The sequence below is a fragment of the Notamacropus eugenii genome, chromosome 1 (assembly GCF_028372415.1).
Source record: "Notamacropus eugenii isolate mMacEug1 chromosome 1, mMacEug1.pri_v2, whole genome shotgun sequence".
Lineage (NCBI taxonomy): Eukaryota > Metazoa > Chordata > Mammalia > Diprotodontia > Macropodidae > Notamacropus > Notamacropus eugenii.
The window spans coordinates 242,462,695-242,751,052 of record NC_092872.1 but is presented as its reverse complement, the minus strand read 5'-3'; the positions used below and the strand labels follow the sequence as shown (position 1 = coordinate 242,751,052).

General features: G+C 41.8%; 4 protein-coding genes across 11 annotated transcripts in view; 3 read left to right on the top strand and 1 right to left on the bottom strand.

Moving 5' to 3' along the window:
* Positions 1 to 10,924, top strand: part of TBC1D21 (TBC1 domain family member 21) — a 20,500-nt gene extending 9,576 nt beyond the window's left edge. For all 3 annotated transcript variants that reach the window (XM_072628400.1, XM_072628401.1, XM_072628399.1), the window contains 5 exons: positions 4,779 to 4,875; positions 5,347 to 5,447; positions 7,686 to 7,802; positions 9,775 to 9,858; positions 10,786 to 10,924. In XM_072628400.1, the coding sequence (XP_072484501.1) occupies positions 4,779 to 4,875; positions 5,347 to 5,447; positions 7,686 to 7,802; positions 9,775 to 9,858; positions 10,786 to 10,818 (432 nt within the window). In that variant the 3' untranslated portion in view covers positions 10,819 to 10,924. The remainder of the gene's footprint in view (positions 1 to 4,778; positions 4,876 to 5,346; positions 5,448 to 7,685; positions 7,803 to 9,774; positions 9,859 to 10,785) is intronic.
* Positions 10,925 to 147,430: 136,506 nt separating this feature from the next.
* Positions 147,431 to 194,516, top strand: LOXL1 (lysyl oxidase like 1). Its single transcript, XM_072628397.1, has 7 exons — positions 147,431 to 149,229; positions 178,298 to 178,406; positions 185,542 to 185,679; positions 186,646 to 186,802; positions 187,853 to 187,948; positions 190,372 to 190,487; positions 194,209 to 194,516. The coding sequence occupies exons 1-7, from the start codon at positions 147,987 to 147,989 to the stop codon at positions 194,213 to 194,215; spliced, it is 1,866 nt and encodes a 621-aa protein (XP_072484498.1). The 5' UTR covers positions 147,431 to 147,986; the 3' UTR covers positions 194,216 to 194,516.
* Positions 194,517 to 207,834: 13,318 nt separating this feature from the next.
* On the bottom strand, positions 207,835 to 232,601 carry STOML1 (stomatin like 1). The gene is made up of 7 exons (XM_072628398.1): positions 232,219 to 232,601; positions 220,285 to 220,391; positions 218,413 to 218,562; positions 216,322 to 216,525; positions 215,690 to 215,879; positions 212,246 to 212,473; positions 207,835 to 208,786 (listed from the first exon to the last, which is right to left on the bottom strand). Exons 1-7 carry the CDS (start codon positions 232,361 to 232,363, stop codon positions 208,593 to 208,595), a joined length of 1,218 nt encoding a protein of 405 aa, XP_072484499.1. The 5' UTR covers positions 232,364 to 232,601; the 3' UTR covers positions 207,835 to 208,592.
* A 3,445-nt stretch (positions 232,602 to 236,046) lies between these two features.
* On the top strand, positions 236,047 to 288,082 carry PML (PML nuclear body scaffold). Of its 6 annotated transcripts, none has more exons than XM_072628395.1 (11): positions 236,047 to 236,166; positions 236,397 to 236,521; positions 237,400 to 237,631; positions 242,077 to 242,552; positions 258,307 to 258,887; positions 259,436 to 259,518; positions 262,084 to 262,143; positions 263,101 to 263,359; positions 278,352 to 278,401; positions 283,370 to 283,526; positions 287,178 to 288,082. In XM_072628395.1, exons 2-11 carry the CDS (start codon positions 236,499 to 236,501, stop codon positions 287,954 to 287,956), a joined length of 2,700 nt encoding a protein of 899 aa, XP_072484496.1. In that variant the 5' UTR covers positions 236,047 to 236,166; positions 236,397 to 236,498; the 3' UTR covers positions 287,957 to 288,082. The 6 variants fall into 6 exon arrangements, with proteins under 6 accessions (XP_072484496.1, XP_072484495.1, XP_072484494.1 ...); XM_072628394.1 differs by having other exon boundaries at positions 236,060 to 236,153; positions 237,400 to 237,565; positions 263,101 to 263,350; XM_072628393.1 differs by having other exon boundaries at positions 236,060 to 236,153; positions 237,400 to 237,565.
* Positions 288,083 to 288,358: the final 276 nt, after the last annotated feature.

Here is a 288,358-nt window from a genome sequence, read left to right as displayed (position 1 = left end):
GGGCCATGTTGCCTCTCATTAGCAAAGAGTGTCAGGACTTGGAGTCAGGAGACTTGGATTCTAGTTCTAGGTGTGACTAGCTGAATAGAGTTGGCCAAAGCAATTGAGGCAAATCTGTAGAAAGGGAGCATTGCACAACTTTCCCAAAAGGTTGTTGTGAGATCATTCTATAACTGGTAATGAGCAATAGAAATATGAATTGTTAGCAGTGCTATTATTTAATTATCTCTGCTAGATTAGGCTTTCCTTCCATTTACATTTTCACGCTTGTTTGCAGAGATACTGGCCTTTCATTTGAAGCAAACTCTCTTTGCATTGCCAATGGCAAAACTCCCTCCATTGATGTGAATCTGCAACTGCCTTGTAATTTATATAATCCTGGAGAGTTGTCTAAAGACTCTGAGAGTTTAAGAGTCTTCCCCAGAATCATACAGTTAATGTGTGCCAGAGGCAGTTCTTGAACTCAGATTTTCCCGGCTCATGGGCAGGTCCTCTGTTCACCATACAACTTTTCTTCTCATTCAGAGAATCAGAAATGCACAAAAGAAAACAATCTCAGAGGTCTTCCAATCTAATCCCTATCCAAAAAATGACTCCCACCTCTAACAAGTGGTCATCCAGTATCCACCTAAAAGCTAGAGGGGCAGTTAGATGGGTACAGTAGATACAGCACCAGTGCAGGAGTCAAGAGGACTTGAGCTCAAATCTCACCTGAGACACTTGACACTCACTAGCTGTGTGACCTTGGGCAAGTCACTTAACCCCAATTGCCTCATCTTGGGTCATCTCCAGTCATCCTGATGAATATCTGGTCATTGGATTCAGATAGCTCTGGAGGAGAAGTGAGGCTGGTGACCTGCACAGCCCTCCCTCACTCAAAACAAAGTCAAGTGCAAGTCATGTCATTATTTCTCTGATGGCATGGTCTTCTTTGGCAATGAAGGATGAACACACAAAAACTAGAGTGACAGAGAATTCTATAGAAACCCTCTCCACTTCTTGATATCCCCAATTGTTTTCCTTATGTTGGAATGACATCTGCCATCCACCCCTTAGGGAGTCTAAGTCGTAGTTCTTGAGCCAAGTAGAACTAACCTAATTCTGCTTCCCATGACAGCCCTTCATCCACATTAAGACCATGCCCATGTCTTCTCTGTTTTCACTTCTCTAGACTAAATAATTAAAGCATCTTAACTGCAGGAAGATGCCTTCCAGAACCATGGAATGAATGAGTTGAAAGTAGCTCAGTGATCATCTGGTCTACCTTGTACCTCAACAATATAAAATTCCCAATAAGTAATCATCCATCTTTTGCTTGAAAACCTGTACTAAACCCCACTATCCTCTAGATAGCTTATTCCATGTTCATATAGCTCTAATTTTTGGAAAATTACTCCCTCTTAAATACTTTCCTCAATTTCCTCTGTACTTGCTTCCATGTTGGCATATTGGAGTTTTCCTAGATGGAGGATGTTTGCTACAACTCACTACTCTGTGTTCTAGAGGTGACCTTTGAGAGTGACTCTTCCTACCAGTACTGTAGCTCATGAATACCCAACTGTGCTAGAAAATTAGTCATTTAATTAATCTTAGCAAAAAAGTAATGAAAATGCAAACCAAATATATAATATTTTCAATAATATTATACCTATAAACTTGAATTGCATTCTCCCACTAATGCGCATAGTGTCTGAACAAAAAAGAGATTTATAGGATAGTCCTGGGAAAGTAAGACATACTTAGGAGATATATATGGCTAGGGCAACTCATAACACTGGAAACACAGACTTCAGTGGCTACTCTGTCTCAGGAATTGCCCATAAATATTCCTTGGTGAGAATAACTTCTGTGTCGAACAAATGCTTCCACTACTAAGCTCTGCTAATCTACACTGTGGTGGATGAACACTTCACTGGGCATGTCTCAGCTGGATGAGTTAGTTTATTTGTGCTGCTTCTCTTGTGGTCTGTTCCTAAGCTGCTTTTCTCCTCAAGTGAGCTTGCTCCCTGACAGCAACTGTAGTATCTGTCACTTCCAGTTTTAGGCTTAGCTGATGCTTTCAATTGAATTAATGTTATATTCTCTTAGGAAAAGGCAGTAACCCTTATCCTAAAGTTGGCAAAAGCTTCTACAATTCAATACCTTTGCAGGATTCTTCTCCACCTCTCAGCAAAAACAGGCGACAATGCAAATAAATTTATTCTCTTCTCCTTCCTTCATTCTCCTCTCCTTTTCTTCTCCTTTTCTTCTTACTCCTCATTTTCCTTCTCCTTCTTGGCAGCAGATCATTATGGAGAACAAAAATATTTTCTCTATTTCAACCACAGGTAGTAGTAGAAAGAAAACCTAAGTCTCTCTTTAGCTAAATAACTTTGCTTGACAACAAGTGACAGTGCAGAGAGGGAGTCGTGGCTTCTCTGACACAGCTCTGAAGTCTGTTATTTTACTTCTATATCTTCTTACCTCTTTCTCTGAATAATTATCAGCTGAGTCCTCTCAGAGAAATCTCAGTTTTATAATTATCAACCAAATCTCCGTCATCAATCACTAAGCCATTATCAAGTAAAGTACATTTGTTCCATAATCATAGAATAATTTTAGTCCAGAAAACTTAAGTGACTAACCCAAGGTCATGGAGGTAGTAAATAGCTGTGATAAATTTTGAAATTAGGGTCCTTTGGAGATCAAATGTATTTGCTGATGAATTTTCTGGGCTGTTTTGATCTCCTTGTTATACTGATTATTTTACATTAGTAAAGTAATAGAAGATGGTGATATAAGAGTTGCTGTCTTTTCCTTTATTCATTTCCATTTTGTCAGTGTCAACAATTTATTCTAACAGGTTAGTTAGACTGCAGCTGTTAACAGTCTCACAAAATGTCTTCTCATCACTGTCTTCCAATTTGTTTTTAACTGTGGTCATTATTCTAACTAATTGGCTTTTTTACTGAATACAGATATCTAATTCTGAAGTGATTCACACATCTATATCTAGTCACCTCCTGTCTGTTAAGATATAGTTTATTTCATTTTGGAGAATGTTATTTGTTTTTCATCTTATCCAGACATTCATCTGAAAGAAGGCATTCATGTTATACAAGTATGAGGTTTCTGAGTAGTGCAACATCCATTGGTCTTTTTCATCCCGAACCATATTTTTCCCACATATTTTTCAACATTGTCACCTGTGACAATCTTTGCAATTATCAAAAGATCAAGGTCTACGTTGAGTTTGGAGGATCTTGTCAAGTTCCTTGTAGAGTCGTTCTAACATTACATTCTGTACAGAGAGATGTTGGTACACAAGCTGTAATTCAATTCACATTGGGTTGTTTGGTTTTTGTTTTTGTTTTGTCTGTTGAGCACTGAGAAGCAGAATGACTATAACCCTGAAGAATGATTTCTTACTGCCTTTGGATATATGATGAACTCATCTTCACTAACTCCTTGATTTGCCCCTCCAGAAAGTGCCCTTGAGCCATCCTTCCATATAGTTACAGCTTTTTATGTCTTCTGGCTTCATTTATAAGTGTTAATGTGGCTCCATTCTTCAAAAAGCATAGTAATACATTGGTCGCTGGACAAAAAATCACATACAGAAGACCAACAGCTTAAATTAATGTTAGATTATCAAAAAGTTACCTGCTTAGAGCAGTTCGCCACTGCCATTTGGAAGTACAAGGTGCGGGCTAAAGGAGAGGTTTTTCCCTTCTTAGCATAGAGATTACCAGTGTGGAACACTGAATGTAATACTGGACTCTCAAAAGTGTTGGTTGGTTTCACTGAACTATTTTTTATCATATATTTTTTGTCATAAGAGAGGGCTCTCTCATGAAGAAAGAAGGAGGGGTTTGGAAATGAAAGTGATGTAAAAAGAGATATTAATTTGAAATATAAGTAAAAGGGGCCCATCCAGGGTCACTTTGTGTTGTTCTTTGAACCATAGGTTGCTATGGCCAAAGAAGTAATTGCTGGCAGTCCACCTATTTATTAATAAGCTTCTTAGCACCTAGTTCAGCTGACCTTCAGTTAGTGGATTTAGGCTGTTGCCAGAAAATTACTCTAATATTGCTTCACAGACCTGCACATCACGATCATAGTCTGTGCTACTTTGAATATTTTATCTCTCTGGGTCTCAGTTTTCTCATTTATAAAATGAGAAGTTTGGGCCAGGTGACCTCTAAGGTCCCTTCTAGCTCTAAATCCATGATCTTGTGGTCACTGGGCCCACCTCCATGCCACAACAAAGCAGCAAAGCAGGACTTAGGTGGAGATCTCCCTTCCCACCAGCCACAACTACACTTGTAGCCAATCCTACAGCTATCCAGCTTCCTAGCAATTCATTTGTTCTTTGATCCATTGTCACTACATTTGAGGTGCCTATCCTCAGATAAAGCTGGCCACAGCTGAGACAACACTCATAGCCAAGTAAGAGAGGGGCCCATTTCCAATGGTTTTTTGCACCCCTACTCTTCACTCTCCCAAAAGTGTCTGCTGAGAGGTATCCTTCTTGGGTCATGAAAACCTGACCTTAGGATACATCAAACTGCATAGAACCCTGAATGCTGAAACCTGACCCAAAATGGTGTCAGCTAGCAGCTGTGTGAGACCACATGAGGAGCACACTAGCCAAAGTTCTCTCTGAAGTTGGGGGAAAGGGAGCTCTTGAGAATCACAAGCGACTTTTCCAATACTCTCCACTTGTCCCACTTTCTTTTCTTCTCTCTCCCTCTCCCCTTTCCCTTTCTTTCCCCATTGGCCATCCTCCATCTCCCCAGGAGCACAGTTGCGTCATTAATATCGGGGTGGGGAAGAATCTGGAAATGCTCAACTGCTTGATTTCTTTCCTGGATCCCACCTTTGCTGAACATTTGAGTGAGTTGGCCTTTTGCCTTTTACCTATTACCCTCCTTTAGTTACGACATTCCAGCCAGGGACCCTGGGGGGTGGGAGCAGCAAAGAATTCAATCCAAGCATGGTGCAAAGGAAAGAGAACTGAACGTGAACCTGAATTCAAGTTCTACTCTGCCACCTAGCCCTTATGTGACCTCGGACAAGTCACTTAATCTCTAGAGTCTCAGTTTCCTTTTCTGTAAAATGAGAAAGTTGGCATCCAGGGTCTTCAGCACCTAGTCTAGGATGTTGCCTACTTATCTTGATGTACCTGGCTTCTAAGAGCTGAAATGACTCGCCTGTCATTTCAGGACCTGTCGTGCTCCCCCTAGGGAGCAGAGACCATTCTGGAGACGGGGTGGTAGAATCTATGGGAATGGGTTGGGAGATGGGGGGCCCAGGAAGAGGAGGAAGAGTCAGTCACTGACTGGTTTTATTTTTCTTACCCTATAGAAGGGAAAGGAGCGGGAGCTGTGCAATCCCTCTTCCCCTGGTTCTGCCTCTTCTTCCAGAGGGCATTCAAGTCATTTGATGATGTCTGGAGGCTCTGGGAGGTAAGGAGCTTTGGTGGACTGGTGGATTAGTGTGGATAAGTCCATACTCTTCATCCCATAGTCTTTCCTAACTTTCCCCTCTGCATCCACTTATCTCTTTTATGGTGTTGGTAACACTCAGGCTCACTTTCTCAGAGGTCCCAGGACAGGAACAAAGTCCATACAAGTCAGCCCTTTTGTGGGTATCCGACTCACCCAAATGTGTCTGCTCTATTGTACTCAAAAACCAGGGTGAGAGAATCTAACAACCATTCTAGGTTCAGGGCAGGAACTTCCCTTGATGCTGCCTAGTTAGATCTCAAGAGATTTTGTACTAAGTTCTTTGCTGTTCAAGATGTCCCTCAGGGAGATATGGCACTTTCCCCTGCAGTGGGAGTCCAGAGGGAAATCCAGATTTTTTTCAGTTGCAGCATCAGTGACACATTAAATCACTTTGAAAATCTTTCTTTTGGGCAGCAGAAAGAAATCCTCATTTTCCCCTTAGTTTGCAACTTACATATTTCATAGGGGGATGGTACCGAATGACCTGGATATTTGACAAATGATTAAAGATTGTTCAGGATATTTAGCTATGTCCCAGGTGTCCTGGAAACCCCAGATAAGCCAGTTGCAATAATTTTCTAGTTTCTGACCTCTTCTGGTTCCTAGGAATGTGCCTTCTTCCCCAAAGCAGTACTCACATAGTCTGTGTTCTAAAGAAAGGAAACCTTGAAAAAAAATGAATCTGAGCCCAATCTCTGTTGAATGACCCAGAATTAAAGCAGAGGGATTCAATTTATTTTAACCAACATTCTTAAAACACCTACTACGCACAAGGTACTGAGTGAGGTGCTAGGGTCACAGAAATGGACAATTACACAGTCCCTGGGCCCTCAAAAAGCCTCTAGTCCAATTGGGTGGGATTTGACATACACTTGAATTAAGTATGATCCAATATAGACCATGATAGGGCATAGCAGAGCTAGAGAGAAAGTCTTCTAAGAAAATCTAAGGGAAAGATTATGATATTCCAGGGAGATCAGGTGAGGCTTCATGGAGGTGGTGACACCTGAGCTGGGCTTTGAAGGGAAAAGAGAATTTCAACAAGGGTCATCTAGAGGATGTCATTGCTGTCATTTGTCCTTGGTTCTCTTAGAGGACCGTGACTTTAGAAAGGAGATGCCATGACTTGCAACTGATTGGATTTATGTGAGGGAGGGCTGGGCAGAGTTACCAGCCTCACTTTTTCCTGAGAGCCATCAGGGGCCAGTAGTCAGATATAGATCAAGACAACTGGAGATGATCCTGGATACAATGGGGGATCTTGACTTTTTTAAGCTAAGGTCTTTAACAGAGCTCAGTTTGACTGAGGCAACCAACACCCATTCAGTGATTAAGGTAAGAAATGAGGCAGAGAATGACCTCTAAAACCTAATTCTACAAAATCAACCTGGGAAGGGAAAATCTTTAGATTTTTCTGGCCAAAACAGAAACAATGGCTATTTATACTCACTCCAAGCCAATCAGGGCCCAAACAATGACCCAGTGAGGCTTGGTCTAGGATCTGTTGTTGGATTATAACCTGTATAAATGCATGAAGGGAAGAGAGAGAAGGACAAAAGCAGAAGAGTAAGTAATCCAGTTTGGCTAGAATGTAGGTTGCTTAAAGTAAAGCAGTGAAAAATAAAATTATAGAGACAAATTGAGGCAATATTAGATGGGATAGATGACTTCTTGACACCTCTTACAAAGCAGAATCTCTCAAAAATCAGCCCTGGGATCCAGGGATCCTGCACATTTAATAATATGGTAGCCACTCCTTTGCTCAGCCAACACTTCTTGGTGTTGAGCCATCTTCTATCACCGAGGGTCTGGGTACGTGACCTTTTCTCCTTAGTCTTATTCCAATCGTAGACAAGAAAACCTTGCCTCTCTCTGAGACCAGGGATCATGCCTTCTTCTCCTCTTGTCTCCCCTAATGAATCAAATAAGCATTGATTAAACCACTACTATTTGCTAGAAAAATACTATGCTAGACTGGAGATATGGAAATGGGATAACCCCTGTCCTCAAAGAGCATGATTATATTTTCCTGGGGAGGAGTCATGGACACAACATATACATGATGTATAAATAAACATGAGACATTCACAATAAATACAAGTGCAATCTAATCTAGCACAGGACAGGTCATCCCAAATACCCAAGTTATCTCAGTCTCTGTAGGGACTGACTCTCCCTGGCCCATGACTCTTACAGGTTTTGCTGACTGGAAAACCCTGTAGAAACTTCCAGGTGTTGGTAGCCTACAGCATGCTGCAGATGGTGAAGGAGCAAGTCCTCCTAGAGAGCATGAACGGTGAAGATATCGTCATGGTGAGGAAAGTCACAGGCTGGTCCAGTCCCAGGATCTTTGGGAGAAATGGGCATATTTCTTTATTTTAACCTCCCTCCTCCAACCTTTAACTTGTCCGCTTCCTCTCCCACCCCACCCCTCCCCACTCCAGTCTAAATGAGAGGACACAAGGTTTAGGAGTGTGCTAGTAAACATTTAACAACCAGATTCTTGATATACTCATGCTTTTAATTTGCATAATTAGAATTTTCTCCAACACTTTTTTACATTTAGACAACCAATGAAGCAATAAAATCAAGCCCAGATGTGTGGTTTGCCAATATGTGAGGCATAAAGGCTCATATTGAAAATTTAACAATCAACCTTATGCCAGCATTTTGTTGTTATTCAGTCATGTCTGACTCTTTGTGACTCCATTTGAGGTTTTCTTGGCAGAGATACTGGAGTGATTTGCTTTTTCCTTCTCATCCTACAGATGAGGAAACTGAGACAAACAGGGTTAAGTGACTTGCCCAGGGTCACCCTGTAAGTGTCTGAGGTCAGATTTGAACTCATGAAGATGAGTCTTCCTGACTCCAGGTGTGACATTCCATCCATTGTGCCACCTAACTGCCCTTAAGCCTTGGCTTAGAGTTAAGGCATAATGTGATAGGATAGAAAAAGCATGATTTCAGACCCAGATGACCTATTTTCAAGTCTTGTTTCTGACATTTACTATTATTTAACACCCCTGGCCTTCAGTTTACTTATCTATAAAATGAGAAGTCTAGAGTAATTGGCCTCAGAGGTCCTTTTAAGCTCTAGACTCATGACCTATGCTTGACTTAAATCTGAGTTCTGTTCTTGCCCCCCATGGCGGTATGACTCTGGGTCCTGGTTTTCTCATCTGGAAAGGGAGGAGAATGGTGTCCTTTCTTCTCTAGCATCATAGTTGATCGTCATGGATCTGAGGATGCTTCAAGATTGAGTCTGGAAAATGAGAGATAATAGAGATTAAAGGATGGGGGTAGGGGTGGGGGGAAGAAAAGGGGCACCAAAAAAAAGTGCCGGACTTGAGTCAAGAGAGAGCTGTATTCATATCCTACCTCCAATAATTACTTATTGGGTGACCCTAGTCAGATCAGCTAATTTCCCTGAGACTCAGTTTCTTCAACTGTAAAATGAGTATAATAATATCATCCTGTAGTTTCTATTTTAAAGGCCGTCATGAGGTTTCAATGGGATAACCTATAAAAGTACTTTGTAAATCCTAAAAGCATCATAGAAATATCAGCCATCATTGGTGCCTCCCTTAAAAAGTACCTGGGAGGTGTTATACGTTGCACATAATTCTGGTCCTTGTCCAGTGTATTGATTGGTTGTGTTGACTTGTTGACCTTTTTTTGGTCTTTAAAAAATACCATTTGTTATAGAGGGTGGCTGTCTGGGAAGAGGAAAGAAAGGAATACTGGGGATAGCTATGATGATATAAAATAAAAACTAATTAAAAGTACCCTAGAGGGAACCTCTTTGTATCTGTTCTCTGAGGTAGTTGGTGACTCAGGCGGTAGGAGTAGAAGAGAGGGACCAAGAGAGTCAGGAAGTTCCAGATGCTGCCACATCTGGCCAAGGGCGTATTTGGGAAGGAGGGTTGTGAAGGTGATGAAATGGGACTGGGATATCTCTCCTTTCCTATCAGTCAGTCCTCCTCTGCTCCATTCTTAGAATTTATTTTCCCCCTCCATTTCCCCATATGAAAACTTGCTCTCAGTCAAGACTCCACAGAAAAGATCTGATGGATGTATCTACCCTCACGTGTTAAAAACTAATATTGGCTTTCAACTGGGGAAAAAGCTTTAGGTGAATGGAATTTCAGTGCGCATGGGGCCTTCCCAGAACTGCTCACATCACATTGTGTAGGTATTCACCTTTCTCTGGTTGTGCATGATTTCTCAGGGGACACATCCCTCAGATAGGTCCAGATGACCCACAATTCTTCTTTCTCCTTTACAGGCCTGCAATAATCTTATTGACCTTGATGCTGATGAGCTTATCTCTTCTGCCTGCTTGGTCTATGCTGAATTAATGCAAAAGGATGTGAGTATTCAAACTTCTAGTTCTCCCTTAAACTTCCCCACCCCCAAATCATTGTCTCTTTCCTTTGTATTGTCTCAGTACTTGGGATAACATTTGGTGCCAAATTATTACAGTCTTCCCTTCCCAACCGGACTGTGAGCCTCTCAAATGAACTCTTGTTTCTGCCTCCCCTCACAAGATAACCCCCCGCCCAAACGACAAACTATGTAGATAAATGTTGGTTCTATGAATCAACGAAAGCATGAACAAATGCAGAAATCAGTGAATATGTGACTGGAATGAATGAATGAAGAAGTAAATGACTGAATCACTAACGAGCAAATGAAGGAAGAAGTGAATGGAGTGAATGAGTAAGGAAGTAAATGAATAACTAAAGGAATGAGTAAGGAAATAAATGAGTGAATGAATGCATGAAAGGACAAAAAAGTGAAGGCATGAAGGCATGTCAGTGAATAAATAAGACCTCAAAGAAAGAATGATAAAAGAATTGCTGAATAATTAAAGAACAAATGAGTGAGTGAGTGAATTAATGGGTGAATGAATGACTGAATGTGAATGAATGAGTCAAAGGATGCATTAGAGAATGAGCAAATGATTCAATGAATGAATGAACTACAGAGCTGAGTGAAGGAATGAGTAAGTAAAAAATAAATGAATGTATGTACAAAGTAATGAGTAAGTGAATAAATGAGTAACGGAAGGAAGAAGGGAAGGAAGATATGAATCTGTGAATGAGTCAAGGAATGAGTAAATTAAGTAAATAAATAGAAGAAAAACAGAGTTAATGAGCAAATCAGTGAATGAATGAGTGAAGAAATGGATTCACTAAGTGAAGGAATAAGTGAGTGGTGGTTGCTACTGTTGTGAGTAGCTCTTCCTTTCCTCAACCTGTAATGGCCTGGGGCTCTCTCTTTTTTATCTCCTTAGGTTCCAGAACCTTTAAAGGAATTCTTCCAGTAAAGAAACAACAAACACTGTGCTCAAAGCAGACAGACATAGTACCTGGGCAGTAACATCAAGAACATCTCATTAGGATGAGGGAATAATACAACACCACTGGAAATAACCATTGCTTTGGGCGAGTGACCATTTCTAAGGGTCAGGGAAAAAGAGCACCAGTAGTACTCATTACTGGGCTGCCTCTGAGGTTTGGGTGGGCTAGGAGAGATTGGCCGCCCGGGAAGAGACTGTTGAGGGTAAATATGGCAAGAGATGGGAAGGCTGGGAAGAGAGCATGAGGGTCAAGAAGAGATGATGCGACTGGGAATAACGATGATGATGATGATGATGATGATGATGATGGTGAAGATGATGATGATGATGATGGTGAAGATGATGATGATGATGATGATGATGATGATGATGATGATGATGATGATGATGATGATTTGAATGTATGCAGCATGTTACAATTTCTAGGGCATTATTTTCCTTCCAACAGCCCAGTGAGGTCAGTAGTGCAAATAGTATTATCCTTGACAAGGAATACAGAAACTGTGATTTTCTCTGGGCAACACAGTTAATGATGTCAGAGGCCAGGTCTTCTTATTCCAAGTCAAATATTCTTTCTACTGCCTTGGGCTGAGAAGAGTATTTGCAGGCAGAAAAGAGACTAGAAAGGCTGAGAAAAGACATGAGGGATGGAATGAGATTGTGTGGGTTGAAGAGAGATTGTACAACTCTGAGAAGAAATTATGCAGGTTAGTAACTATTTAAAAGGCAGCTATGTATTGTGTTTTAAAAAAACAACAAACTGCTAAGAGTGGGTTCATGTTAATTAATTGAGCCGTTACAAAGGTTCTTTTTCCAAGCCAGGATAAGCCCCACTCTGAGTCTGCTAGGCCCATCCTCACAGGATCAGAGCAATGGCCTGAGTGTCCAGGCCTCAGGTCTCTGGCCCTCTCTCATCCCTGGGGGAAACCCCACAGGGCAGGATCTCCCATGTGGAGGGAGGGGTACTGTCTGTTGTCTTCTAGTTCAGATTCCCTCCCTGGTCCCAGAATTACAGCTCTTTGATCTCAGAGCACTGGCACCCCCTTCGTGATGCTCTAAGGGGCATAGGAGAATGAGTCCCATGGTCTGCTACAGATGTTTTCAAAAAAACCTTTGTTACATGAGCACAAGTCTCAAATTTCCAAGAAAAGGGGGAAGGGCGTTAAAAGTCAGTGATTCACTTAGTAGGATCAGAAACGGAAAAACCTAATGGTAAGAGGGGTGCCCCCTGCTCCTCTCAGGAGATAGCTGTCAATATTATAGCATCCTGGGTCCTGTGTGCCAGCACTACAGGCTGCACCCACCGTGAAGCCGTCTGAAGGAATCGATTGACCATATCTTTGGATGTGGTCCTAATGGGTCCACAGTATAACAGTCACTCTCATCCGGCAGCCAGCTAGCAGCCTTAGGAAGGAACCTCATTCCTCTGAACCACTTCTCTCCTGTTACTCTCCATAATTTCCACCCAAAGGTCACTGATCATGTCACAGCAGTGCCCTGGGCCATGTGGAACTGGGAGAGAAGGCAAACAGGGTCCTGAGTTTTAAGGAAGTTCAATCTTAACCCCAATCTCTCCACGTGACAACTTGTGGTGGTAGAAACTGCCTTTTGTAAGGCATCAATCTACAGCCCATATATGATCTGTAAGAAAAGAACCCCCCAGGTCCTTTCAATTGACCCATAGCTCCCCAATGTTTTTTGGGAATCCAATTTGTCCTTCGAAATGAACTACCGCCTCTCCACAATGAGTAGGGGTGGGTAGGGATGGATTGGGAGGGTGCAAGTATGGCTCGGGATGAGTAATTTGTCACATAACAATATGAGACTTCAGAAACATTGCCTCAAAGGAGACTGAGACTAAATGTGGAAGTAAATTAAACATCTTAGTTCTCTTGATAGCCATGGTGAAGCAAGAACACTTGACTGTCATATACTGTGCTTCCGTTTAACCATTTATTCCCAAGGCAAATTGTTTACTTTAACAAAGGCTTCTGTTTTGATGTTGCCCCTTCCCGTTATGTTGGTGAGTTGATTTTCCCCTTAGAGTTCATAGGGTGAATTTATAGCTCATTCTCCCTCTATTCTCTCTCTTCTCCCTGAATATAATTGCCCTGGAAGATTCCTTCCTGGTGTCTGCTTCTTCTAAGGAGCTGGATTTGATCAGTAAGCTATATTTGACTTTCAAAAGTCTTACTCTCATCAACATCAGTGTTACCTCCATCAGAGAGATGAGCTGGGAGCTACAGGGACAGGAAGGCTGAGGTTTCTGCCAGCAGCAGATACTGCCATAGCATCCCTTCTACTAGGAGGCTTCCTGAAGACAGTATATGAAATGAGCCGGAGTCTTAACAGACTCATCAATGACGGAGCAATCTAGGACAAGGGAGGAAGTGGACTCACCTGTGGGATGTGTTCATGATGCTGAGAATGGAATCATGAAAGAAGTCTTTGGATTTTCAGCTGGACATCCAAGGAAGTTGCTTTAGGAAAACTCAAGCCATGAAAGACAATTAGTTGCCTTGGACAAAGGGGTCCTGAGTGCCTGCTGCTGGGGACGTTGAGGCTGGTGAGTCATTTGAGCTTAGGGCTTCTGAGTTGGAGTAGGGCTGAAGCCAATTGAGTGTCTACACTTAACTTGATTTCCAATATGGGAAGAAGGAGGCCACCAGGCTGCTTCGTGAGGGGTGAACTGGCCTGGATTATAAATGGAGCAGGTCAAAGTGTCCAAGACTCATTAGTGACAGTCTTTCCAGTCTGGTTTAAATATGGAAGCCCAGTCTCCAGAACATATTGCAAGTTCAAATTTAACCACAAGGAATTGGTTTTTTTTTTTTTTTGGAGGCAAGGCAATCACGGTTAAGTGACTTGCTCAAGTGACTTGCTCAAGACACTGCTAGTAAGTGTCAAATGTCTAGGATTTGAACTCAGGTCCTCCTGACTCCAAGGCCTGTACTCTTCACTGGGCCACCTCACTGAGCCAACCACAAAGAATTGTGATGAAGTATGGTTATGGCATTAGAACCTTAATCCCTGAATGGTTTGAAAATAAAGCCTGGGCCCCTGGAGGGTTAGAAGGTTGGATATATCTTTAGGGGCTATTCCATGGAAACACTCAGCTTTAGAGCTAGGAAGGATTTTTAGAGGTCAAATCCATTTTGCAGATCAGGAAACTTAGGCCCCACAGTGGTTGAATGATTTGCCCAAGGTGACACTGCTAGGAAGTAAAAGAGGTGTCTTCGTCCTTTGTTGCTGAAGAAGATCATGCCATCAGAGAAATGATGACATGACTTGCACTTGACTTTGTTTTGAGTGAGGCAGAGCTGTGCAGGTCACCAGCCTCACTTCTCCTGCAGAGCCATCTGAATGCAGTGACCAAATATTCATCAGGATGACTGGAGATGACCCAGGATGAGGCAATTGGGGTTAAGTGACTTGCCCAAGGTCACACAACTAGTGAGTGTCAAGTGTCTGAGGTGAAACTTGAACTCAAGTCCTCCTGACTCCTGTTCTATCCACTGTACTATGTAGCTGCCCAAGAAAGTAGAAGAGGAGAGATTCCTAGTCAGGTTCCGTAATTAGGTATTCAGCATACGCTCCACTTGGCTAGCAGAGATGGGGAGGAGGCTGTAAATCATGTGTATGAAACGATCGTGGGTTCTGCGTGTGGGCAATATGTCTGTCTCCAAGGTGCCTAGATCGTCTCAAAATAATCACACTGTGGTGGCAGGTCTCCTTCAGACTTGAGAGGGCATTGGCAATGAAAGTCATCTCCCTGCTTGGGGACCCCACGCTAATAATATAACCAACAATGGTAGGGTAAAGAGTAAGATGTGTGGAACTGTAAAATGCCAACCAGTCATGAGCATTTACTAAGCTCTTACTACATGCCATTTATTGCGCTAAGTGCCTAGGGTATACTGAGAGGCAAAAACCAATTAAGTCATTCTTGGATATCTTAGATAGGTTCAAAAAACCGACCACTTATTTAGTACTTTACAGTTAACTCATCTGTGTTTCACACCAGTCTTGTGAAGGAGGTACCATGACTCTCCCCACTTTACAAATGAGGAAACTGAGGCTGAGGGAGTTTTTTCAACAGTCCAGGAAAGAAATGAAGGCACTAAATTAGTTCACTCTCCTTCCCTCCCTCCATAGGGGAGAGAATCAGTTCCTAAGCTCCAACAAGGGTGGGGAATCTGGGGCCTCAAGGTCACATGTAGCCCTTGTAGGTTCTTGGGTGCAGCCTTTTGACTGAGTCCAAGTTTCACAGAACAAATCCTTTTATTAAGGGGATTTGTTCTGTGAAGCTTGGATTCAATCAAGGGGCTGTACTTGAGGACCTAGACATGTGGCCTCGAGGCTTCAGGTTCCCTATCCCTGAACCAAAGCTCAGATCTAGACGATACCCTATTCTGAAGTTCTGATCTCAGTGAGAAGCGGGAGCTATCTGTTGTTAATGTGGAGACTGACCTTCCTTAGCCTGCAAGCTGTTGTTGCTGCAACTGAGACAGGGTGAATTATAGACAGAGAAAATCTGATCCCTGTACATCATCACGTATAAAACAAATGTGCCTGATAACCTACAAGGACGTGCTAAGAGTAGGGGTGAGAAAGAGGAGAAGAGGAGGATGAGGAGAGGAGGAGGATTGTAGCTGAAGAGATAGGGCATCAGGTGGGAGAGAGAGAATGGAGAGTGATGAGGAAGAAGAGTGGGAATCAATGAAGTAAGGGAAGAGAGAGGGTCACACAGCTAGTCAATGGCGGAGGCCACATTTGGACTCAGTTCCCCTGACTCTAGTGCCCTATCCATTGCACCACCTACCTGCCCTGTAAATGAAAGTTTCGAAGAAAATGCCAACTGATGTTGGTAAAGAGAGACCCCATGTCTGTAAAATTACAAGTCTAGGCTCTCCCACCTCCAAAAAACGTCCTGTATCTTATTTTGCATTTATGCCGTTTGGTCTGAAGTTGCAATGTCTTCCTCCTCAACCCTTTCCTACCCATTGAAGTCCTATCCGTCCTTTAAGGCTCAACCTGAGACCCCTTTCTCCAGGAATCCATACTGTTAGTAATGACCTGCCCTCTCTGACCTCATACATCACTTTGATTCTCTATTATGTACTTGTCATGTGCTATTAGATATTATAGCTATCTGTGTATGTGTCCATAAAATCTGGATTGTAAAATCTCTGAGATCAGACACTAGGATTTATCTAACCTGGGTGTCTCTTCCAGCTACCAGCACAGTATTTGGTTCACAGTAGGGACCTCATGTTTCTTTTCATTGAATTGATTGGAAGAATCAAGGAGGAGAAGGAGGGAAGTGAAGCTAGAGGAAGGAAGAATTTTGTTCTTATAATTGAAGGCTGTTGTCCAAATTCAGGACTGTGATTATTTCAAAATTGCTGCTTGATATTTAATAGAGAATAATCATGTTAATGTTTTTGCCTCCAAGGCATATATATATGCATGTATATATAATATACATACATGTATGTATATATGTATCATGTGTACATACTTGTGTATATACACACATATACATGTATGTGTGTGGATATATTGTATATATGCATACATACACATATGGGGCAGCTAGGTGGTGCATTGGATAGGCCACCAGTGCAGGACTCAGGAGGACCTGAGTTCAAATCTCACCTGAGACACTTGACACTCACTAGCTGTGTGACCTTGGGCAAGTCACTTAACCCCAATTGCCTCATCCTGGGTCATCTCCAGTCATCCTGATGAATATCTGGTCACTAGATTCAGATGGCTCTGGAAGAGAAGTGAGGCTGGTGACCTGCACAGCTCTGCCTCACTCAAAACAAAGTCAAGTGCAAGTCATGTCATTATTGCTCTGATGGCATGGTCTTTGGCAATGAAGGATGAACACAAAACACATATATGCATATGTACATGAATATAATGTGTATGTACATGCATACATATGTGTATATATGTATTTTTATACATCTATTTATCACAAAACTCCAAACTTCTCTCCTCTCATTAGATTGGTTGGTTTGTGATTTAAATGAAAAGAACTTACCCCTCCCTTGCTTTCATCACTATCCCCATCTTCACCCAAATCTCTTTTGCTCGTACTCTGGCTCAACCATGTTGGAGGATTCTGCTCTGGTTTCTTTATCACAAGAATAGGAAATGTACGTCTATGTGGCTTGAAGGAATTTGGCATGGATTAGCAATCGTGAGATATAAAATTGTCGACCTTCATGCCGCAATGGCCTATGGGTTACTATTGAGCTGATGGAAGCTGGCAGAAAGACTCACTAGGGACTTAGGTTAATAACCAGACCTCATCTCCTTGTTGTATTGCTAAAATCAGATTCACTTATAGGGCATTGTTTAAAATGTCTGACAACAAAATAGTTTGCCTCAGGGGTAGTGAGTGTCCTATTACTGGAAGTGTTCAAAAGAGAACCCGTTATCTCTGGAGGGAAGGCCATAGAAGGGCTCCCACCTGCATGGATGAAATGGGTTTGTTGTGATCGCTTGAGAACGTGCTGAGATGGGGGCATGAAAGGCTGGATGTTTACTCCATGAAAGACCAGGTGAATCCCTGTCTTTGTCACTAACTTTGTGCCTATAGGCAAGTCATTTAATCCCTCCAGGCCTCAGTTTCCTTGTCTGAAAAATGAGAAGGCTAGACTAGAGGACCTCTGAGGACTTTTCCAACTTGAAATCTACCATCTTATGATCCAAGGATTCTCAAAACTTATTCCAGAAACTGAGTTTTGTGGAAGTTGTTCTGTAGAGAGCCAGGGCAATCAGAACTGGAAGAGCCGAAGACAGAGGGGCAGGGAGTCAGGAGGTGAAGGGGAAAGGGATTGGTGTAAAAAGAAAACAGAAGAGCTAGGCCCCTTCTGAACTCTGTGTATTTGAAGTAGTTTCTGAACCTCTTTCTCCAAACGGTTCTCATCTTTACCTAACAGAATCATCACAAACACCCCTCCCCCTTACACATTCCCTTCCCCCACACACACTTCTCTCCCCTATACACCAACCCCTCCCTCTAATCCCCTCACACTGCCACTAACACCTGTCAGAGAAGAAGACTTTACATAGACTTAGTCCCACTGAGACAAAGCAGGAAGACTGGTGTCAATTTCCCCTTCCGGGAGAGATTTAAGATAAATTTATAGAAAACAATGGTGAACCCAAAGGAATATAGCTCTAAAGGGGGAATTCCAGGCACCATAACAGGATGGGGGAAGACACCTTTGGTTTAGAGGGCTTTCTTGGCATCCCTCCCATCACAACTTCCCTAAACATGAACATGGCAGGGATGGGATGGATCCCTAGCTCTAGGAGCACAGGAGAACTCAAGAGATAGTCCCAAACTGGCCAAAAAAAAGGAAGAGGCAGAGGTTAGCAGAAAAATGTCTCCATCAGCCTGGAACAGGCTCCCAGAGGGGAGAGGAGAAGGCTAGGAAACTCTGTACGTGGCCTCTTACCTTCTTGAATAATTCAGGGCCACGCTTCCTACCACCTCCTCACCTCGGGTCAGCCCATACAGCTTATTAACAGCTCATCATGGCTGCTTCCCTGTCCTCCATCTGGTTAAATAAGCTCGTTACAGAAAAGGTGATGTCTGGGGCAGATGCTGCTCCGGCCCCTTCTTCCACCTCTGTATGTTCTGCCTTCTCAAGGCTTTAGCAAGAAGGGCATCTTTTAAAGACCAGCAGGAGCCAGAGGCCACCAGGTGTTTCCCAGTGTGAGAAATAGCTTCAGTCACTTGGACCTCAGGAGCCCCAAGGTGCTTACTTGGGTCTGTCCAGGATTCTTTTACATCTAGTTATTTCCTTCTGTTTATCAATCCTTGTCTCCCATGGATTTGATCAATCCTTCTGTGGGGTGAAAGGAGATGACACCTGACAGGGGGCAGAAGGAGATGGCACCATCCCTACTCCTGGCAGCTCTGAAGCCAGATCAGTCCCCTTGGCCACCTGTCATCAGTATTATAGGGAGGATTCACGTCAGGAACAAGCTGGATTAGAAGGCTCCTGGGATCTCTCTGGTTGTACATTCAGTGACGGCTCAAATTCTGCTCCTGCTTTAAAAGGGGTTGGGGGTCTTTGTAGCCTCTTGTATCTGAAGCCAAACATGGCATCCACAAGGCACACAGGAAACAATGCAAACCAGGGTGGTGTGACAGTGTGGAGAGAGATCCAGGCTGGGGATCATCTGGGAGGGCTTTCTGGAGGAGAGTGTGGCTTAAAGGCTGACTCTGGAGAGATGCTGAGGAAGAGAGAGAAGATGATTCATACAGTGTGAGGAATAATATGAACAAAGATGCAAGCCTAGGAGGGAGCTTTGGGTGGGGCTGGGGGTGTCAGAGGACAGGAAGAAGGTGGGGAGAGGGCACAGGTAGGGAAGTGTGGGAGGGGGGCAATTGTAGAGCATAAGTATCCAGTCGGAAAGTTTGAATCTGATCTGATGGGCAATGGAGAACTCTGAGAGGAAAATCAGAGAGAGACAAAGAGATGGAGACAGACAGAGGGACAGAGAGGGAGGGAGGGAGGGAGAGAGGGAGGGAGAGAGAGAGAGAGAGAGAGAGAGAGAGAGAGACAGAGAGACAGAGAGACAGAGAGACAGAGAGAGACAGAGAGAGACAGAGACAGAGACAGAGAGACAGAGAGACAGAGAGAGAGACAGAGAGACAGAGAGAGAGACAGAGAGACAGAGAGAGAGACAGACAGAGAGATAGAGACAGAGAGAGAGAGAGACAGAGAGAGAGAGAGAGGAGAGAGAAAGAGATGTAGTGTGAAGAGTGAAAGGATGCTGCATTTGAAGTCTTAAGACTTGGTTTTGAATCTTTCCTGCTTACTAAATGTGTGACTTTGGAGAAAACCTCAGATTCTCCCCCTCAAAATAATGACGGGTTAGAAGGTGTCTCAGGTCCTAAGAGTGAGAAAGAAGGGGAGGAAAAGATGAAATAAGCAGAAACAGAAGAAGGAAAGTAAAGAGGAGGGAGGAAAACAAAGGGGGGTAAATGAGAAGGAGCAGGAGGAAGGAATGAAAAGAAACCAAAGATAGAGGAGGAAGAAAAAGAAAAGAAGGAAAAGGAAGAAGCAAAGAAGTGTGGGAGCTAAAGTCAACTGCAGAAGGGCCCACCAGGGGACCCTCATTGTCACCTGCTCAGGCCAGAAGGGGCTGATGTCCTCTTAATTCTGGCTGGCAAAGATCCTCAAGTCCCCTCACTGTTGCTGAATCTACCCTTTCTGGACACTGACAATAGCTTCCTGTTCAGTGGGTACTCTTCGGGACAGATCTCAGCCAATAAATCTTTCCATTCTTCCCAGAGTTTTTTTCCTTCTTCTTTTTGAAAGTTTGACAAAAATCCCATCATCTCTTTTTGAGAGATGATAAAGGAGAAGAAGAGTATTCTCCTTCCCCACTTCCTCCCTCCTCCTATCCACCCAATTTGTATTATATTCTTCTCTTGGCAGAGCAGCCAATATGTGAAACTCGGGATCCATCAAGCAATATAATCATAGCAAGAGAGAGATGAATTTCTTTCCTGGACCTGGAACAATAACATGGATTCTAGTGTTGCTCCCACCCCAGCCAGGGCTCAGATCAGGGATGCTGAAGATGGATGGCAGGTTTTGCAAATTAAAATAACAGGGGAGCTACTCAATCACACATCTTCCTTTTGACAGGTGCTCAGATATAATGCAAGGATAAAAGAGAATGGAGGAAGATCTCACCAAGCCACTGAATGAACAACGAGATCCTGGAACTCTCGCAGGTGTGTGCTGGACTCAGCTTCTCCTGTCTTATGACAGTCCATTGTTAAATTTTCAGCATGAGCATTTTACGCTTTGGTATTCTTCACATTCTACAAATCAGGGTTTGATTGTTTGTTGATTGTTTAAACAAAAAACTGATCCAGAAAATGTTAATAATAGAGGTTGGACTGAAAAGGTGCCATGCATATATTTTATCCTGGAAAGCTGGTTATTAAATATTTACCAGAATGTCCCTAGATTTAGAGCAGCAGGGAGGCAAAAGCATGATGGAGAATCAAGTTGACTCTAGACTTTTATTTATCTTTACTTGACCTTTACTTGCTCCATTGCCTTTGATATTCTCACGCTATCCTTCCTAGTTCCTTTATTTTGAAATCTGATCTCAACTGAGCATCCCTCTAGGGTGGATCTAACAAATTCACACAGAGGCAGGAACAACTCATTGATTCATTGATTCATTGATTCATTCATTCATTCATTCAATGAGCATTTATTAAGTGCTATGTTCCAGGCATTGTGCCTGTCACAGGGAATACAAAAATGATAAAACAGCTTAATTCAACAAATTCAATAGCTACCACCCTATGATCATCTTCTTGTCAACGGAGACCTTCCATGTTTTCAGTGATGTGTGCATCAACCTAATTGTCAATGTGTACATCCCTGGAAAGAACACTGCCAAGATAAGTGAACTTATCCACAGCATTCAAAACTTCTCCATTTGCTATAATTGATGGTTCCACGTATGGATGGTGTGGTGGAGGCTGATGGAGCACTCATGTTTTCTTGGTGTTAATTATTAGGCCAAAATTAGCACAGGCAGCACAGAATTGATCCATCTCAGCTTCAGAGGCTGCACTGCATGCACAATCATCAGCAAACAGAAAATCATGCACCAACACTCCCTCCACTTTGGTCTTGGCTTGTAGCCTTTTCAAATTGAAGAATTTACCATCAGTACGGTAGTTGACCTTGATGCTCTGTTCATCCTCATTAAAAGCATTTGACAACATGGCTGAAAACATCATGCTAAAAAGCATGGGAGCAAGCACATAGCCCTGTTTCACTCCATTGGTGACTGGGAAGGCACGAGAGCATTGTCCACTATTCAGAACCTGGGCAAACATGCCATCATGAAATTGATGCACAATACTGATGAACTTTTCTGGGCAGCCAAGTTTTGACATAATTTTCCATAAGCCCTCACAACTAACAGTGTCAAAGGCCTTGGTCAGCTCTACAAAAGTTGTGTACAGACCTCTGTTCTGCTCCTGGCATTTCTCTTGGAGTTGTCAGGCAGCAAACACCATATCGATTGTTCCTCAGCTCTTTTTGAAGTCACACTGGCTCTCAGGTATATGACCTAGCTTGGTCTTTTACTTTTGTGCCTGAATCAGTTCTCTCAACTGCTTAGACTTCAATCACCTGTAAAGAGAGGAGGATGAACTGGATTGGAAGTTCTGATTCCTGTGGACCACAGGTTGTTGTCCTTCTTTTTCAAAGAGGACCAAAATGACATCACCATAAGAAAGTGAAGTTTCAGTGTGTTCGATTGGCTGATCAGACCAATACGAGCTCGGAATGCTCTACCACAGATTGAGCACAGACCATCTGTATGAATATTTGGGGTGGACACTCCAAATCTGTGCATCCTATGTTTATTTGGTGCTGTCTCAAGAAGGTTTATTCCTAGACAGAGATACACTGAGAGGTACGATGTAAAGAAATCAGGGTGAAAACTATCTGCCTAAAATCATTTTCTTCACAGGCCTATCATGGTGCCTGAAATTCTACAGTTAAATCTATATTATCTTAAATCTCTGTCTTCACAAAAGTACACCCAATTCTGCAGAGTGCTGTGGGGAGGGTGTGTTGATTGGCTATAGAATTTAGAGTTATAAAGAAAGCTAAAGATCATTCAATGGCCTCCCTCTTTATACAGATGAGGAAATTGAGCCTTAGTGAGAATAAGTGAGTCACCCACGGTCAAAGGTACATAGTAGAATGGGGACATGAACCCCATACAGATCCAACATTTTTCCCAGTATACGACACTGCCCATTATCCTCACAGTTCACTGAGAATGAGAACCAGAGCAGCTGCAAGTAGAGTGTGGAGGAAGTGATGAAAAGGACACAGCCAACAAAGAAACAGAGAACACCAGGAAGAAACTCAGGACTTTAAAAATTTTATTAATATTCTTTTTAAAATTAGAGTATGTGTGTATTTGTGTGTATGCTTAAATATTTGCTCTTTCATTTATCAATCATGCACCTGTCAGCTAAAGAAAGTACTGATGGGATGTAGGTGAATGCAAATCAAAGCATACTTTTTTAAACATTTTTTTCTTGTAATATTTTTTGGTCTGTGTTTTCTTTTTCACATGGTTAATATGAAAATATATTTTGCATGATTGCACATGTATAATTAATATCTAGAGAGAAAGAATTTGGAACTCAACATTTTAAAAATGAAATTTAGAATTATTTGTACAGTAATTTGAAAAAATAAATTATAAAAATTTTCACATAAAAAGTAAATGTGTCCACGTAACACACTTTTAACCATAAGACCATGTGCACTGATCACAGACTCTCTTGCTTCTTACAAGAGTCAGCAAGCTATGAGTTAGGACTAATAGTGATAGTAGCTAGTATTTATAAAGAGCTTTAAGGTTTGCAAAGTGAGTTAATATGCTACCTCATCTGATCCTCACAATAATACTCTATAAAGTAAGTAGTGTCACCCTTTTACAGATAAGGAAACTGAGACTGAGAATGACTTGCTCAGGCTTAGAGTTAGGCTGAGGTAGGATTTGAACTTAGATCTTCTGGTGGCCTATTTACTCTAAACTACCTAGATGAATGGAGCATGAGCTAGCCTGGGTGGGGAAACTCTTCTATACTTACTGGAAGTTGGAAAAGTTTCCTGTCAGAGTAATGGAGGCATTAAATCCAACTTTCTGTGGTGTCTCTTTCAAACCCAACCTATTTGTCTCCCTGTGTTGGCCCTGTGGTCCACTGGGTCACCAACATCAACTTGTCACCTCCTCCAGGCAGTCTACCACATTAGTTGTTGGAAGGTAATGGACCAGTGGCAAGTGCCATTATGCTTAGAAGACTTCTCAGATAATTATGCTTTGTACACGGTAAATATGACTGGAGACATAATTGAGCACCATTTTTCCTTCCTTGTCTCCTTTTCTGGGAATTCAAGTCTGTGATGATGGAACAAGATGTGTGACAGCTGCTGGTGCATGCAGAGGTGAAGGAGGGATTGCTCCGAGAGGATGTGTTGGTATTAATTACCTACATCCCTGCTGAGATTCTTAACAAGATGACTTCTTCCGTGTGTTGCTGCTTGCGGGCCATACTTTAATTTCCAGACACGTTATCTTGGGTGTGTTTTCTTAATACTAAATCAGAGGGAGGAAGGAATTGGGTTTTTCTGTTGATGCCAATCTGGATTGGAATCAACAAGTGACAGAGCAAGAGTAAGATGTAAAGGAGTAGGCTGGAGGAACTGTCAGACAGTCTAGAAGGAGACCCCTGGCACCCCAAGTCTCTTTACACACACACACACACACACACACACACACACACACGATATATCTATAGTCAACTTGATGTTCATGCCACAAAGAAAACAAAAAGGGTCAGAGGTACAATTAATCAGCAAGCATTTATTAAGTGCCAGCTGTGTACCAAGATCTGTGCTAGATGCCTTTCCAAAGGGAGGCAGTTCCTGACCTCAAGGAGTTTACGTTGTCCTGGGCCTAAATAACACATATCTATGTATGTGACTGATTAAGGGAACTCCCCCTCTCACAAGAAGCTGCTGTTTTGGACTTACGTAGATAAGGTTCAGTCCTAGAGGGACCATGACCCTAAATGATGAGGCAGAGAGTCAGGTTTTTCTCATTTCTCTGACTTAAATCCCATCTTCCACTGAATTGCTGGTAAAATCTCTAAAACAAAGTTTATGTCTCACATCTAAGGTCTCTGCTTCCCTTAGGAACAAAGCTTACAACATAGCTTAAGTCTCACGTATAAGGTCTCTACAGCTTCCTTTACAGAAAAGACAGTATACAAAAGAGTTAACGAGTGTAACATGGAAGCTAGTTATCAGAGTAGGTAGAGTTCTGGACCTGGAATAAGAAAGACCTGAATTCAAATCCAGCCTCAGACAAGCTAGTGTGATGTGATCCTGGGCAAGTAACTGCACCTCTGACTGCCTCAATTTCCTCATCTGTGAAATGGAAAAAAAAACAATAGCACCTATTTCCCAGGGTGTTTGTGAGGATAAAATGAGATAATATTTGTAAAATGTTTTGCGAACTTTTAAGACTCATCCAAATGCTAGCTGTTATAATTATTTTCTCTTCCATCACAAAAGACATTCTTAAAACACAAAAGATGAATAAATTAAAATAAGTAAAATAAAACCATAGCCTTTTATCATTCTTATATTCATCCCAAAGGTAAAGGAACTTGGTGGGACCATTGAATAGACACTAACTTTCCCTTTAGTCTGAGCATAAGGACTGCTGCCTGAACATGGAGGATGCAGTTAACTCCCCTTCAGTTCCATCCTCCCTGGGATCAGTTCACTGCTTTCTTAGTATCACAGATGGAAGATTTAAATGGCAGAACTACCCTTCCCCCACCCTTCTCCATCTCTTCTCCTAGAGCAGATACAGGCACTCAAAGGCAGAAGAATATTCCCTTTCTCAGTCATTTGACTCCATACTCAAGAGTGTAGGCAATGGTCCATGGTCTACAGGTCCATTTTATTCACTTCCTCTGGGAAAGGGCCTACAGTTCAACTCCCCCAAAACCACTAGCACTTGACTAGTCACTTATTTTGTGGATGAGTCAAGTCAATGCACATTTATGAAGCATTTGCTATGTACCAGACATTGGTGCTAAGTGAAGCAAGAACTCAGAATGCACCCAAAATAATGACAGCTGATGCTGATAGGAAGTTTAAAGGATGGCCCAAGGGTTTTGTGCAGATTATTTCACTAGATCTTCACGAGAAGGATAGATACTACAAAGGAACTCAGAAAAGTTCAGAGACTTGCCTATGGTCACAGAGCTAGTAATTGTAATAGGTAAGATTTAAACCCAGAATTCTCCTGGATCCAAATCCCACAGTTTTCCATTACACTGAATTGCCTCTTAAAGTGTTAATATATGATCAAAAACTAGGAAAGTTGAATTAGGACTCATCTGTGAACTTTTCCCACAGGGCAGCTAAGGAATATAGTAAAATGCTAGACTGAGAATCAAGAAGATCTGAGTCCAAGTCCTTCCTCCAACACTTAATAGCTGCATGTCCTTAGACAAATCATTTAATATCTTTGAGCCTCAGTTTCCTTATCTGCAAAATGGGGGTAAATGATAGTGCCAACCTCCCAGGGTTGTTGTGAAGACCAAATGAAATGAACACACACAAAATGCTTAAAGTGCTATATTTGTATCCTAGGAAGCAACCTAGATCTAGACATTGGACTCAAATTTTGACCTTGTCAAAGATCTGATGAGTTTTTAAGTAGAGATATTAAGTCGAGAAACATGCAACTCCAGTCTTGAAGTTCATTTGGCATGGATCTCTCTCTTTAGTGATGGAGATTAAAGTTCCATGCCTGTGTGATGGGCCAGGCAAAGTTGGAAAGAGAGAGAGAAGGGGGGAAGGGAGGGAGGGAAGAAAGAAGGGAGGGGGAGAGAGAGAGAGAGAGAGAGAGAGAGACTAGCTTTCTTCAATCATCTTCCATACTCTTCAACCATTAAGTCACTTTGAGTCCTCCTAGCTTCTGACTTCAAGTTGGAAGATGGAAGACACCAATTCCACTTTAGTATATTGTGGAAAAAGACTCTGGGAAGATATGAGAGGAACCAGCAGTATCCATTATGTCTTTATCCCTAGCCTATTACTCTATAGAATTTGGGGAGTTTCTCCTTGGGGGAGATTTGGAACTTTCTCTCTTGGTTAAGCTGAGTTACTTCATTCCCAATGGGAGAGAACTTTCACTCTGTATTGTCTATGTAAATCATCGTTAATTTCTGTTTTGACAATTTTGATAATTGGGTTTCTTTGCTATTTGCTATGTGTGTTCATTGTGGAGCTGGTATTAGGTGGGAAAGCCTTGGATATAAAGTTTGGGCCCTACTTTCCCTCCAATAATAGCACAGCAATCAGAATTTAGGATGGACCTAATCATATTCCCTAGACTAAATATTTTAAGGAAACAGTTATAATTCCAGCTTGGTACCTTTGCACTCTTAGGAGAGCAGTTACCTACTCCTTTCCTGGAACCCTTGGAAAAGGGGGAGGGGGAGAAGAGGCTAGAACTGGCTATTCTACCTTTCTTCAAACCACACTGCCACATCCCATGTGACATATGGGGGATAATCCTTGCCATACATGGGGTCTCCCTACATGTAGGGCCCTCATTACAGATAAATTTACTGAAAGTATTCAGAATAGATATACAGGAGATATCTGCTATAAGATTCATTATAAAGGGAGGGGAGGAGAAAGAAAGGGAGGAAAGGGAAGAGAAAAGAAGGAAAGGGAAGGGAAAGGGAGATGAGGGGAAGAGAGGAAATGAAGGGAGAGAAAATGGGAGGGAGAGGGAGAAAAAAATAGAAAAGATAGATGAGGAGGGAGAGGTAGAAAAGGTACATTCTAGGTACCTCCTAGCCTGGAAAGGGAGTAGTCTGGGCACTTTCTCTAAAAGGAGGTTCTAGGAAGAACCCCCTCCCTCAATAGGAAAAAGGGGCTGCAGAGATGGAAGTATCTTCCATAAAGCATTAGAAGTCCGACCTGTTATTATAAAACATTGAATTCTAGGTTGAAAGGTTTGAACTTCATCTTGTAGCCAATGGGGAACTATTATATTCCTGAGCAAGGAAGGGATCTGATGAAAAGTGGCTTTAACAACTCATGTTTATAGAGTATTAGGAGGTTTACCTGACTCCTTTCTTACAAAGATTAATCTGATCACACAGAAGCAGAGATAATTGTAATAATTCCAGCAGGAGATAATAAAATCTTGGCCCAAAATGGTGGCCATGGACTTAAAGAGGAAGAGACCCTCAAATATTTGTTGAATGATTGATTTTTCTGTCCCAGTTTGGATTTGGTATCCTTATTCTAAATCCCTGGAAAACTGACTCTCCTTCAACCAGAACTGGGTTTCTGTTATATCAAAACTTGGCGTGCTTTGGCCATGCCTGTTGGCCATATGCAATAGTGCCTAAGTACAGCGTCACACTTGCCGTTGGAAAGACCTAGCTTTGAACCTTGCCTCTGATACTTACTAGTGGTGCAACCATGGATATATTACTGAATTTGTAAGAGCCTCAGTTTCTTCAACTCTAAAATGGGAATACTAATATAGAGTTATTGTGAGGATCAAAAGAGATAACATAGGTATACTGCTTTAAAAATCTTAAAACCACCTTAAAAATAATAGTTCCCATTATTTAGTGAGATCTTCTAGACTCCTGTTATTCAGTGTTGGGCAGTATTAGCCTCTTCCTCTGAGGTGAATGATTTGATTGACTGAGCAATTGATCAAACATCAAATCAAGCAATAAATAATAAACATTTCTTGAACACCTACTATGTGCCAGATACTATGCCAAGCAACAACAACTTGGTAGGCATTGGAGATTCAAACAATGAAACAATTGCTACATGTAATGAGCTTACATTCTAACAGGGAGAAAGTCACATATATAATAAGCATATAGAGAGAAAGCAGAAAGAGAATAAATACAAAGTCTCTCTCCTGAGCTACAGTCCCACATCACCAAATATCAACAAAATAGACATCCTAGAGACATCTTAAACTCAATACATCTAAAACTGAACTCATTTTCTTTCCCCCAAACTCATTCTTTTTCCTAACTTCGCTATTTCTTTCAAAAGTGTCACCATTCTGCCAGCCTCCTAGATTTGTCCTCCCAACCTACATTGTCAATCAGTTGCCAAATATTGCTGTTTCTACCACCAGGACATCTCTTGGTGACAATTAGTGATGTACAACCAAAACTCACTGGATGTATGTACAGATCGAAGAGTCATCCACATAGCGATGATCATCAAATTCTTGAGAGTTGATCAAGTCACCAAAAGTGAAAGTGCAAGACACCCGAAACAAAGCTTTGAGGAACCCCCACAGTTAGGTAACATGGTCTAGATGAATAACAGCAAAAGGGACTGAGAAAGAGCAGCCAAACAGGTGACAGGAGAACCAGGAGGGAGCAGTGTCATGGAAACCCAGAGAGGAGAGAGCATCCAGAAGATGAGAAGTTGGACAAGAGTCAATGGCAACAGAAAAATCAAGATTAGGACTGAGAAAAGATCATTTGATTTGCCATTTAAGAGATTGCTAGTGAGTGGGAAAGATGACCTCAGCCTTCCTCTGGTGTTGCAGAGACAGTCCAACAAGGTGTACCTGCTGAGGGGAACTCAGCCGTCTCAGTGACCTGAGAAGCAATGGGGACTGCTCTAAAACAAGGGAGCTGTCCAGGATGTCAAGGACCATGGACAGCAGATCTTCAGAGGCAAGATCTAGCTCTGCCACTAAATTGTTGGGTCACTTTTCTCTGGGCTTCAGTTTCTCCATCTACAAAATGAGGGAATCAAAATAGAAGAATTGTTAATCAAACTACTTCCAGCTCAAATGTTCTTAAACTCTTTTTTGGGGCCTCATGCCTTCCCACTTTGAAAACTGTTGGGACTATGAATTTTTCTAAGATGTTTTGGACTAGACCTATGATTTCATCATCATATGGAACTCACAGTGAGGGGAATCCTTTTACCAACAAAGACCAACATCTGCTTTGCAACTTCTAGTCTTAGAGTTGCCTGGAACACAAAAGGTTAAATGACTTGCTCATAAAAGGTTAAATCAGCCTTGTGATTGAAGGGAGACTTGAACCCATGCCTTTGCAACTCCAAGACTGGCACTATCTGCCATCTCCCTGCTGTTTTCCAAAAGTGAATCCCAGCTCTATCCTCAGAGGGTTGAATTTCTCTGACAGGAATTGTTTGAAACTTCTTTGCAGACAAAGAATGACACACCAACCCCACATGATCACAGCAATCAGAGCTGCTCAGCCCCATCTCTCCCACCCTGCCTTCCTTTCACTCCAGCTCCATCAACCACTTTCTCAATATCTGTCACCCATATGTCTGTATCCCAGTCATTTGTCTGCATCTGTATGCGGGGCTCTATCCATCACCATTGTCTCGATCTCTTTCTTTCTTTCTCTTTTACACATATACACACACACACAAACACACACTCACCCTCACACTCTCACACATATATGCATACCCTTCTATCTCTCCATCAGTTTCCTTCTCATTTCTCAGTCTCAATTTCTCTCTCTGTCTGTATTACACACTGTTACTGTGCATACACTTCTCCAGCTTTCTTTCTCCATCTTTGTGTCTCTCTCAGTCTTTCTCTTTGTCTTTCTGCTTCTGTGAATGGATGTTACTTGGTTTTTATCTCTCTGTAGCCCTGTCTTTCTGTCTCTCTCCTGTTGTCCCTTACTGAACTGAGGGGGGGAGGGTGTTATAGAGATGGTCAGCCTTAACCAGGCTGGGGAGCAAGGTCCACATTCATTAGAGGTATTGATGCTTTCAGACCATAGAATTTGAAGACAGATTCAGATCAGTAACGATTCCCTCTGGGCTCTTATTTATTGCAGATTTTAAAGAGTTAAAGCTCCATTATATAGCATGGAGTCTTCTCTTTGGAAACCAATCAGTGAGAGTGTCCCATCTATCACTATCATCTAGTTATGGTAAAATGCACACCACTTCTCACCCAACAGCAGCAGTGGGAATGGGCTATTCTGAGCTAGTCTCATTCTCACTGATGTTCCCTTTACAACCAATGGTAATTTTGCAATGGGTTCCTGAGTCAAAGTTCAGTCCATGGCCTGACTTGGAGATCAGTCTGGGCTGGAACTAGTGACCAGTTTGTGCTGATGGCTTCGGGGCTGTCTGGGGCTATGGGAAGGGGAGACATTTTTGCTATGAGTCAGCCTTTGTACAATAACATGACCAAGTGTCTGCAGGGCTAAGACCAACATGCCCACAAGGTCACATGCACCCTAGGCAAGCTAGGCAGGTAGAGGCTAGTTGTCAGGGTAAGGAGGGAACCATTAGTGATATTCTCTCCCTGTGGCTCTCCAAGTCAATTTAATTCCACATTTATTATTAAATGCTTACCATTTTCTAGTCACAAAATACAAACTATTCAGGATACAAACATCAAAATGAAAAACAGTTCTTGCCCAGGAACCTTATATTTGACTGGTTAGAAACAAGATGGCAATAGATAAGTAAATGCAAAGTAATTTCAAGAGAGAGAAAGAGAGTAATAATGAGGATTAGGAGAGGCCAAGGAAGGAGGTGATGACTGAGCTATAATTTGAAGGAAACTAGGAATTCTGGGAGAGAAAGGGAAAAGGAAGTAGATTCCAGGCATGGGAAATAGCCTGTGCAAAGTCACAAAGGCAGGGGATGGATGGCATATCATGTTTGGAGGATAGCTGGGAGGTCAGTTAGATTGGAACAGAGAGTGCGTGAATGAGAGAAATGAGAAAATCACCTTGGAAAGAGCTGAGTTGTGCTATGCAACATAGATAGCAGATAGAAAAACCACCTCAAAGCCAAGAAGACACAAGTTCAAGTTATGTTTCTGACACATCCTGCTTAAGTAGCCCTGGGCAAGTCACTTAACTGTGAAGTGCTCTAGTCCATTCTCTAAGACTAAGCTGCAGAGAAGTCCCCAACCTGCATTGGTTTGTTTCCTCATTGTTAAGGAAATCACAGGTCTATCCCTATCCCTATTCCTTAAAGGCCAAAAGCAGAGCAGACCTGAGCCCACCTGTCCACAGGCTACTTCCAAAGGTGGAGATAATCCCACAGAAGGGGGAAAGGAAGAGACACCTGCCTTTTCGGGTCTCCTCTGCTTACCCAAACCCACCAGTCTTTTAAGACACAGCTCTACCCTTGCCTTCCCTGACTCCGATCAGCACTGATACTCTTTCTCAGAGCTCCCATCCCCCTTAGCAGCTGCATTTACACAGTCCAACATTTCATCCTCAGTTGTCATTTTATTCTTTTTAATTCATCCATACTGTATCTCAGCAAGGGAGCTAAGACAAGTATCTGAGAGCAGCAGCTAAATCTCCTTCCCTAGCCTCTTCTCCACAGGGTGAATCATCAGTAGATTGCTTAACAAACTGATGGGTCTATTAGCAATCAATTCAATCAATGGCAGGTAGCACACACCTGTAATCCTTGATGCTGGAGAGGCTGAGGCAGGTGGATCACTTGAGCTCAGGAGTTCTGAAATGTAGTAGGACTAGAGCAGATGATGGGTCTATAATAAGCATGGGCACCCATATGGTAAACCCCCAGGAGTAGAGAGCCACCAGGATGCCTAAGAAGGGCCAAACCAAACTGGGTTGGAAAAATAGAGCAGGTTGAAGTTTCCTGGCTGATCAATATCGGGATGGGGGCAGGGAGTGGTCACTGCATTTCCAGGCTGGGTAAGATAGAGGGGCCCAGTCTCAGTCAAACGAACAAATAAAAAATGAATGAACTGATGATTGATTCTATAGATAGGTAGCTTGGATTAAGTTCCAGGAAAGTCTTCGGGACACATTCTCAAAGAATGAAGGAAATAAAGCATTTATGAAGCACCTGCTATGAGCCACTGAATTGCTGCAAATACACATAGAAAAGTCAGATAGTCCCTGCTCTCAAAAAGTTCTAATGGGATTGCAGCTACCAAGTCAGATGGAAAAGTTCTTGTAATCCTTAGAGTGATAAAGGAAATGATAATACATTTTCTTTAGTGTCATTTTCACTTATAAGATCATATCAGTTTCTGATATTGAACCATAGAATGTGTCAAAGATTTTGGTGGTGACTACGTTTCTTTTCTTTACTTCAGTAGCTGTGGTTGCTGAGGCAACGGGGACTGTGGTACCCACAGAAGCTATTGCCAGATTACATCCCCAATTTCCACAGAGGTTGCTTCTTCTTGGATAGTGACTTTGGAAGCTGGGCTGGTGATCTGGGGGGTACTGCCATTCCTTGGGTTCTTGAGTCCTGCGTCCTTGATTATCTCCATAAGGGTCACAGGGAAGGTGTGGTTAATGTAGTAGTGGCTTCAGCCTATTTCAGTGAGGCTGGCTTGCCTATTCTGTACCTGGCAATTGGTCTATGGTTGGTGGGGATGATTGACCAGTAGGAGTTGTTTCAGGCTACAGGAGTGGTCTGAAAGCCTATCCAATTCATATTTCCTAAGACCCTGAAGAATTCCCAATGATAAAATTTCATCTATCAGGACAGGTAGATGAGGAAGGTCTTTCTGGTCATCTGAGTACTCCCAGCGCCATACTCTGCCTCCAGAAAAGGCTGATCATCTTCACAGCTGGGTTCAGATCCCTTCCTTCCTTAACACTCATTTCCAGGACCAGTCAGAATCACACATTTGCCCTGAGGATACCCCATGTCAAGGAAACCGCCTCTTTCCCTTTCTCTGCTTTTCAGAGAAAAGAGCAAACTGATAAAGCCCCTCTCCCCCAATTCAGTTTGTCTCCATTCTGAGAAAACAATGTCCAGGGACTATACTCAGTTCTAGGCACCTTATTTCAGGAAAATCATAGGTAAGTTGGATCAGGTCCAGGAAAGGGGAAATTGAAAGGACTAAAACTGGTGCCATACAGAATTATCAGGTCACAAAATGGGGATGGTTAGCCCAGAGAAGAGAAGACTTTGATAACATGACCTCAGAATTCCTTGGCAGCTCTACATCATTGATTCTATGTCATTATAGCTGTCTATTGGTACTTGACAATGTGCTTGTCTTGCACTGATAAATGAGAGAGAATGAGACATATTCAGCTTAGTCCCAGAGAGCAGAGCAAAGACCAGTGGATAAATGGATGAAACCTGAAGAGGCAGAGTTTTGCTAGATAGAAGAAAAAACTTTGCAATAATTAGTGAGGAATGGACCGCCTCAGGAATTAGTGTGTTCCCAAGCATTAGTGACTTCCAGCAGTGCAGAATGATTCCTTGGTAAGTCTACAGTAGTGGCAATGGAGTAGGAAGGGCTGAACTGGAGGGTTCTCAAAATGTGGTGATTCTGTGACACCTTCGAATTTTCTCCCCTAGTTGTTAGAGATGCTCTGTCAGGAATTTGTTGTTCAGTCATTAACAGTCATGTCTGACTCTTCATGAATCCATTTGGGGTTTTCTTGGCAAAGATACTAGAATGATTTCCATTTCTTTCCTCAGCTCATTTTATAGATGAGGAAACTGAGGCACCCAGGGTCAAGTGACTTGCCCAGAGTCACATAAAGAGTAAGTGTCTGAGGCCAGATTTGAACTTTGAAAGATAAGTTCTAATTCTGGCACTCTATCCGCTGCACCACCTAGCAGCCCAGTGAGGCACAGCTGCCCTTAGAAGTCTACAAGTTCTTAAATTCTATTAAACTATGATGTGACAGGTTCCTACTCACACATCTGAGAGGATGAATGGACAGTGACTTAGAATAGACTTCAGAAAATTAGGCTTTTGCTGACTTTCACTGATTCATCAATGTGGCAACAAGGTGGTCTAGTGGATGTTGATTTTGGAGTCAGGAAGACCTGGGTTCTAATCTTGCCTCAGATACTTACTAAATGTAAGATCCAGGGCAAGTCACCTAACACTTTCCTCATCTGTAAAATGAGGATAATAATAGCACCTAGTTCACAGAGTTGTAGGCATATGTATGTATGTCTGTGTACATATATTATATACATACATACACACATATGTAACACAAATATATATGTACATATATACAGACATATGTAATCCATGTGTGTGTATATATATACTTATATATAAGGTCTAGGTATATATATATATATATACATATACACATATACATATACATACATATGCATACATATACATATACATAATATACATATATGTATATTTAAGTGTTTTGTAAATCTAAAAGCACTATATAAATGCTAGTTATTATTATTAGTATTACCGCCCAATTGAATTCTCTTTGGATGCTCTCCATGGTCCAAATATTAAAATGCTTAACCACAGAGAAATCAAACACATAAGACATAGCTGGAGGAATCCATGTACACCCAATTCTATCCTTCAGGGCAAAGCAGTACATAGCCAGTCTCTCTTCCACATGTTAATCCTTCAAATACAGAAAGTCAGCGATGATGTCATGGGATCATAGCTTGAGAGGCGGAAGGGACCTTAGAGGTTGTCTGTTTAAGTTTTCTCTTCTTGCCCTTCTCTGCCCTTACCCATAACCTAGAGCCTTCTCTAGAGGAGAGGGAGGATCCTTCTTAAGCTTGACAGAGAAAAATATATAAAAAATGAAAGAAACTGGAAATCTCGTTGACCATACTAGCCATTTAATCTTGCTGCTTTGTGGGGTGCGGTGGATCTGACCTCAGTCTTTGTTCTTCTTCCAAGAAAATGCTGGCTTTATGACAAAGGAAGAGTCAGTCGGGCTCATCTTAAGATTGAAGCTATTGCTTTGGGGCCCATGGTCAGTAGAGGAATCATTAGACCATCGTTATAAATGGAACCTTCAGATTGATGAGTTCTATAAGTTTCTCTTCTGACTCTGTTTTCTTAGTACTCCCTATCAACCTCCAGCTCTCCCCCAGTTTGTATCTTTCATCCCTGTCATTCATGACTACTGCCCTTGGCAGAACCAACCTTCAGGCAGCAGTGGAAATTGCGCTGGTCCCCAGAGAGCTTGAGTTCAAATCCCAGCTCTGCTGATTACTCTCTATGTGACCATGAAAAGTCCCTTAATGTCTCTTGGCCTCAATTTCTTCATTAGTAAAATGAAGAAGTTGAAACTAGATGATTTCAAAGGTCTTTTCCAACTCTGAATCTATAATTTTATGACTAATCCCACACATCTTTATCTCACTATACCCATCTCTAATCTTGATCCACTGTGCCCTTTGGAGCATCATTCTATTGTTACAAAGAACCCCTTCATATTCAGTTTCTCGTTTCTAGGTATCTTTTATCTCTAGGTATTAAATGTGACTTCCCCTGGTGGATGCTCCATCCCTTTCATCCTTCCCAATGCTACTCCCTCCTCTCTTGTTTAAACTGATAGGATTGGGAGGAGGGGTTGGAAGGCTACTTGCTCTCTACAGCTATATAAGATGATAAGAACATAGTATTTAGGGTAGAATGAACCTTAGAGCTCATTCAGTCCCATTCTATCTTATTTTATAGATGAGGAAGCCGGAGCCCAGGCACATTAAGCAACTTTCCCAAGCTAGCATAGGTAACAAGCAGCAGAACTGGGTTTTGAACTCAGATCGTTGGGCTACTTCCACACTTTCAATTGTCCACTGTCTATCAACATTCCCTTTTCCTTTGAAGTCCAGAACATTCATTTATGCCTCCTGTGAACTACAAGCCTCCAGATGATTCATCCCTGTTCCTCAATGTCTTTAGCCCCTGAATTGCAGGACTTATCTCCACCCTATCCCCTATCATCATCCTCAGTAATACCAGTATTCAGGCAGATAATTCTCTTAACTCTTTGGTTCCTTTGGTTTCCATGACTTCCATTTACACTGCTTTATCTGCCAATGGGAATCCTAGGATCATAGATTAAGAACTGGAAAGGATTTCAGAGGTCATCTATTCTAGCCTTCTTAGTTTATAGATGAGTAAACTAAGACCTAGTGAAGATAATGACTTGCCCAAGGTCACATAGCCGATGGGATATAAATACCTGCAGCACTCCTTTGACTCCAAATTCAGGACTCTTTGTAATTCATCCCATTGCCTTCTTGAGATTGATGTCTTAGACCTCCTCATTGCTCAAAATGTTTCTATTTCCCAGATCTTGAACTTTGATATTTCTTTCACTGTTCTGACTCTCCTGTTCTTCTGTATCTCCTACTATTCTACTCCTCTAAACTTGACCTTAGGCTTCTTGACCTCTGTTCCTTTGAACTAGGCCTTTTTTCCCAGTCCATCACCCCCATTCTTTCCTTACTTTTTCTCTCTATCCATTTAAAATCAAATATCATAGGACAATAGAGCTAAATGAGAAATGACTCAGAGGACTTCACATGAGAAAACTGAGGCCCATGGAAATTAAGTGACTTTCCCAGAGTTACACAGGTTGTACATACTGGAGGTGAGATTTGAATCCTAGTTTTCCAGTCTTAATGTAATGAACAGCCAATGTGGAGGTTCTGATGGTCACACTCATTTAGTTGAATAATCATCTGTAAGCCTGAAGGAGGGAAAGAGCTTGGAACCAAGAATTGTCAATGTAAAAAGACAAAATCTTGGGCCCTTGTAGCTGGAGGGTCATTGGGATAACAGAAGGTCTATCTTTGGAAGGCAAGACCAAAGAGAGTGGGTCGATAGAAGTCAAACAGAGAACTCAGTGTTGAGGGGCCCAATTCTTCCATGACCCATATTTTCAAGGTGGAAGACTTGATTACTTGGCCCAATAGTACAGGCCAATAGGATTCTCACTCAGGCTAAAGATTCAGACAGTGCACCAACCTTGGAGGTCTCTAGCTTCTTGGCTGAAAACATATAATAAAACTTACTCTAGCTATTCGTTCTTAAAATAATCTTATGAAACAGGCACTACAGGAAACTGAGACCAAGAGCCTACCCCTTCTGCCCCTTCTGAGTACCACTATGAGAGATGAATGATAGGGGACATGTGTAAATCACAGAAAGAGAAGTGGATATGCAGAAGTCCTTTGATCCATCTCTCCAATGATACTCAGAAGATGAAGGAAGCAGCCTTTAACACAACCCAGCCATCTAAGAAAAAGGAGAGCTGCAGAAAGCAAGTTCAGAATGCAATACAGGGAAGTCTTGAGAGGTAACAGAAACACCTTCACTTCTCTGAATTTTCTGTCTCCTGGCCAGGAGAAGGCAGTTGAGCATTGGCAGCCCAATGTGGAAAGCATCTCCTGCCCTCCATCCCCTCCACAGAGGGACAATGCATAGAATCAGGGTCCCTCTTCCCAACAGCTTTCCAAAATAGGGATGATTTAGAGAGGAGAGCCTACAACCACATTTTCAAGCCAAGTCCAGTGAACTGTGAGGTCAGCAAGCAGCAGCTTCTGGCAATGGTCCTGAAGACTGAAGTGACCTCTTTCCTTCTCTGAGACAGTGTGCAAAGAGCAGATAAAAGCAGAGAGAGTCAGAACCTGGGAGATGGTGTATTGAGCCTTACAGAAACTGGCTGTCCATTAGAGGGGGGGGGGTGAGAGGGAGATAAAGAGAGACAGAGAGAGAGATAGACAGACAAAGAGACACAGAGAAAGACACAGAGAGACAGAGAGCTGGAGAAGGCCTCTTCTAGTATTTCTGCTTGAGGGTTGACACAGGGAAGTATCTGAAGTTCCCAAGGGGATTTCCTTATGTATCTGTGTTTAAGTTTCCAGTTGTGCACATCAAGCAGTCCTTAGAGCTTCCCAAAGTCTTGGGCACAGAGAATACCTAAGTACTTGGGTAAGGATAACTGTGCCCCAAGGTCAATGAAAGCTGAATCCTTGTCAGCACTTATTGAGCCCCTCCCCATTCTCTTTGTCATGCCTATGTTAAGGGTTCAGAGGTCCATAGATCACAGTACATACTCTAAAGCCTATGGTCAAGGGTCATAAAGCTTTGGCAGCCAGAAATTATAGGTGTCTGACACTGCTGGATCACAGATAGTCACAGTCTACTTCACTGGCATCTTCACTGAATACCAATCAAAGCACACTCACACTTGGTTTCATCCCCCTTTTCTGAGCTTTCACCCAGGCTGTTCCTCATGCACAGAATGCAATCCCTTCTTACATCTACCTCTTCATATCCCTAGCCTCCTTAATCCTATCCCTATCCTTGGTTTACCTTCCTCATCTCCATGAGCAACTATTGTTGACTAACTGCCACCAATAGCCATATAGACATATGATCCTTGGGAGTTTTACCACCACCATCACCATTTCTACTTCCAGCCCAGTCCTCCTCCATGTCCATTATCTGGGAAACAACTCTTGTGGAGAAAAGGTAAATGATCTATCATCCCCATCAAATGTTAACCAACTGGAGAGGCAAGCCAACCTAGCTGAAGCAGCAAGACATTTCTGTGGGAGACACAGAAGGCAACATGGGCCAGCCAAGCCAAACCATGGTCCTTAACAACCATCTCCCTTGAGATTCTGATGGGTATGGCCTGGTACCCTGAACCCAAGAGCTCTGGGAATAGCCATGCTTCCAGCCCGGTGCCCTCTGCCATCATCCTGGGAAATAAGCCCTATGGAGATGCCGCCTGATTGCTGCTCCTACACATACTAGAACCACAGCTACTGAAAGCCCAGAAAAGAACATTCTTGCTACCAAAGACTTTGATGCTATCAAATGGTTCAGCATCAGAAATTGATCTGATTTTAGCTGTGGAAATGACTCTAGGGAAAAGGCATCACCATCTGCTTTGCTTCTGCACTCAAATGACCACAGGACCTCTCCATCTGACTTGCAGTTGCGGCCTTCCTGTGTGTCATCTTGCCCGTGACAGTGTGAGCTCCTTGACAGCAGGGGCTGTCTTATATTTCTACATTTGTCCCCAGAACTTAGCACTTTGTACATAGCAAACATTTAATAAATGCTTCAAAGAAAAGCTCATGCACCCCTGTCTACATAAGAGCTGCTGGATAGTGTCAACTTCCAGACCTTCCCAAATTACCCCGTATTCATTTTGGATAATTCAGTATCTACTTATGTTTATACACACTATTTCTCCCAATAGGGTATAAGTGTCTTGAGGGTAAGAAGTGTTGTATTTTTGTCTTTAACTCTCCAGCACCAAACTCAGTGCTTAGCACATGATAAATACAAGTTAATTGATTAATTTATTCCCAAGATTCCATCCACTATACCCACTTGATTTGTACTTCCATGAGGGGTTTCATCAGTCAGTGAAATGCCAGTCCTGGAGGACTGAGGGGGAGATCTCAGGGCATGTTATAGACTATAGGAAGAAAATAAGAATTGACCTATAAAATGTAGGAGTCATACTTTTGCATTCCTATATCACTCTCCAAAATATCACAAAATCTGAGAGTCAGAAAGGACCTTAGTAGACATCTAGACTCACCTACGTGTGAAAGGAGTCCCAACTATGCCATACTTGAGGCTGGTCATCCAGCCTCTGCCTGAAGACATCACTGTAGGGGAGTAACCACCTCCCCAAGTAGCCCATCCCACCTTGAGACGGTTCTGCTTGTTAAGAAAGTGTTCTTGCCATCAGGTCTAAAGTTACCTCTGCACCTTTGAAATGTTGCTCCTGATTCTGCCTTCTAGGTCTAAAGAGAACAAGGCTGACTCTCTTTCACTGAGAGCCCTCCAGGAACTTGAATTCAGGTATTACATCTTCCTTGAGTCTTCCCTTCTTAAGACTAAACAATTCCGGTTCCTTCAACTGATCCTCATAAGGCATGGACTCTAGGGCCCAGCGTCATCCTGGCTTCCTTCCTATTAATGCTTTCTGGATCTTCAGTGTCTTTCTTAAACTGTCACCCAGGACTGAAGACCATACCCCAGATGTGGTCAGACAAGGGCAGAGTACAGAAGGATCAACAACTCCTTTTTGTGTGGGAGCTAGAGCCTCTTAATGCAGCCCAAGATAGCATTAGCTTTCATCACTGTCATTATCATCATGGTGATCATGGTCACCACTGACATTGACATCACTATTATCGATAAAAAGTCTTCACTAAGTGCTTGGCTGTGGACTATGTTCTATAAAGCATAACCCAGACTTGGTCCCTTCCTGCTGAGAGCTCACAGTATGAGATGACACTGATATGGTGGGACGCATAATGAATATGCAGTCAATTGGACAACATATGATGAACGGATGCCCAGATAAGTGCGATGATTCATTCTTCATTACATGGCAATGGGTACTTCAATTGAGGAGTGGGGAGTGGCTGGGACAGGGATCAGAATTTCCAGTCTAGACATGGTGGGTTTGGGAAAATTTATCACATTTATCCCTATCTCTTGTCATGTTTGGTCCAACGTCCAGCCTACTTAGCAACACATTCTTATTCTATGAAATTGAATTGGTCCTTAGTCTGTCTATTTGTGGTAAGGGGAACATACAGTCTACCATCTCTTCCGCTACTATGGAACAATAATTATAGATTTGAAGTGATTTGTGTTAGCTGGTCCCCATAACTGGAATGAACACCCTCCTCATCTCCTCCTCATAGAATCGTCCTGCAAGACACATTCAAGTAGCACCTCCTAGATGAAGATCTTCCTGATTCCCTCGACTGCTATCATCCTTACACACACACACATACACACACACACACACACACATACATACACGCATGCATGCACATGCACACACACACTTCCCTATCCAATTAACTTGTATTTAGCACCCTTGTATTTATTCTGGATTTGTTTTTATTATGATTATATAGGCACATGTGTCCCTGGATAGAAGATAAGCTCTTTGAGGGGAGAGATTGTTTCATTCCTCCTATTTGTACCTCCATTGCCAAGTAAAGTGCCTGGCATGTCACAGGCACTTAAATACTTCTCGATTGATTGATCAATGAGAAAATAATTTCTTGGAAAAAAATGCCATGGCACTTTTCTAAGGATCCTTTTGTGTGAATCTGACCTGGAAGGACAAGGTAAGGTTTAAGAAGGCTACCTCTTCAAGCCTTTACAGAGAAAGGATCTGAAGTCCAGTGAGTCCTGTGGAAGCTCAGAGAGCCTAGGATAGACTGTGGGTCCAGTTAGTCAACAAGCATTTATGAAGTAGGTACCAGGTACTGTGCTAACTGCTGAAGACAGCAAGAAAGGCTCTGCCTTCAAGGAGCTTGTATTTTAATAGAGGAGACATCATCTAAATAACTACATACAGTCAGCTTCCCAGGCCTCTCAGAGTACAGGGAAAGAGGCCAAGTAAGATTCTGAGTGACCACCAGTATCCTGATAGCAAAAATCTCTGCTTGGTTCAAGAAGAAAGGCCTCAGGAGAATAGTGCTGGAGAGGAAATATTTACAAACGGATGGTCTAACACGGGCTTCCAAAGTGGACAGTACTGCTCCCCGGGGACACTGGGACAATCCAGAGTGGTGGCAGTAGCCTCCGGGGCAATTGGGAGTCATTGAATAAAAATAAAGTTTAACCTAACCTAACTACAGCCGGGTACTGAGTAATTCTTTTTTTTTACAAAAAAAAAAAGGGGGGGGCTGTAGTTCAAATTAGTTTGGGAAATTCTGGTAGCCTCACAAGTACCTTCATCAAATTCATTCCAGCTTAAGTCAACATGTTTCACCCTGTAATATATATTCAAAGATGCCTCAGGAAGACACACTTCTCTTGGCTCAAATGTCCATCTACAGATCAGAGAAAAATCTAAAAAACCCAGAAACATTGACATCAATTGTCACTTCAAGCTTTCTGTCTTGAGTATGCCAAAAGACAGATTTATTATGAAGGCAGAAAAATCGTAGAACAGTCTCTATTCCACAACTAAATTAAAGTGACCCTTTCCCAAGTCACACTGGCTTTTGTGCCGAGTCTTTGCAATATAGCATTAGGTAACCTGAAGGATCTTCTCACCTGGATTCTTTAATGAATCTTTCCGTTGTCCTGCCTTGCTTCTATGAGATCACCATTGAGGTCTGAAGCCTGGTGGTGGCTCCTGGTTGCTTTTGTCATGTCTTTCCTGGCACCTGCCTGGTGCTTTCTCATGTCTCCTGCTGGCCTCTCCTTGTACTTGCTTGGCATTTAGATGGACCCACTTATTCTCTCTGGATATCTCTGATGTTAGTAGGAGAATCTTAGTCTTTTATTCATGGCTGGCCAGGAGTGGCCATGGCTCTCTCTCCCCACATCCCTGCAGCACTCTGTGGCAGAGGTCATAGCCCTGGAAATAAGGTACCAGGGCAGGCAACTGCAAAGTCTAGCTTTGTGGAAAAAGCACTGGACCTAGGCCTACCCTTAGAATGGGAGCTCCTCAGGGAACTGCTTTTTTCCTTTCTTTGTATAGCTCAGTACCCAGCACACTGCCTGAAGTGTTATATAAATATTGTTGGTGAGGATGATGATGACAATGATGATGTCAGCGGTTTTAAACAACCAATCAAAAAGCATTTATCAAGTGCCTACTCTGTATCAGACACACACAAAAATTAAACAGTCCTTGCCATCAAAGAATTTAAATTCTGTAGGAAGAGATATATGTATGTATGTATATATGTATATATACACATACACATACACATATGTGTGTAAGTATATACAAAAATATGTATGTATATATACATGCATAATACATAAATACATTAAATATGTATGTGTGTGAGCGTGTGTTTATACAGGCTATCCCAAAAGTCTTAGAGCAGTTTTAATAGCTTAGGAAGTATTAAAACTTAAAACTGGATGAAGACTTTTGGGACAGCCTGTACATATATTCTGCATATATTTACATACATACATATTGCCTTCTCTAAAAGAGCAAATAACAGGACAGTTTAGGTATGGGAAGACACTAGTAGCTAGGAGGAATCAGGAAAGGCCCACATATAGGAGGCTGAGTTTGATTTACACTTTGAAAGAAGCTAAGGATTCTAAGAGGCAGAGGTGAGGAGAGAGTGCAGTCCAGGCACAGAGAGGAAAGGATGTTATGTCCCTTTTCATCAATGTGGGCCTCAACTTCCTCATCTAATAAAATAAAAGGAATTAAACTAGATGACCTCTAAAGGCCCTTGCAGGGAATATACTATACTAAATCCTGTACTCCCTCCTTCTTGTTGAGACCTCTCTCACCAGAGAATCAGAGACTCACCCAGAAACAGCCTCTTTGGGACACATCTTGTTTAAGTCCCCTCTGCCCTCTCCATTCCATCAGCTACATGAAAGTCATGGATTCTATTTGTACATAAAGTGACCAAACTTCCACTCAAACCCTAATGTGCTTTCTGGTTTATAGCATTCTCGTTGGGTGCTCCCACAGTGCACCCCTCAACTAAGAGACAACTCCCTAAATATCTAGGTGACACAGTGGATAGTGTTGGACCTGGAGTCACGAATTCAAATTAGTCCCTCAACACTAACTAGCTGTGTGATCCTCAGCCAGTCACTTAATCTATGTCTGCCTCAGTTTCTTCATCTATAACATGGGGATAATAATAACACCTATTGCCCAGGGTTGTTGTGAAGATAAATGAGATGTTATTTATAAAGTGTTTTGCTGACCTTAAAGCACATTTAAATACTAGTAATTGACAACATCATCTTCATTTTCATCATCATCATGATAATTGTACCTAGCAGATGACAAGATTCTTAGTTTTTTTCCAGTTCCATTCTTTGTCACTGAATGGGATTAAGTATATTGTGAGAATCAATTAAAAGAATATGAATAAAGCGCTTTGTAAATCTCACTATGCCAGTTGCACCTGCGGTACAACTGGGTATCAGTCTGGGCAATAGAAATTTGTATCTATTTTTCCTCCATGTAGATAGTGAAGCTAAACTCTTTTTTTTTTAAATTTTTTTAATTTTTTTAAAATTTTTTTTTTATTTCACTTTTAACATTCATTTTCACAAAATTTTGGGTTACAAATTTTCTCCCCTTTTATCCCCTCCCCCCCCAAACACCAAGCATTCTAATTGCCCCTGTGACCAATCTGCTCTCTCTTCTATCATCCCTCTCTGCCCTTGTCTCCGTCTTCTCTTTTGTCCTGTAGGGCCAGATAGCTTTCTATACCCCTTTACCTGTATTTCTTATTTCCTAGTGGTAAGAACATTACAGTTGATCCTAACACTTTGAGTTCCAACTTCTTTACCTCGCTCCCTCTCCACCCCTTCCCTTTGGAAGGCAAGCAATTCAATATAGGCCAAATCTGTGTAGTTTTGCAAATGACTTCCATAATGTTGTGTTGTATAAGACTAACTGTATTTCCCTCCATCCTATCCTGTCCCCCATTACTTCTATTCTCTTTTGATCCTATCCTTCCCCATGAGTGTCGACCTCAAATTGCACTCTCCTCCCCATGCCCTCCCTTCTATCATCCCCCCCACCCTGCTTATCCCCTTATCCCCTACTTTCCTGTATTGTAAGATAAGTTTTCATACCATAATGAGTGTGCATTTTATTCTTTCCTTTAGTGGAATGTGATGAGAGTAGACTTCATGTTTTTCTCTCACCTCCCCTCATTATCCCTCCACTAATGAGTCTTTTGCTTGCCTCTTTTATGAGAGATAATTTGCCCCATTCAATTTCTCCCTTTCTCCTCCCAATATATTTCTCTCTCACTGCTTGATTTCATTTTTTTTTTAAGATATGATCCCATCCTCTTCAATTCACTCTGTGCACTCTGCCTCTATGTATGTGTGCGTGTGTGCATGTGTGTGTGTGTACTCCCACCCAGTACCCAGATACTGAAATGTTTCAAGAGTTACAAATATTGTCTTTCCATGTAGGAATGTAAACAGTTCAACTTTAGTAAGTCCCTTATGACTTCTCTTTGCTGTTCACCTTTTCATGGTTCTCTTCATTCTTGTGTTTGAAAGTCAAATTTTCTTTTCAGCTCTGGTCTTTTCATCAAGAATGCTTGAAAATCCTCTATTTCATTGAAAGACCATTTTTTCCCCTGAAGTATTATACTCAGTTTTGCTGGGTAGGTGATTCTTGGTTTTAGTCCTAGTTCCTTTGACTTCTGAAATATCCTATTCCATGCCCTTCGATCCCTTAATGTAGAGGGTGCTAGATCTTGTGTTATCCTGATTGTATTTCCACAATACTTGAATTGTTTCTTTCTAGCTGCTTGCAATATTTTCTCCTTGACCTGGGAACTCTGGAATTTGGCCACAATGTTCCTAGGAGTTTCTCTTTTTGCATCTCTTTCATGCCGTGTTCTGTGGATTCCTTGAATATTTATTTTGCCCTCTGGTTCTAGAATCTCAGGGCAGTTTTCCTTGATTATTTCATGGAAGATGATGTCTAGGCTCTTCTTTTGATCATGGCTTTCAGGTAGTCCCAAAATTTTTAAATTGGCTCTCCTGAATCTATTTTCCAGGTCAGTTGTTTTTCCAATGAGATATTTCACATTATCTTCCATTTTTCCATTCTTCTCTCTTTGTTCTGTGATATCTTGCTTTCTCGCAAAGTCCTTAGCCTCCATCTGTGCCATTCTAGTTTTGAAAGAACTATTTTCTTCAGTGAGCTTTTGAGTCTCCTTTTCCATTTGGCTAATTCTGCTTTTGAAAGCATTCTTCTCCTCATTGGCTTTTTGAGCCTCTTTTGCAATTGAGTTAGGCTAGTTTTCAAGGTGTTAATTTCTTCAACATTTTTTTGGGTCTCCTTTAGCAGGGAGCTGATCTGCTTTTCATGCTTTTCTTTCATCCTTCTCATTTCTCTTCCCAGTTTTTCCTCCACCTCTCTAACTTGATTTTCAAAATTCTTTTTGAGCTCTTCCATGACCTGAGCCCATTGGGTGGGCTGGGACACAGAAGCCTTGATTTCTGTGTCTTTGCCTGATGGTAAGCATTGTTCTTCCTCATCAGAAAGGAAGGGAGGAAATGCCTGTTCTCCAAGAAAGTAGCCTTCAATAGTCTTATTTCTTTTCCATTTTCTGGGCATTTTCCCAGCCAGTGTCTTGACCTCTGAATATTCTCCTCACACCCACCTCGCCTCCTGATCCTCCCAGCCAGCATTTGGGGACTGAGATTCAAATGCTGCTTCCAGCCTTAGGGCTTTTAGTGGGGGCAGGGCTGCTATTCAGTATGAGATTATGTTCAAGTGGTCAGGTCAGGGCAGGGCCGCCTCTCAGGCTCAGTTCCCTCAGGGGGTTTATGCACAGACCTTCCACAATGGATTCAGGCTCCCACCCGCTTGGGGAGCCCCTGTCTGCAGCCGCCTCTCAGCTTCTACCTCCCGGGGGGGCCCGAATCATGGGGGCACCCCACTCCCCTCTCGACCCACCAAAGAGACTCTCTCACCAACCCCCGTCACCTGTGGGCGGACGGACTTGTGTGGCCGCTGGAGATCCCGTCCCTGAAGCCTGCTCGGGTCTGTTTCTCTTGGTGCCGTGGCCGCAGCAGGTCTGGGCTGGGCTGGGCTCCGCGTCTGCAGTGCGACGGACCTTTTGCGAGAAGTTTGCAGGTCCCTCTGTGGGTGGAGGAACCCGCGTGGCTGCTGGAGATCCCGTCCCCAAAGCCCGTTCAGATCTTTTCCTCTCAGTGGCCGCGGCAGGGCTGCCCTCAGCTCCCAGTCCCGGCGCCCAGTCCGCAGCGCGAAGGACCCCCCGCGAGAGGTTTGCAGGTCCCTCGGGAACAGAAATCTCCCTCGCTCCAATATTCTGTGGCCTCTGGGTGCAGAATTCGCCGTGAGTTACTCCCCTGTAGCCGTTCTGTGGGTTATGGGTTCGGAGCTATGTATATGTGCGTCTTTCTACTCCGCCATCTTGGCTCCGCCCCCCCAATAAGTGAAGCTAAACTCTTTGGAGAGATTATGGATCTCATTTAGGAGGTTCTTCAATGCTTAGGACCTGATCTAAGGTCTGAGAGGAACCAGGTTATCCACAAACAAGAGCATTCATAGAATGTCACCATCTATAGAGGTTGTTGTTCAGTCATTTCAGTCAGATCAGACTCTTCATAACCCCATTTGGGGTTTTCTTGGCAAAGATACCAAAGTGGGTTGCCTTTTCCTTCTCCAGATCATTTTACAGATCAAGAAACTGAGGTAAACAGGATTAGGTGACTTGCTCAGGGTCATACAACTAGCAAGTATTTGAACTCAGATAAGTCTTCCTGACTTTGAGCCCAACACTTCATCCATTGTGCCCCCAAGCTGCCCTTTCAAGTCTCTAGGAAAGGGCAAATGTGGGGGATCTCCTGAGTCTTGATTGCAGCCCAGGCAAGCTGGATCCCTAAGCTGCCAGTGGCTGGGTTGGACTCAGGGACTGATTACAGGATAACAAATGGAGGAATATCTCAGGTCACCTGCCTCAATTCAGCTGCTGGGAGCAAAGCCAGCACAGGAGATATCCAAATTACTTCTAGCCAGCAGAAGCAGCAACTCCACAAAGATGCCTGCTGCGGAGGTTGGCTCTGAGCAACAGCATTCAGCCACCAGCACAGGCGTGCCCCTCTTCTGAAGCTCTGAAACCTGATATAGAGTAGACCAGTACATTCCCAGAGGGCAATTCCTCCTCTGGAGGGTAAACCAGACGAGGGAGGGAAAGCTAGGGATGGGGAGACCTGTCGGCTCTGTTCCATAGGGTGCAAAGAAAGGAGAGCAACTTCATGGGGTAGCAGATAAACTGATGGACTTGGAGTCAAGGGGCCCTGAATTCAAATCCCACCACTGACAGTTCCTAGCTTCCTGACCATGGGCAAGGTACTTCATGTCTGTACCTCAGTTTTATCATCTGTAAAATGAGGATGCTAAGACTGTAGTATCTACTTCTCAGGGAGGTGGCAATGGTGGTCGATGGTGGCCAAGGGCATTGGAGGTATACCTGGAATCAGGAAAAGCTGAATTCAAATCCTCCCTAGACACATATTAGCTATATGACCTTGGGCAAGTTACTTAGCCTGTTTTTTTTTTTACCAACCTCTGTTTCTTCATCTATAAAATGGAGATAATAACAGTACCTACTTCACTTGGGTTGTTGAGAGAATAAGATGACATAACAATGTAAAATGCTATATAAATGTTAGCTATAGCTCCCAGGGTTGCTGTGAAGCCCAAATGAGATCATGTAGATAAGACGATTTGCAAACCTGAGAGCTCTATTTATGTAAATGTCTGTTATTATTTAAGCCATTGTGAGAGGAGCTAAAGATGTGAGTGAGGCTTTCTCCCTCTGCACTGACTCAGCTGATAGAAGTCTAAGAAATGAGAAAGCTAGGCTTCCAAAAACCTGCCCAAGCATGGAACCCTCCCTCCCCTACCTGCTAGACACTGGCACTTCTTGGAGTTATTAGTTCTGGACAATTAGATTCTTAAAGGCAAAATCTTCCCCGTCTCCTGTCCCTCCAGCTCTGATCAGTCACAGCTCAGTCTCCCGGGGGTGGGAGTGGGAGTGGGAGTGGAAAGAGCACTAAGCTGGGAGAAAAAAGGGCATGGTTGCCCAGGACCCTCAAGACAGAAAGGGAGAAGTGCAGAGGATCGTCTCTTGGGTGTGGCAGGAGGTTGGATGCTGCACTCTGCATCAGCAGTCTCTCCCAGTCCAGACCCATCAGGCAATCAAAGGGATCTAGCCCTTAGCACAGTGCCTGGGACAAAATGGGCACTTAATAAATGTTTATTGACTGACGAGGTGATCGTTGCTTCCCAGGTCCATAGGGAAGCCAATACAGTTGAATGATGAGAAGGCCTATCCAGGAGTCTACCACCATAAAGTAATGCTACCTCTGGTACAAACCTCTCTTGGGATGAATGGAAAAGTCTCTGATACCCTTTCATGCACAGTTCTCATTATAGAGTATTTGGGGATCTCTGTGTTTCATTTCAACACTTCTGCAAACATTTTATAAAGACCTGTTATATGTAAGCTGCCATCCTAGACACCTGAAGTACAAGGTCTAAAACAAGTCAGTCCTTACCCTCAGGATGCTTCCATTCTGCTGGGGGGAGGGGTGGGCTGACAATGACATATCCACACAGAGATAAATATAAAATACACACAAGTAATTTCTATAGACGGTGAAATGGGGTGGTAGATAGGGTACCAGGTGTGGAGTTGGAAGGACCAGAGTTCAAATCAGACCTCAGATACATACTAGCCGTGTGACCCTGGGCAAGTCATTTAATCCTATTTGCCTTGGTTTCCTCATCTGTAAAATAAGCTAGAGAAGGAAATAGCTAACTACTCTAATATCTCTGCCAAGAGAAGCCCAAATGGTTTCACAAAGAGTCACATATGATTGGATAACAAAGACAGAAATAGAAAAGTTTGAAAGAGGGATGGGTTTGGGGAGAAAGCAAATGAATTTTATATTGACCTCCCTCTAACTCTGAACCACTGCTATGGCCCACTTTAGTGGGGCAGCTAGGTGGTGCAGTGAATAGAGTACCAGTGCAGGAGTCAGGAGGACCTGAGTTCAAATCTCACCTCAGACACTTGACACTCACTAGCTTTGTGACCTTGGGCAAGTCACTTAACCCTAGTTGCCTCATCCTGGGTCATCTGTAGTCATCCTGATGAATATCTGGTCACTGGACCCAGATGACCTTGGAGGAGAAGTGAGGCTGGTGACCTGCACAGCCCTCCCTCACTCAAAACAAACTCAAGTGCAAGTCATGTCATTATTTCTCTGATGGCATGGTCTTCTTCGGAAAAGAAGGAGGAACACACATAACCCCCTTTATCTCACTTTATTATTGCCCATGTACTCCGGCTTAGGTCAGACTGTATTCTGTTTACCTGCTCAGATACCAATCTAGATCGTACCTCTTTTTCTCTAGAGAAGTTCTTTCTTTCAGGGTCCTGTTAATCATCCTTACTAGCACCTATGGGTCCCACCCTGGCCTGGACATCAGATGGTGAATCTTTTTTTATATTAATTTTATTTATTTTTAGTGTTCTACAATCACTACCATAATACTTAGATATTTTCCCCCTACCTACCCCTCACCTCCCCCCTCCTTCCCTGAGACAACATACAATTCTATATGGGATCTACACATACATTCCTAGTGAATACATTTTCACTATAGTCATGCTGTATAGAAGAACTAAAATGAATGGGAGAAATCATATAACAAACTAAAACATAATACACACACAGAAAAACAATCTGTTACATTCTGCGATTCATTTCCATAGTTCTTTCTCTGGATGTGGAAGGCATCAGACAGTGAATCTTAGAGCTGAGAGGGACCTTGGAAACCATATAGTACAACCCTGTCCTCCATTATCTGCATGGGATAAAAACCAAAACTGAAGCCCAGAAAGTAATACTGTACTAAGTATCAGATCAAGGATTTGAACCCAGGTCATGTGGTCCTGAATCTTGTATTCTAGCCACTACACAATAGCTTTTTCTCCCTATTTTTCTGCCGTTATCCCTGATCCAACCCTATAGCCAAACAGGATATAGCTGACAAGCATCACCCAACCCCCAAACTGAAGATCTCGAGTGATGAAGTACTCACTCCTTTCCAAGGCTACCCATTCCCCCTTTTTGACAGCTCTGATTATTAAAACATTCTCCATTCTATTGAGCCCAAATTCTCCTCCCTGCAACTTTGTCTATTGTTCCAAGTTCTTCTCTCTGGGGTCAAGCAAAATAAAGCTTTCTCTTGACAGCCCTTCAAATACTGGGAGACAGAGAGTTATTGTCACACTCTCCTTTCCCCACCCCTTGCCTCGTGAAACATCCCCATTCCCTCCAGCCAATTCTCCAATTCCATTGCTTTGAGATCCTTTCCATCCCAGTCATCTGCTAGGTACAATCTGGCTTGTCAGTGTCTCTCCAAATGGGCTGCCAAGAGCAGACAGCACATTCCAAATGTCTGATCAGTCCAGGGGGAGCTACGACTCCCTTCCTCATTCTGGACACAATGTCATCATCACTCATTCCAAGCCCCCGGCTGTTTAGATGCCTGTGCATTTCTCTCTAAAGTCTCTAGCCTTGTCTAAAACTGGCCTTCCAAAAACAGGGGGGCAGGTGTGGGGGTGACTGTCGATAGAGATCCTCTTGTCTCTGGTTCTGAGACACTGGACAAGAGGGACACTGATGCTCATCTTTTATACCCCCAGAGGATTGATCTTAAATAGATTTCCAGTATGGAGCCAGATATGGAGATTTGTAAACATGAGATAGGGGCTAATCTGCCCATTTTGCAGGTGAAGAAACTGAGGCCTAGAGAACACAATGGACTTCTCCACTGTCATATAGTTAATATGGGCAGAGCCCAGAAGACTAAAACTCAGGACTTCACAACTCTTAAATGAATAAGTTGCAAGATGAAAATTGATGTGTCTATCCTAAACTCTACCCTAAACTCCATACAGGGGCAGCTAGGTGGTAGAGTGGATAGAATGCTGGGCCTAGAGTCATGAAGACTCATCTTCCTGAGTTCAGATCTGGTCTCAGGCACTCACTAGCTGTGTTGACCCTGAACAAGTCACATAACCCTGTTTGCCTCAGTTTCCTCATCTGTAAAATGAACTGGAAAAGGAAATGGCAAACCAATCCAGTGTCTCTGCCAAGAAAATCCCAGATGGGATCACAAAGAGTCAACACAACTGAACAACAACAAAGCTACATATTTTATTTGATCTTCACAACAACTCTGTTAGGTAGACACTATTATTATTCCCCTTTTACAGGTGAGGAAACTGAAACTGAGAATAGTTAATGACTGGACCAGGATCACACAGCTAGTAAGTGTCTGAGGCTGGATTTGAACTCAGGTCATTGACCCTGCCACTAGCTGCCTTCTTACAAAAGGACATTTTTCTACCACACCTGGCTAGAGGATTTCTTTAGGCTTTGCAAGACTCCCAGTGAAACTCCCATGGAGCTAACCTTGCCCTGGACTGTGTTCTGCCCTCTAGGACTTTTGCTCCTTGTCAGCCATTTCCACAGCCTCCCTCTCCAAAACTCACTGGTCCTGAGTCTCATCCCCAGGGTCCTGCTCTTTGTCTACTATCAGCTACCCAGTTCCACGGAGTTATCCGTGCTCATGAGTCATTGTTTTACTCCTGGGTTTAACAAGTTGACTTTGGAGCAAAGACCCAGCTCCCAAATCAAGGTGTCAGGCATTTTTCAGCTTTCAAGGAAGGAGACAGAAAAGAAATTAAAATGAGAAAGATGAGAGGAAGGAAGAGAAGAGAGAAAGAGGGAACAAGAGAGAAGGCCAGGAGGAATCAGAGACCTCTCCCCGAGTGCCTCTTCCATGCACTCAGGAGCCAGTTTGGAGCTTTGGGCGGAGGTTGAGCATTTCAACCCCCGCCCTCCCAAGACTGTTCCCCGCCACTATCCAGGGCTCTGGGCTGCCTATTTTCAGGTTATTCCCCAGTTTCATCATAGAAAAGTTAATGAAGTGCTTCTCCCTAAAAGTCATTCTACTGCATCCTGGAGATAGACACAGAGATGGACGTGAGGTGACCCCTGAAGCTCCCTTCCTCTCCAGGACCTTACTCTAGAAAGGCGAGTACAGAAATACAGTTTGAGGAGGGAGAGGTCACTGGGGGATTGGAAGGGGATCCAGAGAGGGAAAACTTCACGGGAGAGGTTGCCATTTTACTTGGGTTATGAAAGAAGTGGGAACAGGGGCAGGATGATGGAGAGAGAGGGAGTCTATTTCAGAATTCTAGATAGAACAGTATGAACCAAGGTATGGGAACAATCAAAAAAGGAGACAGAGGAGAGCTCAGTCTAACTAGAAGGAAAGATACATGAAGGAAAGTGGTAGTATTAGTAGTGGTAGTAGTAGTGGTATGAGGAAGAAGAGGAGGTAGTAGTAGTAGTAAGCAGGTAGTAGCCATGGTGCTGGGAATAGTAGTAGTAGTGTTGGTGGTGGTGGTGGTGATGGTGGTAGTAACAGTAGTAACAGCTAACATGTATCTACAGTGCTTTAATACATATACCATCTCATCTGGTCCTCCCATAACTTCCCTTTGAGGTAGGCACCTTCATTATTCCCATTTCACTCCCTGAGGATCAGGGAGTCTAAGTGACTTTTTGAGGGTCACACAATTAGTGTCTGAGACAGAATTTAAACATAGCTCTCTCCAACTACAAAACCAGCCTTTGATCCACTACACAATTCCATAAATAATAAACAATTTTTAAATGCTTACTATGTTCCAGGTCCTACTCTAGGCACTGGAGGAACAAATACAAAGAATGAAATGTTCTCTACTTGCAAAGAGTTTACCTTCTAATGGTGGAGACGGTAAGTACATATAAAAATATATACCTCATATATAAATGAATGTATGTATATGCTTAAGTGTATAGTTGTCAGTCTGAGATACAGGAAGAAGGGCCTTGAATGTCAGAATCAAGGGTTTAAATTTTATCTAGTAGGCAAAGAGGAAATATTGACTTCAGGAGTAAGGGGAGGCTACACAAGTAGGTGGCTCAGTGGATAGAGCACTGGGTCTGGAGTCAGGAAGACTTGAATACAAATCCAGCCTCCAACACTTACTAGCTATGTGATCCTAGGGAAGTGCTTAACTTTTGTCTACCTCAGTTCCCTCAGCTGTAAAATGGGGATAACAATAGCACCCACCTCCCAGAATTATTGTAAGGCTCAAATGAGATCAGCAAGTGGGATTAACACCAAGTGTCTGACACATAGTAAGCCCTCAATAAATGCTAAAGGCAGCCTAGGCTCAATGCTGTCAGGGAGAGCCAGAAGGAACAGTCCTCTCTCTGGCTCCTTCCTCAGCTGAGGGGGTTGATTGAAATTTCCCAGGTTCTTCTCCACCTCTTTGTTCCTTGCCTTCCAATAATGAAGATTGTCTAGCTCATTTTGTAGAAGCAGAGGGAGAAACCTCCTATAGTTGGAGATGACTGTTTGTAACTGTTTAATCTGGATGACCTTCTACACGGCCTGTATGTCTTACAAGGGATTGACTCTGGGAAAACTCTCAGACCCTGATCTCCAAAGACCTGCCACAGGGTGTCAAGAATCCTCTCATAAGGGCTTCCTATCTCTGGCTTCAGCCATGCCCTTCACAGGCCCCTCCCTCACCAGCACAAATCCTGCCCTCCTCCCCTCCCAGGGTAAATGGGCATATCACATTCTTTCATTCTGGAGAGAAAGGGCCAGTGGCAACCAGAGGGTCCTTAATTCCTGGAGACAGGGAGGAAGGTGGTAACTGATAGAGTCTGTTCAAGACAAAAGTTTTCCTAACTTTGGAGCCTGGTCTGCATTTGAGAGGTGGGGAAGGTTTCTGATCTTATCTGAGTTCTCAGCTGAGTTTGGTTCCAATGAATCATAGAATGGGATGTTAGTGCTCATCTGGTACAAATCCCTTATTTTCCAGATGTGGAAACAGCAACCCAGAGGGCTTTTCCCATAGTTGCCAAAAGTCACAAAGGTAAGAGGTAGCCAATCCTGACCATCTGACTCCAAATTCAGGACTCTTTCCACCATGCCATAGTATCTGGGGGGAAGGGGTGTCATTGGATACCCCTCTTCTTTCTGATCAGGATGAATACTTGAAGAAATCATAAATCTTTTATAAGGTCAGTGATTGCTGTGAAAGGTCAGCCAGTTCAAACTCACAACCTTTTCTACCAAAAGGTCACTCGCTTCCAAACACTGTCTCTTTCAGTGTCAGGGATTTACAGAATTAGAGAATCCCAGAATTGGAAGGGACTCCAAAAGCCATCTAGTCCAGCCCATATCTGATTAGGAATCTCTTTCATAATATTTCCAATCAGTGGCCACCCAGCCTTCATTTGAAGTAAATGTGAGTCACTATGTCCTGGACAGATATAATTATTAGGAAGTTATTCCTTACTCAAGGCTAAATAGAACCATTTCACTCTCCTCCATCTCTGCTCAATGAACACCAGTAATTCCCTATTGTCTCCAGGATCAAATATAATTTCCTCTATTTAGCATTTAAAGCTCTTGATAAGCGGATCCATTCCTATCTTTCCAATTTTCTTACACTACCATCCAGCAAAATTAGCCTGTTTGCAGTCCCTTGAATGTGACTCTCCATTTCTCATCTGCATGGCTTTTCATTGACTCTACCCCATGTGTGGAATGCTCTCGCTCTCACCTCTAATTCTTGGTTTTCCTAAAATCTTCCAACACTTAGCTCAATCCCCACCTTGCACTGCAGGCCTTTCCTGGCTCCCTCACCTGATAGTACCTTCCCCTCTCAGATATCTATATCTATATCTATCTATCTATCTATCTATTTGGTATGTATTTAATTTTTGCATGTTTCCTTTTCCAGTAGAATGCAAGATTGTTGAGGGCAAGGATGGTGTTTTTGCCCTTCTTGTATCCTTGGCTCTTAGCACAGTGACTAGTACTTGGTAAGAGCTTATTAAATGTTTATTGACTGACTTACAGGCTGGGATTTCCATCCATTGTTCCTAATTCTGCCCTCTACCCATTCTCTAGTCCTCTAATCACCCTCTTCAGCTTGAGCTTGTCTATGACTTTCCTAAAATGCAGTACTTGGAACTGAACACAGTACTCCAAAAATGACTGAAACATGATGGATGATGATGGAAAAGAAAGGCTTCACTCCATTCACTGGAATGGGGTCAATTTTGGGGCTTGAGGAGTTCCAGATCTTGGCACGAGAGCCCCAAATGATTATAAGTGTTTGTATATGCCCACTTTTCCCATTTTAGAAAAGCAGGTTTCATTTTCAAAATGGCAGACAGAGTGCTATGATGGAATGATTAGCTGCAGAGGATGAGTGTGTGAGAGTACAAAAGGTTCATACCACTATCCCAAGGAGACAATCTTCTTAAGTGAAGGAAGTGACCAATTATGGGCAGCCTTATTTTAGCTGCTTCTTCTGTAGACTCAGGAGCTTTGATTTAGGGTTGAAAAAGACTTGCACAATCACCTTCTTTGTCTACTGCCATCTCTGACACTTTATTCTATTCTCTTTAAGAGAAGGGTTGGCAACTAGGGTGGCACAGAAGATATGCTAGGCCTGAAGTCAGGAAGACCTGATTTCAATCCAGCCTTAGATACTTATTAGTTATGTGACTGTGGGCAAGTCACTTAACTCTGTTTACCTCCATCTCTTCATCTGTAAAATGAGCTAGACACGGAAATGGCTAAACCAGTCAAACTATTCCAGTATCTTTGCCAAGAAAATCACAAATGGGGCTCATGAAGAGTCAGACATGCGTGAAACAACTGAACAATGATAAGGGAAGGATTTGTTTCTTATTCATCTCGGAATCCTCACAGTGCCTAGCAAAGGGCCTTTTCAGGAGATATTTAATAAATATTTGTTGGATGACTATTGAATCCTCTATTAACATCCTACTTGAATGCCTATTGTAACATAAAGCTCTAGATTCTTGAAAACTGTGTCAGTAGAATCTAAGACCTGGCTGATTCTACCAAACATGGAAGGTTTTGAATATAGGCCTAGTGATAAATGGCTTTTCTGCAATCATGTGGCCAGCTTCGATAAATCACCAGGTTGACTGCAGGGCAACGATGATTTGAAAAACCATTTCCTAATTCATGGAGAGGTTGTGATCTGTGTCTTCATAGGGAGTGTCTATGCTAGCAAATGACAAGTCCTTGAAGTTTTGAAATATAGATGAAAAATGATGAGTAGTGTTTCCTTCCTAGGTTTTTGGAAAGAGTCACTTTGACCACCCCCTATTCCTGCCCTTAATATGACCACCTTCTTTTACTATCCTCTCCACTAACCATACTTTTTGTCATCTACCCACTCCTTTCTACCATGTAAAGCCACATCCTCACTCTACCCTTATTTAATACTCTGATTTCACAACTTTAACTAAGCAGGACTCAAAGTCATTCCATTGGGAGGGAGAAATATCTGGGAGACAGGCACCTGAAGTTTGGGCCCCAAATATGCCATTCACCTCTTATTGGACAAGTCACTTACAGAGGCAGTGTGACATGGTGGATGAAGTTCAGGAGACAAGTTAGGACTAAATGTAAAAATCTGAGAGTCATCTATTTGGAGGTGATAATTATGAGCTCATGGAAGTTGAGCAGGTCACCAAGGAAGAGAGAGAGGCAGTGTAAGAAAAGGATATTTAAACTGAGGTCTGTGAAATTGGTTTCATATATATTTATATATATGTATATATGTAGATATATGCATGTGTGCATACACACACATATCTACACATGCATGTATATACAACATACGTGTGTGTATACATGAGTGTATATTGCGTATATGTGTGTATATAGAGAGATGTATATACAGACATATACATGCACATATACATATATGCACACGTATATATATACACATACACTCATATGCACACATATATACAACATATATATACAGTATAGTTGATTATATATAGCAAATATGTATTTACATATAGCATATATATCTTTATATGGTTAACTGTATTTCAGTGTAATTGGTTTCTTTTGTAATATTATGGGTTTATATTATGCGTTTAAACACATGATCCTGTGCTGCCCAACTAATCTTTTTGGACATGGCCAGTATGAGAATTTGTTTTTCTTGAATATATTTATTGGTTACAAGAGTATTTTTTCCAGTAGAGGGAGGAAAAGGAAAGGAAAAAAATGCTTTATAATTGAAAATTTAATAATTGACTGTTCAAGCTGATTCTAGCACACCCCTGGCCTGACAGGGACATTCAAAACAATACCAGGAGAGAATGAATTCCAAAACATCCATAAGCAAAGTATTGAAGAAAAACATAGCTTGGGAACAAGTACAATTAGAATTTCTGCAACAGATGAAACAAGATTTTATTTTTTTCTTAAGAGTTTTAAATGATTTTAAAATCAAATTAGATTTGTTGTTTAGTTGTAGTTGTCATAAGTGACTCCATTTAGTTTTCTTGGCAAAGACACTGGAGTGGTTTGCCATTTCCTTCTCCAGCTCATTTTACAGATTAGAAAACTGAGGCAAACAGGGTGAAGTGACTTGCTCAGAGACACACAAGAGTCACAACTGTATCTCAGGCCATATTTGAATTCCACTCCTCCTGACACCGGAGCCAGTACTATATCCACTGCACCACCTTACTGCTCCAAATGAGGTTACTGGAGAGGGGGGGATATGGAAAAGAAAAGAGAGCCATGAAAAAAAATAAATAGAAAGAGATTTAACAATTTGGCACAAGAGACAGAAAACTTTACCCAAGAAACAAACTCTCAGAAAATTAGAAAGGACCAAATAAAAGCTAGTGACTCCATGAGAAAAAAAAAACATTAAAATAAAATTTTTTAAAAAACAATTAAAAAACAGATGAAAATGTAAAGTATCAAATAGGAGAGTGACTGATCTATTGAACAGATTAGATAATTGAAGAATCATTGAATTACCTGAAGTCAAGACCAGAAAAAGAGTCTAGGCATCATATTTCACGAAATCATAAGAGAAACTACTCAGATTTCTTAGAGTCAGAGGGCAGAGTGAAAATAGAAAGAATTTACCAGCCATCTTTTGAAAGGAATCCTCAAACGAAACCTGCCATGAAAGTTATAGCCAAAATCCAAGTTCACCAGGTTAAAGAAAAAAAATATGACAAGTAGCCAGAAAGAAAGAATTCAAGTTCCAAAGGGCCACAGTGCAGATCATACACAATTTAGCAGTCATCACTATAGAGGAGTAGAGAGTCTAAAACATAATATTTTAGAAGGCAAATGATAGAACCAAAAATAACTTACCTAGCAAATTGAATGTAGTACAACAGGGGAAAAATAGACCTTTAATGAAATTGGGGACTTTGAAGCATTCCTGATGAAAAGAACAGAGCTATGAAGAAACTTTGAAATATAAACACAGAAGTCTAGAGACACATAAAAAGGTAAACATGAGTGAGCATTTGTAAAGGACAAAACAAGGACAAACTGCTTATATTCTAATGTGGGAAAATAGATCCTCTCAGAACCCTACTATCATTAAAGTTCATAGAGGGAATCTAATAAGAAAGAGAGCATGAGATTAGTTTTTGTTAGATTTTGATTACCTAAAAAGGGAAAGGAAAGGGAAATAAAATAAGGGAGAGAATGGCTGGGGAAAACTATCTCATATATTTGGGGTGTGCAAGTAAGAGACTATATAAGCAAGAAGGAAAGGGGAGCAGGCAACACTGGAACCTTACTCATTTGAACTGGTTAAAGATGGAAAGAATACACAAACTGGGTGCATATATAGACTTCCCTCAATGGAGAAACTGAATGGAAAAGAAAAATAAGAGGGAAGAAAGATAAAGGAAGAGATTAGTTCTACGAAAAGGAAAGTCTAACTAAGGAAGGTAGATCTCAAAGAGAGGTGTTTATTTTTTTTAAAGAAAGAACATAAACCCATGATAGGGTTTAGGGTGACAGAAAGAAAAGAGGGCAGAAGAGCAGTGGATTGCACCAAACCTAGAGTGTGGGTGCTGAGCACATTTTTCTCTTCTTCATAATAAGGAGGGGGGCAGCAACCAAGAGAAGTATGAAGAGAATATGTAGGGAAACACAAATTAACAATATTTACTATGAAGGTCAATGGGATGAACTCATGAAAAAGAAGAGGAGAGCAAAATGGATTAGAAACCAGAATCCAACAATATGTCCTTTATGAGAAACACACTTGAAACTTTTTGCACAGACAAAATCACGGTAGTTAAAATTACAAAAGAAGCAATAAATGGGGCAAAGTTCTTTACAGCAAGTTTCTCTGATAAAGGTCTCATTTCTAATAAATGTTTTTATGTGTGTATATTATATATATATATGTATATGTGTATATGTATACATATATAATATACACATATTTCCATATATACATCTATATACATATATACACATACATACATATGTGAATAATTTAATATAAATATGTGGATAGTTAAACATAAATATGTGGATAACAAATTTATAGGAATCTTTTCCAAACTGTTAATGGCCAAGGTATGTGAACAAGTAATTTTCAGAGGAAAAAATCTAAGTTATCAATAGACTTGTGAAAAAAATATTCTATCACTAATAATTAGAAAATTAGATAAATTAAAACAATACTAAGCCTCTGCCTTATCCTCATCAGATTGGCAAAGTTGAAAAAAAGAAAAAATGACAAATGTTGGAAGGACTGTGGACAAGTACATTACTGCATTGTTGGTAGAGCTCTGAATTAATCCAGCTTTCTGAAAAGCAACCTGGAGTTAGGCCCATAAACCTATATGATCCCTTTGACCCAGGGATATCACTACTAGGTCTATATATACTCTGTGGTTGGTTGGTTGTTGTCCTCTGTTCTCAAAGAGGACCAAAATGACATCACTATGCTAAAGTCGAGTTACATTATATCCAATTGTGGCTCATCAGGCCAATACCAGCTTGCCATGTTCTACCACAGGTCAGGCACAAATAGTCCAGATGAATATTTGGGATGGATTTTCTAAATTTGCACATCTCCTGTTTCCTTTGAGCTACTTCAATTCTGCTTTGCTCATAGAGCACAGCACCTTCTCTGAAGTGGGTATGCCATGCTGAGCAGTTCTGTGCAGTGTCTCCTATGTCACACAATCAATTCCAAAGTTCTTAAGAGAGACCTTGAGTGTCCATGTATGACTTATTTTGATCACTGTGTGAATGCTTACCCTGTGTGAGTTCTCCATAAAATAGTATTTTTGGCAAGCATATGTTTTGCATTGGAATAACGTGACCAGTCCATCAGAGCTGTATTCTCTGAAGTAGAGTTTGAATGCTTGGCAATTTAGTTCAAGTAAGGACCTCAGTGTCTGGTACCTTAATCTGCCAGATGATCTTGAGAATCTTCCTGAGGCAGTTCAAATGGAAGCAATTCAGTTTCCTGGCATGGCGCTGGTGGACTCTCCATGTTTCACAGTCATACAACAATGAGGTTAGCACAATGGCTATTTAGACCTTCAGTTTGGTAGTCAGTCTAATACCTCTTCTCTCTCATACTTTCCTTCAGAGCCTCCCAAACAATGAACCTCATTATCAACGTATACATCCCTGGAAAGTACACTACTAAGGTAAGTGAACTTAACCACAGGATTCAAAACTTCTCCATTTGCTGTAACCAATGGTTCCACATATGGATGGTATGGTAGTGGCTGATAAAGTTAGTGTTAATTGTTAGGCCAAAATTAGCACAAGCAGCAGAGCTAATCCATACTTTGTTGTATCTCAGCTTCAGAGGCTGCACTGAGTGCACAATCATCTGCAAACAGAAAATCATGCACCAACACTCCCTCCATTTTGGTCTTGGAATGCCATCATGAAACTGACATACAATGCTGATGAACTCCAGGCAACCAAATTTTGACATAATCTTCCATAAGCCCTCATGACTGACAGCATTAAAGGTCAGATCTACAAATGTGTACCGATCTCTGTTCTGCTCCTGGCATTTCTCTTGGAGTTGTTCGGCAGCAAAAACCATATTGATCATTCCTCAGTTCTTTCTTAAGCTATCCTGGCTCCCAGGTAAGTGACCATCACCCAGGTGAAGGATCAGCCTATTAAGGAGGACTCTGGTGAGAATCTTGCCAGCAGTGACTAAGACAGAGACCCAGAGCTTCAAACAAAGAGAAAATGGACCCATATGTAAAACAAACAAACCAAGAAAAAGCAAAAACCAAAACCCAACAATTCTTTTTGCAGTGGGAAAGAATTATAAATTGAGGGGGTACCCATCATTTGGGGAATGGGTACATGTGACTGGGCACTCCTTCAGTTTTTAATTCTTCACCATTGCAAAAAGAACTGGGGAATGAATACATACAAATTGGGGCATCTAGGTGCACAGAGCATTCAGCCTGGAGTCAGGAAGACTCATTTTCTGAGTTCAAATCTGACCTCAAATGTTTACTATCTTTCTGACATTGGTCAAATCACTTAATCCTATTTGCCTCAGTTACCACATCTGTAAAATGATCTGGAGAAGGAAACGGCAAAACACTCCAGTATCTTTGCCAAGAAAATCCCAAATAGGGTTACAAAGAGTCAGACACAACTTAAAAATGACTGAAAAACATATATATTACTTTCATGGCACATGAATGTAATGGAATATTTTTCATGCTATAAGAAATGAGAAAGAAGATAATTTCAGAACAACCTTGTAATATTTATATGAACTGATGCAAAGTAAAGTAAGCAGAAGCAGGAGAACAATTTAGACAATAACAATATTGTGAAGACAAACCACTTTCAAAGATGGAGAAACTAGGATCAACACAATAACCAACAATTCCAGAGGACTGATCTTGAAATATGCTATCCACATCCAGAGAGAGACTTGATGGACTCAGAAGACTGAGGCATATTTTTTGGACATGGTCAATGCAGGAATTTGTTTCACTTGACTATATATGTATATGTGTGTGTATGCATGTATGTATCTATCTCATGCTTTTTATTTTCCTTATTTTCTCAGCTGGAGGCACAAGGAGAGAGGTGAGAAGGAGAGAAAGTGGACTTTCACTAATTGATTAAAAATAAAATTTACTAATAAATTTAATTAAAATTTAATAATTTAATAAAATAATAGTTAATGAAAACAATAAATAATTAGTTAATAAAATAATAAAGTAACTTAATAGTCTAATAAAAGATCTAATGCAAAAAAATTAAAAGGTTTGAGTAGATAACTGCCGAGATCTGTTCAAGTCTTAGATCTATGGAGTACAGGGTCTTTGAGAATGTCTGGCTCCCTTTAGGTGCTCCATAGTTTATTCATTCCTTTTCTAAAATGTGACAAACAAAATTGTACCCCATACCTTGGATGTGTTAAGCCCAAAGAAGAATCTATAACAACACTATGACTACTATGTCCTAGAAATTATGCCTCTCACAAGGCAGCTGAAGTTTGCATTCGCTTGTCTGGAAGCTACAACGTGCTGCTGACTTTCCTTCTTCTTTTAGTCCACTGAACCCTTCCAATCTTTTTCAGACATAGTGCTGTCTAGTCATCAGATCCTTGTGTGCCTGCCTCAGCAGGCAGTGGGTTCCTTCTAACTGAAGGTTTTAAGGCAAAGTCCGAATGACCCCCTTGTTAGATGTTTTGTAAGGGGATTTCTTGTTCTGATGTGGGTTAAATTAGTCACTAGAAGATCTTTGGGATCCCTTCCAACTCTGAGGCTTTATGAATACACTATATCCCATAAGCATCCTCAACTATGAGTGATTATTGCACGTTGACTCATGGAGCCAGGCCCATGCAGGGAATGTCCGAGAGCTGAATTGTGGCTCAGGTCTGGTGCACCCTAGAAGAGGGAAGACAAGATCGCTTGACAAGTCTAAACGCAGGGAATTATTTATTATTTTGTTGTCTTTGACAAATGAAGCATCCGTAGCAATCAAGACCTCAATCACATGTCCTCTCTGGGCCTCAGTTTCCATCTATAAGATGGAAAAATATCAATCAACTACCTACATTTATTAAGCTCCTACTATATGCTGGGTACTCAGTGCTGAGGATTTAAACACAAAGAGTAAAATAATTCCTGCTCTTACTTATGTTCTTTGCAGGGAGATAACATGTAAATATATAAGTATACAGAGGTTAAATATGTACAGAAAAATAGGAAATGAATGTAAGACAGACAATAAGAAAGGACCCTGCCTTTTCCATCAGGATTTGTCCTAGCTCTGTCTACCCACAGGGGAGGGAGGGAGGGCGGGCACAGGCAATTGGGGAGATCAGGAAAGTCCTGGTGTTGAAGGTGGTACCTGAGTTGCATCTTTAAGAGGGCTTGTTTCCAATGGTATACATTCTAGTCACTAGGAACAGTCATCACAAAGGCTTGGAGGTGAAAGACAGACAGCAGAGGAGGGGAGGGGGTAGTGTGTGAGAAACAGGACAGTTTGGTCAGACTGAAGAAAACAGGGAGAGAAATAAGGTACAAAAAAGCTGGAAAGATAATGTGGGCCAGGTTGTAAAGAGATTTAAACACCAAACAGAGGATTTTCTATCTGATTCCAGAAGCCTTAGGAAGCAAGTAGACTTTATCGAGTGCCGTGGTCAGACACAATGAAGAAAAATCATTTTGGCAACAACATGGATGATGGACTAGAGTAGGGAGAGACTTGAAGTGGACTCCAAGCAGAAGGCCTGACCAAAAGATGTTGGTTGGACTAGATTCCTCCCAGCTTTTAAGCCTGAGGTCCACTTCCAAGAGCAATGGTTCTCAGGCAGGATGGACCACAACAGTCCTCATTTGCATAGGCCACAACTACTAAGTGCCAACTCTGAGTTTACCACCTCCTCCCTTGTATTTTCCCTTTGGTTCTACTTTGCGTCCTGGCCTCGGAATAAACTGAATCTATAGCCGTGGTTAAGGACCTCTCCCTTTCCATTAGGCCATATTCCAGCTCCATCTCTTAACAATTCCCTTCCTGTAGTCTTAAGAATGTTAAAGGATGTTCTTCTTTAAAGAAAAAAAAATACAGACAGAAAATAAGCAGCCAAAACCCCCACAAACAAACCCTGCCTGCATTTTGCCTGTGGCAGCTGCTGGGAATGTTTTCAACAGGAGGAAATAAGGTTTGGGCTCAGAGCCATCCCAAGCTACATTAAGGCAAACTCATCAGCCCCAATCCAGCATGTGGTGAGTTAGAGTCTGGGATGCTCAGGCCTCATGCATTATTCAAGAAGCCCGGCTCTGAGATCCCACACTGACTCTGAGCTGGGGTTTTTTCAAGTAAACAAATAAATACGTTGTGGGACAGATAGGTGCAGAGATTAATTTGGGTGATTATTGAGAGCAAAGAGGCATTTGGAAAAGTAGAGCAGCCCTCTCTTCCAGGCAGCCCTCCCCTCCCCTATACCCCATAGACCTTCACTCTCAGGCTCTGGCCCTGCCTCCCCTATCTCTTTCCACCAGCCATTTCCCATCTGCCCACATGGACATACACATGGCAAAGCAGAAATTCTGTTCTCTTCAGGGCTGGCCCTCCCTGGGACTAGATTCATTTTAAGTAATAAAAATGATGCTAATAACTGTTATTACAGCATGGTGTGTTTGGGGAACATCAGCTCTGCTCTGGGTGCTGGAGCAAGCAGAGAGTGAGTCATATTGATAAGACTAATAATAATCACCGATACTGAGAATGTTTGTCTAACATGGTGCCAGGGACCCAGCTCTCTGCATGCTGTTACCAAACGACCCACACGTACAGGAGGTGGAATTTCTCACTGAAAGGGAGGCTGATGCTGAAATACCATAAGAGGGAATGGGGGCTCTGAACCACAACTCCAGTCATGGGCATAAGCCAGGGGTGTGCTAGTGAATGGTTAACAACCTGCTCTCCTTTGAAAAAAAAATATGGATGATACCCTTCTAAGTTTAATCTCCATATTTACATTTTCCCATCACTTTCTTAAGTGTGAAGAATCAAGATAGTATTAAATCAACCCCTAGTTTGTAGCATTTGCAGATTTCTAAGGTGTAAAATGCTCACACTGAAAATTTAACAATAGGCTTTTGAGAACTAATTTGAAACCAGCTATGGCTTCATCATATCCTTTGGATGAACCAAACTGAAGTGAGTCACCTGTTCCTGCTCTCCTGATCAACTTGTATAACCTGCAATGCACATTTGTGAGATTGCTGATGAGACCAAGGTATCAGTTGGTGGTCAGGAGGCAGAGACAGTCTACAGCTGAGATCATTGGGTCAATCTGTGGTGAAGATTATGGATTGGTGGATGTGTTGTGTTTTGTGTACAGTCCAGCCATTATGGTGGAGTAAATATGTCCTAGGCAATCAACATGGTAGCCAGGGGCCCTCAAAATAACTTTTTAGGACAAATTCAATTAAGTGAGTGGAAAGCTTGAGGAGAACTGAGGGAGAGGCTTCATATATCCCAGACACAAGACTCCATGAGAAGACAGACCCTAGGATACTGTCCATGATACCATGTAAGTGATAGCTGACTTAATATTCTTCAAAAATGAACATTGAACTCATAAGAACTGATGAGATCACCAGAGGAGAAAGAAAAAGTAGAGAGAAAAGGGGGTGCAGCAGACAGTCAGGGAAGACAGCCAAAGGGAAATGGGAACCTTTTGGCAGGTAAAAGAAGACAGGACTGGGGTCAGGGTGGAGCCACTAAGCGGAGGGAGTTCACCACTGTTTCAACTAATTACTCTCACTAACTAGGTGTTGTGCTCAGTTGGTCCCACCTGCTGCAGGGCTGGTGATGCCTAGTGCTCTCTCCATTTCTGGGCCCTGCGGGAACCAGTAGTCCTGACCTCATTAGAGCACTGTTCTTCCACCAATTTTTTTTTCAGCAAAATAACTGCCTCTAGGGGCTATTGAACCCACACCTTTATTTGCACAAAACTCTTCCTACTCCTACGACACTATAACCCAGATCTACTGGCTCACAGAGAAGCTGACATTCATACTTCCCTGTGGCCAAGCATGTAGGAATCTTTGGTATCGGATGAAAGGCTTCCAGCCACATGTGCATTCACACATACCGAAATGCACACACATGCACACAAGGTATGGGAGGCACTATGGTGTCTTGAGTCAGGAGTTCAAAGTTGACCTCTGATGTGTATTCATTGTGAGGAAGCTGGGGGATGGATGTTCTGATTGGATCACTGCATTTTGAGTTAGAACGACTTCAGTTCAGAACTTACCTCTAACATTTATTAGCTGGGAGACCCTGAACAAATCTTTTATCCTCTATGGGTCTCAGTTTCTTTTACTTTAAAATGAAGGATTTAGCTTTTATGTACTCTAAGATATTTTTTCCTGCTGTAAATTAGAGATCTCATTCTTTCCACTTTACAGATTGGGAAATAGAGTCTCAGGCTAATGATTCATCCAAGGTGAAAGGTAGCTCGAAAACTGGTAAGGACTTCACAGGTGGCCTAGTCCAAGACCCTCACTTTACAGATATAAATAGTCAATCCTGGCTAACTGATGTGTTTGTCCTTCATTGCCATCAAGACCATGCCATCAGAGAAATGATGACATGACTTGCACTTGACTTTGTTTTGAGTGAGGGAGGGCTGTGCAGGTCACCAGCCTCACTTCTCCAGACCATCTGAATCCAATGACCATCATGTCAATTCCTCAGGGTGACTGGAGATGACCCAGGATGAAGCAATTGGGGTTAAGTGACTTGCCCAAGGTCACACAGCTAGTGAGTGTCAAGTGTCTGAGGTGAGATTTGAAATCAGGTCCTCCTGAGTCCCCTACTGGTGCTCTATCCACTGCACCACCTAGCTTCCCAGGTAACTGATAGGACTTGCTTAGATCACAAAGGTATTAAGTGGAAAAGAAGAATTGGAATCCAATCATCTGACTCCAAACCTAAGGCTCTTTCCACAGTGTCCCAAAGAATGCCTGTAACATCAACTGGGAGGAAAGTACTGTATAGACCAGAAAGTTATATAAACATGGGCGCACCCACACATACATAAATACACATGTAGAATCACATCCTTTAGGGGACAGTCATGTTTAACCCATGGGGTGGGAATTCTAAATTGTTTGGGGGAGATGGGAGATTCAGAAGGATTTTAATGAGATTTAATCAAATTGGCAGCCAGTAGCAATGGTTTCCTACCACTAGCCTAGAACTTGGAAGGCTTGGGCCTATTGCATCCTTTCTCAGGGTCTGACTGATGAAGATTTGTTGCTTAGTGAGAACCAAGGCTACCTTAGAGTTGTTATCCCAATGGAAATACACAGAAGAGAACAACTTTTTGCTTTTCTCCATTATTCTCCAGGGGTAAAAACATCCTGGGAATGGGGAAGCTTTTGCTTATACTATGTGAGCTTGAGACCGTATTCCCTGCTTCTCCTTTCTGTCAATTCTTTATTCAGCCATGCTAAATTCCCTGAAGTCAGGGACCATTTCAATGTCATATTTGTATGGTTAGCACCTAACACAGTATTTATTTAGCACACAGTAGGAGCTTAATAAGGGCTTATTGATTGAATTAACTGATGACCTTCCAATAAACTGATGAAAGTGTCATACTATCTGACAAGTACATCAGGAACTCCCCTGTTAATTATGTATATGTATGTGTATATACATATATAAGTGTATGTATATGTATATGCACACACATATATATATCTATGTATGTGTATATGTGTGTGGTGTGTGTGTGTGTATGTATGTATGTATGTTTTTTCCAAAGCCAGCCTCAGAGAGAAATCCACCCACCTGCCAAGAATTCCTTGCTAGTCTGAAAATAAAACCCCAAACTCTTTACCTACTGCAGCAACAAGGCTCTATTCAATGACCACATGCAGCTGTGGTCTGGGTAAGTGAAGGTGGGATGGAAGAATCTTGCCTGTAGGTAAATTGGTCCTATCGCTAGGCACCAAGTCAATTTGGGTCTTCTGTCTACAGATGTGAGTGCCTTCATGTCAAACCTCCAACCTGGTTGGGCACAGAACTGGGCAAAAATATAGGTGTCCATGGCACGTGTCAGTGGCACATCTTTACTCTCTGACATTTCTTTGTTTCTCTCATGTGGCCCACCCTCCCAGGGAGCACCAGCCCAACATCTGATGGAATTCCATCATCCAGCAAATATTTATCAGGTAGCTGCTATAGGCCAGTCACTGTGCTGGGGGCTAGAGATAACAAAAAAAATGCTGACTAGCTCCTTCCTTCAGGGAGTTTTCCTTCTATCAGGGAAAACAATGCATATGCCTAGAAGTAGAAACAACATATATACACAAAGCAAAATCCAGTTTGATTCTTTTTTGGTGGGGAAGCACCAATACCCAGAGGGGAATCATAGGGCCATCCAGTCAGGTCTGGAAGGAACCCCAGAGGTTTTCTAATCCAGCCCTCTCTTCCTACAGATGGAAATACTGACAGTCAGAGAGGTCAAAGGACTTATAATGCCTGGAACATAATAGGTGCCTAATAAATACTTATTTACTGACTTACAGAAAGTCACTGGGCTAATAGGTAACAAGGTGGGGTCAGGAAATGCCTCATGTAGAAGGTGGCATTTGAAGGAAGTTGAGGATTCTTTGAGGCAGAGGTAAATAGGGAGAGGGAATGTTGTGTGTAAAGAAGAGGAATTAGGCTGGTCTGCCTGAATTGGCATATGTATGAATCAAAGAATGCACTGCCTCAGTATGATTGCTGCTACTGACAAAGTATGGCATAGTGGAAAGAATTTCAGACTTCAAGTTAGGAGACCTGAGTTCAAATCCAACTTCAAGATTGTGTAATCCTGGACTAATCACTAAGCCTCCCTACAGAACCTGCCACATGGAGCGAGGAGGAATCCTACAGGGAGGCCTAGTGATTAATCCACCTGGACTTTCTAGGTGAGACCCCATGCATAAAATGGAAAAACTGCTCAGGAGAGATGGGATACTCTTCAGAACAAAATTCTAAAGTCACAAAAAAAAAAAAAGAAAATTCTGATGGGGCGGAAAAACTGAAGCTGTCTAGTGTGAGAACTCACTAAGCCACTTAAGTAAAGCAATGGATGGAATACTCTAAGCTGTAGGGGGGTGCCAGCCTTTATTGGTAGAGGAAGCTTCTTCACCCAGGAGCTTCCTAGACCAAGGAAACCCCAGAGTGAAGCCCCTATCCCTGTCTATATCTAGAAGACAGAAGCACAGGTAGGTAACAAAAGATGAATACTAATGGGTGTTATGGCCCTGTAAGAAAATCCTGTCAAGAATGCTAAAGCTCAGGATGAGCTGAGACTAGCAAGGAAAGCTAAGGACAGGAAAACGGTGCATTGGTTGGTTGTTTTTTTCTGCATTGGGGAAATAGAGTAGCTTTTAAAGAAAGAATAAGGCTGATGGTTGGGATGATGATAACTGATAAAAAAGAAGGCAGAGTTGCTTAATTTTTATTTTGCCTGTTTTCTCTGCCAAGGAGACTGAGCTTTGTACTGGAAATGACAGAAGAACAACAAAATGACTAATGGGAAAGTGATAGTCAAGATAAGTAAGGAGGTAGAACACAGAGCTACCTTTAATGAATTCAAGTTACCTGACCCAGATGAACTGTAAGGTCCAGCACTGAAATTACCAGTGGGTAAGACTGCTGAATCATTGTCAGTGACATTTGAAAGACTGTGGGGGAATGAGACAGATACTGTAAGATTGGAAAATGACAAATCTCCTGATTTTCCAGAAAAGGAAGAGACTAGAAACTGCAGGTTATAGGGCAGAAAGCTTGATTTCAATACCTGGGAAAATCCTAGACTGTAATATTAAAGGATGGTTAGTGACCATTTAGAAAGGGAAATTGTGATCACTAAGGGCCAGTATGATTACATGTCAAAGAAGTCCTTCCAGACTAACCTTATTTCCTTTTGTGACAGGGTTACTCAATGGTTAGAGACAGTGTAATGGATAGAAAGCTGAGCTCAGGATCAAGAACATTTGGTTTCCAGTCTCACATCCAATACCTATGGGCTGTATGTATGGCCACTTAACCTCCAATCACTTATCCTCTCAGTGCCTTCCAGGAAAGTCTGTAGGGCTATAAATTTCAGAGCAGGTACTGATCTGCCTTAGTAAGGAAAATTCCTACACCTATGAAATTCAGGCCTGGTAAAAAAAAAAAAAAATGACAGAAACTCAAATGGTAGATTAGAAAAATGTTATAGCTAGAGCTTACCTAGATCTTAGCAAGGGACATCTAGATTGGTGCAGTGGATAGAGCACCAGGCTTGGAATAGGAAGGCTCACTTTCCTGAGTTCAAATCTGGCCTCAGACACTTACTAGCTGTGTGACCCTGGGCAAGTCACTTAACCCTATTTGCCTCAGTTTCCTCATCCGTAAAATGAGCTGGAGAAGGAAATGGCAAACCACTCCAGTATCTTTGCCAAGAAAACCCCAAAATAAGAGTTGAATACAACTGAACAACAAAAAACAACAGATCTTAGCAAATCTTTTGATTTAGTATTTCATGCTCTTGTGGAAAAACAGAGATATGGACTAGATAAAGATTTGATGGATTTGAAATTCATGGAGTGCCATGGTTCAAAGAATACTTGGTAATTATCCTATGTTCGTTTGCACGGAGGACTACAGTAGAATGCCCCAGGGATCTATATTTGGTCCTCTTCTAGTTAGCATTTTTGTCAATGACATGGATGAAGGCATAAATAATATGCTCTTCAAAACTGCAGCTGATGCAAATCTGGGAAAGAAACTAACACCCAGGATTATAGAATTGGGATGCAGAAAAATCTTAAAAAGTTGAAGCATTGGGTTGAATTTAAGAAGATGAAATATAACAGATAAATATAAAGTCTTCTACTTACTGTTGGGTTGATTTCATGAGCACAAAAATTGATTTCATGAGCACAAAATGGGAAAACCTGGTTAGACTGTAGTTTGATTTTTAAAAGATCTTGGGGTTTTAGTGTACAAAAAACTCAGTATGAACCTTCAAGGTGATGTGAAAACAAAAACAAAAAACAAAAAACTCATGCAATCTTGAGCTGTGTTAAGAGAGATATTGCTACCAGTAATTAGATGATAATCACATGGTACTCTGCCTTGGCCAGACTGCATGTGGAGTAACATGTTCAGTTCTGGAGATCACTGTCTAGAAAGAACGTGGATAAGATAGAGAGTGTGCAGAGCTAAACAGTCAAGATAGTCAATGGTCTTGAGTTCATGTTCAATGAGGGTTAGTTGAAGGAAATACAGAGAAGAGAAGATTCAGAGAGAGATTATAACTGTCTCCCAGTATTTGAAGAGCTGTCACGTGGAAGAGGGATTAGACATGATCTGTTTGACTCTAGAGGTCAGGATATAAGGAGACTTGGGTGGACGTGGCAAAGAGAAAGATTGAGGTTCCATATCAGGAAACATTTCTACCAATTAGAACTATCCAAAATTGGAATGCAGGACCTCCAGAGGTCCTAGGCACTGGAGGTCTTCAAAAAGAGATTAAATAACTATTCAACGGGTATGTGGTCTTGAGAATTCCTTTTCAGATGTAGGTGCACCAGATGAGGGCTGAGGTCCCTCCTAACTGTAATATTCTCTGCTTCTGTGCTTTGCGAACTTTAATGCAGTTAGAAATGTGTTATTAAAACAACAGCCCTGAGGCCCTTCCATGTTATTCCCTCTGAATCATAAGTGGGATCATTGAATCTCAGAGCTGCAAAGGACCTTTAAGGTCAGGATCATAGATCTAGAAGTGGAAAGAACCTCAGAGGGCCCTTACTTTACAGATGAAGAAATTGAAATTCAGGGAGGTCACGACTTACACAAAGTCACAGTGATAGGAAGCATCAGAGGCAGGAGGAGCAGCTAGATGGTGCAGTGGATAGAGAGCTGGACTTGGAGTGAGGAAGAATTATCTTTATGAGTTCAAATCTGGCGTCAAACACTTCCTAACTGTGTGATCCTGGGCAAGGCACTTAGTCCTATTTGCCTCACTTTCCTGATCTGTAAAATGAGCTGGAGAAGGAAATGACAAACCACTCGGGTATCTTTGCCAAGGAAAACCCCAAATGGGGACACAAAGAGTTGGATATGACTGAAATGACTCAACCACAGTATCATCAGGGTCAGCATTGAGATCCAGATCTCAAAGGACTCCAGAGCTAGTGATGTCTCAACCACACCACATTGCCTCCTAGTCCAATTTGACTAAGGTAGGAATTCCCTCTTTGACGTTCTCAACAGCTGCTTATTCTGTCTCTACCTGACCACCTTCCATTGAAAGGGAACTAACTACCTTACATGGCAACTGAACCCATGTTCAGACAATTCTATTAGTTAGGAAGCATTTTCTTGTGCTAAATTGAATTCCTTCTCATTATTTCTGCCCATTGCTCATAGTTCTTGACCTTCCCCCACCCACACATACTCTGTGCACCAAGATGAACAGAGCTAATCTGTCCTTCACAAGACAACCCTTTAAAAATACTTGAAGACAGATCTCAGGTCCTTTTAAGTCTTCTCTTCTCCATTTTTTCAATTGATCTTCGTATATTTTACAAAGATTAAATTAAGGTCAAAAGAACCTTTCATCATCTATTTCCATATTTGGACAGCTCTGTGATGTCATTTATGTAGATACTCCCTTCAATAGTGCAGCTTGCAACCCATTCATCTACCTCATGTTACTCATCCATGTGGTGTAAATCTGCTGGAGGGGATCCACACACCATTCTGGGGTCCTTTCTCTAGATTGCTTGACATCAAGTGTATAAACAATGAAATACATGAACCATCCATCAGTTATTTTCACCTTCCCACAGAGCTGTGCACAGTACCTCTTAAGAGTAATAGGTGCTTACTGACTTACTGACTATACTCTACGATTAGACCATCTTTTTTTCTGATTACACATTTCTCTGATGGCACTTTGATGGCACCCCTCTTGTACAGCTCTTCATCTGAGATGTGATGCAGACTATTTATACCCACCATGCACTCCACCATTACCATTTGGGTGATCCTCAAATATAATGCTTCAGAAACTGGGTACTTGATGTCTCATAGATATACAACATCACCAAAAGAATATTAGTGTTGAAAAGATGGGCCTTTGTTTAGGGAAAACCTTTAATTGTCCAAAGAATAGTATAGTTTCAAGAGGCAGTGTAGTCCTCTTCCTTATTTTCAATTCTGCCATTAGCTCATGATCCAGTTTCTAATCAAAATATAAATACTAAGGAATGTGCCAAATAGGTTATTTATCTAACTGCATAACTTAGTCTTGTCAATAGGCATCCTTGTCCACTTGTTTGTTTTTATGTGAATAATCAAGGTCTTCTATCATATATAGAAAAACCAATAACCTCAGTGCAGGATACAGGAGAACTCTTAAGGAGAATATTAGATTAACAAGAGTATACCATTCCCTGACTAGATTGGACAGAAGGATTTTTACTGTTGAAAGAGGATGTTTCATATCCCTCCCAGGTGACATAAGTAAAATTTGTAAGATTACAAAGACATAAAAAGTGCACAAGCATGGAAATTTGACAGGATTTTCCTCCTCTGGAAGCCCTCTACTGCATACGCAGGGCCTGAAAGGGCCAATTCTGGAATCACCAAACCACTCTGTGTCTAGCATCGGGCCAGCTGTGATGGGCCCTTCTGGGAAATTCATATTCTTATCAATAATTCATCCCTAATCTACTAAGGAGTCCTGTATTCCAGGATGACTCAAGCAGAAAGTACCAGTCCCTAAGGGGAAGGTGGAGAGATACTCACATACTCAATGTCCACCCTCTTTCCAACAATAGGGATACTAACTTGCTCATATTCATCCATATCATCCTGTAAGTTCACTCAAGGGATTCCAACTAATGTATTGATGACCTTCCCTGAGTTTTCTTGACATCAGAAAGATATTAGTAGGGAATCTTCCATTTATCCTTTACCCTTGCCATGTGACCAATCTGCTTTTTTCTTTAATTACCTTTTGATATCACTTTTCTTTTACATTCTTTTTTGCTCTGTATTCCAACCTAGTCATGACTATCATGTGTGTTTCATTGCTCTTGTGGTGATCCTAGAGGGGGCTCTGAACTCTCTAATTTCCAAAGTGATTTCATATGCCTTTCCATTAAACCTCACAACATATTGGGAGGTTGGCAGGAATTATTATACCCATTTTCCATATGAAGGAAACAGTGGAAAAATAGGAAACAAAGAGAAGCAGTAGAAAGGGGAAAGAGTCATAACTTGGAAAGGACAACTGGGTTGTCATCCAGGGTACTGATTTTAGAGGCCACCCCAATTTAGAGAATGCTGATAGCATTTGCTGTCTGGCAGCAAAGAAACAACAGAGTTTCTCATTGATTTCTCATGAATAATTAGTTAATATACAAAACTACAAGATAGCTAGAGGGATGAACTTCTTTCCTGCTCTATTCTGTCCTGCTTCGCTTTTTGGCAGTGTTCCCAACAGCTGCCTCACATCAGTGTCCTGAGCTCAGCATTTTTTTTCCACCATGGTGTACCATCTTATCCCAACCCACCATCCACTCCTCCAAGGGTGAAATCCAGTCCCTCTTCCCCAGGCACAAACATGCTAGTTGTAGCTCGGGGTGGGGTGGGGGGGCGCGATTTCACAATGATTTTAAGGAAATGGTGCATAAAAGTCAAGGACTACAAAAGACATGGGGAAAGGTTGAATGAATGGGAATTTGGAGACCTAGATCTGCCTGATTCCCTTTCTTCCCAGCTCTGAGGCATATGTATCTGCTCCCCTGTGCTCTTCTTGGAAAGAACTTCAAATCAGGCCAAGTTATTGTCTTCCTCAAGTCTCTGATTTCAGCACTTAGACTTCCTCTGCAGCTTGAAGAACTCTGGGAGATAGGCAGCTCAGCTCTTGACAGTTCTGAGTTTCTGTGTTCATTCCAGCTAAGAGGGACCTCCTGAGAGTCCTTCCTGGGGCTCACATAAACTGAGGGAAAGGTGGGAGAAGGAGCAATAAACCCTACTCTCTGGAAGCTCATGGTCTGGGTGCAGGCACGTGACATGAAGACAATGAGAAAAGTTCTTTACATTGAAGCCAGATGATTGAGTACAAGAATATTTGGCATTCACAAGAGGGAGAGGGTGTCAAAGAGGTGAAATTGGCCATGGAAGTCTTCTTGGAGGAGACAGCCTTTGAACCAAGAATTAGAGGAAAAAATTGAATATAAACTATTAGAGAAAAATAATGCTCTACCCCATTCCAAGTGGGGATAAAAGCCTAAATAAAACCAAACCATTGAAAAATCTCATTCTAGACTAATACTTTCTCTTCCCACTATGGACAACACTCGGTGTATTCAGAATCATATTTTTTGACAGAGAGAATTTAGTGATTAACTCTTTCATTTTACCAGTAAAGTAACTCAATCTCAGAGACAAATGGGAAGTGATTTACCAAGGATCACACAGACAGTGGTAAAGCCAGACTAGAACCCAAGTACTCTAGCTCCCTAGTCTAAGGATCTCTCTACAACCTTATGATGCCCTTGCGGGGAAAGAGAAAAACAATTTAAATTCTTCACTCTGGCATTCAAAGCCCTCCCTAACTTGACTCTAATTGAGAGAGACAGAGAGGGAGAAAGGGATAGAGGGTCATCCTGTTACAATGAAAAGTACATTTGGATGCAGAATATAAAAACAGGCTCTTGGCCTGACTCTGTCACTACCCAGGTGTGTGAAAGTGGGCAGTCCCTTCATCTCAACGGAACTGAGTTTTTTTTTCATCTAAAATGGGGGTAACAATGCTTTTACTACTTGTTGAGTGAGACAATGTATAGAAATCGCTTTGTACATAGAAGCATAGGATGAGAGTTTGAATATGATGATGCACATAGTGCTTTGTGTTTGTTCATGTTGCTACAGGTTTTTGTCTATATAACATATAAAGTGCTTTCCTCCTTTGAAAATCCCCTAAGGAAACACTGCTACTTCTCCATAGGAAGAAGCCCCAGTCTCTTTCCATTCACAGACCACAAGTTCAAGCATTGTTAATTATCCCCTTTGCCTTAGTAATTAATTCATCTCCCTCCCTCTTCCTCCCTCTGCCTCTCCGCTCCTCCCCCAATCCTAGCTTTTTCTCTTCCTGCTTAATTTTCCCTCCATTCTCAAGGTGACATGAGAGCTTCAGCCATTATTGAAATAACTCACATAGGAAACATCTACTTTCTTCTGAAATCTGCTCATTTTCACATATAAATGTATTATAGCATGTGTTTTACGTTTTTTCCCTTCTTTGGCCTACCTGCCCTTTGGGTCTATTGTTCCCTTCTCTTCTTTTCCTTTCTCCCTCTTCCCTTCTCTTTCTACCATCTCTCCCTGCCTCCCTCCCTCTCTCTCTCCTCTGCTTTTGTCCCCTTACATCTCTCCCACTGTCTTTTTTCTCCCTCCATCTCTTTCTTTCCTCTCTCTCCCTCCCTCCCTCCCCTCCCCCTTTCTCTCCCCTTCTATTTTCTTCTTCAGGCTCTCCACTATTCCCTGTCTCTCCTTACCTTTCTCTCTTCCTCTTTCTACTCCTCTCTTCGCCTGTTCTGTATTTTTTCTTCCCTTTCCTCTTTGCCTCTAGAGGTCTCTTACTAATCTCCCCACTGTCTGTCTCTGTCTCTGTTTGCTTCTGTGTCTCTTTCTGTCTCTGCACCTGTTGGTCCCTCTCTCCCTCCTTTTCTCCTTTCTCTCTCCCCTTTTCTTCTTCCTTCCCCTTCTCCACCTCCCCCCACCCCCTGCCATCCTAATACACTAGGGAAAATAGCTGAGGATATATCTGCAGAGCCTCCTGGGAGGAGCTGAATTCCTGAGACACTGAGCTCTTTCCCCACTCAGTACTTGAATCCCCAGAAGAAAGCAGGAAAAGAAGCTGCTGTCTGCTTCATTTCACTTTGCAGAATTTTGTCTTTAAGATGGGATTTGGACTCCTTAAGGGAATAATGCATGTTCCTTGTAGTCTCCCAGTTACAAGCCTAAGATTTCCAAACAGCTGTTAGGATGAGCTCTGCTAGAGTCACATTTGCTCACAGCCCCTCTCCCTGTCAGCCTCCCTCTTCTGTTGGTGTGTCTCCTCTCTTCCCTCAGAACATCCCTCTCCCTTCTCCCTCCCTCTCTCCCCTATCCCCTTCATGCCTCAAGAGTGCCATCTCCTGGCACAAGGTCAAAGTGATTCAGAGGAAAATGAAAAATTTCTGAGCTGAGTGGTGCTGAGCTCACTAAATGGAAATCAAGCTTGGAAATTACATCCAACAAAGCTCACCAGGGATGGATGGATATGAGGATCCATTGGCAAAATATCAGGGGTCTTATGGCAGAAATATCCTCCCAAGTTGGGACTCTGCTTTTCCTACTAGGAGCTTAAACTTGGGGAGGGATGGAGAAAGGGGAATGGAGAGATAGAGAGCCCTCTCTGTACTACAGGGAACACCCTTAGTACTGGGCTTCTCTATTCAACCATATCTGAGATCACAGCCATGGAAGCATCCCCTCCATCAGTGCCAAATGCAATCCAAACACTCCTTCTCATCAGGCACTACAGAAATGTTTTTTTGTTCATTGATTGACACATCCACAAACTCATGGAATGTTGGTGCTGAAGGCATCTTCAAAATTAGCTAATTCAGCCACTTCCTTTAATAGGTGCAGGAGCTGAGATCTGGAGAGGGCAAGAGACTTACCCAAGGTCACACATCTAATAAGTGTCAAGTCTAAGATTTAAATCAGGTCTTTATATCTCTGGCATAGAATCATGGATTTAGAGCTAGAAGAGACCTTGGAAGTGATCTAATCCAACCCTTTCATTTTACAGATGAACCTGAGGCATACAAAGGCTCATACCTCTTCAAGGTCACCTAGTTAGTATATGTCAGAGCAAAGACTTGGAATCAGGACTTAATAACTCTAAGGTTGATGATGAAAATAGACAAGTTTCCATTCCTCCTCATCCAATAAAACCTTAAAATCACAGATGCTTCTTTCTTTATAGGAACCTCCCTGGGGAAAGAGGGAGAGAGAATGTAAGCAGATACTGAAATAGACAATTTCATATAACTTACTTTAACTTCATCTGACTGGTACTCCTGTATTGCCAGTGGGCTCCCCAGGGTGCCCTGATCCATGTTCCCCTCCCTGCTAACACCAGGGAGAGGAATGAGCTCTGAAACTACAGTGTCTATTTCTATCCAATCCGGATTTCTTCTTCCCCTATTTCCCATGTCACCTGATGTCCTAAAAAAATCAAAATTCATATTTATCTAATGACATACAACTTTAGAATCATTTTCATAGTATCATAGACCCATGGAACACCAGCACTGGAAAAAAAACCCTCTGAAATCATCTTGTCCATTTCCCCATTTTACAGATGAGAAAACTGAGGCCCAAAGAGACCAAGTGATCTGCTCGAAGTGATATAGACAGTAAATCCAAGTATTCTCTCCTCTATCTCTACCATGCTGCTCTTTTTTTTCTGGATTGCTCTCTTTCCAAAACATTGGAAAGATACCAGAGATGCCTGGTATCTCCTGCCTACTGTCCCCACTCTCCCTCTGGAATCCTTCATAAATAGAATTTTTCTTGCTGGAAAACTTATGGTAACTTCTAAACTCCCATGCCACCTAGGTGCCCCACCCCCATAATGTTACATGAGAGGTGAGACATCAAACACGTTCACTTGATCAATGGAAAACATTCTGGATTCAGGGTCAGAGGACCTGAGTTCCAATCTTGCCTCTGTTACTTATTACCTGGGTAGTAAAGCTTGTCATTTAACCTCTCTTGGCTTCAGTTTCCTCAACTGTAAAACAAGAGGCTTAGACTAGATGCCTCTAGACCTATGATCCATATGAAACATCTAGGCCTCTTCAATATGAGGGGTTACCCTGTTTCCTGGGACAGTCCGGATGTTCTCAAAACAAGGCAAGGAGTGATGGGATCTTGGCCTAGGAGAGTACCTCCCTTCTGAGTCATTAAATCCCGCCCCCCCCCCCCACTCTTGCTGGACCTGAATATGATCCCATCCAAGCTTGGACCCCTGCTTCCTCCACAAATGTACCTTTCCTTGTCTTCTTGCCCCCTCTACCTTGAGTCCCAGTTGGCTAAGGCAAGATATGCCCATAAGAAAAAAAAAAGGTTTACTGCTTTCTAGGATTATTGGCAGCTTTATTTTTTTCCCATAGAAATCTCTAAATTTTTTTTAAAAAAGGCAGCTGGAACAGGCTGGGACAGGATAATAGACTCATAGATTCCTAGACCTTTACAGCTCAGGGGACCCCAGAGCTCATCTGATCCTTGTACTACCTACTTCACAGGCTGGAGAGAGAAAAGTGCTTTAAAAGCCTTATAATGTTCTAGAAATGTGTGTCTGATTATTGATGTTAACATAGCTGTGGAAGTCCCAGATAAGGTAAAGAGAAGCGGGCTGGTTAAAAGAGGTAATTAAGTTGAGTCCAACTGGAAACCAATTGATAAAGGTTGGTTAAACCAAGCCCTGGCCCCAGGGCCACTGAAGGAGAGTGGGGACCCATAGATAGAAGTAGCCACAACTACCCATGAGTTTGAAGACTCAGCCTTTAATACCAAAGGAATTCTACTAACCCATGTGTTTACCCTTATCTGACCTATTCCTTTTGGCTACCCCTAGGTACCCTAGGTCTGTTTACCTAGACTTGGGGCATCTAGAAAACACTCCCCTTGTTTTCCTCAGTATATTTCACACATAGAATGTATCTTCCTTAGACCACTCCAAATCAGTCCATAATCAGGATAGAGCTGATTTCTTTGATCATGATTACACACGGGATTTCATTTCCCAGAACCAAACTAAGACTGAGACTAAAGGGTGGTAAAGAAGAGATACACATTTCCTTACATCATTTTTGTGTGAGTGGTCTGCCGTGAGTTTACATACTATTAATAAATCGTGTAATTAGATTAGAGGCAAGTGTCACAGTTTTTCTGTTCCTTAAGAACTAAACGGAAACAGCCTAGGTGTAGGGGATAGATACCTATCTTTGGATAGAGGAAGAGTTGGGCTTAAATCCTGCAATATAGGTATGTATGTAGGTGTATGTATGCATGTATGTATATACATGCACATATACACATATAACAGATATTTTATATATGTATATATGTGTGTATATGTGTATGTGTATATATGTGTATATATATGTATATATATATGTATATATATACATATATATTTGTGACCTCATAGAGCTGATGGAACCAGAGAAATCATCTAATTCAATCTCTTCATTCTATAGGTAAGAAAAATGAGTCACTAAGAGGAAATTACTTGCCTAAGGTCACACAACTAATTAGCATCTGTGGATGACCAAGTGGAGTTTGATACTATTGAAACAAGAATGTTTCAACATCAGAAAAAGTAGTATGATTAATCCTATAAGCAACAAAGCTCAAGTGATTACGTCAATGGATATGGGAGGAAGATGTTGGCAAATTGAAGCATCCATCTGTATTAATGTTTTTAAAACAAAAGCATAGAAATTCCCTTCTTTAATACGATCAAAACTTATATATAAAGTCAAGCTAGTATTAGTTGCAATGGAGAAACCCTGGAAATTTTCCCAGTTCGTACAAGAGTAAAGCAAGTATGCACCCATTCACCCACTAGTATTTGACATAGTTCCAGAAATACTAACTATAGTAATAAGCAAGACAGAATAATTAAAGATCTAAACATAAATGAAGAAGAGGCAAAATTATCTCTATTTGCAGATGGCATGGTAATTTACTTTTTAAAAATATAAGAATAAGTAAACAAACCAATTGAGATTATTGAAAGCTTTAACAGAGTAGCAGAGTACAATAAATCCACAAAAACCATTAGCATTTTTACAGTGCTAAAAAAATTGAACAAGAGAAAGATAGAAAAATAAATCCCATTCAAAGTAACTATAAATTGCAGGTGATATTTAAGAGTTAACCCACCCAGACAAACTCAGGACTTTCGTATATACAACTATAAAACACTCTCATAGAAATAAAGACAGACAAATAACTGGAGAGATATTTACTATTCATACTTGGGCTGAGTCAATATAATAAAAATGACAGTAATGCTAAATTAATTTACAAACTTAGTGCTATGCCAATAAAACTACCAAAGAGAATTTGACAAAATAATAACACGTCATTTGGAGGAACAAAAGGTTTGGAAGATCAAGAGAAAGAATAGAGTGGGGAGGAGGGAGGAGGAAGGAAAGGGGGAGTAATGTTAACAGAGCTCTAACTTTATTATACATCAGTAATCAACAAAACTGTTTGAAAGTGGTTAAAAATACAAAAATAGATCAGTGGAGCAGATTAAATAAGACACCAGAGCAATCCAACTCATCATCCCAGTGCTAGATAAATACAAGAACGCAAAACACTAGAAGAACTCATATCTTACTATAATAGAGTTAGAGTTAGAAGGGACCTTAGAGGTCATTAAATCCAAGTTCTTCATTTTACAGATAAGAAAACTGAAGCACAGAGTGTTTAAAATGAATAGACTGAAGTCCAATAAAGTTAAATGACTTGCCCAAAGTCATACAGATAGTAAGTGACAGAGTTGTGATTCAAATTAACAAGTCAACAAACATTTATTAAGCACTTACTAAGTGTCAGGCTTGTTGCTAAGTGCGGGGTATGCAAATAAGAGCATGAGAAAGACCATGCCTGCTTCCAAGAAGCCTAGAGAGAAGATAATGTATAAAAGGACACTGAAAAGTGGAGATGAGGAAAAAAGTTCATGCACAATGGATAGGAAAATTCTAGAGAATCAGGAGTGGAACCCAGAAAGAAACAAAGGAATTCATATGGTGGGCCTGGTCCCTTCCTTAAAATAAAGGTTCAGGAAGGAACTGACCAATCAGAGGATGGAGCTACCAGGCTGAGGTATCCTCTAGGGTGAGAAGGCCACAGTAATAGTGTTACCTCACTAACAAACCATTTTCAAAAAAGATAAATGCAAATTACTAATAATAGTATGAAAGCACTTTCTAAATCATTAGTAAAAGAAAGATGCAAATTAAAATAACTCAGAGGTTTCGTACCATACCTCTCAAATTGGTAAAGATGATAAAAGACATTAGTATTCATGGTAGAAAGACTACGGGAAAATAAGCATATTGATACACTGTTGGTGGAGCTGTAAATCTGGTTCACAATTTGGAACTGTGAAAGCAAAGTCACTAATCTCGTTATTCTCTTTAAGGCATCCCATGACTAACACACACCACAAGAAGGCTAATAATCAAAATTGGCATCCCATATATAGCAAGATGTTGATGTGTGCAAGATGCAAGATGGCATCCCACTATTTGGTAGAAAAAACTGGAAACAAAGACAGGGTCTATAGATTAGAGAATGATTGAATACATTTTAGCATATGGATAAAACAGAATTAGATTATGCTGTAATAAGTAATAGTTACAAGAAATTCAGAGAAACACAGGAGAACTCGTATGTACCTGGCACAGAGCAAAGAAAACATAAACAAGAAAGCAATGTGCACAGTGATGACAATAATGTAAGTGGATACAATACTAAAATATACCCAGATTTAGATTAAATGAAATAACCAATCTTGATTCCAGGGGAAAAAAAAGGAACTATGCCTTTCAATGAAGAAGTTTGGTGACTGTGGGTATAACATATTGTGAACGCTGTCAAATATTGTCATTGTCAGTTGGGTTTTCCTCGGATTTTTCTTTGTCACAAAGGAGACTATGATGATGAGTTGGTGAAAAGCAATAGTGATGTACCAAAATGAAAGGTATTAGTAGAGGTGGGATGAGAATTACATTCAGGTAGAATAAGGTAGAATAACGTGGAAAGCCGGAGAGTGGTCAGGTAGAATACATTCAAGGTAATAGTAAGGAAGCAGCGAGATTCAGTTACACAGAAACGCTATCAAAATCTGTATGGTAGCAGAGATCAGTTCAATAACTTGCAAAAATCGAAAAGGAGGATGGAGAGTTCACTGACAAGGGATGAAGACTCAGAGACAACACTTCATGATTCTCCTGAGGACAGACCCGGGTCATTAGCATCAATCTCTATTTGGGGTTGACTAGATAGGATCCTATGTTTACTGTCACACAGAATATTGGTCCCTCCTGCCCAACCCCCCATCCCTTGGCCATCCCAGGCTCACAAGGAATAGTTTCCATTAATAGGTGTTATATGGATAGCCCTGTCTTGGACTCTTTTTCTCCAAACATTTGTAGCTAGTTCCTTTAGCCTTCTCTTCTGTGATATGTCCCATTGAAGTTAAGAAAATTCAAAGAAATGCATCCTTGTCTCCTGACCAGCCATAAGGGAGAAGTAGCTCAGTGGTTCTCTTTCTAAATTAAAGACTTTGCTCTTGAAGATCCTGTCCTGACATTTCAGGTTACCAGATATTGCACTGAGCTATAGGCCAACCCCTAAGATTAACTCTAGACTAGGTCCTTAATGCCATCCACAAACTAATCTTTAATTCCAGCTATACATTAACCCTTGCTGTAGAGCAGTCCTTATCCCTAGCCACAGACTGATCCCAAACTTTGGCTACAGAAAGGTGGTGTAATGGATAGAATGCTGGACATGGGGTCAAGAAGACCATAATTCTAGTCCTACCTAAGATGAGCTGTGTGACTCTGGGCAAGTCACGTAACTTCACAGCTTCAATTTTGCTGTCTATAAAATGGGAATAACACTACCTTACCTAGGTGGTGTGAGGATTAATAGTGAGTGAGATAATATTTATAAAAGTGCCTTACAAACCTTAAGTGAATACAGTTACATATATACATGTCATTATATGTATCATATGTATACATGCAAACACATATATACATGTATGCATGTGTGTATCACTATTATTATGTCATGCTATCCTCAGAAACAATCTTGACCGCACATTGACTACTCAACCTTTACTACCAACTAGTCTTAACCATAGTCATAGACTGACTCCCACCATGAATACAAAGTAGGGGTACTTCCATATGACCTAAATAATCAGAAACTTCCAGAATGTATAATGAGAAAGGATCATAAAACTCATCTAGTCAAGCTTCCTCATTTTACAGATGGAAAAAGCCGAGCTCAGAGTGCCTCAGCCCTCCTGCCAACTCCATGCTATACCCAGAGCATCCAGCAGGTGGTGGGCTTTGCTTAAGCCTAGTCATTGCCAGGGTTCTGCTATCCAATGGATTTCCTCCAGGCACTCTTAACTCCTTTTTCCTTAGACCCTGGAGGCCACATGCAGGGTCATCTGAGGTTTCTAATTCCCTTTCTCTTGCCTATGGGCAAACAGAGCTGTTTAGAGAAATTGAAAGTTCCCAAATATGTAATGTTTGGGAGTTTGTCTATTCCCTGAGGTGAGATTGATATTCCCTGCCTTTAGCCTAGTTCAGGGGAGTGTGAAGGACTTTATACTAGAATGCTCTTGTAAGTTGTTACTAGGTGCACAGAAATTTAAGTAACTGCTGTGCAGGCAGGAAGACTCCTCCAGCTTCTATCCAGTAACCCAGGACATTCTAGCTCACATCCTGGTTGTACCAGAGGACCTGGGAGGTTCTTTGCAATTGGAAGATTCTACTGCTTTCAGATGGGCATACCATCACCAAGTTTAGGAGGGGTGTCTCAGGGGTGTTTCTCTCCCCAAATGGAGGGAAGGAGAAATCTTAAGGGAAACTGAAAGGAGAGGAAAAGGGAAAGAGCAGTGAATGAAAGCAGAGTAAAGGCTCAAAGTCTCAGTTATGTCATGGGAAAATTCCCCCTTGTAAACAAAGGGACCAGAAGCCCTATTTTACTCCTTACTTTGTATTGCTGAGGAGTCTCCTTCACATTACCCTGTCTCTGCACCCTCTCCACCCATCCACAGAGTCCATGCCCTGGGAGATTTAACCCACTCCATTTTGGAATGCTTCCCACTCTCAATCCCTCCCCCCCCCCCCAATTGGTGAGTGTGAAAGCACAAACCCACGTGCTTGATGGCTTTCTATATGTAACTGACCCAGATATGCTCCTTTCCCATTCCTCCCCAGCCAACATCTTGCCAATCACTCTGCAAGTACCTTCCCCATCTGTTATGGTAAGCTCAGTTCTCACGTGAACAGTCTCAGGTCAGGTATGAGGACCCCCAGAGAACAGCTGGGAATTGAGGAGTGAGACACCAGTTATCTCATTTTCCATCTCTTCTCAGTGGAAACTTGCTAGGGAGAGCATCCCACCCTTGAGACTGGTCCGTGGTCTGAGCACACCTTTTGTTAATTAGCTATGGGGCTGAGAGCATGCATGGTGTCCACGAGCGAACTAGCAGGGAGAGAGCTTAAATGGGGACAGGAAAGTCTGAGAGGGGGTTGTTGGGTTCTTTCCTTGCTCCTCAGGAGGGAGAAGGGGGCTCCCGCAGGGAGCACTAGCCTTGCATGCTGACATGTAGCTTGTATCTGGAATAAAGCCTATACCCCTGTTTCACTCTGGAGGTCTCTTCTCTCATTTGTTTATCTGGCTGGCCACCGAAGACCTGAGATAGGTAAGAGGACCCAGGCAGCCCACGGCAATTAGGCTGGACACCCATCCCTTCACAAAGGGATACTGGTAAATAGTTAACAATTGGCTCTTTGAAAAGGCAGTATACACTTTTAAGTTTCATCTTCACGATTTGCATTTTTCCATCACTTGTACAAGTCTAGATAATCAAGAAAACAATAAGCCAAGACTTGATTTTTAGTGTTTCTGGCCTATTTTTGAGGTGTAAATGCTTTCACTGAAAATTTACCAACCCCCACTACCTCTCCATCACTTCCTGGGAAAAACACAATTGAATTAATGATGCCTTGAAACTCATTGCTCCTTGAACCTTACCCTATGACTCCATTCACCATCCATGTGACTTCAAAAATAAAATATTCTTCCCTAGTCACCACTCATCTATACATGTTTTCATCCCATTAGAAAAACAGCTCCTTGAGGGTAAGGACTTGTTCCATTTGTATTTGTGCTCCTATCCCAGTTTTTTGACACGTACGAGTTGGACTAGGTCCATTCTAACAACAAGGACTTTAAAAAATACTTTTTCATTCATCCATTCATAAAGTGATAAACAGAGAAGACATGATAAAAAAGTATCTCAGTGCTTTGCTCTGCTTGTTAGCCAGGATTTAGACTTATGTTCATCTCATGAGCCTAACTCTTAGGGTGGAGGTGTTTCATGGAGGATCCTGTCCTACTCATCCTGAGAATTCTAAAAGGATACTTTCCACTAGACCAAGGTAAATGGTTTCTATTCAATCCTCTGGCGGCAAGAACAGTACAGTCCTAGTGCACTCAGAGGGGCTAGTCTGTTTCCAGGAGACCAGAGCAAGGGATAAAACTGGAATTGAATGCAAATGTCCTCGTGTTCCAACCAGGTCAGGATACAGCAGAAATAGCACTTCCTTTACTCTGGACATACTGATCCTATGGATGCAATCTAAAATCACATTAGTTTTTCCAATCAGTCAATAAAACATTTATGAAGCACCTAATACATGCTATGAGCTAAATGCTAAGGATACAAAGAAAGACAAAAATCCAGTGTTAGTTCTCAAGTTAGCTCTCATAGTCCAATGGGAAGACAATAGACAAAGAATTATGTGCAAACAAGCTATGTGCAGGATAAATGGGAAATAATCAATAGAAGGGAGGCATTAAAATTAAATGTATTTGGGAAAGGCTTTCTGAAAAATGTAGGATTTAAGCTGGAACTGGAAGTGAAACCTAAAAGAGAAAATGAGGAAGAAAGAGTAGTCTGGGCATGGGGAACAGCCAATGAAAACACCCATATAACTGTGCCTACTCATGTTAATCTTGCAGTCCACAATAAGGACAGTCTCACATGAACTTTTACTAAACCATGTCTTTCCCATCTTGTACATGTAACACTGATGGTTTTAAGCAAAGTGTGGAACACTTATCCTCTATTGATTTTTATCTTACTAGATTCTATCCATTGATTTTCTTAACTATCCTTCCCTGTGCCATGTCATCTGTGTATTTTGAGAAGTGTTCTGTTTCTTTCTTGTTAGAACTAAAGCATGTCCCAATTTAAAGCTCCATGCTCAGAAACTTCCCATTCTACTATTGTGCTACAAGAAATAATGAATAAGATGCTTTCAGAAAAGTCTGGGAAGACTTACATGAACTGATGCAAAGTGAAATGAATAGAACCAGAATAATGTATACAGTAACAACACTACTGTGCAATGATCAATTTGAATGGCTTAACTATTCTCGGCAATACAAAGATCCAAGACAACTCTGAAGGACTTATGACTGATGGGGTTTGAATGCAGATTAAATGATATTATGTTTTCCTTTATTTTTGTAGAGGGTTTTGTTCTGTGTTGTATAACATGGCCAATATGGAAATATATTTTACATTACTGCACATGTATAACCTATATCAAATTACTTGCAATCAATTTCAGGGGAAAAGAAGAGGAGGAGGAGAAAAAAAAGTTGGAACTAAATTTTTTTTAAATGTTAAAAAATGTTTTTACATGTAATTGGAAAAAAATAAAATATTGAAAATAAAAGTTTCCACTCTAATAGGGTAGATGAAGAGCAGAAAATCCTGTCTCTATATTTTTTTAGGATTTATGGAGCACTTTCTTTGTAACGACCCTGTAATATGGGTAGCATAAGTCTTATTAGCCCATTTTGTAAATATGGAAACAGTCTTATGAAGCTAAGTAATTTTACTCATGAACACAATTACTAGATCTCAGAGTTAAGATGTAAATCCAGGCCTTGTTATTCTAAGCTTAAGCCATCCCCATGACCTATAAACATACACATAAAGTGGTAGGATAGACTCAGTAAACTAACAAGTGATAATGTGGCACATATCTAGCCTGACCTGGGTGCCATCAAAACCTAGGTTCCAGTCCTGCCCCAATATACTCTTACTTTATAACTATGGGAAGGTCACTTAACATCTCAGTGCCCCCAGATAGGTCTCTTTGACAACAATTTTCAGATAATGTGCCCTTCTGCATCTGCAATGGCATTTATGTGTGACTCTGACCAAGTCATTTCATTTCTTTGTGGTTCAGTTTCTTTACCATAAAATGAAGAGATTGGATTAGACAATCTCTGAGAGTCCTTCCTTTTCTAAATCTATAGTCTATGGAGTTTACATACCATAAGATACTTAAATTTATAAAACCACAGCTCTGGTTCAAAAAAAAAATGAAATATAAGAGAATCAGTAGGACCAATAATAGCATGAAACCTATGGGTGGAAAACAAGGGATTGAATACAAACCACCTATCTGGAAGAGCTTACCAGTTTCTTACCAGGAAGCTGAAGATTCCCCAAAGCTGAAGACTGGAGAGAAAAAGGGAGAATTGACTGGATGGTAAACTAGTCCTTCTTCCAGGCACTGAGGCCCTAGGGAAATAAAGGGAAACTCCATTGCTGGATGGAGAGGCTGGAATCAGTGAGAAGTTTGGAATATACCCCTTTCCCACCTAGCCAGCTGGGCGTGTCCTCAGGTGATCTGGCTTGAGGGCTGGGTGCTTGCTGTACCTTGGACAGTGTTCACCAGACAAGGTTCCATCCACCCTTCCCACTCAAACAATTCCCTGGTCCTTCCTTGCTCCAGCAGTTGGCAGAGGGTGCACATGGCAAATTTCAGGAAGGGAAGCTTTAAGTAAGCAGAGTTTGTGACAAGCCTTCTGCAGAGGACCAGTAGGAATGGACGAGTCCTATATTGTTGGTGCCAGCTTCCCCAGGAGTTGGTCATGTGTGCTGCCCATGTCAAGCTGCATGACTCCATCCTGACTCCCTCACATTTCCTCTTGAATTATGGAACTGCTTGGCATGAACCAGTTCTGCCAGCATTTATTCAATTAATTAAAAATAGAATGCCTTCTGTTATCTTGAGAAAGGCTGCCCATGATTGTACTTTCTTCTTCTGTCTGGGAAATCTTAGAGAAGCAGCTAATAGCTTTGGAATGGAATCATTCATTCATTCACTCATTCACACACTCAATCAGCAAAAGATTAAGTGAATCCTCTGGGTAAGGGACTGCACAGGACACTGGAGAAGATAGAATACACAAAAACATAGTCCTTGCCCTCAACCAGACTAAAACCCAATGTGGGAATAATAGACCCTAAAGAGATGCCTAATAATAGACCAAATAACACACTAAAAGAACATGAAGTTGTCAGAACAGAAAGAGGCCTTAAGAGCATCTTGTCCAGCTTCCTTGTTTTACAGAGAAGGGCACTGCAGTCCAGACAAGTGAAGGGATTTGTTCAAAATCACGGGGAGTAAGAGGCAGGGCTGATTTGACCCCAGGTCTCAGGACTCCAAATATCATCACTATGTCACACTGCTGATCCCCGATCAGCACCCTGGACAGGAGCCAGTGCAGGCCAATACTAGCCAGAAGGATACACAGCCTTTCATCTAGTGATGGAGACACAGCTATAAGGGTGCTGAGAAAAGTCAGACTCAGAAAGGTTGTATTGGCTTGCAAAAGCTCACACAGTGGCAGAGCTGATCCATCACCAGTAAGGGTAGCTGGGACTCTTACAGGAAGGAAGGAAACAAGCATTTATGAAGCACCTACTGAGTGCCAAGCACTGTGCTTAGTGCTTTACACAACCATGGGAGGTAGGTACTATTATCATCTCCATTTTTAAGCTGAGGAAACTGAGGCAGACATCAGCCTAAATGACTTGCCGGAGACATGCAGATAGTAAGTGTCTGAGGCTGGCATTGAACTCAGACCTTCCTGGCTCTAGGTCCTGTGCTCTATGCACTGAAGTCCTCCCTAGCTCCTCTGGTCTTAGAGAACATAAGTCTTTAGAGCCTTCCTTTGGTCAAATGGAAGGCTTCTTTGCTCATCTTGAAAGACTCATCCACCTTGACATAGAGGCACTCAGTGCTGAGGGGGAGGGAGAAGAGGAGGAGCTAAGTGTAGGATGTATGACTCAGAAGTTGCAAGGGGATAGGCTACTGCCTGATGACCTCCATCACCAGAGATGTTCAAGCATTCATTCAATTATTCATTCACTCAGCAAGGACTTATTAAAAACCTACTATGTGCTGAGCACTGTGCTAAAAGCTAGAGGTACAAAAACAGAGACAGTCCCTGAGGCTCAAGGAGCTTATATTCTATACGGGAGAAACAACAGGCCTGCTGATGAGTCATCCTCAAAGTATACACAAAATTAATACAGAACAATATGGGGAAGGAAGAGTCTAAGAATCAGGAAAAGCCTGAGGTGACACTTGGGGACAGTCATAGGGCAAAATATTGAGAGCTGAAAGACAGTTCAGAAGTCATCTAATCCCATAGTTCCACCTCCTCATTTTCTAGATGAGGAAACTGAGACTGAGGGCTTTGAAATGACTTATCGTAAAGTCAAACAGGTAGCAAACATAAGAAGCAGAATTTAAACCCAGTTGGAAACAACTGAGGCCTGGGAAAGACATTAATTTAAAAAGGCCAAATGCATCCTAGGCCATTACCAGTCGTCATGACTTTGGTCTTGTCACTGGACTTCAGTGACTCTAGAGGAGAGTCAGGCTGATAACTTTGCATAGCCCTGCCTCACTTAAATCCAATTCAGTTGCAAGTCATGATATCCACCACCTTCATGATGTCATTGGTTCTCTTTGAATGAAGGACAAACAACAGCAATGGTGCTGTTAAGGGACTATGAGATCAGGGAAGGGAGAAATCACTACCCAATGAGGGGAGAGAATGTGGAAGGAAGGGGATTGTCAGAGCAGACTATACTGAGGAAGAAACCCTGAGCTCGGTTTTGGAGGCTGAATCAAATGTAAACAGAGAGAAGTGGAGGAACCATTCTCAGTTTGGGGGCAGCAGATGAGGATGAGGAGCTTGTGGTGTTTATCTGCTTAAAAAACTGACTTGGGAAATAGAAGGGAGTGCTCCAGGACAGCTTCAAATGCTCTCCCTCCCTTCTCTCTCTCTCTCTCTCCCTTCTCTCTCTCTCTCTCTCTCTCTCTCTCTCTCTCTCTCTCTCTCTCTCTCTCTCTCTCTCTCTCTCTCTCTCTCTCTCTCTCCTCTCATTCGCTCTCCACTTTCCCCTGCCTACATTCTAGTCCCAATGCAGTATGAAGTGTAGACCCTGCTACATCCATTCTCTTGTCTGGAGAAGTCAATCACTGAGAAAGAAGCTCAGGGAGGAACGAATAGTTGTCCCCAGATCTTCCCTTGCCTCTTTCTTGTGTGTATAATAAAACTGTTACCCTAATGCCTACATTCATTCCCTTGAAAAATGGCATTCCTTATCTCTACGCAGGGCTTCTGTGCCTCAGAACAGGCCAGGAAAATTGCCCATGTGATCCGCCACCCCCATCCAACCATCCAGTAAGGTGAGGGAGTGGCATGGGGGCAGTGGACAGAGTGCTAGATTTTCTATGTAGAGACTTAGATTCAAACCCTGCCTCTGAACACTTCCAGCCTGTGTAACCATGGAAGGAAACAAGATTCATTAAGCACCTACTATGTGCTGAGCACTTTACAAATATTATCCTTTTTGATACTCGTAACAGCCCTGAGAGGGAGTGCCATCATTATCCCCATTTTACAGCTGAGGAAACTGAAGCAAACAGGTTAAGTGACTTTCTCAGGGTCATACAGCTAATAAGTGTTTGAGACTGGATCTGAACTCAATTCCTCTTGACTCCAGGCATATCGCTCTAACCACTGTGCCACCTAGCTGCCACTGCAAGTCATTTCATCTCTTGGGCCCTTATTTTCTTCCTCCATAAAATGAGGATACTGATATCCACACTACTGACATCACAAAATGATTATTGTGAGGAAAATACTTTATAATCCTTAGTGTGCTATGGAGCTCTAGCTGTACTGGAGTCAGGAAACCTGAGTTCAAATCTAGCTTCAGATAAATAATAGCTGAATGATCCTGCATGCGTCACTTAACCTCTGTCTTTCTCAAGTTTTTCAAATGTAAGATGGGGATAATAAAAGCACCTGCCTCCTAGAACAAAGGAAGCTAAGGATACACTCATCTTCCCTAGTTCAAATCCAGCCTCAGATACTTACTAGCTGTGTGACCCTGGACAAGTCCCTAAACTCTGTTTGCCTCAGCTCCCTCACCTATAAAGTGAACTGGAGAAGGAAATTGCAAACCATTCCTGTGTCTTTGCCAAGAAAATCCAAAATGGGGTCACAAAGAGTCAGACACAGTTGAAAAATGACTGAAGAACACAAAAACAATACCTCTAAGAGTTGTTGTGAGGATCAAATGAGATTTTACAAAGTGCTTGGCACATAGAAGGTTCTTAATAAGTACTTCTTGAGCTGAATTATTTTATTTGAGGCCAACCACAACCATGTGAGGCCAGGTACTATAAGCGTGTTGTCCAAAAACAAAATAAACCAAAAAAATAAACCAAAAAAAAAATATGCCACGGTAACTTACAGCTATTATATTTCTTAAGAAGTTGATTTTTGAATTATCAAAATCTTGCAGAACTATGAAATAAACATTTCACTTTAACCTTGGCTTTCCACTGTCTCACTCAAGGTTCATGTTTTCTGGCAAACCAGGTAAAGAGTTGGGCTCATCTTCCAAGTCTGCTCTTCCAATAAGTGTTACCTAAGGGAGTACCTCCTATAATGCAACCAGCATAGCTGAGGGATTTAGGAACCCTGACTTCTTGGACTAATAGATACCTCCACTACCAAAAATATCCATTTCGCTATCATCATTTGGTTACCTGTGCTCAGGAAATAAACACAAAATAGAAGAGATAGGTAGGGTTTTGAGGTTCAGCCTCAAACTTTCCCAGGCTAGCTCAAGGGCTAGCTACCATGTACAAGCTGTTCATTTCTTCTGAGAAATCCAGGGAGTGCAACAAAATGCATATGTTCCAGAGACAGGAAAGAAGAGAGTGGAAATTATTTCCCCCTTTAAAGTCTACTGAGTGGGTAGCTCTTCCTGGTTCAGTGGACAATCTTTTGGATGTAGGCATCCCTTGCCATCATCACAACACCAAAGGACCAATAAAGGAATTATTTTTCCATCCTAAAACAGCCTCTGTTTCTCCATCCCAAAACAGCCTAATCCTTCAGAGCTGAACCACTCAGAGCATCCAGAGCAGCTTAGCCCATACTCAATTGGGTAGTCTCCTGTAAGTCTATTCCCATACATACTTTATAGGGGGTATGCCAATCCAACTCCCTCTACACTTAAATCTATTTTATGCCTCTGTGTGTGTGTGTGTGTGTGTGTGTGTGTGTGTGTGTGTAAGTATTGCATGTATGGTGGAAAAAATATTGGACCTAGACTTAGAAGACTTCAGTTTCAATATCAGCCCTGAGTTAATAAATGTGTGATCAGAAGTAAATAACTTGGCTCTCTGAGTCTCCATTTCTTCACCCATAAAATGGGCCAATAATATTTGCTCTATCCACCTGACAAAGTTGTCAAAGGCAGGTGTTTTATGAACCTTAAAAAGGTATAGAAACATGAGTTGCTGCTGTTCATCTCTCCATCAGAATGGGGACTTCCTGAGGATGAAGCTTCACCTCCCCCATCCAACAAGAAGCAAAGCATGGAAAAATAGGGGCCATTTCTCAAATGAACAGATGACATGAAGCCAGGAGGAAAGCTAAGATGATCAATGGGCTGAATCTCATAAGAAAAAGCAATAGGGGATAAATGGCCTACACTTGACTTAAAACCACCAACATCATAAGTACAAGACAAGAAAGATTTGGCTTAAAAGGAGTTTATGTGAGAAAACCCTGAGGGTTTTAGTGGATGACAAGATCAATGTGAATTGGCCATAACATGATGCCCACCCATGCCCCACCACCAAATGATCCTAGGCTTCATCCAGAGGGTCAGAATTTCCAGAGGATGGGTAGTGCTGGTCCTGGTGCACTCTGTCCTGGGGAGACCATTTCTGGAAGGCTGTATCTATTTCCCAGTGTCTCATTTTATGAAGGACATTTATTAGATGGAGTCCATCAAAGATAAGAGAGCAGAAAGGTCAAAGCATCATACCAGGTCTGGTTAAAGTAATTGGGGATGGTTAATCTGGAGAAGAGAAGACTGGAGGTGATATCACAGTCATCTTTTAATATGTAAAGGGCTATCATGTGACCAGCCTGATCTATTTGTCATATTTAGTCCCAGAAGGCAACACTAAGACTAACAAATGGAGGTTGTAGAGGCAGTTTTGGGTTTAATAGAAGCAAATACTTTTTATTGAAATAATCCAGAAGTAGAATGAAGTGCCTCAGGATTCAGTCAGTTTCCCATTGTTGGGTATCTTTTTTAAAAAAGAGGCTGAACGACCTCTCTTCAGGGATGTTGTAGGGAGGGATTGTTGCTAAGATTTAGGTTGAACTAAATAGCTTCTAAGATCTCTTCCAACCCTGAGGTTCTATTATTCTATAAAAGTGATTCCAGATGCTTATATATGCAGGAGGAAAATCTCATGTAGTCTGAATCACAACTTCCTCACCTATAATATGGGCTAATAATTTTTGCATTATCCACCTCATAAGTTTGGTAGTGAACCTCCTTCCTGGTACATTTACAGAAAATTCATGTTCCTCAACTCAGTGAGCTGACCTCATACGTTGAAGCCTTGCCTCCGACACATGCTGGTTACGTGATCTTAGGTAAGTTACTCTAAGCAATTTTCTAAGATTTTAAGTTGCAGAAAAGGTGTCAATGTGAATTGGTGGGAGGAGTTCCTCATCAGGGAGTGATGATTTATACCAGTAAAATCCTAAGTCCAATTCCTATCTCCTACACAGTTAAGAGCTAGTTGTACATATATAAACACATGATGCTGAGATGCAGTCCAGTTGTGCTGGTGAAGGGATGAAGGAAGAAATGAAAAAGCATTTATTAAGTTTATTACATGCTGGTTATTGGGCTAAACATTGAGAATAGAAACATGAAAGTGAGAGAGTCCATGCCCTTACAGAACTCATATTGATATAAGGATGTCTAGGGTCAGGAAAGAGAGCTTCATTCTGGGCATTTACAGGGATTGTGAGTTGGTCTGTATGGTAGTTGACTGTCACACCCTTTGGAGAAGTAAGATTAGTGTTAATGTGGAAGAGATGAAAATCTGGGATGGGTGGGTATAATGGTGAGCCCTGTTCTCAGTACCAGGGGAAAGGAGGCATTCTAACTGAAGTGGGTCTCTTGGAAATCACAAAGCCCAGCTGATCATGTGTACAACCAAATTACACTGGCTAATCTTGACTGGGTGGGTCATCACTGCTTCACAGCAATTACTTTCCTAAGCTCTTCCCTTACTCTATAACATTCCCTACAGTAACTGTTCCACACACTCTCTTCTCTGCTCTATTCTCCAACTTTACTCCCTTGCAGGCTTCCTACTTTACTGGGAAGATTCTAATGGAGATATCCATTAGAATGTGAACTCACTGAGGTCAGGGATTGGTTTTGATTTTCTTTGTAGCCCTAATCCTCAGCACAATTGTTGGCACAGAGAAAGCACTTAATAAATGCTTATTGACTGACTGATGTTTGGATATAAATTATGCCCAAGCTCCCCTTGTCTATGCCTAAACATCCCTACATATCTTCACCCATCACCTCCTCCTTTTGTGTGGTCTAAATTGATGAGTGCATTCCTCTTTCACAAGGGTAATAATCTGTGCCCCACCGGCTTCACCTGGAATGTCAATCAACCTCTTGTTCATGCATCTTTAATCTCTCCATTGGTGTTGATTTCTTTCCTCCAGCTTACAAACATGCTCAGTTGTCCCCTATCCTTAACACACACACACACACACACGCGCGCGCACGTGCACACACACACACACATACACACACACGCACATGCTCACGCACATTCACACAGTCTTTTAACCTCTTTACCATCCCTCATCTCTCCTTTGCTGTCAAATTTCTGAAGTAGTCTACAATCACTACCACTCATTTACTCCTTAACCCTCTGCAGCTGAACTTTCATCCACACTGTTCCACTGATGCTATTTTCTCTAAGTCATTCTTTTGTTTTTGCCCAGACATGATTTCATTGTCTAAGGAACTATGAGTTACCTGGGGGCACTGAAAACATAAGTGACACCCAGGGTCGCACATTCAGTATAGGTAGTAGTACTTGAACCCAGGTTTTTCTGACACCTATGTCAGCTCTGTGCTCATTGCATCAGGCCACCAAGGTCATTAATCACCTCCAAATTAGAGTTAGCCTTTTTTTAAAGTCTCATCTTCTTTTACCTCCTTATAGGATTTGTCACTTTTGACCTCTTTCTTCATATTCTTTCTTCCCTTGGCCTCTTATTTTCCTGAAAAATCATGGTTCTCCTTCCATCTTTGTGACCACTCTTCTCAGTTTGTGCCCTTTGACAGCTCTTTATCCTCCTTCCTATCCATTAATCAAAGGTATTCCCGAAGGTTCAGTCACCTGCCTTGTCATTATCATCTTCTTCTCCTCCTTCTCTTTTTCCTTCTCCTCCTCCTTCTTCTCCTCCTTTTCTCCTTTTTCTTCTTCTCCTCCTTCTCCTTCTTCATCTTCTCTCTTTCTCTTTCTCCTTCTCTCCCTTTTATCAACTCCAATTGCTCACTACATGGCTCTATCTGGCTGTTCCACTGGTCCCTTAAACTCAACATGTATAAAACCAAATTCCTCATCTTCCCCACCTCCAAAGTCTTCCCCTTCTACCTTTTTTGTTGTTGTTGAGAGAGAAAATGCCATCATCCTAATATAAAAACTTCTGCATCGTATCAAATCAAAGCTTAGGACCTCAAATGGGGTTGATGGATCAGTGAAGTTTTAGAAATTAGGATGATAAGGACATAGACTGAGAACCAGAAGGGACATTAGAGGCTAATTTTGCTGATGAGGGAGCTAAGGCATAATGAGGTTAAGAGAATCATCCAAGGTCGTACAGCCTGCATCTGTAATAGGATTTGAATCCAAGTCTTCTTGACTCCAAGTCCAGAACTCTATTCACTATGCCACTTTTGTACAAATTTAGTGTTGGAGTTGGGATCAGAAAGACCTGAGTTCAAATACCGCCTCTGATACCAGCTGTGTGACACTGAAGTTTTCTCATCCTTCAATGGGGTTAACAAAAAGCATATACTTCATAGGCCTCCTGTGAGGATTAGATGAGGTAATATTAAAGGCCTTTGCAAACTTAAACTGGTGGTTACTATTTATTATCATCACCATCATCATCATTATCCAGAGGAAAGTTCTAAGGCCACAAGTAAGGAAGGTAAAACATGGGAGACTCATCCTTCCCAGAGCTCCCTGTGAGGGGCTCTAACTGGGGAATTTATTGGAACAAAAGGATAAGATTATCCCAAAGTTGGCCAGGTTGGTCACACGTTTAGAATGAGGAAAAGAGTGCTTGGGTCTGTTCTCTTGATAGTGCTGAGCCTAGACAGAGCTCTGAGGGTGGAGGGGAGAGAGGAGGGTCCAGCAGTACTGAGCAATCCTCTAGCCTCTGGTCTGCTTGGCCCACGCTGGACGTGCGTTGCTAGAATGCTCCATGCAGCCAAGCCTGGGAGGGTGGGAGAGACCAGTCGAATTCCTTCTTTGACTGAGCTCCAACCATTTCCTGTTTTCAGGGTATTTCTAACAGGGCTGGTTTTGTTTACAGAGGCTCCGTCTGCAGAGATAAACATTGCCCCCCCTTTGAGGGGAAGTGGCCTTTCAGTGACCCCCTCCCTCCACCCCAGGCAGCAGCTTTTGGGACGCTGGGACTAGAAGGGAGAGGCAGGGGGCCGAGGCTGCCTCCTCAACATGCATTGCTGCTGCTCTGGCCCTGGGGAGGAGTAGGGGGCAGGGGAGCAGTTACACTATATGACGCCAGTTCCAAGATCTTCACAGTGAAGAGAGAGCCTGCCCTTGAGCAAGGGAGACTTGGATTCAAGCCCTGTCTCTGACACATCCTGGCGGTATGACCCTGGGTGAGCACTTTCAGTGCTCCAGACCATCCTTCAAACCATCAGTCTCACAGCAAGTCCTGACCCATTTTTGTAGAGAGGATGTCTTCCTTCGGGAGTTCCCTATGGCTGCCATTGAAATCACATGTCCATCCCCTATCTCTAACCTTCCATGACTTGCAAAGAACTTTCCTTCAAAAGAGTCAGGGCAAGTCTCATTTTACAGATGAGGAGACTCAGACTCAGAGATGAAGTGACTTGCCCAAGATTACAGAGCAAGTTAATGATGGGATAAGATTCAGAACCAAATCTTCTGGCTCTCAAGCCCATTTCCTGTTCTTTTGCATGGTGTTGTCCCTGTCTACAAGACATTAACCTGATTCAGTTCAATTCAACCTAAGCTAACATGTTTATTTAATATTTCCTTGCTATATTTTAGTCTGCAATGATTTGTCATTTCAACCAGGCAAGCAAATAAGCATTTATTAAAGACTTATTGCATGCCAGACTCTGGGCTCAGCAAAACTTGACCTCCAGGAGCTTATAATCTAAGAGAACAGCATCCTCACTTTGCATGCTTTTGAATGTACATTCGCCTCCATCATCTCGTTGTATACATTATTGATGTATTCATTCATTCATCTATCTATCTATTAATTTATTTACTTTGCTGCCTCTTCTTGAGGTTTCCAGGGCAGAAACTTAGTCCCATTTTACAGGTGAAGGAACTGATGTCCAACGGGGCTAATGGACTTCCTCATCATACAGGCCAGAAATGGGAACCAGTTCATGAGACTATAGTTGCTCAAAGAACCCTTAAAGACCATTTTGGCTCGGTGCAAAGAGCCCACACATACTCTGAAGTGAGAATAATCCAGTTCTGACATCTCTGTGGTGACCAGCCTTGAGATACCCTCCTGCCTCACCCTCCTCCATGGTGAAGATTTTCCTGCCCCATTCCCTACCCCTAGGGCTAGTGTTTCACCCCACCCATGAAAAATATACATTTACATTGAATATATTTACTCTTGAACTTCTTGTTAATGTGGTTGATTATACCTCTAAGGTTCCTGATTGATTGAAACTAGTCAGTTCAAGTAAACAAAGTTTTATGAAGCACCTAATATGTGCCACTGTACTAGGGGCTGCGGATACAAAGGCAGACAAAATAATATGTGCCCTGGATGCAACATCAGTAATGATAATGATGGTGGTAATGATGATGATGATGATTGACACTATAGATGCTTTAAAGTTTGCAAGATACTTTACATGCAAAGTTTCCATCTAGCCTTTTTTTTTTTTTTTAGTTTCTCAAAAGAGATAATAAACATTCCTGTGAGACTGACTATAAAGGAGAATTCTATTTCCTCCCAGTTCTGATCTAACCACTTAAATCTCTCTCAGTCTCATGTTCCTCACAGAGGGTTGGACTAAATTGCCTCCAAGGTCCCTTCCACTTCAAAATTCAGTGATTTCATTGCAATACTATAACAGTTATGACCTGCCAACTATGCATCAGGCACTGTTTAAGTGATTAATAATCCCTAACATTTGTATGATGTTTCTAGTTTATGAAGTTTATCCATAAAGTCATTTGATCCTGCAGCAATTAAGGCATGAGATTGGCCCTGAAATCTATTATTCATAGTGTAGCCCGATAAGTCCTCAGGGTCTTACCCCAACTCCTAGTCCCACTGGCAAGTCAGGTCACTATAGAGGCAGCTACATCTCCACCCTTGGGTTCCTGGAATACCCATGAAGAATAGTTGGATTGGTTCTTTTATAGGTATCCATTCAAGCCCTTATTCCAATTTGTTCTCCCCAATGTCAATCACCAATTAATATCTTAACATCATTGATACTACTGATCATCTCCACATGGTCAATTTAACCAGTTGATTCCTCTTTGATATTAATGAGTAATATAATTAATTATATAATTAATGTTATAATGTTATATAATAACAATTAATATAAAATACCTTTTACAAAAGGACATTTACTGAAAACATATAGATGGAAATGAAGTACAAAAACATCTCCCTAAGCGAGGCAAACTCTCCCCTCTAAAATTCACTCCTTACGGAGAATGGACTCAGACTTAACAGGGTTCCAATAAAAGCTTCTTTGTCCCTCCCAAGTTTCCTGTGAATGTGGCATCGCTGATTCATGGAGCTGCTTGCAGAAAATTCTCCATTCCCTGCTAGTGTGAATCAAGCATGTCACTGATTCCTAAAGACTGCCTAACTCTGCTGGCCCTTCCAAATCTCACAAGGATGAATTTAAACTCAGGTCTTCCTTACTCCAGGCACAACACTCTATCCACCTGATGGCCTCTAGCTGTATTTAAACACATCCACCCTTAGCTTTACAACAACCCTGTGAAGTAGATGCTACAGGTCATGTTATTCCCATTTTACAGGTTAGAAAACTGAGGCTCAGAGAAGGTAAGTGATCTGTCCATAGTCATTGAGTCAAGACTTCCTAACTTGAATTTCTATAATTCAGCCCTCTTGTCAGTACCTCAACCACCTGGAGATGTCCAGGGAAGTTATTTTTCTGGCCCCTCAGGCTCTATTTCCCAATTCAATCAAAACTATAGAACTTTTTCCTCCCCACCCCCACTCCCGCCCATACACTGTGCTGTTAGGCAGTCAATCAGTCATTTGGATATAAAACTTTGATTGCTCCATAAATCTAACTGCGCTAAATCACTCCATAACTCAATAATGCATCACCTAATTACTCACATGACTACCAATTTTAAATCACCTAAAAATATTTAGGCAATTAAGTTGCTAAGTAATTTGATCGCTTCTGAAATTAAATGCAGCACGTTGGCTTCTTTCTAACTCCCTTTCCCCCACACACCACCAGTGAAATGAACAGGTTGGGGGGTGGTGTTCCCTCCCTCTTGATCCTCCCTCCCGTAGCTTATCCAGCTTAGGTCACAGAATTAAAGTGTGTGTGTGTGTGTGTGTGTGTGTGTGTGTGTGTGTGTGTGTGTGTGTGTTGGGGGGTAGGAGGGCAAGGTCTTAAGACTGACTAGGTTGGGGATGGAGGGGATGGCGCATTGATGAGTCATTTCCTTCTTGGAACTTCAATTTTCCTCATTTACAAGAGGAGGGGGCTGGAACTGGTGCTTTCTAGGATCTTTTTGAGCTATTGTATTCTGAATCTAGTTTACTGCAGTGGAAAGAGCACTGGCTTGGGAGTCAGAGAACCTGGGTTCAAATGCTGTCTCTGATGCCAAAGTGAACTTGTGACTTCCCTTTCCCTTACCATTGTTTCTTCATCTAAAAAAACAATAGAGTTGGACCAGACGACTTGTGAAGTTCCTTCAAGGTCTCCAAATAATACTCAAGGTGGCATTCGTACAGCACTTTTGAGTTTACAAAACATTTTGCTTGCATTTTCTTGTTTGATCTTCTCAAAGAGGTAAGTGATACAGGCATTGTCCCAATTTTGCAGATAAGGAAACTGAGACTCAGGTTGAGTGGCTTGCCTGAAATCATGCACCTGATAAGGGTCATAGATAGAATTAGAATCTAGGTCTTCCTGATTCTAAGTCTAGCCTTCCATCCACAATGCCTTACCATGCCCTCCTCCACTGTTCCTTATGAGGAACATCCTCAGTCTGAATCAAGTCTATGCTTCAGCATCTAAATGAAACTAGGGTACAGTGGTTGGGGCTTTGTCTCAGGATGTTAAACTTATAGTACTCAGAATATAATCCTTTACATAAAGAAATAACAGACCTTGGCACCTAATTAGCAAAAAGAATTAAAATAGGATAAAATAGATCTGATGGGAAACTACCAGAAGGCCCATGGCTCCTTCTTGGTCCAACCCTATCTTTCTTCTCCCCTCCGCACAACACCAACCTTTGCTAAAATGGCTTTCATAGCAGTAGCCTAAAGACAGAGACCCCAGGGAACTTAAATCAAGAAAGTCACTATAATAAATCCATGCTTGCATTTGTGGGGGGCACTTCATTTTCTGCTCCATCCATATAGTTTTCTCACTTTTTTTTCCAAGTGTGCTGGCCTTGTCTTTTCCAGGGCAAAGACTGAGTATTTTTCTTTTCTTGAATCATCTTCTGTGCCTCCTGCCAGACTGGATGGACATGCAGAAGCTATTGGATTGCTCCCCACAAATGCAGGCATGACCTTACTAGAGTGACTTCCTCAGTTTAGGTTTATGAGTTCAACCCTGAGGTCTTTGCCTACAAGGGTTCCAGTGCCTTAGCTCATAGACTTAACTGACCAGTCATGGCTTAGTAAGCCCTAAGTAAAGAATATTGCTCATTATAGCTCTGGGCCCATGAAAAATAGGTGCCACCTGCATGCTGATGAGTCTTTGGTGAACTCTCCTCTGTATTTGGCCACATGATGAAAGAGAAAGGAGTTTTGTTGACATGGGAAAAGACATGGTTCCTGTCCTCACAGAGCTTCCAATGGGAATGGTAGGTCTTCTAAAGATCGTATACTTGTAAGAGGGAGGGAAGAGCGTGTGGCCAAGTAGTAAATTCCAGGGTTGAGTTAGAAAGTGGCCATTAAAAAGTCAGAGGAGAAGGGAGTGATCAATGAGGGTCACAAGTATGGAATCATAAAGTTTATGAGATGAAATAGGCCTTGGGTTTATCAAGTTCAAATAGTTCATTTTAAAGATTGGAACACTAAAGTCAGCAAGGGCAAGTGATGGCTAGTGACTGAGTTGGGACTGGATCTCAGTTTTCCTAACTCTGAGTCCTTAACTTTCATTATTATAATAGTAATTGCCATGATTATTGTGAACTATGCACCATGTTGCTGGAAAAGACATCTGAACTCAGTTTAAACACACTGACCAATTTTGCTTCCAGAGAACAGATGATCAAATAATAATAGTTACCATTTATATGGTCCTTTAAGATTTGCAAAGTACTTTCCAAATGTTATATCATTTTATCCTCATAGCAACTCTGGGAGTTGTTATGTAATATAAGAATAAAAACAGTTATCCCCATTTTTACAAAGGAGGAAACTGAGGCAGACAGAAATTAAGAAAACTACCCAGGATTACACAGCAAGTAAATGTGTGAGACAGCATTTGAACTCAGCTCTTCCTGCCTCAATGTCCAGAGTTCTATACGCTAGTTCCTTCTTTTAGAGGAGAGGGGGTAGCCTGTATGGGTACAATGTTCTATAAACTGTCAGCCTTTGTCACCGAGGCAGCTGAATATGCTTACTTTGACAATGTGACGTGATGCCTAGAGCACTGGACTTGATTTAGGAAGGCCTGGGTTTAAATTCTGCATAGATATTAGCTGTATAAGCCTAGACAAATCACTTTATCCTATCCTCAGTTTTCCTTTGTGGAAAATGGGAACCGCATTCACAGGGTTGTTGTGAGATTCAAATGATAATAATTGCAAAATTCTCTGCAAACCTCAAAGAGCTATAAAAGGGTTAGTTATATTAGGTAAATTATATTATTACAAGGAAGGTTCTGTGTGTATACACATGTATGTAAATGGAGTTTATACTGGGAAGTAAAAGCAGCATAAAAAAATAAAACATAGCAACAAAAAAAGAAGAAGAAAATATGTACATCACTAAAAACCCTCCTGCAGTTTGGGGTCTAAAATGATATAATGATTATGGGCAATCACCCAGGGTTTTTCAGATTTGTAAATTCTATTCAGGTCAGTGAGCACAGAACAGACTGTTATCTGCTACAATATTAAAGCCTTTCATTTTGTAACCCACGTACGTGATGTGACTCAACACTCGAGGGCTTCTGATTTTTAAGCAGATGTCTTGTCTTTCCACACTTGCAGCATCATATAACCATCTTTTATGGGAGAGCCTCAGTTTCTCAAGTTCAATGGCTGCATCATTGTTCTGCCCTCTTAGCCATTCAAAAATTAGCCACCAGCACCCCCAATTCCCTACCAACACCCTGCCATATCATTAGTGCCTTCCCACTGCCATCACCATCCAAAGGAAGCCACTATTTTTCCTGTTCCTCCATGATCAAGCTATCTCTCCCAAATGCACCAAGATCCAAGGGCAAGTCAACCTTCTGTTCCACATGTATCCATCAACTGCTCTAAGACTTCATTCACAATCCATGCAACTTCTCTGGGGATAACATCCTTCCCTGGCCACCATAACCCTTTCTGCATTGTGTCCTCCTATTAGTATGTAAGTTCCTTAAGGACAGGACCTGTATTGCTCTTTACATCTGTATTCCTGGTAGGACACTTAACACAATTGCTAGCACATCATGACCAGTTAATAAATGCTTTTTCATTCAACTGTTCCTTTTTTTAGCATTGAACCCCAACATCTAACATTGTTTTGCACATGCTAGGTGCTTAATAGTCGTTTGTTAATTGATTGGTTCATCTGAGAATCCATCCAAGATCTCCCTCAAGGGGAACTTTTCTTGTATTTTGCACACATACACACACACACACACACACACACACACACACACACACACACACACATGCTATGCACACTATCCAAAGAGTACAGATATCCTCCATCAGAACGTGCTGTCTTTGAGGACAGGGACAGTTTTTGCCTTTCTTTGTAACCCTAACACTTAACACAATGTCTGGCACGTAGCAAATCTTTGATAAATGTTTGTTGACTGACTGACTACATACGGACAAAACGTGGAGGGGACAGGGCAAGGGTCATGCAGCTCTATAGTAAGATGGACTCCTTTGAGTATACTAACATGTCTTATTACTTAGATGGCCAGCTAACTTCTTGGAAGTCCTATAGCTGACAATTCCATACCTAAGAGTACAATGGAGAGAGCACTGGACCTAGAGCTAGAAAGACCAGAGTTCAAATCCAACTGCAGACACTTACTAGTTGTGTGACCTTGAGCAAGTCATTTAACCACTGCTGTCTTGCTTCTCTCATCTGTAAAATAGAAATAATAATCAGGAGGATCAAAAAAAATAATGTTCATAAGCATTTTGGAAACATTAAAGCCCTAAATAAATGCTAACTATTATTATTATTTAAGGTTTGCAAAGTGCGTTAAATACATTGTCTCATTTAATCCTTACAACAGCCCTGTTTGTAACTCAGGTACTATAGGTATTAATATCTGTCTTGTAGATGAGGAAACTAAGGCTTAGCTAAATGGTTTTTAATCTGGGGTTTGTGAACTTGATTTAAAAAATTAGAAAATTTTATATCAATTGGTTTTCTTTGTAATCTTATCTATTCTATCTTATGCATCTAAAAGTAGAATTCTGAGAAGGGGTTTATAGTTTTCACCAAACTGCCCAAGAGGTCTAGGGCACAAAAAAAAACCATGAAATATCTTTTTAGCTAGAGTAAGTGATTTGCCTAGGGTCACACAGTTAGTGAGGGGCAGGGGCAGGATTTGGGCCCAGGTAGCTCTGGACCCCACCTCTATCACACCATACTGTCTGTCTTCGTGGATGTTGCACAAGACCAGCCAGGCCACCCCACTCCCCCTGCTTAAAGGTTCCCCAAGGATTCTATGGTATCTCATTTATCCCTCCACTTGTATATACAGTCTTGAAAGACAGCAATATTTGCTGTAGGTCATTCTGAGCAGCTTTGAGAATTCCCAGACAGCTGTAGATATCCCACAAGGAGCATGAGAGATTACTTCAGCAAAGAAGCAGGGAGCAGACACCATACTTGGAGCATAATGGAGGGTTTGATGTGGAAGAATATATGGAGTTATTGTGATCAAATTGGACTGGAGGGAGGAGGATGAGCCCGAGTCACCTTGGTGATAAAGTGGGTAGTAATTTGGTTTGGTTCGAGTGCTCCATTGTCCCTTTGGATGGGGTTCTCTAAGCACTGAGAAAGAGAATTTGAACTTGATAGAAAGTGAATAGGTGGGGTTAAATGGGAGATATAACCTTGGAACTCTAATCTAAAAGTCTGGGGCAAGGGAGGCCACTCAGCTGGGAGGAACTCCCTGGGAAATGAGAGAGCCTTGTCAAACACGAGCCATTGTGGGGAGGACATGGGTCATTTTAGTGAACCTCTGCTGCTGCTAACATGGAGAGGTAGCCTTGGAATGGAGTTGCTTAGGGAGAAAGATTAATTCCATGGTTTCCTGAGAGGGCTTGATAGGGGTTTTGGGAATTACGGTGCTGCAGAAAAAGTACTGATGGTAGAGGTAAAAATGCTACTTCTGATACATGAAGCCACTGTGACCTTGGTCAAGTCACTTAACATCCAGGCTTCAGTTTCCTTGTCTGTAAAATGATAGGGATAGGGATAGCCCAGGGGGCCTCTGAGGCGCCTTGTCTGGTCCATGGTCCTGTGATACTGAAACATTTCTTCTGTGGTCTTCCATTCAGTTTCAAAGCCTCATAAGACCAAACATGACAGCCACCATCATGTCTGAACCAGGACCACCAGCATTCCGGAGTGAGTATAAGTAACATTTTGAATATCCTTGTGTTCCCTATCCTGAGGCTGATTGTAGCATGGGTGATTGTAGCATGACCCAGGTGGCCTCCATAGAGAGAAAGCATCATTCATTGGGCAGATTGACTGATACTGACTGTCCTTAAGCTGAGGGTAAGTGGGCTTCTTCCCATCAGGACAGTGGTCATCTGAACCTGTATCAAACACTGTCAGTATACTAATTCTATGGAACTGGGATGTCATAAAATTCTCAGATTGTATCTATATACACAGGATGACAGGAGGTAGACAGTCCATATTGAGATTACCTAGGGAGATAGGTGCTATTAATATTCCATTTCATAGTTGAGTAAACTGAGGCAGACAAAAGTTAAATGACTTTCTCAAGATCACACAACTGGTAAGTATTTAATGCCAGATCTGAACTCAGGTATTCCTGACTCAAAGTCTGGTACTCTTTTCATTATACCACCTAGCAAACTCATTCATTTCTGCTGACAGGCATCTAGTCTTTCATCCCATAGTTTACTGGGTAAATCAGAGTTAGGATCATGACCCAGGAAGGAACAACAGTTTATTCCCATTTTGGTTTTCTATCAGCATGCCCAGCACTTAGCACAGTGCTAAGTCTTTCAACAAAAGTACTTAATAAAGTACTTCCATTCTCTGAGCTCTAGTTTCCATCCCACCTTTAATGGTGACATACTGGGAACTCTAGTTTTTATGGAAGTTCCTTTCCTGAGAATTCTCCCATGCATCACTCCTTCCTATGTCCACTCCAATCCCCACAAAGGTGTCTCATCTCTCTGGCATCACTGTAAGTATTCTGTCCAGGTGAGTCATCAAATCACAGAACATTAACAATGGAGGGGATCTTGGAGATCATCCAGACCCAGCCAATTTCACTTGGCAGAGGAGAAAACTGAGTCCCATAGGAGGAAAGTAATTTTCATAAGGTCACAGAGATTGGACATAACAGGTTCAGGACCTAAAACCCAGATCTCTTCCTCAGACACCAGTTTAATGAGACTGTGTTTGTAAGAAGCTCTAAGCAGCTAGAGTTGGCACCATGAGAAAAGGCAATTGCACTCATTCTGTTCAAGATGGAACAGCCTAGGACCAGACTCAAAAAGTATAGAATGCACTCACTCATCACCATTAGGGGAAGCAACTTAGCCAGGAAAAATGGTGCCCAAGTCTGTATTGCCAGTACAGCAAACTACCCGCTTTTTATGGAGGGGATGTAGTATAGATGATGATTAAGCTATAAGCCCATGGGCAGCCTTAGAAGGGATTTCAATAGCCTAGTAGAAAGAGCACTTTACTGGAAAGCAGGAGAGATTGGGTGCTCCAATGCTGTCTCTGGCACTGAGCATCCCAGCTGATGAATAGGGTAAAGGAAGAAGAAGCAGAATGATAAAGGAGAAAGAGATCTTTGACCTGAGTCTGGAAGAAATCTTAAAGGACATCTAATCCAACACCTTCATTTTACAACTGAAGAAACTGAGGAAGGTTAAGCAACTGGCCCAACTTCCAGGGAGTTAGTCTCACTAGCTATGTGGCCATGGGAAAGTCATTGAATGTTTCCGAGCCTTCATTTCCTCATCTATAAAATGGAACTAAAAAGACCTGTAGAACCTACCTCATTAGGTTGTTTTGAGAATCAAGCAGAATAATCCATGTAGAGTCTTTCAAACCTTAAAGTCTAATCTGTACAAATACTAGTTATTGTTATTATTAACAACAACAAGAAGAAAATAAGTTCCTGGAAAGTCCAAGTGGAGGAAAAACATGGCAGCATTTTGTGTCTAGAACTTTGTATATTATCTGAGATCTATCTCCTTGCAAGAAGCTGATTCTCATCCAGCCTCAACTTGATGACATGCCATGATGGAAAGCTCACTCCCTAATGAGGCAGCCCATCCCACTAATGTACAGCTTTCAAAGCTCCCATTAGAGGCTCTTCTAGCTACAAGTTCCCAACTGAAATTGTTTAAGATATCTTGTTTGGAAGACTATAAGTCTTCTTCCTCCTCCAGCTCCAACCCTTCAACACAAGCTACTCACAGGGAAGATAAGAGGGGCCCAGAGGACAGTAGAGATGGGAATGGGCACTGCTGGGGCACCATTAAACAGGGGAAAAATCTACCTTCATCTCACACTTCTTTAGGACTGGTGAAGCAAAATGAGACAGTGTTGGCTGACTTGGACATTCCTGAGAAGACACGAATAGTTGGGGTGGTGGATGAGTGTCTATAATGGAATCTTTAAATTCATCCTAACATCAGCTTCACAGTTAGAATCCCATCTTCCAGAAAAGGGAGGCGGAGCCAAGATGATGGAGTAACAGCATGCACTTTCCAGATCACTCCTGCTAAGCCCAGCCATACCTATAAAAAGTGGCTCTAAATAAATTCTGGAGCTGCGGAAACCACAGAATGACAGAGTAAAGTAAATCTCCAGCCCAAGACAGCCTTGAAGATCACCAGGAAGTATCTATCACACCACACGAGGGCAGGGCACAATCCCACGTGGGCTGCACCAACACAGACAGGACCTAAGCAGGCCTTGGGGAGACTGAATTTCTAACACTTGTGGTGGTTTCCAGACTTCATGACCTCAAAACACTGAGGATAAATTGGAAGGTCAGTGGGAAAAGCCTGCGGAATCAGTGCAGGACAGTGGAGTGGTCCAGCTCCAGTCCCAGGGCAGCTGATGGGGGAGGGGAAGGAGGAACCTACAGCAGCCACAGCAATAGAAGAGGCAACTGCAGTCACTGTTTCTGGAGCTGTAGGCCCACAGATTGGGGGGGGGGGGATTGAGCTGGGATTGAGCAGGGATTGAGTATACCCCACACACACACTGGAAGTACAGATCTACCTTGACAAAGAGCTCAAAAGTCAAATAAATGGCTGGAGAAATGAGCAAAAACCAGAAAAAGAATCAGACTATAGAATTTTACTTTAGTGACAAGGAAGACCAAAGCATGCAAACAGAAGAAAACAAAGTCAAAGCTCCTCCAGCCAAAGCCTCTAGTAAAAATATGAATTGGTCTGAGGACATGTAAGAGCTCAAAAAGCATTTTGACAATCAAATAAGAGAAGTAAAGCAAAAGTTAGGAAAAGAAATAAGAAAAATGCAAGAAAATCATGAAAAGCGAGTCAACACCTTGCTAAAAGAGACCCAGAAAACGCTAAAGAAAATAATACCTTTAAAAATAGGCTAATTCAATCGGCAAAAGAGGTCCAAAAAGTCAATGAGAAGAAGAATGCTTTAAAAAGCAGAATTAGCTAACTGGAAAAGGAGGTTCTAAAACTCACTGAAGAAAATAGTTCTTTAAAAATTAGGACGGAACAGATGGAAGCTAATGACTTTATGAGAAACCAAGAAATTACAAAAAAAAAGCCAAAAGAATGAAAAAATGGAAGATAATGTGAAATATCTCATTGGAAAAACAACTGAACTCGAAAATAGATCCAGGAGAGACAATTTTAAAATTATGGGACTACCTGAAAGCCATTATCAAAAAAGAGAACCTAGACATTATCTTCATGAAATTATCAAGGAAAACTGCCCTGATATTCGAGAACTAGAAGGCAAAATAAATATTGAAAGAATCCAGTGATCACCACCTGAAAGAGATCCAAAAAGAGAAACTCCTAGGAATATTGTAGCCAAATTCCAGAGTTCCCAGGTCAAGGAGAAAATATTGCAAGCAGCCAGAAAGAAACAATTCGAGTATTGTGGAAATACAATCAAGATAACACAAGATCTAGCAGCTTCTACATTAGGGGATTGAAGGGCTTGGAATATGATATTCCAGAAGTCAAAGGAACTAGGATTAAAACCAAGAATCACCTACCCAGCAAAACTAATTTTAATACTTCAGGGGGAAAAAAATGATCACTCAATGAAATAGAGGACTTTCAAACATTCTTGATGAAAAGACCAGAGCTGAAAAGAAAATCTGACTTTCAAACACAAGAATCAAGAGAAGCATGAAAAGGTAAAAGGAAAGAGAAATCACAAGGGACTTACGAAAGTTGAACTGTTTACATTCCTACATGGAAAGATAATATCTGTAACTCTTGAAACTTTTCTCAGTATCTGAGTAGTTGAAGGGATTATACACACACACACACACACACACACATACATACATACATATATATATGTATATACAGAGAGAGAGAGAGAGAGAGAGAGAGAGAGAGAGAGAGAGAGAGAGAGAGAGAGAGAGAGAGAGAGACAACAGACAGACAGACAGAGAGAAACATAGCCAGAGACAGAGGCCACAGGGTGAGTTGCCTAGGAAGGGGTCAGATCTAAAAAAATAAAATTAAGGGGTGAGAGAGGAATATATTGAGAGGAGAAAGGGAGAAATGGAATGGAGCAAATTATCTCTCATAGAAGAGTCAAGAAAAAGCTTTTCCAATGGAGGGGAAAAGAGGAGAGGTGAGAGGGAAAAAGTGAAGCCTACTCTCATCACACTTGGCTCAAGGAAGGAATAACATGCACACTCAATTTGGTATGAAAATCTATCTTACACTACAAGAAAGTAGGGGAGAAGGGAATAAGCAGGGTGGGGTGGATGATGGAAGGGAGGGCAAATGGGAGGAGGGAGCAATTAAAAGTAAACGCTCCTGGGGAGGGACAAGGTCAAAAGAGAGAATAGAATAAATAGGGGGCAGGATAGAATGAAGGGAAATACAGTTAGTCTTTCACAAGATGACTTTTATGGAAGTCTTTTGCATAACTACACATGTATAACCTATAGTTAATAGCTTGCCTTTTCAGTGGGGATGGGGAGGGAGGGAGAAAGGGAGAGAAGTTGGAACTCAAAGTTTTAAAAACGAATGTTAAAAATTGTTTTTACATGCAACTGGGAAATAAGAAATATAGGTAATGAGGTATAGAAATCTATCTTGCCCTACAAGAAAATAGAGGAGATGGGGACAAGGGAAGGGAGGGGTGCGATAGAAGGAAGGGCAAATTGGAGGAAGGGTTAATCAGAATGCATGGTATCTTGGGATGGTGGAGGGAAGATATGGGGAGAGAATTTGGAACTCAAAATTCTGTGGAAATGAATGTTGAAAACTAAAACTAAATTAATTAATTAAATTTTTTTTTAAAAAAAGAATCCCATCTTTCCCAGAGCATCTCTTTCTACAACCTGTAGAATATTAACATCTTGAGCTAGAAGGGATCTGAGAGGTCACCAAGTCCAATCCTTATTTTTTAGATAAGGAAAATGAGACCCAGACTTGTCATGTGTCCAAGGTCATATAAGTAATAGATGGATAGATAGAGCAGCTAGGTGGTGCCGCATGACCTAGAGTGCCAGGTATGGAGTCAGGAAGACTCAGACACTTTCTAGCTATGTGATTCTGGGCAAGTCCCTTAACCTTGTTTACCTCAGTTTCCTCATCTGTAAAATTAATTGGAGAAGGAAATGGTAAACCACACTTGTATCTTACCAAGACAATTCCAAGAGGGTCATGAAGAGTCAGACACAACTGAAAAACAACAGAACAACAAGACTTTATATAGATAGGACTTTAAGATTTATACAGCTGAATACGTCTCAATTGATCCGCACAACAACCCTATGAGGTAGATATTATTATAATCCTCATTTTACAGTTGAAGACAGTGATGGTGAGAAAAGTTTAAATGTCTTGACCAGGGTCACTCTGTTATTGTCCAAGGAAGGATTTGAACATAGGTTTTCAAACCCTAAGACTATATAAATGGCACTATCTAGCTACCCCCCCATAAGGTCTCTCCCAAAGCCTAATATCTCAGTCTTATGTTCTTTCTACTATCTCATACAGGCTTTCTCTCTGCTTCCCTGAGCCTCATTTGTGATGTTAAGTTTCAGGAGGTGGTTGTACTTTTGGAGAAGAATTGTAGATTCTAAGTTCTCCTTTTGAGTATAAAAGGAATGGATGGATGCCTGTGATAACATCAACAATCTCTGTTATGTGGAGGGAAAAGATCATTGGACCTTAGAGTGTCTATTAATTCTTTTAGACAAATCCAGTTCTTCAGTGATTGATCAGCCCCCACCATCCACCACCCTACCCCCACTTTCCCATACCAGTCCATGCAGACCCTGGCTCAGAGAATGCTACAGACAGTGTGTGACTGAGGAGTTCTCTCATCCTCAGAAAACCATAGACATGGTTTCAGTTACTGAATTTTAAATCCTGAGGAATGTTGCCTGGGAAGGCCTTCAGCTGAGGCCAGGTCCTCAGGGTCACTAGGGGTGCAGGCCAGACCAGGCAAAGGGGGGAAACATGGCAGCGTTTTGTGCACAGAGCTTCTACCTTATCTGAGATCTGTCTCCTTGCGGACAGCTAAATATAGCCCTTCATTCCTTGACTGTAAGAAATCCGGCCACAAACTGTCGAGCAGTATTAATTCCTCAGCACAGCTGGTCCAGCTGTTCGCCAGCTGCTGTTGCTGATATTTTCTTTGGCCACTGGGCTCAGTCTGTTTCTGGCTGGGTCTGAGCATCAGGAGAACAGTGGGCCGGAAATGGCCAAGGCAGAATGGGGAGCCATCTTATCAGGGAGATGGGAATTACTGCTGAGTGAAGGCACTACCAGAGGCAGAAATCAGCCTTGTTCATGTCCTTTCATTTTCACCTCCGCTAAAAATGGAGTAACTACTGATTCAACAATCTCTTTTTTTTTTGAATTAAATTTTATTTTATTTTTTGGTTCACATTCCTTCCCTCTCACCTCCTACTCCACTCATCCTACATCACATTGAAAAAGAAAGAACAAAACACGTGAAAACGTGTATAATCAAGCAACACAAATTTCCATGTTGGCCATTGATTGTATATGCATATATATGTATATGCATACTCATGTATAAATATTCACATATGTATATATCCATTTTTAGTTTAATCTTTTGCAGTCATGTCCAACTCTTCTTGACTCCTTTTGGGCTTTTCTTGGCAAAGATACTGGAGTGATTTGCCATTTCCTTCTCTAGCTCATTTCATAGATGAGGAAACTGAGGCAAAGAAGGGTCAAATGACTAGTGTCTGAGGCTGTATTCGGTTGACTCTAAGCCCTGCACTCTATCTACTAAGCTGCCTAGCTACTGTATATATGCTTATGTGTATATATGTGCATATACACATTCATGCACACATACAGTCATGTGTGCATATATTATACATGTGTATATGTACACATATGTGCATATACGATGGCATGTACATGTGTTTACTGTGTGTATATGTTTACATTCATACATGGGAGATTGTGTACATGTGTATGTACACATTGTGTATATATACATACTTTAAAAACTACATTGTGCGTATACATATATGTGTTGTGGTGATTAAAATAATTTTGAGAGACAGTTTCTGCGTAATTCATTTTATTAATAAGGTCAGCACATTATTAATAAAAGGATGGTCATTGGGTTGTCTCTCTCTTAGAACAATGACAATCATGGCAGTAGGCTCAGGGTCTATATGTCGTTTTGGAAGAGGAGTGGAAATCAACTCTCGTTAACACAATAGGAGGTGGAGCCTACAATGAGGGGCTGAGGGTGACATCATGTCACACTTGGACAGAGAAACTATCTCTATACTCAGACCATCCCCAGCTTTGGGCTATCTATTCAAAGAATGTATATCCCAGCCAAGCCTGAGCAGAACGCAATAGCTTCCACCAGGGTGGGGTCTTGAACAAGAAAATTAGTCCAATCTCATTATCAGCAATGTTCTTCAAGAGACTGAATTTTTAAAATCAGAACTTTGGAAGAAGGGGAGAACAACGAGTTTCCCCAGTTTATAAGTAATTAATTATCATTTCTCTCATTGTATAACATGTGTGTTGTTTCAGTTATGTTCAACTCTTCTTGACCCCATTTGGGAATTTCTTGGCAAAGATACTGGAATGGTTTGTCATTTTACAAATGGCTCATTTTATGGATGAGGAACTAAGGCAAACAGGGTTAAATGACTTGACCAGAGTCACACAGCTAATAAGTATCTGAGTATTTGGACTCAGGTCTTCCTAACTATAGGCCCACTGCATCACCTAGCTGCGGCTACTGCTAGAGGCAACCCCATCATCCACTTTGGGACAGCTCTAATTGTTCAGACATTTTCCTAGACCTAGAGCCTAAATTGGCTTCTTTGTAACTTCTACTCTCATGATACCCCCTGAGGCCAAACAGCAGTATGATCCTTTCTCCATGTTAGAGTCCTTTAAATTCTTGAAGATAATCATTGCTTCCCTGAATAGTTTAATTTTCATCAGGCCGATTACATCTACTTCATTCCACCAATTCTCATACCATGGACTCAGGGCATTTCACCATCCTGTGCACACTCTTCATGTCCTTCTAAAAGAGTAATATCCAGAATAGATTGAAGGTAATCTGGGGAGAGGGACATTAGAAGCTGGGAGAAATAGGAAAGGCCCCCTGCAGAAGGTGAGATTTGAGCTGAGTCTTGAAGGAAGCCAGGGAATGAATGTAAGAGACAAAAGGGAGGAGGCAGAACATTTCAGGCATTGGTGGTAGCTAAAGCAAAGGTATCAAGTTTGGAGATCCAGTATAATTGGATTGTAGAGGAAGGGAGGAAAACATTCCCTGTGTGGAGGGAAATAAAGTATAATTAGATTGGAAAAGCTGATGATGGCCAGGTTAGGAAGAATTTAAATGTCAAAAGGACAAGCTTAAGCTTGATCCAGGAAGTAATTGGCAGGCACTGGAGGTCATGGAGAAGCAGCGATGACATGGTCAGAGCTATACGTTTTAAAAATTGCCTCAGCACCTCAGTGAAAGATGGAATGAAGTAGGGAGAGACTTGATTCACAGGGCTGACTAACCAGAGAGCTATTGCAATGGTCCAAGTGAAAGATGATAAAAGCCTGAATTAGGGTTGTGATTGTATGAGTGGAGAGAAGGGGGCAGACTTGAGAGATGTATGAAGATAGGAACAGCAATATTTAGCAACAGATTGAAAATGTGTGTTGAATGAGAGTGAAGAATGGACAATAATGATCAAGAAGCAAGCCTTTGTGACTAAGATAATGATGGATCTCTCAATAGTGAGATGGAAGTAAAGAAGAGGATGATGGGGAAAGACAATGGGTTTCGTTTGTTGAGTTCAAGATGTACAAGAGATGTCCTTGCAAGGTGTCCAGCTGTTAGGGATGCGATTTGGGAGAGAGGGTAGGGCCATGGAATCACTATAGAGATGATAATTGAACCTATATAAGATAGTGTAGAGTAAAAAGATGGCCTTAGACAGAGCCTTGGGAACCACCCACTGTCGGCTGGCATGACATAGATGAAGACCAGCAAAGACTAAGAAGCAATCAGAGAGGGAGGAGAACAAGAAAAGAGCAGGGCCACAAAAACTTAAAGAAGGAGTGATAACCTAGGAGAAAGTGAGAGGTCAAGAAGGACTATGATGAAGAAAAAGGATATTTGATTTAGAAATCAAGAGATCACTCCACTTTTTTGGAAATCAGAACATTTGCCCTTCTCCAAGCCTGTGGTGACTCTCTTATGTTCCTGGATCTTTCAAATGTCACTGACAGTGGTTGAGCAATCACATCTGCTTAGTCCTTCAGGACTGGAAGATGTCGTTTATGTGGGCAAAGACAGAGGAGGAAGAGGAGGAGGAAGGAAGAGAAAAAGAAGAAGAAGAAGAAGAAGAAGAAGAAGAAGAAGAAGATGATGATGATGATGATGATGATGATGATGATGATGAAGAAGAAGAAGAAGAAGAAGAAGAGGAGGAGGAGGAAAGCAAGAAGGAAAAGAAGGAGAGAAGGAGGAGAAGAAGGAGAAGGAAAAGAAGAAGAGGTAAATGTCTTTCTCTGATCATGTCGTTCTCTCTTACACCTCTCAGGGAGGGGAAAAAAGAAGGGCAGAGTCCCTGAGATGAGGGAAAAGGTCTTTGCCTGCTGCCCTGATAGTTTCCAGATAGCTGAGCAGCAGTGATACAGTGCCAAGAGCACTAGGTGAGCCATCATGAGAACAAAGTCCTCCCTTTACCTCGCTGGTGGGAATTTTGACCAGTCAATTTCCTTCTCTGGTTCTCATTTCTTAGCTCTGAAAAATGAAGAGCTTGGACTAGATATTCCCTAATATCATCTCTAAGATGATTCCCTTCATTGTGGTGGCATGGCAGCAAGAATCCTGGCCTTAGGGTCAGAGAAGAACTAGGTTTCAATTCTGCTTCTGCACTTACAAGCTATTTGTCTATAGACAAGTCACGTTTCCTCTCTCGGAGCTTCAGTTTCCTCGTCATAAATGAGGATCATTATACTCACAGTATTTAGCACTCAGGGTTGTTGTGAAGAACAAATGAGATGATGTATGTACTATGCTTTGCTAACCTGAAAGAGCTATAGGAATGTCTGTTATTATTTTTTTGTGACAGAAAAAGGTAGCAAAAGGTAGTAGGGGGAAAACCTCAGCTCTGGGATCCGAAGACCCGGGTTCAAATTCCACCTCTGACTCTCCCTACCTGTATGACTTTGGACAAATCACTTGTCCTTCTTGCATCTCAGTCTATGAGGTCACAGCTTTGGAGCTGAAAGTCACCTTAGTCCTACCTCCTCCTTTTGCTGATGTGATAACAGAGGGTAGGAGAGGTTATGATTTGCCCAGAGTTACACAGATAGTAAGTGACAAAGACAAGATTCCTCCAACTCCAAATCTATTTTTTTTCCCACTGTACCACAACACAGTTGACTTAAATGGTCTCTGGGGTCCCCTCTGGCTCCAGAGTACTGAACTTGGAGTCAGTAAGAACTGGGTTCTAATCTCTTTTCTGATAACTTACTGGTTGGATGACATGGACAGTTCTCATGAGCTCTTGGGCCTCCTTTTCCTCATCTGCAGAGAACTCTAGTACCTGACCTCAAAGACTCAAAAAAGATCCATTCATTCATTTATTCAACGATAATTTATAAAGTACCTGCTACACATCAGGCTCTGTGCTAGGCTCTAAAGGGACAGAGGCAAAGATGGATGCCCTTCATGCCTTCTGTCTTCTCACTGTCTGCCATTTATCCTGTGTAGGTATGTGTATGTCCATAAATATGCCTGTGTGTGCATATACATATGTGCAAATATACTTATCTGTGCATGTAACTGCATATATGTTATATGCATGTGCATAGCCTGTTTGTGCACATATATTTGTACATTGTCTCTCTTTTTAGACTATGAGCTTCTCAAGAGCAGGAGCTGCTTGTTTTTTTTTTCTTTCTTTGATCCCCAGTGCCTGGTACACAGTAGGCACTTAATAAATGCTTGTCTCCAGAATAGATGCCTGTGAAGTGCTGTCTAAATTCCAATTCGTCATCATCATCAGCCTCAGAATGTCCTAGTGCTGCTCTTAACTTCTGGCCCTATAAAAGCTTGGGAAGGAGTTGCCCTTGGATCCCAAATGGCTGAGGGCAGACCATGCATTGGCTTCCTTAGTAGGGACACACAAAACACTTCCAACTATGATTCCGTGATCTCATGAATCTAAGAACATCCTGGCTCTTCTTTTGCCTTCTCAGCTATCTGATGGTCACCTCCTCCCAACCATATTCCCAGGGGCTCCCACTTAGCACAATAATAACTAACATTTACATAATGCCTCCTATGTGCCAGGCAGTGTGCTAAGTGACTTACAAATATCATCTCATTTGATCTTCCCAACAACCCTTCAAGGCAGGTGCTATTGCGGTCCCCTTTTTACAGGTGAGGAAACTGGCAGAGGTTAAGTAACTTGCCCAGAGTCACCCAGTCAGATCTGAACTCAGGTCTTCCTGATTCCTAGCCCAGCACTTTATCCTGTGCATCACTTAGCTGCCGAAGCTGTTCCCCTTTTCCTCAAATTTTGGCCCCATCCATCTTTCCTCTCTGTTGCTGTTAACACCATTCATTCTCATTATTCCGAAGCCATAGACTCATCTTTGACTCATCCTCTTTACCCTTCCTCCCCAGCCCTAATGGTGTGGAAGGGACCTTAAAGGTCATCGAGTCCAGCTCTTGTTTTACAGGTAAGTAAACTAGGGGCAGTGACTCTCCCAAGGTCATTACAGCTAGCTAGTCAGAATCTGGGGATTCTGTACTGTTTGCGTTATGGGTTTAAGTAAATCATTCAACCTCTCTAAGTCCCAATTTCTTGAAATGAAGGGATTGGGCTAATTAATGGATCTTAACCTTTTCTGTGTTCTGGATCCCCTTTGGTAGTGTGTGGCAAAGCCTATGGAACACCTCTCAGAATATGTTCTTAAATGCATTAAAAAAACACATAGGTTAGAAAGGAACATGTATATTAAGGAACACATATATGTATATAAAGGAACATATATAAAAGAACATACACATATGTATGTATATATGTATACACATACACACACATATTTATAAATATATATATACATATATATGTATATACACACACACATCTGTATGTGTATCTCCAGTTATCAAAAGTCATTTAAAAACTCAGTTTCATGGACTCTAGGTTAAGAATATCACCAGATGATCCCTAAGACTTCTCACAGTAACATTCTGTGGTCCTGGGATTCTGGCCAGTCACCAATCCTGAATCAATTACTCGGGCCATACCACAGAGGATAGGGCCTTCTAAGCTGTCTGTTTGGAACAACCGAGGGTTAACTGCTCAGTGGGTACAAACTGATGGACTGACAGTCACAAAAAAGGAGCTGAGCTAAACAGATGAAGGGGAAATACATCCCAGCTCAAAGGCAACCCTGGAGGCAGGAGCCGCATGGGCCCCACCTTTGCCCCTGCCATGGAAGTTCCATCTGTATCTGGCAAAATCTTGTTTGTGAAAAAGCAGCAATGTCTCCACTCTGGGAATGTTTTCCATCAGGGACTTAAGGACGACTGAGCTTGGTCTAAGATTTGGAAACAGCCCCATAAGCAGAGGCTTTCAATTCCTTTGCAGTGCCAGTGATTGAAGCCAGGCCTCCATCCTGCTGCTGGAGCTCTAGAGGCCCGAGAAGAAGCCAGAGCAGAGGTGTATTGTTTATATCACCAAGAAGAGAGAGCCATCAAATCTGGTTTTCCTCCCATAGGATTCAGATCTCTTGAGAGTGGTCATGTCTTCCTCTAGAAGAAGTATTTATTTGTCTCCTCTTCCCAGACTCAATCAGAGAGAAAATAATAAGGGGAGACCCGGCCTCAGCTTACAGGGACAATTAGCCTATGGTGTTTCTCTGCTGCATTAAAGAATGAATGAGAAGGCATTAATTAAGCATATGTGCCAAGCACCATGCTATACTCTGGGCTACAAATATCTAATTTTTTTCAAGTTGCTGACTCATCACAAGGCCAAGAAGTGACAATCTGAGGCTCTCACACTCATTATGATAAAAGCTATTATCAAATAAAAAGGCAGTGATGGGATAATAGGATCACAGATTTAGTGCTAGGATGAACCTTCGAGGCCATATAGAATCTATCCTCATTATGATACAAATGAGGAACCTGAAATCCAGAGAGTTTAAGCGGTTTGTCCAGAATCATACATTCAGTGTCTGGGACAAGATTCAAACTCGCATCTTCTGGATTCCATGTCTAGCCCTCTATCCACTACAAAAAGAAACTGAGACTTGAGAGCACTGAGTGATTGGTACAAGGACACACAGTTGAAAAAGTACCTGAGGTGGTATTTGCACAGAGGTCTCCCTGGGTTCCAAGTCCAGAGCTGTAACACTGTGGTACTTTGGGGAAAATATCTCTCAGATCCATTCCTTCTTTTGAATCTCCTTTGTGAAACATTTAGGCAGGTCCTTATCACCTCTTGCTGGGAGTTAGGGCAGTGGGTCTGGGCCTGCTGGCTGGTATTCAAATCACTAATCCTTCTGAATACACACTGCTCTCAAGCTAATTAAAATAACTAATTAACTTCCTTTCAAAAGAATTTCACGGTGTCGCTGTCCTACTCAGATTCCGCACTTCCTGTTCCGTCAAGTCTGCAGAGGCCTGGATTTTTTCAAAGTTTCTACAGAGCTTTGATTTCACTGGATTTGTCCAACCTCCTGTCTCCCAGAGGCTACTGGGGCAATCTGTCAGGCCTTTAGTCAACAAGCATTTGTTAAGGGACAGGATCTTTGCTAAGTGTCTGGGATAACAAAAGAATGCAAAAACAAACAAATCAAGAAAGCCAGGTCCAAACCTCAAGGAATTCACAATTCTAATGAAGGAGACAACGTGCAAATACTTATGTAAATACAAGAACCATTCAGAGGAAATGGAAGCTACTCTCTGAGAGAAGGCAGTGAGGAAACTGGGAGAGGACTGAGAGGTAGGAGGGGAATGGGACAGACTTCTTGCCGAAAGTGGGATTGGCGCTGAGCCTAAAGGAGAGTATTCCAGGCAGGGCAGACAGGCGGTGAAATGGCACAAGAACTGAGAGATGGGGCATCCTGTGGGAGGAACATCAAGGAGGACAATGTGACTGGAGTATGGAAAGAGACTAAAATGCCAGGAGTCCGAAAAGATAGAAAGAATCAGGTGGAGAGAGGTTTTAAGTGCCAAACAAAGGATTTTCTATTTGGCCCTGAAGGCCCTAGAGCCTCTGGTGTTTATTAAATAGGGTGGTAATGTGGTTAAACCCACATTTTATCAAGGTCATTTTGGCTACTGACTGCAGGATGGATTGAAGTGGGAAACGAGTGGAGGCAGGAAGATCAACTATAGGGCCTATTGCAATAATCCAGAAGATTATTTGCAAAATGATGAGAGTCTGGGCCCAAGTGTCAGCTATCTGGGTGGAGAGAAGGTCTATATAAGAAAGATGTCATAAAGGTAGAAATGACAAGACTTACTTGGTAACAGATTGGATAGATGAGGTGAAGAAGGATGAGCACAGAACAAAGGCCATTAGGTTTAGCAATTAAGGGATGAATAGTAACTTGGAGAGAGTGTTTTAGTTGAATAATGAAGTTGACTTTTCTAAGGTAACACACGTAATTGATAGCAGAATGAGGCTTTGAACCCAGTTCCTTTAATTCCAAACTCAATGTTCTTTTCACTAACCTACCCAACCCAATGGCAAGAAAGATTCAATCAGGAATAGGTAAGTCTAGAAAAAGGACTAGGTCTGATACAAAAGAGAAAGTTACAATTCAATTCAACCCAATCAATCAACTTTTATTAAACACCAACTACGTAATTGGGGGAAAAGTAAAATTATAAAATAATTTTATATTTTTATTTACTTATATTTTTATTTAAAATATAAATAAGATATTTTGTTTCTATTTTATAAAATAAAAATAAATAAATTGTAGGAGAAAACCACATTATATTCAAGGCTTTATGTGAGGTTGGTGAGGGGAGAGGATGATTCAAAAACGAAATAATTCCTATCCTCAATAGATTTATATTCTCTTGGAAAAATGAATGTAAGATGCACATTAATTACTAAATACCAAGTTTGGGTTTTTGTTTTGTTTTTATGAGAAGGGAAAAGCATTAACAAATGTTAATTAAATTAAGGAAAATGAGAATAAATAAGAAAGTTAAAATAAAGAAAAATTTTATATAGAATATGAGTTATTAACCTGGGATCTATGGACCCCATAGATTTCAGGAGGTCTTTTATTTTCAGTAATCTCTAACTGAAGTAAATATTGATTGATTGAAATGATCATTGCCTTCAATTTTAAAAAATATTCCTCTGAGCAGTGGTCTATAGGCTTCACCAAAGGGTCGTAGGGATCCATGACACCCCAGAAATTTAAGGATCTTTGATGTCAGAGACAATTCTGGAGCTGAGCTTTGAAGGAACCCAGGGATTTGAAGAGGCAGAGATGAAGGAGTACATGGCAGACTGCCTACACAAAGGCATGGAGATAGGAGACAGCATGAACATACACAGAGTATATGAAGGAGGGAAATATGAAATACATTTGGAAAGGGAGATGGCAGCCAGATTAGGGAGAATCAGGCTAAGGAGTCTGTATTTTATCCTAGAGGTAATAGTGAGCCCCTGAAGATTTTGTTGTTGTTGTTGGAAAGAGACATGATCTGACCTTTGTTTTAGGAGTATTAATTTGGCAGAGTGTATGATTAAAGAGATGAGAATCAGAGAGACAAATTAGGAGGCTATTATAACAATTTGAGGGGGAAAGTCATGATAAAGATATGAACTATGGGAATGACTGTCAGCATGGAGAGAAAGGGAAGAACGAGAGGGGTTTCATGAAGATAAAACTGATGGGATTTGAGAAGTATTGGTTGCAAAGGAAATGGAAGAGTCAAGAAAGATGGAAAGTTTGCACACCTGGAGGACTGAAAGGATGATAGCACCTTTAGCAAATACAGGGTCAATCTGTGACCAGAGTTAAGACTCAATCTACACCTTGAATTAAGGGCTCGTTTTTTGGCCAATGATCAGGAAAAATTCGTGATTCAGAATAGTCAACTGTCTGTGTTTTTAAGGAACAGAATTTCATCCAGTAGTGGTTTGTTCAGGACTTGGCCCATTGGTGGGAACCTATCAGGATATGGGGGCAAATACAGGGCAGCAAAGGAAGGAGACAGGAGGTATTGATGGGGAATGTGCAGAGCACAGGAGGATTCTGGGAAAGAGATTCTAGAACAGATTCACAAAGCTGGAGGATTGATTCAACCTTTTTGGCCAAGACTTTAGTAGTCCACATGCTTAAGCAAGGTAGACTCAAAGGAGACCTGTGTTTAAGTTATTATTTAGGAATAATGAATTAACCAGGGTCATGTAGCTTGTCTCTGAGGCATGATTCAAACTTGGACTGTTTAAGGACAAGTCTAAAACGCCATCCATTGTACTACCTAGCTGCCTCAGCTGCCAAAGCTTGACATTTCTTCTCCCCCAATATCTCTTAGATTTGACCCTGTCTCTCTAATCACACCTTTATCACCTCCCTCTTAAATTTTTGCAACAGACTCTTAATCCCTGCCTCACTTCAGGCTATCATTCATACTCCTGACAAACTGATGTTCCTTGAGTTCAGATCTGACCATGTTATTCCTAGACTCTAAAAAGAGTAACAATAGCTAGCATTTATATAGAGTGGTACATCTGGGTGGTGCAGTGGATAGAACACCGGGCAACTTTTGGAGATCAAATCTGGCTTCAGACACTTGCTAGGTGTGTCACCCTGGGCAACTCTTTTTGCTTCAGTTCCCTCATCTGTAAAATAAGAATAATAACAGTACCTACCTCCCAAGGTTGTTGTGAGGATCAAATGAGAGAATAGGTGTAAAAAGCACTTAGCACAATTCCTGTTAAGTACCATATAAATATTTCTTCCCTTTCCTTTTAATGCTAGCAAAAGGCTTTTCATATGTTAATTCATTTGGTTCTTGCAACAACCCTATGAGGTAGGTGCTATTATAACCCCCTAGTGTCAGAGGCAGTATTCGAATTCAGGTCTTCCTGATTTCCTCCATCAAAACGACCTACTGTTCCTTTGTTCTCTTTATTTTTCTTCTGTACATACTGATATGTGCCCTTGTTGCCTCCCCTACCAGAATGTCAGATCATTGAAGGGAGGGATTATTTCATTCATTCTATTTCCTCCCCAGCACTTAACATAATATCTGGTCCCTTATAAATATTTGTTAGATTATGTTAGCTACCATTACTATTTCTTGATGGATAATACCTAACTTGAACAATCATTATGAGAATCAAATGAGAGAATAACCAATGCTAGCATTTCTATCGCTTTGGATCCTCACGACAATACTGGGAAGTAGGTACTTATCATCCCCATTTTACAGATGAGGAAACTGAAGCAGGGTTAAAACTGAGGTCTTTCTGATGTCATGCCCAATGTTTTATCCATTGTGCCACCTATCTGCCTAATATTAATGTGTGGAAAGCATTACACTGCCCAAAGCATTGGGCAGCTAGGTGGCACAGTAGATAGAGTGCCATACCTGGAGTCAGGAAGACTCATCTTCTGAGTTCAAATCTGGCCCCAGACACTTCCTAGCTGACCCTGGGCAAGTCGCTTTACCTAACTGTTTGCCTCTGTTTCTTTATCTGTAAAATGAGCTGGAGAAGGAAATGGCAAACTGCTCTAGCGTTGTCAAGAAAACCCCAAATGGAGTCATGGAGAGTCAAACACAACTGAAAAATGACTAAACTACAAAGTATGCAAATGTCAGTCAACAAGCATTTATTAGGTATTCGTAATGTACAAGGCATTGTACCAAGTTCTATGGATAAAAAGAAACGCCCCACCCACCCAAAATGGAGCCTGCTCTCAAGGAGTTATTAACACTTGTGGTTTTTTTCTCCTAGTTCTGTTATAGTCATAATAAAAGTGATCTGTGAAAATATGATTGTAAAAAATGTGTATGCATCAAATATCTATATCTTTGGGACCTTAGACAGCCTTGAGTCCATCCCCATCACTTTACAGATGAAGAGACTAAGGTGGCTCATCAGCCTACCCAAGGTCACATACGTAGTAATGAGCAGAGCAAGGATTGGAACCTACATCCTTCTCTGAATCCATGCACTCGAACGATCTCTCTACTACCCTTTGATACCCTACAGCTTCATGGGACCATTTGTGTAGTCAGTCATAAAATTGATGAAGTTTTATATCAGGTAAAGTGTTCTGCCACTGGGCTGGGTTTGAGATGCATGGCTTTGGGAAACAGAAAGTGTAGACATCCTGGAAATGATTTGGGAGAATAAGCTACATGGGTACATTCATACAAACAGAGACAGAGAAGGACAGACACTCATCCATTTATACATAGCAGTACAGTAACACTTTAAAAAGAATGAGATAGTATTTGTAAAACATGAACATACTAAAAAGTGTACCCAGACAGGGAAGTGGACAGCCAGACACAAAAATACCCACACTTACATGGACACAGAGAAACTCTCTCTTTCTCTGTCTCTGTCTCTGTCTCTTTCACACACACACACGCACACGCGCACACACACACACACACGCACACACGCGCACACACGCACACACGCACACACACACACACACACACACACACACACACACACACACACACACACACACACACACACACACACACACACACACACACACACACACACACACACACACACCCCAAATAGAACGTGGTGACCAAGTAGCCCATGCAGCAAGCTTCCTGAGACTAGGACTCAAATCAGTTACTCTGGTTATGGAAGGCTTTTGGTGCCCTCTAGTGGTCCAGGTGCATCAGTACTTCAAAAGACCCGCCCTCCAAAGATATCAGTTTTTCAGGGCATTGGATACCTGGTTAGCTAAAGTGTGAAAAAAGAAAGGAGCTGCATTGCTTCGAACTCAACCCAATTCTGTCCCCATGGAGCATCAGCCTCTCTTTTTCTGGGTTATCTCCCCAATTAGAGCATGAGCTCTTCAAGAATAGAAACAATCTCCCTTTTTTAGCACAATGCCTTGACCCATAATAAGTACTTAATAAATTATTTTTATTTATTCGTTATCAATCAGTAAGCATTGATTAAGCACCTGCTGTATGCTAGGTACTGTATTAGTTACTGGAGATACAAATATAGTGAATGCAACAATATTTACTCTTAAAGCATTTAACTTGATTAGGGAAGGTAATATTCATAGATATGAATGTACTACCTATATATGAACAGAGAGAGAGAGAGAGAGAGAGAGAGAGGATGGATGGATGGATGGATGGATGGATGGATGGATGGATGGATGGATGATAGATAGATAGATAGATAGATAGATAGATAGATAGGTAGATAGATAGATGATGCAAAGAAACACAAAACGTTTAAGCACCAGGCCAGCTACATGGTGCAGTGAATAGAGTGCTGGGCCTGGAGATTCATCTTCATGAGTTCAAGGCCAGGCTCAGACATTTACTAGTTGTGTGGCCCTACATAAATCACTCAACCGTGTTTGCCTCAGTTTCCTCATCTGTAAAATGATCTGGAGAAAGAAATGGCCAACTATCCCAAGTATCTTTGTGGAGAATGCCCCAAATGGGGTCATGAAGAATCTGACATGATTGAAAAATGACCGAACAAAAATTTAAGCAACAGGTAGTTTGAAAGGGGAGGCACTTGAAATTAGGTGGGAGGGAAAGGGGGAGGGATCAGGAAAGGCTTTGTGTGGAAGTGATGCTTGACTTCATGAAAAGCAGGGCTGAATGAAAAAAAAATGGATTCTAGGCATGGGAATGGCCAGTGCAAAGGTACAGAGATGAAAGATGTAGTATTATATATGAGAACAGATATTGAGAGACCAACAAAATTTCCTTCTATCTCTGTTAAAATTTTGGAAAAAATTATAGGAGATGTGAACCTTCAGAAAAGAAACACTGATCACTAAAAGCCACCATGGGAATAGGTCATATTAAAGTAGCTTAATTTTCTTTTTTAACAGAGTACCTAGACTGGTGGATAAGAGGGACAGCATATACCTAAATTTCAGCAGAGATCCAGACAAAGTCTACCTTGTCTTGTTTGTAGATAAGATGGGATTATCTGGGTCAGATGACCCACAAGCTCAGGTGGATTTAGAAATGGTTGAAAGTGTATCAGGTCCAAAGAGTAATTGGCAATGAATCAGAGTCAACTCAGAAGAAGGCTCTGGGATCTGGGCCCAAGAGATTTGGCATTGGCCCTGTGATTTCTGGGTATTTTTATCAATGACTTTGATGAAGGCATTAAGTTTTAGATGGCATGAAGTACGGAGGATTTGCTAACTCATTGTATGAGAAAGTTTGGAACCAAAAATATCTTCATGAGTTGGTATGACAGGATAAATTGAATAAGGTGAAATTAAATGTCAAGTTCTATGTTTGAGTTCTGAAAATAGAACTTATCCAGGATGGTTGAAATGTGGTTAGAAAATAGAAAAGAATCTTCAAGGTTACAGTGGACCACAAATTCAATATGAGTCAACAGGGTGACATATCAGCCAGAAAACTAATGCTATTCCGGATTACATTAGGAGAAGCAGAATGTCCTGAAAGAAGGAAACTCATCTTTTTTGTAGCCTTGGTCAGGCCACAATGAAACTACTGTTTTCATGTATAAGAATTACATTTTAGGAAACATATCAACAAACTATGTCCAGCACAATGGAAATGTTGAAAGGCCCAGAGAATCATCCATGTGAAACTCGGGTGAAGAAACTGGGACTGTTTAACCTGAAAAACAGAAAACGGAGAGACAATAATGTCTGCCTTCATGTACTTGAAGGTTAAACAGAAGAATGAATAGCCACACTCAGTCACTAGATGGTGCTGTTAGCCCCTAAGCTGATGCTAGTTAACAGGAAGACTGCTTGGCAAATCCCATGGTCACCTTGGCAATTATGTGCACCAATGAGAAGGGAGGAGATGTGTTGGGGAAGTGTCAAGTTCTTTATGCTTCTCTGAGAAACTTTCTGTCTCTTCTCTCTCTCTCTCTCTCTCTCTCTCTCTCTCTTTCTCTCTCTCACACACACATACATACATACACACACACACACACACACATTACCTATCCATCTATTTATCATCTATGCATTTCCATATCTATCATTTCTACCTCTCTCTTTCTATCTCTCTCACCCCTTATTTCCTGAAAAAATATCCCACCTGCTTAGCCCTGGAAAAAGAGAAGATGCATTCTCTAAACTTGGGGATCTACTTGAGGAGATAAAACTCTTAAACACAGAAAAGAAAGAAAGAACAAGAGAGCATACTATGTTTTGTACAATACGGACAACCATCAAAATAAGTACAATCAGAATTCAGAGAAGGCAGAATCTATTGTCCACTCGTTTGACTGAATTATCCTTTGGATAACAGCTAACATTTGAAGTCAAAGAGTTTGAATTCTGGATCTACTATTTAATATGTGACCTCTGGCAAGTCTTTTCTCTGGGTCTCAGTTTCCTTCTCTGTAAAATGAGATGATTAGATGGGTTGACAGCTAAGACTACTCCAGTTCTAAATTCCATGATCTTATATTATATTTTATTTAAAGCCACAACTAGGGTGGGATGACAGGAACATTGTCCCAGAGCACCAAATTTTAGGGGGTGCAAAAAGCTACTATATGACTCCTTTACAAATGAAAAATAATAGATATTAGTGCTTGGGAAGAATAATTCATTAAGACATGAAGTTACCAGATGCTGTCATTATTAATAGTCTCCAACTCTTAGCCACTATCCTAAATCCTCATTCTTCCTCAACTAAATTTGTCTTAATTGCTTCTTATATTATTTTGACATAAAAAATAACAAGGTTGATTTAAAGCTGCCTTTTTCTAGTTATAGCAATATTGTACATTGTCTCATTTGATGCTCACAATGACCTTGTGATAAAGCCAAATGCATTCCCTATGGCATCTTGCACAAGCTCCCTGAATAAATTTTGTAACTTAGTTTCTCCATTTTTAGGCCATATGTAACATCTTCCTTCCCAAGAAGGCCCCTAGTGCCTACGAACCCCAATAATTTGGCCTTAATATTATTAGTGTTTCCCTCAGTGAAGTGGGAATACCATGGCAGATATTTGCCCAAGATCCTCCTAGGAATCAGACACAGAAAAGAGTCTAAAGCGCCCTAGCTCTCTGCTTGTACTCCATTCACAGCAATAGTGGCCTCTCCTCTGTCCTCTTATCTTCACAGACTATGAACCAAGAGGGTTGTGGAGCCCGCAGGCCTAGGAGATTCTGGTCTGTGCTATCTCCCTGGATGTCCTGATCCCTCCTCTGACTCTCTAAGAAGAGCCAGAGTCAGCTAAGCAGCTCCTGAGCTCCAGCCCCTAAAGGATCTGCCTTTCTTAGGCCATATAGAGCTAAGCCCACCCACCAGGTAAGAGGCCTGGAAGGGAAAAGTTTCTGATACCCCTCCCCCTCTGAGGGGCCCCAAGCATCCATCCTGTGACCCTGAAGGACATGAGGTCAGGAGGCCTCATACAGGGCCAGGTCATGTTTTGCCTGACTACAGAAGATGGAGGTGGGGCTCGGGGTGGGAATTAGAAGGAGGAAAGGAGCTGGGATAAAGTAGCTAACTATTCATTTGGAGGAGAGTCCAGGAGAGATTGCCTTTGTTTTACTGGGCCCCAGAGTGCAGAACTGGATGACCCTTCAGGAGGCTTTTTCTGAGGCCACTCGAGCATCTTTGTATTTACTCTACACACATACACACACACACACACACACACACACATACACACATACACAAGCATGCATATGTGTATATATGGTGTAAATATATTTTATAGATATGTAAATGTATATATGTATACACATGTAGTGTAATATAGTATACAGAGATAAATCCTCCTACATACACATACATATATGTATGTATAAGTACCTCTATATACCTACATGCTATATAGACATAATACATACATGTGGTATACATAAATATGTACAATACACATGTGTATTTACTACATGCATATATATACATATATACATAATATCTTCATGTGAATACAAGTTGTCACCTCCACTCCACACCCTAGTAGACCATGTTCTCCAGGCTCTGTGTTTCATTTTTGTTTTAATATGCAAAGTGTCTAGCCCAGTACCTTGAACTAACAAGTAACAGTGGCTAGCATTTATATTATGCTTAAAAGTTTGCAAAAGTTCTTTTAATATGTTATTTAATTTGATCCTCGAACAATTTGTGAGGGAGGTGCCATTATTATTCCCAATTTACAAATGAAGAAACAGACAAAGGTTAAGTGACTTGCCCAGGGTCACACAGCTAGTAAGAGTATGAAAAATAATTTGAACTCAGATCTTCCTCACTCCCAGTCCAATAATCTATCTGTTCTGCTGTCTAGATGTCTACTTCATAGTGTAGAATGCATGAATGAGCGAAGAAGAAGAAAATTTCAATTTGTTGTAAAAACAATTTCTAACAATTGTAGCTATCCCAAAACTTGAATGGATTGCCTTGGGAGGCAGTGGGTTCTCCTCAGTGGGAGTCTTCGAGGAAAGACTGAATGATCACTCCTAGAGCACATTGTAGCAAGGATTCTTGTAGAGGGAAAGGTTGAAATGGATGACCTCTGAAGCCCCTTCCAACCCTGAGAGTCTTCTGATCCTCTCCGAGAATTTTTACTCAAAATTGACTTTCCCTAACTAACTAGTACTTGGATTTTTCAGTATCCCAGATCTCTTATCATCTGAAATTTGTAATCAGAAGGCAATGCTTGGATTCATCTGGCTCTGGGAAAATCCATTTTCTGCTATGAAACTTGAAATAAAAAATGAAACATGCCATCAGTGAAGGCCACTTGTGGTCAAAACTGAGATGAGCCCTGCCTGAATACACACCATGGTTTTCAAAAACAGTTCAATCCACTAAACATCGGTATCTATCAGTAACTTGATCAAAATGAGTTAATGTATAGTGCCAGTTCCATAACTAAGATTAAACTTCTGAGGAATAGGGTTTAAGTTGGATTATAGATGTAGAACTGCAAAGGACTCAGAAATCACCTCATGAGGCCTCATTTTATAGATGAGGAAACTGAGATTGGGAGGTTAAGCTATCTGTCCAAAGTCATATAAGGTAAAAAGTGGCAATTTAATCCCATATTCTCTGACTCCAAATCAATTGGACTTTCTCCTGAATCATGTGACTTTTTAAAAAAATCAAGTCAAATTTTATTTTGTTTTGGTGTACAATACATGATCTTATCATATATCTTTTACATCTTTACTTTTATAGACAAAAAGACCCAAATGATTTTGTCTATTATCTTAAAAAATTATGTGTTTATTTTCTCTCTGTTGTATTTCCCCTCTCTAACAGAATAAATAAAAGAAAAACCTCACAATAAGAATAAATAGTCCAGCAAAATAAGTTCCAACAGTAGCCATGTCCATGTGAATGTCTTATTCTGGACCTTAACTTATTCACCTATTTAGCAGGAGGTGGGTAGCAGATTAATCTTCAGTTTTCTAACATCATGGTTTGTTGTTGTATTGATCAGAGTTCTAAATCTTCCATGTTGTTGAGATCATCTAAATTGTGCAGTTACGGGTTGTACTAGATGGCCTCTGATGCCCTTTCCATCCCTGAGATTCTATGATTCTGATTTTGCCTGAGATTTTTCCTTCCAAAATAATTTTCCCTCACTGGCTAGTTCTTTTTACTATACTCTGCATCAGATCACAGAGGTTTTTCTGGTTTCCTCTGAAAGTCTTAATTTCATCATTTCTTATGGCAAAGTAATATTCTGTTGCATTCATATATCACAATTTGCTTAGTTATTCTCCAATATGTGAGCACCCCCTTACTTGCTAGTTTAGGGCTACTATAAAAAGAGCTGCCGTGGATGATTTTGTATTTATTCTTTCTTTTCCTCCTTCTCTGATGTTTTTAGGGTCTAGGGCTGGTTGGAGCAAAGGGTAAGCACAGGTTAGTTTTTTGGGCAATGGTTCCAAATTGCTTTCCAAATGGCAGAATCAATTCACAGATCCACCAGCAGTACATTCTTTAGTAGGCCCACAGCCCCTCCCACATTTATTTTCTTCTTTTGTCGTCTTTGCCAATGTGATGGTTATGAAGTAGAAACTTAGAGTTTCATTTCTCAAATTATTACTGATTTTGAGCATCTTCTATGGTGAATTTCTTTCTTTGAAAATTCCCTTTTCATATTTTTAACTATTCTTTCAGAGAATAGCTCTAGGTCTTATAAATTTGATTAATTTCTTATGTATCTTGGACTTAGGCCTTTGTAAGGGAGATGCTGTAAGAATTTTTCCAACTTATTCCCTTTCTGTTAATCTGCATTAGATTTTTTTGCGTAGAATCTTATCAATTTTATGTTATCACAATTGTTTTATTTTCTGTGAACCTCTTTACTGTGTGTTTAGTCATGAACTCTCTACCTATCCATAGATCTGAAAGGTAATTTCTTCCTTGTTCCTTCTAATGTGTTTATGTCTGAGCTTTTATGTCTAAGTTATATATCCATTTGGAGTTTATCTTGGTATATGGTGCGAAGTGATGGTTGACACCCAATTTCTGCCAAATTCTTTCATTTTCTCAACAGTTTTTGTCAAATAATTCATCCTCTCTTGCCCACACTTCCACTCTTCCAGTAACTGGGGTCTTTGGGTTTATTTGGCATTATGTTACTGTGCTCACTTGCACAACATACATTGTGTACCTAACATAAGTGACTTTTCTAAGGCCACACAACTAGTAATAGCAGAACCAAAAACTGAACTCAGGAATTCTGATATAAAGCCATTCCTCTCTCTATTATATCGCATTTCCTCTTAGATTTAAAATAAAACATATAAAGATTGATACCATGAATAAACTGGAGAAGCAAGGAATAGTGTATTTATCAGATCTATGGAGAAGGGAAGAATTCTTTACTAAAGGAGAGATAGAAAGCTTTATGAAATGCAAAATGGATAACTTTGATTACATTAAACTGAGAAGTTTTTGCACAACCAAACCCAATGCAACCAAAATCCGGAGGGATATAGTAAATTGGGAAAGAATTTTTACAGCTAAGCTCGGGGATAAAGGCCTGATTTCTAGAATATATAGAGAACTGACTCAAATGTATAATCATACAAGTCATTCCCCAATTGATAAATGGTCAAAGGATATGAACAGGCAATTTTCAGAGGAAGAAATTAAAGATATCTATAATCATATGAAAAAATGCTCTAAATCACTATTGATTAGAGAGATGCAAATCAAAACAACTCTGAGGTACCACATCACACCTATAAGATTGGCAAACATGACAGAACAAGAAAATGATAAATGCTGGAGAGGATGTGGGAGAGTTGGAACACTAATTCATTGTTGGTGGAGCTGTGAGCGCATCCAACCATTCTGGAGAGCAATTTGGAACTATGCCCAAAGGGCTACAAAAATGTGCATACCCATTGACCCAGCAATATTGCTACTAGGACTATATCCCCAAGAGATCATAAAAATGGGAAAGGGTCCCACATGTACAAAAATATTTATAGCAGCACTCTATGTAGTTGCCAAAAACTGGAAGTCAAGGGGATGTCCATCAATTGGGGAATGGCTGAATAAATTATGGTATATGAATGTAATGGAGTACTATTGTGCCATAAGAAATGATGAACAAGAAGACTTCAGAGAGGCCTGGAAGGACTTATATGACCTGATGCTGAGTGAAAGGAGCAGAACCAGGAGAACTTTGTGCACAGCAACGACCACAGTGTGCGAGAGTTTTTTCTGGTAGACTTGGAATTTTGTAATAACGCAAGAACTTCTTATAAAAAAAAAAAATCCCAATGGTGGTTCTCTAAGGCAAAATGCCTTCTGCACTCAGAGAAAGAAATATGGAAGCCATTCACAAAATGTAGCAGATCATGTTTGTGTATGTGTATGTGTTTGTGTATCATGTTTTGATTTGTTATATGATTTCTTTCATTTATTTTAGTCTGACTACATAGCATGACTATAGTGAAAATATACTCAATAGGAAAGTATATGTAGAACCTATACAGAATTGTATGCAGTCGTGGGGAGGGAGGGGGGTAGTGGGGGGTAGGTGTGGGGGGGATAAAATCTCAATTGTATGGCAGTGATTGTTAAACATTAAAAAATAATAAAAAAATAAAAATAAAATAAAATAAAACAAAATTTTGAAAAGCTAACTGGCTAGACCCCACCATTTAGAATCATCCATTTAGAATGCCATACTGGTTGTACACATGTGGATTTCAGGCCTAATACAGAAAAAACTTGGACACCTCTGCTTTAGGGTGGAAAAAACCCCTGAGAAGCCCCTCAGAAAGAGTGTACTTTTCCTCTGAGCTTTTCCTTTATTCTTCATGACTCACTCTTTTCTCCACAGTCCTTCCCTCTCCTGTAGGACCTCCACCCTCTGCTCACTCCCCAAAACTTCATGTGAAAACTAGAGCCAAAAGGCCCACACCCACTCTGCTGGACAAGCTGTGCCCCAAAACCTATTCCTTCCAAGTTTCAGGAGTTTCTAGTATAATTCCCTTCACACCTGAAGCTGGTGCGCTGCCTGACCTGTGACCCACGTAGGTAGGTGGGTAGAAAGCATATAATGAATCAGTTAGGAGGCCTGGGGCTCTTGGACACATAAAATATCTAAGGAGAGGAAGAGATAATCATGGGTAACTGAGGGTGTGGAGAGGGAGAAGTAATTAGAAGGGCTGGGGGATGGGGTGGAGAAAGTGGCCCATGGTTTAATCCAAGATTTAGTTCCTGGCAAGTCACTGCCTGGTCTATTATATCAACTGTGGTATTTCCAATGAGGGGGGAGGGGGAGAGGGAATGGGGGAGAAGGGAAAACAGAGGAACAGCTGAAGGCTGAAATTCCCCCACGCTCCTAGAGAAGAATGGTTTACTTCCCTCTCCCAACTCAGAGGTCCCTGAGAAACAAGAGATCCCGATGGCTCCTTGGGGCCTGAGCCACTGCAGAGCAGAAGTCCACAGGAGGGGGCTACCCTGAAGGTCTCTCCTTCAGAGCTGGCACACACGTTAGGAGATCTGAAGTGGCCTCTTGCTTCTCTTTCTTTCCCTCCCATCCCTGACAGTGCTGAGGCTAGATGTTGGCTGGTGAGGAGCGAGGCAGTCTGGGTTTCTTGGCAGCAGGGACCTCTGGTGGTGATCCCTAAGTGGATTCAGCATTTCCTTCCAGCCAACCGGCCCTGCCCTCCTCGCATACTTCAATTTAGTGTTTCCACTTTTGTGGAACATCACTGCCCTGTTCCCAGTTTCTCTCTTTCATCCTGTTTTATTCAGTTCAGCACAATTCTAGTTTTAACTGAGCCTTAATTTAGCCTCTATCTACTAAGCTATGGATAGGTTGGATCTCCATTAGTCATCAGAATCTTCCTATGTTTGGGTTCTGTCTTTGTTCTGATTTTTTTTAAACTGTACGTAATGATTTCGTTGGCATTGAGAGCTCAAGGTGAGAAATTCCTCGTATAATACAGGCCAACACTTTCTCTGGGATTTTAATCTAGAGTTACCTGAGGGAACTGAGAGATTAAATGGTTGATTTATTGGATAATACTACTAGTTCCTTCCCTAGCCCTGGATTGGGAGTTTAAATATATAAAATAGGTCCTATTTCATTCAATTATTATGTCATAGGGTCATGGATTGAGAGCAGGGACTTTAAGATCATCTAGTGAAGTTCATTCCCCTTGTTTTAAAGATGAAGAGACCAAGGTCCAGAGAAGTAGATTAATCCCAGATCCAAGATTCAAACCCAGGTTCTGTCTCCAAACCATAGCCCAGGGTCACACAGCATGTGTATGTGTGTCAGAGATAAGACTTCAAATCAAGTCTTCTGACCCCTAAGGTCAGCTTTAGATAAGCCACTGACACGTCACCCATCATGCACATGTTGCATTCATGTTAAAAGCACAACACCTAGGCCACTGAGAATGTTATAGATCATTTGGAAAGTCATCTTCCTCTGCTCCCCAGGATCGTCCTCCCACTGCGCTTGACTTCTCCATAACCTATTCTCTGGGTCTTCTTAGTCCCTTGACTCTATCATCCCAGGTGATAGCAACTGAAATTCCTTGATCCCAAAACTGTGAGGGGCTCCTGCAGAAAAAGGGAGAAAAGGATAGGACCTCCATTCAGCTATCTGGTGACTATCATCCTAGAGGCAGTAGATAAAGCACCAGTGCAGGAGTCAGGAGGACCTGAGTTCAAATCTCTCCTCAGACACTTGACACTCACTAGCTGTGTGACCTTGGACAAGTCACTTAACCCCAGTTGCCTCATCCTGGGTCATTTCCAGTCATCCTGATGAATATCTGGTCACTAGATTCAGATGGCTCTGGAGGAGAAGTGAGGCTGGTGACTTGCACAGCCCTCCTTCATTCAAAACAAAGTCAGGTGCAAGTCACATCATTATTTCTCTGATGGTGTGGTCTTCATCGGCAACGAAGGATGAACACACATACTATCATCCTGGCAGCTGGCCACTCAGGCCACAGTGCATCCAGCCATCCTTGCCATCAGATGACTCATATCCCTGATCATCCTCTGTCCAAGACAGCCCCTCTGGCCAAATGTTTTCTGGTGAATTTCTGCCCTAAGATGTTACTGGTTCTTTTCTGTTGAATGGAACTTTATTGTTCATTCGCTTTGGTTTGTCTTTCCAGCTAGATTGCAAAATTTTTGAGAGCAAACACCACATGTTAGACCTGACTATATCATGTGGCTCATCTGACCTAATGCAGGTTGGGGAGGAAAACTGGTGGAATGAAAAAAAGCTATGGATTTGAAGACTTTTATCCTGGATCTGGTCCTCAGTTTCATCTTAAAAACAAGGAAAATGGATTTCACCAGATGATCTTAAGGTTCCTTTAAATTCTCAATCTATGACCCTATGACATAACTATTGAATGTAATAGAATCTATGGGGCAGCTGGGTGGTGCAATGGATAGAGTACCAGTGCAGGAGTCAGGAAGACCTGAGTTCAAATCTCACTTCAGACACTTGACTCTCACTAGCTGTGTGACCTTGGGCAAGTCACTTAACCCCAACTGCCTCATCCTGGGTCATCTCCACTCATCCTGATGAATATCTGGTCACTGGATTCAGATGGCTCTGGAGAAGTGAGGCTGGTGACCTGCACAGCCCTCCCTCACTCAAAGCAAAGTCAAATGCAAATCATGCCATTATTTCTCTGATGGCATGGCCTTCTTCAGCAATGAAGGACAAACACAATAGAATCTATTTTACGTATTCCAGCTCCCGATCCAGGGTCAGGCAAGGTGGTTAACAGTGTTATCTAATAAATCAACTAACACTTATTAAGTACCTACTATGTGCTTTGTTTTCTTATTGTTAATAATTGCAAGACGTGTGCTGGTAAGTGTTGAACTACCCTACCCCGTACACACTTTTAATTTAATCAGCATTACCAATATCTTCTCCTCCATTCTCTTAAGTTAATAATTAACCCAACAATAAATCAAGACCTGATTTGTACCACTTGCCGATTCCCAAGGTGTAAATGTTCACATGAGCATACCCCTGAGGACAGCTGGCATTTACTTAGTGCTTTTAAGGTTTACAAAGTACTAGATTTAGCTCATTTTAATTCCCACAGCAACTATTGAGAGAGGTTCTTCAGGCATTGTCATCCTCAGTTTGCCGTTGAGGAAACTGAGGCTTGGTGAATTTAAGTGACTTGTCCACAGCCAAGGGACCGGTAAAGGTCAGAGGAAAGATCTGAATACAAATCTCTCCCAACTGCAAGTCCCAGACTTTCCACGACACCTCATTGCTGATTGCAGAAAATAGAAGTATCTGGTATAGAGGATTAAACATTTGGACTATCTCTGAAAAAATATTGATGAGACCAATCCAAGAGAGGATGAACCAAGGACCAAGGAAGTTGGATGGGCAAGAAAGGGGTAAGGTCTAAGTTGCACCTTCCTTTAGATTTCCATTCCTGGGAGGCAGCCAGGCCTCAGACCTGAAGCATCTGTCTCTTCTCAGTGGAGATCCAGCTCCAGCCCCAAGACTGGAGATGATCGGATCCCTGCTTGGGTCACATATTCTGCATTCCATCTATTTCCCCGAGCACCTGCCCTGTGACCACTTCTGTCTCTGATTATGCAGTTTCCAACCAAAGCAACCCCACACTGCAAACAAACTGGCCCTGGCGGTGACTCAGGGCAGCAGGAGACATTGGCCTCTGGCCTGCAGTCCATCATCTATGGGGTCAGGCAAAGACTATGCCTCACCCAGATGTGGAAAGAGGCAAAACAGGCTGTTCTCTCAGCCAGTCAGAAAGAGTGAGACAGAGAGGAAGAGAAGGAAGGAGATAGACTCAGATTAAAAGAAAAAAGGAGGGGGAGGGAAGGAGGAGAAGAAAAGTCAGAGGAGAAGACAAGAAAAGAAAAGAGGGAAACAGAGATAAGAAAGATGAAGGGAGACCAGAAAGGAGGAGAGAAGAAGAGAGGAGGGGAGGGGAAAAAAGGAAAACAATGGAGGAAGGGAAAAGGGGAAGCAGGGAAGGGAAGAGAAGGGAAAGAAGAAGGAAGGAAAGAAAAAGCATTTATTAAGGACTTAATTATACACCAGGCATTTTGCTAAGCACTAGGGATAAAAAGAGTAAATAAGCAAAACAGTCACTGTCTTCAAGAATCTACAAGTGAAAGAAAACCCATAAAGGGGAACTAGAGATGAAACGGAGGGTGTGTTCAGTACTTGCCAAATCGGAACCCAAGGTCCTAGGGACAGGAATCTCAGTTCTGTCCAGAAAAGGAAGCCAGAGCTTAAACAGCATGGCCTAGAAATGACTAAGAAGTCTATGATGAGGAAGACATGATTCCCTGACCTTGCTAAGCACTTAGTCTGGTGAGGGAAGGATAAGTCTCCACCTTTAGCAGGTTCAAGCCTGATGAGGCTACTCAGTTCTGTCCTTGTGGAGCCCATAATCTGGTGACCAAGAACTATGCCATCAAGTGCAACATAAATTAAAACTACATGCGGGAACATGTATACATGGTCATATATGGGCAGCTAGGTTGATGAAGTGGATGGCCCTGGAGTCAGGAGGACTTGAGTTCAAATCAGACATTTACTAGTTGTGTAACCCTGGGCAAAGCACTTAACCCTGATTGTCTCAATTTCTTCATCTGTAAAATGAACTGGAGAAGGAAACAGCAAACCATTCAGTGTCTCTGCCAAGAAAATCCCAAATGAGGTCACAAAGAGTCAAACATGCACTGAAACAGCTAGAAGTACTCACATGCAGACACATGCACGCACACACACACACACACACACACACACACACACACACACACACTAACGCACCAACAGGAGGCCAGGATGGAATAATATCATGATGGAAGAGTCTTGATCAAAGAGGGCATTTTTGAGGAGAAAACAATCTGTTGTAGTAGAGAGACCTTTGACTCCTTGACTTTAGAGCCCAGAAGACCAAGGTTTAAACTCTTGTTCCATTGCTTATATTACCTGTGTGACCTTGGACAAATCACTCATCTTTCTGGGTAGCCTTAATTTCCTCAGTTGTAAAATAAGGGAGGGACAGATCCCTTTAGCTCCAAATCATTTCAATTTTAACAAATGTTTCTGAGACACTTCCTGTGTGTCAAGCACTGCTCTGGGGTCAAAGACTGAAAACAGACAGTCTCTGCCTTCTATCAGGGGGATGTGGCATGTCCACAAAGAAATACATGTTTGGGTATGATGGGGGCAAAGGAGAGGCCCAATAAGTTTTAGGAAAATTTGAAGGAGAGGGAGGTCAGAGTTTTGTGCATGGGATGGCACTGAACCTGAGCCTTAAGGGAAGAGAAAGATCCTTCAAGACGGATGAGAAGGTGAATTCTCCTACTGGGAGACAGCCTATATGAATGCATGAAGGCAGGAAATAGCATGTCATATTTGTGGATCAGTCCAATTGTCCAAACTGGCTGGAACTCAAAGCACGTGAATAAGAATCATGTGAAATAAAACTGGGAAGGTAAGTTGGAGTCAGATGGAAACAGCCTTAAAAGTCAAAAATTCACATTTCACCCTTAAGGCAAAAGGAAGTCACTAAGCTTAAGAAGCCAAGAATTCTAAGTACCCTAAATTTAGGCTCTGATAAAGGAGAGGGGATAGAGTATGTGAAAGATACCGTAAAAGGGCTAACAAGTTAAATCCCAGATTAACTGACTGGAGCAGAAAGCCTGAGAGCTTGATGATTCCAAGTGAAGTTCATTTTCATTGGGTGTGCTGGAAGTGGGCCCCCATAAGCAGAAGGCCCTACAGACAAAAGAAGGAATATTGGGAAATGATTGTTCCTCCTGGCCCTTGGTCAAGTTGCCAAGGATTCCAACCACAGCCTGCACCCCAGGGAAAGCAACAGCACCATCTTTAACAAAGTATGATTTCACTCTGGAGTTCTCCCATGCAAAAGGGTCAAGAAGAAAAAGAAGGAATGGGCAAAAGAAGGGAACACTGGAACCTAGGTCACTAGCAGTACATGTAGGGCAAGTAGCTTGACACCTCTCTGGATCTCCAGCATAAAATAAGAGACTTGCACTATAAAAAAATTTCTTTCTCGTTCTACAATCTACAGCTACAAGCCCAAGTATCCAGTCTTACCCTTGGATTCAAAAAATACATTTCCCCAGCACAGGACTGCTGGGATGGGGGGTATTGCAAGATAGCAGTTCCAATAAAAAAGGTCGAGTAGTTAATCAGTTGTAAGACTGGGAGGGGGTCAGATTTTGGTTATTTTCATGTACTGGAAGGCCTGTCATGTTAGGAATTAGATAGATAACTCAGGACGACAGTAGTAGGAGCAGCAGTAGAGTCTGTGAAAAGGCAATTTAATCTTGAAAAAAAAAGGGAAGGGAAAAGTTATTAATAGTTAAAGCTGTCCAGAAGTGGAATGGTCCAGTTTGGGAGATAGAAGAGTTGCCCTTCATTGACCGTCTTCTAGCAAAGCCTGGGTGACGATTGCTCAGTAATGTATTCTACCAGTAAACTATCATTTACTAAGCACTTAATTGGTGCTGGGTACAAGGCTGTGGAGGAGACTTTTGTTCAGGGATGGATCGAGTCAGGTGATGTCTTTGGTCCATCCTTTCCAACCCTGAGAGAAGCACAGGGAAGAAATGGAGAGAGAGAGAGAAAGAGAAAGAAAGAGAGAGAGAGAGAGAGAGAGAGAGAGAGAGAGAGACAGAGAGAGAGAGACAGAGAGAGAGAGACAGAGAGAGACAGAGAGAGACAGAGAGAGACAGAGAGACAGAGAGACAGAGAGAGAGGAGACAGAGAGACAGAGAGAGACAGAGACAGACAGAGACAGAGAGAGACAGAGAGACAGACACAGAGAGACAGAGACACAGAGAGAGGGAAAGAGGGAGAGAGAATCATCATGCTGTAGAATGTTAGGGTTAGAAAGGTCCTGAATTAGATTCAGTCCACATTTCACATTGTAGACAATAAGAAACTAAAGCCCAGTCCTAGGGAAGAGACATGCCCAGAGTCACACAGCATAGTAAGAGGTTTCTGGCTATTTCTCTTTGAGGTGAGAGGATGAGTAGAGGTAATGGCATTCATGAAGGTCAGTCACTCAAGTCTCAGGAGGGATGATCAGGACTGAGAGAGAAGCCTGAACAAGGCATCTCCTAAGATCGATGAAAGTTAACACTGGGGCATCTTATCCAATTCCCTCCTTTTACAAATGGGGAAACTAAGGCTCAGAGAGTTCACCAAATTTCACCATATTAATAATAACCAAGCTGTGACTAGACCTCAGATCTCTGGCTCCCAGGCCAGTATGCCAGCTCCCTAATTAAATCCAGAACGGAATTTATATAATCTAATCAGGATAATAGTTAACATTTATGTGAGACTTTAAGGTTTTCAAAGCGCCTTACATATATTATCACATTTGATCCTCAAAATAACCCTAGAGGTTAGGTGCCATGATTATCCTCATCTTAAAGATGAGGAAACTGGGGCAGGCAAAGATTAAGTGACTTGCTCAGGGTCATAAAAATAGTCTGAGGCTAGATCTGAACTTGGCACTTCTGACTCCAGGTCCAACACTATATCTATCTCCAGGTGTAGAATGTAAAAAACTCAACTTTTATGATTCACATTTATGCAGACTTCTTTTAAAAAATTTAAAATCCCTTCAGGAGGGAAGGAGGACAGCACTGTGGTTATTTCATATTAAATACTGTACTGACTCTTCAGCCAGATGTAGGATGCCGGCCAGCGCCCCTCTGTGGCCATTTCCCATCACAGATCCCCAAGTCCTGGGTTTCCATCTGCCTTAATGCCCAAAGGGGGATTTTGTCTTCCACTGCTCTCAGGTCCAAGATCCCCACACTGACAAGTGTATCACTGAGTAATCACTCTCGAGACATCTAGTCACCACCAACATCCACTCTCCCCTTCCCTGAAACAGATACAGATAGGGACCTCTTTTATTTTCTTCTTTCCCTTCATTTCCTGTTTCCAGTCCTTCCTCTCAGTCCCTCCTCTTCCTCCTTCTCCTCTTTTCCCCCTCCAGTGTATAAACAATATGGCTCTAAAGAACCAAAACAGACTCCTCCTTGTAAGGCATTTAAGGTTCTGCCCTGGAGGTGTTGTGTTTAGCAATGTCAGGTCCTCAAAGGAAAAATAAAAGTTTAACTCACAATCCCAACTAAAGAAATAAATAAACCTCAGTAATCTTCAAATAGTCAATCCTCAATTCCTCTGTGCCCTAGGCTATAAATCCTCTCTTCCCCCTGTTCAGAAGTCTCATGTGAGGAGGAGGAATGGGGTGATGGGGTGTGGGGAGGAAAGAGAGAGAGAGAGACAGAGACAGAGACAGAGAGAGACAGAGAGAGAAAGGAGAGAGGAGAGAGAAGAGAGAGGGAGAGGGAGAGGGAAAGAGGAGAGAGAGAGAGAGAGAGAGAGAGAGAGAGAGACAGAGACAGAGACAGAGACAGAGACAGAGACAGAGACAGAGACAGAGACAGAGACAGAGAGGATGTGGCCATCTTCTTTTGTTCTTTGGCACCAAAAGAAGTTCGCTAATGGCCAATGGAATGAGAATAGTTTGTCATCTCTTTCCATCTCCCCTCTTCCAATTAGAAACTCAAGGAAAGAAAAAATAAAACATCCATGCAGACATTTCACGCTATGTATGTCCAAAGTGAGAATGAAACCCAATGAGAACAGTGGGCTGGAACCATGGGATTGTAAAAATAACTCTTGGATCTTGGATTATCCCAAGGCCTGCCCACTCTGACTGCCTTAAGGCAATGTCTCAATGACTATGGTAGCAGCTGATGAGCCATCAGAGAAGTCTGGGTATCAGACACGAAGCCAAGGAGCTAGCATTAAAAGAATCTCCCTTAATATTGACTGTACTACCCTTAACTTAGCCCTGGGAGGGTGGAAGGGGATGGAAGGTGAGGAAGGGAGCTGAGGATCTCTAGCTGTGTCCCTCCTGGACCCTGGGCAGGAAAATCAAGCACTCTCCTGGAGTGAGTTTGAGCTCTAGGGCTGGCATGAAGAACTGACCTCATTTCTCTTCCTCAAGGAGAGTGGGGCATGGTTCTAGGCATCCTAGGGACAGCCTGAACTTTGGACTCATCTCCGAGGCAGAGGAAGGAGTGACAGGGGCCTACCACCCCCTGGAAACTTGGCCTAATGGGCTGGCATCTCTGGTTCCCTTGACTGAACCAGAGATCAAATTCACCCCTGGTGTCAGAGCCAGGTAGTTTAGGAAAACAGTCGGCTGGACAAGAGCCCTAAGGAAGCCTTCTTCCTCCAGTTTTCAGGACTGACCCTGCTTCAAGGTTTCCAGGACACATTTCAGGTCCACAATGTACTTTTGTACCTCAAAGTTGTTGCCTGAAGAGCATCCCATATTTTGTGGAATCCAGGTTTAGACAATTTCAGAAGTTACCTAGGTCATGTCAAGAGTCTTCCTGAGACCTTACAGAAATTCATGACAAAAGGGTTTTGTCCCTCTGACAAGGCAGGTGGCAACCTCTTTATAATTTCAGAGGATCATATGCTTAGAGCTGGAAAGGACTTCAAAGGTCCCAAAGTCCACCCCCCTCTTTTTACAGATGAAGATCTGAAGTCCAGAGAGTAACTTGTCTAAGGTCATATAGAAAATAAATGACAAGCAGCAAAGTCTGAATCCAGGATATCTGACTACTGAACAGTGTTCTTTACCATCCTTTCTTTCCAGTATTTAGTCTTAGAGAATTGTCTGAGGCTCAGAGAGATTGGGTGACTTGCCCTGTGGTTAGACGGCTAATAAGTATCAAAGGTGAAATTTGAACCCAGGTTTTCTTGACTCCATGTCCATCATTCTATCCAGTAGGCCATTCTGCCTCTCTTTTAGAGTCTAAATTTTTGATTCTTAAGGGGATAACAATCCAGATCCTGAAAAATCCAGGTGTCTAGTTAATTTCCCTTCCTCCTCCTTCTATTTCCCTATTGTTGTTCAGTCCTGTCCAATCCTCTGTGATCTCACTTTGGGATTTTCTTGGCAAAGCCATTTCCTTCTCCAGTTCATTTTACAGATGAGAAAACTGAGGCAAACAGTGTTAAGTGACTTGCCCAAGGTCACACAACTAGTAAGTGTCTAAGACTGGATTTGAACTCAGGTCTTCTGATTTGAGGCTAGTGGTTCATCCACTGTGCTAGCTGTTTCCTATGCTTTACACTAATTCCTCATCTAGAGGATAGAGTGGAGAGAAAATTCACAGAATCCCAGATTATCTGGGCTGGAGGGGACCTTAGAGACCCTAATCCAATGTTCTAACTTTGAAGAAGAGCGAAATGAAACAGAGGCAGAGACAGAGAAGAAAAGAGAGAGACAGAGATGGGAAGAGAGAGAGAAACAGAGAGAGAGACTTATTCATGACCACATGGCAAATTAGGGTCAGGATCCTGTCTAGCACTTCAGTCTCCTGACTCCTGGTCCAATAATGAACATGCTCCTGGACTGAACCCTGCCCCTTTCCCACCACCTAGAATACCACACTTTTCCTTTCACCCTCCCACTGCCCAGAATGAAAGACTGGAAGTGAAATGACCAAGATGAGATCTGGAGATTATTTCTGGATCTAAAAGGGAACATATTCTGGGCAAGGTACAGATCTCCCTTCAGCCCCCTGGGGCAGACATAAAAAAGAAATCCACCCAGTGCTCTTCTCTAGGAAAGGTACCAGGCCACTCCACTGCTGATGTGCTTCTATAGACCAGATCTCTGGGTATCCGGGGCAAAGGTCATCACAGCAAAGAGGAGGCAGTGATAATCAGGAGATGTGGACTCCCAGTTCTGCTATGCATTTAATGAGTGAGCTTGGACCTTGAAAATTGTCTGAGCCTCAGTTTCTTTCTCTGTAAAAGGAAAGTTTTGGATTATATCATCTTTGAAAGAAAGAAAGAAGGAAGGCAAAAAGGAGAGAGTGAGGGAGCAGAGAAGAGACGGAAAGGGAAGGAAGGAACAAAGAAAAGATACTGGAGGTACTGCCTAGAGCATCAAGGAATAGAATGTTTGGCTTCAAGTCCAGAAAAGGTGAGATCATATTCCACTTCTGACATTTTCCAGCTGTGTGAGCACTAAACTTTTCTGAGCTGAGGTTTTCTTTTTGCAAAATGAGGGGCTGGGCTAGGTGACCTCTTACGTCCCCTCCAGCTTGGAATAGATGATTGCTTGTTTGTTGCTGAAATCATTGGGTGGGGACAGAAATGGTGGGAAATGAGAGTCAGGAATCAGGGATGCTAGGACCTAGCCTAAATGATGAAGAGCACCTCATGATCTTAGGGGTTATAGTATGCAGAATTGTAAGGAAGCCTAAGATCATCCATCCAGTCCAATCCCTTCATTTTACAAAGAAGGAAACTCCATACAGAAAGGGAGACGACTTTCCCAAAGTCACACAGCTAGTAAGAAACAAAACAGGTCTTCCAGTCCAGGTCCTCTTACCTGAAACTTGGTGATCTTTTCAACATACCACACTACTCAAGATCCCACAGCTCCGACATGCAAAGTCCTAAAAAAAAACACAGCTAGCGAATTGGAGTCAGGAGACCTAAGCTCAAATCTCAACGAAACCCAGTGCTTGGGACATAGTGAATGCTTCATAATTGCTTTTTCATTCAACCCTTCCGTTTGTTACTTGTGTGCAACCCTCAGCGAGCAAAACCCCCTCTCTCGGACTCATTTTCCTCCTCCCTGCAAAGAAGAACTTGGACTACATGACCCCAAAGGTCCTTTCCAAGCCTGATCCTGGGATAGGTTCTGTCTTTTAAAGCCAAGGTTCTTTTAACTACAGGGAACAGGGTAAGGTCCCCTCTAGCGACAGAAGAGTGGGTGAAAATGATGCCTCTCAGGACGGAAAACAAGCCAGGGGCCAAGGCAGCCCATCTGGCCCCAGAGAATCCGCTTGTCAGGGACTGCTCTGAACAAGAGATTCGCTCCTTTCCTCTCATTCCCAGGTTCCCTCCATTGTCCTCAGTTTTCACTGGGACTGCTTCCTTTCTTCATCAAAGAGCAAGGCAGCCCCCCAGCTTGGCTTGCAGAGCTGAGAGCAAGGGCCAGGCGCCTCGGGGGCTGGCCGCATAGCTAAAACCCGACGGGCAATAGGGCCCAGCGGTGGAGCCCCGAAACCGAGCAGGCTGCTCTGAAACTTCCAAACTTTTCACAGCTTGTTGCTTATTCATTCAGAGTGGGAAAGAGCCAGCCCGGCTGGCCCCAGACCCAAAGAGAGAGGGAGTAAGGGAGGGCGGGAGAAAGGAAAGGACGGAGGAGGGAGTCGGCCAGTCCCCCCCCACCCCCATCCCGCACGGGAGCCATGTAAAGCCCCTCCCGGTGGTGGTCCTGTCCTTGGGGCCAGACCTGCAGGGAGTGACTCCAACTCCAGCCCTGCTCCACACCGTACCCTGCCCTGCCCCAGACGGAGCCCCTGGGCTTGGCCAGCCTCGCTTCGGGCCACCCGCCGCTGCTTCTCCGCTCCTCGCCTAGCCTCGCCTGGCCTCACCATGCTGCTGTCCAGGCAACCCTCCCGCTCGGGACTGGCCGGGGATGGACAGCGCTAGAACCTCAGGGAGGAAAAGAGCTGCCCACAACGCTTTGGGGAAGGGAGGGACAGACTCATCGGGAGGTGGGGGACTCGGGAGAAGCGGCGTCTCTGCTGTGTGTGACCCACGCTGCTAGTCCAGTCCCCCCGGAGGCAGGAGACGAGACGGCGCAGAGATCATGGCCCGCGTCTCCTGGGAGCTCTGGGCGCTCCTAGGCTGCGGGGTCTTCCTCCTGACCCGCGGACAGCAGCCTCCTCAGCAGCAGAGTTCCGACGCCAGCCCCTGGAGGCAGATGATCCAGTGGGAGAACAACGGACGGGTGTATAGCCTCCTGAACTCGGGCTCCGAGTACCTGCCTCCTGGCACAGTGGTCCACGACGGCAGCGCCCAGGTACTTCTGGCCGGAGCCCAACAGACGACCGGCCGAAGGAGCCCGGGACGCCCCATCCGCAGGCAGGCCCCCTCACTGCCCGTAAGGGCTGGCTCGGACACCATCCGAGGCCAGGCCCGGCACCCTTTCGGCTTCGGCCAGGTGCCAGAAAACTGGCGGGAGGTGGCCGTCGGGGACAGCACCGGGATGGCCAGAGCCCGCACCTCCGTCTCCCGGCAACGCCAGGCGAGCTCCGCCTCCTCCTCCGTCTCATCAGCCTTGGGCTCAGCCTCAGCCTCCGCCTTCGCCCAGACCACCTACCGGCAGCCATCTTATCCCGCGCAGTTCCCCTACCCCCAGCCCCCTTTTGTCAGTCAGTACGAAACGTACGAGCAAGTACCTAGGGCCTATGAAGAGAGCTACGTGTATTACCGGAGCCCCACAGGCGGGCAGGGAGCCGGGGCAGCTGCAGTGGCCTCGGCTGGAGTCATCTACCCCTTCCAGCCTCGGCTGAGGTATGAAGAGTACGGGGAGGAGCAGACCCCGTATCAGCCTCAGGGCTTCTATCCAGCCCAGGAGATGCCCCTCATGCCAGTGCCCCAGCCCCAACCTCAGCCTTCTGACGGGCTGGACAGGAGGTATTCCCACAGTCTGTATCATGAGGGGACCACGAACTTTGATCAAGCTTACCAAGACACTTACAACTCAGTCCCTGGCCAGGTGGTGCCAGGCCAAGTGGCAGCTGCTCCTGACAGCCCGCAGGTTAACGGGGGCTCCTCCCCAGGCTTGGGACCAGGCTATGTGACTGATCCCCGCCTGGGCTGGCAATCACCCTATGCCAATGTCCCCCCGGAAACTTACATCCCACCGAGAGTAGTGGAGCCTCAGCCACCATTCCGGGTCCTGGAACCCTATGGGAGTGCCCCGAGGCCAGAATCCTATATGCCCATCAGGAGCTCGGAAGCTCCCCCATTAGGTGGGGACAGACAGGGCACCCAACAAGGCCGGGTCAGCGTGGGCAGTGTGTATAGGCCCAACCAGAATGGACGAGGTGAGTACTGAGCACCTCCTGGAGGGACCACACTTTAAAGGAATGGGCTGGGAGTTCCTTTTAATGATGTGTATAATATTGCCAAGAACACCTGTGCTGAAGGCAGAACAGCTGGGTCCAAATTGTGGTTGTTACTATTTAGTAGACAGAGATACTTGGGCAAGTCAATACACCTCAGTTTCTTCATCTGTAAAATGGGGATATCACTTGCCTTATCTACTTCTTAAGTATCAAACTAGATAAAGCCCATATAAAGTGCTATCTAAATGAAAGCTATTATCTGCCAATCCTAACCAATCAACAAGCATTTATGAAGCATTGTGTGCCAGACACTGTTAAAAGCTGGGGAGACAAACCTAAAACAATTCCTACCCTCAAGAACCTTTCATTCCACCTGGGAAACAATAAGTAGATATGCAACACACACAAGCATATATTTGCATGTATTCTTTAAATATATAGTGTATATATGTTATATATATGTATATATATACATATATATAAGGAGAGAGAGAGATTAATTTTGAGGAAGAAGACAGAAGCTAGGGGGATCAGGAAAAGTCTCACATAATCACTAATTCTCACTCTGTTCTGCTTGATTCTTCTCAGATTCCACTCTCCACTTTGGTACATCTCTCCCCTCCCCCCCAAAATCCCTCCCTTCTGGTAATTTTTAATCCATGGTATCCTTATGTCTCTTTGCTCCTCTACTTGACCTCTTCTTTGCTCAAATGTAAGCCCATGGAAAGGAGAGGGGAAGGAAATGAACGTTGCTTCTGGAATCAGAGGACCTGGGTTCTAAGTCTGTGTCTGAAGCTTACTGGTGTGTGACCTGGGATTTGTCATTTAATGTCCTTATCCTTTATCTGCAAAATGAGGGGGTTGGACCAGATGGCTTCTGAGGTCCCTTCTACCTCTATAGCTATGAAAATATTATAAGGGCTCACCTCTATCCCCCCACCCAGAATAAAGCTTGATAGTACAGGCAAGGAAAGATACAAGGCCATCTTGTCACCCCTCCCCTCCACACACACATAGAGAGATGGGGGAAGCTTTTAAAAAAAATATGACCTCACCTTTCAGGAAACATAACTATTGCAGCAAGCATTTATTAGACTCCTATCGTAGTTCCCTGAAGCTCAGTTTCCTCATCTGTAAGAAGGAGTGGTACAATCCCTTCTAGTGCTAATGACTCCTTGTACAAGGTGCTATACTAGACATTGGGGGTACAAATACAAAAAAATATATATCAGTTGCTCTCAAGGAGCTGACGTTATATGTTGGGGGCTAAGTGGATTTAACACATACACAGATAAGAAAATACAAAATGCAGATAGTATGATGTTGGCAGTGGCAAGCACTAACAAAAGGTAGATCAGAAAGGGGCTCATGTAAGAAGTGGTTCCTGATTAGAGTCTGGAAGAGATTTGGGGATTCCAAGAAGAGATACAAGTTCTGTTTGTACCCTAGGAAGACTGGGGACAAGATGAGTAGCTAGTCAGTTATACAAGCCCCTAAAGGTTTAAAGTCTGTTGGTCTACCTTTCATTGCCTTCCATTTAACTCCTTTTGAGGACTGCACCTGTGGCCATTGCTCTTAGGGGTTTGGGAACTGCCCACCTCTATTCAGCCAGAAGCCTCTGGCAGCCCCACATCTTTCAAGATAATTGGTCAGTGCCTTTAACCCATGTACTCAAACCTCTTCTCTTCCCACTTATCCAAGCCAATTGAATATGGTTGCCATAGAAATAGCTAAGCTGATGGGTCTCCTAGGCAACAGCAGACCTTGATAAGCCTCAAGGTCTCCCTTGGCATGCAGATCCATGAAGGATTTGTCCCATAAATCCCTGTTTCTATTTAATTTTAACTAACCAAACCATTCATCCTAGTTCTTGCTGTATTCCAATGGAGTTCTCAGTCATGATCCTCTTCCCATGGAGTTCAAGTCACCTCATAGCTCACTGTGTAGGCAAGAGGTGCATGTCATCATCATTGGTTGCTTGCTCCCTGGTGCCATGCACCTCACTTTACCCAGCACAAAGTTGCCTTGAAAGCTGGCTACAAATCATAGACTGTCTACCATTTCAAATACACAGAAGAAGTTTAACAGAGGAACCATGGAGAGACTCCTGCAGGAAAGTGAAGAATTACTTTGTAAAGTACATAATTCTCCTTCCCTTCCCCACTAATTCTTTTGTTTGGTCAATTAAGAGTATTCTATATTTGGTTTTCTTCCAGTTTTATTAGAAATTATATTAATTTTTTTTATTTTTCATCACCTATCCTTCCCATTATAGCCCTCTCTCCTTCCAGAGAGCCATCCTTTATAACAAAGAATAAAAAGAAGGGGAAAATTCATCAAAACTAGCCAACACATAAAAAGTCTGACATTATATGCAGTATTCTCTATGCCCCCCCATCTTTAAAAAGAAAGGATATTGGTAGAGAGATGCTTCCTCATATATTTTCTTTGGGGCCAAGTTTGGTATGATAATTTTACAGCATTCAGTTTCAATCACTTTGTTCTGAAAAGTATTCTTGTATTCTTAGTTACTGTACATATCATTTTCCTGGTTCTGCTTACTTCCTTTTGCATCAGTTCAAATGAATCTCCAATGTTATTCCACACTCATCATTTCATGTACTACAACCTGTTTAATCACATCCCAGGTGAGGGGAATCTACTTTGTTTCTAGATGTTTTTTGGTTGGTTGGTTTTTGCTAATACAAGAGGTGTTTCTATAAATATTTTGGTGGACAAGGGGCCATTCTTTTTGCTAGTGACCTCCTTGGTGTATATGCCTAGTAGTGAGATCTCTGTGTCAAAGAGAATGGACATTTTAGCCACATCTTTTGCACAGTTCCAAACGGTTGGATGAATTTGTAACTCTATGTAATTCTATGCCACTAGTCATTAGCATGGCTCTATGAGTTTTTCTTAAAGCAAGTCTTCGCTATCTCTCAGACTTTTCTAAAGTTTAATCTCTAATCAAATAAGAGTAATAATAATAGCTGGCATTTTTATAATGCTTTAAAATTTGCAAAATGTTTCGCATTTTATCTCATTTGATCCTTCAACAACCCTGTGAGGCAGCTGCTATTATTATCTACATTTTACAGAAAAGGAAGTGGAGGCTAAGCAAGAATAAGTGACTTGTTTAGGATCACATAGCTACAAAGTATCTGAGGCAGGATTTGAAGTCAACTCATGCTTGACTCCAGGATCAGGTCTCTGTCCACTATCCCATGTAGGTGTTCAATTTGTAATTCTGTGACTTAATAGCTATGGGTCCCTGGGTAAATCTCTTAGCTTTAGTTCCTTCGGTTGTAAAATGGGAGTATTCATCATATTATCTATTTCATAAAGTTGTTGAATCAAACTAGAGGACTCATGTAAAGTACTGCATAAATGCGAGCTAAAATATGCAGAACCTAAGCAACCCAAGGTTTTACTGCATGAACTTTGGGTGTGAGGGGCAGAAAGGGCAGTTCCCAATTATTGTCCCCCTCTCCCCTTCTCTCCCCTCCTCGGGCTTTCCCTCTATCTATGTGCACAGTTTTACCCTCAAGCAGTGAGGGATCTCCCCTGGCTCATAGGCTACAGAACCCCATGGAACTGGATAGCTTATTTAGTGAAACTGAACAGGGAGATATGAGAAGGAGTAGCCCATGTTATTCCCCCTCTGCTACCTGCTCATTCCTCACTCCAACCCCACTCCCAGAGATGCTGTGATAATGGAAAATTCCAGCCTTGGTAAAGGCATACCGGGTCTTGACCTTCTGCTGAAGAACAGACACCACCTCCCTTTTCCCCCAGGGCGCGCGTGCGCGCACTCACACACACACACACACACACACACACACACACACACACACACACACACACACACTGGAGAGAAATGTAAATGTTAAGGACCTCATATTTTTCTAGCCCATCCAGGGTTCAGAGGCTAAGCTAAGCAGTACACATACATATATGTGTGTGTGTGTGTGTGTGTGTGTGTGTGTGTATATGTATTACTAGTTCACAAATTAATGTTTATGAACATTGCCCTATATCCTATGCATCTCATCTGCACCTGTTTTGCTTTCATAGGATAAAGTACCAACTTTTCTCTTTTCCTTTGGATTCTCTGTCTTTCGCTCCCTTCTCTTCATCCCATTTTTCTTTGTCTTTATGTAGCTGTGACTCATCCCTCAGTCTTTCTAAATTGCTACTGGTCTCTCTCCTCTACTTCTGGACTACTTGTCACTCAGGAGGTAAATTCAGTGTAGATAGAGAGTAAACTCAATTACAGACAATTTTGACTTTGATGAGAATCCACCACTATAACTCATGGAGCAAAAGGGATTTTAACGGCAACCAATTAAAGACCTTTCCCCTGCATAATCTTTGATGAGATTTTGTCAACATTAGCTCAAATGTGCTGTTATCATTCTTCTTGCATAGATGAAGAGACTGAGACCTACAGAAGGAAAGTAATCAGACTATTGCTACATATAAGGAAGGGGGGGGAAGAAAGGGCTAATAAGTACTTATTAAACACCTACTATGAGCCAAGCATCACACTAAGAGCTTTGCAAATATTTTCTCATTTTATCCTTATAACAACCCTGTGAGGCAGGTGCTTTTATTATCCTTATCTTGCAGATAAAGAAACTGAGGCAGGCAAAAGTTAAGTGACTTGGCCAGGGTCACATAGCCACTAAGTGTTTGAGGTTGTATTTGAACTCAGGTCATCCTGACTCGAGGACCAGGTCTCTATCTACTGTGTCATTTAATTTATGACTCTAACTCATAGAATCCCATTTGGTCATCCATTTAATCCATCACTTAGAGAGTAGCCTTCCTAACATGCAACTCTAATTTGTTACTCCCAAGTTTAAAATCCTCCTATGGTGATGGGAAAATCATCTGTATGAACATTATTCATATATTAGTTATACATGGTCTATATATATAATATATAATATTATATATAAAATATATATATTATATCTCTCTATATACATATATGGTCTATATATGGTATATATATATATATTCGGTCTCCATCCTCTTGGAGTGAGAGAGAAGTTAGTAATTCAGGCAAATAGACAATAGGAATCTCATGGGAATATGTAGGCAGAGTACCAAGGCTCAATCAAGTGACAATGGCCCTTCATCCCTGATTGACTGAAGGTAAGACACATAATTACACACACCACTCAGCTAAAGGCTGAGGACCAGAAGCAGGCTAAAGGCAGGGTCATCCAAGAGTTCTGGAAACAGAGAAGGAAATGATTTTCTCTTCTCCAAGATGGTACCACACATTTTAGAAGGAAACAGTAGAATAGATAAGCAGCATTAAAGCTAGCCCATGGATCTGCTGGTCAGAGTACTTTTACATACTGTAGATCAGGGGTGGGGAACGCCCACAGGTTCCCCACCCCTGATCTAGATACTTTGGACTTTTTATATGTTATATGGCTTAACTCCTCATAAATAAATCTCAGTAAAGCCCTTTTGTTCTCTATAACTTGTGAGTGGATAAAAGGCAACCACTTTGGAGGTGGAGGATTTATGACTAGAATGCAGAGCCAACATTAGCTTATGACTGTCCAAAGTTCAAGGGATTGATGACAGTGGGCATGATGTAATGAATGAGATACCATAACTTGAGGACATGATTTCTTCTTTTGGATTGGGTCAAAAGGAAATCCATTCCTACATATATCCATACACCCTCCCACAGAATGAAGAGTTATAGCAGAGTTTTAGCCCTTGTCTTCACAGGCTCCTTGCTCCTACTGGGTAAAATCTAAAAATTCTTCCCTATCTCACCACTTTGAATTTATGTCATTTATTGGGTCCTAAGGTAAGGTTGTAAGGCTGTTATCCTTCGTTTTCAAAGAGGACCAAAAAGACGTCACTATGATAAAGTCAAGTTTTAATGTGTCCAACTGTGGCTGATCAGACCAATATGAATTCAGAATCCTTTACCACAGTTCATGCACAAATAGTCCATGTGAACATTTGGGTGGCTACTCTAAATTTGCACATCCTGCATTTCCTTTGAGCTGTTTCAATTCTGCTTTGCTCAAAGAGCACAGCACCTTTTCTGATGTGAGCACACCATGCTGAGCGGTCCTCTTCCAGTGTCTCCCATGTCACTCAATCAATTCCAAAGTTCTTGAGAGAGACCTTGAGAATGTCCTTGTATCACTTCTGATCACCAGGTGAACACTTGCCCTGTGTGAGTTGTCTTTTTGGCAAGCGTACGTTTTGCATTTCAACAATGTGGCCAGTTCATCCGAGTTGCGCTCCCTGAAGCATAGTTTGAATGCTTGGCAGTTTAGTTTGAGTAAGGACCTCAGTGTCTGGTACCTTATCCTGTCAGGTGATCTACAGAATCTTCCTGAGATAATTGAAATGGAAGTGATTCAGTTTCCTGGCATGGTGCTGGTAGACTGTCCAGGTCTCACAGGCATACAACAATGAGGTCAGCACAGCGGCTCTGGAGATCTTCAGTTTGGTAGTCCTAGTGTCTGTGACATGTGTTAGAGATTTTGCTCTTCGGGGAAGGATTGCATCTTTGCTTTCTCTTATATAACCTTTCTCTTCTATAACCTCTTAGAGGTAGTAGGTACCCAAAAAATACCTGAATATGTGAGTGAATGAGTGTATGAATGAGTGAGTGGATGTATGAAGTGAATGAATGAAAAAAAAAGAGCCTATTAAATCACTGGATCATCCATTGGGTTCTCCAGACCAGGAAATCTGGTATCTTTCCATTGGGAGCATGAGTGGAGCTATACTTTATTGTCTCTCTTTGGTGGAGGCTTCATTACTGACATCTCCTACCCCCAGCAAGAAAGAATCTGAGGCTGGCCATGTTGATAATGCACAGGATTTGTACAGCCACCTCTATAGGCTCAGATCACCACAAACATCCTCAGCATTGCATAGAACTACAGCTTAGAGTTGTAAGGATCCTTAGAGATTAGTCCAATTTGATGGAGGAGGAAAGTGAGACCTGAACTGATTTGGCAAGGTCATTGAACTAGTGGCAATGTCAGGACAAAGGATGATCCCATTTTGGGATCTTCCCATTTTGGTTCTTCCTCATTATAGTCCACTGTTTTTCCTTTAAGGAGTATCAGGAGTTGGCCCCCTTCTCAACACCCATGCCAGTTTAATAGAAGGAGATCTCAGCTGCAAAAAAGGAAGGCAGCTCACCCAAAGTCCCATAGACATTGGCAACAAAGACAGAGTCAGAACTCACCTTTCTTGAACTAAAAGATTAAGGTATTTTATTTAAAAAACACAAGAAACAAACAAAAACTCCTATACTTCCTTGTCCATCTAGCCTTTGAATATTAGAGCTCTAAAAACCACATTCCTCCCACTACTTCCCTCTGTCCTGGAAACTGCACCTGGGAGTTCTCAAGCACCAAACCTCAACAAAGGTGGGCAGGGCTAATCCCCATCACGCTGTGCCTACCCTCTCCTCTCAACTCCCCCACCCTACACACAATTTACCATAGCCTGGGGGGTGAGTCTTGTGCTTTGCCCCCTTCCCAGACCCCACAGCTCTGATCTGGAGGGACCAAGGCACCAGGCTAGATGTCCATTCCTGAGCCAGCCTGCTAGTGGGGCCACTTCCCCATGCCTCCTACCTCCACATGTCTCTGATTAGATTTATTTTCCCTTTATGTGCTTGAGTCACCTAGCAACTGCTCAGCCCAGCATTTTTGTCTTCGTCTCCCAGAGGGATTGCTTAGCTTGGCGTGGGCGGTGTGGGGCTTAAGCTGTTTCTCCAGAATGGTTCTCTGCATACCAAAGGTTCACACGGAAATGAGGGGACTGAGAGGGGGTCAGAGCCCAGAATACATTCCCACTGCCCATCATTCAGGAGTTGAGCTGCCTCTCTACGCATCCCAGACCTCAGGCTGGAAAGGACCTTGGGGACCATCTAGTCTAGCCCTTCCTTTTACAAATAACAAAACTGAGGCTCTTGAAGGTTACAATTTGCCTAAGATCACCCAGGTAATAAGCATCAGAGGTGGAATTTGAACCCACATCCTTTACTCCAGAAACAAGGGTCCTTGTTCTCTACCTGACCCTCTCACAGGAAGGATCTGGGGGGCACTTCATTTCAAAGCAGCTTCCAGATTCAATGAGATGCAGATTTCAGAGACCTTTCTAACCCCTCCCTTACAGCCTTCACTCCCCCTCGCAGCTGGCATGGTTGATTACTCTCCATTGGCCTTGTATGTATCTTATGTACATAGTTGTTTGTACAATGTCTCCCCAGTTAGAATGGAGACTCTTTAAGGGTGAAGATTCTACTTGTGCCTTCTTCTGTATCCTCAGCACTTAGTGCAGCGCCTCACATAATAAGTGCTTAATAAATGCTTGTTGACCGACTGAATATTATAAACAAAACGTTACAAACTGAATGAACAAACAGAGCCTCAGTTTGTTCTTCTGTAAAATGGAGATAATAATGGTTTTTGTACTTACCTCACAAGGGAAATGATTTGCAACAACTTTAAAGGGCATCTCAGTTGTCACTGTTAGTCCATTTCGCGAGGGAAGCTGAGATGAACAGGAATGAAGAGGCAATGTGGCTTAGTGAGAAGGACCTGGCTGGGAAGGTCAGCTCCCTGGCCAGTCACTAGGTAATTCAACTTCGAATTCATTTTATCTTTGTGGTCCTCAGTTTCTCCATGTGGAATACCAAAACAACATGCACTATTCTAGCAATCTCACTGAGTCATTGGATTAAGGGAGATAATGAATAGGAAAGTGCTTTGAAAAGTTAAAAGTGCTTTATGTTGCTATAAAGGACTATCATTATTCATTATCTAGTTCTAAGGGCTATTTTCCTTACTGTCCAGTGATTGTAAGGAAAGTGCTTGATCAACTGACAATGCTGATTCTGCCCTCCAAGGCTCCCCTGATTTCAACCTACCTTTCCAGTCTTATCTCATAATACTTCCCTTCCCATAATCTGGGTTCAAATTCAACTTTACCAAGCATTTATTAAGCACTTACTATATGCAAGACACCTTGCTGAATAGTGAAAACACAAAGGCAAAAATGAAGCAGTACTTACCCTTGAAGAGTTTTGATTGGAGGAGGAGAATGGGCTATATCTTGGGGAAAAAATAAGTACTTTGAGTTCCCTTGAGAAGGTAAAGGATAATCAGATGGCTCAGGGAAGGGTTCTTAGAGGAAGTGATACCTGAGTATCTCTCCTGGCCAAATTGGAGAGTCTCCATTCCTTTTTCTTGTCCTGCTTTTACCTTTGTACCCCGAGACCCTATTCCTATTATAGCCTCCCTCCCCCAGCTCTGGCTTTTCAAGGCAGCCTCCTTCTTAAGTTAATGCTGTCACCTCTTTCATGAAGTCTCCATGATTCTCCCTGCAGAAAAGGTCTCTTTCATTTGATTTACTGTAACACTTCAACCAGTTTTCTCCTTTCTACTTAACTCACTTTTACTTAAATCATAGTTATTTATATGTCTGTCCTTTCTGCCACCTACCACTACTACCACTACTACTACCACTACTACTACTACTATTACTACTACTACCACCACCACCACCACCACTACCACCACCACTACTACTACTACTACTACTACACTACCACTACCACTACAATTGTATTAGTACTACTCTACTACTTACTGCTATTGCTGCTGCTGCTACAGTGCCATATTGTAATACTCTTGAGGGCAAAGTTGTATCTATATTCCTGAGTCAAGTATAGAGAATTGGATTCATGCAAATACATTTTAGTCTGTGTTGAAAATCTTTCTCACACCAACACTTGTGACTTGTCTGTGTCTTAACAGAGAGCTTAGGTGACTTGCCTAGGGTCACTTTTTCCCCCCCCAAACCAGAGTCTTTCTGGACAATCCTTTTACTCTTTTTCTACCAAACTCCTCATAAAAGTGTGTTCAAAATGGTCTCTTTTATGCCCAAGCCACCTATGCTGCCCCTCCCCCTCCCTCTTAGCAAAGGACTTCGCTTCCTACTTTATGGAGAAAATTGAAGCCATCTGTCAGCAGCTCCTTTTTCTCCTCACTTCTGTACCTGAAAGCTCTTCAGCTCTTGTCCCATTCTCTTCTCTTTGGCTCCAGTCTCAAAGCATATATGTATATGTGTGTATACACACACACACACATACACACACACAGAGGCAGGGGAAGGGATGATCATCGTTCTCCTTGCCAATGACAGGTGCTCTACCTAAGCCCTTGAATCTAACCCCACACATGTTCTCCAGGAACACACCTCTGATTATCTCCTTCTCTCTTTATTTTCCTTGATCTCTATCCACTAGCTCCTTCCTTGCTGTTTATAGATATTCCCAGATATCTCCATTCTTAAAAATCTTCCATTTGACCCTGACATCCCCTCAAGCTGTGCCCTCTATCTGTCCTCCCTTTAACAGTTAAATGCTGTTAGGACTCTTGCCTCCACATCCCACATTCTACTTAGTCCTTTTTAATCTGGCTTCCATCTTCACCTCTTAATTAAAATTGTTCTAAGGTTACCAGTGGCCTCCTTACCCTTCAATCTGGGAGCATTTTTCTCACTCCTCATCCTTTTTGACCTCTCTTTTTTGTACCATTGACCACTCTCTCCTCTGAAACACTCTTTTCCATGACTTTTATGACGCGACATTCTCTTGGTTCTCCTCCTAAACTGTGTTACCATTTCTTCTCAGTTCCCTTTGCTGGTGGATCATTTCTCTGCCTCTTTTGTGTGAATGTAACCTAGGGTTCAGTCCTGGGCCCTCTTCTCTTCTCCTTTGCCTGTGACTATATGTCTAATAAGTGTCTCTCCTATGCAGATGTCTCATTCAATTCCACATCCAGCCCTCATCTGTCTCCTGAGCAGTGTGGATGCTATGCCACCAACAACTAACTGAACATGTCTACCCGGACACACCATAGGCATCTCAAGATCATGTCCAAAATAGAACTCATTATCTACCCTATCCATGAAAAATCCCACCCCTTTTTCCTGAATTCCCTTTTTCTCTCAAGGACATCCCCATTTTTCTATTTTCCCAGTTTGAAGTTTCAGAACTTTTTCACCTTTTCCTCCTCCCTTATCCAGTTAGTTGTCAAGTCCTGTAGATTCACTCTCCACAGCCTTTCTCATATCCATCCCCTTCTACCTACATGTACAGTCACCTTCTACATATCCACTTGGGAATATAGCTTGAGAAGACTACTCAGCCCCTTGGTCTCTGCTGATATCAGGTGTGTGGCCAAACTTGTGCTAAGCCCAGGGAGGGAGACAGTGAAAGATGTCAAATATCTGGAAACCATTCAGAACAGGGTGATCACATGAGATGATAATTTATCCAATGGGAGCTTATGAGATCACCAAGCAACCTCTGGGCTTCAAAGTCTTCATCTTTAAAATGGCCATCAAATGGTTTGGAGATGGTGGCTGTTAGCTTAGACAATCTAAGTCAGCAAACTACACTCCATCCTGCTACCTGTTTTTGTATGCCCCAAGTTAAGAATATTTTTTCACATTTTAAAAAACAACCAGCTTTTATTTTAAAATGTAAAAACCATTATTAGCTCATAACCCCCATCTGTCATTATTTGGTGACCCTTGTACTAGATTATTCCTTCTCTAGTAACCTCTAAGTCATTGAAAATTAAAGCTTGAAATGATGGAAGACTTTTCACCTAGTCCAGTTCCCTTATTTTAAGAAAGGAAGAAAACAGACTTTCCAAAGTGGAATAGATCACCAAGGTCATTCAATTATAAAATGGCAGAGCCTAAGTGTTCTGATGTCTATTTCAAAATAAGTAGCATGGCATAATGGGTAGAGGGAGGAACCTGGACTCAGAAAGACCTGAGTTCAAATCCTGCTGCAGAAAGTTATGGGACTCTAGACAAATCACCTAATTTGGTTAAGTGAACATGGTGTTAACAGTGGGTAGATTGCTCTTGTAGTCAGGAAGACTCGAGTTCAAAACCTACCTCAGACACTTATTTAGTCATGTGACCTTGGCTAAGTTATTAGTCTCAGTTTCCTCATCAGCGAAATCAGGGTAATAACAGCCCCCTACCTCACAGGATTGTTGTGAGGCTCAAATGAGATAAATATATGTTGAGAGCTTTGCAAACCTTAAAGCACCATATATGTTAACTATTACTATTATTAAGGGTTAGTAAGCAATAATATGTGAATATTTATTATTGTTGTTATCTCTTAGTTCCTTAATGTGTAAAATGAGATGTGATGATCGCTGGGGCTCCATCCGCCTCTAAATCCATGAGCTTTACGATGTCCAGAGCCCTTCTCCGAAGAATGTGATTCCGATATTTCTTATGTCAAAGCCGAAAACAGTGAAAGCCCTTTGCTGTCTGGGACAGGTTCAAACATCCAGCTCCCCTCTTCCCTGCCCCAGGCTCTTTGAAGCCTCAGCCTTCCTCAGTCTGCTTTTGAATTTGCCTCTTCAGCCTGACCACTCGCTGGTTCAGCACATCCTCCCCCAGTCCCACAAAGCGGGTGCCAGAGACCAAAGAGGCCTGGAATAATGTCCAGGGGGAGACTGGTTACTGGTGATCACTCCCAGTTGGGCTAAGTCTCTTCCCAAGCTCCAAGTTTCCTCTGGCTAATGAACATCTGGGGCAGTTGGTCCCCCACCCCCAGCTCTCCTCTCCATCCTCTTGGTGATCACTCACCATGTGGCCCTGGGTGACACGAGCTCTGGTCTCAAGTTGTCTTTTTTCCCTAAAACTCTCCCTTCTGACCAAATCTCTGTATTCTCCAGCACTTTGTGGTCACTCTTCGTAGCTCTACATGAGCCAAGAATGAGTAGGAAAATCCTCCGGGAGTGGCAAGTGAGGGAAAGAGAGAGGGAAGGAGGGAGGGAAGGAGGGACAGACATCAAGGTTCCAAAGCCTCATCCCGACAGGGTGGGCGCCAGCTACCCACACCTGCTTCCAGTTACAGAGCCTGCCAGAGCTGAATGTGCCCTCAGCTGTCTGGAAAGGCCTTTGGAGGGAAAAGGACAAAGGGAGGCAGGAAGGAAACCAGAAACCCAACCACTTCTCATCCCAGCAGAGGACAGGGAAGCTGGCCAAGGCTGCTGCCGAATGTTCCTCCCTTCTCCCCATTGGACCCTGCCTCCACCCTCTTCCCTCCCAGGTTTTCCTTCCTTTCTTGGCCTGTCTCCACCAGGCAACCATGAGTCAGGTCAGCCAATCAGAGAGCATTTAGTAAGGGCCTACTATGTACTAGGCACTCTCCTAGCCACAAGGGCTATGTACAGTCAAAAATGAAATAGTCTTTTCCCTAGGGGAGCCAACTCTACCAAAGGATACAATATTTTCACAAAATCACAAGGATTGATTAAGCTGTTATTGACTGATTCAGTGGCGTCTGACCCTTCATGACTCTATGGACCATACTGTCCATGGGGTATTCTTGGCAAAAATACTGGAGTGGTTTGCCATTTCTTTCTCCAGTGAATTAACACAAACAGAAGTTAAATGACTTTCCCAAGGTCAAACATCTAGTAAGTGTTTGAGGTTGAATTTGAATTCAGGTCTTCCTGATTCCAAGCTCAGCAATTTATTCACTGAACTACCTAGCTGTCTACTCTCTGTCAGGCACTATGCTAAGCAGTGGGGATACAAAGATGAAAATTCAATTATCCTTACCCTTGGAGAGTATATATGGTATCAGAAGAAACGACAAGTACATAAATGACTAATTCATAAATTAAAGATATGCGAAGTTTTGTTGGGTTGTTTTGGGGCTTTTTGTTTTGTTTTGTTTGGTATGGGGCGATAAGGGAGCGCCATAGAGGGCCCCATGTAGGAGGTAGCACTTCGGCTGATTTTTTGAAGGAATCTAGGAATTCCAAGACAGAGGTGAGGAAGAAGTATACTCCAAACAGAGGGGACAGCCTGTGCCAAAGTACAGAGAGGGGGATGGAATGGCATGTTTGAGAAACAGCAAAAAGTCCATTTTTAAAAGACAGTAAAATGCATGAAGAGAAAGCTAGGTGGAATAGTAGATAGAGCACTGGGGCTGAGAATTAGGAAGATTTGCCTTCCAAGTTCAAATCCAGCCTCAGACACTTCCTAGCCGTGTGATCCTGGGCAAGTCACTTAATCCTGTTTACCTCAGTTTCCTCATCTATAAAATGAGCTGGAGAAGGAAAGAGCAAATCATTCTAGTATCCCTGCCAGGAAAACCCCAAATCAGGTCATGAAGAATTGGATATAACCAGTAAATGAATGAACAACACCAGAGTGCATGAAGGAAGCAGTGAGAAAGATCCTTTTTACCCAGATCCATGTTCAAATGAAGAGATAGGAAACATCCTCACTTAGGACTGATTTTTTTTCCTCCTTCCTGATTGGGGCTGGAAAGTTCAGAAATTCATGAGCCATCAGACAGATCTTTGCCACTAAAGTTATATGAGATGATTTGGGCACAAATACTGTTTTTTAAAATCATAGAAAGAAATAGATACAGCATATCTATATTAAACAGGCAGGTCCTTTGGGATGAATTCCACCCTCCACTGTCCCTCCAAAATAAGGAGGAAGAGAAGAAAAGAAGAAGAAGAAGGAGAAGAAGGAGAAAGAGAAGAAGAAGGATAGAAGAAGACAAAGAAGGAGAAGAAGAAGAAGAAGACAAAGAAGGGGAAGAAGGAAGAGAAGGAGAAGAAAGAGGAGGAGAAGGAGGATAGAAGAAGACAAAGAAGAAGAAGGAGGAGAAGAAGAAAGAAAAGAAGGAGAAGAAGGATGAGAAGAAGGAGGAAGAGAAGAAGAAGAAAAGAGAGGGAGAGGAGAAGAGACAATAAAGTTTGAGCTATTGTTTGAGATAATGTAGACATATAATGTGGTCAACCCATTACCAAGTATTTAGGGAGCACCTACTAAGTGCTAGGTTTTGCCATGAACGATGTAAAAATGTATAAACTATGACCTCTGACTCTCTAGGAGCTCATGGTCTAATAGGGGAGACCAGACTTGCACATAGGAAAAAATGATAGCAGGGTGCATTTATATAATTAAGGTTTGCAAACCCACCTCCATGCTTTTGTTTAGACTGTCCCATTCCCTTCCAACTTTTGATACCCTTCCCATCTCTCTCCATTTATCAGAATCCAGTATGACCTTCCTATATGAAAGTCCTGCCTTCTCCAGGAAGCTTTACCCAATTTTTCCAATAGGAAGTAAACTTTCCTTTTTTCCTGAATTCCTCAGCACTTAGCCTAAACCAGTCCTATGCTAGGCACTGCACTGAATAAATGCTTCTTGATTGAGTTGGTGACTTTCAGGACTTGAGGTGGTTTTCATAGAAATGATTCCAGAAACTCTTATCTCTGAGCCATCATCCACCTGTTTAACCATCATCCAATAATAATAGCCAGCATTTATATAGTGCTTTTAAGGTTTACAGGGCACTTTACATATGTTATCTCATTTAACCTTCATAACAACTCTGTGTGATAGGTACTATTATTATCCCCATTTTACAGATGAAAAAACTGAGGTTAAGACAGGTTAAATGATCAGTACAGGGTAACACAGCCAATAAGCATTCTTTCTGACTTTTCTACTCTGCTACCCAAATGTCACTCTCACTCATCTGAGGGCTAACTAGCCTGGTCTGTGGATAACAATAGGGGAGGGAATGGTGGAACCTATATGTCCAAAAGACACAGCAAAGCCATTACTGGAACTTCATTTACATTAGCCTCCAACCAGCTGAGGTCCCTAGCCTGGTTAAGTGATATTGAACAGGCCTCATTCTACCTTTCATTAAAGTGTGACTCCATTTTCTTCCCTGTGTGCCCACTGGTGACCTAAACATTTACTGATCATATACTGACCTCAGTCCTCTTAAACATTTACTGACCACCATTTTCCCAGTATCCAGGCTTGTCAGAATCATCTTTGACAATTCCTTCTCCCTCATCTCTTACGTATCTGCTGCTACATCTGGTCAGATCTACCTTAGCAACATCTCTTGTATCTGCTACCTTCTTTAACCCTCCACCCCATACCACCCTAGTTCAAGGCATCTCCAATCTTTAGTCTGGCTGTTATAGTGACCTTTAATTTTTTTGTTTGTTTTTCTAAGATTAGGTCTCTCTATGTTACCCAGACTGGAAGTGCAGGGGTTTACAGATCTGGCCCCACTCTAATCAACCCAAGAACTTTGACCTTCTTTGTTTTCAGACATGGGTCTTATTCCTCTTTAGGAATTGTCTGAGTCCCAGTTGTTAATCAATTTAGGCATCGTGCTGCCTGCCACCCCACCCTCCACATTCCCAGGGGCTCATCATATTACTGCTGAATTTAATACATATACAGGATTTAATGCAGCTCAAAACTCCCAAGTCTCAAGAGATCTCCAGCCTCAGCCTCCCAGGCACATAATAGTCTCTTAATTGGTCACCTTGCCTAAAGACTCTCCCCTCCCAAATCCATCTTTCACACAGTCAGATGCTATAGAAATACTAGATATTAGTATTCTCTTTCATGACTCATTTCCTCTTTTTTCATGAAGTTTTCCATAACCTTGAGAGTTTCGCTCTCTCCCTCTCTTTCTCTCTCTTTTTTCTGTCTTTCTGTCTTTTTCTTTCTCTCTCTGTCTCTCCCTCCCTCCCCCCTTTCTCCCCCTCTGTTCCTATCTCTACCTCTGTTTCCCTCTCTATGTCTCTCCTCCCACCTGCTCAGTTTTTTGGAGTGTTTTGTCTGACCCCTCTTGGCCTCTGTGGCACACTGTCTTCAGCGATGCTTATCGACTCTATCTTCTAGATTGATTGTAAGCTTCTTGAAGACAGGGACTGTGTGATTTCTTTTCATCTTCACATCCCCCATGTTTGGCCCAGTGCCTTACATAGCAGTTCTTAATAAATGTTTATTTAATTTGTTGAATTGATTAACAACTGGGACTCAGACAATTGCATCTGTCATGGAATTTGGCCAAAACACTCCTTCCTTTCAGCAGCAGCCTTGCCAGAAGCAGATTCCATCCTGCCTCTGCTGTGGTCCAGCATCGACAAGGAAGGAGAAATTGAACATCCTGCAGTCTTTTCTGTTCACAACATTGCCAGGTGTTTCTATGGAGCTGCTGTTTCTATGGAGCTGGTGATGTGCTAGACCAATCTAATCCAATGATTATTAGATGGTGATTGGTTCCAGGATACAGCTTCCATGCCAGAGCCTAGGAGGAAGGGCAGGAGAGGGTCAGAACTGCCATCCCAGGTCCTGGGGGTGGGAGGATAGGAGAGGGTCATTTCTGATTCAACTTTATTCATGATGGTTCTCAGAGAAGTCATCCCTCTCTCCTTCCTTACAAATTTAGTTTGGAAAAACAATTCAGTGAGTATGATTAAACCCCTGCCATATGCTCAGTGCTAAGTCCTTAGGGATACAAGAATAAATCTGATACATTGCTTACCTTCATAGGTGCTTACAATCTAACAGGCACAAAGCAGTATGTGTTATGATACACATAGAAATAACTCTAATACAAAATAAAACATGATTGCTTAAGAAAAATTTAAGGGAAGGAGAAATAATTGATCAGGAAGATCAAGAAAAACCCCATGAAGTCTGTGTAGCATTTAAGAGGACAGATTCATTACCCATCAGATTTAGAAACAAAAGACCTTGATTTGAATTCTGGTCCTTCCTCTTATTTACTTTGGGCAAATCATTTAACTCCTCTGAGCCTCAGCCTTATTATCTTCAGTGTGGGAAAATAAGGGACAGTTAGGTGGTGCAGTGGATAGAGAACTGGGCCTGGAGTCAGGAAGACTCATTTTCCTGATTAGCCGTATGACCCTGGGCAAGTCACTTAACCCTGTCTGCCTCAGTTTCCTTATCTGTAAAATGAGTTGGAAAAGAAAATGGCAAACCACTGCAGTTTCTTTGCCAAGAAAACCACAGATGGGATTCCAAAGAGTTGGGCATGATTGAAATGACTGAACAGCAGCAACAGGGAAATAATGGTTGCACCTCCAGCCTCACAGAATTGCTACGAGTCAAATGAGAAGATGTACAAAGCACTACGGAAATGCAAAGCATTCGAGCAGTTCTCTGCCATGATTTCACCCAGAAGAATATAAAACTGTTGATGGGAAGGACCATTTTCTTTTTGTCTCCATAGCCCCAGCATGGAGGCCAGTGACTGGCAGCTAGTGGGCACTAAATCAATGCTGGTTGACTTGAAATGACTTAGTCAGATCATATGGTGTTCAGTTCTGGCCTCCAAATTTTTGGAAGGGCATTGGTAATATGGAAGAGTGTTCAGAGGAAAGTAGCCAGGGAATTAATACGAAGATTAATAAAAGAAACTGGCATTGTTCAGCTGTAGAAAAGTTATGCTGGACATGATTGTTGTCTTCAAGTATCTGAAGGACTGACAGGTGCAAGAAGGATTCAATTTTTTCTCCTTGGCCCTAGAGGCCAAAATTAGAAACAGGTGCAAACAGATACTCCATTATGAGGAAGGGCTCCAGACCAGCCATCCCTGATTCTCTGGACTTGGCCACCATGTTCTAACCCTTTTCTTCCACACTCCATAATTTCTTCAGCTTTTCACTTTTCAGCTCCATTTTTATGTGTTATCTTCCCCATTAAAATTTAAAGTCTCTGAGGACAGGGGCTGTCTTTCTTTGTGCTTATATTTGTATCTCCAGCACTTAGCAGAGTGCCTGACATGTAATAAGTGCTTAATAAATGCTTATTGATTACTCATTTCAAAGCCCCAAGTAAGAAAACAAATAATACTTACTAAAAATGATCGGTTTCCCAAAATGGAATGTATCGTCTCAAGGAATGGTAGGTTTCCCCTCACGGTGGTCTTTCAGAAATATCTGGATGACCACTTGTTGGAGAAAGTGTAAGGGAGATTCTAAAGTGGGTCCAGGTTGGTCTTGATGACTTCAGTGAGAATCTGTGACTCTGTGATTCAGGCTGAGCACTGGGCACAAGAAAACAAGAGAGGACATACTTGGCATTGGGAACAACTTAAGCTAAGCCACAAAGGTGGGAAAGTAGGGATTGGCATGTATGGAGAATGATGAATAGTCTGGTTTGGCTAGAGCACAGAGTATGTGGAAAAGAAGAACTCTGGAGTCTTTGAGAACGAGCCAAAATGATTCTCAAGTCCGAGAATTTTTGGAGCTGGAAGGAACCTCCTTAAGTAAATATTTCTGGAATGATTGATGGATTGCCTTTTGCCTCTGCATAGTCTTCAGTCCTGGGCTCAATTTGAACAACTGGAATAGTTCAGTCTCCCACTTTGCTTTTCATGAATGATTCTGCCTTCCAAGGGGAAGAGCCTTGAGGAGACGGGATTAACCAAGTCCTTAAAAGTAGAGTCCAAAAAGAAATCCAGTAATAATCTGCAAGCCCCCTCCAAAAGAACACGGTGTGTGTATTTGTGCATGAAGCTGGAAGTCAGGAGACCTGGAATCTAGTTCTGATTTCCACATATGGAACAAGAAGGAATCAATTGCAGCGGGAACAATTTAGGTCAGACAATAGAGAGAAAGGAATTTCTATTTGCTAAAGCAACATCCATGGACATTATGGTTTCTGTCTCTAGAGGAAGGGCAGGTAGCTATCTCTATAGGGTGATTTCACCACTGTCCTTCCTGAAGACAGAGGAATAGGAATGTATTAAGTGGCTGCTAAGGTCTTAAATTAAGTAGTTTTAAGCACTTTCTGTATAATCCAGTCCTGTGCTAGGTACTGTAGGGGAAGCAAGAATCAAATAACTTTCTGTTGGTCCTGTATTAGAGATGAACCCAGAGAGATGAATAGAATTACAGATTAATAATTAGATACAGAGATATAGGAAACTGAGTGGAAGAGCAAAGATTATAAGTCAATCCGAGAAGACAAAGATGCCACCTTCCAAGAGCTTACCATCAAAATGGCAGAAGCTTTTGTAACAAACAGAAGGCAATGGTGCACCCTTTTTCAAAAACCCTGAGAAAATTCTGGGAAGATAAAGGGAAAATGTACTTTTTCTTCAACAACCCTGTGATGTCATGATCTCAGAAGCAAAGCTAGACTACAACCTAGATAGACTATGACCTTAAAAGGAAGCCAAAGCACCAAAGAGTTAAGTGACTTGACCAGAGTAGAACAGCTAGTAAGTCTATGAGACAGAATTCAAACCCAGGTCCTCATCCTCCACTATTCCATGCTTCCACTCATGAGTGTGGATTCTCATTTCATCACTACAGAGCATAACCCATCTCCACCTTCTCCCCCTATTCAATTCTTATCTGTCTTTCCATAAATCCTCCCTAGTATTTGTCCTTGCTGTCTTCTAAGTAGCACTTACAAACACCTCCCCTCCCAGAAAAGCTATTGCCTCTGATTCTTTCCATACTTTTTGAGTATGTCAATGTTTTCAGTATATCAGAGTTAATTTAGAGTATTCACAGAAATTAATGTTGGAAGTCCATTGATGGAGTGAAAAACTCAGTTCTTTCCCAGGTCCACCACTGGTACACTGTGTGACCTTGAATAAGGTTTAATCTCTCTCTACCTCAATTTCCTCATCTGTAAAATGATAGGATGGAATGCTTATAGTAGAAAGAATGCTTGATTCATTGTGGTATTGGTTCTAATATCAACTCTCTTATGTTACCTTGGGCAAGTCACTCAAATTCTTTGGGCCTCAGATTTCCTCATGTGTAAATCAAGAGGTTTGGATCCAAAGCTTTTGAGGTTTCTTTCTTTTTCTATATCTTGGAGTGATATTATTAGATTTCCTTCTAGCTTTAACATCCTGTAGTTCTTTGCCTTAGAGGGAAAACTCTCCTATTCCCAAATGACTAGGACTTCCCTGCCCCAAAGGAAGGATTACAGGGACTCCCAGGTTAGGAAGCAGAAAAGTACACAGGGCCTGTGTGTGCACACATACTTCTTAGCTATTAGCTTAGTTTCCTTACTATTCTTATTGGAGGCCAGAGATCTTCTAAGGTCAGAGTCATGAGTCATGGCTAAGGAGTGAGAGCCAAAAGCTGAGGGTTAGCTTCTAGGGCTTAATGTGGATCTCTCTTCAGTTCCTGAGACTTAAGGCAATATCTCAGTAGTGGCTCATCACAAATGGTCTAATTCCTGAAAAGGGACTCCAGGTCATACCAGATACTGGCCCTCTTACTGACCATCTATTCCCAAAGAACACCCTTTTTACCCAGGACCCTGGAAATCACTTGAGAAGACCATCAGTTGTGTTCACTTCCCTCCCCGCTAGCAGAGTTGGAATTCCTATATACCCTCTGTCTTGGGTTCCCAGCTTTGCATCCCTGTTAAAAATGCCATCTTACATCACTTCTCTGAAAAAAAAAATGTTGCCTTTTTGGAGAGACAAGATCCTGGTAATGAAGTCAGCAAGTCAAGTCAATGAACATTTGTTAAGCACCAGGTGGTGTGGTGGATAGAGAGCTGGGCCTGGAGTTAGGAAGACTGCTCTTCCTGAATTCAAATCTGGCCTCAAACACTTACTAGCTGTGTGATTTTGGACAAGTCACTTAACCCTGTTTGCCTCAGTTTTCTCATCTATTAAAAGAGTTGGAGAAGAAAATGGCAAACCATTCCTGTGTCTTTGACAAGAAAACCCCAAAATAGGGTCAAGAAGAGTCAGACAGGACTGAAACAACTCATGCACCAGGCTCTGTGCTAAGTGCACAGAAGACAAAGCAATTCCTCCTCTCAAGGAGTTTATAATCTGATGGGAGAGACAGCAACCCAGAGAGATGATAGAATGATAGAGTTGGAAAGGAACTTAGAGATACCCTATGCCAATTTTTTCAATTTACATATGAGGAAAATGAGGCCCGAAGAGGGCCATGGACTCAACAAATTAGCAGTAGAATCAAGACTAATACCCAGACTTCTATTTTTCCAGACCAAGGCTTTTGACCCTCCATTGTGCTGTCCTCCCAGAAGTGACTTTTAGATCCAAGGAGAGCAGCTCTTTACCTGGATGAGGAAATGGTTGATAGGTGCCTGCCTTGGTTTCTTCCATCTGTCATCATCTATCAACAAAATCTTGGGGCTGATAGGTAGTGAAGTGAATAGATCACCAGCCCTGAAGTCAGGAGAACCTGAGTTCAAATCTGGTCTTAGATACATGACACTTACTAACTGTGTGACTTTAGGCAAGTCACTCAACCTGGATTGCCTCACTTTCCCCCTCCAAAAAAACAAAACAAAAACAGTCTCCCCTCAGGACTTTCTTGCTTTAGGACCAGCACTGCCAGATTCAGGATCCTCCAAGAATACAGCTTCTCCTCTCCCTAAGGGGAGAGTCCTCATTCAGTCCCTCTCACCTAAAGGTGAAAGAGTTTGTCAGATACATTCCTCCCTGATGGAGAGAGTAGAGGCAGCAGGAGGGACCTGGGAGCCTCACTGGGGAAGAATTGCTGAAAATGGAAAGAAAGCAGGTATTCGGGGACAAACCTAGCCTTCTTCACAATTTTTCCATAAGTCAGGATCATAGGACCAAAGATCCAGAGCTGGGAGGGACTTTAGGAATCATCCTGTCCTATTAACTCATTTTACAGATGAGGAAACTGAGGCCCAGAGAAGGTAGAGCCAGGTTTGAACCCAGGTCCTCTGAGGAGTCTAGCTTTAGTGTCCTTTCTATGGTTCTTTGCTGCCTGCCTTGGGAAAGTTCTCCCTTATTAAAAAGACTCTCCCACCACACCCTTCCAACATACAGTCCCACCCTGTGGACTCCTCTCTGGGCCTTCAGGCCCCTGAGTATTACATCACCACAGATGACCAAGTGAGGCTGCAGGAAATGAGCACCATACTGCTGACAAGCAGAAATTCCTCCTGGGAAAACAGTCCAAGAGAAAAGAGAAGCATTGTTCTTTGTAGACACACACACACACACACACACACACACACACACACACACACACATACACACGCCTGAATTTGGGGGCAGGGTCCTGGATCACCTTTGCCTAGAGATAGAGGGCAGGGGAAAATGAGCCTGTCTGTGGTGGAGCAGGGCTGGGGGCTGGGGAGAGCAGTACTCACCCCTCTGCTCCCAGAGGCCCTCTCTTCCAAGCAAAAAACTGAGGCTGCCCTGTAGATGGGAAAACCTCAGCCAGAGCATAGGACCTTTGTCTTTAACCTTCTCCCATCTACTCGGATTAACTTCATATTTAGGCTGTACATGGTGTATATGTACTTGTTCCTGTGACTGGAACATAAACTTATTGTTTGTACAGATCATTTCATTCTTTATCCTTGTATTTCCAGTGCCTGACACATAGTAGGTACTTAATAAATCAATACTTGCTCTTTGATTGGCTGATAGGCAGAGGACAGTCAAGTCCTTGATCTACTCCTCAAGAGAAGGGGTGGGACATTACCTTAAGGTATGATATAAATGCTAGCTCTTTTTATTAATAATTGTTCTAGTTAGTGTTTGTAGAGGACTCCCTAGACACCCTGTCCTGTACTAGAGATGGTGAGAAAAACAGGGAGTTAGAAGGGAGGCTACTCACAGTGGCTCAGTCCCAGCTCTGCCACTAATTTGCTTTGTGATTTTTGACAGGTTCTTTGTAGGCCTTACTATTGTCACTTGAAGAATAGGGCAGCCAAGTCTGACTAGATGTTCTCCAAGGAAACTTCCAGCTCCCAAGTTCCGTGGTCTGTGTTCTAGGTGCTCCAGGTCCTGCCTTTCAGGCTCTGTGAGGAGAGAACATAAAAAAGACTTGAAAACAATTACCATACATCACACAAATGAAGTTTTTAGTAAATGGAGGGAGGGGCATATTGCTATACCATTCATAGGCTATCTATATGGGCAAGTGTTGCCTTTGGGCATCCATTGGTATGGTGTGGACTCTGCAGTGAATCTCCCTCATGGGCTACACTGAGTCGCCCATGATTTCTTACGCAGAGACTTTGTTATAACAGCATTTGGGAGATGACCAAGCGGGTTAAAGAGAATGCTGCTGCTATTGCCACTACTACTACTACTACTGCTACTACTACTACTACTACTAGCTGATGTATTTGCAGCAATTTCATGTTTATAAAGTTCTTTTATACATTACTTCATTTAACCCTCACAAGGCAGCATAGTTTATAGAAAAGCAGAAAAGTATAGAAGACAGAAGACCAACCTAAAATGTCAGGAAGATCTGGGTTTAAATCCTACCTTTGGTGTACACTGGCTGAGTGAGTGCCCTCAGGTATCTCTCTAACAAGAGGAATTACTGAGGAGTTGCTGGGCTGCCTCAGTGGAGTAATTTTCTACACTGGGAGCTCCTATATAGATCACAAGTCTGCCCCGCTCCCCACACCTCCCCACACAAGGTTAAGGTAGGTACTTTAGCTGCTATTAGTCTCATTCTGCAAAGGAGACAGACCCGGAGAAGGTAAAGGACTTGTCCATAGTAAAAGAGCTACTGGGTGCTTAGTCTATGTGTGGGAAGGGCTGGAGTCCGCCCATGATGAATTTGGGGATGAGTCTGTGACTGAAGTAGAACATGAAGCCAGCAGACTTACAGGGGAATTGTGTCTCAAACTGTTGCTGTTTGTAGCATCCAATGAGATAACAATGACAACTAGTACTTCTATGGTATTTTAAGGTTTGCAGAACCACGTTGCAGATATTTTCGCATTTTATCTTCAAATAACCCTGAGAGATAAGTACAATTATCTCCCAATATCCCCAGCTATGTACGTCTACATTCTTATATGGGAATATGTATATACGTGTATGTGTGTACATACGCACACATGTGTTCCCATATAGAAATACGTACATACACACACATATGTGTAGGATAGGAACACATATGTGTTCATGCACATGAATATGTGTGTATAGGCATACATATGTATACACACATATATTCCTATATACAAACACATATATAGACATGAATAGATCTGTTCCTATATGTGTGTTCATATGCTAGAAAGGGACATATGTGTTCATGTATATTAATATGTGTGCATTCTTATGTGGTCCTATACATGAACACACATGTATACAAGCGCATTGTCTACTTGTATGCATTGTGTATATATGCACATAATTTTGTAAAGTTGCTCTGTTTCAATTTAATTGCCTTCTTTAGTAAGTTTGTATGTTTTCTTTTATGAAATAAAAACCATAATTCTTCAAGGAGGTCCATAGGCTTCTACAGACTGCCAGAGAGGACCATGACACAGAAAAGGGTGAGAACGTCCATGGCACAGGACAGGGAGGAGGCAGACAAGCTCGCTCCGGGGAAAGGTTCTCAGAGAACGAAGGATTTCACCCTGTATGGGAAAACAGAGGGTTGGCTCATGGATGGGGCTTCAAAACTGTCTCCAGGAGGAGAGAATTCACCAGGCCCCCAGGAAGGTCACTGATGATCTGTGAGTGGAGGCCCCAAGGAGGGAAATGATGTGTCCCAGGTCCCTGCTTGGAAATGCTGCTTCCCCCCCTGCCAAGAAGGCCACTGGAGTCTGGGGCCCCTTAGGAAATGAGGCAATCGTTCCAGAGGCCTTGGGTAATGTGGATGCTGCTAGCCAAGGCTCCCTGACTGCCCCCCACCAGGATTAACCTCATCCTCCCTCTCCAGGCTTTCCCTTCATTCCTACAGGGTGAAGTAGTGCTGACTGCCTTGGGAGAGGCCCCTGAGTGAGTTACTGACCCAGTGAAGGTGGAGTGGGGGGCAGAGGGAGAGAAAGGACACTCTGTCAAGGCTCTGAGAACCAAAGCCTCAACTTACCTTCTTTGTCAACCTGAACCAAGCAGCTGATAAAAGGGTTCCCAGGGAGCCAGAAGGGAGGGATGGCAAGAAGGAAGAAATCATGACCCACAAAAGTCTGCTCCCTCACAGAATTATGAAATGTGAAAGCATAGCCAGCCCTAACCCATGACTTTACAGGTGGGGAAACTGAGGCTCAGAGAGCAGAAGTGACTGGTCTGAGCACACACAGAAAATCAGTAGCAGAACCAGAAATAATATCTGAGTTTCCTGACCCTTCAATCCAATGGACTTTCCCCTATAGTCCATTGAATCTCTGAGTGGTGCAGTAAGAACCCAAACTCTGGGTCAGTGGTTTTTGTTGTTCATTCATTTTCAATCATGTCTGACTCTCTGGGACTCCATTTGGGGTTTTCTTGACAAAGATATGGAGTGGTTTGCCATTTCCTTCTCCAACTTATTTTACAGATGAAGAAACTGAGGCAAACAGGGCTAAGTGACTTGCTCAGAGTCACACAGTTAGTAAGAGGCTGAGGCTGGATTTGAACTCAAGGTTGCCTGACTCCAGATGCAATAAGGGCTTTTCCCAGTGTGCCTCCTAAAATCTAGTATTTATAGAGCACTTTAAGGCTACACTTTCCATGTTGTATCTGATTCTCATAACAATCTTAGGAGAGGGATACTATTATTTCTATTTTACAGATGAGAAAGCTGAGCAAAGGAGAACTCTTAGTCTGGCTAGGGAAATGGCACACGTTGGAAGGAGCATATTATGGGGATAAGGTTGAGATGGAGAGTTAGACAGTAAGGGGCTGTGGCAGGTAGAGGAGAAGGAGCTTAGGGAGTGCTGGGGTAATTGATGAAAGTTTCACAGACAAGAAGGGCCATGAACTAGGCCATGGGTGGGGAGGCCTCAAGGTCACATGTGGCTCTCTAGGTCCTCAAGTGCAGCCACGTGTGACCTCAAGGCCACAGGGTCCTCACCCCTGAACTAAGCCTTGAAGGTTGAGGAAAATAAACCCAGGTCAAAAAGGAAAAAGAAAGATCAGCATCTAAAGTCCCTCCCCCTCAGCTAGCCAGTGAGGATAGAGACAGGTGTGATAGGAGGGGGATAGAGGACCAGAAGTGGGGGACAAAAAGAGGGAGTGGGATGGATTCAGGGCTTGGCCAGAGGCACAAAAAGGAGACCTTTCTCTTATGAGCTAAAATGAAGGAAACATCGTCCTAGCCAAAGCAAACTCAATAAAGGTCAGGCTGAGTGCCCGGTCTAAGAATCCTGCCGGGTCAGCAGCCCCGGGACAAAGGATTTTCCATGCTCCCTCCTCTGTTCACCCCCTCCTGGGAATTTCCTGGTTCTGCAGATGGGCCAGATGGACTCCCTTCCTGCCCAGTGGTGACTCTCCAGGGGCATATGAAGATCTTACCCCGCCTTAGCCCCAGAATCCCTGGGCACCAAAGCCCTGGCAGTCTCTCCCATGTTCCTTTTCCCTCTACTCCTCCCCTCCCTCCTAAAAGAATTCACTAAACCTGAGATCTGGAGCTGGAAGGGGCCTCACTTCACAGAAGCTTTTCACCTTCTGGAGGTTATTTTGTAGGATAATATAGGATCATAGATTGGCACCTAGGTGGTGCACTGGAGTCAGGAAGCTATGAGTTCAAATGTGGCTTCAGACACTCACTGAGCCAGTTGTTTATCCTCTGTCTGCCTCAGTCTCCTCATTTATTAAATGGGGAGAACCTTGCCTCATAGATTCCCAATGGGCAATCATCTCTCCCTACGTGAGGACCACCTGAAAGCAGGCCCCAGGGCAGAGGCAGAGGAAAGGAGGGGTCTGCTGCTACTCACTCCTCAGGTCCTCAAGCTCTGGTCTTGGGGTCACTGGGCCATCAAATAAAAATGTTCTCCCTGGGAGGAGAGGAACTGAGAAGCCTCAGAACTGTGGTTTGGTCCTCTCAGACCTTCTTATCATAATAAAATGCATATTTTTGTTGTCTGTGTATATGTTGTAATACACTATAGATTACAAACTCCTTGAAGTTAGGGACTAATATCCACCCCCAATAAGATTATAGATTTAAAGTTGGAAGAGACCGTAAAGATCACCTAATCCAACATATACATTATAAAGGTGAGGAAACTCAGGAGTAGAGAAGGTAAGATTGTGTCCAAAGTCAATCAGTAATGAGTACCTACTATGTGCTTGGCAGCTAGGAGGCCCAGTGGATAGAGAACCAGGCCTGGAGTCAGGAACATCTAAATTAAAATCCAGCCTCAGACACTTACTAGCTGTATGACTCTGGAGAAGTCACTTCACCCTGTTTGCCTCAGTTTCCTTCTCTGTAAAATGAATTGGAGAAGGAAATGGCAAACCACTCCAGTATCTTTGCCAAGAAAAGTCCAAAGGGTGTCATGAAGAGTCAGAAACAACTGAACAACAAAAAATGTTTCAGGTACTGTGCGAAGTACTAGGAAATACAAAAAAAAGGGCAAAAGACAGCCCCTTCCCCCCAGGATTTCAGTCTAATGAGGTAGACAATATGCAAACAACTGCATACAATCAAGATATATTGCAGACAAATTTGAGATAATCAACTGAGAGAAGACATGAGATTAAGGTGGGCAGTCAGAAAATGCTTCTCACAGGACATGGGATTTAAGCTGGGATTTGATGAAAGCCAGGAGATGTAGATGAAGAGATAGAGCATTCCAAGCATAGAGTCCAGCCAATGAAAATGCCCAGAGGCTGGAGGTGGAGTACTTTGTGTATATGGTGCAAGGAACCACCAGGGAACCAGTGTCAGGGGATGGCAGAGAAGGTGGAAGGGAGGAGGGTTCTCAAAGACCTTTGAAAAAAGGTACGAAGGGGCCAGATTAGGAAGGGCTTTAAAAGTCAAACAGGATCTTATATTGAATCCAGGAGGCAACAGGCATCCACTAGAGTTAAATGAATGATATAATCAGACTTGAATTTTAGGAAGATCCATTTGACAGTTATAAGGAACTCCTCTAGTGAAAACTCCCTTCACTGATGCACATTGGTACCACAACTGTCACTTAAGAGTCCTGGAGAATTGCCTGGGATCACCAAGAAATCACATGGCTAATGAGAGTCAGAGGCAGGATTCGATCCCAGCTTTTCCTTATAGGATTTGCCCATAATGGGCAGTTAAAATGGGTTTGCAAAATAACATTGAAAAGGATGGAGCTAAACCAAGTCAAAGTGTCTAGAATCTTCCTAGGGAGGCAGTGATGGGGAGACCTCTTGAGGACTGCCAAGCCCTTGCTGACTTTGGGGTTCTTTGTCTCTTTCTTCTAGGCCTCCCTGACTTGGTACCTGATCCCAACTATGTGCAAGCCTCTACCTATGTCCAGAGGTCCCACCTCTATTCCTTGCGTTGTGCGGCAGAGGAGAAATGTCTGGCCAGGTAAGGAGCACGTGATACAGCATGGCAAAACTGAAGGCCCAGTGGAGGGGCCTTCTAGTCCATTTTTAATCCTAACACCACCATTAACTCACTGTGTAGCCTTGTAAGACCTTGATTCTGGGGCACTGAGCGACCACTCTGAAACCAAAATTGTCACACTTTTCAGGGAGAGAGGAATCAAGGTTGAGAGTTTTATGTGTTGGGTAAATTAGACCCAAACAGATTACGTAATTTGTCCAAGGCTACACAGTCACCTTTCTGACCACCCTTTCTCAGTCCCTTTTTCTGAATCTTCATGTTTCACTCCTCCTGCATGGGGTAATATCAGGGTGCATTACTGTTATTATTCAGTTGTGACTCTTTGTGACCCCATTTGGAATTTGCTTGGCAAATATACTAGGGTAGTTTGCCATTTCCTTCTCTGGCTCATTTTACAAGCAAATAGGGTTAAGTGACTTAGCCAGGGTCATAGCATTAGAAAGTGTCAGAGGCCAGATTTGATCTCATGTAAATGAGTCTTCCTGACCCCAGGCTCAGCACTCTAATCACTGTGTTACCTAGATGCCCTGGCATCATTATAGAGATGAGAAATTAGACTTATAAGTCAGTAGTTACTAATATCCTCTTAGTCACCCATTTGTCTCCCAATAATTCTCTCCAACATTTTTTATCCAAATCTTTCGATATCTTCTCCTTTTTCAAGCACCTTGAAAAATGATCCCTCAATGTTTTCAAAATTGGTTTAAATGCAGCACAGATTTCTTTTATATTAATCCGATCAGATCCAGTCATTCTTCCCTACTCTATCTACTCACTTCCTAGCCTACTCTGCTGGAATACTCCCTTAATTTGCATCTCCCTCTATAAATAGGGTGTTCCTAGTTTCTTTAAGCTCTCTGTTATTATGCTAGCCATCCTAGAGTATTATATTAGTTCTGGGTACCATGTTCTAAGTGGGACATTGATAAATTAGATAGAGTGCAAAATGATGAAAGTTCTGAAAACCATGTCACCACATAGTTGAACTTAAAGGAACCAAAGATACATAGTAAAAAGGCATCAGATTATGATATAATAAAACTAGAAAAAAGTAAATGTAGAATTAATAAAAGGTTTCAAGCTACATGGAAACTAAAAAAATCTTTTAATATAACCATTAAAGAAGAAACTATAAGAAAGTAACATAATATTTCAAAGATAATGATAACACTAATATTCCTTATCAAAATCTATGGTTTCCAGCCAGAGTGAATCTTAGAAGAAAATTTGTTTGGCTTTAATTAGCAAAAAGAAAAATAAAGATTAAATTAATTGTTTATACTTAAAAATATTATCAACAGAAGACAGTAATATTCCAAAGGAAATAAAAAAGAGATATAGGAGCAATAATGAATAGGATAGAAAAAGAAAGAGAATCACTTTAATCAGTGGAACTAAGAGCTTTAAAAAAATAATGCTGGCATTTTAGGAAACAATCCCACCAAAATAAAACAGATAGCACCAAGGTAAAAATAAAAATAGATCATAAAAATACAAGAGAAATTAATAGAAACATTAAGGAATTTTGCACACAAATTGGAGACCTTAATTAAATGAACTGCAAAATATTGCTAAAATCAACACAAGAAGAAATAGATAAACAAACACATTTCAAGGGGAAAAATCATCAGTGAATTACCTTGCAAAAAATTACAAAGTCATGGGGTATTTTCATGGGAATTTTTCCAGACCTCTAAAGAATAAATAATTCCAATGCTACATAGAAAGTTGCTAAATTTAGAGAAAGATTGACTGGTACCCAATGCATTTTATGAGGCAAATATGGTCTTGAGTCTAAACTTTATTAAGCCAAAACTTAAAAGGAAAATGTCTAGGCAAAAAAAAAAATCTAAGCCAAACTCTTTAATGAATATGGATGTGAAAATTCCAAATAAAACTATTAGCAAATAGAAAATACCACCACATTTTTAAAATTGACTCATTCTTGCCAAGTGAAATTTATGCCAACAATGTAAAAATAGCTCAATATTAGAAAAACTAGAAGCTATTAAAAAGAAAATATTTTAAAATCATGACAATGGATTCATAAAATTCTCTCAGTGAAATATAGCATCTATTCATAACTGTTAAAAGAAAAAACTATAAAAAAGAAATAAAATTCTTGTACCTCAACATAAGACAAAATATTTGCCTAAGCTCAGAGGTAACATTATATGCAATGAAGAATCATCAGAAGTATTTTTTTTTTACTAAAAACAGGCATAAAACAAGAATGCCCATCGTAGTCATTTCTATTCAACAATATTAGAAATCACAATAATAAGTTAAAGAGATTAATGTAGAAAATGAGATCAAAATATCATTATTTTCAGATGACATGAATGCTTACATAGAAATTCCATCACCAATTGCCAACAACAAAATATAAGACAATAAAGGAATTCAATAAGGTTGCAGTACACAATATAAGTCCATAAAAATGTTTTGTTTTCTCACATAGACAATCATTCAAGAATGGAAAGTCACCAGGTGGTGAAGTAGACAGAGTAGTAGGCAGGGAATCAGGAAGACTTGTCTTCCTTAGCTCTAATCTGGTTCAGGCGCTAGCTGTGTGACCCTGGACAAGTTGCTTGATCCTATTTGCCTCAGTTCCTTATCTGTAGAATGAACTAGAGAAGGAAATCACAAACCACTCCAGTATCTCTGCTAAGAAAACCCTAAATGTGGTCATGAAGAGGCAGACGTCACTGAACAATAATACCACCATTCAAGAATATAAATCTATTAAATAAAATTCTAATTTATAGCAATAGTAAATACATCTATAGGTGTGTGTATGCCTAGAAATTAACTTACCTAGACACTCATTACTTTTACAAAAATAATTTTTCAAATGTATTGGTAAATAAAAGGAGATCTGAATAACAGGAGTGAAATTCAGTGTTCATAGATGGGTCTGATCAATATAATAAAAAGACTACCCTAAAGTAGTTTGTAGATTATATGTCATACCAACCAAAATACCAATGTGATTTTTGTAGAGCTGGGTAAAGTGATGCATTATGGTGCAACGTACAATGAACTTACAGTTTGAAAACCTGAGTTTGAATTCCAGCTCTGGTGCTTACTGCTTTTGTAATGGTCAGCAAGTTCTTTCTGTACTTTAATTTCCTGAGGGATTAGACTAGATAATCTTTAAAGGCTTTTCCAGTTCTAAATGTCATGATCTTATGATAGTTATCTAGAAAAACTAACAAGCAAAAATATCAAACTTGAGAAAGGAAAAAAATATATTGTAAAACATTTTATCAAAGCTCTCTAGTTTTAAGGAAAACTACAGACTGGTAGAACAGAGGAGAAATACTAGAACTAGAAGCAAATAATTCAAATGATTGGCATTTGTTGAACCTATATACGATAAAGTTAGGGAAAAGATTTAATAAATATTGGGGAAACTGGCTGGTAATAAAAAGATATTGAGTTCCTCACCTCATAAAGTATTCCATAACAAATTCCAGCTGGGTCAGAGAATAAAGCATAAGAAAACAAATTTTGAACAGATTGAAGAAAAGTGAATGATTTTTTTAGTTATAGAGGGAGGGCAGATACATTTTTTTAATGTTAAACAAATCAAAAAAATTTGGGGAATTAAAGGGGTGAATTCAAAAAAGTCTGTATGAGAAAATCATATGATCAAGAGAAAAATTAGCAGATTGAGTAAAATATTTTTGATAAATATATAAATTTTACATATAAAATGTATATAAAAATGATTAAAGTACTCAATAGCCATACTTAATCATCGTTTGATAAAGTGGCAAAGAATTTGAGCAGATTATTGACAAATGCCTAAATATACTGTAAGGGATCATTTAAAAAAAATTCCACCTCCCTGATTATTAAAGAAAAATAAAACAACTTTGAAGTACCACTTCATACCCATAACACTGGGGAGAGATGGAATGAGCAACAACTTGTTCGTGTGGTGGTGAAGTAAAGGTAAATCCATACATTGCTAATGAAATTGTAGATTTGCAGGATCTTTTTTAGAGGAATGTCTGGAAGTATATAGCATGAATCACCAAAACAATTATATCCTTTGATCAGAATCCCATTATTGTGACTATACTTTGTGTCATCATAAAGATATATCTGTTCATGCAGGCATAGACATTTAATTGTAATTTTTTCAGTTTACAAAAGCTTCAGCTGATCTCACTTCTACAAGAAGCTTTTCTTAGTGCTGCTTAATCTTAATGCCTTCCCTCTGTCAATTACCTCCAATTCATCCAGTCTATATCTTGTTTCTACACAGTAACTTCCATATTATCTCCCCCATTATGATATGGGATCCTTGAGAACAAACCTTTGTTTTTGCTTTTCTTTGGACCCTCAGCACAGTGCTTGGCACATAGTAGGTGCTTAATAAGTGTTTACTGACTTGAACAAATTAAGTTTCATTGATTGATGAATGACTGAAAAAGATATGTTATATCACTGTAAAGTAATATTACATTATGTGTATCAAAATGTGAAAAATATAAAGAAATTTAGGAAGATATTTAAAGTAATGCAAATTGAAGAAATAAGAACCATTCTGCCACTATATGAAAAAATAAAGTATACAGAAATACTAAGATGAATGGCCAGAGAATAAAAGTGGGTATGGAAGGAGTTACCAATAAGCTATTATGAACATGTAGGAGCATACAAGTTAATGTTGATATGTAAATAGTTATAGATGTGTATTGAGTTCAATATTATAAGCATTTATAAGTGCTTGTTATGTTCTAGGAATTGGAAATAGAACTGAATCTCTGATTTCATTGCTATAGGAAACTTCCAAAAGAGGAAGTTTTCTCTACCAATAAAAGTCAGCAACTCTCTACAACATATAATCTTAGAGAGTAGAGCACTGAGAGGTTAAATGACTTGTCCATGGTCATACAGCCAGTATGCGTCTAAGGCAGAACCTGAACTTGGGTTTTCCTGACTTTGTGGCCAACTCCCTATTCACTAAGCCAGAATGGCTCTTGGGCATCAGGGATACAAAACAAAAATAAGAACAGTCAAAAAGCTTACATTCTAACATTCACAAGGTTTTGTTGGTATTTAAAGTTAAGGTAAGTGTGTAGTAAGTTATTTTTCAAATGAAGAGTAAGGAAATTTCAAATTACTTTGGCACTGACATGATTATCAATTTCCATTATTTCTTTTTCCAATTATGTTGGGGAAAATCTGTTTCATATTTGTTAATGATTGTTAGTTCCTTAGTAAAATTAAATATTGCCTTCAAAGACAAACAAAAGAACATCTCACAGTAGGTTGACATTGTTTACAAGTTTAGATAGAATTACTAGATTTGCAGATCAGTGGAGTGCCAAAGACATGATGCCTCCATTTCTGAAAGTTTTTGACAGATTCTCTCATGGTACCCTTACATATACAATGGACAGGTACAGGCTAAGGGATTATTTAACCATCTATAAATCTAAATGATTACACTATCAGATATAAATAGTGAGAGTTAATAGGTAATTACCTGAATAGATTAATAAATACTATTGTCTACTTGAAAGGTGGAAGTGCCTGGGGGAAGGGGAAAAATTTCTAGTAAAGTGATGAGATTCCAAAGGGTAGAAAAATGGACTGAATCTAATAAAATGAAATTAAATAAGGATGATTTTGAAATCCTATTCCTCATTTCAGAAGGGCAAATGCACAAGGACAGAATTGGGAGACGACTACACAACAGTTTCTACAAAAAGAACCCAACTATTTTAATAGGCTATAAAGCTATCAGTCAACAATGTACATACTAGCTGAAAGAACTCATTCAATCTTAGGATACATTAATAGAAGGATAAGATCTGGATTGAGGGAATTCAAAGCCCTACTGTGCTCTCCCAAGGTCAGACTACATTTGGATAATTGTTTCCAGTTAGGTGAACCACATTTTAAAAAGGCTATGCCCAACTGAAGCACTTCTAATAGAGGGTAGTCATGATGGTGGGGAGACTGGGAACCATGCAATATGAAGATCCGCTGGAATAACTGGGAATCTTTAGCCTGTAGAGGAAAAGAGTTACAGGAACATGAATAGCAGAGCTAGAATTCAAACCTTGGTCTTCTGATTCTAAATCATTATACCACCATACCATGTTGCTTCATATGATGTGGAAATAGGAAGAAACATAAAGGTCATCTGGACCTCATTTTGCAGATCAAGGAACTAAGGTCCAAAGAAGCCAAGTGACTTGTTGAAAGTAACACAGGTGCACTGCCAGGATTTGGACCTCAATGCTCTGAATCCAAATCCAGTTTTTTGCCATTTCTACTTCTTGAACAATGATAGTCACAATCATAGTGGTAGTGGTAGTATACCAAGAGTTGTCCTCACCTTATCCAAATGAACCATTTGCCATCTTCTCTTCTAGTGATGATCTTTTCATTCTATGGACTTTTGTTCATGCCAGCCCCCATGCCTGGAATGGATTTCCTACCATTAAAATTTCTGCCTTTCTTTAAGGACCATCTTAGAAGCCACCTCCTCTATATAGCATTCCCTGATTCCCCCAGCACCTCATTAAGTGAGGCAGTATGGTACAGTAGAAAGATCATTCATTCTCTCATCAGAGGACTTGGGTTCAGTTCCAGTCCTTGAAGCTCCCTGACCATGTGACCATAGACAAATGAACCTCTTAGGACCTTATCTGTAAAATGAGAGTGTTGGATTACCCAGCTTTTTATGTCCCCTTCAGCTCTAGATTTGTGATCCCATGGCCTTTGTCCTTGAGTTTCTCATTGTGTTTTGGATGTCACTGTCGTTTTGGATGTCACACCTATTCCTTTATTCCTCCTGTTATGTTTATCTGTGTAATGTCTTATCCTTCATTAGATTGTAAGCTCCATGATTCATGTCATCTGTCTCCTCAGCCCATAGCTTAGTACCATGTGCACAGGCATTCAATAAATATTTAAGCTGAATTGAAGATGGGACTATTTCTTCCAACAGCCAGTCCCCTAATATTTTCCATAAATACCAGTGACTTTCTCCAAACCATTGGCTTGGTCAAGGTGACAGTGGTTACAGTGATAATTCCTGTGACATTCTTCCTTGTCCTTTCCCCTCTAGCACTGCCTATAGCCCTGAGGCTACTGACTATGATGTGCGTGTCTTGCTGAGGTTTCCTCAGCGAGTGAAGAACCAGGGCACAGCTGACTTTCTGCCCAACCGGCCCCGCCACACTTGGGAATGGCACAGTTGTCACCAGTAAGTAATGGTTCCCAGAAGCAGCAGGAAGGGATTAGGGAAAGGTAGGCAGATGGCATAAGGACAGACACCTCTAGATATCCTGCTTGCCTTCCTGTTGGAGGGATCTTTTTGCCTTTATCATCTTATGTACCTATTTGTCATTTGGATTCAGAAAAAATATCTGTAGTACGTAAGGGGCCACTGGTATGGGTAGTTCAACTATAATATGGAGTGACTGCCTTTGTCATGTGATATGAAGAGTACCAAGAAAGTCTTTTCTCAATGTCCAAAAGTATTTCTTCCAATAACCTGAAATTTCACCTTTAGAGAATCATATCTTTGGGTAAAGTTGAATTCCAGTGTTTTATGCTGACTTGGAGGTATGGAATAGAAGTTCTAGCAGGTGCTACCAAGTTGGAAAGACTTTGAGCATGGGCCAAGACTATATGACTGTCATCTGAGGACCAGACTAGCTAAGAGTAGAGAAGGCTCACCAAAGAAATCATGGTTCTTTTGAAGAAAGAAGGTATTCAAGATCTCTGTGAAAATTTAAACTGTGAATCAGAGGAAAGAGACAAAATATGTACATATTTCAATAACAAAAGAAAGGGTATGAGCTTAGGACACAGTGAGGCAGATCCAGATGTGGGTCCAGTGATGTTAAGGGGATGGGGAGAAGTAAGAGGTCACTAGGTTTGGGTGAAGGTGTCTTTGGGTGAAAGTCTTCTTTGGAAAGATTTAATTCCCAGTCTCATGCCACAAGGCGGGCAGAAGATACACCTCTGTTCCATCAGGCCATCTTCTGGGCCAGACAGGTAAGAGGATGGATAAAATAGGAAGTGAAGCAGCCAGCAATGGCACGAAGATGCTGAGGATTCTCCAGAAATACTAGGGCTTCTGTTCAGCACCTTGGTCAGCACTGTGGCCTCCAAAGTGGCCACCGCTAAAAAACATGCCACAGCTGAGCATCTCTGTTCCTTTCAGGCATTACCATAGCATGGATGAATTCAGCCACTATGACTTGCTGGATGCTACCACAGGCAGAAAGGTGGCTGAGGGTCACAAAGCCAGTTTCTGCCTAGAGGACACAACATGCGATTTTGGCAACCTGAAGCGCTATGCCTGCACTTCCCACACACAGGTCAGTGAGGGGAATAGAGGGAAGTCAATAGGAGTGTAAAGAGGGCCCTGCTCAACAGGAAAAGCTAAAGGAAGGTCTACAGATCCTTTCTGGGTGAGACATTGTGTTTAGTGGATAGACTATGATAGGCCTGGGCCTACCTCTGACATGTGCTAGCTGACTATGTGACCCTAGGCAAGTCTTTACACAACACAGTAACAACCAGAAATCAAGAACACCCACTTAATGCATCAGTGTCTTTATTGAGTACCCACTGTATACTTAGAAATATAGAATTGACTGATGGATTGGCTAAGGTAGGTCTATAAGGGGTGATGAGGAGGGCAGAGAAGGGTTGATCTGGGAATCTTGCATATATTTTAGAAATTTAATGGGGCCCAAGAGACTAGAAAGGTTGATGTGAGCAGAGATAAAAATGCTAAGCAGTTCCCTGGATTAACTAACAATGAGAGTTCAGAAAATCCTGTTCTTTTCACTGTTACTGTCCTTTTGTCCAGTGAAACAGTGATGAGTATGAAGACCTGATTTTTTATTTACTGATTTTTTCAGATTCCTGCAGGCTTCTCTTAGATCTCCACCTCTGTCTGCCCCTTCAGTGTCAGATCCTCACCATTCCCCTCTCCTAGCCTTGCTCTGAGAGGTGACTTGAAATCTGAGAGGTCATTGAAAACGAGTCATAAATCCTGACTTCTGGTCCTGGTTCTGCCATGAACTTGAGCAAATTATTCAACCATTCTAGGTCTTATTTTCTTTCTCTTTAAAATGAAGAGAGCTGAGCTAGATTATCTCCAAATCCTTCTCAGGTCTCCTATATTCCATGATACTCCAATTCTATATTCCATGGAGTAGACCCAAAGTATCAGGAAGGAAGACTTGAAATAAAAGAGGATGACTCAATCTTCCACCAACCACTAGGCCTGAACAGTAGTCAGTCAGTCCTGGGGACTAATAGGAACAGGATGTGGGGAAAGAGCACAGTGCAGGAGGTGAGTAGTCTAAAGCAGAGGCTGAGTTCTGAATTCTGTTCTTCCATCTCTCCTCCATTCTCAGGGCCTGAGTCCAGGCTGCTATGATACATACAATGCTGACATTGACTGTCAGTGGATTGACATCACTGATGTGCAACCTGGCAACTACATCCTCAAGGTAGGTTTCTATGGCAACCAAGGGAGGCATCAATCCTAGGGGATGAAAACAAGGATCATTTTACGCAGATACATGAGTCTTGTTTCTGCATTTACACACATAAGGGCATAAAGTAAAAGATGAAGCCCTTTATCTAGGTTTTTTCACATCTCACATCTACAAATGCTTAGGATTAAGCAACTAAAGCATTCTGTTGGGGGAGGTGTTGGAAAGAGGAATTTGTACTTTCTAAAAGAAGTCTTCAGCATCATGCACACATAATAAAGCCTTTGGCAAGGACATCCCAGTGGGCGGTGTTATTGACATTAAAAGTACAGTAGGGCATCTGAGCACCCGAAAGGATGAAAGAGGTGACCTGACCCATGCCTCTTCCTCAGGCAAGGTGACCTTTTGAACCATCCCCGAGGCATCTCCTCTCCTCAGGGAGGAGATACAATACAGTCTGTTGTAAGCAACACATCCCAGAGGCCTCAGACTTTGCTCAAAGCATCCTTTTTAACTAACTAGAGTCCTTCTTTCTCAGTGGGAGCAGAAAAGGTCTTCCCTTTTATTGTGAACAGACTCTTAGACTTTGTACTACACAGCCCAAAGCCCAGACTGAGTGTTCTGTGTAAAGGAAGGGAGTGAGCCCCCTCTATTCAAGTCCATTAAAATCCTGTTCATGGAATTTGGAATCATTGTTCTATGGAACTTTATCACTGTTCATAAATATAGGGTTTATTGATCTAATGAGCCATGCAAATGAAATTAAGAGGGATATATTTAAGCAGGTGACATGGCAACAGGAGAGGCATAGCGTACATGACAGGAAGAGTACTGGCCTTAGGGTCGATTCTTAACACTGACCCATTGCTTACTAACTTCATGTCTTTCAATAAGCTACTTCAATCCTGCGAGCTTCTTTTCCTTGTGTATAAAATGGGCATAATACTCATCTTCCTCACCAGATTGGTATAAAGATCAAATGAAGCAATGGAGGTGATGGGCCTTGTAAATTCAAGCTATTGAAATATGTTTTGTTACTATAACAAACCATTCTTAATGATAACAGAGGTGGAAAAGCACCTTACATATGTTGTCTTATTTCAGCCTCACAACAAGAGCCCCATTTTAAGATGGAGGAACCTGGACCTCAAAAGGATGAAGGGAGCTGCCCTTGCTCCCCTGACCACTAAATGTTGGAGGCAGAATTTAAACCCAGTTTCTTTTCTCACTCCAAATCCAGCACGCTTTCCATCATCCTACACTACCCTGTTTACATAGAAACCACTAATGTACTAATTACAACCTACCCTTAGCTATTCATTAAAGCAGGCTCAGGGGAATCTCTGTGTGGCAACATTTTTGGTTATTTTATGTTTGTTTTTCCCCCCTTAATACTATTTTCTTTTTTCCAATTACATACAAAGATAGTTTTCAACATTCACTTTTAAAAGTTTTTGAGTTCTAATTTTTTTCTCCTTCCAAACCCTCTCCCCTCCCTAAGACAGCATGCAATCTGATAGAGGTTATACATGTACAATCACATTAAACATATTTTCACGTTAGTCAACAATATTTTGTTAATGGCTAGGAGTGTCCTTTTAAAAAAAAATCATTCCTCCAGGACATTTTTTTCAGTTATTCAGCAAACATTCTTTAAGTGCCTACTAAGTGCCAGACACTAGGTTAGGCAATAGGATACAAGAAAGACAAAAGACAGAGCCTGCTCTCAGGGAGCTCATAGCCTGATGGGGGAGAAAACACATTAAAAAAACTATGTACAAACAAGATCTATAAAAGATAAACTGAAGATCTATAAAAGATAAACTGAAGATAATCAGCAGAGGGAAGGCACTGACAGTAACAAAGATTCTAAAAGACCACTTACTATGTGCTGTACACTGTGGGGATGCCAGGATGAATAAGCTATGATTGTTGCCATTAAAAACTTATAATCTATCACCTGCAAGTTCTAGAATCATACTGATTTTTACATAAAGAGTCTTGTAATTTAGATCCATCTCTCTCTCAGACACACACAGAGTTAGAGAGAGATAGCAAAAAACAGAGTCCAAAAAAATTAAGATTTGACAGTATAACCATATCTCTATCACAGATGAACAGTGGCAGTCCTCAAAATCCATTATCTATGAATGAATTATATTTATTTTACTTCATATTGGGGTAGCAGCATGTTCTATTTGTTAGAAATTGCCTCTTCTAGAATCATAGATGTGGAAGGGGGCTAAACAGGTTATTAGTCAACCCCCTTTGTCTTGGGGACGAGAGCTTTGGATTTTTCTAAGAAAGGGAGGGAAAAAAGTAATTTTGCGACCTCTCCTCTACACTCTTTCTCTCACCATTATCTCTCTGAGTGGCCAGGTGAATTCATTGCTTCTGATCAACTTTCCAATCTCCTTCCATTCCCCTTTGCATCATAGGTGCAGGTGAACCCAAAGTACATCGTGCTGGAGTCTGACTTTACCAACAATGTTGTGAGATGCAACATCCACTACACCGGACGCTATGTCGCCACCACGAACTGCAAAATTGCCCAGTAAGAGTCCTTATAAGTCTTCACAAGAGACCCCTTCTTTCCCTTCCCTTATCCTGCCCTCATCTATTCTTTGGGCAAGGAAAGAAGGGAGGAGTTTGATGATGGTAGACCAGTGAGCCAAATGGAGGAGGGGAAAGCATGGAAGTGGGGAATGGAGGGAAAAGATGACGTTTGTTGTTGTTTTTTCCCCTGATTTGAGGATTTTGAAAACAATTAAATCAAATGTGTTGCCAAACTCATATGATCAGCCCTAAAGAAATGGGCCATGAAGATAACTGAGCCAAATTACGTTCAGTCAATAGAGCTACAGTGGAAGAAATTCATTCAAGACCCCAATTCTGATTTTCTTTAAGGAATGCCCAATTAGTAAAGGAAGTTAGAATAAATTGAATATATACTTAGGTGTGATGGTGCACACCACTTACCTTGAACACACATATGGGATATTTTGACTGCTTTAGTCCTTATATCTGAAGATATTATTCCTAGCTCATCACTAATAGGATGGGGGTCCTGAGCTCTATCTCTTGCAGTGAAGATAGACTCTACTGAGTCATCCACAATCTCATACCTGGTACCCTTAATGACCACCCATATACATTTTTGAGACAACTAAGCAATTAGGTTATCAGCCTATAGTCAGAGTTGGAGATCAATGTGTAGCTGAGGTTAAAGAGTTGAAAATTGGTTTGTGGCCATAATTATAGAGCTAGTCTGTGAGTGAGATTAGAGGTCAGCCTATGGCCAGGATTAGGGATCTGTCTGTGGCCAGTCAATCTGTGGCCAACCTTAAAGAGCTGATCCATTACCAATATTAAGAATGATTCTCTGACTAGGGTTAGGGAACATTCTGTGACATATTAGGGGAGTTATGATCAAAATTAGACCTTCATCTGTGCTTGGCACGAAAGAGTAGTCTGTAACCACAGTCAGTAATGTATCTGGCGTAGGGATTTAAATTGTGTCTAAGGACTCAATCTGTTAACAGAGAACAAGCACACATAACTGACCCACGTAGGGTTCAAAATCACTATTATCTTGGCCTTATTTGCACTGTCTCTTAATCACCAAGATAATTGGTCATAGATCAGTAAATATAACAGAAACTCTACTCCCTTGCACTTATATTCTGACAAAGTCCTCTAACAGTTGACATTAAATTGCAATTTATCTAAGTCAGTTTGAAGTGGATTAAACAGCTTATCTAGATTGGGAGGAGGGAAGTAGGAAGTTTTGCCAGATTTCTCATCATAATTTTACTTTGCCTGAGCAGACCATGGAACCATACAACCAAGTTAGAGGTTGATTGGGAAGGGGTATCAGCAGCAAGTGAGAGATAAGTTATGGAGGCCTGAACTGAGAAGCCTACTTCTGCTGAAAAAGGAAAAAGGCAATATGTCCTTTGACAGAAGATGCAACTGAACTTTATAAAGGCCATTCAACAAAAGAGTGGAAGAATTAGGGGGACAGCGGAGACTCTCCTTGGGGGCCTCTGGGACAGGTTTCTTCTTTGTAGACTTCATCACTTTGTGGAAATCCACATCATGCTCTTTTCCAAACATTTCACATAAGTGTTTGGAGAGAGCTGCATAGTTCAATGAAATAAATCTATTAATATTTCTCTGGGACTCCAACCACACTCTAGAGGAGCCAGGACAAACAGGAATCTAGGAATGAAGTTTTCCCAGAAAGGCCATGAGACGCCTGTTGGTTTTGACAGCATTTTTTGAAAAAGAGAGACACTTTTTAAAAATGGACTTTAAAGAAAGAAGGCAGAAAAAAAAGAATTTCCAGACAGTCACAGTTATGGTCAGGGAAGGAAAAATGATCCAGGGTGGAGATGAATGTTGTTTAGTTGGTTTTGTGGGAATCTTTCAATGAAACCTCTGATGGATAGAGAACTTGTTCCAAGAACCTCTCTGATCTCGTCCTGAGATAGTCTCAAGCTGGCCCAGGGAACTAATTTGAATTGGTCTGGAGTTATTCTCTGAGCTGGTGCTGAGGTGTTCTCTGAGCTTAAAAAAAGTAAGCAGAGAAAACATCATAACATTCATTTGACAAGTGGAGGGGGGCATCACCACAACCTCCAGTTCCCTCTGCCTCCATAGTCCTCTGTGTCACCAAGAGATGTTCAAGTTTAACTTGAAAGGATGAAAAGTGAAGGACATTCCTTGATACATTTCCCCAGAATCAACCTGTGGATCTAACAAAGAGACTAAGTAATTTGCTGAAAGGTGCACATGGAGTTAGTAGTTAATTTAGGACTCAGACCTGGCTCTTCAGACCCCCTATTCCAGTTTTCTGTCCATGATGGCATTAACTCAGGTCTATCATGAGAAAAGAATTGTTCTAGACATCTACCTCCAATGATTTGATATTTTGAAGGATTTTTGTTGGTCCAATTTAAAACAAAGACTATTACAATCATGCTTGAGTACAGAAGGAGTAGCCACCCCCCTTCCATCAGAGTGGCCTTCCTGAGTTGTCACAGCACTGCCCCTTCCTCAAAAAAAGCCTGTCATCCTTGGTGGCTAACATTATTATGAAGAATCATTCAACACTTACTGTTGGTCATTGGATGATAGACTCACAGTCCATCACCAGACCTATACTTGTGGCCTCCAAATCATGAAGTCATACATAGGGCACTGGACTTGGAGTCAGGAGGGCCTGGGTTCAAACCCCACCTCAGATATTCACTGGCTTGGTGACCTTGGACAAATCATTTAACCTCTCTGAGGTTTCTGTTTCCTCATTAGCAAAATTAATAGACTCATTAAGTCCCTTTCCATACCAAATTTATGATTTAATCATAGTAAATATGTCCTATGCTGGCATAACCTTAAAAAAAACCAGGACAGATCCATGCGAAATTGTGGCATTGAGGGAGGACCTTAATGAAAACAGGAGCATCTCTCTTTAGATAAATCTTCCCTTGGTCTGTAAACCCCAAATATTAGACAGGTGATACAGTATGAGATCTGGAGTCAGAAAGACCTGAGTTCAAATCCTGCCTCAGATATTTACTTACTGTGTGACCCTGGACAAGGCACTCAGTGTCTGCCTGCCTGTTTCCTCCTCTGTAAAAATGAGAATAATGATAACGCCTACCTTCATGGTGTAAGAATAAAATGAGATCATGTTTATAAAGTGCTTTTCAAAACTTAAAGCTCTATGTAAATGTTTATTATTTTATTATTATTATCAATTACTACTACTACTTCTACCATGCAAGGCCAGACTGATATGAAGAGTGGGGTGGATGAGGGAGAAGTCTTGAAGAAAGTGGGATCTGAGTTACAGACTGGGAGAGGAGGAGGAGCAGGAGAATTTTGTGAACAACCATTTGGACAGGAAGGAAGCATAGTCAAGATGGGGGAGGGGAAAGATATATGTGTAAGAAGGATAAGTTGAGGACTTCTTGGAGAGGGCCTTGAATGCCATACTAAGAAGCTTATATCATCCATGGTGGGAAGTGATTAAAACCCTCTTTACAAGCTAAATTCCAAGGTAGAATTATGTATAATGATTAGTGAATGCATCCAGACATTCCTGGCCCTGGAGTTGGGAAGTGGGGTGGAGAGGGGAACAGGACAGTTCCTCACCCTTTAGGGAGGGCCGTATTGCAGCTGGAGGGTGGAGGAAGTCAAACAAAATGAGAGGAAGTGGTAGAAATCTGTTCCATGACTGCTGATTGATATATTTGCCTTTCTTCTCTTAGATCTTGACCTGCTCAGGAGTCATGGCTATCACCGCACCCAAACATGGTCTGGCTCTTTCTGGGCCCCATGAGCCCAGTTCAAACCCCCATAGACCCAGTGGACCCTGGATAGGAAAGAAGGGGAACCTGGTCTCATGGAACAAACTGGATGACTCAAGAGACTCTAGGTCTTATTTTTATACTTAACTTTCCCCAAAAACTTTGTCATGTTGGTTGTTGGTTTTTAAAGTTTTTTTTTATTATTTTGGCCACAATGCTGAGTGAAGATTACTGATGATTTAAAATGAATAAAACAAGATTTTCTACTCTGTTGATCTCCATGTAATCTGGCCAGGACAGAACTCTGGGCAAATATCCAGAGGGCTCGCCTACTATAACAAGTTCCTGGGGCTTAAACCACTATTACTCACAGATTTTGAGCCAAAAAGAGACTTTTTCATTGCGAATGAGGAAACTGAGTCCAAAAGAGAATAAATTATTTGCTGATGGCCACATAGGTGAAGCAGGGATTTGTACTCAGCTCCTCTAGTCTCTAAATAAGGGTTCTTTCCATCATGGTATTACCTTTCTATCAGCTAGAAAGGCTCAAAAAGGGTAGTGCCCACACTCAACCCCATCAAGATCACAGAGCAAATAACTAGGACAATCTCGGCAAAGATTTTCAATACTGACATTGTCTAGGTATCCATACGAAGGAGACAGGAATGTTTCATACCAAGAGGTTCAGATTCTTGAAACATTATCCTTTATTCTGGGAACAAAAATCCTGACCCCACTGCTTACTAACTGTGTGACTCTGGCTAAGTTGCTTAAGCTCTATGAGCCCATACGTAAAATGAACAGGCTAATACTTGTATTACCTATCTGGCAAGGTGAGGAAAGCATTTTGTGAACCTCAGAACATCACAGAAAACTAAACTATTATTAATATCTAAAGTAGCCACTTATTTATGATAAAAGAATCATAAATTTGGTCCAATCTCCTCGTTTTACAGGTGAGGAAATTGAGACATTCACCTACCTCAGAGGCTTTGTACAGAGTGCAGCTAGAAACTGAAGAGGTAGTTAGGAATAGGGAGAAAGCATAAGTCACTTAACCAGACTCACACAGCAAATAGTAAAGTCAGGATTGAAATTTAGTCCTCTTACCCAAAATCAAGTACTCGTTCTACTATACAATGCTGAGAATGAGTTCTCACAGGGTCAATTTACATGCTTGGAAAGGAACATTAATGATTATAGTTTGGTGCCAAAACCAAAATATGCCACTACCTCAATCCAGTTTTCTGCTCCAAGAAAAGGGATATTGGTTGGGGATGTAAACCAGGAGTCAAAGTTTGTATTAGAGAGGGAAAAGAGACAGAAAGAATTCAGTTCAGTAAAATTTATTTAACCACTCAGGACACTGTTGACCAGTTGCCTGAACCTGTTCAGAAATAAGGACCAGGTGCTCTCAAAGCAACCCTCATCCCCAGGAGTTGTACACCCTGGGATAACATCGGTCTTTCTGTCTCTCAAAGAGCCGACTACTTCTCTTCTCCTTTTATACTCTTTTGTGGTTGTTAACACTCGTATCATTAGGCTACAAGTGAATTTCTCTCATTAGATTCCTGGTTTTGGGTGTCCTTATTAGGAAAACTGTGCTGCTTGTTCAATCCTTGCTATATTTCAATGGAAATTTTCCACAAAAGCATAGCATAGTGAGTAGAGTTCTTTAATTATAATAGCAGAAAATAATTAAATTAGCGTATCAAGTACTCACCATGGACCCAACCCCCAAATTTCCCCTTAGAACAGGCAGCCTTTTTTCCTGCAGTAAAGCTAGAACTCAAGAGTTTAGAGAAATATAGTTCAGGCACTGAGGGTCAAACCACTTCCACATTTCACCTACACAGAGGGGAATAGATGGTAATGACTAAGTCTTATGAGCAATTCTGGCTGGATCTAGAATGATTCTTCTTCATTCATCACTTGCTATTCCAGGCCCTGATTACTTGGCTCTTATGGTACCTTCCTCTCCTTGGCTTATTCCCTCATGTAATTCACTATTCAAGGCTCTTCTCAGGAGAGTATCTAAAAGGCAAAATATCGACTGGTCATACACTAACCATCATTTTTGTCTCTCCATCCTTTTTCTTTCTCCAAAGTTCAATCCATCTTTCCTGATGCTTCTATTCCCTATGGTACCAATTCTCCCAGGTGAGAAAGATAGGATACATGGGAACCTTATGTCTCAGCCTCCAAGTTGACTAAGGACCTACAATGTTCTAAATGCAGTAAAAGATGCCATGATATATCAGGTTTAGCTGATGACGGATATGAAAAGACTTCAAACAAATGTGGAAGGAAAGTGCAGACTTGATATACTAATAAAGACTCCTGAGTATTGGCCCCAGGCCCTTAGGCTGGCTGACTGGATGTCATATGGGGCTAGTGTTGCTTATCACCAGGTTTGATCTTAGGTGCTGAATTTTCCAACCACATCCATTCTTAAAGACCATCTCCCAAGTTAAAGATGAATTTTGGTCAACATCAGTGTCAGAAGTATCCTGTGGATCAAATAATACATCTTTAGAGGACTGAAGTGTCTAATAAAGGTTTTATCTTTACTAATCCTGTAAAGACTTAGGAATCAGTGGTGATGACAATTTCCAAGGAAGGGCAAGATACCATCCATGACATCCCCAAGAGGGCACACCATGCTTCATGCCTTTGTTAGCTACCTCATATATCCCCAGCCAGTGAAACTTCCCTGATAAGAAGCTGAGAATGTTGTTTGGAGCCAGAACCCAGGGAGCAACTCCTGCTGCGAGTGGAGTTAATCCTCCTTCCAAAGAATCTCAGCCTTAAGCAGTAGAGCCTGAGAAACACAGGTCATGGCAGGCAAGGCCTGGGGGGGCCTGGGTGACAGTATGATTGGAATGTAGTCCCTAAGCCAACCTGTCAGTCAGCACATTCCACCTGGACTTAACTCTTCAGGGAACACAGGGTAACAGCAACAGCTGCAACCCTAGACAGAAACAGACTCTATTGAGAGATCCTGGTACAAGGGATTGGAAGGTATCATGCATGCACTCGCTTCCCAGACTTTCTATAAAGCACAAGAGACTGAAGAAGTCTGCGAGCAGGGAGACTCCTCATTGTCAGCTCCCCAAACCTACCTTACAGCCATTTCATGCACCAATCAACATGCCATGAGGGCCTTTGAACCACCATCTTTGACTCCTTTGTCTCTTCAGGAGCCCCTAGCACCAGAAAGAAGAGCAAGAGAATTAGATAGGAGGAATGAGAGGGTGAAGGAAGAGCCAGAGTGCATTAGAAAGTATAATGTTAGGAATGGAAGAAACCTTAGACCATAGAATTACAGAATTTTGAGTTGGAAGAAACTTTAGAGATCATTTGGTCTAATACCCTCATTTTTTTCAAACGTTTTATTTATGCCTTTTTTACATAACAATCATACCCCAATAATATATGACTACCACCAAATGAGCCTTTCCTCCTAACAAAGAAAAACAATTAAGCAAAATCAACAGGCATATTGACTGCCTTTAGGTATGTACCATTCTACACCCATATTCCTCCACTTCTCAATTGGCAGGAAACCTCTCATTTGTCCAAGGCTACAAAAAGAGCCAGAATTAATCTCCTGCCTCCAAGTGCAAGACTCTTTGCATTATATCATGTTGCATCCAAATTGGGGGGAACAAGAAGAAGATGAATTTTCAACTGGGAGCTGTAAAACATGTCATACAAGAGGAGACATACAGGTGTGTCTTCAAGGGTTTGAGCTGCCAAGCAAGTAAAGATTGGTTTCCATCAATCTGGTTGGGAGTGGTAGGGAGAGAAAATTTGGAAAGCTTTTTCTTACCCTGTGGATTCAGGAACACATCAGTTAGGTATTCTCTTGTTAAGGACATAGTTGAGATATTCAGGTCCCTAAAAGAAAAGGGGACATTTCTAGCAACTGAATAATAATAATGGACATTTATGTTGCATTTCAAAGATTGAAAAGTCCTTTCTTGTTTCATTTAGCCTCACAACAACTATACTAGAGGTACTATAGGCAACAAAATCTCCATGGTACAAAAGGAAAGTGAGGTGCAGGGCACCCCATGAAATTCCTTGTCCAGAGTCACACAGCTAGAAGGTATCAAGGAATCAAGATCAAGAATCAAGGTCTTCCTGTCTCCAAGTCCAGAACTCTCTCCTCTATGCCACATAACATACACAAAGTTAACCTTACACATGCCACTTGAAGATGGTGATATCAGAGGAACAAGTCACCAAGAGGAGGGAGCCAATATTTGCTGTAAACCTACTATGTGCCAGCCACGGTCCAAAGTCCTTCACAAATATGATTTCATTTGGTCCTCCCAACAATTGTGGGAGGTTAGGTGCTGTTTTAATCTCTATTTTATAGTTGAAGAAAATGAAGCAAAAAGAAGTTAAGTGATTTGCCCAAGGTCACACAACTGGTGTTAGCGGTCATGTGTGAATTTATGTCTTTCTGATTCTGGGCCCAACATTTTATTCAGGAGGCCACTGAATTTATCATCATCATCATCATCATCATCATCATCATCATCATCATCATCATCATTTCTATGATTATATATCTAAGCTAGGCAAAGTAAGCTCTTACAAGAGGTGATTTGAGGGTCCAGGGGACAGACCATCTTGTCCAAAAGTATTATGTACAATCCTTTTAACCTTGCATAGTACTTAGCATTCTGACCAACTCAATGGAATGTTTCCCCTTTGGGGTCACAGCTTCTCTAGGCACCCATACACCATCACAATTCCCCTTAGGAGACATTCACTCTTTCCTCCTTCTTCTCTGGAAAGTAACTTGTCAAATAAAGGCTCTCCAGAATGAGGACTTGGCATGGAGGACTGGGATGGGGGGAAAAGGTGAGGACAGAATAAATGCCCCCTGAAAGGCCAAGAATGGCTTTCTCCAGCTGAATTACAAAATCAGAGGATTTCTCAATTTCTCACCTTCTGCCATTTGCCTAACCCTATGCCTTCTGGAATTCCACTCCTCCCTTACTACCCAGCTAGGGCACCAGCAAACCACCTTCCTGCAATTCAACCAATATAAGAACTGGGTCATAAAACCCTACTGAACAACTAGGGGGAATGCTGGGCTTTCTACACATTACTACCTTAGTGTGACCTTAGGAAAAGTATTTTACCTCTCTAGGCCTCCATTTCCTCATATATAAAATAAGAACATTGGATTAGATGACATCTAATGTCTCTTCTCAAAACCTATGACCTGGCCACCTCAAGTGGAATAAAACAAGAAGTGAAGAGATTTGAGATACAGAGTGGAAAATAAGGGAAAAAAAATCAGATAGCTGATTTTGAATGCTTTTAAATACATAAGAGCCATGGAGTAACTAGCCCTAGGCTCTAGACCTTAGGCCTGGCTGAACTATGTTAGTTTCCTAGGGATGTCAACTCCCTTACCTAATTTCATGTTGATGAATCTGGAGTCATGAAGACCTACGTTCAAATCTTATTTTGAACACTTACTAGTTGTGGAACCCTATGCATAAGTGACTTAATCTCTTCCTGCTTCAGTTTTCTAATCTGCAAAATGGGGATAATAGTAGCACCTCCCTTGAAGGATTGTCATGGGGATCAATTGAGATCATGTTTGTAAATCCTTAGCTGGAAAAGGATATTGGGAGTCATCTAATCCAGCCCCCTTTATTTGACAAATAAGGAAACCATGGCTCAGTGAGATGATGTGACTTTCACAGGGTAAAGTATAATTGACAATTTGAAGACTAAAACGCTGTGACTCCAAACTCAGTTCTCTTTTCAATGTATCACCACCTTATCTAGATTTTCCTAGGACTAGCTTGACTCATTTTCTTTAGACTTGAAGCGCTAGACTTTCCTATAGCATACATTCTGTCTCCTAAGAACACTCCTTCCTTCCATGATGATTTGAATTTCACCTGCATGGGCATTTTGAATTGAGCTCTCTTTCAGCCAATCATGAAGCTTGCCAGTTGCTGCTAGGATTTCAGGTCTCTATCCATATTGTTACTCTCATTAGATGATAAAAACCAGCAGAGGAGAAATGGGCCAAGGCAAGAACCCCAGGGATGAAAACTGGTAGTTTTGCAGAAAGATAATGGCTCAGACCTGGACATGGCATCTGGGACTCCAGCTTTCCATCTGGCTCTCGCTGACAGTTGCAGGAATGGAGCAAGTAAAGGCTTCAGGAGTCAGTCCCTGAAAGTTAGTACTCTGACTAGCTTGTGCACTGACACCAAAGGGGATGTGAGTAGGCAAAAGAGACTTCAGATTCTAAGTCTCAACACTGTGCCATGAGTCAAAATTGACTGTATCCTATGTTGAAGACATAGAGAAATTAAATGGGAAAAGGATGACTGGTTTTCTAAAGGTACAAGATAATAGCTATTTGTTAATAGGTTCAGAAAACATTTGTTTTCTGACTTATTATTTGTCTTGCTCTCTGCTTTTAATTAAATGTGGTGTGCTTTTAATAGATGTGCTGTTTGGCATTGTCTGGCATAAAGATATATATTAGTGGGGATTTGAACCAAGCTTTTAAATTAAGTAATGACTCCAGCATTCCTCTGAACCTGAGTTGTGCTGAATTTTTATAGAACTATAGTGTTTGGATCTCGAAAAGACCTTTCTTTGGAAAAATACTCATTGTTCTTTTTGTGGTGGCAAAGAATTGGAAGTCAAGGGGATGCCCATCAACTGGGGAATGGTTGAACAAGTTATGGCGTATGATCATGATGGAAATGATGAGTGAGATGCTCTGGGAAAAAAAACTGGAAAGACTTACATGAACTAAGGCAAAGTGAAATAGAACATTGACTTAGCTATTCTCAGCAATACAATGATCCAAGAAAATTTCAGAGAACTCATGATGAAAAATATTATCCACCTTTAGAGAAGGAACTGATGGAGGCTAGATGCAGATCAACACATCCTTTTTTGAAAACTTTATTTTGGGGGGATTTTTTTTTGGTCTGTATTTTCTTTTTCAACATGGCTAATATGGAAATATGTTTGCATAATTTCACCTGTATAATCAATATCAAATTGCTTGCCTGTAAAATGGGAGGGAGAGAATTTGGAACTCAAACTTTTAAAAAACTAATATTAAAAAATTTTACATGTAATTGAGAGAAAATATAGAGAAATAAAAAAATAAAATTACTTGCCTTTATCTGTTGGCCTTACTGTTGGCACTTACCTGCTGAGTAAGTTACATATTTGTGTTGATTACCTATATTATTTTGGGTATCAGATTTTTTTTTCAGATATACTTGACATATTATTCATTTCTACAAAGAAAACTCATCAGTCTGGACAAATGACCAGGAACTCAATTTAATACAATTCAACAAGATGTGTTAAATGCCTACTAATTACATATGCATATGTAAAGTTTAAGCTATACTATGCTTTGGGGATACAATGATGAAAAATAGCACAGTCTTTGTCCCCAAAGAACTTATGTATTAGTGGGAGGGAAGGAGAAGGTAGATACAAGATGAACACAAATAAGTGTAATGAAAGACAGATTTGATAAAGCCAAGGGATAGTTGTAGACAAAGTAGGATTCTTCCTCTCTTTCAGTGTGGGGTCGTCTATTTCATCAACTGACTTCTTTGCTGTTCCTCACAAAATGAACCATCTCCAGCCTCCAGACATTTTCATTGACTGTGTCCCATGTCTGGAATGCTCTCCCTCCCTGTCTCTGCCTTCTGGCTTCCCCTGTTTCCTTCAAGTCCCAGATAAAATCCCACCTTCTATAAAAAGTCTTTTCCAATACTCCTTAATGCTGGTGCCTTCATTCTGCTGATTATTTCCAGTTTATCCTACTTATATCTTGTTTGTAGACACTTGTTTGCACGTTGTTTCCTCTGTTAGACTACGAGCTCATCGGGAGCAGGCAGGGACCATCTTTTGGCTTTCTTTGTCTCCTTAGTGCTTGGCACATAGAAGGCACTTAATAAATTCTTGTTCACTGACTAGGACTGATTACTCTGAGGGCCCTCTACACTGGATTTGGGACCGATTAGGAACTCTCACCTCCATCCCTTTCCCACTTCTCATTGTATCTTCCTGTATTTTATTTCTCACTGTTCTGCTAAAAGTTCCAAGGAGGGGAGCTAAAGCACCAGCAGGGGCGTTCTGGAGCCAACTTGTACCAGAGAGTTGGTTGTTAAATTTTTCAGTGTGAGCACTTACACCTCAGAAATCAGCCAATACTACAAACTGGAGGCTGATTTGTTGTTTAGTTGGTCACTTACTCTTAAGAAAGTGATGGGGAAAATGTTGATGATAGCAGGTTGTGTGAGTTGTTCAGTCATTTCAATCATATCCAACTCCTCCTGACTTCATTTGGGATTTTCTTGGCAAAGACACTGAAGTGGTTTGCCATTTCCATCTCCAACTCATTTTACAGATGAGGAAACTGAGGCAAATAGGGTTAAGTGACTTGTGCAGAGTGCAAAGTTAGTAAGTGTCTGAGGCCAGATTTGAATTCAGGTCCTCCTGACTCCAGGGCTGGCATTCTGTCCACTGCACCACCTACCTGATTGTTAAACATTCACCAGCACAGTACACCCCAGCTGATACCAGAGTATCAGCACTCATTTCCCAAATTTTCTTTTTCCAATACCCCAAATTCGTATGTTATCCATCCAATAAATTTCAACAGCCCTGGCCTCTGGCTGCACGCAGAGCTATTGTATTTACTGGGACTTCTTCCCAGATCTAGAATGAATAGGAAATCCTGATCAATTCCAGGCACAACATTTTAGGAAAAACATTTACAATCTGGAGCATTTCCAGAGCAGGGCAAGCCAGGTGATAAGAGGTCTAGAGACCTGCTGTAGGAGGAGTTAGTGAAGCACGGATGCTTATCCAAGAGAAAACTTGGGGGAGAAATTGACATATGTACCATCATGTCTAAGCGGAAGGAAACTTGCTTTTCTGGCCTTGGAAAGAACTAGAATAGGGGGTGGGAGTGGCAAGTGGAAGATATAAATTGATGGAGAAAAGATCATTCCAAGAAGTGTTATCCCACCAAAAAGTAATATCAGTGGAGCCTTTTAAGCATGAGGTAAATCATTACTTTTCAGGATACTGTAGTGGAATTCCTCATCTAGGCATAGGTTGCACTAGATGGTCTCTGAAATCCATTTCTGTTCTGGGATCCTGGGATTCTGTGGTCTTTAGATCAGCTGGGAGGGAGGGTAAGGCAGGGAGTGGGAAGGAAGAGGGGAGATTGCAAAAGGGTCACTGGTGTTTGGATTGACTTGAAACAAAGGTGAAGCAAAGCAAGAGTGGGGAAGGGAAGGGGGTGCATGATGAGGAACAAAAGAGAACCTCAACTTAGCTCAGAAATAAACCAGGCCTAACCCACGCCTCTAGGTTCTGCTCATCAGACCCTCCCAACTCCAGGCGCATTCCTGCCAGAATTCCCATTTGGAAAGCTCACTGCACTTCTGTAAGACCTCATTAACACAGCAGAGGCTACCCTTAGGAGCCCCAGTGAGCTCAGTCTGGGCCACAGCCTTCCCAGTGCCCCTTCTATGAAGACAGAGCCCTCTTAAGCAGAGGTATTTGCCAGGAAAATTGCCTTCCAGAAAAATAATAATGTAAACACAACCACCAGAGGAATGTCAGGCCAAAGCAAGAGGACAAACTGTTTTTTGAATACTCGTTCACATGAAGTATTCCTATACAGAGAGATCACAAATGCTTCTTATGTATTCGTTAGGGCTGCCTTTGGGTGGGGTGGGGGCTTCACTTCCAACTTGGCAATATTTTGTTCCAGTTAGTCAGAATAACTCTATGTACTTGAAGGTTATTTTTTAAATGCATGCGATTTTTTTTTCAGACTTGTCACTAGTTCAAAATCCAAATTAGTGAGATTGGCCTGGAAGTCACCTCCCCTCCCCACTTGGTTTATGTGTGATGAAACACTTTCCCCCACTGTCCTCCCTGCTCCCCTCCCCAGACAAATGTGTCTCGAGTCTGGCCAGTTTTACAAACACAAGTTTGCAGTGGGTAGGGCCCAGAATAATACTGGTTCAGACAAATTAGGATTAGTATAATGGGGGAACTGGAAGTATGAACCTAATGAAATATGAGACCCCAAGTTAGAGAAACAACCCCAAATCCCTTCCTAAAGGGTAAATCATGGGAAAAACTAAGTTTTTCTGTCTAGAGCCCAGCAAAGTTGACTATTCAATCAATCATGGAAAGCAGGGTGGAGGAGGAGGGGAAGGGCTGGGATAGCTCTTCCAAAGGCTTCACAGGGGCTGAGATAGCCCTATAGCCCCACTCTACCTCTGCCCCTATCCTGGCTTGACTTTAGCTTTGGTAGCAAATATAGACAGCAAATGGTCCGTGATGGCTGCCTGTCCCATCACAATCTTTCTCCTCACTCCTCTTTCTCTCTGACTCTCTCTCTCTCTCTCTGTCTCTCTGTCTCTGTCTTTCCCCACCCCCCCACTCCCAGACATATGGAAAGGTCGGGTTACATTCCTTCCCAAAGGTGAAATGCATGGAAAGAAGGAGAAAGGGCCTAATGATAGGCCACATACGATATCACTGACTCTCTACCTCTCATGTGCCTTAATCTATGTTTCAAGATCACACATAGGCAGTCCTGCTTTTCCACATCTTTTGGACTCAATTTCCCCTGCAACAGCCCTCAGAACCCCTCTGGTTCCCACAGGGATATAATGCATTACATGCCCTGCACCATTCCTCCACTATCCGCTGAAAATTTTGCAGACCCTACAAAATTCCTGAGGCACAATTGAATACCTGCAAATAGGCATCATAAGCATCATTATGTCCATCAACATTCGGTCCCTCCAAGAGGGTTATCTCAATGTTACAGGCAATCATCTTACCTGTTTACAATTCATTTTAATAGAACATGTAATAAAGTTACAATGTAAAATGTCACTTAACAGCCTACTTCAATAACTAGGAAGATGTCCAAATTACATGCAGGACATATCACAGGTGCACATAAACATGGGACATACATATATATGCAAGGAAATATAAAACAACAAAATTGCTTTGCTAATAGGAAATAATGCATAGCTAATAGGAAGTAGTGCAAACAGTTAATAGAAACACATCTAATAGGGTTATAGAGTAACAATAGATGTATAATATTATGCAAATAAATGTAAATTATGGAATAGAAAAAGCAGAAAACATGCAATGAAAATTGACACGCACCAACAAACACCAACAGGAAAACATGGTCCAAAATTACCAAGAATTTGAGAAACAATGAGCTCCATTGGGATAAAGACTGAATATCTAAAACTTGATATCTCCCTGAATTCCCAGAGCATAGTGGGTAGATAATTTTTTTTAATTGAATTGATTTGAAACAATGTGTAAAACAGATTTGAGCCTGTACAAAAATGTGGTATATTTCTTAGTTATTTTATCCAGTAAAGTTGTCATGCCAGTATCCTTTGGAGCCCTAGCATGAGATACTACATACATACATGTGCACATGCATGCATGCTATACACATATATCACATGTAGCACATATGTCACAAACATATATATACCTACATCTACATACATGCCTATGTATGTATGTGTATACATAAAATGAACTTCCTAAATAGAATAGGCTGCCTCAGGAGGTCATAGGTTCCCTTTCATTTTGTGACTTTCAAGGAAATTGGGGAAATACCATGTGTCGTCCCCCCCACACACAATGTGTTGTAGAAGGAATTATTATTCAGATTTGGGTTAGATTAGATGACCTCTGGTGGTCCTCCAAGTCTTAGATTTGGTGATTTGGGGAAGGATTAGGGTATTAGGAGAGGGAAGGGGGGGAAGAAAAAGGGAAGAAATCTCAAAAAGGGGCCATGAAAAGTGAGACAGAATCAACTGGAAAGAATAAAAGGATGATCATGTAACAAAAAAATTCAGCTGAGATTTCATAACAGGACATTTTAGAGAACAAAGACAAAGGACCTCAGCCTTCCCCTAGAATACTTCTCCATTTCTCAAGACCTTTTTCTGAACATCTAGAACTTATGGAAGGTCTCTTAACTCCAAGGCATGACCACTGTGCACTGTTTCTCACATCCTCCCTTTAGGCAAAAGACCTGCCAATCCATCAGCTCTGAATCATGTATATGGTGAATTCTGTATTCTTCGTTATAAACATTTTAGTGTTTATTCACCGTTTACAATTTGGCTCCAGCCAAACTCTCCAGACAGTCCATATCACTCCCATTCACCTGTTCTACATACCAGATAAACTGTTGTTCTCCTTAATTCCATCTGCCAATTCCATACCTCTACTGACTGGACAAACTTGAAAGACATTCTTTTTATACCTTTTCAAGACTCTGCTCAAGTGCTACCCTCCTACAGGAAGATTTTCGATCAATCAATTAATCAATTCTCAAGCTTTTATTAAGTGCCAGGCACTGTGCAAATATCAAAGGATACAAAAATGGCAGAAAAAAACCATGGATCCTGTCCTCAAGAAGCTCACATTATAATGGAGACAACATATAAACTTCTCTCTCTCTTTCTGTGTGTGTGTCTTTAAAGACCCACCTGTCCAATCTAAGTTTAGCATTTTACTTTCAGGGTGGGAGAGGAGAGAGGGTTCAGATTTATTTCATCCATGTAGGGAACTCTCAGGGGTTAAACTCCCTCTACTGTTGCAAACTGTGAACCCATCGATAAGACAGTGTCCTAGGGCCCCATAACGTTAATGATCTGCTCTGGATCACCAAGTAAATTGTGTTACAGGCAAGACTTGGAACCAAGACTCCCCAACTTTCTATCCACTATGCCCTGCTGCCCAAATGGAAACTTAAAAGCATGAGGGTGCTAAGAGTGCTCAGACACAACTCTAACACCACAAAACTCAAAATAAAATAATAAAAAGTGGCATTTTGTATTTCATTTTCTGTTTTTAGTTTTTGAAATAAAGTTTTTTCTTAATGTTTTCAAATGTATCTTGTTTGATAAATGAAAATAATGTCCTATATGACTGAGCATCCAGTGATTATTCACTTTAAAAGATGAAAAGTAAGATTCCTTGGGGACACACCTTAATGAGCTTTACTGTTCACTTCTGGTGGGAAATGAGAGAAGAGGAAGCTTCATTTGAACTTGTAAGAACAGGTAGGCTAGTCTTCCAAACAACCCTAGATTTCCCCCACAACCAACAAAAGTGGCTTCGGTTTTCTCTCATCTCTGCTTCTCCACCCATCCTTTCCTATTACTCAGAGGCTGAGACTCTTCTGTGATATCATTACCCATCTCACTGTTTCCCTTTCCCCTAAACCAAGATCCTCCCAGTCCCACACCCGGCCCCCTGCTCATTCACCCTCTTGCCAAAAAGATGTTCTTTGAGTCTTGGGGCACAGAGTTTAAGTTTTGCTTTCCTGGAAGAGGTTACTGATTTAGGAGTAGTTTATAACAGACATGCCTCTAACTAGTGATGTCACTTTGGGCAAGTCACTCATATTCTGACTTTTAACTAGCCAGACAGACTCTGGAATTCCTCTCCAGGACCTGCCTCCCCCCATCTTAAACACACAAATCAGGATTTTTAGTCTTTTAATTTAAAACACAAAGACAATTCAGTCAAGAGTCAGGATGTGTAAAGGTGCTCCACCTCCCATCATCCTCGATATCACATGCAGGACAGGGAAGACAGACAACATCCACAGATCTAAGAGGCTGAAGACATGCTAAGGGAAGGGGCCAGCCCCTTCTCCTCTCCATTCTAAGGCGACACCCAGGGTCACAGAGTCCCTGGCTCCCATCCCTAGTCCTCTGGTCTCTATTCTGGATTCTGCTGGCTTGTAGGAAGTCTATCTTCCTGGGCTGGGCTGGCAGTGTTCCCCTCCCCCTCCTCCTCCTCCAAGGCCCAGCTGAAGCTTTCCCTGAGGAGCCCAGTCCTTGATCATTATTGCCTTTCTCCTGACCTCTTGCCACAGTAAGAGCACGCCAGGCATACTCCAACACTGGGCTTTAGATTGCTCTCCAGTGGTTGCATAGGTGTGGGTCTTGTCTCTTTAGACATGGCAAGAGTCCCCTGAGAACACGTATCGGGCCTTCTCCTGTCTCTTCCACAGTGTCCCCTGGCACAGGGCTGGACCTCAGGAAAGACTTGTCAAAAGGAGGAAACTGAGCGAGGAAGTCAGGAGAACCAGACCAGGGAGGGGATGACGGGAGTCATCAACTTTCCCAGCTCCGTTTTACTTGCCAAAGAAGTCTCTTCATCATTCACTGCAAGAGTCTTGAGAGGCTGGGGACTCAAGACAGGGGAAGGGGACAGTTATCACTGTTGTTTCACTATTCCATGGCTCTCAAGAGCAACTCCATCTTCATGGCCAGGTTCAAATCTCCCTTGACCTTCAGGCGCCCGCTCATATAAGCTCCGAGGGGCTTCAGTTCCCCAGAGAACAGGGCTAGCAGATCAGCCTCGGTCATTTCCAAAATCACATCTGGGCTGCACTCAGGCACACCACGCCCAATCTTCCCACTCCCTGCAGGACAGGAGAGAAACAGCTGGTGTGGTTAATGTGTCTCCTGGCTAGGAGGACTTCAAATGGTCAGCTTAGTCCAGCCATGCTGGAGTACAGTTTGGAACTATGCCCAAAGGGCAATCCAACTGTCTATGCCCTTTGACCCAACAATACCACCACTAGGTCTATATCTCAAAGAGATCAAAGAAAATGGAAAAGAACTTTACATGTACAAAAAATGTTTATAGCAGCTTTTTTGTGGTGGCAAAGAACAGGAAATTCAGGGGATTCCCATCAACTAGGAAATGGCTGAACAAATTGTGGTATGTAATTATGACAGAATGTGTGTTCATCCTTCATTGCCGAAGAAGACCATGCCATCAGAGAAATAATGACATGACTTGCACTTGACTTTGTTTTTTGAATGAGGGAAGGCTGTACAGGTCACCAGTCTCACTTCTCCTCTAGAGCCATCTGAATCCAATGACCAGATATTCATCAGGATGACTGGAGATGACCCAGGATGAGGCAATTGGGGTTAAGTGACTTGCCCAAGATCACACAGTTAGTGAGTGCCAGGTGTCTGAGGTGAGATTTGAACTCAGGTCCTCCTGACTCCTGCATTGATGCTCTATCCACTGCACCACCTAGCTGCCCAATTATGACAGAATACTATTGTGCTATAAGTAACGACAAGCAAGAGGGTTTCAGAAAAACCTGGGAAGACTTATATGAAATGATGCAAAGTGAGAGTGGAACCAGATCATTGTACACAGTATCAGCAATATTGTATGATAATCAGCAGTAAAAGACTAGGCTACTCTGATCCAAGGCAATTCTAAAATTGCCTTGATAAAAGGCATGATAAAAATGATAAAAAATATTCATCTCCTGAGGGAGAATTCATGAATTCTGAGTGCAGATTGAAGAACAGTGTTTTTTACTTTCTTTGAGTTTCTTGCTATATATGTATATAGAAACAGATAATTTTAACCATATGGTTAATATGAAAATATGTTTTATACGATATCACATGTATAATTGATATTATATTGCTTGCTTTCTTAACGGGTGGGGGAGTCACAAGATGGAGGGAGAGAATCTGAAACTTAAAAAAAAATTAAATGAATGTTAAAAATAAATGGATAATTTTTCTAATGGTCAGACTACCAATGTATTCCCTGGCTCTGCAGCTAATCCACTCGCTGCATGGCCCACATTATATCATGAAATCTCTTTCCACTTTCTTACCTCATATGGCTGTGGTAAGGAACTGGAGGAGAGGGTGGGGATGGACGGGAACAAGTGCTTGTTAATTGCCTGCCATGTGTTAAACACTAATGAATATCATTTCTTCTGAAAGGGCTTTGTAAGTAGCAAAGTACTTTTACTATTTTAATTTTTACTATTATCACCATTTTGCTCTTCTTGAAGTAGGTTGTGTGGTTCAGTGGAAACCCAACAAGCATTATTAAGTAAATATTTACTGTGTCAGGGGCTGTACTGAGCACTGAAAAGAGTGTTTGGAGTGAGAAGACCTGAGTTCAAATCCAAGCTATATCTCTTACCGGGTGACTTATAGCAAGGCCCTTAAACTCTGTGAGAGAAATGAAAGTGTCTGTCTCTAAGAGCTCTTAGAGATCATAGTAATCCATAGATTTGGAGCTGGAAGGAAGTGGGACTGCCGAGACCAATCAGCCCAAACTCCTCGTTTTACAGAGAAGTAAACTTTGTAGTGGTGATGCATCCAGCTCAAGGGAGTTAAGCATCAGAGGTACGATTCAAACCCAGAACTAAATCCAAAGCCAGCGCTTTTCCCAAGGTACCATTTCAGCCTACAGAGGCAGCAGGGTCATGTGGCAGATAGAAACCTGGAACCAGAGGACCTGGGTGCCAATTCTAATTCTCTCATAACCTGTGTTTGGGTCTCACATCCTTCATGTCTAATGAGGGGGTTGGAGTAGGTACCTCCAAGTTCTCTTCCATTGATAAATCTAGGAACCCAGGACTATTTGATCACTACTACTGGGACTCCAGTTTCTCCATCTGCTTTGTGTCTCTCTCCATCTCATTGTTGCTCCAGAGTTTACTAAGACTCTTTACCTCAAGAGTTTACTGGGAGATCAAGTGAGCCAATGTATGTTAAGCAGTTTGTAAACCTCCATGTAGAAAGAAGGAAGGAGACAAGCATTTAATAAGTGCCTACTGTATGCTGGGCCCCATGCTAAGTGCTTTACACATATTATCTCATTTGATCCTCCCAGTAGCCCAGAGAGGTGAGTACTATTATGCTCTCCACTTCACAGTGAAGGAGGAAACTGAGGTAGGCAACAGTGAAATGACTTGCCCAAGGTCACACAGCTGGTAAGTGCCTGAAATTCTATTGGAACTCTGGTCTTCCTACTTTCAGTCCTAGAGCTCTATTCACAGCACCACCAGCTGTGTGCTACAGAACTTAGACATTATTCAGTTCATCAGCTCATCATCGTTTCTAAGAAAGCTTAGATAGAAACAGCCCTGGAACACGCTGACATTCTGCTATTTTTCCTCCATATTTAATGTTGTATGGACTATTAGCATTATTGGTTTTTTCGTTGGCATTGCTTTGCCAAAGTCTCTGTGATCTTAGGTGAAATCCAAAAGCCTTCTAACCAATCACCATACAATTCTGGAGACTTCCTTTGGGGACATACTTCTCCATTGATTTTATGAATATTTTGTTAGCAAATGAATACATAATAATAGTCAATATTTAATCTGTGGCAGCTAGGTAGTGCAGTGGATAGAGCACTGGGCTGGGAATCAGAAAGATGTGAGTTTAAATCTAGCCTCTGACACTTACTAGCTATGTGACCTGAGGCAAGTCACTTAACTCTCTTTGCCTCAGTTTCCTCATCAGTAAAGCTAGAAGAAATGGTAAACCACTCCAGCATCTTTGACAAGAGAACCCCAAAAGGGGTCATGAAGTATCAAACACAGTTGAAACCACTGACCAATAATATTTAATATGTAGTTCTTTAAGACCTGCCAAGTACTTTACAAATACTCTCTCATAAGATTCTAAATGCAGCCAATTCTCCATTATCCAGAGAGACGTAGATAATTCAGAACAGTAGAAAACCCCCAATTCCCTCCAATTTGACCTTGCAACAACAGAGTCAGAGACACTCATGCTCGCCCACATATGTACCTCTCTACCACCCAGGCAAGTGTCTGCTATATAGGAGGCTTTCAATATGTGTTTATTCAACTGAATTGAATTTCCCAACTTCAACTCCACCCGACTTAAGCTATCCTGGTGGGTAGCATCTCCTGGGGTAGTAGAGGAAAGAAAGGGTAAAGCCTCTATCTCCAAAAACATCTCTGAAATGGGTGAGCTATAGAGTAGATACTCCCCAAGGTGGAAAGTCGAGATATGTGCAAACAAAGGAAGCCCCCAGCCAAGCTGGCCAGGAGAGGAATCCAGAAGAACATCTTTACCTGTAGTGAGATCAATGAAGTAGGTGCTATGTGTGCCGTGGGGCAGGAGGATGTTAAACTGATAGCATGCCTGGATTTGACTGACCAAAGCCTCAGATAGAAACAGTTCCACAGCAGCCAGCAACTCCTCCACTGTCAGTCTCTTCTTGGTGCCGCCATTGCTGGTGCTACTTGGGTTGTTGGCAGGTGGAAGGGACCCTTCTACTTCATTCACCATCTCCATGGTGTCTAATGAGTAGAGAAGCCAGAAAATGGGAGAGAAGAGTGAACAGATGGATATGTAGAATGATTGATGACCTAACCAGAACCTCAGTGCTGGAAGGGACCTTAGAAACCACATAAGCCAACACTCACCTAAGGCTAGGATTATAGTGAGGGTCAAATGAGATAATATAGCTAAAGCACTTTGTAAAGCTTAAGATTCTATATAAATGTTAGCTACAATTATATTATCTTAGGTTTTATTTTCCTCTTCAAACAACTTAGGGTAACGAATAGAGGAGGCAAACTCCAGGTGAGGAAGACTAGATTTCAAATTTAGACTAACATTAACTGACTGTGTGACCCTGCCCAAGTTTCCCTACTTCTTGGTGTCCTAGGCAACTCCAAGACTAGACATTGCAGAGAAGGGCCCAACTTTCATCAATAGAAAGTTCTTTATTTGAGAGTTCCCTTGATCAATGAAATCCCTACCTGAGTTCTTATTCCTTATTGGACCAGGGTTTTAATCTCTCCAATCTGATAAGAGCTTCCCAAGATGGATGCCACCATGACTCCCCATCAGAAGGATGATTCTCTAAAATAAAGGTCATATATCTTCTTCCCTCTGATCTATCCTCTGAGATGAGTTTTCCATTCTGGGAGTTCTACTGACCCTACTTCAGACTGTCTTCCCCAGACCCTTTATTTCCTGGAAGATTAACCCAGTCTTCTACCTTCAGTATCATCTAGCAATATTTCCTGCCAGTCTATCTTTGGGGAGAGGTATTTTTGGAACTCAAGAACCACTGGAATCTGCCCAAGATAGGAGATAAGTGGCAGAAAGTTATTGACAAATGAGATAGTTTATGAAGTCAAACTTTCTTCAAGGGCTCCTAGAACTACAGCTGAAAATTTGAGAGAAGGAAAGAGGAAGAGGAGGCGGAGGAAAGAAGTAGAGCATATCCTCAGTGACACTATCCTCAAAAGTCTAAAGACTCATAGAAGAATCACAGAATCTTAGAATTGTAAGAGTCTTTAGACATCATAGACCCTAACCTTTCTCCCAATGCAGAAATCCCTTGTAGACCCTCCCTGACTGGTGGACAACCAGACCCTTGTAGAGACAAAGAGCTGACCATCTCCCAAGGCACATCTCATTGTCTAGTTGTTGCAAAGCTCTCTCACTGAGCTGAGATCTCTTTCCCTTCCCCCTTGGTCCTACCATCTTTCCTCTATCTGAGGTCATCAGCTGAGCTCCAGCCACAAAAATGTGACCGGTCAGAATATAATTGCTCCCAGAGGGGGCTCCTTTGCCTAGGGTGGGACATCCCTACATATATACATTCGATTGCTAAGGCCTTTTGGTTCTACTTCAACATTATTAGCAGAGCAGCTTTTGTGTAGCAGATTGAGCGCTATACCTGGCATCAGGGAAACTGAGTTCAAATCTTGTCTCTAATACTAGCTGGCTGACCATGGGAAAGTCACTTCATCTCTGTGCCTCAGTTTCCTCATCTGTAAAACTGAGGAAGACTCAATGGTCTTTAAGATTCCTTCCAGTCCAAGAGTTATGTTGTCTTGTATCCATACTCTCAACTAACTCCTGGCCCATCACTTCTCATTTGGGTTATTAGAACAGCCTCCTAACTGAAATCAAAGGCTTTTCCCTCCCCAGCTCAGCCTCCACACAGCTACTACTATAATCCTCTTACCACACATGTTTAACCCTCATCACCTCCTCCTCTCTTTCTTCCCCACCTTTCTACTATTATTCAAAAATCTATGGGTTCCTTATTGTCTGTGGAATAAAATACAACTGCCTTAGCTTGGCATTTAAGGCCTTCCACAATTTGGTTCCAATCTACTTTTCCCATCTCATTCCACATGGCTACTCTATCATACTGTCCATTCCAAACTAAACTGGGCCATCAGTTATTTCTCAATCTCTTCCCTTTCTCTCCCCCTTGTGCTAGGATGCATCCTATCTTCCTGTTGAAGTTCTTCTCTCCCTTGAAGGCCTTCCCTTAAAGTTTATCTTGGTTTTAATCCAAGTCTGGCCCCCAAGTTTCATCCCTACATCACCAATTAACTATGGGACATTTCAAACTAGATGTCCTTGGGACAACTGAACCCCAGCATGTCTTAAACAGAAATCGTCATCTTTTCGCCCCTGCCTCAAGCCCTCCCCTCACCTTCTAAACTTCCTTATTTCTACCTAAGAAAAATTGACATCCTTCTGGGCTCCCACGTTCACAAATCTGGTATTATGCTAAGCTCCTCCCTCTCCTTCCATATCTAATCAGTGGCCAAATCTTGTCCTTTCATCATAATCTCTCTCCCATCTACCCCCTCTCTCCACTCCCAGTTACCACCTCACTTCAGACCATCATCACCTCTCACCTACATTATTGCAATCACCTCTGCACACATCTCCTTGCCAAAAGATTTTCACCTCTCCAGCCCATCCCCCACATGGCTGCTAAGGTAATTTTCCTTAAGTATAGATCTGACCACATGATTCCCCATTCAATGGACTCCAGTGGTTTCCAATCACCTCTCTTTAGTTTTGGAATTCTTGCACAAGCTGGCCCTAGCTTTCCTGCCTAATTGTCTATCCCTCTCCCTCCCATATTCAGTGATCCAGTCCCCCATGGTTCCCACTCTGCTCCTTACTCACAACATTCTATCTCCCATCTCTCTGTCTTTGCATTGGCTGAAGACTGTGTCTAAAATGCTGCCTCAGTGTCTCTCTTTTCCTTTAAGGTGCAGACTTCTGCAGGAAGCCTTTTCTGATTCCCGCATCTTCCTCCTACCAAACCACTTTGTATTTAATTAACTACTTGGTATATATTTTCATCTATTCACTTTACTTTCATGCCTATATTATTTATTTGTGTACCTGTCGTCTTCTGCATTGGAAAGGAAGCTCCCTGGAAGTAGGCATCATTTTATTCTTGGTCCTTATAATTCCCAAATAAACACTTACTGATTGATGGTTGATCCATTGATCTCTTCCACTAGCTGAAAATGATCATTCTCTCTAATGGCTGACCCGAGAACACTCTGCCCAGAGCTTTCTTTTGCCCCATCACATTTTACCTCGCCTTTTTCTTATTTGTTAATAATCCCCACTCATCACAAATTATAAGCTCATTTTTTATCCTCAGCACTCTGTACACCAAAGGCACCTGAACGGCTGTGGATTGAATACATCTGAAAACCTCTTCACCCCGGCCCAGCTACCTGTCTCTGCTGCCACAGGAGCATGTCCGCTGCTGCCAGTACCAAAGAAATGGAGCGCCAGCTGTTGAATGGCACTGTCCAGGCCAGGCAGGGAGGGGGCATCCTGGGGAGCCTGCAGCACAGCCTCCACTGTCAGCTCCACTCGGTCCACTTCCAGACCCCACGACTTGGTCATGTCATTGATTTCCAGCTAGTGGGGCAGTGGTAGTGATAAGTCATGAAGGGCAGAGAGGACAGGAAGGAAGAAAGGAGGGATTGGCATCCACTGGGCTAGGGAAAGTCAGCAGATAATCATGCATGTGAAACATCTCCAGGCACTAAGTCTGCCCTACCCACCAGCCAGGGCACAGCTGTGGGCTTGCTGAGTCTTCTGACATGAATCGAGAAGAGAATGATCCACCCAGGAATCTCCAGCCTTAGAAGGACTTGGTCTCATTCCATCTTGGACCCAGGCCTCATTCCATCCTTTGAGAAGTGTCCCTCAAACCCACTCAGGTTCCTCCAAAAGTGCTATTGGGCACAGATTTATTTTTTCTTGTTTTCTCTCCATTCTCCTTGCCACCCTCCTGGCCCCCCGCCCCAATAATCCCAGATGCAGGTACAGCAGGTAGACAGACATAAGGGATGCTTACTAGGAGCTGATCTCCGATCTTTAGCTTTTCCATCTGGATCTCACGCAGCTGCTTCTTCAACAAGGTCTTTGTCATAGCATTCTGGGCTGTCATGCGCGTGGCTGAATTCAGGTCCTTCACCATCATCACTGATAACACTGGATCCCAGATACGGAACTGGACATCAGCCCCCACAGACACCAGAGCACCATCCTTGGAGGTGAGCTGGAAGGGAGGAGGAGGTGGGTCAGAGATGGCCCAGAGGTCCAGGGCCTGGACCAGTTTTCAGCAGAGATGGACAGTTCTAGCCGCAGCTGTATTCATTCTGGTCACTTCCTCCTCCTGACATTCTCAGATACTTCCTAGGAAGACAAAGCAATGCCCCACCAGGTCCACTTTGGAAGACCTAAGGAGAAATGTGGATCATTGGTACATAAGACACAGAGATATTAACACGCTTAATCATAGACACACGTGGTTAATTTATCAGTCAATGCACATTTATCATTTGGTACCATGGGAAAGCATTGGCCCTAGAGAACTTATGTTCAAATCCCACCTCTGAGCAATATGACTGTGTGACCTTGGGTTAATCACTTAAATTCTACAGGCATCAGTTTCCTCATCTATAAAAAAAGGAATTCAGACTAGCTGGACTCTGGACTCTCTTCCATGAAATTTATGATCCTCCTGAGAGCCAAAGTATTGGGGACATACAAAGACTCATTGACATGGAGACACTCACTGAAATGCTCATACACGCATGCACACACACCCACACAGATGGATCTCCTCTACCTTTCACTGACTAGGAGGAGAGATTAGTAGTGGGACCGATTAACCTTTCCCAACAATCTCTGAAGCCCACCCATCACAGAGGTTATGCTAGGGGCCCCCCCCCAAAATTGACTATGCCAAGAAAAGAGTTTGAGGAAACGACAGAAGTGGAATGGCTCTTGTCTACAAGATTTAAAAGAGAAACCCCTTTTCCAATCATTCCTCACTTCCTACTTCTCTCCTCACCCCACAGAGTCAATTCCAGCTATCTCCTATCATTTTGTTGCCTCATGGTCTTATCATCCTCCATCCTTGCTGGCTAAGAAGCTGGTTTTATTTATGGTGGGTTTCTTTTTGGGGGGAGGTGCTTATGATGCTACCTCCTACAGGGGTTTTCTCCAAAATCAAATTCAGTACTGAGGTCAACAGCAATCGGGAGAAGGATTCACTAAACCCAAAGCTGGGCCAACTTCTAGGGCTCAAAGAGCCTCGTAGGCCACAACTCATGGAGTATAGAACTCACCAATTCTGTCCCCTGAATGTTGCTTTGACTCTACTTTCCCTTCCTTAAACATTAACAAAGTCCTTTGGCGGAGGGAGAGGGGGGAGTGAGGAACTAAAACATTCTCCATCTCCAGGTGAGCTAAGGAACAGAAAGGAAGTGCTCAGGCCTGGTGGTTGTAGAAGAGAGATCCAGAGGGAGCTGTTCCCCAATATCTCTGGGAAGCCAGGGCAAAAGCAAAAAATTGAAAAAAAAGACAGAATGATAGCAAATCAGGTCAATAGGAAGCTGCATTTTCTCGCCACTTCCCCAAGTTCCCCAAATCCACACTTTCTCCTATTATCTACCTAACAGAAGCATTCTAAATCCCCAACTGGATTCCTCCCCCTGCTCTCTACCCCATCCTTCCACGGTGGGTCTGCTTTGTCTCTGGGTCCCAGCCTAAACCATCCTATCAGGCCCCAGGCACAGGACCAACAATTCCTGTTATATTATTGGTCTAAACCATAACCACCTTCCCCCATACTTTGTCATTACTCCATTTTTCTAAGTATGTAAGCTTTATCTCTCATTATCCATTCTCCCCTCCATCAGACTCAGGGAAGGGATCATATCTTTCCATTCTGGGTCTTCCATAATGTGGAGCTGGACCTGCAGGGTGTATTTACTGTGGTAGGAATGGATGTGTGAGAACCAGGACAAACCTTCAGTAAGAGATACACCATGACTAAGTGAACCCTCCTACCCATGCTATAGTCTGTCCCTGCCCACTCCACAAGCCCAGAAGTATGGGACAAAGCCACCACCAAGGGAATACAGGTGATATTCCTTACCTTACAGGGAGGGACATTGAATGCTCTTGTCCTCAGATCCACCCTCTGCCAAGAGTCGATGAAAGGAAGCAGCAGGACCATGCCAGGCCCCTGAGGGGCCCGAATCCGTCCCAGACGAAACACAACCATCCGCTCATAGGTAGGGACGATCTGCAAACAACACACATATAAACAAAGTGGATCAAAAAGGAGGGTTAGAGCTTTGATTGGAGGGCCCAAGATGGATCCTCTTTCATACAGACCCACCACTAACTTCTGCCAATTCCCACATCCTGACACCCTCATTCCCACTTGGTGGAAACAAGGAGAAGAGATTAGCAAATTTAAAATTTCTCTTATTCCTTCTGTAATGCCTACCTATGAGGAGGGCAAAGTACTTTGTCCCCTTCCTACTCCAGAAGCCAGGAAAGAAACATATGTCTAGGAAAAGAAGGTGAGGTCATGACTTGCCCTGTACCTCGGACTATAACCCAGGCTTTTCTAAGCACAATCCACTATATAGAATTCTCTTCCTTGGTCCATCCAGTCCAGGATTCCCTAGGGTTGTTTTGTGGGAAAGGCTGGTCATTCTCTGAGCAAATCTCAGTCTTCATGAATGGCTCTGCCGTTCATCATTCTATCCAAATCCTTCTAAGATCCACTTCTATGTTCTACCATCTCCTCTTGGCGGGGTGGATTCTATATGCACCTTACCTGATGGATGAAACAGGCTATCTAATTATTTTTCCTAAATTAGCCTGGCAGGTATTTCAAAGGACTCTATGAAGTGTCAGTATTTTGGGATTTCTTGATAAAGTTCAAGTTCATCTTATCTCTATCTACCAGGATTTTTTAGCTCTTGAATATTTAAGTATTCGAGTACAATAATAATACTCCTATATATGTAACTTGAAGGGGTACAATGTGACTTCCTCATATTTATGAGGTACTGTCCCCATTTTAGAGACAAATCAATGGCTCAATGAGGTTGTTATTTAGAAAGGTAGGATCAAGGGATCACAAATTAAGAGCTGAGAGGACCTTCAAAAGTTTTCTAGTTCAGTCCGTTATTTTACAGATGAAGAAACCAGTAGCCATCAGTTAGGTGATTCCTTCCAGGTTATTCAGATGGCAAGCAGCAGAGTTAGAATTTGGGTCTTCTGAGGTCAATTACAATTATTGCTCTTATACCACATGGATCTGAGAATCAAACCCAGGTCTACAGCTCAGAGTCCAACCCAACTTCCAATAGACCATGCAGCTTTTCTAATGTTTTGTATGCCAAAGAGTACCATCCTTTTTGGTCTATCCTCAGCAGGAAGGCCCATGATCCCTCCAATGACTCTACACACCCTTTTCTAGACCTTCTATGGTTCCATCATGTCCTCCACAAGGTATGTTGATCATAACTATATATATAAGATTCCAGATGAGAATGAACACATCCATCATAGTCAGAAGTAAAGGCTAAGACATGGTCTTCTGTTTTGTCTCTGATCATCCTGCCTGATAATTAAGGATAAGGTCTTCAATTAGGGTCAAAACAACTTGCAGCGTCCTAGGACAAAGGATAGACTGGTGCTTCTCATTGCTAATATGCAATCTCCAAGGTAGAACCATCGGTCTCCAAGACTAAGAATGTGTGAGGCAGATAGTGATGGGATATAGAGGACATGGTCAATGAACAGAGGTTCTAGATCTGGCTCACCCCTTAAAGTGTCTAAATCACTGCAGTGCTCCAAGGCTCAGTTTCTTCAATATTTGCCTGCCACTGTAGGGGCATTACAAGGAAGAAGGGGAAAAAATAAGTCAGCAAATGCCAAACCCCTCTGCAAAGGTAGAGATATTGGGTAGACAAGGCAGGGGATGGTCCCCAGCCCTTGCCAGTTTTACCTTCAATGCAAACCATCCAGAAATGGGGAATGTGATAATGAGTAGCAGGAACACCAGGAAACTGATGATGCTGTGGCAGATATAGGATGGCCAGCTCTGGGGAGAGTCTGTTTGAGGAAGAGACAGAGACAGAGGTGAATAGGTAACAGTTCACAGAGGGGACTGACAAGGGGGTGGGGAGGGGAAGCCTCATTAGGAAATCTCAGTTCTATCTGGGTGCTCCCATTCACTTCCTTCTTTCTTTAAATTCTTCCAGGGCAGGGACTGCTCCATTTTAATCAGGCAAATAGAAAGCAATTAATAAATGCTTGTTGAATTGTTGAGAACACTACCATTCCTCTAGTCATACAGGTTGGAGACATGAATTTTAGTGCACTGCTCCTAGAATATAAACTCCATAAAGAAAGGAACTATTTTTCCTTTTGCTGTTATATCCCCAGCCTCTTACATCATGCCCTGAAAACATGAAGCACTAAATCAATGCCAAGTGCATTAAATTGTATTGGATCTTGGATGAGTCATGTCCCTCTGTGCCTCAGTTTCCCCATCTGTAAAATAAGGAGGCTGAATTAGATGATCTCTGAGGTTCTTTCTAGCTCTGGCATTTAGGCTTCCTGTAGAGCTTTAGACCAAACTCTGGGAACTTTTGGAGATTGGTAGAGTCTCAGTATCTCTTTCTGAAGCTTCTCTTTTCCACTCATGACTAGCTCTTACTTTACTTTTCCCCAGACCTGCCTTACTCTGTGAGTAAGAGAGGCAGTGAGGTGGCATTAATGGACAAAGTCCTAGACTTGGAGCCAGGAAGACCTGTGTTCAAATCCTGCCTTGAACACTTATTAGCTGTGTGACTCTTTGCAAATGATTTAACCTCTGCTTCTTCCTCTGTAAAATGAGGATAATGACTACTACTTCATAGAGTCATGAGAATCTAATGGAAAAATAGAAATAAGTTTCTTTGTGGAACTTAAAGTGCTACGTAAATATTATTTTTTATTATTGTTATAAACTTTCTCTCATTCCCAGCTATATAATAAATGATTCATGCTCCAGCTTATCACCTCACAGCTTTACTTTTTGGGACAGAGAACTCATATGCTAGAAAGGTATAATCTATCCTTTTAAAAAAAATCTATTTATTACCATAAGGAATGCTACTCTTTTGTTTGTTGGCCAGTAAAGTGTCAAAGATCACTGAGACAGCTGAAAAAGTGTTCAAATTCTAAGGGCCAAAGAGTGAATAAGCATACACACCACTCATGACATTGGCTACATCACTGGAACATGAAACAGGACCAGCTTATGACTTGGTTCCATATTCTATGAACTATAATAAGATCCCTGACCAGACTCAGGAAAATAAGGTGATATCCTTATCCTAACTTTTTGTTGCTCCATCCCCCCTCTATTTTGCTACCCCAAATCCTATTCTTCATCATCACCATGACCTCTTATGCCTCCACCCCCTCCGTTCTTTCCTGGGCTATTACCCCATGCACTGGTTACACTCTCCTCCCTTTCTCCATTCTGACCCTTTGGCAAACCAATTCAGCTATATTCTGCTCTTCTCTGAAGGCCCTTGTCCCCTTATCTTATTGAAGATGTTGTCCTATCAAGCCTCAGCCTTGGACTATTCCCATCATCTGCTGGCTTTCCTCTAGTTCACGTGAATGAAGCTGGTGAAACATCAAAAAAGCCAACCAGACTACCAGTGCCAATAAAATTGTATTTCTCATCATTTCAACTGAGTCCTTTCCATATGGCAATTCTTTCACATCTTTCTAATCGATTCACTATCCTGCTCACCAAGATGCATCCTCCAAATCTTTCCAATTCTCCTCAAACTTCCCAGGGCTCACCCTCCCACCACCCTCTCAGCTCTCTCAGCTGAGAACCCTGACTCACATTTCACTGGGGAAAAAAAAATCGAGGACATTTGTCAAGAAGTCTCTCCTCTTCCTTCCTCCTCATCTTACATCACTCTGACACCTTCTGTCTCTATATCTTCCTTCACCACAGCTCATGCGAAAAGGTAACCTTTGTCCTTGCCAAGGCAACCCCTTCAACACACTCCATGTACACGCCCCACTCCATCCCATCCTCTCCTGTGGATTGCCTGCTCAATCATCTCCAGTCTCTTTAAACTTCAACCTCTACCTTCTGACTGCCTCCATGATTCCTACAAATACCTCCATGTCCTTCCCATGCATTAAAACCCCCACACTTGATTCTATCATCTTAGCTAGCTATCATCCTATATGCCTCTTTCCCTTTGTGACCAAATTTCCTTGAGAAAGCTACCTAGAAACAAATGCCTCTCCTTTCTTTCTTCTCTTCTTCTCTGCAGACTTGAAAGTGTCCTCTCCATAGTTACCAACAATCCGTCTTTGATCCCCATCCTCCTCAACCCTTCTGCTGCCCTTGATACTGTAATGGTATCTTCTCATTGTTCTCTTTTGGTTCTCCTTCTACCTGTCTGAATACCTCTTCTGATTCTCTTATGCTGTATCTTCATCCTGTTACTAAGCTCACAGGTGCTTAAAAAGCATGTTGACTTAAGAGGGCATAATGGCATAAATTCAAAATAGCAACTAAAGGATTTCACTTAGCTAAGATTACATTAAAACAGGAAAACCTGGCCATATCCCAGAATCCTCATCTAAAGGCTTATTTCATGGGATAGCAAGGATTCATATGGAAAAAGAAAGTAATAGAAATAGGTCATCTTTTTTTTCACAGAAAAATCCCCACGAGGAGAGGGGAGCCTGTAGCCTCAAGGCCACATGTGGCCTTCCAGGTCTTGGGTGTGGCCTTTTGACTGAGTCCAAATTTCATGGAAGAAATCCTTTTATTAAAGGTATCTGTTCTGTGAAATTTAGAGTCAGTCAAGGAAGACTTGAGGACCTAGAGGGCCACATGTGGCCTCAGGGCTGCAGATTCCCCACCCTTAATCTTGACACAACACAGAAATTCCAATATGATAATATTTTTGATCAATAGTGTAAAATCTAACATACCCCAATAATTTTCTGAAGGGACTTCAGATGTTTCCTGCAAATCACAGTACAATCTCCTTGACTTCTCTAGGCTTCTGGGCAGTTTACATTATTGACATCAAGACAGAAACTCTTCATTAAACTCATCATTCAATCTATTGAAAAACTGGTTCTTGGACCAGTAAAGAGATTCTAGATTCTTCTAAAAAAAAATTCTTAAAAAAAAAATCAATAGACTACTACACTTGTAATTGTTGAATTTGGCAGTTCTAAAACCTGAATCTAGCTAAGCTTCAAATTACTGAGTTTCATTTTCAGATGTAAGTCAGACTTACAAGGAAACAAAATTGAAAACTTCAACAGGAAGATAGCTGGCCAGGTAAAGGAGAATTAAGATAAACAGATACCAAAAAAACCCACTCAATACCTTCAGTTAACCACTTCCCAGTATTCTAATTTAAAAGCCTCTTCACTGTATGAGAGAGATGCACAGAAAAAGAAATGTAAAATCTAAAAATGAATTTAAGAAAGCAAGAAAGGGGGGAAATGTGTTTAAGGAGCCAAGAGGGAAAAAAAGGCATCCATTTATTACCAAACTTTCACATCCACAGTCTGTGCAAAGGCCCAAAGAGGGAAGATGAAAGGTCATGTATGAACAAATTTGTGGCAATTTGGCTGGACTGGAGACAATGTGGTTTGGGAGTAATAATGAGTTCTAACACTTGGAAAGCAGGATGAGGCTAGATTGGGAAAGGCTTTAAATGCCAAACAGAGGATTTTGTATTAAGTAAAGGGGCAACACGGTACAAGGTGAGTTTTAGGAAAATCCCTATGATGAATGAATGAATGACTAAGAGTAGAATTTTAGGAGACATGAATACAGCATGATAGTGGGGAAATGCCATGCTGACCTCTCCCAGGTTTATACCTCTGGGTGGGGTTTGGAAAGCACACCAAATTAGTCCATCAAGCAGGCTTAGGCAGGGGTGGAGGTGGGGCATAAGACACTCAACCCAAGCTAAAGAAAAAGAAGGCATAGAAAATGGCAACATTTCCTGACTCTCAGTCCAGGCCCCATATTCTCATAGCTGGCCTAACAGTGTGTCCTCTGCCAATTACCAGAGAGGGAATATTTCCCTTGAGTCCAGTCAAGAGGTCTTTGAAAAACTCCTTTTATCTGAATGGGCTTCTGACCAGCATACCCTAGGTCAGGGGTGGGGAACCTGTGGCCTCAAGGCCACATGTGGTCTTCTAGGTCCTTGGGTGTGGCCTTTTGACTTGAGTCCAAGTTTTACACAATAAATCCTTTTATTAAGGGAATCTGTTCTGTGAAGTTTGGATTCAGTCAAAGGGTTGTATTGGAGGACCTAGAGGGCCACACGTGACCTTGTGCCTGCAAGATTCCCATCCCTGGGCTAGGTTCTGAGTTAAGCATTAAACAGATCTATCTGGTCTCTATGCAATAGGCAGAGGTGGTCCAGCTTCCCAGCCTTGAAGCACTAGGTTCAAACAATGCAATAAAATTTTCTCAGAATTATAAATCTCAAGGAACACATATGTCTTATCTGATCATTGATGCCATTTTAATAGATTTTTTTTAAACCACATTTTAAAAAGTAAAGAAAAATGCATATCTTTGGAACAAAAGAATTAAAGGCAGAAATTTAAAGAAAAATACATAGTGAAAGGACAAAGGTATAAAAAAAAATTTTCTCTTTTTTGTGTGTTTTTGTTTTTGTTTTCCTTTTCATCTTGCTATAGTTCCTCTAAGAGTAAATACTGCAACAGTCTGTAGTTTCTTTGATTGAATTCAAACACTTGGGGGGGGAGCAGGGAATGGGATATCTGTTTTTTCTGATTTCTGGGAATTACCCTTGTGTGCTCTCTCCCTCCCAACTTGGAAACTACATAATATTCCCTTCAATTAGAAATCAAATTACCTCATCTGGGTTATATCCTGTTAATTGTTTTCTTTTTATGCCAAAAAAAAATGTCTTCCCCTGGATTCAGGATCCACTTCCTAGCTGAGGGGTCCTGGACCTGATATGTTTTACAATTGATGCCCTGCCAATAAATCAATGTGCTCAGAAACTCAAACTTTTGTTTCCCCAGTCATTTCTATCAATTCACCTGGCACAGTTCCACTAAGTGGATGGACCACTGTATTCGTTATCACATCCCATGACTCTTGACCTTTTCTCTCCTTCTCCCCCTCCCCCACCACCTCCCAACCTTCATTCCATGAATCTTCAACATTTTTCATCTGCCTCCAAGTTAAAGTCAAATTCCTCTGCTTCCCCAAAACAACACATTAACAAAAGTCTTAGGGTAGAATCACAGGTCAGTTGAGGAAATGATTTAGGCAGAAACACCTTCCTGGTGTCCTTTAAATCATACCATGTAGGTGGCTTGCCTGTTCAGTTCATGTCTAGGGCTAATCCTGAATCCAGCAGTGGGGAAAGGGCAAGAAGTTACTTTGGACCAGAAGCCCAGGAAGAAATTTTAATGCCTGTTGGGTTGATAGCTCCTCTCCCACTTCCCCCTGCCCATCTTTGCTAGTTTCCTCTTTATTCTTTCTTTATCTTACTGGATTAGATGTTTATTAAGGCTTGTTTACTAAGTGGAGGTCAAATACATATTCATTCTGATTCCTCACTGCAGTCCTGGGAATTTCCAATTCAATTCTGCCTGGAGGTGAGGGAGGAGACAGGCATCCTATCCACGCAAAGACAAATAATCCAAGGCAAGATATGTTAAGAGACATGTGAAGGTGTACTGGTAGTAAGGGCTACAGGAATTCTTAAAAGGGAGAAATCACTTCTGGCTGGGGACACCAATGGAAGCTTCTTGGGGGAGTTGGAGGCCGTACAGTATGGGAAGGATTTGGATTGGCAGAGAGGAGAGGAAAAGGTATTCAAGGAAAGAAACTGAAGATAGGAATGATCCTTAAATGCTTAGGGAACAGTAAGAAAAGGGATATGGTTGGTACACAGGAAGGCCTAGGAATGGTCATTGACGGTGGCCCATAGCTCTCTAATTATAAGGGGAAATGATGCCTTCCTTAAAGAAATGGAAATAAAGCTTTCAATGAAGGGAGAGGAAGGGAAAGGAATTTGGAGGTGGAAGAGGGAAGAGTTGGTCTTTGACAGGATGACTGAAGACAGAGGAAAAGGGGAAAGGAACTGGAAGCTTAAAACTTAAAAATCAGATCTGAGGATCTTCTGAAGAGGAGACAATCCAATGCGCCAAGGAGGAAAACAGCTGGCCCTCTAGAGAGTGATGGAGAGTCACAGAAGTCAGCAGCTGGGAGAGCAAAGAGGAGGAAGAGATGGGGCGTAGGGGGACTGAGGCTGCAATTTGGTCAGAGTGAGAACAACACGTCTTCCCAGGGCATGTAACAGGGCCCTTTAGAAACTTGGAAGAAAAAAGAGAAGATAACTTCTTATTTCTGGTGATTTCTATGGGCACAAAAAAACACATTCAGAAGGAACATCAAAATCATTGCCACCAACTGTGAAGTCTGGGACAAGAAACTGAAGATCACGGGGACGTAGTCTGCATTTTCTTCACTTTGTCTATTTACAAAAAGGAATGCAAAAAATAAAAATTAATTTGGGAGATAAACTGATGGCTAAGAAAGTGGTATCTGAGAAGGGGATTCAAATATCTGGTTTAAAATATAGGGATGACAGATACCTCCCCAGAGATGGGAGGACACATAACAAAGGCAGATGAAAGTGAATTTTCCCCATGGCCTGCAAAACTAACCAAAAGGATTTTAAACAAAAAAGGATGAGGGGAGGGAGGGGTTGTGGAGGAGTGTAGAAGACTCCATGGGTCAATCCCCTAAGTTAGATACTTTAGAGAGTAGCTACAGAGAAGAAAGAAAAATCATATCTAAGACACCCAGAAATTCATGGAAGACAAAAATACCTCCCCCCAAAAACTGTAAAACATATGACCTGAAATATCTATATGCAAATGCCCAAAGTTTAGGCAATAAATAGTAGGCAATAGAGGTCTTAATGAAAGGAGGCAAATTTTACCCTATCTGTATGGCTAAGAGTTGGTGGGATGAAACCCATGACCAGCCCATGACCCAAAAGAAACAGTCCAGGTTTGTAAAAGGAGGAAAAGAGGGAACACTGGCTATTAACAAGGCATACTCATGGCAGGGTGAAGAGGGGGTGAAAATCCAGGAACCAGAGAAGGGAAGAATAATGGAGAATATTAGGGAAAAGGTGAAAGGAGAGAGACAAAAGTGATTTTGTCACTGGAAAATCCTACAAACTACCTGAAGAGAAAAAATAACTAGATGAATTGTGGAAACAGATTATCAGCCTGTCACAGAGGCAGAATATAGTATAATAGTTACAGGGAATTTTGATTTTTCAGACATGGCTGGAGTTCTCTTTGACGAAAGCAGAGAACTGATGACTTCTTGACTTGACTCTACTGACAATTTCATCTTTCAGTAGGTGAAGGAAGAAATTCTAGAGTAGAAGGAACTCTACTCTGAATATGATTCTCATTAAGAAGGAAAAGCTGGTTGATGGTTGATGCGAAGCCTAGGGGGAAAGGATTATTTCATCCTGGAGTGATAGAAGAGAAGAAATCAGCACATAGGCCAATACATAGACTAGATTTGGGGAAAGGAGATTTCAAATAGTTAAAAGGAAAGATTCCAAAGAGTAAAATGTTTTGGGGGAAACCTGCCCAGGAGGGATGGACTGGAGAATTAAATTCTGAAGACAGAAAAGGAAACAATTCCATCAAATAGAAAAAATAGGATTTGTCTAAAGAGACCAATGCGGGTACACAGGGAACTCATCAACCAACGTAGATTTTTTTAAAAGAAATGCACAGAAGATGGGAGCAAAGTAACAGGTAGTTCATTCTCAGATAAAATAACATAATCATGAATTTGATTATGGCACAGTTGTGTAAAAATAGCACCAGTAATATGAAAGTTCAGAATGAGTTAACATACTCAAGGGAAGCTAAGAACCAAAAAAGGAAATGTTATAGCAACACTGGCAGAAAAGGATGGATCAAAGAAGGGATAAGCTGAACTATATGACAAGAACTTACAAAAGGAAGAAGGCAGAGCCATTTAAATCTTATTTTATTTCTGTTTCCTCAACAAAGGAAAAGATACCTTTACACAGGAATTGGAAGAACCGAAATGACTATTGGGAAGTTGATACCTAAGATGATTAAGGAGATGGTTGGAAAGTATCTAACTGCCCTTGATGAAGTCAAGTCACCTGGCCCAGGTGAATTACATCTTCAGGTGCTGAAAGAATGGGCAGAAGTGAGTGCTGAGCTGTTGTCAGGAGAAGATGAAAGAGATCATGGAAAACTGGAGAAATATCATGGGTTTGGAGAAGAGTAAATGTTCCAGAAGGAATGAGAAGAGATTCTAAAATCATAGGCCAAGGGGCTTCACTTCAATTTCTGGGAAAATATCTAGAAAGGATAATTAACATGAAGGCTAAAGAATAACTGATAAGGAAAGCAGTGATTACAAAAAGGCTCCATCAAAAACAAGTCATGGCAGACTAAACTCCCTTCAATGATTAAACTTGTAGATGAGTGGAATGTTATTAATTAAATTAATTCATTTAAATGACTAAACTAGTAGATGACATAGTTTGCCTAAATCTTAGCAATGTTTTTTGATAAAGCATCTCATTATTTCTGTGGAAAAGATAGAGATTAGATACAATCAGATGTATTCACAACTGAGAAAATAATTGATTCTATTCTATATCACTGCCAACATTTTGTATAACCGTTCAAGTCACGTTGCTTTGTCTCTGAGTTAAGTTTAAAAATTCAGTTTTCCTATAGATCACTTTCATTAAAAGAAACCAGTTATCTCTATACCACTATCTGTCCTTGATCAATTGGAGGAAATCTGTTTTCTCTATACCATTAGTAATTATTGCAGATGGATGATATCTATCAGAATTTATTAGACGGAAAAAGGGGTTGTTGCTAGTTCCACACTGCTGATTTCCGGCCAATCATATTGTTTCCCATGCCTGTGATGCTTCCGACTTTATAACCAATCATATTGTCTTCCCCATCTTTGATGCCACAAGCTTTGTGACCAATCATATTGTTTTCCCTATGATGCTGCTTTCCAGTTTTTTCATTGCTTCTCCTTTTGTCTGTAAAAATGATGTTTGCCCTTATTTGGGGTTTTTTTGTCTTGCTGAGGAATTAAAGACCTCTTTTATTGGTAACTGTTAGCCTTACCAATAAACTGAACATGCTCAGAATTTTGTGCCTCAGTTTACCTTCATTTCAATTGCTATAGAACTCACTAGATGTTTTTATTCAAAGAGTGATTATGAATGGTTCCCAGCCAACATGGCAAGAAGTCTCCATTTGAGTGTCTGCTCTTGGCCTTGTGCTGCTTAATATTTCTTATTAATGTCTTGAATGAAAGCATACTCATCATATTTGCAAATGGCACAATGATGAGAGACAGATCACACAATGGATGTCAGACCAAATCAGAATCCAAAAATATCTTGACAGGCTAGAACATCAGCATAAGTCTAATAAGATGAAATTCAATAAAGAAAAATGTAGGCCAGAACTCAATCTCAGAAATGTAAGATGGCAGTGGGCATGGCTAGATAGCAACTGTTCGGAATGAATCTGTATCAGCCTCAAAGGATAATGCCATTTGGGACTGTATCAAGAGGGTCACACTTTGAGCCCAACTGTAGGTTTTGTTGGACCTCCTCTGGAGTGTTGTGTCCAGTTCTGGGTGATTTAGTTTAAGGGCATCAATAAGCTAGAAAATATCTTGAGGAGGGCATCTTGGTTGGGTAAAGGCCCTGTCACCATGTCACATGAGGAGCAGGTGTGTACACCTTAGAAAAGAGAAAACCCAGCCAGTGAAGGAAGGATTAGATTTGATTATAGTGAGGGTCCCTTTTGTGGATTTACTGGCCATGGAGGTCCCCCCTAAGCCTTTAATTCTGTGATTCTGTAAATCTACATGGGAAAAATCTAGACCAATTGCCAAAGTAAGGAGTTTGGATTTTTATCCTGAAGGTAATGGGGAGCCATTGAAAATTGAGGTGTAGTTTTAGGACAAACATGTTTTAGGAAATGAATTCAGTAACACTGGGCTTACTAAGTCTTCTCTAGCAAAGGGCAGGGCAGCCCAGCAAATATAGTACTGCTGGATGTGTCCAAGTTTTTATTCCTGACTCACATGCTCTGGACCTCAGTGTCTTCATCTGGGAAATGGGAATAAACCATTTCCAGATTTTAACTCTTCTCCTTTTACAAATCCCCTGAGTTTGTCTGTAACTCTGTCAAGTTCTCTTTGAAAGACTCAGTCTCCTGATATATAGAACAGCAATGATAATTCCTGCCCTGCATACCACAGAGGGTTGTGGGAAGCATCAAATCAGATAATATACAGAAGAGTCCTTGAGAGAGTACAAAACTGGCTGTACAGACATGGGGAGTGACTGATATTACTAGAGGTAGGGGAATGGTTCCCACGAGTTAGAAGAGGAGCTAAAAATAGTTTTCCCAAGGCCGTCTAGGATTCATCCCTCCAGTTCTGCAGAGCCCCGTCCTGCATAGAAAAATGGACTGGCCTAGACATTACTGATTTGGACCTTCAAGGCTGTCTAATGCAATCTCCCCTTACTTTTCAATTGAGGAAACTGAGGTAGGGTGAAGTTAAGCAATTTGAGGTTATAGAGAGGGGAAAATTTCAATATAGGTAATAATAATAAGTTAGCATTCATATAGCATCTGCTAGGCACTAACTCATTTGATCCTCATAACAACCTTGGGAGGTAGACGCCATTATTATTTCCATTTTACAGCTGAGGAAATTGAGGCAAACAGAGGTTAGCTGACTAGCCCAAGGTCATACAGCTAATAAATGCCTGAGGCCAGATGTGAATTCAGATCTTACTGACTAGAGGTCCTCTGACTTTAACATCTAGTGTACAACACCCTCCCACCCCTGCCGTCTAACTTTAAATTTAAATTAATTCAACAAGCATTTATAGATCATAGTGCCAAGTACTATGCTAAATGCTGGGGATTCAACATCCTCCCCCAAAAAAATCCCAAAGCAAAAGCCCTCAAGGAGCTTACTGGGGGAAAACAACAGAAATATAGATAACTTAATAGGAAATAAATTTAGAATGTGAAGAGAGCCATTTCCTGGTGCTTTATCTAAGCTGTGAGGGGAAGTAAGGATCCCAGAGAGGAGATGATTCAGAAACGAGGAGGAGCCTGTACATGGAGGAAGGAGATAGACTGCTGAAAGGTTGAGAATAGCAAGCTTCACTAGTACACAAATCTCTCTCTGGAGTCAGAGGAACTGGATTCAAATCCCACCTCGGCAGGCCTCAGTCTTCTCAGCCATAAAATGGGAGCACTGGACTGGACAACCTAAAGTTCTTTCTTATTCTGCATGGATAATGTCTGTTCCAGAGACATGATCATTCTAAGCTCTCCCTGGGGAATACCCTAGGAAAAACACCCTGGGGATAGGATTTTCTAAACAGGATGGATCCTGCCCTCGTATCCTGGGAGAGTCATGATAAGGATACAGTATCTCTTTTGAGCCTTACAATAGCACCGAGATTTAAGTGTTGCAGTTATTACCATACTCGTTTTACAGACAAGGAAACTGAGGCTGGGAGAAATTAAATGACTTTCCTAGGAGCATACAGCTAGTCAACGTCCAAAGCTGGATCGGAACCTAGTTCCAAGTTCACCCAACTCTGCTTGGTGGCCAGGCGAGGCCGGGTCATAGGCGGAAAGCTCAGTCTGACTTGCCATGGGTTGAAGGGAGCCTAATAACCACCACTGACCCCGCATCCCTCCGTGGAGAGTTGACATGGGTGAATAATGAGGACACGCCCCCCTCCCCTCTCCCAACACTCACCCACATCCTGCCCCAGGCTCAGCCGGTCTCGCCCCAGAATGGTGGGGAAGAAGCCCTGCTTGGAGCCGTAGATGCCCAGACTGGATTGCTGGAAACGGTCAAAATCGCCCAGCGGTAGGGCCCGGTAGCCAGACCTGCTGAACATGATGCCTGGCGTCGGGGCTGCTCCCACCTGCTTCAAGCAACCTCCGCTCCGCTCCCTGTTGCTAGGCAATGGGCAGGGAGCAAGCAGGAGATGCTGTCACGCACCCGACATCGGCCCGGCGATGGTCGAGCAGGGTCTCAGCCCCGCTGGACAGGAACGGGGGCACCTTCCTGGAGAAAGGGGAAAAAAAGAAAACAGGAAGCCGGGAACCCTCCCGTGCACGGCACCCAGGGGTGCACCCACGCCCTGGGTCCCTCCCCTCCCCTCCCCCTTCTCCTGTCTTCCAGCCTTTGCACCTGGGTGAAGCCCTGCCCAGGGGCACCCGCCTCCCTCCCCACCAGGGGCCGGCGGTTTCCTGGTCGGTGACGTCATCCAGGAGCCCCAGCTCCGTTACAGGGGAAGAGGAGGAGCCACAAGAAGCTGCTTCCACCGCCCAGCCTTCTCCAGGCTGCCTGCGTGCTCCCTCTAGCCCTGGAGGACCTGGCTAAGGGAGCTTGTACAAGGTGGGAGCTTGCCTGCTCCCTCCCCCAAGGTGGAGGTGCTTAAGCTGATGCACCCAAGATCCCAGAGATCCCAAGCCTCCAGACCTGGGGGAGGGAGGGGGCCAGAAGGAAGAAAGAGACTGTCCTCAGGCTGGTTCTGTCTGAGAAGGAAAATCTTTTAAATAGAAACCTTTTAAAATGCATTACTATTTATTACATATGGAGGGATGTTATACAAACATATGTAATAGTGCATGTTATGGATAACAAAATCAAATAAAGTGTATGAGTTTTTAATTGGATCAAAATAGCATTTTAAAATTTCATATATAATGAATTTTGTACATTTAATATTATATACTGTATACATGCATATATCATATAGATGATTTATACACATATACATGTATACAATCAAATAACATGTAGACGTTATTAAATGGACCAAAAAGTAAAATTTTTAAAGTTCTTATAATAGTTGGTTTGTTACACATACAAAATCAAATAAAGTGTAGAAGTTACTAATTGGAACAAAACACAATTTTAAAACATCATATGTACAATGAATTTTACACATTAAGAGTATATTGTATGTGTATATATATATATATATATATATATAAAATCAAATAAAGTATGAGTAAAGTGATTCATTAGACCCCAAAATGGAATTTTAAAAATTCATATATGTAATTAAGTTTAACCATAAATAGTATATATATATATATCTATATATAACATATTATGTGTGTGTAATATCAAATACGTGAAAGTGCAGAAGTTATTAATTGGACCAAAACGCAATTTTAAAAATTCACCAAGTGTAAGGAACAAGGCAAGGAACTAAGTGTGAGATATATGTATATTACTACATATGTATATTATAATGTATATTACAAGAACAAGGGAGTATGGCATAATGGAAAATTAGCTTCCAAGACAGAAAAATTTAGGTTGGAGCCCTGCCTGTTACGCATAATTGGCTGTATGACCCTGGATGAATCACTTAACCTCTCTGTTCTCCCAAGCACAGAGAATCTGAATCTTTTTTTTTTTTTGTCATAGACTTCTTCAGATGTCTGGTGAAGCTCATGGCTCCTTTTTCAGAATTATGTTTTTTAAATGGGTCAAATAAAATACAGAGGATGGCAAAGGAAACTAGTTTTCTAAATAGTTGATAAATATAATTATAAAAACTTTAAATAAATTCACCAACTCCAGGTTAAAAGGTACTGACCTTCACCCAAAGAAGGAACTTCCACATCTGGGAATTACCTAAGTAAATAGTCCCTAGGAGTCCCTAGGTCCAGTCCCTATCCCAATATTACAATTCAAAGGAATCTGGAAGATTTACTTGAACTGAGCAGAATTTTAAAAAAACAGAATTAGAACACTCTACACTAGTAATAATAAAATGTAAAGGAAAACCATACTCAAAAGCCACCCAACTTAGCTAAAATGAAATAACCGATAAGTTCATTGGGATAATGAAACCTACTCACCTTCTCTCACTGGAGGGGTGGGGGTGGACATGGACAGAGCATTAATTGCATATGTTGTCCAGAGGACATTCGTTTATTGGCTAGTTTTCCTCAACTGTTTTTCTTTACAAGGAGGGATCAGTGTGGTGTGTGGAGGGGGTGTGACGGAGGGGAGACCCTATTTGCAAATGACTGCAGCTTAAAAAAACAAAAGGAATCAATTTTTTTTTTGATTCAGACTTATGATTTCATTATTAGGGGTTTATCTGCTTGACTAATTTAGATACCAGCTCCTATACATTCTTAGAATGGTCTGGGCACTGATAGGCTCTACCCAAGGACACACAGGCAGTGTTTGGTAAGACTTGAACTCGGGGCTTTCTATCTCCAAGACCAGCTCATTATTGCTAGCTTTCCTTTCTCTCTTCAACAATAAATAACAATAAAAACAGTTCTTTAGGGAATTTCTTCATTTCTGACATTTGAATTCTCAGTGCATGTCCATCAGAATTCCTTCTTGATTGTGGCCCTGGTTGTGAGGGGGGGTGGCACATTGGGTACTCTTCTTTCTCCCACTCTCTCTTTATCTGCACACTTTCTCCCTTAATTCCCATATGACAGATTTCACTTTTATTCCCAGAGCGTCTATAAAGGATTCTGGCATGAAAGTAAAATATGTTATTCTCCCCAAAGTCTTCCAAAGCTACCTAGCCATCCTCATGTCTTCCATACCATTTTTTATCCCTTCCTGCCAGTGTGACCTCTCTGAACTTCAGCATCCTCCAGCTCCTAGGCTGCTATGAACCTTCAGGAAGGTATTGTAGACCACCAACCTGTCTTGCACCAGTAATCTTTCTTCTTGGCTGCTTACTGGAAATCCAATATGAACCATTGACATTTATAAGCAGCCCCACTGACAAATATTTATTGAAAAAAAAAAAAAAAGAAATGTGAAGCCTTTTGTAAGTGATTAAGAACTTACTCTTACTCTTACAAACTCCTTAAAGGCTGAGATTATGTTATATTTATTTTTAGATCTCCCATAAATTCCCTAACATAGCATCTAGCACATAGTTGGAGTTCAGTAAACGCTTTCATTAGACCAGTCTGGGGGTGGGGAACTTGTGGAATCCATGGGATTCAGTCAAAGGGTCACACTTGGGGACTTGTGGGGCCACATGGAGGCCCTCAGCTTCGAAGGTTCTCCACCCCTGGACCAGTCCTTGGGGACTCACACTTTGGTTGAGGAGTCAAGAAATAACAGGATTAGAAAGCTACAGCTGAACTACGGTGTAGAATCCATCCATGTGCAACAGGAGGTAGCAAATCAGACATTCTAAGGGACCACCTAGTCCAATCTCCCCTTCAGGGAACTGGGGAAACTGAGGCATCTCAGAGAAATCAAAGGACTTGTCCAAAGTCACACGGATAATAAGCAGCAGAGAAGGGAATGTGAAGCCCCCCGCTTCCAAATTCAGCGATCTTTGGCTTGTACCGCCACGTTGCTTGGGATTTGGATACTGGAATTGGCAGACCAATGGTGGAGTCCAAGGTCTATCATTAACCTGCTGGGTGACCCTCCTGAAGTCGCTGAACCTTTCTTAAACATCCAGTTTCTCATCTGTAAATCGAGGGGGCTGGACTATCCTTCCGGCTCTTGAGATTGTGTGAAAGGGGTGGGGGTGAAGTGGGGGCGGGGCGGGAGTCCCTTCCGTCTCCTACATACTATGATTCAGAGATCAGCGTTGGCAGTGGTGGTCAGAGAAGGCTCCATCTTGAAGGTTGAGGAGGGGGAGCAGGCCTCGTTCAATGAGCACAAGTACAGAGGTGGTACAATTGAGTATGTGCAGAAGGAGAGGGGGGAAGAAGGAAAGGGGGGAAGAAGAAAAGGGAGGAAGGGAGAAGGGAGAGAAGAGGGAGGTGGATAGATGAAAAGACTGCAATTTAAGCAGGACCGTAATCCTTCTCTCTAGCCCCTCTCCCTTGTCTGTCTCAGCTCCCCAGCTTGACTGGGAGCTCCCGGCGGGCAGGGATCTGTCACCTCCTGAAGCTTTTTTCTTCTCTCCCCAGAACAGCACTCAGGGTGCGAAAGAGGGGGTCGGAGATCATTGTCATCCGGAACTGCATCCTGCACTGCCATCCTCCCAGGTCGGTCCAGTCCAAGGAGGCCAGATGTCCCAGAACGAGGAGTCAGGGTGAGGCTGCCCTTTGCTTCCCATCCCTCATCCCATCCCCTGCCTCCCCCAATTGTCAAGCCCCCCTCACCCCGCCCCCTGGCTTAGCCTCTCGGCTCAGACAGAGAAGGCAGGAGCATCTTGCAGGAACCCTGGGGGTCTCTGTTGCTTGACAACAGCTTCTGTTGCCGGCTCTCGGTACCCAGCTTGACCACGTAACCCTGCACCTTCCTCCCCTGTCCCCTTCGGGCAGCCCCGACTCCCGGGGCTCCTCCCTCAGCATCAGCATCAGCACCTGTCTCTGCCCTTGATCATTGTGAGCTGGAGGGACTGTGGGCTGCCTCCATCCCTAGGACTCAAGAAGGGTCAGGGACCTCCCTGGAGCCCACCCAGTGCAGGTGCCCCTGCAGTACCCACTGGACCAGACCCATCCCTCTCCGTTTCTTCTCCTTTTCGTCTTCCTTCTCATCTTCCTCCCCATCTTCCTCCCCACATTCCTCCTGTTTCCCCTTCTCTTCCTCCTCATCTTTTTTATTCCCATCCTCCTCTTCTTCCTTCCCTCCCCTCCTTTTTTCCTTCCTCCTCCCCTTCTCCTCTTATCTCTCTCTTCCTCTTTTATCTTCCCTTTCTCCTTTTTCTTTCCTTTCCCTGCCCTTTCCTCCTCTTTTTATCTTCCTCTCCTCCTCCCTTCTCCCTTTCCTCTTTTTCACTCCCTCTCCCTCCCGTCTCTCTTTCCTCCTCTTTTCTCCCTCCCTCACCCCCCCTTCTTCCCCTCGGTGTTCTAAAACGTCAGCCTCCAAGGTAGGCGGGCTCGCGGGGTGCTCCTCCCAGATGCCGGGCTCCCCCAATGCGCATCCCTCGCTGCCTCCCTCTGACCCTCTCCGCCCCGCTCCTTCCAGGTCACCTGCTGAGAATCGAAACTGTGAGGAGCTTTCCATGACTTCGGAGCGGGCCACCTCCACCAAGCCCGACCAGATGGCAGACCCTCCACCACCTTCGTCCCCTCCTCCTCCCATCCTGGTGTCGGTGGCCACGGCTTCCACCTGGACCTTCCCCAACGAGCCGGTGAGTCCTAGCCAGCCCGAAGCCAGCACCAGCGGCGGCACCAAAGCCCGCGCCAGCACCGAGGAGGTGAGGGCGGGGGCAGGTACCTGGGGCCAGGTAACTCACCTGAAGGGTGGGAACCTGGGAGACAAGAAGGAAGGGGTTCGCATTCATGAAGCACCTACTGTGTGCCGGGCGCTTTACAGAGAGCATTGCATTCTATAACAATAGTGACGATTGCTAGTGTACCTTCTATAGCCAGGCCTGTACTAAGGACTTTACAAATATTATCTCATTTAATAAGAATAAAAATAACCAGCTTGGGTATAGCTGTGTGCTACTGTGTGCCAGGCCCTGTGCTAAGAGCTTCACAAATATTTCAGTCGAGCCTCACAACCACCTAGGAGGCAGAAGCTATTATCAGCACCCCCATTTTACTGAGGCAGACCAAATGAAGTGACTTGCCCTAGGTCACTCAGCTAGTGATTATCTGAAGATCTGAACTGACAACAACAATTTGTACATAGAGCTTACTGTGTGCCAGGTACTGTGCTAAGTGCTTTACCGTTATAATTTCATGTAATTAAGAGTAATTGTCATCGCTAGCGTTTACATAGTGTCTATTATGTGCCAGGAGTCATACTTAGCCCTTGACAATTGTTATCTCATTTGTTCCACTCTGGTAGGTGCTGTTATCATCCCCACTTTACAGATGAAAAAACTGAGGCAAATAGGTGAAGTGACTTGCCCAGGATCCTGGTAGATATCCAAGGTAGAATTTTAACTCAGGTCTTCCTGACTCCATGGACTACTAGGTGATGCAGTGGATAGAGTGCTGGGATGGTATCCGGAAAACTCATCTTCCTGAGTTCAAATCTGACCTCAGACACTTACTAGCTGTGTGACCCTGGGCAAGTCACTTTACCCAGTTTGCCTCAGTTTCCTCATACGTCAAATGAACTGGAAGAGGAAATGGCCAACCACTCCAGTAACTTTGCCAAGAAAACCCCAAATGGGGTCATTTGGACACCACTGAAAAACAACTGAACAGCAGCTTCCTAACTCCAAGTCCTGGGCTTTATCTGTACCTCTGTGCCTTTAGGCAGCTTTTCTAGGGAATCAACTGGATCTAGGAAGGAAAGAGCCCTGGTCTAAGGCTTAGGAAATCATAAGTTCATAGATGCAGGATTGGAAGGACCTTCTGAGACAGTCAGTTAAAACCACTTTATTTTACACTTGAAGAAAGCGAGTCCTGAGGAGGGTAAGGGATTTGCCCAATTGAACTCACAGAGGAGGTGAGATTTGAACCCACGACCCTCTGACTCTGGAGTCAGTTCTCCTTCAACTGAACCAGGAGATCAAAGTTTTCATCTTGAATCTCTTCTGTCCTAACTTTATGACCTTGGGATTCAGTTTCCCCCTGTGTCAAATGAGGGGGCTAGGTTTGGACTAGATCTCTAAAAGAGCCTAGAAATCTTTCTGTACATTGGGTAGGACATCAAGGTGTGGGTTACTTTATGGCAGGGACTGGAGTTTAGATACCGATACCAGTATCAGTTCATCATCAAACTATGTTTCAGGCCCTGGAAGTAGAAAGGGAATATAGTCTCAGCTCTCAGAGCACATATTAAGGAAGGAGTGTTGTATGGAGACAGCACACGTCTATCTAGGTGTATACAAAACATTTACAAGGTACCCTCGGTGGGGAAAAGTACCAGGAGCTTCAGGGACACCAGGATATGAGATGGATCTTGAAGGAAACCAGGAATTTCAAGAGGTAGAAGTGAGGAACAAATGCATTCTAATATTGAGGAGAGACTATGCAAAGACACTGAGGTGGTAGATGAGTGTTAGGTGGTAAGGAGCAGCCAGGCCAGTCTGGCTATTTCTGGAGGGTATGTGAGTTGGTATTAATGTATAATGAGTCAAGAAAGGTAAGGGCCAGCTAGTCAAGAGCTTTAAATGCTAAACAGAGACTTATATTTTATCCTGGAGGTAATAGGAATCCTTTAGTGGGATTTTTTGTTTCTTTGTTTTTTTGAGTTGGGGGTAGGGAGGAGAATGGATTTCAGAAGGGAGACACTTAAGGCATGCAGATCAATTAGGATGCTATAGCAATGTTCCAAGTTAGAGGTGATGAGGCCTGCTCTAGGGTAGTGGTGGAGTGTAGACAAAGAGGGAAGTGACTCACGAGGTATAAGGGGCAAGATCTGGGTAACGATTTCTTTGTGGTGGACGAGTGAGGGAAAATGAGGAAGACACCAAAGTTGTGAGCCTGGAAGGATGGTGATGTACTCCACAAAAAACAGGGGGAGCCTGAAGAAGGAGCGATGGGGGGGAGGGGGAAGATAATGCGTTCTGTTATAAACATTGAGTTTGAGATGCCTACAAGACATCTACTTGAAAGTGTGTGTGTTACTTTATCTTAGGAGAGAGACTGGATCTGGCTAGATAAATAAAACACCTGAATCAGTGTGATCATTGAACAGTAGGAACAAGAGACAATGTAGAGAGAAAAGGGTCCAGGACGGTGTGCCTGGGGGGCGGGAGGATATCCACAGTTAGGTCCAGGATTCATGAGTCTCATGATCCAGCAAAGGAAGCTGAGAAGTGGTCAGAGAAGTAGGGGGAGAGAAAACAGAGAGTGACAGCGCCATGGAGAGAGAGAGAGAGAGAGAGAGAGAGAGAGAGAGAGAGAGAGAGAGAGAGAGAGAGAGAGAGAGAGAGAGACAGAGACAGAGACAGAGACAGAGACAGAGAGACAGAGACAGAGACAGACAGAGAGAAAGAGAGAGAGACAGAGAGAGAAGGAGAGGGAGAAGGGGATGGGAGGGGAGGGGAGGGGAAGGGAGGGGAGAAAAGGGGAGGGGAGAAGAGAAAAGGAGAGGAGGAGAGGGGGTGGGAGGGGAAGGGGAGAGGAAGAGGAAAAGGAAGAGAAGAGAGGTGGAGGAAGAGGAGAGACAGATACGGAAACACAGAGAGGAGAGAGAAGGAGGAGCAGGAGACAGAGAGAATGGGGGAAAGACGAGGGGAGGGAAAGGGAAAGAGCGGTACTGGGAACATCCAGAGAATTGAGAAAGAAAACATAATCAATTGTATCAAATGCTCTTCTGAGGTCAAAGGGAATGAATTAACCTAAACTCTGTATTTCCTCCCCATGCCCCTACACTCACCCTAGTATTAACAACGTGAGCACATTGGTGCTGCTGTTATTTCTCAAGAGAAATTACACTTTCAGTGTGCTAGACCTGGAAGGGACCTTAGCCAAATCATCTAATTCAACTCCCTCATTTTCCAACTTGGGAAACTTGAGTTTGAGAGAAGTCAAATGACTTCACCAAGGTCACACAATTAGTAAGTGTCAGAGCGACAGCAATGTACTTGTAAATATTTAACACCCACCCAAAAAAAATACACACAACACACTTTTAAGCTTAATCTGCATTATTCAAGTTTTTCTCCATCACTTTTTTTAAGTCTAGACCTCTGGTCTAGATGATCAACCAAACAGCAAATTAGACCCCAATCTGCAGCATTTGCCGATTTTTTTTAGGTCTAGAAAATCAATCAAATAATAAATCCAGCCCCAATTTGTATCGTTTCCTAATTTTTAAAGTCTAAAATACCAAATAACCAATCAGCCTTTCCTGATTTCTGCAGCATAAATGTTCACACTGAATAGTTAACAATTGGCCCATTAGAGTTGGTTGAAGCTGCCTCCAGCACACCCCTGCAAGGACAAAACTTGGCTCCTAGTCCAGTGCTCTTTACAGTTTTCCTAGCTGAGACATGAAAGGGCTGCCCATGAATTTCCTTCGACTGTAGAGTTCCTTCCTAGAACTTTCTGCCCAGTTACTATCCATCTCTCAAATAAAAGGAGAAAAGCATAAATTGTAGAGGAGGAAAAAATTTTGATTAGGTGATAATCAATGATCCCAGCATCCTCAGTCTAGAGATAAAGGTGCAAAGGGAAAGGAATAAGTGTCTATGAATTGCCTCTTGTGGACCAGGCATGTGCTAAGAGCTTTGCAGATATTACCTCATTTGATGATAGCTTTGGAAGGGACCTTAGAGGTCATCTCACGCAATTCCCTGGTTTCTTAAAGGAGAAAATAGGTCACAGCAGGTGAGTTGACTCGATTCAGGCCAAGGACTTCACACAAGTACTAAGAGAGTTGCAATTTGAACCTGGGTTCTTTGGCTCCAAATTCAGCCATCTTTCCCACGCAATCCCCTCAGCTGTTTCTTTCAGGGATACTGAAAATAGAAACCATGAAGAGGTAAAAAGTGATGGCTCTAAGTGAGAGGACCTGGGTTCCAGCCCCACCTCTGACCTTGGACAAATCACTTTTCCTCTTGGTCCTCGGTTTCCTTCTCTCTACATTGAAGGGTTGGACTACGTGGCCTTGGCAGGCTTATGATTCTTGTGAACTCCCCATCTAGTCCTGCCTGGTTGAGGGAGTAACTCTGGGACTTGGGGAACACATGGCCTCTGTTATCTCTTGTGACTCCTTGATGATCTCCCCATCCAGGCCATAGGCGAGGAGTTTTGTTTCCTGCTTTGTCACAGCTGTAAATCAGAATCCAAATGTCCCAAGCTCCTATCCTGCTTACACACCATCTGCTCCAAGTGCTTGGAGAGCCATGAACCGGCGGGGCAATGTCCTATCTGCCAGGACTCCCATGACCAAGAGACCAACCCAACCTCCATGGACAATCTCTTCTTCGAGAGCCTGCAACGACGAATTTCTGTCTACCAAAACATCGTCCAGGGGGGCCCTAAAGCCTCTTGTAATCGATGCAGGGAACCTGCTGATTTCTGGTGTTTTGAGTGTGAGCAGCTCATCTGTACCAAGTGTTTTGAAGCGCACCAGTGGTTTGTGAAACATGAGGCGAGGGCAGTGGAGGAGCTGCGAAAAGAATCTGCCAAGGATTTCCTAGATGGCACCCGGAAATCAAACAACCTCTTCTGCCCCAACCCTACCCATCGGACTCCATCCCTTACCAGGTAAGCTCCCGAGAATTCCGAAGCATGGGAGAGGTCAGGAACCAGTCCACAATTCATGGGCTCACAGATAGTTAGAGCTGGATTTTAGAGATGGAGGGGACCTCAGAAGTCACCTACTCCAAGCTCCTCATTTTACAGATATGGAAACTGAGGCCCAGAGAGGTTAAGAAACTTATTTGAATGAAACATGCTATCTACCTCCAGAAAAAAAGAACTGATGGACTCAAAGACCCTATTAAAGCATATTTTCTTCTATTTCTTTCTTTTTCTTGGAACATGGCTGATAAGGAAATTTGTTTTGCATGTCTATACGTATTTGTAATGGTTTTTATTTCTCTTGACTTTTCAATAGGGTCAGGGGAAGATGAGAGAGAATTTGGAACTGAAAATGAAGTATTGAATTAAAGCAGAGAGAGAGAGAGAGAGAGAGAGAGAGAGAGAGAGAGAGAGAGAGAGAGAGAGAGAGGCTTGTTTGAAGGTCATCTGAGATCCCAGCAGAGGAGTACCCTTAAAATGGGGGAATCCTGCCCACCCAACCACAGTGATATTATTTGAATTTGTGAGACAAGACAAGATAACAAATGAACATTGTTTTGGGAAAGAATCCCAGATCATAGACTCATAGATTTAGAGCTGAAAAGGAACTTGATCTAGAGTTGATCTAGCCCATCTCTTTCATTTTATAGATTAGGAGACTGAGGCCTAGACAAAGGAAGAAATTGATTGAGTCAAGGTCGTGAGTAGGAGAGCCAGGATTGAAACCCCAGAGTTTCCAGTTCTGCCTCTGACCCTTACTACTGGTGTGACCTTGGGCAAATCCCTTCCCTGGGACTTGGTTTCCTCAAACGAGAGGATTTGACTAGGTGTATTCTGAAGTCCCTGCTTTCAATCTTTGCTTTTATGGCTCCTCCCCAATGTCATCTGTATGATTAGAATCTCCAGTCTTCAATGAAAGATAACTGCTTTTGTAGAAAGCCTAGCCATGGGGACAGAAGGATCTAGGTCTGAAACCCCAGCTCTGCCATTTGGGCAGATTCCATAGCTTCTCTGACCCTCAATTTCCCCTTCTGTAAAAAAGAGGGGATCACAAAGGGTGATCTCTAAGGACTCTGCTCTGCTATTTGGGACTCTTGTGTGACCTGTAATAAGTCACTTAACCAACCTCTCTGAGCCTCAAATTTCCTCAGGAATACATACAATGACAGAGTTGTACTGGATGAACCCTGAGGTCCCTGGTTTACAACTTGCCCCTTTCCAGCTTCAGAGCTAAGGTCAAACCCTCTCCTATTCCCACAATTAGAAGTAGCCCCCATAGTATGTTAGACCCCAGAATGAATTGGTGAGACTTCATCTCATCCAACCCCTTTGTTTAGCAGGGTCAGGAGAGAAGACAGTGACCCAAGATCACTCAGTGAATTCCTAAAAATCCCTTTCATTTGAATAGTGTTTATGCTTTTATAATGCTTGGGGCGGGGGAGGTGGGAAGGTGCAGTCATTGTTATTTTTAAAATAAAAATCACATTGTTTTCATTATTTAACTAATACATTCTACAAACTGTGTCTCACACAGATTCTGTAAAAGCAAAAATCTGTTACTTCTCTTATGTGGACACAGCCCAAAGCCACACGTGTCTCACCTCGGTTATAAGTAAATAGCAGACCGTATACCTGGTCTTGTATGGCTCCCCTTGGGTTGAGAGTGAGAGAGGAGCTAGGCTGGACTTTCCAGGAGGGTGTGTATGTATGTGTGTGTGTGCTGCTAATTTGTATATTTCCCTTTCACGGTAATTTCACTTATAGCCAGGCAGAAGAAGGAGACAATATGTTTGATTTGGAGTTTAAGGACTTGTTTTCAAATGCCCATCCTGACAGCTTTCTACCTGGGTGACCTTGAGTTAATTACTTAAATTCTCTGGGCCTCAGTTCACAAAATGAAGGAATTAGAAACTAGATGGCCCCTGAGATCCTGTCTCTCTGAAGATCTGCGACTTTATTTATGAGACTGAGCTGGTTTTTTGCTTTTTTTTTTTTGTATCCCCAATACTTAGCCCTATACTTAGAATACAGTAGGGTTTTAATACATGCTTGTTGACTTGAGAGACTTATCTGAGGTTACAGGTACCTGGGAAACGAGGAGTACAGCAAGGACCTCCAAGTTTGCTCAGTGGCCACTGAATGTATCTTCATCCTGGGCAAGAAGTGTTGATACACAAGTTCCAGCTATCTTTTTGTTCTTATCACTATACAGTTTAGCTAAATATCTCAGGAAGGGTTTTTTCCTGAAACTTTTGTGCATATACAATCAGCTTTTTCATCTGCCTCTCCAGGGAGAACCTGAGAATGATGTTTCTGCTGTCTCATCCATTAGAATGAGGGCAGGGTTATATTAGGACATGAAGGGTATAGAGTTAGCTTCCTCCATTGGTCATCTTTGTGCTGTAAATTCTCTCACTATAGCTATCCTGAAATATTAATGCCCCAGGGTGGAGGTGGGAAGAGGGAAATCATAATAGTTGCTTCTGATTTTTGTAGCATAGTAAAGTTTACCCTACACTAAAGTCCTCCTCCTGATGTCTCTGCATGGTCTGGGATAGACCATGGGGTTCTGGGAGGTTACTCCCAACAGAGCTCCAGCCTTGGCAGATCCTACACCACTAGGAACATTCCATGGAGGGTGCCATTGGCACACTGCTTATGTTTTCCAGGAACCAGACCAGCTAGAGGTTCATCACAATTTGGTGACCAACTCTTTGGCCATGGCAACTCCTAAAATAGAGAAAATGACCAAATAACCCTCCGTCTTTACACTCTCTTAGTAATAATGGCCAAGGAGTAGAGTAGAGTACAGAGGGTGTCGAGAATTATACACTTTTTTAGACCATCTTGAAACATTAATTGTTCATCGCATTAGTGTGAGGTCCATGTTCAACAGATGTGCTCATGGGGCACTTGATTCATATCGATCTTGACATTCTCACCAAAAATTAAACCAGGAATGTAAGGAACTTCCAACCATATGGGACCCAGTTAGTTAGTATTTTTTAAGTGCTTACTATGTATCAGGTGCTATGATAAAAAGTGCAGATAGAAAGCAAGGCAAAAGACAGTCCCTGCCTTCAAGGAGTTTACAATAGGAGACAACAGGAACATGGTTCTCAGGTTCTCCCTGGAGAGGCAAAGGAAGGAGCTGATTTTATAATATCTCCAAAGATTTCAGGAAAAACCCTGAGACATTTGACCATGTCCTGTCATAGTGAGTGAGAAGAAAAAAGATGACCAAAAAGATAGTTGGATCTCATGTGCCAATATCTCTTGCCCAGGATGGAGATGTAGAGAAATTTCAGAGAAACCTTGATGGGAACGTTCAGTCTATATCAGTTTGTCCTTCAGTGGTTAGTGATTTCAGTGCAGGATGGTAAAAATGATGTTGGCATATATAGCCTTGAGAAATAAAGAAGGCCAGAAACTTATAGATGATGTAGAAGTTTACATATGTGAGATGCACGTGTACATACGTATATATGCCCATATTCATACATATATAATCTTTGTGTTGTCTATATGTGTATATATGTACATGTACGTGTGAACATATACATGCATGTATCTATACAGATGCATATATATTACGAATATATTTGTATATCATAACTACTTTAATCTTTTTAATTATTCTATTGATGTTTTTTGATCTTTATAGCACTGTCACCTCCCAGGAACACCCCACTCCATGAATGAATGAATGAATGAATGAATGAATGAATGAATGAATGAAAAAGCAGTGCAAAGCTCTAAGGAAAAAGATAGTAGAGTATGACAGTTCTTGTCCTCAAGAATCTCACATAGAACTCTCTCATGTAACAAAAAACAGTTGAGATGCAACAGCCATGTATACTGGTATATGTAATACTCTACACCTGTAGTTCCATCATCACCTCTCTATGTCTTCATCATCTGTCCTTTTTCACAAGATGGGTCATTGCATTTGATCTGAAATTGGATACCTTAAATTGTTTTTTCATCAGCAGTATTGTTAATGAAAATAATCACTTGATATTTCGTCCGCTAGTCTCTTTTTTCTTTATACTTCCTGGAACGTGTCTCCCCATGTTTCTGAGTTTGTTTGTTGTTTGTTTGTTTCATGTTTGTTTGTTGTTGTTTCATACAGTTTGTTTGTTGTTTCATACAGTTTCATACATACATGTTCTATTACATTCATACACCACAATTTGTGTAACCTTCTTCCAGTTGATGGGCATGCACTTTGTTCCTAGTTTTTTATTCTTACAAAAAGGAAAAAAAACTGTTGCTATGAATATTTTGATATTTCCTCTCTGTCAATCTCTTTGGGTTGTGTATGCAGTAATATACTAGGTCAAAGGGTATAAATAGTTTAGTAATTTTTCTTCCGTAATTCCAAATCGTTTTCCAGAATAGTTAAAACAAGCTCACAGCTTATTCATCGGTGTATTAGGGTGCTGACTTTCCACAGTCCATATAGCATTGACTTTTTCCATATAATTTTTGCCAGTTTGATGAGGTGAAACCTCAGAGTGGCTTTAAATTTCCCTAACAAGTATAATGGAGCATTTTTCAATATGATTGCTGATAGTTTTCCTTCATCTGAAAACTATATATCATATAATTTGACAATTTATCTTTTGGGAAATACCTCTTATTTGTGTGTATGCAATTGTATCAGTTCTTTATATGGTTTTAATAGTATACTTTGTGACAATAACTCAATGCAGAGATTTTTCCCTTACTAGATGCTTTCTTTTTTTTAGTTGCATTGATTTTAATCATGTAAAAGCTTTTTAATTTTATATGATTAAATTATTTATTCAGTCTTTTGTGTCTTTATTATTCATTGGTTATGAATTCTCCTCATAACCAGAGATTTGAAAGGCACCTCCTTCTGCTCTCTGATTTTTTAATGATATGACTTTTTACACTTAGGTTACTTTCCATTTGAAATCGTTGATGATGATATATATTGTAAGTTTCTGTCTAAACCTGCTTTATGCCAAACTGCTTTCTGATTTTCCCAGTGGTTCTTTTCAATAGAAGGACTTTCCTCAACTATTTGTTTGCATTTCACAGAATCATAGGATTTAGGAGTTGGAAGAGACCTCAGGGACCACCCCCTATACCAAAGGACTCCCCATTGTAACATCACTGACCTGACAAGTGATCATAAGCTCCCTGAAGAGCTCAGTGAAATGGGGACCCCCCCCCATCTCTCAAGAAGGTCCATTTGAGACAGTTCTAATTCTTAGAAAGTTTGTTTTCCCCCTGGAATCAAACCTAAATTTGCCTTTGGGAGCTTGTATTTATTTCTCTTGGTTCTGTGCTCAGAAGCCATATGGAATGTTTACTTCATTAAACACTAGGGTAGTATATTCATTTTCTTCTGGGTCATACTTTTCTAATCTTTTTTACACAATATACTTTTCTCATCTGTTTCATTTAAATATACTTTTCTGTTTTGTAACCAGCACCAAAACTTTTTGATGATGATTTTTTTGTTGTTGGTAATATAGTTTGAGATCTGGTAATGCTTGACCTCCTTCAGCAAAGGGTTTTAATCTGGGGTGGGTAAACTTGGTTTTTTAAAAATATTTTCATAGTTGTATTATAATTATTTTCCTTGTAATCCAATGTATTCTATTTTATGTATATAAAAGCATTATTCTGCAAAGAAGTCCATAGGCTTCACCAAACTGCTAAAGTGGTCTATTACATAAAAAAGGTGAGAAAATTCTACTTCAGTGGATAAAGTCTCTGACTTGAAGTCTGGAAAATCTGGGAAGACTATGAGCTCCATAGCAGGGAGAGGATAAGGGAGTGATCTCTACAGAGGAAGCTAAGGGAATAGCTGAAGGCAGGGTATAAAAGAGTGTTTATATTAATAAGAATGGGAGGATAAGGAAGGGATTGTTGGAGGGGGTGCAGATTAAGTAATAGGAGAGCAAGATAGAGGGTAGAAGTAAAGTAGAGGAGTCAGGAGGTATAGGAAATAAGAGATATGCACAAATGTAAAAATAAAGATTCAGAGTAGAATCTGTTAGGGAAAGTATATGTTTATATATGTATGTATGTATGTATATGTGTGTACATGTATGTATTTATCTATATCTAAATATATCTATGCTTTGTTAACATATATTCTGAATCCTCTCACATTCTGCTGTGAATGTGACATGTTTTTTCTTTTGTTATTTTATATTTAAGTTTATAATATTTTTATTTTCTTATTATGTATTTAAGTTTTAGTATTTAAGTCTAAAATTTAAAAAATAAGACTAAAAAAATATATTCCTAAGCAAGAATAAGGATCAAATGAGATGATATTTGCAAAATGCTTAGCACACTATCTGGTATAAACATGGCAGCTAGGGAAGCTAATTCCACAGGCAACATTTATAAAAGCACAGCACCTAAAAAAAGATAATCCCAGAATCTTGATATGAAGGGACTTTAGAAGCCAACCAGTTCAACCGATCCAACAAGTCCCACTCAACTCTGTCCTATTTAAGACACAACTAAGGATACTCTGAAAACCATCTCTTCGGAACAGTACTAATAAGGGAGACCATACCTAGAGAAGGATGAGCAAGACAGGTAAGGGACTAGAGACCATATCATCCAAGAACCAGCTTGTAGAAGGACAGGATATGGAAGCTGTAAGCACTGGATTTGAAGTCAAAAGATGTGGATTTGAATACAGACCCTCCTACTTTCTTCCTTGGGTTATGACCTTGGGCAAATTGTACTTCTTGAGACCCAAGTTACTTTATTTATAAAATAATAGGCTTGTCTATCCTATGGATGGATTTCTAGAGTCCATTTCAGCCCTATATCTTTTAAGCCAAGAATTGTATGGAAATACCTGAAGAACTGGCATTTGGGGAAAAAAATGTTGGGCTTGCTTTGCTCCAGAAGATGGAAAGAACAATGGGTGGGAGTCAGAGTTTGGCTCAATAGAAAGTTAGTCAGTGAAGAAGCACCTATTAAATGCCTACTGTATCACAGGCATTATGCTAAGCATTGAAGATACAAAGGAAGGTTAAAATGTCCCTGCCTTCAAGGAACATACATTCTAATGGGGAAGACAATGAGCAAATAAGGAAGCATATGTAAGACATATACCAAGGAGATGAAAGGGAAAACATTAGCAGCTCCAATGGATGGGAAGGGGAGAGGAAGAGTAAAGCTAAAAGGATCTCCCATAAAAGTACAAGGTGGGATGTCAGTACTAAGAGATAGAGATCAGGGGGCAAAGTATTGATGCCTGTATGGGTGTGTGTGTTCGTCCTTCGTTGCCGAAGAAGACCATGCCATCAGAGAAATGACATGACTTGCACTTGACTTTGTTTTGAGGGAGGGCTGTGCAGGTCACCAGCCTCACTTCTCCTCCAGAGCCATCTGAATTCAGTGACCAGATATTCATCAGGATGAGTGCAGATGACCCAGGATGAGGCAGTTGGAATTAAGTGACTTGCCCAAGGTCACACAGCTAGTGAGTGTCAAGTGTCTGAGGTGAGATTTGAACTCGGGTCCTCCTGACTCCTATATTGGTGCTCTATCCACTGTACCACCTAGCTGCCCCTAGCTGTATGGGAGACACCTTATGTGAAGGCACAGAAAGGGGAGATGGAATTTGGGGAATTACAGGTAGCTAGATCAGTTAGTGGGAGGGGAGAAAAGTAGAAGAAGACTGGGAAGGTAGAAAGAGATGAAGTTGTAGCTGTAAATGCCAAATGAGGATTTTATATCCAATTCTGGAAGCAATAGGGGGTCATTGGAGGTCATTGAGCAATGGAGTGACATGGTCAAATCTTATGATTGAAAAAAATAATGTTGGTCATTGAGTGTAGGATGAATTAGAGTGGGGGGAGATGAGGCTGGGAGACCAATTGGAAGACTATTGTAATTGTCCAGGCAAGAGGTGATGAGGGTCTGGACTAGGGTTGTAGCTATGTGTGTGGAGAGAAGGGGACATATACCAGACATGTCATGAAGGCAGAAATGACATGATTTGGCAATGGGTTGGATATATGGGATGACCAAGAGTGAGTTATCAAGGATGAGCCAGAGGTTGACAAGCCTAAGCAACTGAAAGGATGATGGGCTTGATAACAACAAGGCAGTTGAGAAATAGGAAGGGTTTAGGAGGAAAGATAATGAGTTTCATTTTAGACATGTTGAGTTTGAGATACGTATGGGACATCCAGTCCAAGATATCAAAGAAGCAGTTGGAAATGCATGGCTGCAGCTCAGCAAAGAGAGTAGAGATGGAAATAGTGATGAAAATGGAACCAATGGGAGTTGAAGAGATCATCAAGTGCGATGGTATTGATCAAAAAGAGGAGAGGGTCTAGCATGGAGCCTTGGGGCACACCCACCTTTAGTGGGCATTCCAGTGATGGAGGAGCAGCAAAGGACTCTAAGAAGAGGGAGTCAGACAGGTGGGAAAAGAATCTGCAGAGAATTATGTCATAGAATTCTGGAGAGGAGAGAGTATCTAGGAAAAGGTGACCAAAGAGCTCAAGAAGGATGAGGATTGAGAATTTTCTAGCAATGGTGCTACCCAACAATAGAACAGAGGCAGAGAGTTTCCTTTTAGTGGAGGGCCTAGGTCACCACTGGGCTGGGATACCATAGAGGGGAGGGGTTCTTGCTCAAAGGAACAGTATCATACAAATTATTTGGGACAAGCAATTTTTTTATAGGTTTCATTTATGATAACTACAGTCACCCTTGATGCTTCTAAGGACTCTAAAATGACTGAATGACTGACATCAGATGAAATCAGACTGAGCTGGTTTTCCCACCTTTAGTTAGTTCACTGTCAGGTGAAGGCTAGATTTTATGAAAACAGGCAAAGGGTTTCATTTCTCTCTTTTCTTGTGCTTTTAATTCTGTGGTTTTTAAGAATGGGTATGAGAAATGAGGAAACTGACTAAGACAAAAGTGACTTGCCCTGTTCATATCATTAGTAAGTCAGGCAACAAGCATTTGTTAAGCACTTACCATGCTAAGTGCTGGCGATACAAAGGAAGGCAAAAGATAGTGCCTGCCCTTAGGAAACTCACAGTCTGCCCAGATTTTCTGAACTCCAAGTCAGAGACTTTATCCACTGAAGTAGGATTTTCTCACCTTTTTTGTGTAAGCGTCCACTTTGGCTGTTTGGTCCTGAAAGTTTTGTTTCTTTCTGAATTTAGAAGACCTTTGTACTGTTCTAGATATATATGTATTGTTCTCTTTCGAGTCCATTCCCAGTGAAAGTAGGTTTCCAGAACTAACAGCCCTCTTCCCCCATCAAATTCCTCTGTATTAGTTCTTCCTCTTGCACTTCATTTGTACAAGATAATTGCTCTTTTTAGCTGTTCCTGAATGGTTTTACTTTCTGAAGTCATATCATACTCACGTCTACCCCAATCTTTCTTATGAATTACCCAATTACTAATAACAATCTTAGACGTATGTTTTACATTGTACATACATAAGTCTGTCCTTATTGAGTCCCTTGTAATTAGTCTTTGAAACGTACCTTATGTTTTTCTTACCTCTTGAATGTCAAAACTTCTATCAAATTCAGGTTTTATCTTTTTTAACAAAGTCCTGAAAGTCTGGCAATTCATTAAACATCCACTTTTTTTTTCATTCAGAATTATGTTTAGCTTTGCTGGGTATGATATTTTTGGCCAGAAGGCCAGTTCTTTTGCTCTTCAATATATAGTGTTCCAAGACCTGTAGTCTTTTAGTGTCACCACTGCTAGGTCTTGTGTGATTCTAACTGTGGCACTGCAATATATAAATTGTTTTTTTCTTGTTGCTTGCAACATTTTCTCCTTGAGCTGGGGGTTTCAGAATTTTACTATAATATTCCTGTAGGTTTTCCTAGTAGGATCTCTTTCAGTTGGTGATCAGTAGATTTTTTTCTATTTCTACTTTCCCCCCTTGTTCTAATGCTTCAAGACAATTATCTTTAATTATTTTTTGTATTATTATATCAAGATTCTCTTTTTTTTATTATAGCTATCAAGTAGTCTGATTATTCTTAGGTTTTCTCTTCTTGATTTGTTCTCTAGATCAGTTAATTTTCTTATGAGATGTTTCACATCCTCCTATTTTTTTTCATTCTTTATATTTTGTTTTATTATTTCTGGATCTCTTATAACTTTACTGGCTTTCCTTTGCCTAATTCTGACTTTCAAGGAGTCATTTTCTTCCTTAAGTTGATAGCACCTTCTTTTGGGTAATGACAGGAGTCCAGATATTGTTCAAACCTTTGATATCCTCCCCTCTTCCAAATATTTTGTAGATTAATTGTTCTGTGCCCCCAAATTGTGTTACCTCCAACATGGATGTTTACTTTCTTTCCTGCTCTGTTCCAACTATTCTTTACATCTTTGTTTTCTTTAGTGTCATTTCTAATTTTTCAAAGAAAACCAATTATATTGCAATACAGTTATAAAAATATGTATTAGCCAATTCATGTGAAGAACCTCTGATCTATGTTGATATTTATCTTTTATCCATTTCCCAATTTATGGGACTTAACAAGCTTTTTTAATAAGTGAGGTCCAGTTGGAAGTACCTCTATTGCATTTTATTCTTTTGTTTAATATGATTTTAATATGATCGATTGGTTTTGATCTTTGTGTTAATAAGTCATTGATCTAGTGTTCATAGACAGCTGACACAGAAACAACTCATCGGTAACTAATCATTTCTGGCAGCTAATGTATAATCATTTTCATTTTTATGATGTTATTTGATGTTTGAAACATCTAACACAACCCAGTTTCCCAACCCGTTTCTTGAAGAAAATCTTCAAGATATATCAGCTCTGGATACCAATCTGAAATTATGTGAAGTAAGTAACCAAAATATCCCTGTCCTTTGACTTAGAAATTCCACTCTTAGGATTATGGCCCAGGGAAGTCAACAATTGAAGAAGGGTCCCCAAAGGCCCTATACACACCACAAATATTTATGGCAGTGCTTTTCGTCATGGCAAAGAGCAGGATACAAAGTAGATGTTCCCCATTAGGGAATGGATAAACAAATTGGGGTGAGTGCAATCAAATATTATTGTGCTTGTAAGAAGTGATAAATATGATACATGCGGAGAAAAGTGGACAGACTCTTTGGTTTGTTGTTGTCCTTCATTCTTGAAGAGGACCAAAGTGACATCACCATGATAAAATGCATGACTATGGATGATCAGGCCAATATGAGCTCAGAATGCTCTACCATGGATTGGGCACAGATAGTCCATGTGAACATTTGGAGTGGATACTCCAAATTTGCGCATCAAAATGGAAAGACTTGTACAAACTGATAAAGTTAAGTAAAAAAGATGAAGTAAAGTAAGTCAAACTAGGAAAACAGTATTTACAATGACTCCAATAATGTAATGAAATGAACAAGAAAAATGAAACAATAGGAAATGAATGTTGTGATACCATATTGACCCAGCTTTGTCCCATAGAAGTGGTATGAGAAGGGACTTTTCTTCACTTTGTGGATGTGAAGCATGGAATATAATGTCAGACTTTTTCTAGATATTGATTGGCTTTAATTAATTGGGGTTTTCCCTCATTTAAAAAATCTTTGTTATAAGGGATAGAGTGAAGAGATTAGAGTGAAGAATGTATTGGGAAAAGTAAGTGATATAATGCAAAACATATCAATGAAAATTATTTTTATTTAAAATAATTTTTATTGATTCATTTTGTTTTCCCAAAGCTTAGATTTCCACCTATATTTTACTCCTTTCAGCTCCAGGGAGTCATCTATTATAGCAGATAATTTTTAAAAACAAATTGAAGAGGGGATAAAGTATATACAGTTATGCAGTGCATGAAAAAATCTGCTATATGCAATGTTCCACACCCACAGATTTCCCCCTACCTCTGCAAAGAAGAGGACTTAAGGTGGCTTCTCATATCTCTTCTTTGGGACCAAGTCTGCCTATAAATTTATTTACAAAAAGTATTGTCAGGCTTCTGTATTGTGTCTAATTTTTGACCACCCTTGTTTCTTACTCTTAAAGCTTGTTCTCCTGTATATTTTTTCCACCATCCTCCCTTTTGTCTTTCTTTGCATTAAAGTGACTGAGTTGTCTACTATTGAGACATTTAATCTTTAGGGTCTTAACAAGTTCTTTATAGAACTTCTCTATCTCTCTATGGTCTGCAATAGATGTTGGTTTATAACCTGCTGTTATCTTCATAGAGGTCTTCTTGAAAATGTATAATACACACTCTCCAGTAGGAAATGACCAGATGTTCTGTGAAAAGCTGTTTCTTATTGTCCTTGGGTTCATGATAGAACCGATTATACCAACTCCTTTATTTGCTTCTCCAAGATGAGCCTCCAATAAGCCTCCTGGCATTTAATAGTGCCTTCTTTGTTCATTTTTCACAAGACTTTTGAACTGAATATGTGTGTTCCCTCCTTGGTCACTAAGCAAAATGTTCATGTTTAGATTGCCCACTACTAATTCAATATTTCTAGACAGTCTGAAGACTGTGTGACCCTTAGCATCCTCTACTTCTTTTTCCACCACTGCCATTGACCATGGCAGCCAGTCACACAAGGCCTTTCTTGGTTCATGGGTCACCATGGTTAGAGAATTCATTACCAAGCACCCAGCCCGGACTGGTCCCTACAAAGCAGACTGATCTGTCTCTGGGACCATACTCAAAGCCTTTCCCATATAGTAGAACCTGCCAGAGCTTGCATTCCATTGCCATGAAATCAAGATCCTCCCCAAACCTAATGAAACATCTGAGTAGGACTTGGTAGATGATAAAAAGACATATAGACAGAAAGACAGATGGATAATTAGATACAGAAGAAGAAAGGGATAGTAGAGTAATAAATGGGTTAATTGATCAATAAGTAGGTTGGGTCAATAGATGATTGATAAGTAGGTAAATATGTAGATAGATGGATGATAGAGTAGGTAGAGATATTATAGATAAATAGATGATAGATAAATAGATGGATAGATAGATGATAGAAATGTAGGTAAATAATAGGTGATACCTGAAAGATATATGACAAATAAGTAGATAGATGGAGGATAGATGGTAGATGAATAGATAGATATAGTTAAGTTGAGAGAGAAAGATAGAGAGATTTGATGGGCAAATAAGAAGACAGATAGGCAGGTAGAGATAATATGAGTGGATCAGTCAATAGGTACATAGGTAAGTAGAGGATAGATGGATAGATATATAGATCAGTAGATAGACATAGGTTAATAAATAGATTATAGATACGTAGATAGATTCATGATAGATAATATATAATAATGGATAGGTAGAAGATAGTTAAATAGGTAGGTAGATAGATAAGCAAATGATAAGTTGATAGCTAATAGGTAGATAACAGAGAAGTAGGTGGATAGTAAATGATAGATAAGTAGGTAAATAGATTATAGATGGATAAGTTAATAATAGATGGGGCAGCTAAGTGGCACTGTGGATAGACCTCCTGGAGCTGGGAAAACTCATCTTCCTGAGTTCAAATCTGATCTCAGACAATTACTAGATGTGTGACCCTGGGTAAGTCACTTAACCCTGCTTGCCTCAGTTTCCTCATCTGTAAAACGAACTGGAGAAGAAAATGGCAAATCTCTCCAGTATCTTTGCCAAGAAAACCTCAAATCAGGGTCACAAAGAATCGGACATGACTGAAAGCAGCTAAACAACAAGAAACAAAGATAACAGATAGGAAGATAGATGATAGGTAAGTAGATAGGCAGGAAGATGTATGCATAGATGATAAATAAATAGGTAGGCAGATAGATGGATGATAGAGGGATAGATAGAGAAATAGATAAGTAGGTAGATATATAGATAGATATAGATCAATCCATAGATAGGTAGATAGATTGATAGGTAGATAGCTAAATAGATAGGTAGATAGATGACAGACATTTGATTTAAGTAGGTTAAAAAATAAGTAAGTAGGTTGATGGATAATAAATGGATAAAGATAGGAAGAGGGACAGGAAGATTGATCAATAGAAAGATAAATAGATTGATAGATGAGTAGATCAATAGATGGATAGACAGACAGACTAAAACAAATTAGATTTACTCATCAAGAAAAATAGATAAAACAAATAACATAGCACAGAGGACCACAAAACCTTCTGATTATGAAAATGCAAACACCCCATCTGTTCTTAACTGTAGTAACCTCACTTTGGCGGTCTCCACTTTAACCTATTCTTTCATCAGTTTTATTCCTTCACACACTCAAGCTTGTTTCCTTGTTTAGGGAGTTTTCTCCTGTGATGCAGATGGCAAGCCATCATGCCTAGCTATCCTGTGCCTACCCTTAAAACATAACAGTTTTAATTGGTCAAAATCCCAATATTTCAGTGCCATTCTTAACATTACCTTGCTTTTAACTAAATTATCGAGAATTACATTTTGAATTCACTGGCTTCGATTCTCTGTTCTCAAGCCAGCCTGCTCTCTTTGTCTCTCTAGAGCAGGCTCCCTCTCAGAGCTGGAGGAGATCTCAGATGATATGTAGACTGGCTTCTGTCTGAGCTGGAAATCCCTTCAGTAGCCCCACATTCCCCATGTTATCCAGGGAAAAGGGATCCACTTTCCCCCATAGATCCCCATTCCACCCCATTCCACTTGTGTACAATTCCAAGTATGAGAAAATTTCTTTCTACACAGAGCCATCTCTTTTCTCCCCCCTCACTTCAGATTAGAGCAGACTCTATTCTAGTGCATACTGAAGCATCTCTGCCCTCTTTTTGTCTTCCCTTTACCTTTTAAAAATGGAGATATCTGATGTGAACCAGGTCAATATCTCCCTTTCCCAGAGTAAATAACTAAGCATATCTCAACAGACTGACTTTTTGAGGGAGCCATATTTTGGAGGGGAGGTGTTACATACTATTTTAAAGCACAGTTGACTTGTATGACGTGCTATTGATACATAGTGTAGTTAACCCTTTCCATTTATTCACATAGGTTACCCATTTTCAGAGAACTTGTATACAATTTCATGACTACTGGAGAGCAAGTCAGACTTGGGTTCTCTTCCCAATTCTAAGTAGTTCACTGTATGGCTGTGGGTCAGCCATTTCCCCCTTTTGTGGGAAGGACATGATCTATTCCCCTTCAACCCAGTTCTCAGACCAAGGATCTCTCTATTTCTCTTTCTCTCCCATTTTGCCATCATCCATGCCTCTATCCAAGTCACTGATTAAAAAATAAAATGTCAAACAGCACAGGACCAAGCACAGATGCTTGAGACACCACATGAGTAACTCCCAAATTCATGTTGAACCATTGGGCACCAAAAGCAATCAGCTTACATTTATAGAGGGTTTGGGCATTGTAAAGCACTTTTGATCCATTATCTTAATGGGGTTTCACTAGAAACAAACAAAAACCAGCTTCTGAGACCAGACAAGGTAGGTATTCTCTGCCTCCATCTAGGGATGATGAGATTCCCAAGAATGGGCTAAGTTCTCTAGAACAGTAGGTCTTCCAGTAGAAATAGCATGACCACCTTTTTGAGATGCTGTAGATAAGATTTATGCATCTGGTTAAAGGTTAGACTAGGTAACTTGTGATGTGATGACTTATTAAAGATCATACAGTTAGTGATACAAAGGGGACCCAAATCCTTGTCTTTCCAGTTTCATGTCTTTGACTCTCAGATTCGAATATACCACCCTGATTTTTTTTCATTTCTATAGCATCTACTGCCGAGGGTGTGCCAAACCCATCTGTTGCACCTGTGCCCTCTTGGACAGCAGCCACAAGGACCAGTATTGCTCCATCAGCTCTGAGATTCAACAGCGGCAAGAGGAGTTGGTCAAGATCACCGGGGACCTGAAGACCCAACAGCAGACATTCAGCGAAGCCCATGGTAAGATCCAGGCAGCCATCGGCCACCTGGAACAGGTGAAGAAGCAGACTGAGGAACTGATCCGTTCTCACGTCCAACTTATGGTGGAGCAGATCCAGGCCAAGGAAAAGGAGCTCCTGGATACTGTGGAGGGTCAGTACCGGCGGAGCCATGAGCAGATGGCAGGGAAGCTTCGACACTTGAACAGCATGCTTCAGCGCATACAGAATGGTGAGCTGTTGGTGGAAAAACTGCAGCATTATGCCTCGGACCAGGAGGTCCTGGAGATGCACACCTTTATCCGGAAAGCACTGGAACATCTCAATAAGGAGAAGCCTCAGAACCTCCAGACTGTGGTCAAGATGGAAGAGTTTGAAGACTGTAAGGCCAAACTCCAGGCTCTGTTTGTACGGGTCACCAAGGAGAAAGGTAAAGATGATCCAGAATACACCAGATAAATAGTAACAAGATAGCCTGTGAGCAAAGAACTAAGGGTGTTTAGCCTGGAAAAAAAGATTTGTGAGGGGAAGTGATAACTGTCCAGGTGTTTGAAGGACCAACTTAGTTCTATAGCAGGATTAATGCTATTCTGCTTGCCCCTAGAATGCAGAACAAGGAGCAGAAATTCTAGGGAGGCAGATTTTGGATTCTTATGAGAAAAAAAGCTACAATTCGAGTTGTCCAACATATAAATGTCAGAATCTGAGCTCAAACCTAAAACTTACACACTTTCTGCTAGATGAGACTGTCCTAGAGGGAGAAGCAAACACAGGTGTTAGAGCCCTTCCATTAAGGCTGCTCCATTCCCCAGCTTTCTCAGTGAGAACACTTCATTCTTGGAGCCCTGGCAATTTGGTAGCTGGACAGGGTTCCAGGCAGACCCACCTTGTAGGACACTTTACAGTCAGTGACAGAAGTCACCCTCAGGGAGCTTTTGGCCTCTCTAGAAGCTTGATCAGATGTTGCTTCTTCCACAGTCCCTGAAGCTACTAACCTTGAGAAAGAAAGCAAGAAGCAGGAACCCATGGAGGTTACCACCATCACCATGGACAGTGATTCGGTGAGATGATCCTTAAGACCTGGGATGTGTATACGTGTGTTTGTGTGTGAGTGTGTGTGTGTGCATGTGTGTGTGAGGAATGGAGACACACCAGTCCTCAAAATGAGAATTTTCCCTTGTTTAAAATTAAACCCAAATATTTGCCTCCTGGGGAGGGGAGAGGAAACCAAACACAAGGCTGGCCACACCCTGCAGCATAAAGGAAATAGAAGTGAAAACAAAACTTACATATATACCTCAGTTTTCTTTGGTTTCCTGTTTAAGCCAGTTATTTTAATAGATCATTTTTTATTTGCAAGGCACTATGGCAAAGTAGATGCAGAGTTGGCCTTGGAGGTGGGAAGACCCGGGTTCAAATCCTGCCTCGATTATGTACTAATTATGTGACCTTGGACAAATCATTTTAGGCACTTTCTCTGCTTCAGTTTCCCTACTTTGCCAATGGAGATAATAATAGCAGCACCTACCTTATAGGATTGTTGAGGATCAAATGAGATAGCATGTAAAGTGCTTTGCAAGCTTATGTAAGTACTAAATATGATGGAGGCTTGCAAAAGCTTCAGGTGACTTTCTAAGACAAAAGTGATCAGTGTGTCAGAAATGAGTGAGTTGGGTGGGGTGGGGGGAGGCCACAGATTTAAAGCTGAATGAGACCATAGGGGCCTTCAGCGCTCAGCACGGTGCCTGGAATATAGTAGGTGCTTCAAAAATGCTTATTCAATCAATCAAGGTCACACAGATAACAAGTAGCAGGACGCAGATTCAAACCCAGATCTTCTGAGTCCAGACAGAGCATTCTTTTATCATTCCATCATTAGCTAAAGCTAAGCCTGTCCATGGGTGCACCTATAATTGCCCAAAACAACGAGATCTCTTAGCTAGGTTTTCCCTGTGTTCAGGGGTCAGGAGGAGAGCAAGTAATGTATCTCTATCTCCAGCAACTAACTCAGGGTCTTACATGGAGTATGTGTTTACTACGTGCTTATGGATTTGGGATGGAGTGAATTGAATTGACTTGAATTGCATAGAGAGATACTGGCTCAACATTCAGCCTTCAACCTATGAGTCTTTTTTGGGGACCCCTGTGTATTCAGTCCTTACTAAATTATGCAGGAAGAGAGACATGAGGAAGAAAGGATGACCTCTGACCTACTGGAGCTTGGAAACTGGGGATGCAGGGAAAAGGGCGGGAGGTGGGAAGGAGGAGATTTACAAAAGCAAAACAGTTATATTCTGGACAGACTAGAGGGAATCAAGTGCTAATCCACGAAGCTTAAACAATTAGAGAACAAAACTCCAGATAATTCGTTGTTAGTCATTTTCTTTTGCAGCCCTGTTAGAAAACATGGCAGTCTGCCTCTTGCTCGCAGTGGCCTTTCCCATCCTCCTTCAGCCTTAGCTTGTTTGATTACTGTGTAATCCTCTGACTCAGACACTGTCATGCAGTAATTAAACCTTCTGGACCATCAGTTTCACACACACACATCATATATGCACAAGTCATTTGCAGAGGACAGTTTTTGGGGGGAGTCCTTGGGGTGGGGGCAGCAGAGAAAAGCGGAAAATACACTAGACCTCAAATCCAAAGGTAAAACTGTAAGATTAGAATCACAGAAGCTAAGCCTGGGAGGGATCTCAGATAAATCTGACCTGGAGGGACAAAGACCTCATCCCCTTCCCTCTTCTGGAACTTAGCTGTCTAATAGCCGCAGTATGAATTATAGATTCAGAAAATGGTAGTCAATAAGTATTTATTAAGCTTCTACTATATGCCACACACTGTGTTAAGCACTGGGGATATATAGAAAGGTAAGCATCAGTCCCTGCCCTCAAGAAGCTCCCAATCTAATGGAGGTGAGAACATGCAAAAAACTAAGTACAAACAAACTATTGACAAGATAAGATGGTAAATAGTGGAGAGAAGGCTCTAGAATTTGGGGGATTGGGAATGGCTTCCTACAGAAGGGGAGATTTTAGCTGAGACTTGAAGGAAGCCAAGGAGGCTGGGAGGCAGAGCGAGAAGGGAACGTGAAGCCCAGAGAGTAAAACTCCCTCATTTTACACATGGGGAGGCTACAGCCCTTATCCCCAGGTCTCCCAGATGGTCAGTGACAGAGCCCACATTTGAATTTGCCGGCCCCAAATCCAGAACTGCACCATGGGCCAAAGATACAATGACAAGGGAGAGAGATCTGTAATGTGGCCAAAAGGAAATGTAACCCAGTAGACAGAAGCAAGGTAATGTCTCATAGTGGAAAGAGGAGTGAAATTGGATGAGAAAAGATCTGAAATCAAATTCCACTACTGTGATTAGAGGCAAGTCATCTATTTCACTTCCTAGAGTATCAGTTTTCTTCTCTGAAAGATGGGGATAATAAATATTCAGTTTCTATTACAAGGTTTGAGGAAAGCACCATAAGAATGTTATTTTCTGATTCCTAAGCCTGTCCACTCTCCATTACTTCATCTGCCTCCCTACAAGAATCCAGAGCTCATGTTAGGATCTGTGAACACTCCAGACCCCTTTCATACCTATTGTTGCCTTTTTTCCCCCTGATTTTGCAGCAAAGTAAGAAGTTGCAGAAACAGGGACACGTCAACGTCACAGAGAATAAGACTGAAACAGTAAGCCTTCTTGTTCACCCCTGCATAAGAACCTCTTCCACTCTCCAAACTTGCTTCTCTTATTCATCCTTTGCCCCTCAGCTCTTCGAACTATGTGGTCCACAGAAGGGAGCAGTAGCTGGGTTGTGGGACCAGAGATGAAGGAAAATACTCAGGTCCAGTTGGGACCATGGTTCAGTGGGAAGAGAAGGAGGAAGGCCTGAGAATTTCTGGGCAGGAAGTGTGTGACTTTAATCCAGTCAATCATATGTCCCTCTTCTGAAAGCCCCCAGCTCTACCTTGAACCCCCTCAACCCACTAGAAACTTGGCCAAGCTGACAATGTCTTCAGTATGTCCACCAGAGAAAGGAGCCCTTAGGTTTTCTGTCCGGGGACCAAGAGCTACTTAGTGTACTTAACTTAGCCATGGAAGGCCAGAACCTTAGGGGCTAAACCTGTGACTTCAGAGTCAGGTTTGGGCTGAGCTGTAGGAATTGTCACAGTCACTCTGGCTCCTGTGACTGTCCCTGGAGCTGGGGCAGGGAGTGTTGATTAAGCATCTCAGTACAGAAGCAGACAGGAGGAGAGGACAATACAGACCATGCTCTTGGAGAGTAGCTCGTAACCTGATCTTGAGGGACAAAACTCAATTAGATATAAAACAGAGAACAGAGTGAGTGTGGGATTCAGTCGACTAGTGGTATAGGATTTTAGAGGAAGGAGGGAGAAACCCTGAAGGCTGGCATGGTCAGGAAGCCAGGCGCATAAGAATGGGCAGGATTTGGATAGCAGAAAGGAAAGAAAATAGAAAACCATTTCCAGAACAGGGAAAACAAAGTAGGGAAGGCCTCCCCAAGTCAGGCTTCCCATCATCTCTTCCTTTCTCTTTCCCCCACTCACATCATCACCCTCTTCTCTGGGCCCATCCAAGTGACCAGAACATGTCTCTATCTGTGCCCTCTTTTCCCCCTCCAACAGGAGCAGCACACTAGTACCCAAACAAGGAAAAGAAAATCAACCCACATCAATAAAATAACCTCACAGAAGGTGATCAAGAAGGAATATGGCGAAAGTGGAAAACACAAGATGAATAAGGTTTTCAAGCAACCCCAGGCCAGCACTTCAGGAGCAAACCAACATGCCATGATGGGAGCCCCCCACACAGCTCCGGGTTCAGACATGTGCTCTACATCAGAGTCCAACAGCAGCACCCGCTCAGAGGATCCAGGTAGGCAAGGTGAGAGAGGAGGGAAGAGAAACAAGGAGGGTATCATCTGGCTAATATTCTCTCTTGCAATGTCCAAGGGCTCCTTCTGAGCCCAAGGACCTCAGTCATCAAGCAATAACAATAATAATACATTAATGGAGCACTTTGAGGTTTGCCAAATGCTTCTCTCACAACTACACTATGAGATGGGCACAGGCATGGACTTGGGAGTCAGGAAGACCTGAGTTCAAGTCTTGCCTGCCTCAGGTTCTTAATAACTATGTGACCCTGGGCAAGTTCCTTAATTTCTTCCAACCTCAGTCTCCTCATCTATAAAATAGTGATGATAATAGCATGTATGTCTCATAGAGTTGCTGTGAGGATCAAGTGAAAGAATGTTGAAAGCAGTTCCCAAACTTCAATATGCTTCATAAAGCTTAGCTATCATAATCATAATTATTATTTATTTATTTTATGGATATATAGTTACATTTACATCATATTGAATTGTTATAACTGAGGAAACTGAGTCAAAGAAAGTTTATATATTAGCCCAAGGTCTCACAGCTGAGTAGTATCAGAACCCAAACTGAAACCCACATTTCCTGACTCCCAAGTTCAATGCTTGTTTTCCAGGTCCTAGGTCACCTTGCTCCTTTCCATCGGGAGCTCCCAGGCTAGTTGGATGATAAGGTTCATGGATGTAAAATGAAGACCACCACCAGCTGATCCCTGGGCAAGGGCTGATGTGTGGTTCTGAGAGAAAGATGAGAGGGAGAATGTGCAAAAGTTCAGGAATCCCTCCCCAAGCTGGGCCTGGTAGTCCACCCCGACAGGCCCTGCTGCTTGGGAGGCTAGTGAATCGCTTGTCTGGAGGTTCTGAGCTGTATAGGAGGTTCTCATTTTTGGCACCTCACTGAGTTTCACAGTCCCCAGGAACTACCTAAGAAGGGTGAACTGACCTAGGTTGGAAAGACAAGCAGGCAGAAGCTCCATTCTCATCAACAGGGTTTAGCCCATTAGTGGCTGCTGCACTTTCAAGTTGGGAGAGATAGGGAGACCCAGTCTCAAAAAAAGAAAGCCCCCAACCCTGCTCCCACTCCTCAAGGCAATAGACAATATCTCAGGTGAGTCTTCTAAGGGACGCTTCTCAGTGGAATGGAATGGAAGTCTTTAATAAGCACTAGATGTTCAGCCTCTGCTTCTATCCCCCAAGGGTTCATGGTCATTTCCAGCCTTGAGGACATCTTCCCTTCCCTCTCATCCACCTCCTCAGATTCAAGCATGGACAGCTTCATCCCCTCAAGCCAAGAATCTGGAGGACAACAGATACCATCACCCTATGGATATTAGAAGGTCTCCTACCCAAACTTTCTACCATATGGTCTCATAGAACCAAAGGGAGAGGCAGAGTCTACCTTACCCCACATCTGGAGATTAGTTTTCCTCCTCAGAGAGCCCTCATATGTGTGGAGACTTCTATCCTTTCTGGGTCTGAGTCCTTCTCTACCCTCCTCTCCAGCCTCTGAGAAAAAAAAATCATTTGTATACACTCCTTTTCCTATGTCTCTGATCCTTTCACTTGGCCTGGGCAACCTTGCCCTTCAGACCAAAGCATGGGAAGACTGAGGTGGCAAGACCAGTGATAAGGTTATTGCAATAAACCAAATGAGGTCTAATAAGAACCTTAACTAAAAGGAAGAATGAAATGAGAAAAAATGGATTGAAGAGACCAGTGAAAGTGAAAAGGCTAGGATTCCATGGTCGATCATCCATAGGGCATGAGGAATAGGAGGGCATCAGATAACCTGACAGCTTCAAGCTTGGTTGCCTGGGATCATGGCAGTCCCACTGACAGAAATCCCAGACTCCCAGCATCAGTTGTCTTAAAACTCTCCAACTCACTCACCCTATGTTTCTGATGATCCTGACTCTGTAGCCTACCCTGGGGATGCTGGAATCCCCTGGCTCCCCATACTGTTCAGCTTGAATGGGAGTGAGCCAATATAGCCACTGTAATATTGGTGTGTAATTCAACTATTTGCACATACAAGCCTTCTTTGAACATGGGGGCATTCTGGTCGGCTAAGGAGACATCTCAGATGTCACATAAGACCAAGGCAAGGGAGAGGGGATGGAAGATAGAGGGAGTGACTTTTCTTTACAAGGCTCCAGTAATAATTGGGCCTCTCTGCTACTGCTGCCCACTACGCTCCTAGGCTGGATCTGACCATCTTTTTTTTATCATTACTTTTATCATTACTTACTCTTCTGATTTGGAGACATCCTAGTCAAGAGCTTTGGAGCAGCACAAGCCACAGCCTCCAACTGATGTAGACACTGACATAGACAGGAGATGAAAGGGAAGGACCTGGGACCATCCAGCAGCACCACTAACACACCACTCCTCCCATCCTCAATCTGGTTCTGGTGAGGGGCATCTCACTCCTTCCTGAGTCAACCCAACCCATGATTGGGCTGCTCTAATTGTTAAGAGGTCTTTCTTGATGTCTGACATGACTCATGATACCCTAGGCTTCTTAGGTACTGCAGCAGACAGAGTACTAAACTTGGAGTCAGAAAGACCTTGTCCAAAATTTTGCCACAGAGACTTATTGTCCATGTGATCCTGAGCAATGCATTTGACCTCTTTCCTCCTCAGCTTCCTTATCTGTCAAATGGGGATGATTATAGCATCTACCTCACAGGGATGTTGTGAGGATCAGATGAGATAGCATATGTCAAATGCTTTGCTAACCTTATGGCTCTATAAATTCTAGCCCTTATTACTTAGTTTTTTCGCAGACCGCCTCATTCATTAGGATCCAGTCACTTCAACTATTTGAGGCAGTCGGGGACGTCCCAAGGAAATGCTCCTTACAAGGTGCTAGGCACTCCTTGTGCCCTGCTTCTTTTTCTTCCCAGTGATGGTGCACCATAATTCCCGCCACAGTGACAAGTAAGGTAACATCAATCAATCGCCAAACGTTAACTGAGGGCCTCCTATTGGTTAGATGCTAGGAAGGTTTTTTAAGTCTAAGACCTGGGTACCACCTTCAAAGAAAAGCTCAGTGCCCAATCAAGGTTCAAAATCAGAAAACACCTCCTAAACAGCCAACCTGTTAGGTCTCAGGAACTGTGTGGGGTGCAGAGATTTAAAACCAAATGATTCTTGACCTCAGGCAGTTTCCCATCCAGAAGGGGAGAGAACAGGTGTGTCCAAAAAATGACTATAATTTAAAGTAGGATGTGATAAGTGAAAGGAAAAAGATCAATAATCAATTCTTTGAGTGCATTGCTCTGTATTGCCTTGCTAATCTTTTGTCTGCTATGATTATTAGGATAAGAAATAAATGTGATTTATAGTAAGAACATAGTCCCAGGTAAAAAACCTGTGTGTAACCAAATGATGATGTAGTCCCAGGGAAATGCCTGTGTTAATTAACCTTAGAAGTGTAAGAAAATCATTACAAAGTGTGTATCTTAAGTATGTGACCGTAATAATCATACCTATATATTATTTTTATGTTAAAATGTAGTTGTTTGCCCTGTGTTTCTGATCAGAAAGCACCCTGGTTTTCTCAAGAGCCTGCCTGAGTTAAAGAAAACTGATTTGTATAATAGCCAGCTTTTTAATTTTTTTTTTTTTTACCATACATGAATCAAGAAAAACTACAAATATGTGAATTTTGTATCTCGGGGTCTCAGACCATACTGGGTGGACTGTGGACCCCACCTTTGTTTTCTTAATAAAAGTTGGTTTCTTTGCCCAGAAAGGCTTCCCAGTTTCTTTTTTAATTCCTAATTTAAGATTGGCACCTGCAGAAAGGATGGACGAAAGCAAGGTTTGGACTCCAGCTCCCAGGACCCTCGGTGAATGCTCCAGGGACTGCAGCCCTGGTTCCTTCTCCTGGGGCACCCTGGATCTGGACTCCTCTCTCTACCTAACCCGCTTTCTCTCTGGGCTCAGGTGAGCCTCTGACCTTAGGAGGAGCCTGTTTTTCTTTTTCATTTCTCTTGCTAATTTTTCATCTTAATCTCTCTCTGGTTTCCACTTGAAGAGAAAATTAAAAGTATGTGGAGAAAGACTTTGCAGCATCAGAAACTGGGCAACTGTAACTTCTCTTTTTTGGAAATTAGAATATGACATGTTTATTGCTCCTTAAAGGGCCCCCTTGTGTAAGTGTCTGTTTTGTGCTATCTGTAATTATCCTAACTATGTGCTAACCCATAGTCAACTGGTATTTCACTTATGCCCTTTCTGACCCTGGGAGGATCCTGTTTTTCTTTTCCTTTTCTCTTGCCAAATTTTTCATCTTAATCTCTCTGTGGTTTCCACTTAAAGAGAAATTAGAAGATTTTGCAGCATCAGAAACCGGGAAACTGTTAACTTCTCTTTTTTCAGAAATTAAGAATAGGACATGTTTATTGCTCCTGAAAGGGCCCCCTTGTGTAAGTGTCCATTTTGTGCAATCGGTGTTGAATGCTAACCTATAGCCAACTGGCATTTCCCTTATGCCCTTTCTTTTGGCTTGATCAACCAAAAACAAAAAGGTTGAGAAAAAATGAAATTTCAAAAAATAATCTTCATAGAAGACTAAATTTGTGATTGGAGATTCTAAAACTGTGATTTGACTGTAATGTTCTTATGTCTTTTCTTTTGGCTTTCAGAAAGGAAAGGAAATCTTAAAGATAGGAAACTAAGATATAAAAGTAATTAGAAACTAAATTTGCAAAAGAGGGAAATAGTTGAACACTTCACTCTTTGTTCTGTGTTCATTTGCTTTATTTGACCAGTACCAGATTTTTAGGTTTTAGATGAGAATTTAGATTAGGATTCTCTGAGTAAGTTCTGTTGAGAAGGACATCAGACTGCTTGTGTAAAGAGACAGACATAGGGAAGTTAACTTGAGTCTGCGTGTGGTATACCACACAAACAGACTGCTGAGGATGGATTGGTTTCTATGCAACTCAAGAAACAAGCACTAGGGCTCATATTTACAAAGTACTTACTCTAAGTTGTCTGGTCATACCTCTGCTTACATCAACTGGTTAGGACAGTTAGTACCTTGTCACTGAAGAAAGTAGAACTTACAGCAGGGATTTAGTTCGGACTCTCTTTGTTATAGGTGAGAGGTGTAGCAAGGAGATTAGGGTTAGCTGTCTACAGTAATGCCCAGTAAAGTCATGGCTTTAAAAGCAGTTGTAATTCTACATTGAGAAGGAGACATAAAGAGGGAGATCTAAAGGAGTAAAGACTATTGTAGAATGGCTTAACGATGCTACAGTTAAGTAGAGACTCACTCAGTTTAGGTAGTCAACAGTTTAGTTAGACAGGGTATTATTAGATAGAGTTTTTAAACTGGGATTTACCCTTAATTGCTCTGGATATCAAATTCAGTCAGTCCCAGGTCAAAACAAGTTTGCTGTCTACAGGGAGTCGCTAAACGGTTAGGAAGATTTCACAGTAGGATTTAACAAGACATGAGTCCTTGTTTATTGTCCTTAGCATTTCTGTATATTCTGTCCTCATTAAAGTTCTTGTTTCTACACTGTTTTAGTCTTTAGCCAGTTATTCAAACCATAGATTGGTTTTAAAAAATTGCTGGTGAACTTCCTTTCTCTTTCCTCTCTGTACATTAACAAACTTTTTAGATTAGTTGTTCAAGCCACAAATACATTAGAAATAGTTATTGTGTTCTACTCAGAAATATTTAGAATAGTTACTTAAGCTATAAACCTTTTAAACATAATTATTAACTCTGTTCTCTTTTCTTACCTCTTTGGGTGCTTCATGAACATAACAATCAATTCTGCTCTATTGTGGTCCCATGATGTCTTAGAAAACTGAACCTACCATCGCTTTCTCTCCTTGGCATGTTAGAGAATCGCTTGGATTAGCTTTCTGTGCCATACACGTATTAGATGTAAAAGAATCACATAGGAATTTTTCTTCTCAAATGGTAAATTTTTCTTCTCAAATGGTCTCTTCTCGAGACACTAAAAATAAGGAAGCTACATTTTCCTTTCCTCCACATCTGGAAACCTCAGAACTAAGACTGGAAGCTGTGAGTGAGAAAAGACAGCCAAGTTGGGGGAATTGCTCACCACCTTCGCCTGAAGACCCCTAAACTTGAGGGAAATCTGGACCCTGACCTTCCAGCAGATGAGGATAGTTTGGTTCAAGTTAAAAAAAAGGTTCTGACAGAGAATTCTAGCAAGTTTCAGGAAATTGGGTGAGAAAAGAAAGACACCCCAAACCAGTTCTATGATAGTTTCTGCAAAGGAGCTAAAAGTTATGTAGGACTGTATCCTACTAACATTAAGGACGCCAAAATCATTAATACAGTTTTCGTAAATCAGGCGTCCTCAGAAACCAGAGGGTTTTTCATGAATAATTGTCTTGGGTGCATGAGAAGAATACTAGTGAGCTCAAAACCATAGCTCTATGCATTTTTGAAAAGAATAAGAATAAGAAAGAAAAGAAACTGAGTCTTGCAGTAATACCTGTATTGGAGTCCAAAGCAGACAAAAGCAACTCCTAAGTTGTTTTTACTGTGGGAAAAAGGGTCACTGGGCTAGAAAATGTAGAAAGAAACAGATGAGAAGCAGAGAAACTTCAGGACCAGCCCAAGACAGGGTGGGTTTTCTTCACTCAATTCTGTGCCAAGGAAGAGAAATTTTAGTACCACTCGGTATGTATTGGGAAATACAATTGATTGTTCATTTTATTCTCTATCTCCATGTTTGTAACAACCACTATTACTCATACCATTACTGAACAGATTCCAACTGAATTGATCTTAGTTAATTTTTCTATTTACCTAATAATATGAGGCTTTTAAGATTAGCCATGCCTGTTGTTTGAGATAAAAGGCAACCCTCTCCCGTTTAAACTGTAATATCCTTAAAATTAAAATTCGGACATTTAAAAAATCATTGTTTAGTTGGCAGAATTAACGATCTTTGTGTAAATGTATTACTATCTATCCCTTTTGAAATTATAATTTGGATATTCTCGAAAGTGATGTTGTTTTACCTATTAATGTTGCTTGTAGAAAATTGTCACCCTTAGTTATGATTGCGGTTTTCCATATAAAAGCTCCCTAAAGTTAAATTAGTAAAGTAAAGAACAGTTTATTTGGACTATCTATGATTGATAAAGGGATTCTAAAATATCTGTGAGTCTCTGATGACAACCTCTCTGTTGCTCTCTATATAATATCTCTGTGTTATTCATTCCTAGGTACCCAAACTGGGCACCATTGTCTCCACCATTCCTGATAGAGCTAAATTGCTTTACTGCTATTAAACTATGTTCAGCATTTTTCAGTTTTCAGCCAGTGAATCCATTCAGTACCTGTTCCCATTCACTTGGAAGGGGAATCAATACTGCCTGAATGAAGACAAAGACAAAATGCCACACCATATGTGGAGAGGCAAGTTACTCTGGACAGTATATTCCAACCTTTGGTGAGATTGTTAAACCATTGACTACTCCAACTAAAGACTCAGTTCCAGAACCTCTGCCTCTGCTGTCTGATCATCTGGTAGCAGTTGAAAAGATCTCTCAGCACCAACTCTGAGCCTTCCAAATAGTATGCCCATGAGCAGAAGGATGTGTCTGAAATGCCCCTTCAGGACCTCAGATCATCCGTTTGACCCACAGTCTATGGCACTTGACACCTGTCAGCTGGCTGCTGTCCACTGGAGAGTACCTCCATGCCCTCAAGTAACTGCTGTTCTCTCTTAAGAGGATCAGCTTTGTGGTCTGGTTCTTGACTGCCAACACACCATACTGTGCTCATGTAAGATAGTCAACCTCAATGTGTTAGACATTAGAAAATGTTGCCATCAAGAAACGAAGACAACTGCAAAAAAGAAGCTGAGTCCCCCAAGAAGTGCAGTGCAAAACAGGTATCTGGGATATGGATGAAACAACTGTCTGGGATATGGATGGAACAGGTATAGAACCCTGGAAATGGTAAGGCCCTAAGAGATTTTATCATTAAATTTGCCTTTCAACTCACAAAAGGGGGCATTTGGGGAATGGTGGACACAATCAACCCAACGTGGGTGGCCTCAGGTATCTCCTCGGTAGATAATCATATATGTGCTTCCTGTCACACATGTCATTCTTATAACCAGGATTCTTTTAGGAAGGTTGCTTTTGGAGATTATCCCTTGGCCTATACCCCATTTGGACATCTTTAAATTAACTCTGTCAATGTGCCCAAATCAGGTATTTATAAACACTCTTGATCCTGTAGACCACCTCACTAAATGGGTTGAGGCCTTTTCCTCGTGGGCCACATCAACTTTTGTTGCCAAGATTGTCCTCAACAAGATTGTTCCCAGATTTGCCCCGCAACCCCTACCTTCATTGATTTAAACCAAGGGATGCATTTCACAGACTCAGTTTTAAATCAGGTTTATTCCTATCTTGGTGTTAAACCTTGCTACCCCATATCACCCCCAAAGCTCAGGTCAGGTTGAAAGGATGAATAGGAAGCTTCAAACTATGATTGAGACACTTTCTGAAGAGATTTACCTGGACCAAGGGGGAATTAGGAGAAGTTATATCTATCTAAATTGATCTAAATTTCTCAACTACTAAATTTTTTATTGGAATGATATCACAAAATTTGTCAACTTAAAGTCTGAAATTTAAATGAAACATGAATTTGAAATGACATGTATACCACCTTTTAAAAATTCACCTTTTGAGATTTGAAACCCTTTTGAAGTAATTTGACAATTTGAATGAAATTTGAATTCAAAATGACTTGATATGCATAAGTACCACCCTTTGATAGATTTAAATGAAATGAAATTTGAAAATATATGTACTGGATAAATTTGATAAATTTGAAACTTCCTTTTGAAAGTAATTGAATTGTATGTAAAATTTGAAATCATTACCTTTTGAAATTTGAAAAAAAATTGAAAGCACAATTTGAAATACCTTTTGAAATTCTTTTCCCTTTAGGAAGCTAGCTAGATGAGAATATGACCCCATGAATATTTGTTAGTTTTTCTTTAACAATCTCACTCTCTTCTGGTAGCCCATTTCATAAGCTACCAAACTGACGTTAGCCAAATGACATCAATTTAGTCACTTTAATAGCTCAATAGGGAAATGACCTCTTTAACAGCATTTCACATTATCTCAAGAGAGATTTTACATAGCAGTATATTTTAAAAAGCATATTTTAAATTATCATATTATCTTTGATACGTTATTTAACCCCAAATCTTATACAGTTACAGTGTAAATTCTCAACCCAATCAATTTTTGATTCACTGATGACAATAAGAAAAGCTCATTTTTCTTATACCAGGAAAAGTTAAGTAATTTGCCAGAGTCACACAACCAAGATATGGCAGAACAATTCTTTGTTTTATCAGTGCATTTTTGCTTCATTTTCATTTTTTCTTTTCATGACTACTTTTGCACTTATTCTGATATTTATTATATTTATTTTTAGTTGCATGCTCACTTCATTTGTCTTCTTTCCCTCTACATTTTATATGTGTACAGAGGAATAAATTTTCTTTTGCTGGTTTAATTTCATACTACAAATGTTCATGCATTGTCTTATTATTATAATTTTATTTAATACTTAGATCATTCACTACTGTATTTCATGTTGGTATTTCTCTTAATTTGTCTGAAACAGGTTGAAGTCACTTCCAATTACTGTTAAAGCATCTAGGTGTTTTGTTTTTCAGTTAGCCTTTCCTTTAATGACTATGATAATGTGCATTTGGAACACTGACATTTAATCTTGATAGTATTCCATTATCTGTTACACCTTTGAGCATAAAAGGTGTTTCCCTATTCTTCTCTTTTGACCAATTTTGTCTCACCTGAGATTACTGTCAATCCTTTCATTGAATCACCCAAGGAGTCTGTTGTCTCACCTGAGATTACTGTCAATCCTTTCATTGAATCACCCAAGGAGTCAAATCAATTCCTTCTGTTTTTCTAATGATCCTGACCACGTGTATCCTAATGATGACCATTTTCCTGACTACTCAGGTCCTCCCCCATCTTCCTAGTCATCTTCATGTTCTGGCATCTCCTGCCTTCTTGTCCCTCAACTCATCCAGAGCCATTGGAACCTCAAGCTACCCATCCATTGTTCCGAAAGAAGACTTACTGTAGTTTTATGCCTCATTAACAGACTGCCCCCTCTGGTTTTGCATCCCCTATAACAGTCTGCCCTCTTTAGAACTGTATGCTATGCTTAGCCTATAATCTGTCCTATTCTCAATTAACTGAGAAAATTGTCAATGGGGAGAATTAAAAGGAAAAAGATCAATAATTAATGCCTTGAGTGCTTTGCTCTGTATTGCCTTGCTAACTTTTATCAACTATAATCATTAGGATAAGAAATAAGTGTGTGATTTGTAGTAAGAATATAACCCCAGGTAAAAGACCTGTATATAACCTAGCTATGATGCAGTCCCAGGGAAATTCCTGTGTTAATTAACCTTAGAAATGTAACTAAATCATTATAAAGTATGTTGTTTGCCCTGAGCTTCTGATGGAAAAGTGCCCTACTTTTCTGAAAAGCCTGCTTGAGTAAAAGAAAACCGATTTGTGCAATAGCAAGCTTTTTTTTTTTCACCATACCTGAATCAAGAAAACTGAACAGCTGTGAATTTTCTATCTCAGGGTCTCAGATCATACTGAGCAGACTGTAGATCCCACCTTTGTTTCTAAACAAAGGTTGTTTCTTTGCCCAGAAAGGCTTCCCAGCATCTTTTTAATAAAAATGATAAGTAATTTCAGAGAAGAAAAGGTTTGAAGCCTGTTGGCTTCCTGAAGAAATGAGATTTTAGCTGAGCCTTGAAGACAGGGAAGGATTTTGACTGGTAGAGGAGGTAGGGATAGTAGTACAATTTGAGGGCAGTGGAAGGTGAGCTGAGTTTGTGATGAGGGAACCTTGGATAGATGGACGGGAAATGAGAAGACCTTGTCAGGCAGGAGTAAAGGAAAAAGTCTGGCAATCATTGAGAGCAACTTTTGGATCATCAAGATGCTCCCTAGGTAAGAGGTGTTATTGTTGATGTTTCATTTTTCAGCCATGTCCAACTGTACATGACCCCATTTGGGGTTTTCTTGGCAAAGATACTGGAGTGGTTTGCCATTTCCTTCTCTAGCTCATTTGATAGAAGAGGAAACTGAGGCAAACAGGGTTAAGTGACTTGCCCAGGGTCACACAGCTAATAGGTGTCTGGAGCCAGATTTGAACTCAAGAAGATGAGCCTTAACTGACTCCAGTCTGGCACTCTGTATACTATGGTGCCACCTAGCTGCCCTTGGATAGGAGTAAGCTGACTACAAATCTGATTGACCAAAGATGGCTATACAGGGGAAAGAGCCCTAAGTTCGGATCATGACTCTGCTAGTTATTAACTGTGATCTGAGATAAATTATTTAAACCTCTCTGGTCCCCAGTTTCTTCATTGGTAAAATGAAAGGATGAGACTCAATGACCTTTTATTTGGATTTATTCTATTTCTAAATTTATAATCCTTTGAATGTACTTCTGGCCACTGGCCACCTGTTTGAATTTGTGCCATTTAGTTAACATCTTCCAACCTTCATTTTGTCATCTGTGAAATGGGAGACTTGGGCTTGATTTGCCTCCAAGGTTGGTTCTAACCCTAAATTATGATCTGAGGAATCCGTTTACTCTCTGTGGAGGTGTCGTGCTTTGAGTATGGTTGGACACAGTGAAAATGTGGATGAAATCTCAACTTCTGATCTTGTCCTAACTAAAGGGAGATGGATTTGACCCTACTGTCTTCATAACTACAGTGAGGGATTCCAGAAGGAAAATCAGTCCTGGCCTCAAGGAGTTTATATTCTAATGAAGGGAGGAATACATAAAAGGCAGCCCAAAAGCCGGGGGGGGGGGGGGGTACTTTCAGTGTGAGAAGCCTTCCCTCATTTAAAGTTCTTATCCTTCCTCATTTTTCAGTCTTCTTACGATTTATGCCCCTCTGTGCCCTTATAATTCAGGCCTACTGATCTGCTTGCTGAGAAAAGGAAGGGAGATACATCATAATAGATTGAGGGGTTGGTAGGGTCAAGTGATTTGGTTATTTTGTGGACAGAAGTTATGGGAGGAGAAGACCTTGATTACAAGGGAAGGGATTAGATCCATGATACATGCGGGAGTTGTCCTTGGCAAGAAGATGGAAGTATAGACAAAAACACTTTCAAGGACTATTGAGATGTAGAGAAGGGCTCAAGAGGGACCCACCAAATGGCCTGTATTTTCTCTGTAAAGTGTGAGGCTGTGAGGGGAGGGAAGGAGGTGGTATAGGAGAATAGAGGAGAGAAGAAAAAGTTTTGAATAACAGCTATGATGAGCATAATAGAGAATCAAGCAGAGAGGAGTAAAAGAATTGCCTTCCTCTGGTGAGAGCCCAGTTAAGACCAGGCTATATAAATTTGTGGTGACCATGGTCTTTACAATGCTATGACTTCTTCCACTCTGTTTCAATACCACATGAGTAGGAGCAAAAGAGGCAAATGAGAGGAGTAATTTAGGGCTGGAATTTGACAAGGCGTGAGTACTGGTAGGATGAGGGAGTAAGGGATACAGGAAGAGAGAATGGTGTAATGACAAACTGGTCAACTATATTGCCAGAATTCCAAAGCGAAGAAAGTGAAGCCAGAGTGGAGGTGATAGTGTGGGAGGATACTAAGGGATAGAAAAAACTGGAGGTGATGGTAGGAACAAAGAATAAGTTTTAAAGGAAAGATGAAATAATAAGAAATTATGGTCAAATGAAGGAATTTCAGAATTCTTGGTCATGGAAATGGAACACTTGTGGATGACAAAGTAAGATCAAAATTGTGACAGCCCCAGTATATGACTCAGATGGAGCAGAAGCGTAGGAAGCATAGGTCATGGGAGCAGAGGAGATGAGGGAACCAGGAGGCTTGGGTTTTTGGAGGAACATTAATACATATCTTGAAATTCTCTTGTATAGGGGCAGAGTTGGGGTGTAGACTTGCTTGATAACAGAGAGAGTAGAATCTGGATTGAGGCATACATTTGAGCAGAGTGAACCTCAAAGGAAGAGTGATAGCAGCAGAAGAAAAGTTGGCAAATGGCAATGAATAGAAAAATGCATTTCAATTCTTGCTTCAGGACTAGTGTCTTGGAGCATATGACAAAAGATGCAACCAGACCTAAAAAAGAGGGGCAGGAGGGAAGCTCCATCTTCTGAGACAAGCCATGTTTCTGCAAGTGCTAAGAGATAGAAGGGGAAGGAGACAAAGAGGTCCTCAATAAAAGGGAATGTGTTAATGATGTAACAGAAATTCCATAGGGTATCATGAAGGCGCAAACAGAGCTGGTACAAAACATGAAAAGGATAGAAATGGATTGTGATGAGGGAAAGGGAGTTTGGGGCTGGGGGAAAAGGAAGCAGCCCACACATAAGCAGCTGGGGACTCCATTTCACTGAGATTAGGTGAGTAAAAGTTGGTGGGAGTTTTCTGTCCAAAGGGGATGAGACGAGGCGTAGTGGTGAGGAACCACAGCTCTGCCCACAATCGCAGAGGATTGCAGCACTTAGTGTCCTGGCTCTGCCTCAGCCCAACTTGATGAGCCATAACCTCACTGGGTCACAACCATGGCCATAATGAAGGTAGCTACCAATCGATTACTTCATCCATACATCCCAGAGTTTCCCAACATCTACAAATTACGCATTATACCCAGAATCACAGAGGAAAAAATGTGAAGTTTAAAAAGACCTCCATGAAGTAATGCCAAGCAGAAAAAAAAATGGGAATATACTTATCAAACTATATACGACAAAAATGGAGATGGTCAGTCAACCAAGGACTGCTGCCAAAGACTAGAGAGACTGGAAAAAATAGTAATGACATATTATGTACTGAAATGTGTTTAAATGAAAATAGCTGCGAAATAAGTTTAGTTGGGAGAATTGATGTTTAATGTTATTTACAATAATAAAGTTTTAAAACATTAAAATAAAATTACTTAACTTGCCATCAGGAGACACGTGTTTGATCTCAGTGCCAGTCACTTACCAGTTGTATCATCTTGGACATGTCACCCTCTCTGAGCCTCAGTTTTTCATCTGTACAATGGTGATACAGGATCCCATAAGTCAAAGAGGGAAGCGGAAATGAATAGTCAAACAATGAATCCTGACGTAGATTAGAGAGAATGATTGAAAAAAGTGATGACGTATTATATGCTGAAATGTATTTAGATGGAAATGGTTGCAAAATGGGTTTAATTGGTAAGATGGATGTTTAATATTGTTTATAACTGAGCATTAAAACTTTAAAAAAATCACTGGACTTGGCATCAGGAAAGATCTGGGTTTAATCCCAGTTTCAGCACTTAATATTGGAATGACCTTGGACATTGCAACTTCTCTAAACCTGTTTCTTCATCTGTAAAAGAAGCAAATAATATATTTTCCATGTATCCGATCGGGCTGCTTGCTGTGAATGCTTTGTAAACTTGCTATTGAAATCAGATCCCTTACGTAAGGTTTTACAAATTTTTTTTAAACATCATTATTACTTATATGTGGTTCACACATAAAACAGTCAAGCAAAACAACACGACTGTGCTTGAAGATATATGCCCCATTCTACACCAGTGGTCCACCACCTCTTTGCTGAGAGGCAAGAGGCCTGTAATATTGGAACCATCCAAGCTTCCGAAGTCAGAGTTAGTCACTGCGTGGATCACAGTTCTGAAAGTCTTTCAGCATTGTTTTTCTTTATATTGTGGTAATTGTGTAAGTTGTTCTGGTCCTGCTTACTCTGCCCTACCTCAGTTCCCATAATTCTTTGCATTCCTCAGAGTTGTCATTACGGCGCAGGAGTAGTGTACTGTGTTGGTGTTTGCCCTTTGTTCAGCCATCCTCCACTCACTGGGCACCTTGATGCCCGTACCATGTTCTCCCAGAACACCCCCAGGGCTTACTGACTCCCCTTTCCATTTTGCAGATAATCCAGTTGTGGTAATCAGCAGCTCTGAAGAGACTGAAGAGAGCAAGGTGAGCACACTGGCCAATTAGACCTTTTCTGTCTTCCCTTCTTTACTTGTTCTGGGAACCCCTGCATTCTTTTTGGAGGGGAGCCAGGAATCACTCCCCTCAGCCCTCTATTAGCCATGAGGCTAATACCTGGTGTGCCTTAGTTTTGCTTAACTGTTACAGGGAAGGTTATAAGTCATATAAAAACAAAAAGGTTTTTTTTTTCTATAAAACATATAAAAAACAAACAAAAAAACCTCCCTTAACATATCGGGACCCCCACACTTACACTCAGAGAGTCAGGATCACCCAACTGAGTTAAGAAGATTCCTTGAACATCCATGCTTATGCCTTGTACTGGAGCCCTAGGTGTCAGGTCTAGTAGGCTGTTCCTTGCTTCCATAAGTACATCTGGAGGAGAAGTGAGGCTGGTGACCTGCACAGCCCTCTTTCACTCAAAACAAAGTCAAGTGCAAGTCATGTCATCATTTCTCTGATGCCATGGTCTTCTTTGGCAATGAAGGACAAACGATGAATATGATGATGATGACATCCTTTCCTCCACTTTTGATTTTCTCAAAGATCTAGCTTTTGTCTTCAGAAGGGTTTCCATGGTCACAGTGGCTGGGAACTCTCTAGGACATGGGAAAAATGAAGAGGGAGTGGCTATTTTTTGTGTGAGTTGGAAGCTGCCTACAGTAGTGACCTGTGATACAGCAGGAGATTTGTGAACAGGATCCTGTGTCTTCTGGCTGTTTTTGTTTTGTTTTTTTTTAGCTTTGGCTTTCCATTTTATTTATTTTTCTTTTTTTAATGTTTATTTATTTTTAGTTTTAGTTTTTAACATTCCATTTCCACAAAATTTTAAGGTCCAAATTTTCTCCCCATCTCTCCCCTCCCCCCACCCCCAAAACACCATGCATTGTGATTACCCCTTACCCCATCTGCCCTCCCTTCTATCACATCCCTCCTTTCCCTTATTCCCATCTTTTCTCTTTTCTTGTAGGGTAGGATAGATTTCTATACCTCATTACCTATATTTCTTATTTCCCAGTTGCATGCAAAAACAATTCTCAACATTCATTCCTAAAACTTTGAGTTCCAATTTCTCTCCCTTCCTCCCTCCACACTCATCCCCACTGAGCAATTCAATATAGGCTATATATGTGTAGCTTTGCAAAGCGCTTCCATAATAGTCATGTTGTATAAGCCTAACGATATTTCCCTCCATCCTATCCTGCCCCCCATTTATTCTATTCTTTCTTTTGACCTTGTCCCTCCCTAAAAGTGTTTACTTCTAATTACTCCCTCCTCCCATTTGCCCTCCTTCTATCATCCCCCAACCCCACTTATCCCCTTCTCCCCTACTTTCCTGTAGTGTAAGATAGATTTTCATACCAAATCGAGTATGCATGTTATTCCCTCCTTAAGCCAAATGTGATGAGAGTAAGCTTCAATTTTTCTCTCTTACCTCTCCACTTTTCCCCTCCATAGAAAAAGCTTTTTCTTGCATATTTTATGAGAGATAGTTTGCCTCATTCCATTTCTCCTTTTTCCCTCCCAATATATTCCTCTCACTCCTTAATTTTATTTTTTTTAGATAGCATCCCTTCCTATTGAACTCACCCTGTGCTCTCTGTCTATATTTATGTGTATAATCCCTCCAACTACCCAAATACTGAGAAAAGTTTCAAGAGTTACAAACAATGTCTTTCCATGTAGGAATGTAAACAGTTCAACTTTAGTAAGTCTCTTGTGATTTCTCTTTCCTGTTTACCTTTTCATGCTTCTCTTGACTCTTGTGTTTGAAAGTCAAATTTTCTATTCAGCTCGAGTCTTTTCATCAAGAAAGCTTGTAAGTCCTCTATTTCATTGAATGACCATTTTTTTCCCCTGAAGCATTATACTCAGTTTTGCTGGGTAGGTGATTCTTGGCTTTAATCCTAGTTCCTTTGATTTCTGGAATATCATATTCCAAGTCGTTCAATCTCAGAATCTCAGAAGCCACTAGATCTTGTGTTATCCCGATTATATTTCCACAATACTCGAATTATTTCTTTCTAGCTGCTTGCAGTATTTTCTCCTTGACCTGGGAACTCTGGAATTTGGCTACAATATTTCTAGGTATTTCTCTTTTCAGATCTCTTTCAAGAGGTGATTGGTGGATTCTTTCAATATTTATTTTACCCTCTGATTCTAGAATACCAGGGCAATTTTCCTTGATAATTTCATGAAAGATGATATCTAGGCTCTTTTTTTGATCATGGCTCTCAGGTAGTCCCATAATTTTTAAATTGTCTCTCCTGGATCTATTTTCCAGGTCAGTTGTTTTTCCAATGAGATATTTCACATTGTCTTCTACTTTTTCATCCTCTTGGTTTTGTTTTGTAATTTCTTGGTTTCTCATAAAGTCATTAGCTTCCATCTGCTCCATTCTAATTTTTAAAGAACTATTTTCTTCAGTGAATTTTTAAACCTCCTTTTCCATTTGACTAATTCTGTTTTTTAAAGCATTCTTCTCCTCATTGACTTTTTGGACCTCTTTTGCCATTTGAGTTAGTCTATTTTTAAGCGTGTTATTTTTTTCTGCCTTTTTTGGGTCTCCTTTAGCAAGCTGTTGATTCACTTTTCATGATTTTCTTGCATCGCTCTCATTTCTCTTCCCAATTTTCCTCCACCTCTCTTATTTGATTTTCAAGATCATTTTTGAGCTCTTCCATGACTTGAAATTTGCATATTTATTTTGGAGGTTTTGGATGCAGAAGCCTTGACTTTTATGTCTTCCTCTAATGGTATGCATTGCTCTTCCTCATCTGAAAGGATGGAAGAAAATACCTGTTCATCAAGAAAGTAACCTTCTATAGTCTTATTTTTTTCCCTTTTTGGGCATTTTCCCAGCCAGTTACTTGACTTTTTAGTCCTTGGTCAAGAGTAGGGTATACTATGGGGACCTGTAAGTTTTCAGTTCCTCCAAGGTGGCACAATCAAGAGAGAGGAGTTTACTTCTCTCCTGGCCTGTGCACTGGTCTGGGGGCAACTAAAACATTTTCTGCCCAGGATCTGTGAGTAGAATTCCCTCTCCAAGACCACCTCCATCTCAACCATTCCAGCACCCTTCCTCACCCCAGTACTGGCACTCAGGGCTGAGATCCAGATCAATCATTCAATTCCCCCACTGTGTTTAGGCGGAGGGCTCTAAAAATGGATGCTGCCACTGCAGTGGCTGCTGCCAGTGGGGCCAAACCACATTCCCTTTTCACCAAGGTGAAAGAGCTTTCTCACTGACCTTTGAAGCTGTCTTTGGCCTTTGTGGGTTGAGCAATCTGGGAACCACAGCTGCTGCCAGGAATTTTGCCCCCTGAGGCCTGCTCCAGTCCTGTCCCTGCCACACCATGCAGGCAAGGCTGAGCTGTGGTCCACTCCAAGCTTGGTGTGATAGACCTTTCCTGTCAGCCTTCCAGGCTGTCTTGGGCTGGAAATCTCTTTCACTCTGTAGTTTTGTGGCTTCTGCTGCTCCAGAATTTTTTTAGAGTCATTTTTTACAGGTATTTTATGGGTTGTGGGAAGAGAGCTTTTATAGGTCCATCCTTCTACTCCACCATCTTGACTCCACCCCACCTCTTGTGTCTGTTTAAAAGAATTTGGTCCCATGGTTGCAAAGAATGAAAAACGAAGAGATTGCTGATCTATTAGGGAATGGTAGAATGAATTATGGTATATGCATGTGATGGGATGGTACTGTGCTGTGAGAAATGATGAAAGGGAAATCAGAGAATCTGGGAAGACCTCTAAACTGATGCAGAATGAAGTGAGCAGAACCAGGAGAACAATTTATGCTAAACAACAACATTATAAAGACAAACAACTTTGAAAGACTGAGGAATTCTGATCAGCACAGTGACCACTCATGATTCCAGAGGGTCCATAATGATGCATGCTACCCATTTCCTGACAGAGAAGTGATGGACTCAGGATGCAGATTGAGATATTTTTTGGACATGATCAAAGTGGGAGTTTGTTTTTTGCTTAACTGCACATGTTGTGAGGGGTTTGGTTTTATTTTTTCCAGTGGTGGAGGTGAAGAGAGGAGAGGTGAGAGGGAGAGAAAATAGATTTTTACAACTGAAAAAAAATAAATCTTAAAACATTAGTAAAGGAGCTAGAACTGACTCTTGTGAGCTAACACCTATGGCTCACCCTGAACAATATCAGGGTTTGACAGGTCAGGGTAAGGGGCAGTGTTGGGTAGCTTCATGAATGTTAGATGCATGAAGATGAGGGTGAACAGACATGGAGTTGACTCTGGGTGGAAAGGAAGCTATAACAAGTCATATTTCTACTTGAGCACCAAGCATGAGGGATGAGAAACAAGAGGACTTGGAACTTATAAAATGAATGGTTTGTGAGTACTTGGAAGGACAAGCCATAAACCACCATGGCAAAGAAGTTATTTGTGAATGGAATTAGTCCTTGGTAATCAATCTTCAGGTGATCAGTTCTCCATAAATTAACTAGCCTGGCCCTCCAATGACAGACAATCATCTTTCTTATGGTAGAACCTGCCATAACTTGAAGTCTTCTGACTTACAGCCTTAGAGAATCCAGGATTGCGTAGGTGCCCCAATGAATCATCAGAGGAGAACCTTACTAATCCCAAGCCTCTTCTTCACAAGGCAGCCAAGTAACCTTCTTGCCCTTTGCACTCCCCCATTCCCATTCCTTGTTCTGGCTCTATTCAGGATATTGATGGATGGATTTGCTTTGTTGATACTTTTTGTTTTTATATGACAATCAGCATTTCCATTTATACCCATTTCCTGCTCCCAACACATAACTAGCCTTCCCTGTAACAGTTAAGCAAAACTAAGGCACACCAGGTATGCGACATTCCACACTTATAGTCCCCCACCCTCCCACATCCCTCTGTAGTGAAAAGAGGGGGCACACACCCCTGTCTGAGTTGGTGTCACAGTGGTTTCTGTGTTGCAGTCCTCCAGTGATTTTGGGGACAGCAGTGACTCAGAAGATCTCGTGGAGTGCACAGGCAGCACAAAGGCACCCCCCAGCCACCCCATCGATAACATCAGAGAACCCAGTCAAGAAAACAGAGCTTTGGTGTTCTTTGACCTCAAGGTTGACAGCAAAAGTGAGTCTCCCATCAATACCCCCTTTCCTCTACTGGCCTCATCTCCAGAGTCCCAGGATATGGGCATAGGTCAAATGAGTATCTATATGTCACCTCTAAATGTGGAAAGGAGGCCAAAACTTGGCCCCATGAGATGGTCATTCAGCCAGTTGATGCTTGCACCTTCCCTTTGACCCAAGGACCCCAAAGCTAATTTGGGTATTGAAGTCAGGACTTCTGCCCTGAGGAAAAAAAATGTGTCTGGATTCCAAATTTCACAAGTCAACATTTTCATAGGACCAAGGGATTTAAAGTTGGGAGGGACCTCAGGGAATCATCTGATCCAATCAGTCCCCTTCTGGAAACTGAGGCCTGGAGATTTAAGCAATTTGCCCAAGGTCACGTAGGTGAGAATTAGCCCAGGTGGTAGCTTCTCTGATCAAGGGTCACTTAAAAGTCTTAGGGCCCAGTCCTGTCATCAGTCTGGGGAGAGCAGATCAGGAAGGAAAGCAGGGCCTGCTGAGCAATTCACTCTCCTCTTGAGACTTTATATGAAAAAACGTGGACATTTGAACTAGGTGGTCATTAATACCAAGAGGCAAGGCAAGTTCCCCAAATGCCCAGCCTCACATAGACATCACAGAGGAGAAGGGTTAGTGTTTCACCTCAATCCACCTTTTCCTGAACATAGAATGCAACCAAGGGTCAGCCAACGCTTCCTCATCCCAGATCCTCATTTCTGTGACTTTGGTCCCGGATCCTGGCTGGCCCATCTGAACAAAGTGTCTTAGGTTGGAAGGGCAAGGTAGAAATCAGATGGAACTCACTCTCCCTTCCATTAAGACCAGCTGTGGTGGCCAGCTCCTGAAATTCCAGGCCATTCTGGTCAACTCTATCCAAAGGGAGATTGAATTGCTGGCGTGGCCCAGAAGTGGGCATTTATTCAACCAGAATTTTTTAGGCCAGTTGTAATCAAGGCACTAACAATGCTATATATAAATTGAGGTCACAGAAGCAAAAATAAAACAATCCCTTGCTCTCCAGGAGCTTACGTTTTATTGTGGAAAACAATATGTATGTAAATAAGTAAATACAAAACAAACACGAAATAGTTTAGAAAGACCCCGAGAAGTTGGGGAACAGGGCAAGGAGAGCCCGGAAAAGTCTCATGTGCGAAATGTCCCTTGAGTCAAACTTTAAAGGAGACCAGATTCTTAAGAGGTGAGGTCTATAAGGCAGCCTGTGCAAAGGCATGGAGGTGGGATATATAATATTGAATATAATACGGTATACATGTATTATGTATGTAATACCAAGCAGGTCCTTGATAAATGCTTCTTGGATGAATGGGAAGCCAGTCAATGTGCACTTTCTCTGAACATTCTCTCATTTGATTAGCATATACCAGGGAGTTAAATGAGATGATATTCATAAAGTGCTTTGCAAACATTAAAGCACATAAAAAATGTTAAATAATGTTATTATTATTTTCACTGGTGTTGTTGTTGATAATGTCCTATCCTCAAGCAGGGAAACTAGACTTGGAGCAAAATTTGGTTTGTAATCAAGTCCCAGGATGGTTAGAAGAAACCCCTGGGGACACATCTGCAGTGTATTACTGACAGACAGTGGAGACTGCAGAGGAGGTGGAGCTCCCCAAGCCTTGGTTGGAGGGTGTCAGGGAGGTGGATCAGTCGCTTAGAGGCAACTGGTGGCACAGTGGGTAGAGTGCTTGGTCTGGAGTCAGGGAGACCTGAGTTCAAGTCTTTACTGTCTCAGTCGTTTACTAGCTGTGTGACCCTGGGCAAGTCACTTAACCTATGTTCTCCATTTCCTCGACTGTAACATGGGGATAATAACCACAGGCTTGTTGTAAGGAACAAATAACATAATATTTGGGTTTTTTTAAGAGTGCTTAGCACTTGGGAAGTCCTTAATAATTACTCATTTCCTTTAATTAACACACATTTATTAAATACCTGCTCTGTGCTGGGCATGGTGCTGACACAGCTTCTCCTGAGTCAATCCTTGAATAACCTTAATCAGAGAAAGGAGCAGAGTTCATGTCTCATACATAGGATAGGAACTGGGGAGAGATGGGACCAAGGATGGCACTGTCCAAGGGCACTCCCAGATGAGGAAAGATCTTCCGCCAGTGCAAGTCAGTACCTTTTAGAAAATAGCCAATGGTCACAGATGGCTGCCAAGAGTACTGAAAGGTTAAGTGATTGTCCAGGATCCCACAGCCAAGATGACAGTCAGAACTCAAACCTAGGTCTTCCTGGCACCAAGACTGGCTCTTTCCACCATACTATGCTGCCTCACATAGGTTTATCTCTCAATGGTGCTTAATAAATACTAATGTGATCATCTTCCCCACCCCCATCCATACCTTCCCCTTTCCTTCCTTCCTTCCTTCCTTCCTTCCTTCCTTCCTTCTTTCCTTCCTTCCTTCCTTCCTTCCTTCCTTCCTTCCTTTCTTCTTTCCTTCCTTCCTTTTCAGTTGGTTAAGGAGAATTGGGAAAGAGAAGAAAACTGAATAAACACTGAATAATTAAAAAATAAAATAATTTCTAAAAAATTTGGAAAGGAAAAATATACCGGTTGGTTGACTAACTGAGAGAGGTGATGACCCAAGGGTTTCACTTTTGGCTTCAGGAGCATGGTTTCCGAGAGAGATGTATTGAAGACCAGAAATAGGAACTCGAGCAACTATTTCAATGTCTCTGACACTGTTCACACTGACCTGTCTTACCCCTTCTTCCCTTATCTCTCCATGTCCTATGCATTCTCTCCCTCTCCCTCTCCCTCTCTCTCCCCCCTCCCCCTCTCTCTCTTCTTCTTCTTCTTCTCTCTCTCCTCTCCTCCTCCTCTTTGTTCCTTTTCTTCCTTTCCATCTCTCCCTCCCTCCTTCATCTCTCTGTTTCTATCTTTCCCTCTCTTCCCTCCCCTTCTTCTCTGTTTGTCTATCTCCTCTGTCTCTTTCTGTCTATATTTTCCTCTCTCTTCCTCTTTCTCTCTCTTCCTCTCTCTTTAGCACTCTCTCTTTCTTTCTCTCTCTAATTCTTTCTCTTTCCCTCTGTCTTTTCTCTCCTCTGTATTTCTCTCTCCCTCTCTCCTTCCCTCTCTTTTTTGTCTTTCTCTTTTTCTCTGTCCTTTCTTCTCTCCCCTTTTCTCTCTTCTCTTCCCTGTCTCTTCTTTCTCTTTCCTTCTCTATTCTCTCTCTCTCCATCTTTGCTCTTTTGGTCTCTCTCCTCTCTCTCCCTCTCCTCTTTCTCTCTCTCTTCCCTCTCCTTTTTCCTCTCTCCCTGTCTCTCTATCTCTCTCTCTTTCTGTCTGTCTTTGTCTCTCTCTCTCTCTGTCCCTGTGTCCCTCTGTCTCTCTCTTTTCTATCTCTCCTCTCTGTCTCCTCTCTCTGTTTCTTTCTGTCTTTCTGTCTCTGTCTCTCTCTTCTCTTCCTCTCCTCCCTCCCTCTCCTCTTTCTCTCTCTCTCCCCTCTCCTTTCTCCCTGTCTCCCTGTCTCTCTTTCTCCATATCTATCTCTTTCTTTGTCTCTATCTCTGACTCTGTGCCACTCTGTTTCTCCTTTCTGTCTCTCTCTTCTCTCTGTCTCTGTCCCCCACCCCTCTGTCTCTCTCCCTCTCTCTCATTCTTTCTCTCTCTCATCCCCAGCCAAGAAGATCAGCCAGCTGGCGGCTGTAAATGGCGAGAACAATTTTCGTATTGTCATCCAGCAGGAGGAGGCTCTTTTCAGCCTCTTGTCCAGGGGGGTTGCCATTGAGGACGGCTTGCAGAATTTCCTCTGCTACCTCCGTTCTAACTCCCACCCCATCCTGGCTGGCTACAAGCTCTGGTCACCCAATCTTACTGTCTTCTTTAAGGCCCTAGAGACTTTCTCCAAAAAGGGGGAGTTCCACGAGACCATCTCGGGGTTCCTAGACATCCTGCCCTTGGTCCGTGATAGAGTGCCCGGGGCCACCAGCTACAAGCTCAAGAATCTGGTCAAGACCTACCTGTCGCGAAACATGAACGACAACAGTGCCCTGGCCTCAGTCAGGGCCATGCGGGACCTCTGTAAGACCCTGAACATCTACCTGGGCCAGAATATCAACCGCAAAGTGCTGCCCTTCTCTAACCTGGACTGCTTTACTTCCCTACAGCCCCTGGTCCACGTCAACGTCCTGACCCGCACACAAGCCAAACTTCTTGCGCTCCGGAATGTGAGCCTCACAGAGCTACAGGCGGCCTTCCACGATGATCCTGAGTGGGGACTCAGGAAGTACAGCCGCTACCTGGCCTCGCGGAGCTCTCGGTCACTCCCTTCCCTGCTGGGGCTTAGGAACTACCTTGAAAGCCTGCTGTCCAGTCCCAAGCCAGAAAGAAAGCAGGCTGCTGGTCCCAAACAGGATCCCCTGGGAAAAGCCTCTTTCCAGACCAAGAGTGGGGAGTGAGTAAGTGGGAAGGAGATGCCTTCATGTTCCTCCAGGCCCTACTGACCATGTTTGTGTCTCACTCTGTGATCCAGTGTGCCACTCCCCAAATCCCTATTTAAATGGGCTTTCATATCCCTCCTTCTGCTTGGTCTAATGACCTCTGTGCAATTTCATTTGGATGTTGTTCCCTTTCCCAATCCGGGAAGGTTCTTTGGTAGACAGGGCAGGGACACTTGAAAGGTGTCTCTTTATAATACCAGGATGGAAAGGACCTCCGGAAGTATAAGTGGGTGAGGAGATGGAAGAATGGTGGTTTCCCCTTCTAAGCCCCAGCTCACCCCCTCCCCAGATTCCAACATCAAATAAACCAGGAGATCCTCTTGCCATAGGAGCCCAGGTCTACTCCAGGTTATCTATCAG

Bases quoted from the DNA above. Each gene is read 5' to 3' on its own strand.
- LOXL1 (XM_072628397.1), top strand. From the start codon at position 147,987: ATGGCCCGCGTCTCCTGGGAGCTCTGGGCGCTCCTAGGCTGCGGGGTC. The intron at 185,680-186,645 runs GTAAGTAATGGT...TGTTCCTTTCAG, and splicing joins GAATGGCACAGTTGTCACCA to GCATTACCATAGCATGGATG. The intron at 187,949-190,371 runs GTAGGTTTCTAT...TTTGCATCATAG, and splicing joins CTGGCAACTACATCCTCAAG to GTGCAGGTGAACCCAAAGTA.
- STOML1 (XM_072628398.1), bottom strand. From the start codon at position 232,363: ATGTTCAGCAGGTCTGGCTACCGGGCCCTACCGCTGGGCGATTTTGAC. The intron at 220,392-232,218 runs GTGAGTGTTGGG...TTCCTCAAACAG, and splicing joins GAGCCTGGGGCAGGATGTGG to ACTCTCCCCAGAGCTGGCCA. The intron at 212,474-215,689 runs GTAGCTGGGCCG...TCTACTCATTAG, and splicing joins TCCTGTGGCAGCAGAGACAG to ACACCATGGAGATGGTGAAT.
- PML (XM_072628391.1), top strand. The intron at 259,519-262,083 runs GTGAGATGATCC...CTGATTTTGCAG, and splicing joins TCACCATGGACAGTGATTCG to CAAAGTAAGAAGTTGCAGAA. The intron at 263,360-278,351 runs GTGAGAGAGGAG...TCCATTTTGCAG, and splicing joins AGAGGATCCAGGTAGGCAAG to ATAATCCAGTTGTGGTAATC.